The 288,358-nt window shown below is 44.9% G+C and overlaps 4 protein-coding genes across 6 annotated transcripts in view; 2 read left to right on the top strand and 2 right to left on the bottom strand.

Annotated features, from left to right (window-relative positions):
• FGGY (FGGY carbohydrate kinase domain containing) overlaps positions 1-61,050 on the top strand; it is a 319,083-nt gene extending 258,033 nt beyond the window's left edge. For all 3 annotated transcript variants that reach the window (XM_073593859.1, XM_073593858.1, XM_073593857.1), the window contains exons 14-16: positions 11,258-11,352; positions 53,192-53,253; positions 60,622-61,050. In XM_073593859.1, coding sequence (XP_073449960.1) covers positions 11,258-11,352; positions 53,192-53,253; positions 60,622-60,706 — 242 coding nt within the window. In that variant the 3' untranslated portion in view covers positions 60,707-61,050. The remainder of the gene's footprint in view (positions 1-11,257; positions 11,353-53,191; positions 53,254-60,621) is intronic.
• Positions 61,051-77,774: 16,724 nt separating this feature from the next.
• On the bottom strand, positions 77,775-104,885 carry LOC141103835 (E3 ubiquitin-protein ligase RNF170-like). Its single transcript, XM_073593856.1, has 7 exons — positions 104,758-104,885; positions 104,427-104,570; positions 93,691-93,766; positions 91,668-91,776; positions 82,064-82,137; positions 80,084-80,191; positions 77,775-79,160 (listed from the first exon to the last, which is right to left on the bottom strand). Exons 2-7 carry the CDS (start codon positions 104,462-104,464, stop codon positions 78,855-78,857), a joined length of 711 nt encoding a protein of 236 aa, XP_073449957.1. The 5' UTR covers positions 104,465-104,570; positions 104,758-104,885; the 3' UTR covers positions 77,775-78,854.
• A 25,998-nt stretch (positions 104,886-130,883) lies between these two features.
• On the top strand, positions 130,884-247,669 carry HOOK1 (hook microtubule tethering protein 1). Its single transcript, XM_073593855.1, has 22 exons — positions 130,884-131,150; positions 174,608-174,693; positions 177,090-177,162; positions 180,229-180,279; positions 182,164-182,296; positions 188,321-188,388; positions 193,669-193,731; positions 197,460-197,543; positions 206,533-206,690; positions 210,269-210,409; positions 221,132-221,333; positions 223,076-223,186; positions 225,336-225,423; positions 227,898-227,958; positions 230,931-231,071; positions 234,331-234,424; positions 235,049-235,083; positions 236,058-236,140; positions 238,223-238,323; positions 241,207-241,308; positions 243,607-243,675; positions 245,906-247,669. The coding sequence occupies exons 1-22, from the start codon at positions 131,106-131,108 to the stop codon at positions 246,056-246,058; spliced, it is 2,142 nt and encodes a 713-aa protein (XP_073449956.1). The 5' UTR covers positions 130,884-131,105; the 3' UTR covers positions 246,059-247,669.
• A 4,571-nt stretch (positions 247,670-252,240) lies between these two features.
• Positions 252,241-268,050, bottom strand: PSMA4 (proteasome 20S subunit alpha 4). The gene is made up of 9 exons (XM_073593853.1): positions 267,915-268,050; positions 264,313-264,381; positions 263,100-263,142; positions 260,035-260,197; positions 259,540-259,617; positions 258,218-258,306; positions 254,568-254,698; positions 254,356-254,479; positions 252,241-252,702 (listed from the first exon to the last, which is right to left on the bottom strand). Exons 2-9 carry the CDS (start codon positions 264,313-264,315, stop codon positions 252,548-252,550), a joined length of 786 nt encoding a protein of 261 aa, XP_073449954.1. The 5' UTR covers positions 264,316-264,381; positions 267,915-268,050; the 3' UTR covers positions 252,241-252,547.
• Positions 268,051-288,358: the final 20,308 nt, after the last annotated feature.

The raw sequence follows: 288,358 nt of genomic DNA, 5'->3' as shown, positions 1-288,358 counted from the left end.
TTATAATGGATAGAGATGAGTAGTCGGGTCCTCTAGGAACTCTTTACAGGACAGTGGTGGTTTATTAATGTAGAAAATGTATCTGAAATGTATGTCCTTCTAAATAATAGATGGCTTTCATTGCTGATGGAGCAGTCTTGGTTCTCCGGAGCAGGTGACACATGAAATATGACATGTTCCTCCTTACATTTATACAACTCCATCTATGGAAATAGGGTTAAAGTCACTCAGCCTGAGCAAGTTGATTGGACTTGGTACATACCACCACCTTGGATTAATAGGACCTATCAAATGGCTTGCTTATACCATAGATCAGCCTTTCTCAGCTTTTTTACCCCAGAGGAACTTGATCATTTACAGGTCTTGGGGAGCCCCTGCTAAAACCAAATCATCAGGGATCAGTGGGGAAAAAAAGACACTTACATTGGTGGTCATTGAGAATTCTCCTTGCATTGGTGGTCAATGGGAAGAATGCCCCCTACATTGGCGGTCAATGAGAAGAATGTTCCTTACATTGGTGGTCAGTGGGAAGAATGCTCCTTAGATTGGCGGTCAGTGGGAAGAATGCTCCTTACATTGGCGGTCAGTGGGAAGAATGCTCCTTACTTTGGTGGTCAGTGGGAAGAATGCTCCTTACTTTGGTGGTCAGTGGAAAGAATGTGCCTTACATTGGTGGTCAGTGGGAAGAATGTTCCTTACATTGGTGGTCAGTGGGAAGAATGTTCATTAAATTGGTGGTCATTGAGAAGAATTCTCCTTACATTAGTGGTCAGTAAGAAGAATGCTCCTTACATTGGTGGTCAGTGGGAAGAATGCTCCTTACATTGGTGGTCAGTTGGAAGAATGCCCCTTACATTGATGGTCTGTGGGAAGAATGCTCCTTACATTGGTGACCAGTGGGAAGAATGCTCCTTATATTAGTGGTCAGTGGGAAGAATGCTCCTTACATTGGTGGTCAGTGGGAAGAATGCACCTTACTTTGGTGATCAGTGGGAAGAATGCGCCTTACATTGGTGATCAGTGGGAAGAATGCTCCTTACATTGGTGGTCTGTGGGAAGAATGCTCCTTACATTGTTGGTGTCAGAAACCATCAAATCAAATCAAGACAGAAGTACAGTTAAATCACACTTGTTTAATAATAAAAGTAAAAAGAACAAACGTAGTCAAAACATAGCTAAAGTTCAGTAACCGGAATGGATAGTCAGCCAAGCCAGAAGTCAGGGATCAATGTGGTGGAACAGCAAGCAGGATCTGGAGCCAGAAGGGATGTCAGCAAAGCAAGTCTTTAAACATGATCGCAGGAGATAGTTTCTGTGATGTTGACCAAGGCAAAGGCAGAGATCCTCTGGACCGGACGGCTTAAGTAGGCAGCACTGATGAGCAGGATATCATCAACAGCTAAGTAACTGTGGAGAGATAGGAGCTGGCAATTAGCCGACAGCTGAGCAGCCAGCTCAGAGAAGGAAGGGCTGAGCCCAGCCCTGACAGGTGGTCTGTGGGAAGAATGGCCCCTTTTAGCATTAATAAGAATGGCACTCTTACAGGCAGCTAATAAGTTTGTTGGTGTCATGCATCTGACTCCACCAAGTGGTGTTGACCCTAGAACTATGCAAAAAACAAAAGATGGGAAGCCAATCAACCACAGCTCAAAGAATGAACCTCTAGCAACTTCTGAAGGAACCCAAGGGTCTCACAGAACCATGGTAGGAAATAGCTGCCATAGTGATGTATTTAGGTTTTGTGCTGCCCTAGGCCTGACTAAACTCATGCACCCCCTAATTTAAATATGACCCACCCGTTCCTGTCAAGTCCACACCCCTTCCTGTTTAAAAACACACCCTATCATCTGTAAACCACGCCCCTTCCTATCTAGGCTCCAACTTTTCCTCTTAGAGCCCCACCTCTTCCTCTCTGTACATTAGCACACACATTCATGCACAATTCACTCCATACTTACATCAATCACCCTACCCTGCCCCGCCTCTAAACACGCCATCGTAAATTATCTCATGAAATTACACTGTTAAATGTTTTATGCAGAATTAAGTTCCAAAAATAAATATTAAAGCGGAGTTCCACACAAAAATGGAACTTCCGCTTTTCGAAACCCTCCCCCCCCTCCGGTGTCACATTTGGCACCTTTCAGGGGGGAGGGGGGTGGAGATACCTGTCTAAGACAGGTATTTGCATCCACTTCCGGCATAGACTCCCATGGGGGTCTATGCCTCTTCCTGTCCCCACCGCTCTGTCTCCTGGGAAACACACAGCACCCAGGAGATAGCGGGGACCACTTACGATGCGCAGCGCGACTCGCGCATGCGCAGTAGGGAACCGGGAAGTGAAGCCGCAACGCTTCACTTCCTGATTCCCTCACCTAGGATGGCGGCGGCAGCTGCCGAGAACCGAGCGGGTTCTCGGCGTCGCCTGCCGACATCGCTGGACCCCGGGACAGGTAAGTGGCCGTTTATTAAAAGTCAGCAGCTGCAGTATTTGTAGCTGCTGGCTTTTAATATTTTTTTTTTTTTTTTGCGGTTTTGGTGGACTCCCTCTTTAACAACAACTTTAACAATATCAACATAAAGCATATTAGTACCTATCAGTGCAGCCTCATCAGGGGCCACCAGTGCAGCCTATCAGTGCTTTATCAGTGCAGCCTCATCGGTGCCCAACAGTGCAGCTTATCAGTGGTCATCAGGCAGCATATCAGTGCAGCTTAAGAGTGCCGCCTCATCTGTGCCCATCAGTGCAGCCTTATCACTGCCCATCAGTGCAGCCTATCAGTGGCCATCAGTGCGGCATATCAGTGCAGCCCTTTCAGTGCAGCTTAAAAGTGCCGCCTCATCTGTGCCCAACAGTGCATCCTTGTCAGTGCCCATCAGTGCAGCTTCATCAGGGGTCACCAGTGCAGTCTATCGGTGCTGCCTTATCAGTGCAGCTTAAGAGTGCCACCTTATCTATGCCGAACAGTGCAGCCTTATCAGTGCCCATCAGTACAGTCCCATCAGTGCATCCTATAAGTGCCAATCAGTACAGTCCCATTAGTGCAGCATTTATCAGTGCCCATCAGTGCAGCCTATCAGTGCTCATAAGTGCAGACCATCAGTGCATCCTACCAGTGCCCATCAGTGCAGCCTACCAGTGCCCATCAGTGCAGCCTACCAGTGCCTACCAGTGCCCATCAGTGCAGCCTAACAGTGCTGATCAGTGCAGCCTAACAGTGCTCATCAGTGCTGCCTACCAGTGCTCATCAGTGCAGCCCATCAGTGCATCCTACCAATGCCCATCAGTGCAGCCTACCAGTGCCTACCAGTGCCTATCAGTGCAGCCTAACAGTGCTTATCAGTGCAGCCTATCAGTGCTCACCAGTGGAGCCTACCAGTGCTCATCAGTGCAGCCCATCAGTGCAGCCTACCAGTGCCCATCAGTTCAGCCTAACAATGCTTATCAGTGCAGCCTATCAGTGCTCATCAGTGCAGCCTGCCAGTGCAGCTTAAGAGTGCCGACTCATCAGTAGCAATCAGTGAAGCCTCGTCCGTTTCAAAATATCACAGCTTACTAGTGTATATTAAGTATGTTTTGATTATAGCATAGAGCATTTTGTAGTACATGAATTTTCACTGAATGTGGACTGTTTGATGAGTTTGTAGCATGCATGGAGAGCACTTTATTGCAATTTCATCTGAAAATATGCATTTAATCCAGGCTGAGGACAATTCAAAAAATGCCTTGACTCAGGAAGGGTTAAACATAATACAGATTTCCATGGTTCACACTAGCGAGTAGTGCAATTTGAAGACTGGTCATGTAGTCACATTGTAGGGGTAAAGAGAGGAAGAGTGCCAAACTCATAGTGAGTCCAGAATGGTATTTTATTATTGAAAAAGCAATCAATCCAACGCGTTTCAGGAGTTGACACTCCCCCCTTCATCAGGTTTTGTTATGTCAATTCAAAAAAGCGTTGAACATGTTATAGATTTAGCAAGTAGTGCAATGTGAAGACCGGTCTTGTGTCAGATAATGAGAGAAAGAGTCCAAATCGGTATTTTTTTTATTATTATTATTATTATTATTAAACGATCAACCAGATTAAAAAAATAAAAATAACGTGTTTCGGGGGTTCACATCCCTCCTTCATCAGGACGTATATGTTACATCACTTCAGGAATACCCGGACTCAGGAAGGGTTGAAAGTGCTTTTAAAATCACATCAATGTTCATACCAGCAGGTAAGATGGTCCTTGTAGTCCCATAGATATCAGTCCCAATTTTCTAGCCTTCTCAATAAAATCAATGCAGAATAAAATCGTTACTATCCCCGTGTATTTCCTCGCCGACTCTTATCAGCTCCTCATCTGTGTTATCTCCTCCTCACGTATCGCCATCTGCTCGGCTGCGTCCAGTGGAATTTGGACAGCGATGTGGAAACTATTTTGTTTGCTTGCTAGGAGACGTTGATAAAACATTCCACTATTGTGGTTTAACTGGATCTCCCTGAATGATTAACCGGTACAAACGCGGCGAGCGGGGAATCCCTTGTTTTTAGATGTCCTGTTTTTTTTGGCCTTGGGGGAGATGTAAAGTTTATTATCAGTGCAATGTTCCTGTCTGGGTTATATTACACGTTATTGCTCTGTGTCTCCGAGTTGCCATGGGGATGTCATCATTTCCTGATGAGGAAATATTTTATGTTTCAATCTCGGGTCGTGATTAAAGCGGACCTCCGACCAAACGGCTAAATATACAGGATGGGTAAAAGAGAGGTTTAGAGAGTGACGTCAGCAGGACAGGGTCCGGGGGAGTCGCCCGGGTTCTTCATACGCTGGCATACGCGCCCGCTTAGCTCACATATATACCTTATATTTTAATTTATACCGTTAGGTTAAGGTTCACGTCTATCACAAAAATGTGCCCTTTCCCTACACGCACTGAAACGCGTTGCCCTTTTAGCAGAAATGCGGATGTGCCATTAGCTGTGTATGGCACACCCCATGCATTTGCAAACGCAAGCATTCTCAAAGATGCCAAACCGCATGGTGTCGCAGCACAATGAAGTTCAGTGGGATATATTTTTGGACTTCCTTTCCGCGTTTCGCGTGCATAGGGGCAAATTAATGGACTACACTGCACGCCACACGCAGAAACGCCCGCGTTTTGGTCGCCCCTGTAGGTGTGAACCAAGCCTTATTGTCCAATCACATTTGTGGACTGCGTTAATGCACCAACTAGGGTTGCCACCTGTTTAGGATTCACCTGGACAGTCCGGGTTTGGAATCATGTGTCCGGGTTTCAGTTATTCAAACTGGACTGTAGCTGCCCACGCTCCAGGGGCCCATGCAGCCACCCTGTCACACCTGGATAGGAGGGGCGGTGGGGGCATCACTTCTCTCCTTGGGGCACTCAAAGGTATCTCAGAGCTTTTACAATGCTATAGTGCAGGGATATGCAATTAGTGGACCTCCAGCTGTTGCAAAACTACAAGTCCCATCATGCCTCTGCCTCTGGGTGTCATGCTTGTGGCTGTCAGAGTCTTGCTATGCCTCATGGGACTTGTAGTTCTGCAACAGCTGGAGGTCCGCTAATTGCATATCCCTGCTATAGTGTATACTACAAAAAAAATAGCTGTGCAACGCTAAAGTGTTCGTTGGCAACCCAAGCACCAACGTTAAAGTGTTACTAAACCCCGGACTCTGCATTCACCATATCTGCTCTCCCACAGTACACAGAACATGGAAATGCAATTATTTTAGTAAATATAAACTGATCAATACCTTTTTTTCATCAGCTGTATATAGCAATCATGTGACTTCTATCTCTTCCTAGTAAAGCTTGTAGGAGGAGTTTTCATTTCTCCCACGATTGTCCTATAAGGATCCAGGACCCCTGACTCTATGTCTGATTGGCCTTGTGCTGATCACATGCACCCTCCCAATTAGTGATGGGCTTTATGTTCAGGTCGAACATGAGTTCGACTCGAACATTGGCTGTTTGCCCATTTGCCGAATAGCGAACAATTTGGGGTGTTCGCGGCAAATTCGTAAGCCGCGGAACACCCTTTAAAAGTCTATGGGAGAAATCAATAGTGCTAATTTCAAAGGATAATATGCAAGTTATTGTCATAAAAAGGGTTTGGGGACCCGGGTCCTGCCCCAGGGGACATGTATCAATGCAAAAAAAAGTTTTAAAAACTGCCGTTTTTTCGGGAGCAGTGATTTTAATAATGCTTAAAGTCAAACAATAAAAGTGAAATATTCCGTTAAATTTCGTACCTGGGGGGGTGTCTATAGTATGCCTGTAAAGGGGCGCATGTTTCCCGTGCTTAGAACAGTCCGAGAGCAAAATGACATTTCTAAAGGAAAATAAAAGTAATTTAAAACTACTCGCGGCTATTAATGAATTGTCTGGTTTCTGCAGTACACATAAAAGTCATTGAAAAAAACAGCATGGGATTCCACCACAGTCCATTACCAGGCCCTTTGAGTCTGCTATGAATATTAAGGGGAACCCCGAACCAAAATTGAAAAAAAAAATGTGTGGGGGTCCCCCAAATTCCATACCAGGCCCTTCAGGTCTGGTATGGATATTAAGGGGAATCCCGCACCAAAATTTAAAAAAAAATGGCGTGGGGGTCCCCCCCAAAATCCATACCAGACCTGAAGGGTCTGGTATGGATTTTAAGGGGAACCCCGTGCCAAAATTTTTAAAAAAATAACGTGGGCGTCCCCCTAAAAATCCATACCAGACCCTTATCTGAGCACGCAACCTGGCGGGCCGCAGGAAAAGAGGGGGGGATGAGAGAGTGCCCCCCCTCCTGAACCGTACTAGGCCACATGCCCTCAACATGGGTTTTAAGGGGAACCCCGCGCCAAATTTTTTTAAAAAATGACGTGGGGTCCCCCTAAAAATCCATACCAGACCCTTATCCGAGCACGCAACCTGGCAGGCCGCAGGAAAAGAGGGGGGGACAAAAGAGTGCCCCCCCTCCTGAACTGTACCAGGCCACATGCCCTCAACATGGGGAGGATGTCCCCATGTTGATGGGGACAAGGGCCCTGATCCCCACAACCCTTGCCCGGTGGTTGAGGGGGTCTGCGGGTGGGGGGCTTATCGGAATCTGGAAGCCCCTTTTAACAAGGGGACCACCAGATCCCACCCCCCCCCCATGTGATTTGGTGATTGGGTACAAATGTACCCCTACCGTTTCACAAAAAAAGTGTCAAAAATGTTAAAATTGACAATTCCTTTATTAATGTCTTCTTCTTTCCCCACTTCTTCTTCCATCTTCTTCTGGTGAAAGATGTAAACAGGACTGTAAGCTAACTATTTTATTTAGTGACAGGAGCTTTGACTGGCCTTCAGAGAGCTTTAACAAAGCCTGTCTGAAGCCTTGTTTTTAAGCAAGTATAAACTAGCCCTTAGTGTATTGGGGTCCTATTTAAAATGACCGCCCCCAGCTCCCTCTGAAAAAGCAATCCACCTCTAGTCACTTTTCAGATGGGTGGTAGAGCACTAAGGGTGCCACACTAAAGCTCGGTGCACATATATGCGAATTGGCTGCGCTTTTAACCGCATCCTATACGCATAACATGTAAACCAGGCCGGCTTTCAATAGAGGTGGTTCACATATATAAAGGCTGGTTGCAGTGCAAATTTTAAAAGGATCCTGTGCTTCCTTCAATCTGGTTCACGTGCGATTTTAGTGTCAAATTCGCACTTAAATCGACCAGTGCACAAAGCAAGGTCCATAAAGACATGGAAGAGTGGGTTTGGGATGGAGGAACTTGACTGGCCTACACAGAGTCCTGACCTCATCCCAATAGAACACCGTGGCGATGAATTAGAACGTAGACTGCGAGCCAGGCCTTCTCGTCCAACAGCAACAGGTTGGCACACGCGCATTACCGCAACCTGATTCAAAACTGTGTGTCAACCACCAATACAAAGTACAACTAAAGTTTTCTTTTTAATGATTTAGTTAGGCTAAATAGGCATAGATGGAGAAATCTAACTAGACTACGTCTGTATGTTATCGTAAAATAGTGTCAGCATTTTTTTGTGTTGTTTTCGTTGTCCGGAGTTGCGTCTAAATTTCCGTTTTGGGATGTTAAACGAGAGGGCGAAATACAGCTGTGGTGTCTGTGGTTAGCCGGGATCTACAAAGCGTTGTCAGCCCATGTATTCAATTATCTCACACTTGTGTACGGCGCTTGTTTGTGGGTGATGTCATCGCCTTGGAGGGTAAAGGTCATCAGACATCATCTTTTTTTTTTTTTTAAAGCACTGATGAAACTATCGAGCTGCAGCTTTGATAAATTAGGATCTACTACTGTGAAAATAATTTCCTCCTTGTAGCAGGTTGATTGAGTCAAGTGGTCCTGCGTGACTCACTTTTCCAGAGACGAATAATGTTTGCTGGCGGTGTAGCGTGAAACTGCACTTAATGATCTTCAGACGTTACGTGCTGCTTGGTTTTCATCGCCTAAACAGAAGGTGTCCACATGTCATCGCTTCCATCGCAAATTGGAAAAATTAGGAGTTTATTATTTCATTTAGAGCGGGTGGAGCCATGCAAATTATTCCTTTACCCCATTGGTCAACTGAGCCCCAAGAACCTTCATATAGAGCCAACTTTCCTTACATTTTTGTATCTCAGAGGAACCCTTGAAATAATGTTAAGGTATCAGAGGACTCCAGATAAAAAAATGTCATATACTGTATAGACCAGACTTTCTCAACCTTTTCAACATGGAGGAACCCTTGAAATAACCTTTCGGTCTCAGGGAACCCCTGTTAAAAATTGCTATATCTACAACTCATGATACATCAGTGGGATGGTCAATGGAAGAGTGCTCCTTACATATGTGGTCTTGGGGAAGAATTCCCCCCCCCCCCACAGATAGCTAAAAAGATCATTGGTGTCACTGGTAACTTATCTGAGAGGCAAAAATTGGTCATTGTTTAAGGAACCCCTAGCAACCATTGGAGGAACCCTTGTTGAGAAACCCTGGTATAGACAATGTACATTGGGGTAAACAGTAAGCTGTGGAAGTGATATTCCTATAGAGCAGTGGTGTCCAAACTGTGGCCTGTGAACTGGATGTCGTCCTTTGCCTGCCTTATCCAGCCCTTGAGGCACCATTCCTCCCACTGACACCAATGATGGGGCACTATTCCTCCCACGAATACCAATGATGGGGTACTATTCCTCATATTGACACCAATTATGGATCACTATTCCCCCCACTGATACCAATGATGAGGCACTATTCCTCCCACTGATACCAATGATGAGGAACTATTCTTCCCACTGATACCAATAATGGGGCACTATTTCTCCCCTAGATACCAATTATGGGACACCATTCCTCCCACTGATACCAATGATGGAGCCTCCCACTGTTACCAATGATGGAGCACCATTCCTCCCATACCAATGACGGACCACTATTCCTCCCACTGATACCAATGATGGGGCACCATTCCTCCCATACCAATGACGGACCACTATTCCTCCCACTGATACCAATGATGGAGCACCATTCCTCCCATACCAATGACGGACCACTATTCCTCCCACTGATACCAATGATGGGGCACTATTCCTTCCACTGATACCAATGATGGAGCACCATTCCTCCCATACCAATGACGGACCACTATTCCTCCCATTGATACCAATGATGGGGCACTATTCCTCCCACTGATACCAATGATGGAGCACCATTCCTCCCATACCAATGACGGACCACTATTCCTCCCATTGATACCAATGATGGGACACTATTCCTCTCACTGATACCAATGATGGGGCACTATTCCTCCCACTGATACCAATGATGGGGCACTATTCCTCCCACTAACACCAAAGATGGGGCACTATTCTTTCCACTATTTCCAATGATGGGGCACTATTTCTCCCCTAAATACCAACAATATAGCACCATTTCCCCCACTGATACCAACAATGGGGTACTATTCCACCCACTAAAACCAAGGAAGAGGCACCCTTTACTTCCACTGATGGGGAGTTTTCAATTCCCACTGGACAAAGTCTGGCCCCCTAAAGCCTGAAGGACAGTTAACTGGCCCTTTGTTTGGAAAGTTTGGAGATCCCTGCTATAGAGTATTGGACACCCAGATAATTTCATAACACCCCCATGCTCTATAGAACCGAATTATTTTCAGTACTAATCTTAGCATGAAAGAATAATAATGTTGATGGACAGAAAGGAAAGCCAGACAGTAAAAATGGTGGTGGTTTATGACAATTCGGAAGGGCCCCTTTACACTGGTCTTCAGTTGGAAAGGTGACCCCTTAAATTGTTGGTCATTGGAAGAAAGGCCCCCTTACATGGGTGATCAGTGGAGAAGGCTCCCCTTCCATTGGTGGTTCATGGGAGAGGCCCATCCTTATGTTAGTGGGCAGTGGGAAAGGGGCCCTTTACTTGACTGGTCAGTGAGAGAGACCTCAGTGGGTGAGGAACCCCCTTACATGGGCATCAGTGGGAGAAGGGTGCCTTTACATGGGTTACCAGTGGCAGAAAGGCCTCCCTTACATGGACTGGACGGTCAATGAGAGAAGGTTTCCCTTACATTCTTATCAGTGGGAGAGGGGCCACCTTACATGGGTGGTCAGTGAAAGAAGGACCCCCTTACCCTTGTGGACAGGGGTGAAGGGCTGCTTACATGCCTGGTCAGTGGGTGAAGGGCCCACCTACATGGTGGTCAGTAGGAGAAAAGCCCCCTACATTGCCAGCCAGTGGGATAAATGTCCCCTTATATTGGTGGTCAGTGGAAAAGTGCCCCTTTAGAATGGTGGTAGAGCAAAGAATTAGCAGTCAGAATGCCCCTTACATTGGGGGATATTTGTTAGAAGGCTCTTCCATTGGTGATCAGTAGTAAAGTGCCCCCCAAACATTGGTGGTAATTGGGGGAAGGGTCCCTTTACATTGGTTGGCTAGTGGCAAGAGGTCCTCCATTACAAGGGTCAGTGGGGGCCTCCTTACATTGTTGGTCAGCAGGAGGAATGTGCCCTTATATTGATCAGTTGAAACTGCCCTATTACATTGGTGGTGGTAAAAAGAGTGCCTAGTTAGATTGGTGGTCAGAATGCCCCTTACGCTGTGGGGCTAGTGGAAAAAAGGTTCTTACAGTGGTGATCGGTGGTAAAGTGCCACTCAGTATTGTCCCAGTATCTTGATGGTCAATGAGAAAATGTATTTACTTATTTATGTATTTATTTATTTATTATGTGTACAGGTCTACCCGTCATCCTATCCAAAGAAGTAGAGTCGGTCCTCGTAGGTGCTGCCATTCTTGGTGCATGTGCTTCCAGTGATTTCTCTTCTATCCAGGTATGTCTTTCCTCAATTGAATGGGCTGCCCAATGCACTAATTTTGTGACAAAGTAGTGCTTATACTTTCTTTTATCTATAAATGCAACTGCACCAGAATGGATCGTTTTTTGTTAGTATGTGTTCTGCTGCATTAAACGCATGTGCCTTAAGGAACCTCAAGGCATGTTATGGTGCGGTGCCTTTAGGAATGTAGGGAGTAAGGGAGGGTTATAGACCGGAGCCAATGAACCTACCAGCATGTCTTTGGAGTGTGGGAGGAAACCAGAGTACCCAATGGAAACCCACACAGGCACATGGAGAACATGCAAACTGCAAGCAGACAGTGTCGTGGTTGCATAGGCAGGCGCACAGGGTGTGCCGAATGTGCCTGGGCACACCCTAATCACCCTGTTAAGCGTAGCTTTGTGTTTGCTATGCTTCAGTATGTGAATGAACAGGAAGCTCCTCAGCGTGGAGCACTTCCCATTCATTCACTGTCCAGTACAGCTAAAGCTGCAGAGAAAGGGACTGGGGGGGATCTCTGTCCTCAGTCCCTTACGCTGTCTTGAATGTGCGAAAACAGACCCCCTGATATATCACCAAAGCTCCACAAAAGGGCTCATAAAAAAAAAATTGTAAAAAAATATATTGAAAAATAATTTTAAAAAATTATATAAATAATAAAAAAATAAAAAACTGCTGACAAGACCATCCACTACTCTACTGACACCAACCTCTGCCTTACTGACACCATCCACTGATGTGTGTTTGAGCTTTGGGGTGCACGCCCTAATGCAAAAGGCTGCGCACACCTATGCGTGGTTGGGATTTGAACTGATGACCCCAGTGCTGCCAGGTGGAAGTGCCAACCACTTATAGCCACTGTACTGCCGACTAATGTGCCCTACTCATTCCAAACAGACAGAAATGAGGGGGATAGGGAGAGTTTCGGGAACTTGTGGAGGCAAAAAAAAAAAAAACTCAGTAAGAAACATGACATGACAAATAGATTACAGGGTCATTAAGTAGTGGATGTATATGGATTTTTTGGGGGAAGAATAGGGCCACATGGCACACTGCGTTTTCTATGACGCCTTTTCTCCTTACAGGAGTTTAGCTGCAGAAAAACGCTGTTAAAATCAGTTTTTATCTTTTTTTGCATGCACGTTAATGCGCGTTCACATGTCTGCCAAAATGCATTCTATTGGCCAGAAGGTTTTAATTTATTCTGGTTATGAGAATGTATCTCCAAATATCACCTAAACCATCCTCTCCAATCCTCCCAAATCCTCACAAGACCTCCTGCTCTCAAGCTCCATTGTCTGCTCCTCCCATGCTTGTCTTCAGGACTTCTCCAGAGCCTCTCCCATCCTCTGGAACTCTTTACCTCAACCTGTCCAGCCATCTCCTACTCCTAGCTGCCTTCAGACGATTCCTGAAAACTCATCTCTTCAGGGAAGCCTATCATGCCTCCAACTAATCTCTTATCACTTCCATCAGCTCATTCCCCACAGTTACAACTCTTTTGTACCACTTGCCCCACCCTATTAGATTGTAAGCTCTTCTAAGCAGGGCCCTCTTAACCCATTGTATTTTATTGTATTGTAACTGTGTTGTCTCCCTTAAATTCCTTTAACTGTTGGCGCTATATAAATCCTGTATAACTATAATAGTAATAATTAACGCGCAAACGTGCATAATCATGTCTAGCGTTGAGGCTCGTTTATGTGCGATTAGGCGCTTTTGTGTTTTTTATGCCTAAAAGCTCCTCTCCTGAATGCGACTTTGTTTTTTTTTATTTATTTTTTTTGTTCCTTCCTTTAAGTGCCCCTGCCTCTAAACTCCTGTAAATGCCTTTAGTATGCATGGACACCAAAGGCGTCCATTAGGGACACAGGGGCGCCGACCCCCTAATCCATGCGCCCAGCCCCTAATCTCCAATGCCCGAACACATGGAATTCAATGTGGGTTTTTTTTTTTTGAAGCACGTGATTAGAGCCGGAGGCTCCAATTGGCTTAAAAAAGTGTGGGCTTGGGGCGCAGAGCACTGCGCCTCGAGCCCACCCACTTGTGTGACATTAGCAAATTAATATTCGCTAATGTCTTCCTGCTTCTCCACCCGGCCAATCTGGAAGCTGGTGCTGAGACTCTATTGGCCGGGAGTCATAGGATGGGCCTCAGGACCCGCCTCCTGTTCGGCCGGGAGACGAAGCAACGGCCCCGGCAGCAGCAGTCTTTTCTAGGGGCAGCAGTGCACCGCCATCTCGTCCTCCTCCCCGCACCTCTACCGCAGTATAAGGTAAGGCAATGTATCGCACAGGGTGCGGGGGATGACGGTAGTGTGAGAGGATCGCCGCCTATCGACAGGGGGATGTAGTGCCAGTGGATCAGAGCTTTGATCGATCGATCGACAAAATTTTGACCACCAGCCACCACTGATGGACACATAGGCTAACATCGATGGGCGTCTAGAGGCAGAGAAAAGAAAAAAAAAAGCTCAAACACCTGTAAAAGCAGCTCAAGTGTATATGAGCCCTAAGGAAAGTGCCTGATGAAGAGTTTGAACCTCCTCTGCACAGAAACAAACCAACGTGCTTAGTAGACAGCCTATTATGGCTGTACAGTAGAGACATTGTATGGAAACTCATTGACCTATCTCCCAGCTAGAGTCGTGTCCATACCTCCTTAGAAATAGATTCTTCTGAAAATTGGCTTTACTAAAATAACTCCACAGGTTGTGTTAAACCGATTGACGCGGAGGGTATTTTATGTGTGACAGGTCCTCTTTATGGGGGGATCAACCTTTCAACTATGTTAATAAAAAAAAGATGTTCCGTTCTGATTTTCCTCCTGGGATAACGCCACACTTTTTCCTTAGATCGTTTGTAACCGATCGCCTCCGACTGTTGAGTCAACGTTAACGCGCTCCTGTTTTTTTGTTTAACCGCAGTATATTTACGGAGGAAGATTGTGAATTAGACCTGGAGACTCTTTCCATTCTAGAGCCACTCGGCAGCCTCTGTAAAGTCATTTTGCAGCTGTTCGGCCTGGAGGTGACTCAGAGGGAAGTTTGCTGTGAATTCGGCTCAGGTTCGATGTAATTGGAAGCTGTAAAAACACACAAGAAGGGAACGGCTGAATGTATTGTGTTTTTGGGCAAGAGAGAAAAATGAGGGCATGGCACAGCGACTTAGATTGATTGTGGGCCCCCAGCTATGGGGTCACTTCATAGAATTGTAGGAGACACCTTGCTACGGTTTCTGCGTGGTTTGCCACTCCCTCCCCCAGCCTCATCTTCTTTTTGGGCATGAGTGTGCAGAGACCCCATTTACTGAGCTGTAAGCATTGGTAGAAAAAGTGTTACCTATCCTTTAGAATTGTAACAGTTGTCTAGGGGAACGGGAAACACCATGAAAAAAGTTTTCAAAATTTTATAGGCTAGCTGTATTTGTATACATGTCAACTAAAAAACTCATTAATGGCAACAGCCAAAGGTTTTTTCATGGGCTCCACACAAATGTTTCACTTCTAACAGGGCCAACCAACTCAGGGACCCTACATAAGTCAAGCTGCCACAGACAATCTCCCACAAGGATCAGGTTAGCCAAGTAGTTGTGATGGTGGTTGACTGATGGTAGCGTCAACCACCAGGTGAACCACCTGGTTAAGTTGGACCCTGTGGGGGATTATCTGTGGCAGCTTGACTTGTGGAGGGTCCTTGATCCTTGAGTTGGTTGGTTGGTGGATAGGAATCACCACGAAAAAAGTTTGGAAACCTTTATTGTCCTGAAGAAGGGGGAGAATGCCCAAAACACATTAGCTGTATTTTGTATAGCTGTCAACTAAAAAAACTCAGGAATGGGAGCAGCCAAAGGCTTTGAGATCTTTTTTATGGTGCTCCACACAACTGTTACATGTCTAATAGATCCAACCAACTCAGGGACCCTACATAGGTCGAGCTGCCAAAGACAATCTCCCACAAGGTCCAGCTTAGCCAACTGGTTGAGATGGTGGTTGACTGATGATAGAGTCAAACACCATGTCAACCACCTGGTTAAGTTGAACCTTGTGGGAGATTTTCTGTAGCAGCTTGACTTGTGGAGGGTTCTTGATCCTTGAGTGGGTTGGTTGGTGGATGGGATACACCACGAAAAAGTTTTCCAAACATTATAGCCCTGAAGAAGGGGGGAGTACACCCGAAATGCTGCATTTGTATACCTGTCAAACGAAAAAACTCACGAATAGTAACAGCCAAAAGTTTGGAGACATTTTTCATGGTGCTCCACACAACTGTTACACTTCTAACAGGACCGGACTAGCCAACCGACTCAGGGACCCTAAAAAAATCGAGCTGCCAAATACAGTCTCCCACTAGGTCCAGCTTAGCCAAGTGGTTGAGATAGTGGTTGACCAATGGAAGAGTCAACCACCTGGTTAAGGTCGACCTTGTGGGGGATTGTCTGTGGCAGCTTGATTTGTGGATTTGTGTCCTTGATCCTCAAGTTGGTTGGTTGGTGGATGGGAAACACGAAAACTTTATAGTTCTAAAGAAGGGAGGAAAATACCTGAAACATGTAAACTGCATTTGTATACCTGTCACCCAAAAAAACTCAGGAATGGGAACAGTCAGAGATTTGAAGACCTTTTTCATGGTGCTCCACACAACTGTTACACTTCTAATGCCGCGTACACACGGTCGGACTTTCCGGCGGACTTGGTCCGGCGGACCAGAGTGTGCCGGACAATCCGCCCGTGTGTAGGCGCCAGCGGACTTTTCCGGCGGACTTTTTCCCCAAAGTCCGCCGGACCAAGATTTGAAACCTGTTTTAAATTTATCCGCCGGACTCAGTTTCGGGCGGAAAGTCCGCTCGTCTGTGTGCTGGTCCGACGGAAAGTCCGCTCGTGTGTATGCTGGTCCGACGGACCAGATACGACGCGAGGGCAGGGTATTGCATCTCGCGCTCGCTGCAATAGGAAAAACAGATTTTCCTATTGCGGTGAGCGCGGGGCATACCAGGCCCTTAGGTCTGGTATGGATTATAAAGGGGAACCCCCTACGCCGAAAAAACGGCGTGGGGTCCCCCCTAAAATCCATACCAGACCCCAATCCGAGCACACAGCCCGCCCCCTAATGATGTCACAGTCCCTGGGCATGCTGGGACTGTGACGTTTTAGGGGGCGTGGTCACCGGGGTCTCCGCCTATATAAGTCACAACGGTGCCCTCAGAGAGCAGTCCAGCCGGAGAGAGAGTCGTGTCAACATCTGGAGAAGAGAAGAGGGAAGAAGCCAAGAAGCCCAGAAGCCTGGACCTCTGCTGGCAAGAGAGCTACCTGAAGACAGCAGAGGAGCCGGCCGAAGAACTGGAACACCGGGAGAAGAGAGCGGAGAAGAACCAACCGGACGCCGGGAGAAGAGGAACTGGAGGAACCCCCGAAGCCGGAGGAAGACCCCCCCCGGAGCTGTTTAATAAATTATTTTAAAAACCTGTGTAGTTTGTTTTATTATTGACACTTTTTCCCTAGGTGAATGGGTAGGGGTACCATGTACCCCATACTCATTCACATAGGGTGGGGGGGCGGGATCTGGGGGCCCTCTTATTAAAGGGGGCTCCCGGATTCCGATAAGCCCCCCGCCCGCAGACCCCGACAACCAACGGCCAGGGTTGTCGGGAAGAGGCCCTTGTCCTCATCAACATGGGGACAAGGTGCTTTGGGGGGGGGGCCCCGCAGGGCGCCCCCCTCCCTCAAAGCACCCCCCCATGTTGAGGGCATGCGGCCTGGTACGGTTTAGGAGGGGGGGGCGCTCGCTCGTCCCCACCCCCTTTCCTGACCGGCCGGGCTGCATGCTCGGATCGGGGTCTGGTATGGATCTTTGGGGGAACCCCACGCCATTTTTTTCGGCGTAGGGGGTTCCCCTTTATAATCTATACCAGACCTAAGGGCCTGGTATGCCCCGCGACGGGGCTCGCAAGGTGTCAATCTTGCCGATAAAAGCGGCAAGATTGATTTCCTTTTCTAGTCCCGTCGCACATGAGTCACGTTCAAAATGAACGGACTTGTCCGTGTGTGGGCAAGTCCGTTCATTCTGAAAGTCCGCCGTACCTCTGGCGAAAGTCCGTCGGAAAGACGGGCGGACTTAGCCCGCCGGAAAGTCCGACCGTGTGTAGGTAGCATAAGAGGACCAACCAAGCAACTCAGGGACCCTCCACAAGTCAAGCTGCCACAGACAATCTCCTACTAGGTCCAGCTTAGCCAGGTGGTTGACTGATGATAGAGTCAGCCAGCATGTCAACCACATGGCTAAGTTGGACCTTGTGGGAGATTGTCTGTGGCAGCTTGATTTGTCGAGAGTTCTTGAGTTAGTGGGTTGGGTGGTCACTTCTGTCATAAAGTCTCAACGTAACTCTGTGCCGGTGTCTTGTCGAATACAGTCCCCTATCCAGAAGTGTCCGCCCTGTACTGCGCAGGCGCAGTACGTTGGACAAACGAGACGCCGAAAGTCTCCGAAGTTCAACAGCTGATCGTCAGCTGTACACGGCGCCTGCGCATTTATTCTTACCCTATGTCCAGGATCATTCCCTACTATCCAAGTGGACATAGAGTTAGAATAAATAGTTGCCGAGCGCAGCGAGGCTGTGCCCGAAGCGTGGCGAGCGAAGCGAGCCCGCGAGGGGCCCTCTTACACAGCCATCGCTAACAGGTGCCCGAGCGCCGTGTACAGCTGATGGTCAGCTGATCAACTTCGGACATTTTCGGCATCTCCTGCTGCTCCGTACTGCGCAGGCGCTGCGCCTGCGCAGTACGGGGCGGACACTATCTGATAGGAGGACACTATATGTCAGAACACCGGGACTAAGTTACAGCACTCTGGCCCAGCCAATTAAGCTGGCAAAAAATCTCTAAACCCAAAAGACCAAGTGAAGATGGAAGTGCCAGAAGGAGACCGAGATGACACGGGCGGCCTCTCTTGTATCTCCAGCCCAAGCGACCCTGAAAGTGAACAGAGGGTGCAAACAGACAGGAGGAACATAAGTGACAGAGGATGTCATTTTCAGAACCCTGAACTAGAAATACCAACCAGAAGATCCAGCGAAACGTGTCAGTCGAGGAGTCAGCAGGAGAATCAGCAGAAGTTTAAGGGGCACTCTGGCTTGTCCTTAAGTTAAGGATAACCAAGTTTACCAATGTTGTGAGCAGGCATGTAGCAGGACCACGCATGGAAGCAAGCAGCTGCATCAGCATGCAAGGCAGGCACTCAACAATGGCATGGAGCCAAATCGGAGGCAGAAGCAAAGTCACAGATCAAGTCAAGGTCAGTAACAAGCGGGCAGTGAAGAACCAAATTAGGAGCCGATTCAAGGCCAGGGATGGAGCCAAGATCAAGAGCGAGTAGAACAGAAGTACAGAGCAGGATCCAAATCTGTTCAGGAAGAAACCAGGTCAATCATTTGCAGAACACAATTCATGGAGCAAGGAACTCTCTGAAGACCAATCAGCACTCAACGTCCCTTAAATAAGCTGTATGGCACCAATGCTGCCTCTGGGTATGCATGAACGTTCGTGCACAACCACATGCATCCTTGCAAATTGCTAACTTTCATGCGCATGCACATGTTTTTGAGCCAGCTGGCTAATAGGAATTCCCTGAGTAGTAAGTATACTGAACATACTTGCGCATAATAGCCAAAGCTCCCAAGGACCCCATATTTTGTTATTGGTTTATTTCCACTTTGAGGAACACAATGCTCTCCCCTCTCCCCTGCCTACTAACTGGACAGTGAAAGAGCAGAAGCAGATTATTGAGATCATCTCTCTGTCACTCTGCTCTCTCCTGCTATTAACATGATCCTTGTCAGCACATTTGCAAAAATCACACCTGATTGTCTCCCAGTCCTGCTCCTCCCTCTTCCAGTCTGAGTTCTGCTGCACAGGGCAAGAAGCTATCAGATCAAATTCAGATACTTACACTAGTTACAATAAAACAAAAATAAATCTCATGCCTTTACAGCCCTTAATGGCGAGTCTATAGGCTTGGGGGGTGTGGTGGATGGACTTCACAATCACATGACCACAGTGATTGGCTGTCACAGAGAGCTACAGCCCCCCCCCCCCCCCCCCCCAAGCAGCTCCCCTGATTAGTATATAGGGCCAATCATGCTGCAGTGAATCCCTGAGTACAATTTATCTCCCAACTTGTCAGGATCCCTGATTTACTTCTGTAATTAGGACTGTCACAGGACTGGGTACGTGGCATGAGTCACCCCAAATTCTGTACATTGCCCCGGGCCACAGCTATTCAGAATGTATAATTATTATTGCACACATGTCTTCTACGCTCACCTTCACATAATTATCTCAATAGAAGGAAACATAATGTACTTTTAGTTGACAAGTTAAAACCCAACTCCAGCCAAAACTTTGTAACAGATACAGCGAGGAAGGGTTTAGTTATTATTGGTGTAGATTGGGGAGATTTCACTTCACTTCAGTGGCGGCTGGTGCTCAAAATTTTTTGGGGGCACAAACAAACTGAAAAGTTCTGAAAAAAAAACATCAAACGCAGCCACTGTGCCCATCAAATGCAGCCACTGTGCCCATCAAACGCAGCCACTGTGCCCATTAAATGTAGCCACTGTGCCATCGAACGCAGCCACTGTGCCATCAAACGTAGCCACTGTGCCCATGAAATGCAGCCATTGCCCCATCAAATGCAGCCACTGTGCCAATCAAATGCAGCCACTGTGCCATCAAACGCAGCCACTGTGCCCATCAAACGCTGCCACTGTGCCCTATCAAATGCAGCCACTGTGCCCATCAAATGCAGCCACTGTGCCAATCAAATGCAGCCACTGTGCCCATCAAATGCAGCCACTGTGCCCATGAAATGCAGCCACTGTGCCAATCAAATGCAGCCACTGTGCCCATCAAACGCAGCCACCGTGCCCATCAAATGCAGCTACTGTGCCCATCAATTGCAGCCACTGTGCTCATCAAATGCAGCCATTGCGCCATCAAATGCCGTCACTGTGCCCATCAATTGCAGCCACTGCGCCCATCAAATGCTCCCACTGTGCCCATCAAATGCTGCCCTTTTTAAAATGTCACCTTTGAATGAACTAATCCTTTAAATTTAGCCCCCTTTCCCCATAACAGAGGGGGGGGGCATTTTTAATTGTTGATGGGAAAGAGCTTACTGTGGGAAAGAACTGCATTGTGTGGTTACTTTGTTGTTTGGAACTATGAGTCAGGTTACTTTCCTCTGTACAAAGTTGGGTCTGCACTTTAAGGCTCGGTTTCCACTAGTGTGACTTGTCATGCGACTTCGGACTGCAAAGTTGCATGACAAGTCATACCCCATGATTTCCAATGAGTACCATTCATATCTGTGCGACTTCATTTTGCAGCGACTTCAAATTAGTCCCTGCACTACTTTGGTCCCACTTTGATGCGACTAGAGGTACATAGACCTCAAGAATACACAGACATTGTTTCAAGTCGCATCAAAATCACGGCAAAATCGCGCAACTTTCAGGTCGCAATAGTGGAAACCTTGCCTAAAACTTTTTTCACTCCTATTGGTCAGAGCTGGGACAAGGTTATCTTGAGCCCACGGCGAACATGCCAAATTGCGCCCCCCCCCATATGTTTAATTGTGTTAGCAAAAATCCCCCCCACCCCAATTTTCTTTTAGCACTAATCGGCAAGCTCCGCTCCTAAGCATTAATCTCCCCCTTCCCCCAGCACAAATCCCCCCCCCCCCCCGCAAAAAAAACTTCCCTCTGCTAGCACAAATCCTACCCCTAACATTTCCCCTTAGAGCCCAAATCCTCTCCCCCCACTCCAAATCCCTCCCTCCTAAAACAAATACCCCCCCCCCCATTCATCCCTACTAGCTTAAACCCCCCCTCGCAAAAAAAATTCTGCTCCTAGCACCAACCCCCCCCCCCCCCCCTACACGATATTACCTTTTCCAGCACAAACCCTCTTCACCCATCCCCCCTTCCAACACATATCTCCCCAAATCACCACTCCTAGCACACCTCCCCAAATTTACCCTCCTAGAACAATTCTTACCCCCCTGCCACCCCCCAAATTCCCCCTCCCAACACAAATTTCCTCCCCCCAATCTTCTAGTGGTGCCCCCCCACCTCACATCATACCACAGTGTCACGGGCAGCCGTCCCTCCTGCCCTCCCTTTGACCTATTGACTGCTATTGGTAGGCCAAAACATTTTTGGAAGGTACGAGTAGTAAGCTATTTATTTTACATAATAGCTTTTTGGTTGCAGTGCTGCTCAATGATTCTGCAGTAATCTCTATATAATTGGTGGTGTTAGATTGATGTTATGCAATCGCTCGTTACTTTGTGTCATTTGATAGTTCTGCAATAGGCATTAAAGTTCATTTCGTTCTGCCACAAAGTCACAAGTTCAGATGTAACTAACAGGTCAGGAATAGTCCTCCATGATGAACTTTTTGGTATAGCGAGTTACATGTTCTCCCTAATGTCAATTGAACGGGGTTCTTCAAAGTGCAAGAATATGGTACACAGGACCGGGACAAGGGGTGGGCAGAAGGGACGGCTGCCCTGGGTGCAATGGTATGCTGTAGGGATGGGGGGGGCGCCTTCTTCTGTTACAAGGGACAGGAGTAGTGACAGTGGCAGTGATTTTGACAAGCAAGTGACTGCTGGGTGTAGGATCCCTAAGCTTGCACATAATGAACCAAGTGGGGGCGCAGTTTGGAGACTTTGCCCTAGGTGCTGGATGACCTTGTCCCTGCACTGATGGTACATACCATTGGGGTGACCGGCCTGTATGCGTTGCTTGATTTGCAGATGCTTGTAATGTTGGGGGGACAGCTCAGGATGAAAGGGTGGTCGTTGTGTCCTCCATGTTTCCCTCCTTGTTGGGCGCCAAGCAAGGGCCACATGAGAGGCCTACCCTGGGGTGGGTTCTTCTGGGCTATGCACCTTGTAGAGGGTCACTCTACTACACATGGGGCACCTTTGCTTTGTGCCGTCTTCATTAATGCCCATCACTGCCACCCATCAGTGCCCATCACTGCCACCCATCAGTGCCCATCACTGCCAGCTATCAGTGCCACCTATCAATGCCCTTCAGTGCCACCCACCAGTGCCACCTATCAGTGCCCACCAGTGCCACCTCATCAGTGCCCACCAGTGCCGCTTATTAGTGCCCATCGGTGCCGCCTTATCAGTGCCCATCAATGCAGCCTATCGGTGCCCATCAGTGCAGCCTATCAGTGTAGCTTCATCAGCGTACAACAATGAAGGAGAAAAATTACCTGTTTGCAAAATGTATTAACAAAATATAAAACGGTTTTGTATTTTTTTTTTTTTAATCTCGGTCTGTTTTAATTTTTTTAACAAAAAATAAAAAACCCAGAGGTGATCAAATACCACCAAAAGAAAGCTCTATTTGTGGGGGAAAAAAATGATAAAAATTTCATTTGGGTACAGTGTAGTATGACAGCGCAATTGTGGTTCAAAGAGTGACAGCGCTGAAAGCTGAAAATTGGTCTGGGCAGGAGGGGGGTTTGGGTGCCCAGTAAGCAAGTGGTTAAGCCACTCTAACCTGTATACACAATCAGCGCTGCCTCCTATTGTAGTATCCCCCTGGGTGTGTGATTTATAAAAATAAATGCTGCAAATACCCAATTTCACTGCTGAGATTGTGATCACATGATTGGCCAGCTTTCTCCTTTCCTCCTCTGAGAGATGCAGGGGGCGGGGCCAAGATTCCTCTTCTGATGTCAGTCTGGAGGGGAGGAGGAGAGGAGGAGAGAGCTGACTGGTCATGTGATCGCAATCTCGGCTCTTAAATGAGGTATTTACAGCATTTATGTTTATGAATCAAATCATTCACAGAGGGGGACACTGGAATAGGAGGCAGTGTTGATGGTGTATACAGGTTAGTGTAATGAGAGCAGCAGAAGGGGGGAGGGGCGGCTCACATACAGACAGAGGGGGGAGGGGGGAGGAGGACACAGGAGCAGAGAGGAGAGCAGATAGCAGGCTGCTGATGACAGAGGCACGTAAACTGACCACGGTGTCAGGGCTCAGCAGCCATGATACACCGTGGTTAGTTTACAGAGAGGCGGGAAGAAACTGGCAGGATCAGCCAGGTTTTTTAGGTGTTACAGGGGGCCAAATGACACAGGACAAGAACTGTGTCATATAAGATGTTTTAAAGGAGCAGGATCCTATTTTTTTTTTTTTTTGGGGGGGGGGGGGGGGTTAACAAACGCTTTAATGTAATAGTAATTGTTAAGCATGGAAGAACAGTTGGACCATTTTACACTTTAAAATTTGAAAAAATTCTAGATTCCTTGTCAAAAACCCATTCTAACTGAGTAATTTAGAGTATGATAAAGTATAATAAAATATGATATAAAATAGGAATAAAATAAAAGCAAAAATATACAAATAAAGAATAAAAAACAAAATATATAAAAATAAAAGGGAAGGAAAAGTAATGGCTGAAACTGTTGTACCTAAGTGTAAGAAGGTGTCATTTCAGTCCAGAGGATATGCTTTTTAATGAAATTAGAATAAAACTGTTTTTAAAAGGTAGAAAAAATACAATCGGCATAGATCAGATCATGGAGTCATATCTGACAAAGATTTTACAGCAGAACACCAATGGGGGGGGGGGGGGGGGGGGCAGCCACTGCGGCGTTTGCCATCATGAGCTTGTTTTCATTCTGGTTGGACACCAGTCTAATGTCTGTGGTGACAGGAAGACTGTTTCTTGCCCTTTGTAACGTTCAGACTTTGCCATCTGCTGGTCGTTGATGAGCACTGCAGCTCAGGTCACACCTGCCCTCCATTAGTGGACTTTAAAGCTAATCGAGATCCTCAAGCCTACACCTGTTCAACTGGTTTGTGCATGCCCTGGATAGAGGTCTTTGTGAGTCTGACAGTTCATGCCTTGGATTATTCCTGTAAAGAGATGATGTTCATCCAAACCCAAGTTTCTGTGTATGTCAGGAAGGTGTCACCTGTCATTTGCAGCCAAGATGTTCCCTCTGCTCTTGTCTTCCATTGCTCTTTTTACCTGTCTAGGACCTGGGCTGTGTTTTTTTTATACCTGGCCCACCATCAGTCTGCTGCCTTTTCTACTGTTTGCCCCGACCACCAGTCTGAGGACTTTCACTGCTCAAGTATCTCTCTTCTTCTTGGCTGTTGTCCCTGGTGGTAATGCAGACGGGTCTACCAAGCTTTGTGACACCCTTCGTATGTTCTACCAAGGTTGATTCTCCAAGTAAGCATGTAGCAGGGTCAAATAACATTCATTGCAGATACCGCTCTCCACTTACTTTTTTCTTTTTAGCCATTTAATGTTAGCAATACTTTTATATTATTTTTTTGCCCTCCCCAATCACAAACACTTTTTGCCTCTTCATTTTTGGGACACAAATTGGATGCTGGTCATTGGATCACAGCGTGCCCCTGCACTTGGCCACATCATGCCTCTATAGCAGTGGTCTCCAAAGTGTGGCCCACGGGCCCTTTGCTTACTTTTATACGGCTTTTGGGGCACTGTTCCTCCCACTGATATGAGACACCATTCCTCCCACAAACACCAATAATGGGGGTCTGGTTCCTGGTATTTCTCTTCAGCCATTGGGCAGCCACTTGTGATGTAACTTCCGCACATGCAGAAGTTGCGAGGAATTAGACCAATGGTCCCACTATTGTTACCACTGACACCAACTACGGGCCACTTTTTCTCCCACTGACACCAACAATGGGCCTTATTCTTCCCACTGACACCAACGATGGGGCACTATTCCTTCCACTGACAACAACTATGGGGCAATATTTGCTGCTTATTCAGCGGCTGAGCCTGTTTCATTTGGTGTTCTTTGTATTTTTGTTTTTTTTTTATTATTTGACTACTTGTGCACTTTCACTGTACATTTCTGTTCTTCCTTTTTTTTAATGACCATTTTTTGTTCTGTGAAAAAAAAAATCAATGGGGATAATGTAGGGCAGATATTTTGGCACAAAAACAGGCCCAGGATAGATAGACTGAGATATCTATCTATATCCTTGCCGATATCTATCTATCTTTCTATCTCTTTATGTATCTATATCCATCCATCAGTCTGCCCATCCTATATACAGTATCTCACAAAAGTAAGTACACCCCTCACATTTTTGTAAATATTTTATTCATCTTTTCATGTGACAACACTGAAGAAATGACACTTGTCTACAATGTAAAGTAGTGAGTGTACAGCTTGTATAACAGTGTAAATTTGCTGTCCCCTCAAAATAACTCAACACACAACCATTAATGTCTAAACCGCTGGCAACAAAAGTGAGTACACCCCTAAGTGAAAATGTCCAAATTGGGCCCAAAGTGTCAATATTTTGTGTGGCCACCATTATTTTCCAGCCTTAACCCTCTTGGGCATGGAGGTCACCAGAGCTTCACAGGTTGCCACTGGAGTCCTCTTCCCCTCCTCCATGACAACATCACGGAGCTGGTGGATGTTAGAGACCTTGCGCTCCTCCACCCTCCGTTTGAGGATGTCCCACAGATGATCAATAGGGTTTAGGTCTGGAGACATGCTTGGCCAGTCCATCTTCTTTACCCTCAGCTTCTTTAGCAAGACAGTGGTCATCTTGGAAGTGTGTTTAGAGTCGTTATCATGTTGGAATACTGCCCTGAGGCCCAGGGAGGGGATCATGCTCTGCTTCAGTATGTCACAGTACATGTTGGCATTCATGGTTCCCTCAATGATCTGTAGCTCCCCAGTGCCGGCAGCACTCATGCAGCCCCAGACCATGACACTCCCACCACCATGCTTGACTGTAGGCAAGACACACTTGTCTTTGTCCTCCTCACCTGGTTGCCGCCACACACGCTTGTCACCATCTGAACCAAATAAGTTTATCTTGGTCTCATCAGACCACAGGACATGGTTCCAGTAATCCATGTCCTTAGTCTGCTTGCCTTCAGCAAACTGTTTTTGGGTTTTCTTGTGCATCATCTTTAGAAGAGGCTTCCTTCTGGGATGACAGCCATGCAGACCAATTTGATGCAGTGTGCGGCGTATGGTCTGAGCACTGACAGGCTGACCCCCCACCCCTTCAACCTCTGCAGCAATGCTGGCAGCACTCATACGTCTATTTCCCAAAGACAACCTCTGGATATGACGCTGAGCACGTGCCCTCAACTGCTTTGGTTGACCATGGTGAGGTCTGTTCTGGGTGGAACCTGTCCTGTTAAACCCCTGTATGGTCTTGGCCACCGTGCTGCAGCTCAGCTTCAGGGTCTTGGCAATCTCCTTATAGCCTAGGCCATCTTTATGTAGAGCAACAATTCTTTTTTTTTTCAGATCCTCAGAGAGTTCTTTGCCATGAGGAGCCATGTTGAACTTCCAGTGACCAGTATGAGAGAGTGAGAGCGATAACACCAAATTGAACACACCTGCTCCCCATTCACACCTGAGACCTTGCAACACCAATGAGTCACATGACACCGGGGAGGGAAAATGGCTAATTGGGCCCAATTTGGACATTTTCACTTAGGGGTGTACTCACTTTTGTTGCCAGCGGTTAGACATTAATGGCTGTGTGTTGAGTTATTTTGAGGGGACAGCAAATTTACACTGTTATACAAGCTGTACACTCACTACTTTACATTGTAGCAAAGTGTCATTTCTTCGGTGTCTATCTATCTACTGTATCTATTTCTTAGTCTATCTGTCTATGAGAATGAGAGATATATGGATCGATAGACAAATGGACATAGGCTGGCCATACATTATACAATTTTCCTTGCACAATAGATAGACAAGATAATAGATAGAAGAAACAGGCAGGGAGGCAGACTAATGGATGGATCCAGATAGATAGACAATTTCCCTCACTTCCTGATGTGTCTACAGGACCATTTCTTTCTCAACCAAAAAAAACGTTCAAAAGGAAGTTTTAGCTTTACAAATAATAGAATTAATTTCTTCTGGGAAATGCACAGAACATAAAAGCCGGCCTTAACAGGAGAAGAGGAATGTGGAGGTAGGTCTGGGGTAAGTCACAAGTTACAGAACATAATTGGATGTCGGTTGTCCAGGGTCAGTTTTATGATTTTTGCTTTTTTTTTTTTTTTTTTATTTCCACCGATGAAGCAGAAACAGGCGCACGGTCCTGCGTCTCGCGGGTCGGCTGAATCAGCGCACGGCTCAGGTGATTTTATGTGTCATCTGGGGCAGATATTACACAAGTTAGAAATTAATAACTTTATTACGAGGGAGTCGGGACCGTTTCCTTGCTCAGGCGGTGTTTTTCTTTCCAAAAACGCATAAAGTGCAGCGTGCCGGTCTGAAACGTGAAGTGTGACAGCATTGTGTGCAGGAAAATCATATTCACTTTGTAACAGCGCCCCCTGCAGGAGGCAACCAGAACTGCCTTGTATAAGATAGATAGATAGATAGATAGATAGAGATATGAATAGATAAATAGAGTAAGATATTAAGCGTGATAGATGCATACTTATCTTATGCTGGTCATACATGGTTAGAAAATTATTCATCAAAAATGGTTGTAATTTAAAAAATCTGTCGAACATGCATGCGATGACGCCATCATTGTATTAACAGATGTCACCCAATTACCAACATATTATCGATCGATAACAGCATAAACAGTACATTATTCATCTAGCGATTCTACAATCAACAGAATTGATGTAACAATTTTTTGACCTTTGGGAATCCTCCCACTGAAACACATCATACATCGTTGTCATGTGTGACACATTTGTCGTCGGAGGTGTCGTTCCATTCTGTTGGCGTAGTCGTGGATTGTGGTCCAGCTATGGATGCTCAGAGGAAGAGGAAGGTAGCAACAACTATGCTAGCAGTAATGGCACTGGATAAGGAGGCAACAAGAAAGATCTTCCGGGGTTACATTTTAACACGATTCCTTGAACTATTTTCAATCGTTTACACTAATGATCTTTTGAAAATCAATCGTTTTTGATTTCATGACGGTTCGTTTTTGTGCCTCTAAATCGGCATTTTGAGAATCAAAATTAGCCCACTGTAGTTTCTAGAGTAGAATGATCGAGCGTATTGAATGCTTTTTCTAACTTTTTTCTAACCTTGGCCAGCATTAGTCTAGCTATTCATATCTATCTATCTATCTATCTATCTATCTATCTATCTATCTATCTATCTATCTATCTGTGGCGGCTGCTCGTTAGGGGCGCACTGGGCGCCGCCCCCCTCCCCAATCCATGCATCCGTTCCATAATCTTTATGCAGGGCGCTGGACGCATGAGTTTCTGTGGATTTTTTTTTTTTTTTTTTAAATCACGTGATTAAGTCTGTCAAAGCAGCCATCTCCTTGCTAGCTGTGTTGTTGGGTGGCCATGAAGGCACCTGTCTGACCTCACATCTAGCAAAGTGATGGCTGCTTCCACATAGGGCACCTTTCTCCATCCCCAAGTACTTGCACGCTTGCCTGGAACATTATAACCTCCTCCCTCCACGGCTGTCCAACAACACAGCTAGCATGAAGACCGTCGTTTTGACAGAGGACACGTCTCTCCATCTCCAAACAGGCAACTGCCTGGAGAGAGAGAGAGAAAATTGACATCTGTCAGAGCAGCTGTCACTTTACTAGCTGTGAGGTCGGACAGGATGCTCCCCCCCCCCCCCCCTCTTCACAGTCATCCGACAACGCAGCTTGCAAGGAGACTGCTGTTTTACCAGACGGTGCTTTGCTTTGCCTCCAAGCAATTGCCCACTTGGAGATGGCGAAAAGCCCCATCTTGTAAAGGTTGTCTTATGAGGAAAACGGGGGGGGGGGCTAAAATGTTTCAGGCATGCTGCTTGCAGATGAAGAAAAGTGCCATTTGTCATAGCAGCTGCCTCCTTGCTAGCTGCGTTGTCGGACAGCTGTGCATGGAGGAGGGAGCATCCTGTCGAACCCCATAGAGCCCAACTGTCCCTGGTTTCAAGGGACTGTCCCTGATTTGGAGCAATGTTCCTCTGTCCCTCTTTCCTCCTCATTTGGTCTGATCTATATAGATGTGTATAAAATGCACTTTTTATCTATCAACAAGTGTTTCCCAGCATTAAACCTTTCATCTGATTTCTAAATTGCTGCATTTGTAAATTCCAAAAGCCAATATAAAGGAATAGTAGTGGTAAAAAAGCACTTGTGGGTTTAACCAATCTTGTTTTTTTTTTTTGTACAATTCTCCTTTAAGGGGGCGTGGCAGGGGGTGTGTCCTATGCCTGCATACTTTTGCTGATAGGTGTCCCTCATTCCCATCTGAAACATTTGGCGGGTATGTAACCCTACAGAAGATGAGACAAATGACTACATGTTAATCAGTGGCAGGCGGTGTTTTTTTAATGGGGGGGGGGGGGGGGGGGGGCTTCCATCATATCAATTGTAGAGTGTGGTGGTCCCATCCCTAACGTAATAGACCAAGGAAAATACCCCCCTTAGTGGGACTTTAATAGACCACCAACTCCTAAGATAAAAAATATGTTTTTAATGATATACAATAAAAAGACGTGAAAGCGTCTACAACATACAAAAGTACATTCCATACAGAACAGAAAATATACAGATGAAAATGGTCATGTTATATGTACTCTCCTAGGGGTGATGTACCCCGATACCCTTATTTTATTTGGGGGGGGGGGGTTGGCAAACAGCCAAACAGGTAGGTATAGGCTTCAAAATATGGTGTCGGGACGCTGAGGATGCTTCCAGAGCCCACCCAGGTGTGTTGCAGCAGCGAATGAATATTTGCCGTTGCAACACTGATCCTCCTCCCGGACAATCGGGAAGCGGAACTGATACCCGTCACCCGATTTGCTGAAAGGACAGGAGATCCTATTAGACGCCTAGGAGGAGGGGAGGAGACGCACAGCGGAAGTGAGGAGGAGAAGAGCCGCCCGGTACCCCGCCGTCGCTCCATGGATGCCCGATCCCTGCCACCTAGATGGGGGTAGGTACCTCGATACCCTTATTTTATTTAGGGGGGGCGGCAAACAGCCAAACAGGTAGGTATAGGCTTCAAAATAGGGTGGTCTTGGGACGCTGAGGATGCATCCTCCGGAGCCCACCAAGGTGTGTTGCAACAGCGAATGAATATTTGCTGTTGCAACACTGATCCTCCTCCCAGCCAATCGGGAAGCGGAATTGATACCCGTCACCCGATTGGCTGAAAGGACAGGAGATCCTATTAGACGCCTAGGAGGAGGTGAGGAGACGCACAGCGGAAGCGAGGAGGAGAAGATCCGCCCAGTACCCCGCCGCCGCTCCATGGGTGCCCGATCCCTGCCACCTAAATGGGGGTAAGTGCCGGTGGACCGACCGGCGGACAGCAGGGGGGTTGGGGGGGTTTTGAGTTGTCGTGGGGGGGGGGTTGGGTTGTTTGCCGCCAGACCAAACAAAAAAAACACCTGCTCATATAGGGGGGGGTGGCGTGGATAGAGGGGGCGGTGCCTGTGCGCCCTTAATGGACGGGCTGCCCTTGATGTTAATTACAAATGAATAAAAATAGAAGTGAGACTTCTTTTTAAAGCTTTTTTTTTTTCTTTTCATGGCATTTCAGCATCGGGCTGTTGTGTATTAAATTGTTCCAGCAGGAATTGTAGCGCTCGGAGTCGCAGGCTGTGACAGCGACTCCCCGTTCTTCATACAGGACGTGGGACTGTTCCTTAATGTTCTAATATTGTTCCTGTGTAATCCGGGATCTGTATGTTCTGTCCCGGGCTGGGAGTACATTCTGATCGTTGTACGGGAGCCAGGAGGGGTTCACCGCTAACGCTGCAGCAGATTATATAGATTGGCTGTATGGAGTCTATGGCCTAATATGTCAGCGATAATCCTTATTTATGAAAACTCCAGTTCCAGTAAGGACACTTGGCCGTGCCGGTTCACTATGGCATGCCGAACGATAATCCCATCCTAACCACCGGCCCTCGTCTGTCACTACGTATTGCCCCCTTCTCTGCTGGGTAAATATTTAAATAGAAATTCTGGTGTCATTTAATAGCAGCGTGATTTTTTTAAAGGTGAACTCCGGGCAGATTTAAAAGCCGCACAATAATGTAGCTGAGTATTCATGAACCCCTTTCTGACTGAGGGCGTCTTCACACGGAAAGGGTTTCTTGGGGCCCCTCCTGATGACGTGATCACTGTCATTGGCTGCTCCCTATATACACTGTAGGCGTATTTTCACTATATACACTTTACGTGTAATCTCTCTATAGACGTTTTTCTATATATGCACTGCAGATGTGCCGTATCTCTTATGCCCTGTACACACGGTCAGATTTTCCGACGGAAAATTTTCGACGGGAGCTAGTTGTCATAAATTACGACCGTGTGTAGGCTCCATCGGACACTTGCTATCGGAATTTCCGGCAACAAAAATTTGAGATCTGGATCTCAAATTTTCTGACAACAAAATCCGTTGTTGGAAATTCCGATCGCTTTGCAGTCCAGGGTCCGGTGCGTTTCTGTTCACCGGTTCAGGTGTGAATTTTTGCCTGAACTAACACCGCGGGCACCCCCCGCACACGTGTGAACTGGCTCCATTGAGAGACGGTCACATTCACATGTCATGCAAATTGGATGCGGGTTTAAAAAAAGCATCCAACTCGCATTTATGTGAACCCAACCTAATGCCTCGTATGCACGATCGCACATTCCAACAACAAAATCCATGTTTTTTTTTTCCCGACGGATGTTGGCTCAAACTTGTCTTGCATACACACGGTCACACAAATCTTGTCGGAAATTCCGAACGTCAGGAACGCGGTGACGTACAACACATACGACGAGCCGAGAAAAATGAAGTTCAATACCCAGTGCGGCTCTTCTGCTTGATTCCGAGCATGCATGGAACTTTGTACGTCGGAATTGTGTACACACGATCGGAATTTCCGACAACGGATTTTGTTGTCAGAAATATTGAGATCCAGCTCTCAAATTTTTGTTGCTGGAAATTCCGACAGCAAATGTTGGCTGGAGCCTACACACGGTTGGAATTTCCGACAACAAGCTCACATCGAACATTTGTTGTCGGAAATTCCGACCGCGTGTGCGCGGCATTAGAGATACAGTATACTCCCTTTTATATAGGTGTACTTTATATATGAACTAGGTGTATTCTTAGTACGCTGTCCCTATATATTCTGTAGATGGGCTGTACTTACAGTATATACACCCTAGGTGTGCTGTAAACACTTCTATGTGTACTTTCTCTCTCTCTCTCTATATATCTATATATATATATATATATATATATATATATATATATATATATATATATATATAATTATATACATATAGAGAGAGAGGAAGTACACATAGAAGGGTTTACAGCACACCTAGGATATATATATATATATATATATATATATATATATATATATATATATATATATATATATATATATATATATATATATATATATATACTCTAGGTGTACTCTCTCTATAGACTCCCGCTATGATCTCTATATACTTTCTATGTGTGCTATCTATATACACTCTTGGTATGCTCACTTTATATAAATTCTCAGTATGATTGGTTTTTATACACTCTACGTGTGCTTTCTATATATACTGTACACTTCTAGGTAGAGCTACACTATTCTGGCCAAAATGAGAATCACAATTTTTTTTTTTGCGTAGAATAAAGGTCACGATTCTGGCAGCGTAACATCATCTTTCACATTATACAAAAAAGTTGGGCTAACTTTACTGTTTATTTTTTTTTAATTCATTAAAGTGTATTTTTTTCCAAAAAATAGCATTTGAAAGACCGCTTCGCAAATACATTGTGACATAAAATATTCCAACAACCACCATTTTATTCTCTAGGGTCTCTACTAAAAATAAATATATAATGTTTAGGGGTTCTAGCAAAAAATAATGATTTTAACTTGAAACCAACAAGTGTCAGAAAAAGGTTTAGGCCTGTTTTTGTTTTTTTGTTTTTTTTTGACAGATGTCGGCTTCAGCAGAGAATTCTCCAAATAGAAAGAATTGGGAAAATGCTTTGCTGAGATCGCGAGGGGGAAAAAATTGCGATAATGATTCTTAACGATTAATCGTGCAGCTCTACTTCTAGGTGTTCTATTTTTTTTATATGTACTCTGTTTATATATACACACTCTGTTTTTTTTTCTCTATACACTCTCTACAAACACTCTCAGGTATGTTCTCTCTTGTGCATGGTAACCAATCAGCGCCTAGCTTTAGCTTGTTCAATTAAGCTTTAACAATAAAAGCTGGAAGCTGATTGGTTTCTGCGCAGAGCTGCACCAGATATGCTCTCTCTATATACTGTAGGTGTGCTTTCTTTATATACTTTGTGTGCTCTCTCGCTATATACACTCCATGTGTGCTCTCACTATATACACTCTGTGTGTGCTCTCGCTATATACAGTACACTCCATGTGTGCTCTTGCTATATAAACTCTATATGCTCTCTCTATATATACTGTAAGTGTGCTTTCTCTATATACTCTGTGTGTTCTCTTTGTGTGCTCTCGCTATATGTACTATATATGTGCTCTCGCTATATACACTCTATGGGGGAGATTTACTAAAATTGGTTCACACAGAATCTGGTGCAGCTGTTAGAAGCTGATTGGTTACTATGTGGAGCTGCACCAGATTCTGTATGAACCAGTTTTAGCAAATCTCCTCCATTTGAGCTCTTGCTATATACACTCTCAATATGCTCTCTGTGTATACTCTAGGTTTTTTCTTTTTGCCTATGCTCTCAGTAAGCTCTCTCTATATATATATATATATATATATCTATATATCTATATATCTATATATCTCTATCATCTCTATCTCTATCTCTATCTCTATCATCTCTATCTCTATCATCTCTATCTCTATCTCTATCTCTATCATCTCTATCTCTATCTCTATCTCTATCATCTCTATCTCTATCTCTATCTCTATCATCTCTATCTCTATCTCTATCTCTATCATCTCTATCTCTATCTCTATCTCTATCATCTCTATCTCTATCTCTATCTCTATCATCTCTATCTCTATCTCTATCTCTATCATCTCTATCTCTATCTCTATCTCTATCATCTCTATCTCTATCTCTATCTCTATCATCTCTATCTCTATCTCTATCTCTATCATCTCTATCTCTATCTCTATCATCTCTATCTCTATCTCTATCTCTATCATCTCTATCTCTATCTCTATCTCTATCATCTCTATCTCTATCTCTATCTCTATCATCTCTATCTCTATCTCTATCTCTATCATCTCTATCTCTATCTCTATCTCTATCATCTCTATCTCTATCTCTATCATCTCTATCTCTATCTCTATCTCTATCTCTATCATCTCTATCTCTATCTCTATCATCTCTATCTCTATCTCTATCTCTATCTCTATCATCTCTATCTCTATCTCTATCTCTATCATCTCTATCTCTATCTCTATCATCTCTATCTCTATCTCTATCTCTATCATCTCTATCTCTATCTCTATCTACACCCTAGGTGGTGTGCTCTCTCTATATACACTCTCAGCTATACTCTTTCTATATACACTTTCAGTAATAAATATTCTTGTGGTCCTAAAACTACAATGGGATAATATGAAGATGTCATTTTTGGCACAAGCGGTGTCGGAGGGTATCTTTAATCGGCTCACGTGCGAGTAGTGCCTGTCACTTGGCGCTAGACTGGGAGGGTTTGCGGGTCAGACGTATAAAGCCTTCAGCTGTCTCTAACATAAACAGAGCGTGCCAGTTTGCTTGTTTCCAGATACAAGATGCGTTCCAAACAATGGAGATCTCCTCTGTACATATCCCCAGTACACTCTGCTTGACAGGTGCAAAATTGCTGAAATAGTGCTGAAATAGTTCCCCCCTTGTAGCGCTGTGCTACAGTCTCATGGAGACCCCTCCACAATGCACACAGGACTAACATTTCATCTGTATCATGCCATTTGCTCTAACCCTACCATGTTGTGGCTAACCTTGTCAGATGTTTAGCATACAATGCTTCACTGTGGCTTAATTTTCTTAAACAACATGATGTTGTTAAAGGAGCTCCTCACCCAAAAGTAGTGTCTTTATTTATTGGAGTCAGGAAGCTGAAGTAATCTGCTGGCTCCTTTTATCTTTTGCTGGCTCTAGGAGAGTGATCTCCTGCCATAGTTTCTCGAGAGGTTTCTGACCACCTTGGACTCTTGGTTGGACTTGACCACCTTGAGGTCAGTTTTTCTTGCCTATTGCTTTCTCCATATTCAATTCGCAATAGTGTGAACCCAGCCTTAGACAGAGCAATGACTGACAACAGCAGGAAGAATCCATAGACAGACTTGACTGTTGGGAGGAATAGTCCCAAGAATAAAGTTAAACATGTAAGAGGACATTGTAGGTGCAAGAGGCCTTACCCGATTAGAGGTTGATTAGTGGGTGGGAGGAGCTGCAAGGGTAGGAGCTGTGGTGATGACTTGGAGATCTTTCCAGAAGCATTGTCAAGAGAAGAATGTTGTCTTATCCCACCCTCAATCATTTCTTTTATGTCAACTAACACAGATAATAGGCAGCTTAGAAGGTAGGGGGTCTTTGGGGGGTCTGTGAAATACTGAGATGGTTGCAAAATGTGGAGCCCATCTGGTAGTATGGTGCTTCCCCTTTTGGTGCCTGTTTTCATTACCAGTGCTCGGTATTTTTATTGGGGTTCATTGTTGTGGGGACAAATTGACAAAACCCAACAGTCAACGTCGATGCTTAGGAAAAGCACAGAAAAGTACAAACGAAGCCCCAAACAATTAGAGAAGTTATCAAAGGTATGAGCAGAGAGGATCCCAACCAAGGGTATGAGCAAACAGGCAAAAAAGTTGGTAAGTCACAGGCTGCATGTTGTCCAGCAGTCTTCTTAAACACTCATGATGTTTATATATATATATATATAATGTATGTGTGTGTTATATAAAACCACCCGCTGCTTCTAATAGAAAAAAAAAAAGGTACAGTCTCTTGGCCTCCAAGCTCTTTCCAGGTTCTCCTTTTACCTATCCCGTCACACATTCAGTATCTCCTACAAATCTATCTCCTCCTTTCCTTCTTCTTTTCATAGGGGTTCCCCCAGGCCTCTTCTATTCTCTTATCTACATCTCCTCACTGGGTCAGTTGATAGCCCCCCCCATGGATTCCAATATCAAGGGCATGAGCAGAGAGAATGCCAATCCAGGGTATGGGCAGACATCAAGAAAGTTGATAAGTCACAAGCTGCACGTCCAGCAGTCTTCTTAAACACTCATGATTACAGCAGGTGTGCACCGCTGAGATCAATTCATCTGTTTATATCTTTTGTACACCGATTCCTTTGACATGTGATTTTTACCCGATCCTTAGCTTGGGTTGTGACAGGTTTACTTAAAGATAAAAAAAAAAAATATTTTTTAAAGATTTGTATATGGAGGGAGTCAGTCCCTAAAAGGGTTTTGGCTCTGGGCCCAGTTACTTACAGTATATTGAGTGCGCATCCCTAGAGAACTTGCTATAGAATTACATTTTTTAAAATGTTTGTTCCTGTTCTGTCCACTCCTGACATGGGTGATTTACTATGGGGGGGGGGGGGGGGCGGCTAAACTTTTACTTTACTTCTGAACTCCAGAGGGAGTAGAATGTGTGGATGTACACTGTACAGCCACTAGGGTAATGAATGGCCTGGGTGATGTACAGTATGTTGATTGAATTTTTGCACAGTGGTGACGTGCACATGATGGATGTTATCCAGTCTGCGAAAGGATTTTTTTATTTTCTGTGCTTAGCTTTGCGTTGTTGGAAGAACAGTCTACAAACCTTACTGGTTAACTGCACAGCTGCAGCGCTCAATGCCAGGCAGCAGCTGAACAAGCAAACACAGTCAAAGCATTTATAGAAAGCGGAATACAAAAATGTAATGCAAGTATAACATTGCCTTGTATACAACACTCCTGTGGACTTATTGTAAACATGGATAACAGTTTTGGGCTCGACATTGCATGAGGGACATAGGAGATATGGGGAAGGTTAATAAAATGGGCAACTAAATTAATCAAAGGAATAGTAAGTCATTTTTTCTGACCCTGGATTATATATATATATATATATTATACACACACACACAGTATCTCACAAAAGTGAGTACACCCCTCACATTTTTGTAAATATTTTATTCTATCTTTTCATGTGACAACACTGAAGAAATGACACTTTGCTACAATGTAAAGTAGTGAGTGTACAGCTTGTATAACAGTGTAAATTTGCTGTCCCCTCAAAATAACTCAACACACAGCCATTAATGTCTAAACCGCTGGCAACAAAAGTGAGTACACCCCTAAGTGAAAATGTCCAAATTGGGCCCAGTTAGCCATTTTCCCTCCCCAGTGTCATGTGACTTGTTAGTATTACAAGGTCTCAGGTGTGAATGGGGAGCAGGTGTGGTAAATTTGGTGTTATCGCTCTCACTCTCTCATACTGGTCACTGGAAGTTCAACATGGCACCTCATGGCAAAGAGCTCTCTGAGGATCTGAAAAAAAGAATTGTTGCTCTACATAAAGATGGCCTAGGCCAGTGATGGCGAACCTTGGCACCCCAGATGTTTTGGAACTACATTTCCCATGATGCTCAACTACACTGCTGAGTGCATGAGCATCATGGGAAATGTAGTTCCAAAACATCTGGGGTGCCAAGGTTCGCCATCACTGGCCTAGGCTATAAGAAGATTGCCAAGACCCTGAAACTGAGCTGCAGCATGGTGGCCAAGACCATATAGCGGTTTAACAGGACAGGTTCCACTCAGAACAGGCCTCGCCATGGTCGACCAAAGAAGATGTATACACGTGCTCAGGGTCATATACAGAGGCTGTTTTTGGGAAATAGACGTATGAGTGCTGCCAGCATTGCTGCAGAGGTTGAAGGGTCAAATTGGTCTGCATGGCTGTCGTCCTGGTAGGAAGCCTCTTCTAAAGACAATGCACAAGAAAGCCTGCAAACAGTTTGCTGAAGACAAGCAGACTAAGGACATGGATTACTGGAACCATGTCCTGTGGTCTGATGAGACCAAGATAAACTTATTTGGTTCAGATGGTGTCAAGCGTGTGTGGCAGCAACCAGGTGAGGAGTACAAAGACAAGTGTGTCTTGCCTACAGTCAAGCTTGGTGGTGGGAGTGTCATGGTCTGGGGCTGCATGAGTGCTGCCGGCACTGGGGAGCTACAGTTCATTGAGGGAACCATGAATGCCAACATGTACTGTGACATACTGAAGCAGAGCATGATCCCCTCCCTTCAGAGACTGGGCCGCAGGCAGTATTCCAACATGATAATGACTCCAAACACCTCTAAGACGACCACTGCCTTGATAAAGAAGCTGAGGGTAAAGGTGATGGACTGGCCAAGCATGTCTCCAGACCTAAACCCTATTGAGCATCTGTGGGGCATCCTCAAATGGAAGGTGGAGGAGCGCAAGGTCTCTAACATCCACCAGCTCTGTGATGTCGTCATGGAGGAGTGGAAGAGGACTCCAGTGGCAACCTGTGAAGCTCTGGAGAACTCCATGCCCAAGAGGATTAAGGCAGTGCTGGAAAATAATGGTGGCCACACAAAATATTGACACTTTGGGCCCAATTTGGACATTTTCACTTAGGGGTGTACTCACTTTTGTTGCCAGCAGTTTAGACATTAATGGCTGTGTGTTGAGTTATTTTGAACTACTTTACATTGTAGCAAAGTGTCATTTCTTCAGTGTTGTCACATGAAAAGGTATAATAAAGTATTTACAAAAAATGTGAGGGGTGTACTCACTTTTGTGAGATACTGTACGTATGTATATATATATATGTATGTGTATGTGTGTGTGTGTGGTGTTTTTTTTTTTTTTTTTTTTTTATATAATATATATATATATATATCACCTGCTTCTTCTAAAAAAACAAGAACAAAACTGTGCTTCATTGGATCCAAGTCTTTGTTCCTTCCTGGTTCACCTCTTAACTACCCCGTCACACCTTCAGTGTCACCAACAAACTTATCCCCTCCTCTTCTCTTCCTCTTTCCATAGGAGTGCCCCTGCGCCCCTTTTATTTTCTATCTCAGTGGCGGCTGGTGCTCCCCCAGCCAGCCAAATATCATAATTTTTACCCACAAATAGAGCTTTCTTTTGGTGGTATTTGACCACCTCTGCGGTTTTTATTTTTTGCAATATAAACGGAAAAAGACCAAAAATTTTGAGAAAAAACATTTTTTTACATTTCCAATAAGAAATTGTAAAAAAATCGAAATTCTTCATAAATTTTGGCCAAAATGTATTCTGCTACATATTTTTGGTTAAAAAAAAGAAGGATAATAATTGTATATTGGTTTGTGTGAAAATTAGAGCGTCTACAAACTATGGGATATATACAGATTTTTTTTTTTTTTTATACTACTAATGGTATGATCAGCAACTGATAATAGGACTACGAAAGTGCAGTAGGCAATCTGACGTGGGGGGGGGGACGACTGATTAACTGACACTAACATCACCAGTGACATTACAGGAGAAGTACGGGGAAAGCTTGTTTGGCTGCACTTCTGTGGATCACTGGCGTGCAGTTCGTTCTGCACTCCTGTGACCCGTTTTCAGCTGACAGCGAGCTGAAGCCCACATGTGTGGACATGATACAAGAGATGGTCAGAGACTGCAGAGTTGATACAAGAGATGGTCAAAGACTGCAGACATGATACAGGAGATGGTCAGAGACTGCAGAGTTGATACAAGAGATGGTCAGAGACTGCAGACATGATACAAGAGATGGTCAGAGACTGCGGACATGATACAAGAGATGGTCAGAGACTGCAGAGTTGATACAAGAGATGGTCAAGACTGGACATGACACAGGAGATGGTCAGAGACTGCAGACATGATACAAGAGATGGTCAGAGGCTACAGACATGATACAAGAGATGGTCAGAGACTGCAGAGTTGATACAGGAGATGGTCAGAGACTGCAGACATAGTACAGGAGATGATCAGAGACTGCAGACATACAGGAGATGGTCAGAGACTGCAGACATGATACAGGAGATGGTCAGAGACTGCGGTTATGATACAGGACATGGTCAGAGACTGCGGACCATTAAAAGTGAAGAAAAAATAATTTATAGAAGGGGAATTGCTGCAAGCAGGCATTTAAATTACTTGATTTTTCTGTGATTATACCTATTTTAAGTTGGGGACAGGATCTTTTTATTTCTGATTATAGGTAAAGCTGGCTATGGTCTTTTTGAACATTACTAAATAAAGGCCTGTAGTGTACAAAGGCACAGGCATGGCTTCATAGTTGAACCCAATGGGGTTGATTTAATAAAACTGGAGAGTGCAAAATCTGGTGCAGATATACAGTATCTCGCAAAAGTAAGTACACCCCTCACATTTTTTGTAAATATTTTATTCTATCTTTTCATGTGACAACACTGGAGAAATGACACTTTGCTACAATGTAAAGTAGTGAGTGTACAGCTTGTATAACAGTGTAAATTTGCTGTCCCCTCAAAATAACTCAACACACAGCCATTAATGTCTAAACTGCTGGCAACAAAAGTGAGTACACCCCTAAGTGAAAATGTCCAAATTGGGCCCAATTAGCCATTTTCCCTCCCCGGTGTCATGTGACTCGTTAGCGTTACAGGGTCCACCAGCTCCTTGATGTCATCATGGAGGAGTGGAAGAGAACTTCAGTGGCAACCTGTGAATCTCTGGTGAACTCCATGCCCAAGAAGGTTAAGGCAATGCTGGAAAATAATGGTGGGCACACAAAATTTTGACACTTTGGGCTCAATTTGGACATTTTCACTTAGGGGTGTACTCGCCTTTGTTGCCAGCGGTTTAGACATTAATGGCTGTGTGTTGAGTTATTTTGAGGGGACAGCAAATTTACACTGTTATACAAGCTGTACACTCACTACTTTACATTGTAGCAAAGTGTCATTTCTCCAGTGATGTCCCATGAAAAGATAGAATAAAATATTTACAAAAAATGTGAGGGGTGTACTCACTTTTTTGAGATACTGTACATGGTAGCCAATCAGCTTCCAACTTCAGCTTCTTCAATTAAGCTTTGACAGATTTTGCACTCTCCAGTTTTAGTAACTCCACCCCAGTGAGTACTTTGGGTCAGGACAAGACCCTGCCTGTACTGTGCAACCTCCCTCTCATACTCCAACCTATGTAGGTGGGGACCACATAGGAACCCGGAAATGCTACAATTTTTTTATGTGTAGGACCATTTAGGAAAAAAAATCCGGCAAATGCAGGGCTTTAGTTAGGTGGCCAGCCAGGGGCAGACAATATTGCCAGGATGAAAACTCGATTTTAGTAACCAGGTGGGCTGTATCCCAGGAGTGACTTTCGATGTATCTCGTTTGCGTTTGGCTGGACTTTTCCTTTAAATAGACGGTAAATCCATTTTTTAGCAGCTGCGCAAGACGATATTTTTCCTCCTCCTCTAGAACAGGAGATCATGAGAATGTTTCCCAGATGTGAAGCCACTTGGGATCCCGAGTACACCCCTCCGCTGGCTCGCGGTATGGTTTGTATTTACTGTATAATGCCGAGGGATACTGTATAATCCCTCCAGATGTAAATATTTACAGTCCATTATCCACGACAACCAGCGTAAACAGTAACAGGCAGCGATCCCGCTAAGTTGAAGAGGAGAGCCTATGTAGCGCCTGAAAGGGGCGATCAGCTGATGGTACGACACCAACACCCTCTGAGTCTGAAATAGTTAAAACTGATAAAGTAAATAGCTTGGAACAGATGTATGGAAACAGTTGTGGACTTACAAGACCCAGCTCGATTATTCCTTAATTCCCAGAGAGTTATAAACTGTATTTATTAAATGGAAGTCTGTTGAGAATCCTATCTTGGAGGTCCCAGAACAAGGACTGACGGTAATGGGATGATCCAGAAAATGGGTGATGGTTCGATTGACTGAAAACACAACGTAGGTTTGGTGACCTGACTGGCCTCATATTTCTCCAGAGATGTCCTATCTTCTACAGGTGTGACATAAATCTTTCAGGATGATATACAGTATACACTATACGGCCAAAATGTTTTTTTTTTTTGTTTGAGAACTATTTATTTTTTTAATTTTTTTTTTAACATACAGAAAAAAGTGTAGAGGACATTCAGGTTGCAGAGGTACACTAGATCAGAGCAAAGATGTAGCAAAGAAGCTGCTAACCAAGGCACTCTAAACGATATCAACTGACATTAGGGTAACAAAAAGAAAACATCAGAGGATAAAAGAGTAGACATTCTTAGGTAAATCAAATCCTCACCGAGATAATAAAGTTGCTAACTCAATAGTTACTGTACCGTATGTAGGAGAGAGAAGCAAACAAAACATAGGACTAAGGAAGAGGAGAGAGGGAATAGAGAGGAAGGAGTCCACCTGCTGCGAAGCCCAATCAAGACTGAGGAAAGATCAGGTGGGGGGAGTCTCGAAAAGGTCCCACAATTCCCCGACCCGGTTATGAATGACCAAAGAGTCGTTCAGTGAAGTGGTTAGGTATTTAATTCGCTTCACATCCCCAATTCTGGTATGCAATTCAGCCAGAGAGGGAGGCTCCTGTTTCTTCTAATCACAGCCAAACACCACGCTGCAGTCAGTACCCATGCAAGAAGCTTTTTAGAAGTTTTTGAGGAAAATCAAAGGGGAAAAATGTTGGAGTCGAAAGGTATCCAGGGAGGCCAAAAGTTTTATGGACACCTGGCCATCCTACTTCCATAAGCATGTTGGAGACCCTATTCTAAAACCATGGGTCATTAATATGGAGTTAGCATCCCTTTGTGGGGGTGTCAACTTCATATTTATGGACATGTGACCATCACACTTATATAAGCATGTTGGACACCCCATTCCAGAACCACGGCCAATAATATGGAGTTGGTCCACTTTTGTGGCTATAACAGCCTTTGCTCTAGGAGGGATTTCCACAAGATTTTGGAGTGTGTCTTTGGGGATTTGAACCCAATCAGCCAAAAGAGCATATTTGAGGCCTGGTACTGATGATGGATGAGAGGACCTGGCTCACAATTGGCATTACGGTTTATCCCAAAAGTATTCAATAGGCTTGTGGGACATCCCTTTCCAAAACCATGGGCATTGATATGGAGTTGGCCCTCTTTTGTGAGCATAACAGCCTTCATTCTTTAGGGAAGGCTCTCCACAAGATTTTGGGGTGTGTATGTGGAAATAAGTGCCCATTCGACAAAAAGAGCATTTGTTATGTCAGGCACCGATTTTGGACCAGAAGACCTGGCTCGCAGTCGGCATTACAATTTCTACCAAAGGTGTTCAGTAGGCCTTTTAGACATCCCATTGCAAAACCATGGTCAATAATAGGGAGTTGGCCCCAATTTGTGGCTACTGTTTAAAATCCTTCGCTCTTCCAGGAAGGCTTTCCACAAGATTTTTGAGTGGTTCTGTCAGAATTTGTGCCATTGGGCCATTTGTGTGGTCAGGTACTGATGTTGGATGCGAAGAAGACCTGGCTCGTAATTGGCATTCCAATTCAGAGGTTAAGGTTCTGTGCATTCCACTTGGGTTCCACCACAATAAACTGGTGAAGCCATGTCTTCATGGAGCTGGTTTTGTACACAGGCGCATAGTCATTCTGGTACAAAAAAGGGCCTTCACCAAACAGTTACCACAAGTATTAACAGTACCCTTCACTGGAAACACCTTGAGAGAGGTCCACATAATTTGGCCATATATTAGGTGTGATGGTCGGGTTTTCACAAACCATGTGTGAGAGAACGGGGGGGGGGGGGACTGGACCAAAAAGTGGGGAAGAGAATTTGACAGTGTAGTTGAGAGGGAGATAGAAAGAAAGACAAAGCAAGAGGGTAAAATAGAATGATGGATGTATTTATTTTACTATACCATAGTATATAACTAGTGAGAAGTCACAGAGGAGCCTTCAACGTACAATATATATGCAGACACATAAACCCAAACCTTATAATTATTTTGTTGCTTTATTTTATAGGTATTATATTTATACTGTTACAAGTTTGTTATTTATATCGCTTGTCTGTCTCTGCAGACATGCTTTGTGGGTAATGTGAGTAGTCTGACCGTCCAGTAAGTATCTTTAAGCAGAGCTACTAATTAGCTGTCTGTCAGTGACTTTGACTGAAGAAAGGCTGTGAGGCTCTGAGTAGGGCTACACAGTGAAGATTGTTGGATAAGTAGTCTATGACTGTCTCCTGCAACATGTCTCCAACTCCCATATTATCATTATTATACAGGATTTATATAGCGCCAACAGTTTGCTCAATGCTTTACAAAATGACTATAACATGCTCACAGTCTCTAACCATCTTGTATCATATCCACTGTAGTCTCTGACCATTTCTTATATCATGTCCACAGTCTCTGACCATCTCTTGTATCATTTATTTATTTTATTTATTGCAGGTACTTATACAGCACCATCAATTTTATATTACGTATACAGTGCCTTGAACAAGTATTCATACCCCTTGAAATTTTCCACATTTTGTCATGTTACAACCAAAAACGTAAATGTATTTTATTGGGTATTTATGTGATCGACAAACCCAAAATGGCACATAATTGTGAAGTGGAAGGAAAATGATAAATGGTTTTCAACATTTTTTTACAAATAAATATGTGAAAAGTGTGGGGTAGATTTGTATGGCTCCCCCCGGAGTCAATACTTTGTAGAACCGCCTTTCTCTGCAGTTACAGCTGCAAGTCTTTTTGGGGATGTCTCTACCAGCTTTGCACATCTAGAGAGGGACATTTTTGCCCATTCTTATTTGCAAAATATCCCAAGCTCTGTCAGATTGGATGGAGAACGTCTGTGAACAGCAATTTTCAAGTCTTGCCACAGATTCTCAATTGGATTTAGGTCTGGACTTTGACTGGGCCGTTCTAACACATGAATATGCTTTGATCTAAACCATTCCATTGTAGCTCTGGCTGTATGTTTAGGGTCTTGCTGGAAGGTGAATCTCTGCCCCAGTCTCAAGTCTTTTGCAGACTCTAATGCCCCGTACACACGGTCGGATTTTGTTCGGACATTCCGACAACAAAATCCATGGATTTTTACCGACAGATGTTGGCTCAAACTTGTTTTGCATACACACGGCCACACAAAGTTGTAGGAAAATCCGATCATTCTGAACGCAGTGACGTAAAACACGTACGTCGGGACTATAAACGGGGCAGTGGCCAATAGCTTTCATCTCTTTATTTATTCTGAGCATGCGTGGCACTTTGTGCGTCGGATTTGTGTACACACGATCGGAAATTCCGACAGTGGATTTTGTTGTCAGAAAATTTTATAGCCTGCTCTCAAACTTTGTGTGTCGGAAAATCTGATGGAAAAAGTCAGATGGAGCCCACACACGGTCGGAATTTCTGACAACAAGGTCCTATCACACATTTTCCGTCGGAAAATCCGACCGTGTGTACGGGGCATAACAGTTTTTCTTCTTAGATTGTCCTGTATTTGGCTCCATCCATCTTCCCATCAACTCTGTCCAGCTTCCCTGTCCCTGCTGAAGAAAAGCATCCCCACAACATGAAGCTGCCACCACCATGTTTCACGGTGGGGATGGTGTGTTCAGGGTGATGTGCAGTGTTAGTTTTCTGCCACACATAGCGATGTTTAAAGCTTGGGATATTTTTTTATAACCTAACCCTGCTTTAAACTTCTCCACAACTTTATCCCTGACATGTCTGGTGTGTTTGTGGTCTTCATTATGCTGTTTGCTCACTAAGGTTCTCTAACAAACCCCTGGGGACTTCAAAGAACAGCTGTATTTATACTTAGATTAAATTACACACAGGTGGACTCTGTTTACTAATTAGGTGACTTCTGAAGGAAATTGGTTCCACTAGATTTTAGTTAGGGGGTATCAGAGTAAAGGGGGTTGACTATAAATGCCCCCCACACTTTTCACATATTTATTTGTAAAACATTTTGAAAACCATTTATCATTTTCCTTCCACTTCACAATTATGTTTTATGATTATGTTATATGACACTTTTTGTGTTGGTCTATCACATAAAATCCTAATAAAATACATTTACGTTTTTGGTTGTAACATGACAAAATGTGGAAAATGTCAAGGGGTATGAATACTTTTTCAAGGCACTGTATATTGTATATTCACATCAGTCCCTGCCGTCAAGGAGCTTACAATCGAAGGTCCCTAACCCACATTTATACTTACAGTATACATACTAGGGCCAATTTAGACAGGAGCCAATTGCCCTACCAGCATGTCTTTGGAGTGTGGGAGAAAACCAGAGTATCATGTCTGCAGTCTGAGAATCTCTTGTATCATGTCTGCAGTCTGAGAATCTCTTGTATCATGTCGGCAGTCTCTAACCATCTCTTGTATCATGTCGGCAGTCTCTAACCATCTCTTGTATCATGTCTGCAGTCTCTAACCATCTCTTGTATCATGTCTGCAGTCTCTGACCTTCTCTTGTATCATATCGGCAGTCTCTGACTATCTCTTGTATCATGTCGGCAGTCTCTGACCATCTCTTGTATCATGTCGGCAGTCTCTGACCATCTCTTGTATCATGTCGGCAGTCTCTGACCATCTCTTGTATCATGTCTGCAGTCTCTGACCATCTCTTGTATCATGTCTGCAGTCTCTGACCATCTCTTGTATCATGTCCGCAGTCTCTGATCATCTCCTGTATCATGTCCAGTCTTGACCATCTCTTGTATCATGTCTGCAGTCTCTGACCATCTCTTGTATCATGTCCGCAGTCTCTGATCATCTCCTGTATCATGTCCAGTCTTGACCATCTCTTGTATCATGTCTGCAGTCTCTGACCATCTCTTATATCATGTCCGCAGTCTCTGCTCATCGTCTTTGCCTATATCGTGATGTGAGTATGCTGTCTCTGACACTGAATATTCACTGAATTTTATGTGTGGCCATTTGGTGATGTCGGGAGCCGCACTTAAGGCCCCCCCCGATATCAAGAAAATTAACCACCACTGCTTTAGGTACCTTAAACGACAACTTTGTTTCCACCCTCCCTGAGTACTGCCCACCAGGGGGAAATACTTTCACTGAGCCCTAATCCAGCCATCTTCACTGTGTATCCCTAGTCAGAGCCTCACAGCCTTTCTTCCAAAAATTGCTGGTTAGTGCTGCACATGTGCACTGTGGCCCCATTGATTCATGTAGGAAAGCCGTACTCTGAAGGATCACTTGAGGTCAGCGCCTTTAATTATATGAAAAACTTTATACACAGGTAAGGTATAAGGATAGTGTAGGGAAGGGGGTTAAAAGGGTTTTGGTCTGCTGTGCAACTACACCCAGAACATTTTGTAGTGTCCCCATTTGGGAGATTTGCTTCCACATTTTGCCCTGGTGGCCGTTGAGCCATCTAAAATTGTACATTTGTCACAATACCTGGAGTAGAGGGGGGATACCTGAGACAAGTGTTAAACTTAGGATCACTTTATGGAGATTTGCCCTCACTGCCCGAACTCTGCACTCTCTAAGCAGCGCACCCCTGAACTCTACACTCTGTACATGGGCACCCCTGAACTCTGTGCTCTGTACATGGGCACTGCTTAACTCTGCACTCTGTACATGGGCACCCCTGAACTCTGCACTCTGTACGTAGTGTACCCCTGAAACTGCACTCTGTACATAACACACTCTTGGTGTTTATTGCCTCTTATATCCTCCCACTGTTGCAATTTGGCCACACCCACCGCTCGATGCAGTTCGGAGCATATATAGTCTTAGAGCAACCATAATGCTGAAGTGGCCTGCAATGAAATTGAGTTTGACTTTCCTGTACTAGGATGATCCGACATCCTCAGTTTCCGGGGACAGTACCTGATTTTAGAGGGCTGCGCCCGCAAAAAAATCCCCCCCCCCCCCCCAATTTTTGTCCAAAGGGGAAAGAATAAGTACAATATCTTATTTCCTGGTAGCCATGTTTATTCTTTTTCCCCTTGCCATATCAGCATTCATCCCATGTAGTGCTATGGGAACCCTTAGGAACCCTACTGCATGGGCACGACTTTAAGAACTATTCAGTCTGCAACTTTTCTTTTAATAAAGTTAAAATGTCAGAAGTTTCAGACTATCACCTGCCACCTCCCCCCCCTGAAAAGTTGCGTCCACAACTCCTCTCCTCCAGGCTGATGACCTCAGTCATTGTACAGCCATGGTCTCCTTTGTGAAGCCGTTGGGTGATTCAGCGGATAATTGGGGGGGATTATAGAAAACAGGTTGTTTTTCAGCCCTCGGAGGCAGAAAACAGCCTCTTGTGTCATAAACATTGTTTACGTTGTTGTTACTTTTTACACCCCCAACATTACGAGAACGACTGAATGACCCCCATTATCCCCAAAGGGCACATGTGGCTGGTCTTGCTGTGAACGCTTCGCCTTTGCCGCTGCGGCCGAGCTCTCTCTGCGTATTTATAGAAGTGCTTTTGTGCCAAAAGAAGAAAGACGCGGGTTTTTGGAAAGCGACCTCTCTGAGTATTTAGGCTTTTAATGGGGAAAGAATAGCCCTTTGTGTCGGGCCCTCTCGCTCTGCGGTCGTGCGCTGACAATGTCCCCCTCTGTAGATGTAATATTTAACCTGGACGTGGGTGTTAGGAGGGTTGTGTCGTGTTTAATGATCTGTCACAAGTGCGATGCGTCATCTTCCGTCACTGGCAGGAAAACAAAAATATTCCGATAATGGGACGCAAAATTCACAACAGCAAATTTTAACCCTTTCCTTCCGGTGTCCCTTTAACATGGCCCTTAAACCCAGTGGAAGCGGTGGGGGGGGGGGTGTGGACATTGAGGACCGGCCGATCAGGTGAGCACTGTCATTGACTGTCACTTTAATCACATGATCAGGAGTCAGACCCAATCATCAGTAGAGACCAGTGGTAGCTGGTGCTCAAAATTTTTGGGGGTCGCAAGCAAACTGAAAAATTCAGAAAAAACCCTTCAATCGTGGCCTCACTGTACCATCAATCGCAGTCACTGTGCTCATCAAATGTAGCCACTGTGCCAACGCAGCCACTGTGCCCATCAATTGCCGCCACTGTGCCATAAAACGCAGCCACTGTGCCCCATAAAATGCAGCCACTATGCCCATCAATTGCCACCACTGTGCCCATGAAACGCAGCCACTGTGCCCATCAATTGCTGCCACTGTGCCCATCAAATGCAGCCACTGTGCTTGATAAAATGCAGCCACCGTGCCCATTAATTGCCGCCACTGTGCCATCAAACGCAGCCATTGTGCCATAAAATGCAGCCACTGTGCCCATCAATTGCTGCCACTGTCCCCCATCAAATGCAGCCATTGTGCCATATCAAATGCTGCCAGTGTGCAGCCCGCCGTCTGCACTTACCTGTCTCGGTGGGACAGCTCCTCGATGTCTTCTCTTGTCCTTGCTTCCCGTCCTCTGCTATGATTGGACACCTGGCGTCCAAACACAGCGCCTGTCGTTTCAGCCAATCAGGTGATGGGTAACAGATCCGAGCACCTGATTGGTGGAAAGGCGGTTTAGTATTAGGAAAGCGAATATTCACTCGCTTTTCTAACATGGCTAAGTGACCTGCGAGCGCCCAGCATGGCACTCACAGGTCACCTCTTTGACGCCTATTAGAGCCTATGGCTCTAATCAGGTGCTTCAGAAACACCCCCCGCCGCTGTAATTCAGGCGCTGGACACGTAAATAGGGGGTAGCAGCGGTGGTGGCAGCGGTGGCCATAGATAGATTCATGCAATACATGAATCTATCTATTGGTGATAGAGAGGGGTGGCAGGAGAGAGGGGGCAGCGCCCGTGTGCCCTTATGGACGCACCGCCACTGGTAGAGACCATTAGTAAAGACTGTGGCGCCCATGGGCACATAAAGTGTGGCATGTGGGAGTTAAAGCTCACCTTCTTTACTGCAGCACTTTGCAATTAAACACAGGTCCACTTACTGTATAAGAGAAACGTCTGTAAGGTCAACGTTTCGCCAAACACTTGGCTTCTTCAGGACCCAGACAGCAAAATGAAAATGTTTTGTCAGTAATCACATGTGGTCAGGGGAACCACCCATAAACCGCCTGGGGGCACACCAGACCAAGAATCCCCCCCCCCTTCCCCCAGCAAATGGGGGAAGAGAGGTGTCTATGCGGGTGAGGGACAACCAGAAAAGCGGCTCAGAGACGTTTGCCGTCAATTTTTTAAATCTCTAATGCCGTGTACACACGGGCGGACTTTTCGGCATCAAAGGTCCGACGGACTTTCGACTGACTTTTGATGGACTTTCGAACGAACAGACTTGCCTACACACGATCACACCAAAGTCCGATGGATTTGTACATGATGACGTACGACCGGACTAAAATAGCTGCCCTAGCGTCGGTTTTCATCCGTCGGACTAGCATACAGACGAGCGGATTTTTCGACCGGACTCGAGTCTGTCGGAAAGATTTGAAACATGTTCCAAATCTAAAGTCCGTCTGATTTTCAAACGAAAAAGTCCGCTGCAGGTACACCATATGATCATGTTCACACTATGATCAGGTATGTTTTTATCCTGTTTTGGGACCCCGTAGACATGTGCACTGCTGAAAAATGTGTTCGTTTTCGTTTTATTAGTTTTTTTTTTTTTTTTGAGGGGGGGGGGGTATCATTTTTTGGGTCATTCGTTATGATCGAAATTCGAAATTTGGTAAATTGGAAGATTCGTAAATTGGACAATTTGAAAATCTGGAAATTCAAAATAACAGCTAATTAACTAATAATAACTAACTATGAAATGATAGGTATTGGAATTTCAAATTTGGCTGTTAGTGAACGTAACGAATACGAATTTATCCGAAGTTAGGAATTATCCTAAATAACGAATGCCGCATCTAAACAAATGGAACGGAACAAATAAATAATAATAATAAAAAGGTTTTATTATTATTGTTGTTTATTATTATTAATTTGTTACGTTCCATTAGTTTACATACGGCATTCACTATTTCGGATAAAGTTGTTATGTTCGCTAACAGCCAAATTTGAAAGGAAATTCCAATACCTATAATTTAATAGTAATAGCTCAGTTATTACTAGTTAGTTATGAATTTTCGGGTTTTCAAATTTTCAGATTTTCATTCTTTTGAATTTTCGTTCTTATTTTCAAATTTTCAGATTTTTGAATTTCCGAATTTTTGGGAATTTCTGGATTTTCGAATTGTTTGAATTGCTGGATTTTTGAATTTCGAATTTACGAATATTCTGAAAAATTCATTAAACGAATTTGGAACAAAACAAATTGCACACGTCTAGTAACCCGTGGCATACGAGGATACCGTGTCTAACTTTAAGTAACTGTTACCTTTTGTACAATAAAAATAACTTTTTATGATATCCTCATCTCCATTATGCTGCCACTATAGTCCGCCATTGTGCTTGCTGGAAACGTGTTTCCAGATATTTCCTATTATTTTTCTGTACCTGTCCAATCTGGCGCATGCTCATACTCCTGTTATGCCGCCCATTAACATGCATCGTGTTCGATTAACCCATTCAAATAAATAGGGCTGCCAATGCACCAGAATGGGAAAAAAAAATGGACATGTGCTATTTTTTTTTCTCCAGTTTAGCACAACACAATGAACAATAGTGGATGGCTGTGCGTTGTAGTCCATGGCTGTGCGTTGTAGTCCATGGCTGTGCGTTGTAGTGCATGGCTGTGCGTTGTAGTCCATGGCTGTGCGGTGTAATTCATGGCTGTGCGGTGTAGTCCATGGCTGTGCATTGTAGTCCATGGCTGTGCATTGTAGTCCATGGCTGTGCGTTGTAGTCCATGGCTGTGCGGTGTAATTCATGGCTGTGCGGTGTAGCCCATGGCTGTGCATTGTAGTCCATGGCTGTGCGTTGTAGTGCATGGCTGTGCGTTGTAGTGCATGGCTGTGCGTTGTAGTGCATGGCTGTGCATTGTAGTGCATGGCTGTGCATTGTAGCGCATGGCTGTGCGGTGTAGCCCATGGCTGTGCGTTGTAGCCCATGGCTGTGCGTTGTAGCCCATGGCTGTGCGTTGTAGTCCATGGCTGTGCGTTGTAGTCCATGGCTGTGCGTTGTAGTCCATGGCTGTGCGGTGTAATTCATGGCTGTGCGGTGTAGCCCATGGCTGTGCGTTGTAGTGCATGGCTGTGCGTTGTAGTGCATGGCTGTGCATTGTAGTGCATGGCTGTGCATTGTAGTGCATGGCTGTGCATTGTAGCGCATGGCTGTGCGGTGTAGTCCATGGCTGTGCGTTGTAGTCCATGGCTGTGCGTTGTAGTCCATGGCTGTGCGTTGTAGTCCATGGCTGTGCGTTGTAATTCATGGCTGTGCGGTGTAGCCCATGACTGTGCGTTGTAGTCCATGGCTGTGCGGTGTAGCCCATGGCTGTGCGTTGTAGTCCATGGCTGTGCGTTGTAGTGCATGGCTGTGCGTTGTAATTCATGGCTGTGCGGTGTAGCCCATGGCTGTGCATTGTAGTCCATGGCTGTGCGTTGTAGTGCTCTGTCACGTGTGTGTTGGATTAATGTGTTGGGGTGCCAGTAACAAAGAATGCGGCAACACATGTAATGTTTTGCTGTAAAACGCTTTAACACATGTGTTACTAGAATGCTGGAAAAGGGGGGCCTTACCTGAACCGTATGATACAATTGCCCATGTTGGGGGCAAATCTTCCAAACTCCGGACTGTTGGTGAGAATTCTTTTTGCCTCTACTGAGTCTCGTCTTTTGTTTTCCATATACAGGAAGCCATGCAGAAAATGGGGAGAGTCGGCAACATCGTCCTTCCTGATCCTGAACTCCGAAGGTAAGACGCCTGACAGCTCGAACGCGTTTCGGTTTTGTCCCTCTTCAGGGGTGATAGAGTGTGACATATCTACAATCACACTTTGTACTACATAACGCACTACTTCAAAGACATGTACACTTACAAACCGAAACGCGTCAGTTTCATCCCTGTTCAGGGTTTTGGTGTGAAGAAGCCAAACATCACATAGTACTTATAGAGCCCGGCCCGGGAGTTATGGGTACTGTCATAATATGGTCTATTATGATGTATATATAGATTGTATCTGATGTCAAATGGTTTTTTGTCTACTTCTAACATGTTCAAATCAGATAAATCTATGTATACATCATAATAGACCATAGTATGACACTACTAATAACTCGTGGGCCGGGCTCTATATAATCTGACAGGAATAGTGCCCCATCATTGCTGTCAATGGCAGGAATAGTGCCCCATCATTAGTGTCAGTGGGAGGAATAGTGCCCTATCATTGGTATCAATGGGATGAATAGTGCCCCATCATTGGTATCAATGGGATGAATAGTGCCCCATCATTGGTGTCAGTGGAAGGAATAGTGCCCCATCATTGGTGTCAGTGGGAGGAATAGTGCCCCATCATTGGTGTCAGTGGGAGGAATAGTGCCCCATCATTGGTGTCAGTGGAAGGAATAGTGCCCCATCATTGGTGTCAGTGGGAGGAATAGTGCTCCATCATTGGTGTCAGTGGAAGGAATAGTGCCCCATCATTGGTGTCAGTGGGAGGAATAGTGCCCCATCATTGGTGTCAGTGGGAGGAATAGTGCTCCATCATTGGTGTCAGTGGAAGGAATAGTGCCCCATCATTGGTGTCAGTGGGAGGAATAGTGCCCCATCATTGGTGTCAGTGGAAGGAATAGTGCCCCATCATTGGTGTCAGTGGGAGGAATAGTGCCCCATCATTGGTATCAGTGGAGGGAATAGTGCCCCATCATTGGTGTCAGTGGGAGGAATAGTGCCCCATCATTGGTGTCAGTGGAAGGAATAGTGCCCCATCATTGGTGTCAGTGGGAGGAATAGTGCCCCATCATTGGTGTCAGTGGGAGGAATAGTGCCCCATCGTTGGTGTCAGTGGCAGGAACTATGCTCCACTGTTGCTGACAGTGTGGGGAATAGCGTCCCAAGGGCAAGACAAAAGCAAACAAAGGGCCGTATCCGGCCCCCGGGCCGCAGTTTGGAGGCCCCTGCCTTAAACCATGCAATCTGACCGTGCACTCAATTTGTCTGCTGTCTGGCACAATCTTACCAAAGCAATATAATAGGAGGACAGATCTATTCTATCCAATCAATCTGTGTCCAATCTGGCAGGCCCTTAATAATCGATCTAAAGGGGATTGTGCAATCAGATTGTATAGTGTATGGAGAGCTTTAAAGAGATCATACAATCAGATTGTAATTTGTATGGCCAGTTTAAGTGGAGTAAAAATCTGTTATTCAAATCTCCGGGAATCCATCGGTTTGACTCGGACTGACTCTTTAAAATTGTGTGGTTGGAATACTTATGCCCCGTACACACGGTCGGACTTTCCGACGGAATATGTGCAATCGGAGCTTTTTGTCGGAAATTCCGACCGTGTGTGGGCTCCATCGGACTTTTTCCATCGGAATTTCAGACACACAAAGTTTGAAAGCAGGCTATAAAATTTTCCGACAACAAAATCCGTTTGCGTAAATTCCGATCGTGTGTACACAAATCCGACGCACAAAGTGCCACGCATGCTCAGAATAAATTAAGGGAAGAAAGCTATTGGCTACTGCCCCGTTTATAGTCCTGACGTACGTGTTTTACGTCACCGCGTTCAGAACGATCGAATTTTCCGACAACTTTGTGTGACCGTGTGTATGCAAGACAAGTTTGAGCCAACATCCGTCGGAAAAAAAATCCTAGGATTTTGTTGTCGGAATGTCCGATCAATGTCCGATCAATGTCCGATCGTGTGTACGGGGCATTACTGTGAATAATAAAATATTCAATCTGTACTGAATAATCTGCTGGCCCATGAAATGGTTTAACTCGGTTAATTCCTTAATAAAGGACCCCGCCCTGGTCAGTGTTCCGTGCCGGAGAGAACGCGGGAGGGGAAGTATTGATGGGGCATGAGTGCCACCTGCTGGAGGAAATGTAGATGACAACTAGTTACTGTATATGCCAGATCAGCGCCCAGTTCAGTCCCCCCGGGGTGAAGATCCTTCCATAGAATTTGTGGCCTTTTAGGGCTCAATCACACTGGTCCCTTTGGACAGCAATGCCCATTATTGTGCCAACACATAAGCAAAGTCATTTGTCTTATGTTATATTACTTGAGTTCATCCCAATGGGCTGCATTGGCATGCCCTGTACTTAGGCAGCATGCCGCCATGCCAAGATTTAAATAGAAGTTAAATAAAAAAAAAGAAAAGGCCAAGCATTGCTATGTGTTTTTACAATGCAGAGCACCACACGGACTTCTTATTATCTGCAGGAATGGCAAAAATAAAAGTGAGAAAAAAAAATGAAAAAAGGCAGATTGCCAAAATCAGGGATTTCCAAACTTTTCAGTATGACAGCCACATACATTTTTCTGTAATCAGCGTGATGTGATTTAGAACAACAGCAAAAAAACTTCAGCAAACTAAAAAAGAAGAAACTTACAAACAAGCTTGATCCCAACAGATCCTTCCTTACATCAGTGCCCCCATCAGTGTCCCCATCAGAGTGCCCCCTTACATCAGTGTCCCCATCAGAGTGCCCTTACATCAGTGTTCCAATCAGAGTGCCCCTTTACATCAGTGTCCTCATCAGAGTGCCCCCTTACATCAGTGCCCTCATCAGAGTGCCCCCTTACATCAGTGCCCTCATCAGAGTGCCCCCTTACATCAGTGTCCTCATCAGAGTGCCCCCTTACATCAGTGCCCTCATCAGAGTGCCCCCTTACATCAGTGCCCTCATCAGAGTGCCCCCTTACATCAGTGCCCTCATCAGAGTGCCCCCTTACATCAGTGCCCTCATCAGAGTGCCCCCTTACATCAGTGCCCTCATCAGAGTGCCCCCTTACATCAGTGTCCCCATCAGAGTGCCCCCTTACATCAGTGTCCCCATCAGAGTGCCCCCTTACATCAGTGTCCCCATCAGAGTGCCCCCTTACATCAGTGTCCCCATCAGAGTGCCCCCTTACATCAGTGTCCCCATCAGAGTGCCCCCTTACATCAGTGTCCCCATCAGAGTGCCCCCTTACATCAGTGTCCCCATCAGAGTGCCCCCTTACATCAGTGTCCCCATCAGAGTGCCCCCTTACATCAGTGTCCCCATCAGAGTGCCCCCTTACATCAGTGTCCCCATCAGAGTGCCCCCTTACATCAGTGTCCCCATCAGAGTGCCCCCTTACATCAGTGTCCCCATCAGAGTGCCCCCTTACATCAGTGCCCCCATCAGAGTGCCCCCTTACATCAGTGCCCCCATCAGAGTGCCCCCTTACATCAGTGCCCCCATCAGAGTGCCCCCTTACATCAGTGCCCCCATCAGAGTGCCCCCTTACATCAGTGCCCCCATCAGAGTGCCCCCTTACATCAGTGCCCCCATCAGAGTGCCCCCTTACATCAGTGCCCCCATCAGAGTGCCCCCTTACATCAGTGCCCCCATCAGAGTGCCCCCTTACATCAGTGCCCCCATCAGAGTGCCCCCTTACATCAGTGCCCCCATCAGAGTGCCCCCTTACATCAGTGCCCCCATCAGAGTGCCCCCTTACATCAGTGCCCCCATCAGAGTGCCCCCTTACATCAGTGCCCCCATCAGAGTGCCCCCTTACATCAGTGCCCCCATCAGAGTGCCCCCTTACATCAGTGCCCCCATCAGAGTGCCCCCTTACATCAGTGCGCCCATCAGAGTGCCCCCTTACATCAGTGCGCCCATCAGAGTGCCCCCTTACATCAGTGCGCCCATCAGAGTGCCCCCTTACATCAGTGCGCCCATCAGAGTGCCCCCTTACATCAGTGCGCCCATCAGAGTCCCCCTTACATCAGTGCGCCCATCAGAATCCCCCTTACATCAGTGTGCCCATCAGAGTGCCCCCTTACATCAGAGCCCCCATCAGCGTGCCCCCTTACATCAGAGTCCCCATCAGCAAGCCCCCTTACATCAGAGTCCCCATCAGCGTGCCCCCTTACATCAGAGTCCCCATCAGAGTGCCCCCTTACATCAGAGTCCCCATCAGAGTGCCCCCTTACATCAGAGTCCCCATCAGAGTGCCCCCTTGCATCAGAGTCCCCATCAGAGTGCCCCCTTACATCAGAGTCCCCATCAGAGTGCCCCCTTACATCAGAGTCCCCATCAGAGTGCCCCCTTACATCAGAGTCCCCATCAGAGTGCCCCCTTACATCAGTGTGCCCATCAGAGTGCCCCCTTACATCAGTGTGCCCATCAGAGTGCCCCCTTACATCAGTGTGCCCATCAGAGTGCCCCCTTACATCAGTGTGCCCATCAGAGTGCCCCCTTACATCAGTGTGCCCATCAGAGTGCCCCCTTACATCAGTGTGCCCATCAGAGTGCCCCCTTACATCAGTGTGCCCATCAGAGTGCCCCCTTACATCAGTGTGCCCATCAGAGTGCCCCCTTACATCAGTGTGCCCATCAGAGTGCCCCCTTACATCAGTGTGCCCATCAGAGTGCCCCCTTACATCAGTGTGCCCATCAGAGTGCCCCCTTACATCAGTGTGCCCATCAGAGTGCCCCCTTACATCAGTGTGCCCATCAGAGTGCCCCCTTACATCAGTGTGCCCATCAGAGTGCCCCCTTACATCAGTGTGCCCATCAGAGTGCCCCCTTACATCAGTGTGCCCATCAGAGTGCCCCCTTACATCAGTGTGCCCATCAGAGTGCCCCCTTACATCAGTGTGCCCATCAGAGTGCCCCCTTACATCAGTGTGCCCATCAGAGTGCCCCCTTACATCAGTGTGCCCATCAGAGTGCCCCCTTACATCAGTGTGCCCATCAGAGTGCCCCCTTACATCAGTGTGCCCATCAGAGTGCCCCCTTACATCAGTGTGCCCATCAGAGTGCCCCCTTACATCAGTGTGCCCATCAGAGTGCCCCCTTACATCAGTGTGCCCATCAGAGTGCCCCCTTACATCAGTGTGCCCATCAGAGTGCCCCCTTACATCAGTGTGCCCATCAGAGTGCCCCCTTACATCAGTGTGCCCATCAGAGTGCCCCCTTACATCAGTGTGCCCATCAGAGTGCCCCCTTACATCAGTGTGCCCATCAGAGTGCCCCCTTACATCAGTGTGCCCATCAGAGTGCCCCCTTACATCAGTGTGCCCATCAGAGTGCCCCCTTACATCAGTGTGCCCATCAGAGTGCCCCCTTACATCAGTGTGCCCATCAGAGTGCCCCCTTACATCAGTGTGCCCATCAGAGTGCCCCCTTACATCAGTGTGCCCATCAGAGTGCCCCCTTACATCAGTGTGCCCATCAGAGTGCCCCCTTACATCAGTGTGCCCATCAGAGTGCCCCCTTACATCAGTGTGCCCATCAGAGTGCCCCCTTACATCAGTGTGCCCATCAGAGTGCCCCCTTACATCAGTGTGCCCATCAGAGTGCCCCCTTACATCAGTGTGCCCATCAGAGTGCCCCCTTACATCAGTGTGCCCATCAGAGTCCCCCTTACATCAGTGTGCCCATCAGAGTCCCCCTTACATCAGTGTGCCCATCAGAGTGCCCCTTACATCAGTGTGCCCATCAGAGTGCCCCTTACATCAGTGTGCCCATCAGAGTGCCCCTTTACATCAGTGTTCCCATCAGAGTGCCCCTTTACATCAGTGTTCCCATCAGAGTGCCCCTTTACATCAGTGCCCCCATCAGAGTGCCCCCTTACATCAGTGCGCCCATCAGAGTGCCCCTTTACATCAGTGCCCCTTTACATCAGTGCCCCTTTACATCAGTGTGCCCCTTTACATCAGTGTGCCCCTTTACATCAGTGCCCCCATCAGAGTGCCCCTTTACACCAGTGTCCCCATCAGAGTGCCCCTTTACATCAGTGTCCCCATCAGAGTGCCCCTTTACATCAGTGTCCCCATCAGAGTGCCCCTTTACATCAGTGTCCCCATCAGAGTGCCCCTTTACATCAGTGTCCCCATCAGAGTGTCCCTTTACATCAGTGCCCCCATCAGAGTGCCCCCCCCCCATTAGAGTTCCCTTCAATGCTATTTTTCATGAGAGTCCCCCCTTACATCAGACAGTCAGTTAAATTAGAAATTTGTCGCATGTTTAGGATATCCTAAATCCTCAACATTTTTTTATTAAAAAATAAATAGGAAAAAAAAACAAAAACAAACTCCAGCCTATAATTTTTAAACAGTTACAGGAATATTTGTTTTTTTACACACACCAAAAAGGTTATATGGTTCACACCAACCCTTCCATCTGAAAGTTTTGCTGGACAGCTTGGCCCCTTATATCCTCCCTCTGGCTTTCCCTTCAGCCTCGCACAGTTGTACCGGCTCCTCTCCTGGACTGAAATGGCTTCATCTGATTTCACTGCACACTGCGAACTTCTCACCATGTGCATTAGAAGCTGCAGCAAGTCAGATAGAGCCCCGCCTCATTTCCTCCCCAGCCTGACTGTCCATGGCCAGCTTTTTCAATAATTGGGGGAAGGGGGGAAAAGGGTGGAGCTAGGGAAGGTAAAATATAAGCATATTACATTTCAGCGTTAAAGGAAGTGGTAAAATAACGCATCTACTGGCAGGATCAACAAATAATAGTCAATTCTTCTACACTATACTATCAAAAGTATTGGGACGCCTGCCTTTACACACATATGAACTTTATTGGCATCCCAGTCTTAGTCCGTAGGGTTCAATATTGAGTTGGCTCCGCCCTTTGCAGTTATAACAGCTTCAACTCTTCTGGGAAGGCTGTCCACAAGGTTTAGGAGTGGATAGTTTTGGTAATTACATTTCAGCGTTAAAGTAGGTGGCAAAATAATGCATCTACTGGCAGGATCAACAAGTAATACAACTAGTCAAGTCTTCTATGTGTCTGTGAAGCATAAAATGACGGCACACAGAGGGATTTTACTATTTAACTGCCAATAAGAATTTAGTTCTGAATTGTCAAAGTAGAATCCTTCCTGATCAGAGATAAGAGCGATCGACCCAATCACCGATTGGTGTCACACAGCGGGGAATGACGGCTGTCACTCAGTGGTGGCCCATCCATAGGGGGCGCACACGTGCCGCCCCCCCCCACACACACACACACACAGTGGGAGCATTTGATATGGCACAGTGGTGGCAATTGATGGGCACAGTGGCTGCGTTTTATGGGGCACAGTGGCTGCATAACATAAGAAGTGTCACTTCTGTTCTTTGCAGGTTTTATGAGAAGAAGTATGGGGTGTACCTAAAGCTGTATCAGCACCAGCGGGAGTATGGGAGGATTATGGAAGACGATCGATAGAAAGGAACTTCCACCTAATAGAACACGAAGACCGTATTCACCCTACAACCTCCTGATACTGGAATCCAGAATATTGATCGATGGATTTAATTGTTGTCATCACACATAAAAATAATAATAATAATAATAATAACGACTTATTGGAGGCCGTAATCAATCCACAGACAAGTGGCGGGATCAGTCAATCTTCAGGCAACTGGTTTGCTTCAAACCCTAACTACAGGCAAAATACAAAAAAAAAATCACATGCCCCCCCCCCTTTTCTCCCATATTAAAACTGAAGTTTAATCCACATATATTCCCCCCACCCATCAACATGCTAATGACATTTTTTTTAAATAAAAAGTTTCCCTGTTTAATACTTACCTTATCCCATCACTGGGTCTCTGTGCTTCTCTATGCAATGCAAGCAGATCATGGCTGGTGGGAGGGGCTGGTCAGGGTTGCTTCCAAACAGCCAAAGCCGTCATCACCTCAAGGAAATAATGGGGCAAAAAAGGTCAAAAGCCAACACCTTTTCCCTCTTGGGCTCCTTCAGAGGGGCACTGAGACCCATCCTTGGTCCACTTTTTTGCAGCGTCCCCCCAAAATCTGCCATGCGGGTGGGTTCATGGATCTCGGCGCCCAGTGTCTGCACTTGGACGCAGCAAAAAGCAGCTCAGCAGGCGGACGGGTCTCCAGTCTGAATGAACGCCTAACCCACTGTTGTCCAGTAAGACTGCCAGTCAGCAAGCCCTGATGAAGTTCTCAGGCCCCCCGAAACATGTTGGCTTTTTTTTATCTCATGTCAAGAATAATTATATTTTTACTGGACATATTTAAGTCTTGTGGAGTTCTCATCACCCTCATTCACATTATCTGATGTGTCTGCGGGGCTGGATCTAGGGGGGTTCTGGGGATGGCTCCCCCCCCTTGGAGATTTTAGTTGCCCCCCCCAGGTCTATGAGAGTGTATCCACTGATCCATGAGCCAGTCTGATCCACACAGTTGATGTAGGGGCACTCTGATGGGGACACTGATGTAAGGGGGCTCTGATGGGGACCCTGATGTAAGGAAAGCTCTGATGGGGACATTGATGTAAGGGGACACTCTGATGGAGACACTGATGTAAGGGGGCACTCTGATGGGGACACTGATGTAAGTGGGCTCTGATGGGGACCCTGATGTAAGGGGGCACTCTGATGGGGACACTGATGTAAGTGGGCTCTGATGGGGACCCTGGTGTAAGGAAAGCTCTGATGGGGACACTGATGTAAGGGGGCTCTGATGGGGACCCTGATGTAAGGAAAGCTCTGATGGGGACATTGATGTAAGGGGGCACTCTGATGGGGACACCTGAATGTAAAGGGGCACTCTGATGGGGACCCTGATGTAAGGAAAGCTCTGATGGGGACATTGATGTAAGGGGGCACTCCGATGGGGACACCTGAATGTAAGAGGGGCACTCTGATGGGGACACCTGAATGTAAGGGGGCACTGTGATGGGGACCCTGATGTAAGGAGAGCTCTGATGGGGATACCTGATGTAAGGAGGCACTCTGATGGGGACACCTGACTGTAAGAGGGCACTCTGATGGAGATAACTGATCATATGTAAGGGGGTACTCTGATGGGGATGGGGACACTGATGTAAGGGGACTCTGATGGGGACACTGATGTAAGGGGGCTCTGATGGGGACACTGATGTAAGGGGGCTCTGATGGGGACACTGATGTAAGGGGGACTCTGATGAGGACACTGATGTAAGGGGGACTCTGATGGGGACACTGATGTAAGGGGGCTCTGATGGGGTCACTGATGTAAGGGGGCACTCTGATGGAGATAACTGATCAGATGTAAGGGGGTACTCTTATGGGGACAATTGATGTAACAGGCACTACGATAGGGACACCTAATGTAAGAAGTGACTCTTATAGGGAACACCCAGGCATATACTGGCCATTGGGACTACCGGGAGTTTCCCGGTGGGCCGATGGCTCAGTGGGCCCGTTTTGTTGACAGGCAAGGAGAGAAGGCTACACAGCGCCAACTAAGTGTAGCATTAAAACAACTTTTATTCCACTAAAAGAATGTTCCTAACAAAGGGAGTAGGGTGAAAGGCATTAAGACTCTGTGCAAGAGTCCAGGCTTATCATCAATCTGAATTAGGAGCCGCCAGCGGGAACCGATCGAGCTAGTAGATGCAGACACCTTTGCAGAGCATGCGCTCCTTCTTCAAGCAATCATTTCTGGGTGATGACATCACAACCGCCCCATCGTGCATTCTACCGCCACCAGGAAGTAGAAGTACACACCGGTACTCTGCATCTACTGGCCCGATCGGTTCCCGCTGGCGGCTCCTAATTCAGATTGATGATAAGCCTGGACTCCAGCACAGTGTCTTAATGCCTTTCACAATACTCGCTTTGTCAGTAACGTTCTTTTAGTGGAATAAAAGTTGTTTTAATGCTACACTTCATTGGCGCTGTGTAACTCTCTCTCCTCCCCGGCCCACAGAGTCGCTTCTTGCTCCGGACACGGCAGCCACTACAGTGGGCATCATCTCCATGGCAGGCAATGTGGCAAGTGACAATCCGCATCTGGTGGCAGGTGACGTGGCAAGTGACACGCTGCATCTGATAGCAGGCAATGGTGGCAGGTGATACTCTGCATCTGCTGACAAGTGACGTGGCAAGTGACAAGCTGCATCTGGTGGCAGGCGACGTGGCAAGTGACACACTCAGGGCTCCCACTGATTCTGCATTATGGTGAGTTGAACTATTTCATTTTATATTACAATGTAATAATAGAAATAATGTGCTTCAATCATCCTGACACCATAACAACCATGGTGCCATGATGATTGAAGCGCCAACATCAGGTGTTTGGAGTAAAGTGGGCCGGTTTGGATGAAGTCCAGGGCCGAATTTGTGTCCCAGTCCAGCACTGGGAACACCTGATTTAAGGGGACCCTCTGATGGGGACATTAAATGTTACATAGTAGGTGAGGTTGAAAAAAGACACAAGTCCATCAAGTCCAACCTATGTGTGTGATTATGTGTCAGTATTACATTGTATATCCCTGTATGTTGAGGTCGTTCAGGTGCTTATCTAATAGTTTCTTGAAACTATCGATGCCCCCCGCTGAGACCACCGCCTGTGGAAGGGAATTCCACATCCTTGCCGCTCTTACAGTAAAGAACCCTCTACGTAGTTTAAGGTTAGACCTCTTTTCTACTAATTTCAATGAGTGGCCACGAGTCTTGTTAAACTCCCTTTTGCGAAAATGTTTTTATTCCTATTGTGGGGTCACCAGTACAGTATTTGGACATTGAAATCATATCCCCTCTCAAGCGTCTCGTCTCCAGAGAGAATAATTTCAGCGCTCGCAACCTTTCTTCATAACTAATGTCCCCCAGACCCTTTATTCGCTTTGTTGCCCTTCTTTGTACTCGCTCCATTTCCAGTACATCCTTCCTGAGGACTGGTGCCCAGAACTGGACAGCATACTCCAGGTGCGGCCGGACCAGAGTCTTGTAGAGTGGGCGAATTATTTTATTAATTATTTTATCTCTGGAGTTGATCCCCTTTTTAATGCCAATATTCTGTTTGCTTTGTTAGCAGCAGCTTGGCATTGCTGAGCCTATCATCTACTAGGACCCCCAGGTCCTTTTCCATCTTAGATTCCCCCCGAGGTCCCCCCCCCCCCCCAGTGTATAGATTGCATTCATATTTTTGCCACCCAAATGCATTATTTTACATTTTTCTACATTGAACCTCATCTGCCATGTAGTTGCCCACCCCATTCATTTGTTCAGATCTTTTTACAAGGTTTCCACATCCTGCAGAGAAGGTATTGCCCTGCTTAGCTTAGTATCGTCTGCAAATACAGAGATTGAACTGTTTACCCCATCCTCCAGGTCGTTTATGAACAAATTAAATAGGATTGGTCCCAGCACAGAACCCTGGGGAACCCCACTACCCACCCCTGACCATTCTGAGTACTCCCCATTTATCACCACCCTCTGAACTCGCCCTTGTAGCCAGTTTTCAATCCATGTACTCACCCTATGGTCCATGCCAATGGACCTTATTTTGTACAGTAAACGTTTATGGGGAACTGTGTCAAATGCTTTTGCAAAATCCAGATACACCACGTCTACGGGCCTTCCTTTATCTAGATGGCAACTCACCTCCTCATAGAAGGTTAGTAGATTGGTTTGGCAAGAACGATTCTTCATGAATCCATGCTGATTACTGCTAATGATACCGTTCTCGTTACTAAAATCTTGTATATAGTCCCTTATCATCCCCTCCAAGAGCTTACATACTATTGATGTTAGGCTAACAGGTCTGTAATTCCCAGGGATGTATTTTGGTCCTTTTTTAAATATTGGAGCTACATTGGCTTTTCTCCAATCAGCTGGTACCATTCCAGTCGGTAGACTATCTGTAAAAATTTGGAACAACGGTCTGGCAATCACCTGACTGAGTTCCCTAAGTACCCTTGGATGCAAGCCGTCTGGTTCCGGTGATTTATTTAATGTTAAGTTTCCCAAGTCTAATTTTAATTCCGTCCTCTGTTAACCATGCAGGTGCTTCCTGTGTTGTGTCATGAGGATAAACACTGCAGTTTTGGTTACTGAAGCCCCCCATTTCCCGCGTGAAGACTGAGGAGAAGACTAAATTCAATAACTTCGCCATCTCCCCATCCTTTGTAACCAGATGTCCTTCCTCATTCTTTATGGGGCCAATATGGCCTGTCCTCCCTTTTTTACTGTTTACATACTTAAATAATTTCTTGGGATTTTTTTTGCTCTCCTCCGCTATGTGTCTTTCATGTTCTATCTTTGCTGTCCTAATTGCATCCTTACATATCTTATTGCATTCCTTATAAAGTCTGAATGCTGATGATGATTCCTCAACCGTGTATTCTTTGAAGGCCTCCTCCTTTGCATTTATATGCATTTTTACATTGGAGTTAAGCCATCCAGGACTTTTGTTTGCTTTTTTAAATTGATTACCCAATGGGATGCATTGACTAATGCCCTTATTTAATATACTCTTAAAGCAAACCCATCTCTCCTCCATGTTCTTTGTTCCTAAGATTTTATCCCAATTTATGCCTTCTAGCAAGGTTCGTAGTTTAGGGAAGTTGGCTCTTTTGAAATTCAGCGTCTTTATATTCCCCTTATGTTTAGTATTTGTGTGATTTATACTGAAGCCAATTGACCTGTGATCGCTGTTTCCTAAATTGCCCCATATTTCCACATAAGTGATCAGGTCTGTATTGTTGGTAATCAGTAGATCTGGTAACGCTTTTTTTTCTAGTTGGTGCGTCTACCATCTGAACCATGAAATTGTCCTGCAAGACGTTTAGGAACCGGTGAGCCTTAGATGAATGCGCGGTTCCCTCCGCCCAGTCTATGTCTGGATAATTAAAATCCTCCATTATGATAACACTCTCATCCTTGCTGCCAATCCAAATTGTGATAGGAGATACGTCTCCCCCTCCTCCCTCAGGTTAGAGGGCCTATAGCATACTCCCAGTATTATTTTCCCCTTAGCTTCATCCCTTTGGAGCTCTACCCATAAGGATTCCACTTCCTCCCTAGCTCCCTTAGTGATGTCATCTCTCACATTCACTTGTACATTATTCTTGATAGATAGACATACCCTCCCCCTTTTTTACCCTCTCTATCCCTGCGATATAGGGTATACCCTTGAATGGTTGTCAGCCAATCATGAGAGCTGTTGAGCCAGGTCTCTGAAATTCCCACAAAATCCAAATCCTCCTCGTACAACAGTATCTCTAGTTCACCCATCTTGTCCGCCAGGCTCCTGGCATTGGTGAACATGCCACATAGTTTAGACCGGTCGCATACTATCCTTTTATTGGGTGTTCCGAGATTGCAACTAGGACTTGTTACTATACTTACTTCGGGTTTATGTGCTTTAGTCAACCTGACACTAATGCCCCCAATACTACCCTCTGGAATATGTTCCGCGCTGACTATCTCTGCCTCTGGACCCTCCCCCCTGTCGCCTAGTTTAAAAGCCCCTCTAACTTTTCGCCCATCTTCACTCCCAGCAGATCTGCACCCTCCTCATTTAGGTGCAGTCCGTTCCTTCTATAGTACTGGCGACCGACTGAGAAGTTGGCCCAGTCCTCCAGGAACCCAAACTTCTCCTTACTACACCAGCTCTTCAGCCACTTGTTTACTTCCCTAATCTCCCTCTGCCTTTCTGGTGTGGCTCGATGTACCGGTATTATTCCTGAGAATACTACCTTGGAGGTCCTTTTCCTCAATTTAGCTCCTAAAATCGTTCTTTAGGACACTCCATCTGCCTCTGACTTTGTCATTGGTGCCAACGTGCACCATGACAGCTGGGTCTTCCCCAGCCCCTCCCAGTAATCTGTCCACCAGATCTGTGATGTGCCGAAGCCGAGTGTCCGGTAGACAGCATACAGTTTGGTGCTTCAGGTCTTTGTTACAGATTGGCCTCTCTGTCCTTCTAAGAACTGAGTACCCTACCACCAGAATCTGTCTTTCCTTTCCCTTCGCTTGCTCCCCACTCTCACTGGAGGAGTTCTTCCCCGGCAGCTAGGAGAGTCCCTCAGCTCCAGCAGTGCTGGTCCCTGACCGGTTTCTTATTGGGATGCTCCAGCTCTGGATCGGCCTCCCTGGCACTTCCCCCTCTACCCTTGCTGACTGTCACCCATCTACTCTTTTCTTGTGCCTGCACCTCTTTGTCTCCACCTGCCTCTGTGCTGGCCCCTGCCGGGTACGTTCCCGGCTCTCCTTTAATATGGAGGGTCTTCTCAGTGCTGACAGTTGCTTCCCCAGTTTCAGGACCTGGGCTTCCAGGGAAACAATGCGCTTACATTTTGCACAGCAGTATTCGCCCTCGATCGGATGATCAAGGAACACATACATGCCGCAAGATGTACACCGAGTCGTATCTCCACACCCGCCGCGCATCGTACCTACTAATTTAATGAGGATTGGGGATTATACCCTGTCCAAATTACCTAACAACTAACATCCTGATACTAATACTCAACAGAACACTACACAGGTACTCAACAATACATTACACAGGTACTCAACAGAACACTATACAGGTACTCAACAAGACAATACACAGGTACTTGCAGACCACATGCACCCACAGACCCACGTGCACTCGCAGACCCACGTGCACTCACACTACACAGGTACACAGATGTAAGGGGGCACTCTGATGGGAACATGATGTAAAAGGGGGACTCTGATGAGGACTGCTGATATAAGGGGCACAGGGACATAGCATTTCTAGATCCGACACGTGAGAATGTGTCCGTTCTAGGGGGGTGTCCGTTCTGGTGGGGGTTGTCCGTTCTGGTGGGGGTTGTCCGTTCTGGTGGGGGTTGTCCGTTCTGGTGGGGGTTGTCCGTTCTGGTGGGGGGTGTCCGTTCTGGTGGGGGGTGTCCGTTCTGGTCGAGGGTGTCCGTTCTGGTGGGGGGTGTCCGTTCTGGTCGGGGGTGTCCGTTCTGGTGGGGGTTGTCCGTTCTGGTGGGGGTTGTCCGTTCTGGTGGGGGTTGTCCGTTCTGGTGGGGGTTGTCCGTTCTGGTGGGGGGTGTCCGTTCTGGTGGGGGGTGTCCGTTCTGGTGGGGGGTGTCCGTTCTGGTGGGGGGTGTCCGTTCTGGTGGGGGGTGTCCGTTCTGGTGGGGGTTGTCCGTTCTGGTGGGGGGTGTCCGTTCTAGCGGGGTGTCCGTTCTGGTGGGGGGTGTCCATTCTGGTGGGGGGTGTACGTTCTAGCGGGGTGTCCATTCTGGTGGGGGGTGTCCGTTCTGGTGGGGGGTGTCCGTTCTAGCGGGGTGTCCATTGTGGTGGGGGGTGTCTGTTCTGGTGGGGGGTGTAAGTTCTAGCGGGGTGTCCATTGTGGTGCGGGGTGTCCATTCTGGTGGGGGGTGTCTGTTCTGGTGGGACATGTCTGTTCTGGTGGGGGGTGGAAGTGCGGGTGTATTCAACAGGGTGTGATTTTGGGCACCTTTTTTTTAGGATGTTAATCAATAATTAAACTTGTATTTTTATAAAGTTTCTGGTGTTTTCCCCGTCTTTCATTATGCAGAGGATTGGTGAATTGTGGATTGTTGCATTCTGGAGGCTTTTCTGGTGTTTTATGAGTTGAAGTGCTCCCCCGGGGCCGATTAAACCTCTACATAGGAATAGGTAGTATAACCGCAATAAAAGAGACAGCCTCTGATTCCAATAAAATACAGTTACAATATGAGAAAGTTACAGCTTCCATATGTTGCCAGAGGCTGAACTAGGGAATGCATTCACCATGAGCAGCAGCTGGGGGAAAGATTGAGCAAAGAGGACCTGTCATCATACATTCAGCATTTCTATGTCAAATGTAAAGTGTAACTCCAGCCTAACAGCTAAACACAGAATGAACAGAGCGTATGTGGACTGTGCCAAAGATTTGTAGCTCTCTTCCTCCAGTTTTTTACAATTCGCTAGTTGAACAAAAGAAAATGACTCAATTCCCCCCATCCACACACTGAATGTGGATGGGGGAAACCCTCCCGCTGGGCTATTGTATTCTGACAGCGGGGGGGGATTTCCCCACCATCAGAATACACTCATCAGCACCGCAGGCTACAGCCGGCAGCACTGATCGAGAGACATTTTCCAACAGGATGGTTGTACACAAGCCGATTGATATATTGACGTGCGTACCAACCAGACTGCCCATACATGGATAGAAGTTTGTCCGGTCCCTGTTGAACCGGCTGAATTTCAGTCCATGTATGGCCGGCCTTCTTCTGCATAGTCATTGAGGGAGACCTTAGAGGGGATCAGATTGTGGGTAGTGGGAGTAAAGAATTTCTTAGGGCTGGTGCACACCAAATGCAGCACAGTGCGTTTTTTGTTCTGCATCAAAAATGCATTGACTGTGTTTAACATGGATTCCAATGGCTCTGATTCCCACCAGTAGAACAAGTTGTATTTTTTCTGTATGGAATATATCTGGAATGTGGCAAAAAGGCATCAAAAACACTTTGGAATGTTCTTAATTGAGATGAAGAAAAAAGAGACGTAAAAATACACTGGAACACTTCAAAAACGCGCATGCAGAAACGCATCCGGAACTCAGAGATTGTGGTGTAAACCGGCCCCTAGGGTCAGTGAGCAGTGGGGTTAAAAAAGGACCTAGCACCTGTGGTCAGTGGGAGGAGGAATAGTGTCCCATCATTGGTGTCAGTGGGAGGAATAGTGCCCCATCATTGGTGTCAGTGGGAGGAATGGTGCCCCATCATTGGTGTCAGTGGGAGGAATGGTGCCCCATCATTGGTGTCAGTGGGAGGAATAGTGCCCCGTCATTGGTGTCAGTGGGAGGAATAGTGCCCCGTCATTGGTGTCAGTGGGAGGAATAGTGCCCCCTCATTGGTGTCAGTGGGAGGAATAGTGCCCCATCATTGGTGTCAGTGGGAGGAATAGATCCCCATCATTGGTGTCAGTGGGAGGAATAGTGCCCCGTCATTGGTGTCAGTGGGAGGAATAGTGCCCCGTCATTGGTGTCAGTGGGAGGAATAGTGCCCCGTCATTGGTGTCAGTGGGAGGAATAGTGCCCCCTCATTGGTGTCAGTGGGAGGAATAGTGTCCCATCATTGGTGTCAGTGGGAGGAATAGTGCCCCATCATTGGTGTCAGTGGGAGGAATAGTGCCCCATCATTGGTGTCACTTGGAGGAATAGTTCCACATCATTGGTGTCACTGGGAGGAAAAATGCCCCATCATTGGTGTCAGTAGGAGGAATAGTGCCCGTAGATCGTCCTTCCTGATCCTGAACTCCGAAGGTAAGACATGTGACAGCTTGAACGCGTTTCGGTTTTGTCCTTCTTCAGGGGTGATAGAGTGTGACATATCTTCAATCGCACTACAAGACACTTTTGTGCAAAACAATTGCAAAACAATTACGTACTCTACATACACATACTTGTACTACATGGCGCACTACATCAAACACTGGTACACTTACAAGCTGAAACGCGTCGGTTTCATCCCTGTTCAGGGTTTTGGTGTGAAGAAGCCAAATATCACATAGTGCTTATAGAGCCCGGCCCCGGAGTTATGGGTATTGTCATAATATGGTCTATTATGAATACATAGATTGTATCTGATGTCAAATGTTTTTTTGTCTACTTCTTCTGTTCTAACATGTTGAAATCAGATACAATCTATGTATACATCATAATAGACCATAGTATGACACTACTAATAACTCGTGGGATGGGCTATATATAATCTGAGAGGAATAGTGCCCCATCATTGGTGTCAGTGGGAGGAATAGTGCCCCATCATTGGTGTCAGTGGGAGGAATAGTGCCCCATCATTGGTGTCAGTGGGAGGAATAGTGCCCCATCATTGGTGTCAGTGGGAGGAATAGTGCCCCATCATTGGTGTCAGTGGGAGGAATAGTACCCCATCATTGGTGTTAGTGGGAGGAATGGTGCTCCAAAGGGTCATATCTGGCCCATGGGCCACAGTTTGGGGACTATTGGTCTAATCCCTCCCTACTCCTGCATGTTCAAAAGTTACATTACAATTGGATTCCCAATGGAAAAGAATGGAATGAAAAGAAGTGATGGGAACCAGAGAAAGAGCAGAAAAAGATGTCAGCTGTGAACTGAGCACCAAGGATCAGCTCTGATTGGTTGATGCCGTATGAAGGTAAAAAGTTGGGCTTTGCCGTTTCCTGTGACTGAATTTGTTTCCTTTTTCTGACTTTTTTAATGGTTATTTTCCCCCCGGTGATCCTGCCAGTAAAGGCTTCCTTTTCTAGGGTGACAACGCTCACTTACTACACTGTATCTTTTGAGGATCGGCACTATCACCCTAGGGCAGGGCTACAGAACACCTCCCCCTCTCTTCTGCTTCTTAGCATGACGTATCCTTTAAATATCAGAAGTCACAATGTTTTAACAGCTGTGATGGATTTTACATGTTATATACACTCACTGGCCATTTTTTTAGATACACCTGTTTAATGGCTTGGTAACACAAATTGCTAATCAGCCAATCACATGGCAGCAGCACCTCAATGCATTTATACATCTAGACGTGGTGAAGACGACTTGCTGAATTTCAAACCGAGCATCAGAATGGGGAAGAAAGGGGACTTAAGTGACTTTGAACGTGGAATGGTTGTTGGTGGCAGACGGGCCGGTCTGAGGATTTCTGGGATTTTCACACACAACCATCTCTCGGGGTTTACAGAGATTGGTGGGAAAAAGAGAAAATATCCAGTGAGCGGCAGTTGTGTGGAGGAAAATGCCTTGTTGAGGTCGGAGGAGAATGGGCAGACTGGTTCCAGATGATAGAAAGGCAACAGTAACTCAAATAACCTCTCATTATATCCAAGGTAAGCAGAATACCATCTCTGAACACACAACACATCCAAGCTTGAAGAAGATGGGCTACAGCAGCAGAAGACCACACCGGATCCCACTCCTGTCAGGTAAGAACAGGAAACTGAGGCTACAATTCATAGAGGATCACCAAAATTGTACAATAGAAGATTGGAAAGACGTTGCCTGGTCTGAGGAGTCTGGATTTCAGCTGCGACATTCAGATGGTGGGGTCAGAATTTGGCGGAGGGATCCATCCTGCCTTGTATCACCGGTTCAGGCTGGTGGTGGGGGGTGTAATGATGTGGGGGGGATATTTTCGTTGTACACTTTGGGCCACTTATTACCAATTGAGCTTCATTTAAAGGGGTTGTAAAGGCTCGCGTTTTTTCACCTTAATGCATCCTATGCATTAAGGTGAAAAAACATCTGACAATAACGGCCCCCCCAGCCCCCCCCCCCCATTTTACTTGCTGCGCTCGCCCCCGATGTCCTCTTCGCCGCTCAGCCTGGCCGTTGATTGGCTAGAGTGGATGGATTGAAAGCAGCGCAGCCATTGGCTTGCGTTGCTGTCAATCACATCCAATGACGCGGCGCGCCGGGGGGGGGGGGGGCGAGCGCGAGCGATACAGTGAGTGGCTATAGCCACAGGCTGTATCACGGGAGCGCGCCCGCAAGAACTAACCACCATGCGAGAGAGCTCGCATGAAGGTGGTTAATTCTTGCGGGGAGGAGCCGAGACAGCCGCCGAGGGACCCCAGAAGAGGAGGTTTGGGGCCACCCTGTGCAAAACGAGCCGCACAGTGGAGGTAAGTATGACATGTTTGTTATTTTTTTTTTTTTTAATTATCTTTACAACCCCTTTAAACCCCACATCCTACCTGAGTATTGTTGCTGACCATATCCATCCCTTTATGACTACAGTGTCCCCATCTTCTGATGGCTCCTTCCAGCAGGATAATGCACCATGTCACAAAGCTCCAATCATCTCACCACTGGACAATGAGGTCACTGTACTCTAATGGCCTCCACACTCACCCAAGAGTGCATCCAATAGAGCACCACACTCACCAGATCTCATCCAATAGAGCACCACACTCACCAGATCTCATCCAATAGAGCACCACACTCACCAGATCTCATCCAATAGAGCACCACACTCACCAGATCTCAATCCAATAGAGCACCACACTCACCAGATCTCAATCCAATAGAGCACCACACTCACCAGATCTCATCCAATAGAGCACCACACTCACCACATCTCATCCAATAGAGCACCACACTCACCAGATCTCATCCAATAGAGCACCACACTCACCAGATCTCATCCAATAGAACACCACACGCACCAGATCTCATCCAATAGAGCACCTTTGGGATGTGGTGGAACGGGAGATTGGCATCATGGATGTGCAGCCAACAAATCTGCAGCAACTGTGTGATGCTATCATGTCACTATGGAGCAAAATCTCTGAGGAACGTTTCCAACACCTTGTTGTATCTATGGCAAGAAGAATTAAGGCAAAAGGGGGTCCAACCCGGGACTAGCAAGGTGTACCTAATAAAGTGGCCGCTGAGTGTATATATTTATAATATTGTATATATTTTCTTCTCTGTGCCAGGAAGGAAGAGAAAAAGATTTAACACTTTTTATATGCAGTGACCCCTTATTTCCCTCTTAGATGTGATAATTTCAGGTGTCCTATTGTGCTGTACAGGATTTTCAGGGAGGGAGGTGAAGGACTCTACTGTAGATAATACATTAGACCATCAGGGAACGGATCCAACCACAGCTCCTGTGTGGGGTATATGCACTAAGCATGCACTGGTGAGCTGTACTCAGCTGCATTCCTGCATGTGTAGCGGGACCCCCGTAGGGGCTTCTGGAAATTGAGGTCCTCCTGTCACCCTGCCCAACCCGGCATTACCTTCCCAGAGACAATGAACAGTCCGTATGTTTGTTCTGTATTGTATTGAGGGATATTGAACTTAGAAAGGGTAAGGAAAATGATGGGATGCCCAGAATCAATAATGGAATCAATAAGGTGATCAGTTGGAATCAGGGTCGTCACCTTTTCTTCAAGTCAAACCCGAACACTTCGGCGTCACACAGCAATTTTTTTTCATAGTATGCACAGAGAAACAATGCATAGATGTTGCTATTAAATAACATTTCTAATCATATGAAGTTAATCACAAGAGTTCTCCTTTACATCAGAGTCCACAGAGTTCCCCCTTTACATCAGAGTCCACAGAGATCCCCTTTTACATCAGAGTCCACAGAGTTCCCCTTTACATCAGAGTCCACAGAGTTCCCCTTTACATCAGAGTCCACAGAGTTCCCCTTTACATCAGAGTCCACAGAGTTCCCCTTTACATCAGAGTCCACAGAGTTCCCCCTTTACATCAGAGTCCACAGAGTTCCCCCTTTACATCAGAGTCCACAGAGTTCCCCCTTTACATCAGAGTCCACAGAGTTCCCCCTTTACATCAGAGTCCACAGAGTTCTCCCTTTACATCAGAGTCCACAGAGTTCCCCTTTACATCAGAGTCCACAGAGTTCCCCTTTACATCAGAGTCCACAGAGTTCCCCTTTACATCAGAGTCCACAGAGTTCCCCTTTACATCAGAGTCCACAGAGTTCCTCTTTACATCAGAGTCCACAGAGTTCCCCCTTTACATCAGAGTCCACAGAGTTCCCCTTTACATCAAAGTCTACAGAGTTCCCGTTTTACATCTAAACTCGCAGAGTTCCCCCTTTATATCTGAACTCGCAGAATTCCCTTTCACTGTAAAGGGGGGACTCTGCAGACTCTGATGTAAAGGAGAACTCTGGGGACTCTAACATAAGGGATGCTCTCTTGTACAAAGAGGACTCTGATGTAAGGGGGAACTCTGATGTAATGAGTGCTCTGAGAACCCTGATTTACCTTAGCGTACTCACTTAGAGGCAGGAGAGCGAAGGGGGAAGACTTCTGAATAATGTGTCTGGGTCTCAGTATGAAACCCGGACGCATGATTCCAAACCCAAACTGTCCGGGTGAATACCGAACAGGTGGCAACCCTAGTTGTAATCTCTATTTACACTTCTAGAGTTCCAGTCTCCTCCAGCACAACACTTATTTGTAGACTGTTCCTCCCTCTCCTGTACAATACTTGATTCCTGGTACAGCTAGCACATGGTTAGGTCTGACTCTTGTTCCAGCCAGGCCTTAGCAACTGCCATTGCAGGCAGGGACTGCGGGGCCCCTTTAGTGTAGCAACAAAAATAAAAAAGTCTTTAATGCTAACTGACCTTGGTGGACTACTGCTCCCAGCCAGTCCTCTTCAGGCCCTGCCAACCCTCCTGGCTGCAGCTGCCCGACTTCACTGCCCATGACATCACAGTCTCTCTTGCTGGCTCTACATCCATCTGAGACTGCATACTCCACCAGTCTGCTCCGGCATGCCTCCCCCGCTCTCCTGACTGTGCCTGCCACTCACCAGCCCTCCTGGCTGCACTCTGGTGGATCCCTCCTGGAGACTTGCCCGGCAACACTAGCTCCCGCTGTATTTCTCGGTTCCTCTTTGTGCCTCCTGTCCAGATCCTCCTTTGTTACTCAAGTAGGCTCCGACTTGCACCTGAACCCCTCAGGCCCAAGGTCACCCCCCCAGACTGGGGAGTACCTCAAAGGCCCGACAACCTAGTTCTCCATCTCCAGCTTCTTCCACCCCACAACTCCTCCCCAGCTGGGCTGACCCTGGGTATATCAAGGAGGCCTGCCCCCTGCCAACCCTAGTTGGGGATTGGTCAGGGCTCCCTGAGACACCTTCAGATAGCTCCACCTCTCTTCCCGTCCTCCCTTCTAGAAGCCTCTAGAAGCCAGAGGGAGGTAACCGAAAAATGATGCTATCTGTGAGTCACCAGCCTACACTGAGCCACTCCCAGCCCACACAGATCCAAACAAACAGGCCTGATTAAATGTACCTAAACTAACAAAAATCCTACTTCTAGCACCTAAAGTAGAGGGTGCTACACATGTGCAATCTATATAGATCTTCATATCTCTATCAAAGCCGGGACAGCGGAAACCACTTGCACCGCCGAGTGTTATGACACCGCGCTCCACTGAAGCCGCCCTGGATACCTGGAACCCTTTGATTGCTTTTATCGATGTGCCTGCTAATCACCACTGTCTAGTGAGTGCAATATTTTAGATTAAACCTTGCCTTGTCAAAATTGCTACACTCAGATTGGTGCTGCTCTTTGCTTTTTATGTTTCTACACCCAGGGTAACTTCTGCTATCCAGCGTGCTGCCTCTCCAGTGTCAACCTCCAGATCCTCATGATTTCCTGAAGTTACCACCTAGGATACATGGACCTTGTCTTGGACTATTTTTTAACCTAATTACAAGTAATACTACTATAATCCCCTGTTTTTTTTCTTACCAATATCTGGAATATTGTTGTCTATCACTGACTTAATCCCACATCGATTCCACTATTGTGTATGGCTATATATCACCCCCTCCTATAGAGGTGTCCATGCCTTGGAGTACCTAGCGCGATAAATGTTGTTCTATTTGTTGGCTGGGGATATGCTGCAGAAGACAATGCGGAGCTGGGAACATGTTACACAAGACTAGTTGTTGGTAATCAACATGTTTTTAATATCAGATATTTCTGGACTGTTGAGACCTGGTTATACTGAAGCCAGCTGAGGGTAGTCTGAATTGACCGCAGAGCAAGATTACCCACCAGGGTGTGTATAGCAGAAATGTGCATATCGGGTCTTCATCTGGGAGAGGATTCAGACGTACCCCCTGGTGGTGGGGCATGGCAATAACAAAGCATGAGCTCAGACCTCCAGGTGATGTGAACATTACAGTGCCTAATTGCCTTGCTTTAAACCAGAACATCACAGAGACCAGATGTGGACTGGAAAGCTGATCTGGGCCAGGAGGTTTGATGGTAATTTAGCAGTGCCACCTGGTGGAGACAACAACATATTTCCTGGAAGATCCAGGGTAGCGCGTTACTTCCTGGTGATTAGATACGGCAGCCCCTTATACTTTATAGATGGTAGCTCATTGGACAGAGGACTAGGGGGTGTTTGTGTGGGTTGTCTGTGAGTGTTTTAAAATGTGAGGGCCAACGATGAAGGCCCCCTCTTTCTCCCGGAGCCCAGCCAATATACAGAACCCTGAGGAAGGACTTACGTAACGTATCATCACTCTTCTTTTGTTTTATATGCTCTGTATTACTATCCTTAGATTTTATGTTAGTGTTCTACTATTTATTTTTTATTCTTTTTTGTAAATAAATAAGACCTTTGATTCTGTGAGCGTTCTATTTATTTTCATAACTAATATTGTTATTATATCATCACCATTAATATTATCAGAGCTTTGATAGACTAGCTAATTATAGGAACAGACAAGATAATACATATTTATAATTTAAATAGGGGGGAGCCAAAACCACCCCCCTATTTATTTCACTAGTAGAGATCAATGATATTACCCTCATGAATATTCCCACTACAGACTGCTGAGGTCCGAGGGCCCCACATCATATACTAAAGGGCTGCAGGTTGGGCACCAGGGCTCCAAAAAGATGTAATCATTGCCATAACTGGAATTTAGCTTTACGAAAAAAATAGAAATGAAAGTTTATTAAAAAAAAAAAAAAAACATCAATGACCTCTGGTCACGAAAGAATTAAATAAAGTTGCAGGTTGTGTACCATTTATTCCCCATCCAATGGGATACATGTGTAAACAGGACATACAGAAAAAAATATAAACTTGTACATTTTACTGCAAATATACAAATAATAAAATAAAATATAGTTTATGTGTACATATTATGTAACATATATTACATTCAAGTAAAAATGGGTTGGGAGCACAAGCTGATTTCACGAGGTCCCCATTGGTTTTTGGAACCAATACCATTGAACGGTTTTAACGGCTTCCACTGACGATTGATTTAGCAAGTCCTCTAAATGGTCTTTTTTTCTTGCTTTATTCTATCCAACAAATTGTGGAGCAATCTAGACCTAAAATATGAAAATAAAAAGTTCCAATGTCCTATCTCTATGGCTCTATGAGAGTGAAAATGTAGGATAAAGTCCAACATGAAAAGTCCAGTGCTTCAGATGTTTGAATGAAGTTCACTTCATAAAGTCTAGCATGTAGATATCGGTCCCGGGTTGGTGATTGTGCAGATAAATTAATTTGTGTATCAAAAATGTTTTTTGAACACGTATGAAGTCAATTTTGAATTGTCTCCACTGTTGCCATGATGTTGAGGATCAAGCCATTAGAGCAAGTCTTTAGTTTGCAGATGGTCTCTGGTCTAGACTCAGAGAGGATGCTCTATATGGCTATCTGGAGCATGGTCTTTCCATCTAACCAGAACTGCTGGCTGATGTTTATCATGCAAGATATCAAAAAGAAAGACCAAAACTAGATCATCGATGATGCTGAGGATTCCAGACAAGGGTCAGGGACAATGGTGAATATTAAGACAAGAAGGTGATGTCCCCAAAAGAGCAGACCAACAGTCCATGATCTTTCCTTCAGACTGGAACTGTTGCCTGATGTTTATCATGCAGATAAGGAAAAAAAGACCACTACCAGATCATCGATGGTGCTGAGATTTCCACACAGGGGTTGGGGAAGACAGCAAATTGTGATTGTCTCCAATGTTGCCATGATGTTGAGGATCAAGTCATTAGATCAGGTCTTTAGTTTGCAATCACAGAGAAACAGTTGGTCTCTGGTCAAGACTCGGACAAGATGCTCTGCGTGGCTGTCTGGACTATGGTCATTCCTTCTGACCGGAACTGTAGGCTGATGTTTATCATGCAGATAAGAAGAAGAAAAACCACGACCAGATCATCGATGGTGCTGAGGATTCCACACAGGGGGTCGGGGACGACGGTGAATGGTGAAGACAAAAACGTGATGGCCCCAAAGGAGCAGACAACCAGTCTGAGACAGAAGATCATCACGAGTCCACCCATGGTGAAGACCCTTCTCAGAGCGAGGTTCAATAATAATGGAAGGTCATACAAGTAATCTGTAAGCTGGGACAAAAATAAAATAAACTTAGTTGAAGCAACAGTCTATATTTTAGATGGATAAAGCAACTGAGGGATAAACTATATCAAAGCCAAAATTGTTTCATTGCTTTTTGATACATTGTGGAAGGGTTAGAACCTCTGTCAAGATTGTATTGCTGTCTGTGGAAATCCAACTTTTTGTTTGTCCTGGTGAGAAAGTGATGGGAAATCTAAAATTCTATACTGGTCACTAGAAAAAAAAGCTGGGGGAAATAGTTCAATGGAGACACATCTTCTGTTGACAAATAAAAAGGGAGTCCCCCTAACTTTGGAGAGATTACTAATTAGTTATTGTAATTTCTCTAGGACTGGATGTGAAGTGAGATCTCACCAATAGGATACAGACAGCATATCAAATATTAAGGGGTTTAACCATTCCCTACTCAAAATTAAGGTAGGCTTTAGAAACTTAAGATCATATGAACCACCAACCAATCATAGCCAGCATGATACTAACCTATTATGTCACAGTGATGTAATTTCCAACCCAAAATATGCATAAATTATAAATCAAAAATTAATAACATGTTACTATTTCTGGTATTAATAAGGTTTGAACATGCACTACATACACAGATTTATCCGTTGTGATATATAACCAGTGTTATTAATTTTGACGTCAGATTTTGATTTCGTTTTAGTCATAGTCGTTTGACTAAAATGCCATTTTAGTTCTAGTCATATTTTTGTCATCTGAGTTGTTTTAGTTAAAGTCGTATTTTAGTCGACTAAAATAGTGTTAATTTAGTCGACAAAAATATTTTAGTCGACAAAATTAACACTTACATACTGGTGTATGTTATGGGGGGGGATATCCAAAAAAATAAAATGTAGGTTCACAAAACTCAGCAGACTTTTTGAAAATCTCTATAAAGTGAAATACTTACAGGTCGAGGTCGTCCAGAAAAACGATTATTGTAATGTCTGATATCTTTTTGCATCTCTCTGTTCATACTATCTTGTTGGACATCGCAAATGTTGCAAAGGTAACAGACCTGCCAAAGAAAGGGAAACTTTTATAGCAGGATTGTAAGATTCGAAGGAAGATGAAGATGTTTAGATGGGAAAACTGCTCAGAGGAGGCCAGACATAGTGAGTAATTGCTAGAGACTGTATTAGCATAGTTGAGCTAAGGGCAGCTATAGATAACTAAACACATAAGAAAACATGGCTACCTACAGATGTACACTACACAATTAGCATGTAGCAGTAGTAACAATTAATCTTACATGTTTAAACAATGCTTCCGTTACATGATATTGATCACTATTAGTTGCTACAATACAGTTTGTGGACATCTGACCATCACACCTATAGGAGCTTGTTGAACATCCCATTCCACAACCATGGCTATTAATATGAAGTTGCCTCCTTTGTGGCTTTAACAGCCTCAAAACATCTAGGAAGGCTTTCCACAAGATTCTGGAGGATGTCTGTGTGCGAATTTGTGCCCATTCAGCAAACAGAGCTTTTGTGAGGTCAGTTACCGATGTTGAACTAGAAGACCTGGCTCACAATCAGAGTTCCAATTCATACTAGAGGCCTTCAGCAGGGTTGAGGCCAAGCCTCTGTACAGGCCACGTGAGTTCCTCCACACCAAACTGGTCAAACCATGTCTTTATGGACCTATCTTTGTGCACACCCGTTGATTTTTTTTCCCAGTGACATCCCACCTCCAAGACACACACACATTGGTGTTTCCATAGGGAGATCAACCTCCAGCGCACACATGTTGGTCATTTTCGAGTGGGATCTACCACCTATAGTACGCACACATTGGCCCCTAAGGAGGATTCATGGTTCTAATGGCGTGTCCCAGTGTTTGGATGACGTGCTTAAGGAATACCAGATATTTTGTTCACAAAGACCTGTCTGTCTTTGTTCGGTCTATGCCAGACCTTGTTCAGTAAGGCAAATGCAAAGAGCAAAAACTACAGTAACATATAGCAACCAATCACCATTCACTGAACTGATGTCCGTGAAATGTGGTCGCGATGGGTCTATAGTACATGCCAAGTATATCATCACTGATCTTGACATGGGCTTTTTGATAATGCCATTGTTTTTATCAGGAGTCTCCAAACGTTCTAAACAAAGGGCCAGTTTACTGTCCTTCAGACTTTAGGGGGTCCGGACCATAGCCAATGGGAGTGGGAAATATCCTGGCATCAGTGGGATTAAACAATGTCCTATCTTTTGTATTAGGGGAATTATTGGTGCCCCACCATTGGTGTCTGGGAGGAACAGTTCCCCATCATAAGTGTCAGTGGGAGAAATAGAACCCCAGCATTGGTATCAGTGGCAGGAATGATGTCCCATCATTGGTGTCAGTGGGAGGAATAATACCCCAGCATTGGTATCAGTGGAGGGAATAGTGCCCCATAATTGGTATCAGTGGGAGGTATAGTGCCCCATCATGGGTGTCAGTGGGAGGAATAGAACCCCAACATTGGTATCAGTGGAGGGAATAATGCCCCATAATTGGTATCAGTGGGAGGAATAGTGCCCCATCATGGGTGTCAGTGGGAGGAATAGTACTCCATCATTGGTGTGAGTGGGAGGTATAGTACCCCATCATGGGTGTCAGTGGTGGAATAGTGCCCCATCATTGGTATCAGTGGAGGGAATAGTACCCCATTATTGGTGTCAGTGGAAGGAATAGTGCCCCAATCATTGGTATCGAATAAAGGAATAGTGCCCCATTGTTGGTGTCAGTGCACAAATTATTGCCCCATTGTTGGTGTCAGTGGGAAGAATAGTGCCCCAAGGGCCAGATAAAGGCAAGCAAAGGGCCACAATCAGCCCCCGGGCCACAGTTTGGAGATCACTGGTTTATATATATAACCCTAAGTAAAAGTCAAGGGTACCTTTTGCCTGCAGAGGGGGCAACTGATGGCTCCCATCCATGGGTCGTGCTTCCAGTACTCGATAAGACAGGAACCTGAAAGGCACAAACAGAACAATAATTAAATCACAGGTCCTCTTTTCATTATTCATATCAACACCAAATAATTAACAACATTCAATTCTATGGTAAACGTAGATTATGAATACTGTTGCAAAAGCAGGAGTTTATTTTGAACCAAATGTATTTTAATGTTCCATCACCCCTGGTATACTGTAAATGATGGAGTATACGTTATGGATGTATATGTTCGCACCGGATCATCATCACCTGTATGAGCTTTTTGGACATCCCGAGCTAAACCATGGATTTTAAATGGAATTTGGTACCGCTTTGTGGGGGGGTTCACAAAGCAAGGTCCATAATGACACGGATGAGCGAGTTTGGGGGTGGAGGAACTTAACTGGCCTGCACAGAGTCCTGACCTCAAACCCGATAGAATAGAGAGAGAGTTTGCCCCAGCTAGCTGACTATGCTGTTTGTGGAGCACATCCCGGATACATATACCCTGTTTCCCCGAAAATAAGACCTAGCGTGATTGTCGGTGATGGCTGCAACATAAGCCCTACCCCCCAAAATAAGCCCTAGTTAAAGTCCTTGTAGGTCTTATTTTCAGGGTAGGGCTTATTTTCGGGGAAACAGGGTAGTTAAAGATGGGTTTCCTCAAATTAGGATTTTAAATGGACCACAAACAGTAATCGTAAAAAAATTACAAATTTATTAATATATATAAGACACAGAACATAAATGACAAAAATTCAAAAAGGTAAAAGCAAACACATAATGTTGGGGGCAGATGGGAAGCCAGCTGAAAGGGACGCCCTGAGAGCTGTCAACCAGCAGAGCGTCCAATGCGTTTAGAAAACACACAGTGTAGATCTTCTTCAGGGACTAAAAGGGCTTGGAACTTCCAAAACTGTAGCTTAAGTCCCAAATGTAAGCATTCCACCGAACATCAGAAATGACTCAAAAAGTGAAGAGTAAGTGATCCATCAGAGCCGCGCATGGATACCGGCCAGAGTGTCGTGGACCAAGTTAGTACTTCATATTCCCATCGCACACATTCCTGGACAAGCTCACAAATATGGGTGCTGCAGTAACAACCAGCTGGACACTGGTTCAAGTCACAGGGAAGATATTTGCCAGCACCCCATGGAACGACATAAATGGCGTCCAAGACGGTATTTATGTCGTTCCATGGGGTACTGGCAAATATCTTCACATGGACCAAGGTAGTTCACATGTGGCCCAGTAAGCACCTAAGAGGAGTGCATTTGGCCAATGAATTTCACTGCAACATATCTCAGATTTGCAGGGACTTCAAAGAGTAGAGGATATTGGTCATCTAAAGGTGAATTGTTGTCAGAGATAGAAACAGTCTCAGTCTTTGTATATGCGCGTTCAAAAATCGCCCCCGCCAAATGTATCAGGGTCTATCCTATGCACGGCTTTTTTTCAGGGGGGAACGCAGTTCCGGCACCTCCAGCACTAAATTTATGTAATGGCAAGGGGTGCTGGGGATGTGCTGGAGGGTCTATTGATGATTGCCGCTGGGGGATCTACAGTCTATAGCGACTACGCTGGTGGGGGTCTATTTTTGCTGGTGGAGGATCTATTGTTGCTGGGAGGGGGTTTTATATTTCTGGGGGGGGGTCCGTTGTTGCTGAGAGGAATCTACTGTTGAGAGAGATGTCTATTGTTGCTGGCTGCTGGGAAATCTGTTGTTGCTGCTGGGGGTCTATTGTTGCTGGGGTGGATTTTTGTTGCGGGGAGGGGGGGGGGGCATTGTTGTGTGAGGGAACTATTGTTGCCGGGGTATCTATTGTTGCTGGCTGCAGGGGATCTATTGTTGCTGCTAACAAATTCTATACAAATGATTAAATATACAAATGATACTTGGTTCTGTATTCTCTACTGGGAGGTGGGTAGAGGGGGTGAAACCAAGAGACGGTGCTCGGAGGTGGGTAGGGGGCGGAGACAAGGGGTGGCTTAGAAGGGGGGGAGTTCCTGCACCTATTCTCCGAGAAAAAAAAGCGCTGATCCTGATTCATAGTCATCGGGAACTTTTTTGACTGGTAATTATGCAACTTATGAAGCTGTTTATGCATACACACAAATTCATTATTGTTGTTGCTTTGTGCTGTTGTAAAAGATGTTTTGATACATGTTTACATCCTTACAGCTGATAACCATCTATCCTCTGAAGAAGACCCAGTCAGGGTCGAAACGCGTCAGGATTTTATTATCTTTTGATCTTGTTGTCTTGGATACACTGTATTGTACATTGTTCTCGATCATGGGCATTGTCTGTTTTTTATCCAATTTTGTACTCCAGTTCATGACTTGACTTTTAATGTCGGAACTTACTACTTTTATATATTTTTTTGTACCAATAAAGCTACTTTTGATTATCTATTCATTTTTTGAATTCTATAATATTGGCTGCATTAAAGCCCCGTTAGGGGGTTTCGTGTTTATCTTTTGCAACTTGTGGGGTGCGCAGCCCTTCTGTCTGTACTCCTTTGAGTGTCCCCTTTTGTTAAAAGCCCTGATCCTCTGGCTCAGGCCCCTCATATAGTCTTGCACAAGGAGTGGGATTGTGTGGCTCCTTCCGTCTGCCAGTTTTCAACCCGATAGAACACCTTTGGGATGAATTAGAGCAGAGACTACGAGCCAGGCCTTCTCGTCCAACATCAGCGCCTGACCTCACCAATGCGCTTCTGGAAGAATGGTCAAACATTCCCATAGACACACTCCTAAACCTTGTGGACGGCCTTCCCAGAAGAGTTGAAGCTGTTATAGCTGCAAAGGGCGGAGCCAACTCAATACTGAACCCTACAGACTAATGCCCCGTACACACGGTCGGATTTTCTGACGGAAAATGTGTGATAGGACCTTGTTGTCGGAAATTCCGACCGTGTGTGGGCTCCATCACACATTTTCCATCGGATTTTCCGACACACAAAGTTTGAGAGCAGGCTATAAAATTTTCCGACAACAAAATCCGTTGTCGGAAATTCCGATCGTGTGTACACAAATCCGACAGACAAAGTGCCACGCATGCTCAGAATAAATAAAGAGATGAAAGCTATTGGCCACTGCCCCGTTTATAGTCCCGACGTACGTGTTTTACGTCACCGCGTTTAGAACGATCGGATTTTCCGACAACTTTGTGTCACCGTGTGTATGCAAGACAAGTTTGAGCCAACATCCGTCGGAAAAAATCCATGGATTTTGTTGTCGGAATGTCCGATTAATGTCCGACCGTGTGTACGGGGCATAAGACTGGGATGCCATTAAAATTTCATGTGTGTGTAAAGGCAGGCGTCCCAATACTTTTGGCAATATAGTGTATATAATATTATTATTAATAATAGAATATTTATAAAGCTGAATTAAAACCCCAAAAAGAAAAAAAATTCAGGCAGTTTTACAAATAATACATTTGAACAAATATACAACTTTTCCCTGTTTCTTGGGTTTAATGTGCTCTCAGGCAATAATAGTAAGATCTCTCGGTGATGGAGAACGCCGCGTGGAGGGTTAATGAAGCCAACAAATGCAGAAGCTCCGCAGGTGCCTGGCTCCATTAATGGTGGGCTCTGAAGAAGAAGGACGCCGATAATTACATGAATACATATTTCTATTCCGGTTTTCCTGGTGATTTCCTGGACATATGTTCCCGGGATCAGTGTGAAAATGAAAGGCCAGCTTGAGCCGGGAATGAGGACAAACTGGGTCAGACGCGTTTCCTGCCCGTAATTGGTTGACGGTTCCTTCAAGGTACACAATGACCTATTCATCCAGCCGGGACCCCGGGCACTTCCTGAGGAGGGATGCCCAGCTGGCGTTATTGCCCAGCCGGTTTTCTCTATAGCTGCTTCCTCCATTACCGAGCCGGTGCTGATCTCTGTCATTTCACAACTCCAGATACAAAAGACGCAAACTGATGCAGCTCTGTATTTATTAACCACTTCAATACCGGGGCACTTTCACCCCCTTTCCTGCCCAGGCCAATTTTCAGCTATCACACATAGAATGACAATGCGTTAATGTAACTCTGTACCCAAATGACATTTTTATCATTATTTCTGAGACAGATAGAGGTTTTGGTGTTTTTTTTTTTTTTTTTTTTTTTTACTAAAAAAATGGAAAAAAAAAAGACTGAAAATTTCGAAAAAGAAAAGTTTTTCTTAGCCACTTCACCCCCGGAAGGTTTTACCCCCCCTTCCTGACCAGAGCACTTTTTACAATTTGGCACTGCGCTGCTTTAACTGGTAATTGCGCAGTCGTGCGACGCTGTACCCAAACTAAATTTGCGTTCTTTATTCCCCCACAAATAGAGCTTTCTTTTGGCGGTATTTGATCACCTCTGCGGTTTTTATTTTTTGCGATATAAACGGGAAAAAAGACCGAAAATTTCGAAAAAAAAAAAGATATTTTCTACTTTTTGTTATAAAAAAAATCCAACAAACTCAATTTTAGTCATACATTTAGGCCAAAATGTATTCGGCCACATGTCTTTGGTAAAAAAAAAAAAAATGTCAATAAGTGTATATTTATTGGTTTGCACAAAAGTTAAAGCGCCTACAAACTAGGGTAAATTTTCTGGAATTTATGCAGCTTTTAGTTTATGACGGCCTATGTCATTTCTTGAGGTGCTAAAATGGTAGGGCAGTACAAAACCCCCCCAAAATGATACATTATTTATTCTATTTTTTATTGTTATTTTATTATAATTTTTTTTATTATTCTATTTTTTATTTTATTTTTTTTATTATTATTTTTCTTTTACAAAATTTATTAGGGGCATTGGTGAAATATCAGGACAGGAGTCTAAACAGGGGGAATCTGTGCCACAAGGGGGTGATTAGGGTGTGCCCAGGCACTCCTGGCACACTTTGTGCACAGGAAGTAAAGTAATTGGGGCATAAGATTCATTTTGATTAAGTTTTACTCTCCCTGCCACTGATAATTGCAAAGACTTCCACGTTTTAACGCGATCTCGAAAAGCGTTTGGGGGGATGGGGATATGTTAAGACATCTATAGTCCTTTTATGTTGCGTGTAACTTGGACCCACTAAGTATTTAAAAGAGAAGAGGCAACTGGAATAGGGCTAATCCATGTCCCCCTGACGTATATATATATATCTACTTCATCAATCAGCATCAAAGCCAATTTTGACCAATTTATTTTTTGAGTCCTGAATATTTTCCAAATTCCGTGATTGGTGGTCATAGTCTCCCTCAGCCACCCCGTGTCTCCTCATCGTGTAGCCAAAAAGGATTTAAAAGTAGCCCAGAAGTCCAATGGAGCAAAAAAAAATATTAAAAAAAAATAAAATAACAATCGCATCCAGGACCGTGTCCAATCAGGTGCTGCCGGGCTCGGCGCCATGTCACCGCGGGTTTACGGGTGATGCAATGTCAAACAGAGGAGATAATTTAACCCCTTCTGTCCTGGAAGTCAGGGTAGCTTTCAGATGGTTGCGATAGACTGATGCAAGAGAGAGCAAAGCATTACACGGCGTTCCCATTATTTACTCCGCAGCCGATTGGTTTAGGGTTCTGGCCGCCCGGTCATCCTTTGGGAACAGAACACAGTGACCTTGCCACGCTACCTTGATGGCAGGAAATAAAAAGCCAGGACTGTGCCAGGGAAGGGGGCGAGGAGCACCGAGCCACGGCTTTCCTATCACATTGCTCCAAGGCACCGTTTGGCACAAGCAGGGTGTCCTCTCCTTATTTATAAAGGGGGGGGGGGGGGGATTCCCACCGATGAGAATAAAGAGGGGGAAACCTTTGGAGGAAATTAATCACATTTAAAGAAAAAAAAAAAGAAAAAAAATGACTAAATTGTTATGTAATGAGCTCCAAGAGCCCCCAAACCTGGGAACACCAAGCCAAGCAAGACCCCTAAAACCCCCACTGTCCAGGGAGCCCGCAATGTCGCCCCCCCCCAAGGCCGATCCGTCCATTGGATTGGGTGCAGGCGCCGCCATTCCAACTAAGAGAAATCGGCAGTGGAGGAGCCTTCAGGCGTCACCGCCGGTTTTCTACTGCGCATGCGCGGCGCTTCCTGAATGGCCCAGTCGTCCTCCGGGACACACACAGGTCCCAAAAGGCAGCGGGGGGGGGGGGGGGGGGGAGGATGTGACCATACCTCCTAACTTTTTAAGATGGGAATGAGGAACACCTATCAGCAAAAGTATGTAGGCATAGGACACACCCCCTTGCCACGCCCCCTTACAGGAGAATTGTAAAAAAAAACACGATTGGTTAACCCCACAAAGGCTTTTTTTTTTACCACTACTATTCCTTTATATTGGTTTTTGGAATTTACAAATGCAGCAATTTAGAAATCAGATAAAAGGTTTGGTGCTGGGAAACAATTTAAGATAGGTAGAAAGTGCATTTTATACTATATATAACTATATAGATAGATAGATAGATAGATAGATAGATAGATAGATAGATAGATAGATAGATAGAACTATAGAGATCAGACCAAAATGGGGGATAAATGAGGAGGAATGAAGGACAGAGGGACAGTCCCTCGAAATCAGGGACAGTTGGGAGGTATGGATGTGATGCACTGGGCCACGGCTGACCTAGGACGGAAGGTACTTCATAAAAAGTAAGTAAGAAAAATTTTTTTTCCAAAATTGTGTGGTGGAGGGGTTGTCTTTCCTTTAAGACAAAGTTGTAAAAGTGGGAGGAACTCCACTTTAGGTAGTATATTGCTATCCTGTAAGCAGCCACTGGGTGGCACTGTTTACATTGATTTTGCACCCTTTATGATATTATTATTATCATAATTATTATTATTATTATACAGGATTTATATCGCGCCAACAGTTTGCGCAGCCCTTTGCAACATGACATATTTTGAGATAAGGTAGCGCTTCACCGTTTTATTTATATATGTAGTGGAAGAGTCTAACCGATTTGATACTATTTCAATGCATTGTTTAGGTTTGTCCTCGTATTACATAGTTTTGGAAAACTTTTTTTTTCCTCCTTTATATTTCTTTATTATAGAATTTCATTATTTACAGACCAAAATACATTCTTGTTGGAAAATCTAACACTTATCTCCTTATTAAACTAATACATAATTTCCTTATTTCTAAAACCATATATATGGTCAGTCCAAGGCGAGTTCTGAAATATTTCCTTTGTTTTTTTCCTTGCATATATCCTCTATACAACATAATTAGCATATACACATCTACAAATATTAACTGCATATGCACAAACATACAAAAACTAACCAATACACAACAAAAAAAAAAAAGGGGGGGGGGCAAATAAATCGAGCGACTAATCCGATCCTTGGCTAATATACTAAGCTGTATATCTATGTCTATAAAAGAAATGACCACTGCTGGTGGGTTTTTACAGTTCCTTCCTTTCTGCCCGCTGGTATGGCCCTCCATCCCCATTTTCCTTCTGATACCCTACTTACTATCACAGGCTATCTTTGACCTCCCTACAAGGGAACAAAAAGAGCCAATGAAGATGGGGCCAGTCGTGGGGCCAATATCCATGGTTTCCACAGTTTAATTATTTGTCAAATCTAAAGGAGATTGTACAGATATCGTACAATCAGATTGAATAGTGTATGGCAAATTCTAGATCCACCAACAATTGAGCAATGTATGGACCCCTGTGATTGGGTAGAAATGGGTTGGGCTGTATGGACCCCTGTGATTGGGTAGAAATGGGTTGGGCTGTATAGTTTTGTCCTCACGTTACATAGCTTTGGTAAATTTTAATGAGATGGTACAATCAGGTTGTAGCGTGTATGGCCACCCTTAGTGAATGCGACATTATATTATCCTAGGTCTTCTGGTAGCTTTGGCGTGCTCTGTGCCAATGTCAGGTTGGTGGATGTGGGAACTGAGCGGGAACAGATCATCGCTTCCTCTGCAGCTGCATAAAATGTTTCCGTCCTCCATAGGAGATACACAGAGGAGATACACAGAGGAGATACACAGAGGAGATACACAGAGGAGATACACATAGGAGATACACAGCCTGACCCCGACTTCATCATTTCTACGACAGACTAATGGTGTTTGTTGTGGCCGCTGCCCCTCCCTCTGTTCAGTGATATAGTGGAGGGTGTGTGTCAGGGGCGGCCTGTGATTGGCTGGTGCCGGATCTTACACAATGCATTACGCTCATGTATTGACTTTACAGCACGGGACTTTTAAAGCTGAATTCCAGGTAACTAAAGGAAATATAACAGAGGTAATTGTGGATATGGAGGATTGGGATTATAACGGCGCTGCTGACAAATAGTTCATAACAAACTGAATAAAAAATATATGATTTCTTTTTTAGTACAAAAGGATGAATAAACAGGGGATATGGAAATAGTTAAAATCAATAAAGTACATATATTGGGTTGCTGGTGACCCACAGAAAAAAAGGAAAGACGGTCACAGATGGAAGTTGAGTCCCAACATGTTTCGCCAATGATGGCTTCCTCAGGGGATAGTATGGGACCACAACAATAATCCAGCTCTCAATCAGTCCGGAACCAGGAGAATGGAAAATTGGCTGGAGATTAGGGGGCGACCTCACCTCTCGTTTTTCTCGTGTGCAGGCTGGGGCCCACTTTTCACATCTATCCTTGCCCCCCTTGTGTCTGGGGAAGCAACCCCCAAATTTTCCATTCTCCTGGTTCCGGACTGATTGAGAGCTGGATTATTGTGGAGGTCCCATGCTATCCCCTGAGGAAGCCATCATTGGCGAAACATGTTGGGACTCAGCTTCCATCTGTGACCATCTTTCCTTTTTTCTGTGGGTCACCAGGAACCCAATAGATGTACTTTGTATATGCTCTATTATTGATTTTAACTATTTTCATACCCCCTGTTTATTCATCCTTTTGTACTAATAAAGAAATCATATATTTTTTATTCAGTTTGTTATGAACTATTTGTCAGTAGTGCCGCTATAATCCCATTCCTCCATATCCACAATTTCCTTAACAGGGATGAGGTGTATGATAGTATAGAGCCACTCAGATTATACTCTATGATATATAACAGAGATAATTTACCTGACACTCCACCTGGCGCCCCCTAGATTGCATGCAGGGCACCGGAGGTTTCCATGAGTTTTTTTTTTTTTTTCCAAGGCTCTAATTGGCTTAATAAAGGTTGGGCTCGGGGCGCAGTCCACCCACCCGTGACACTAACGCATCAAAGTTGCATTCGTCTCTCTTCTATTGCTGCTCATTTCTTATAAAACCTTAGTTCTAATTATACTGTAACAAGCTTTAATAAACTTTCGATTGTGAAAAAAAAAAAAAAAAAACCTTAGTTCTGTCCCCTTAAATATTCTTTGAAGTCTCATTGTTTCCGCGATGGAAGATTTATGAACATTTATACGGTGACCCGTCAGTTATTTTTTATGGGCCAGATCTAAGCTTTATGTTTTGACTCAGCCAGTAAACCAGCCGCGGTTATGACCCGTCACCCGCCTACACCACAAACCACGTCATTAATATCTCCAATTATCTGCAGGTTTTAACGAGGTCGGAGGTGACTCACCGCAGAATAAGTGTCCACAGTTGGTCTCCACGGGTGAAGTGGCCGTCTGAAGACACACCGGGCAGTTCAAGTCGCTGTGGAAGTGAGGCTGGCGACTTTTAAGCGTGTCCTGGAAAAAAAAGAGAACGTTCATGATTATCCTGGAGCAGAAATAAATCGGAGATATTTGTATTAAAAAGGCAACATTTCGGCCATGGATTCTAAAATACTGTTGTTCTTATTAAAGTAGAAGGTTTAGCAACTCTACAAGACTGGGTGTGCAAGGAGGAAAGTGCCAAAAGCAGAACATATGAAAAACCAGATTTTCTTTTACTGAGCCTGTGATATCTGAGACAACGCGTTTCAGACGGTCAAAGGGTCCCCCTTCATCAGGGCTACAAATAACACATAAAAGATTATGATTAGTGTAGGATATTAATTGGTATTTAAAGTAGATCTTCACCCTCTAAAACAGTGGTCTCCAAACTGCGGCCCAGGGGCCAGATGGGGCCCTTTGCTTGCTTTTATCTTGCCCTTCGGGGCACTTATCCTGCCACTGATACAATATACTATTCCTACCACTGACACCAACAAAGAGGCATTATTCCTGTTACTAACATCAACAACGGCGCACTATTTCTCCCATAGACACCAATGATGGGGCACTGTTTCTCCTGTAGACACCAATGATGGAACACTATTTCTCCCACTGACACCAACAATGGGGCACTATTCCTCCCACTGACACCAATGACGGGGCACTATGCCTCCCACTGACATCAACAATGGGGCACTATTCCTCCCACTGACACCAATGATGGGGTACTTGTCCTCCTACTGACTCCAACAATGGGGCACTATTCCTCCCACTGACACCAATGATAGGGCACTATTTCTCCCCTAGGCACCAAAGATGGGGCACTATTTCTCTTACTGACACCAACAATGGGGCACTATTCCTCCCACTGACACCAATGATGGGGCACTATTCCTCCCACTACTGCCAAAGATGCATTGTTTACTTCCACTGATGCCAGTGCAATTTCTACTCCCAATGGCCACAGTCCGACCCTCCTAAAGTCTGAAGGACAGTAAACTGACCCTTTGTTTAAAAAGCTTGGAGACCCCTGCTCTAGACCAGTGGTCTCCAAACTCTGGCCCAGGGGCCGGATGTGGCCCTTTGCTTGCCTTTTTCTGGCTATCTGGCCCTTGGGGCACTATTCCACCAACTGACACCAATGATAGGGCTTCATTCAACCCTATTGACACCATCAATGGGGTACAATTCCTCCCACATTATACCAATGATTGGGAACTGATGCCGGGGCATTTTCTACTCCCACTGGCCACAGTCTGGCCCCGGCTAAAGCTTGAAGAACAGTAAACTGGCCCCGTACTTAGAAAGTTTGAAGACACTTGTTCAAAAACATGATCCCTCCTCTCCACTCCTCCTCTGCACGGATAGCACTTTTTTTTTCCCCCTTTTACCTTTTTTTTAACTGTCCTCCCTTTGCCTCCAGGGATATGCACATCACATATCCTAAGAGGCAAAGTCTTTCATTCAATAATGCTGGAGGGAGAAGACCTAGCCGGGGTCATCAGGAAGCACATCAGCAGCTTCTCGATGACATCACACCAAAACATACCGCCCTGGGACTGAGCGCTGCCAGAAGAGAATAGGATCTCAGCTGGACTAGGCTGGATTCGCTGGGTGGGTGAAATTGTGCAGAACTCACCAATGGCTAAGTAGTGGTTTTTAAAAAAATGGGGTTTAAAAAAAGATTGCGGGGAGGGTGAAAATCTTAGTGGTATGAGATATTAGACATAAATACGCAATGAAAAGAAGTGCAAGGCAACAAAATGGTGAAGAACAACCGTAATTAGTTGATTTTTTGCTGTCTAAGCATTGAGAATGTGCTGTGCTACACATTCCTAGCGCATATGGTGTTAATGGGACCTTCATGCTCCCATGAGGTGTCAATGCTTAGTAATTACATAAATGTCTTTCACATAAATAACATAAAGGTCTTTTCTGTGTACGTACTTTGTGTTGTGTTGCTGAGAACGGTACTCCATCCTTCCTCTGGGAATTAATGCCCAACTTATTCATGGTGGAACACCTAGAATAATAATCAAACCAATAATTTTACAGACCGGTAAAATGGAAAAGTAAAATTTAAACAAATCTACCCTGAGGACCCCTGATCACTGATGCAAGGAGCATTCTTCCCACTGACCACCAATGTAGGGACCAATCTTCCCACTGACCACCAATGTAAGGAACATTCTTCTCACTGACCACCGATGGAAAAAGCATTCTTCCCATTGACCAATATAAGGGGCATTCTTCTAATTTACCACCAATGTAAGGAGCATTCTTCCCACTGACCACCAATGTAAGGAGCATTCTTCCCACTGACCACCAATGTAAGGAGCATTCTTCTCACTGACCACCGATGTAAGGAGCATTCTTCTCAATGATCAGGAATGTAAGGAGCATTCTTTCCAATGACCACCAATGTAAGGAACATTCTTCTCAATGATCAGGAATGTAAGGAGCATTCTTTACAATGACCACCAATGTAAGGAGCATTCTTCCCACTGACCAACAATTTAGGGAGCATTTTTGCACTGACCTACATTGAAAGGAGCATTCTTCCCACTGACCACCAATGTGAAGGGCATACTTAACACTGGCCAATAAGGTAAAGAGCATTCTTCCCAGTTGCCACCAATGTAAGGAGCATTTTTCCCACTGGCCACCAATGTAAGGAACATTCTTCTCACTGATCACCAATATAAGGAACATTCTTCCCACTGATCACCAATGTAAGGAGCATTCTTCTCACTGATCACCAATATAAGGAACATTCTTCTCACTGATCACCAATGTAAGGAGCTTTCTTCTCACTGGTCACCAATGTAAGGAGCTTTCTTCTCACTGATCACCAATGTAAGGAACATTCTTCTCAATGACCACCAATGTAAGGAGCATTCTTCCCACTGACCACCAATGTAAGGAGCATTCTTCTCACTGACCACCAATTTAAGGAGCATTCTTCGCAATGACCACCAATGTAAGGAGCATTTTTCCCACTGACCACCAATGTAAGGAGCATTCTTCCCAATTACCACCAATGTAAGGAGCATTCTTCCCACTGACCACCAATGTAAGGAGCATTCTTCTCACTGACCACCAATTTAAGGAGCATTCTTCCCACTGACCACCAATTTAAGGAGCATTCTTCGCAATGACCACCAATTTAAGGAGCATTCTTCCCACTGACCACCAATTTAAGGAGCATTCTTCCCACTGACCACCAATTTAAGGAGCATTCTTCTCACTGACCACCAATTTAAGGAGCATTCTTTCCACTGACCAACAATTTAGGGAGCATTTTTGCACTGACCTCCATTGTAAGGAGCATTCTTCCCACTGACCTCCAATGTAAGGAGCATTTTTCCCACTGACCTCCAATGTAAGGAGCATTCTTCTCACTTGGGATCAGTGTAAGAGGCAATTTTCCCCACTCACCTCCAAAGAATTGGTTATAGCCGAGGTTCCTCAAGACTTTAATTATTTCATGACTATCTCTTGAGTAGAAAGGTTGAGAAAGGCTGATCTATATGTGTGAGTTGTATAAGTATGCTTGAAGAAGTGGACTTTGCTCCGTGGTGAATGAAAATCATTTGCAAGATAATCCCTGATCTATGTCACGTAACTCTGGCATTGTAATGTTTTTTTTTCTCTTGATGGTTTTAACTGATGTGAAAATTTCTCTTTTTTATGTGAATTCTATTCAGATTTTTAAAATAAAACATATGTAGATGACAATATATATTTATGGCAGAAACACAATTTTTCCTTTACACTGGTTGTCAATATTGAATTTAGTCAGCTGCTAGACTGGATGGGTATGCGAAATTCCTGGAAGATCTGATATCACATTATATCTCTCAGATAGAGTCCATCCCAAAATCTACACTGATCCTTCATCACTACATCCTACTCCGTCCTCCAACACTTCCCTCCTGCTGCTCCCCTTCTCTCCAATTTTTCCAACAATGTAGCTATCAATGCCAAATCTATCTTACCCCTTGCATCTTTTCTGTTGCTATTATGGGTTGTTTTTTTTTTGTTTTTTTTTTTGTAGAGTTCCCATACCTAGTGTTTTTTTTTTATTATTATTATTCCTGTGCAGTATTTTGCTATGTTATACTTCAAATTCTCCCTGAAACTTGGCCTGTTACCATAATGGCCTTTGAAGGCCAGTGCTTAGGGGACTGTGCCTCAAAATTTGCAGCTCCTGATTCTGATCCCCCTGTTCTAGCCACCTCTGGGCATTTGAGACTAAATTCATAAAGAGATCTGCAGGGGGTACAGAAGATGCTTAGTAGTCAGGAGTAGTCAGAAGACTTTCAGGAAACCAAAAATATATATATATTTTCTTCTCTTTGGTTGTCTGTGGAAGTAAAAGTAGCTGTGAATGTTCAATCTGAAACCCAGGCCTTATCAATTTTTTAATATTTTTTTTTATTACATAATTTATTATAGATATATAAAGATATACATATATCTCTATATATAATCTATATATATATATATTGATTTAATATACCAATTAATATATTATTATTTATAATATAATATATTACTATAATTATAATATAATTTATATATATATAAATTATATAAAAAATACTTAATTTATAATTATATATATATATATATATATATATATATATATATATATATATATATATATATGAAATATTAATATTATAATAAATTATGTAATAAAAAATCTATATAGAAAATTATAAAGCCTGAGGTTCCAATTTAATCTTAACAGCTACTTTTACTTCCACAGACCACAAAAGACAAGAGAGAGGTTTTTGGTTTCTTGAAAGTCTTCTGACTACTCTAAGCATCTTCTGTACCCCCTGCAGATCTCTTTATGAATTTAGTTACAAATGCCCAGAGCTGGTAAGAACAGGGTATCCAAATCCACATTATTATGATTACATATTATGTATTATTATATATTATTTGATATTATTATATCCATTTTATAATATCATGTATTGTATTGTATTATATCATTTTCTATACAGTATGTTTTTATTATATCATTTTTTAATGTACTGTATATTTTTTAATCAATTAATATATTATTATTTTTAAAATAATATATTATTATATCTGAACTCCGGGCTTTATCATCTTATATATATATTTTTATTATAGAATTTATTTTATTCTTTTATATATTTATATATTATACCAGTTCATATATTGTGATTTTTATATATTTTTATATCATTTATTATATTATTCTTATTTTTATTAATCTGTTTCCACCCTGATCTGTGCCTGCCCATCTGCACAGTTGCAGTGGTATCACATTATGTGAATGGGCAGGTGTACAGCTTGTGGCTCTTTTTCCAGAAAACAGGTTAGATGACCAAGTTGATGGTATGTCTTCATGTTTCCAGCGGACCTCACTGAGCAATGCATTCTCTAAGTCACCACCTCCAACATACTGTACATTCTTCTCCGCACCATCCCCAGAAACTAACGTCATTCCCCGGGTGTCTTCCTGGTTTAAACCATAATAAAATGCCTGCATGTTTCTAAAGAAAAGGCTGCGTGCTTTGCATCACAGACAGCGTCAGCACCAATCACCAGGCTGTTTTATGCATTATATGACTGTATTAGTCAGTCATTGAGTTCTTTGCTCAGCCTTGGTACGTTGGAGCGGGAGCAAAGGTCTATGCATGCATTGATCCCGGAAAACGATAAACCCTTTCACCTAGATGATGCAGATAAAATCAGCGCATGCAACAGTTTACAAACATTCTCGGCCCTGGTTCAGGCCAACGTGTACAGTAGCTGACTAACCCTTTCCTGCCTGCACCAAGAGCTATTCCAGTGTTATTGCATTGCCTATAACTTGGGTAATGGAAAGAGGGGCATCTTTTAGCACAAAATACATAGGCAACGGACACACTCCCAACCACATCCCTGAATGCCCAGTTCCTGAAGAAGACCTGATAAAGAAAACCCAATAGGAAATTAAATATTCCCAAACCATCACCACCCTTAGCAAAGCAACATTCAGCACCTGTATGTACTTTGACAGCATGGAGGAAGTGACAAGCCATTGAGCACTACTGAATTGCATGAAAAAACATTTTAATTTAGAAATATAGAAGAATGATGGAGGATAAAAACAAACAAGTGATCCACCAAGTTTGCTCTGTTTTTTATTTCTTTATTCCATGATGTAGACCAGGGGTCTCCAAACTGCGGCCCCTTTGCTTGCTTTTATTGGGGCCATTAATCACCCCACTGACATCAATGAAGGGACACAATTCCTCCCACTAATACCAATGCTGGGGCACAATTTTTCCCAATGACACCAACAATGGGGCCCAATGAGACCCAATGATGGGGCACTATTCCTCTAAATGGGATCAACAATGGGTGTACCAATTTCTCCCAATGACACTAACAATGGGGTCCACTGACACCAATGAAGGGGTGCAATTCCTCCCACTAATATCAGTGCTGGGGCACAATTTTTCCCAATGACACCAACTATGAGGCCCAATGATACCCAATGATGGGGCACTATTCCTCTAAATGGGATCAACAATGGGGTGCCAATTTCTCCCAATGACACCAACAATGGGGTCCACTGACACCAATGAAGGGGCGCAATTCCTCCCACTAATACCAATGCTGGGGCACAATTCTTCCCACTGACACCAACAATGGAGCCCAATGACACTCAATGATGGGGCACTATTCCTCTTAATGAGACCAACAATGGGGCCCAATGACCTCAACAGTGGGGCAAAATTCCCCCCACTGACACCAATGATGAGGCACAATAACTTCCACTGAAACAAACGATGGGGCACTATTTTTTTTCTTCACTGACATCAGGACCTTCTCTACTCCCAATTGTCACAGTCCGCCCCCCCTAAAGTCTGAAAGATGGTAAACTGGCCCTTTGTTTAGAAAGTTTGGAGACCCCCTGATGTAGACCAAGAGTCTCCAAGCTTTCTAAACAAATGGCCAGTTCTGCCCTTCAGGTTTCAGGGCTTGCCATCCTTTGGCCATTGGGGGTAGAAAATGCCCCAGTGTCATTGTCAGTAAACCATGCCCCATTATTGTTCTAGTGGGAGGAATAATGTACTCATTGTTGGTGTCAGTGGGAAGAATAGCGCACCATCATTGGTGTCAGTGGGAGGAATGGTGCCCCATTGTTGGGATCAGTGGGATGAACAGTGCCTCATCATTGGTGTCCGTGGCAGGAATAATGGACTGTAGTCAGTGGGAGAAATGGTTCCCCCGAGGGCCAAATAAAGGCAAGCAAAGGGCCACATCCGGCCACAGTTTGGAGACCACTGATGTAGGATGAAGGGTTAGCTGTCTGCCCTCGTGTTGTAAAGCGCTTGCGCAAACTTTTGGTGCAGGATATAAATCTTGTATAATAATAATAATAGATGTTTCATTTCAGTTGGGGTATGGAGATTCTTGTAGGAAAAGCAAAAAAGTATATAATATTGTTACAAAATTTCATGATTCCCTATACTGAAGGGTGTGGTATATTGATGCAAGCAAAGAGAAATATTAATGGGGGTTTAAAAAAAGTTTTTATTCTGAAGAGGTAGATATGCACCAATGTATTTTAATTTAATTCCATTTTCATTATGTCTATTCGATTTAAAGGAGAACTAAAGGCTGTAAATACTCATCTCCCCTTGCTCCCTCGCTGGTGCCAACATCATCTCCTGGGCTTCTACTCTTTTGCCACGGTGGGCTGGTGGGTAATGATGTAACATGCACATGGGAGTTTAGAAAATGTGAGTCCTGAGTGAAAGTTGAGTGAATCTTGGGTGATAAATAGACTGCAAAGGGTACATTTATTTATAAAGGTCTATACATAAGTCCAAAATGGAAAGAAGAGGGCGGGTTTGGGGCAATGTTACTGGACATTATTTTTTTAAGCTTTGGAGAGATTGAGAAATGGTAAAATCCTGTGTCAAGCTTGTATTGCTTTTGGGGGAATAATGTATTAAGCTGCTTCTTGATGCCTATCCCAGTGACAGCTCTGTGATTGGGTGGGGAAAATCACCTGAAGGCACATAGACATCAATAAAAAGTTGACAGAGTCCTGACTTTTCTCCACCTAAAAAAAAAAAAAAAAAACGACAAAAAAAAGTTGCTATAGTTGCACCTTAAGGGGCCATTCGAGTCTATCCAGTCCAATGAGATGGGATAAGGAACGTTATCGTATTGCGTGTTAACAAATGTTGCGTTGAGGCCAATGCACCACAACAGACCTGAAACTGAACCAACAATTTTAACATGAAACATTGATTTTTTTTTGTTGGTGGAGATGGTCTTTATCATGTCATTATATGACTAGCCATTTTGATATATGAACTGCACAGGTCTGTGATGGCCATGGCCATTAAAACCATGACAGCATCACACTGCATATGTTATATTGGCGGTTCCAAGGGTTGAGGGAGCAACGCTACGATTTGAAAAGGACGATATTTGGAATCTCTCCAAACGAGGAAAAATAAGGAGCAATGCCAAACCTCTCCTTGCTGTGTTTGGGTTTAATGACTGGTAAGAGCAGCATGTGCTGTAAATCACACATGTGGCTTCCACACATGGCCGGCAATGACCTGCTACACATAAACCGCAGACCAGCTGGGCCATGGCGGTGCATCTGTGTTTTGTTGTGATTACAGCAAACCAGGCAGAACAAAATCAATCATACGGATTGTTGTCCACTACAACAATAATATGGGCTATGTGATGATAGTATGGGCTATGTGACAATAATATGGGCTATGTGACAATAATATGGGCTATGTGATGATAGTATGGGCTATGTGATGATAATACGGACTATATGACCATAATACGGGCTATGTGGCAATAATATGGACGATGTGGCAAGCACATGCTACAGGAAACATGTAGTCATATGCTGTATCCCCTTGTGTACATGACCGACTTACTCAAATTACGATCTTTTACAATTGTGTTCAGTTTAGCCATTAGTCGAGTAAGAGCCGCCTTCCTCTATCATTTTACCATGAAGGAACCTTTGTACTTATTTTCGGGATTTTAGGAACCCCTGCTCAAGTAATCATTTTTAAAGCTCCCAGTTGGTGTAATCAGTAAGCTGTACACTTAATAATAAGCAAAACAACAAAAATATGTGGAGTAGCTGGAGTATTTGACCTCCAAGCCAGATCAATGGTAACCCCCATACATTGGTGGTCAGTCAAAAGATGCTCTTATATTGGTGGTCAGTGGGATTGGGAAGGATTCCCTTACCTTTGTGGTCAGTGGGAAGAATGTCCTTCATATAAGGAACAATGGCCCCATAACTGTGCTGGCACCATAAGGAAGAAGATGAATCCTCGACAAATCAAGGAACCCCTTAGAACCTATGGAAGAACCCTACCGCCAACTGTGGTGGCACCAAAAGGAAGAAGATGAATCCTCTACAAATAAAGGAACCCCTAACAATCTCTGGAGGAACCCTACCATCAAACCCTGGTTGAGAATGACTGGATTAGAAAGAGAGAGAAAAACAGAAATTGAAGAAAGAGAAGGTGGGAAATAGTGAGCGAAAAAAAGAAAGAGTGAAAAGGAGAAAGAGAGGGGAATAATGAGAAAGGAAAGAGAGATAAGAAAGGGGAAAGAGCCTAGGTTCACATTGAAGCAATTTGGCATGCGACTTGACCTGTCAAAACGCATGCCAAATCGGCAGCTATTGCCGGAAATGGCACCGTCTGAATTGCGTCCGAATTGCGGCGCCGCACCGATTCCCAAAAGTAATTTCTGTACTACTTTTGGCAACTTTGGGGTGTGATTTGTATAGACATCTGTGCCGGAACTAGCACATATGTCTGCCAAATCGCCTCCCGAAGTTGGACTGCATTGCCGGGTTAAAATCGTGCGAGTTCAGCTGAACTTGCATGATTTCAAACTCGCTCCAATGTGAACCTGCGCAGAAAGAGAGAGAGAGAGAGAGAGAAGTATTGGACTTACATGGACTCATTCCCTATTCCCTTCTGTACAAAAGAGAGGGGGTAGAGAAGAAGAGAAAGAGAGATCAGAGAGGGGTGAGAGAGACAAACCAGGAAAGGTAAAGGGGGGGGGGGGGGGGTAAGAGAGAATGCAGAGAAGGAAGGGGGGAGGGAGAGAGAGAGAGGTAAGCACTGACTGGACTTAAATGGACTCACCCCCTATCCAATTCTAAACTATAGAAGGGGGAGAGAAGAGAGAGAGATAAGAGAGTTGTGAGTGAGAAAGAATGCAGAGAAGGAAGGGGGGTGAGAGAGAGAATAAATGAGCCGAACTTGCACGATTTCAAACCCGCTCCAATGTGAACCTGGGCAGAAAGAGAGAGAGAGAGAGAGAGAGAGAGAAGTATTGGACTTACATGGACTCATTCCCTATCCCCTTCTGTAAAAGAGAGAGTGGAGAGAGAATAAGAGAAAGAGAGATAATAGAGGGGTGAGAGAGAGAAACCAGGAAAGGAAAACAGGGGGGGAGAGAATGCAGACAAGGAAGGGGGGGGATAAGCACTGACTGGACTTACATGGACTCACCCCCTATCCCATTCTAAACTAGAGAAGGGGGGAGAGAAGAAGAGAGGGCAGAGAAGGAAAGGGGGGAGTGAGAGAGAGAATGCAGATAAGGAAGGGGGGAGGGAGAGAGAGAGATAAGCACTGACTGGACTTACATGTACTCACCCCTATCCCATTCTAAACTAGAGAAGGGGGGAGAGAAGAAGAAAGAGAGAGAGAGAGAGAGAGAGAGAGAGAGAGAAAAGAGAGGGGTGAGAGAGAGAAGGCAGAGAAGGAAGGGGGTGAGAGATAGAAGCACTGGACTTACGTGGACTCAACCCCTATCCCCTTCTAAACTGGAGAGATTGAGAAAGAAGAAGAGAGAGAGAGATAAGAGAGGGGTGAGAGAGAGAGAGAAAAGGATGGGGGGTGTGAGAAATAGAGAGAAGAAATTAAAAAGGAGAGAGAGATAAGAGAGGGGGAGGAAGAGTAGTAGAGAGAGAAAGCGAGAGAAGTAAAGATGGAGAAGGTGGGAAGAGAGAAGTAGAGAAGAGGCGAGGGAGAGAAGAAGAGAGAGAAAAGATGAGAAAGGAGAGAGAGAGATAAGAGAGGGGTGAGAGAGAGAGAAGGCAGAGAAGCAAAAGGGGGGTGAGAGAGATAGAATGCAGAGAAGGAAGGGGGGCATAAGAGAGAGAAAAAATGAGAAAGGAGAGAGAGAGATAAGAGAGGGGGAGAGAGAGAGAGAGAAGGCAGAGGGGGGGGGGGGGGCGAGAAAGAGAGAAGAAATATGAAAGGAGAAAGAGAGAGAGAGAGAGATAAGAGAGGGGAAGAGAAAGAAGTAGAGAAAGAGAGCAGTAGAGGTGGGGAAAGGGGGGGGGGGAATGGAGAGAGAGAGAGAGAGATGAGAAATGGGCAAGAGAGAGAAGTGGAGAGGGGGGGAAGACAGAAAAAATGAGAAAGGAGTCAGAGATAAGAGATGGGTGAGGGAGAGAGAGAAGAAATTAGAAAGGAGAGAGAAAGGTAAGAGAAGGGTGAGAGAGAAGTAGAGGGAGAGGAGAGAGAGAAGGAGAGGTGGGAGAGAGAGAGGAAAGCAGAGGGCAAAAAGAGAAGAGAGAGACTAATGATTCTCCAGTGGTGAGATCTCTGTCCTGCTAAATGATGAATGACAGGGAGGGGTGCACAAACATTTGCACGCACCATACTGTATTTTATGTCTAATTTTTTCCCAGTCTGTTATGGATACCAAGATAGATAGATAGATAGATAGATAGATAGATAGATAGATAGATAGATAGATAGATAGATAGATAGATAGATAGATAGATAGATAGATATGCTCATCAAACACTCTCCTGCAGTCAGGATAGAATTGTGCGATATTGGAAGGCAGTTAATTATTTAATTGATTTTATACATTCTAAATGCAATTTGGCAAGCTGCACAATTGCCGATTTTTTATTGCTCGGGGCCCAAAACCTCTGTCCGTGGATCCCTATGCATTCCCCCCAATGGTGCCCATACACGTAGTGATCTGATCTAATGACTCTTCACAGAATTAGATAATATCATCAGATCTATGAATTATCGAAAAGCCATCAATCGATTTCAAGCAAAACCAATCAATGTAATCAATTCTATTGAATTATTCTAATCGGTCTAGACAGAAAAATTCAATTCTAGAAAAGTAGATAACTTTAATATGATCGTTAAGTGTATGGCAATTTGAATGATCTTTTCGATCTTAAGGTCATATTTCTGATCGGGCAGCAAATCTATGGAAACTATGAACGTATATAAAATTGTTCCATGTGTGGCCACCATAAAGCTATACAATCTGACCGCACAATCTTCTTTAGATCTAACCATCAACTATGTAGCGCAAGGACATGTCTGATTGGATACATATTGAATGCATTGTTTAGGTCGGCCTTTACATTATAAAGTTTTGGCAATTCCATTGATTCCAAGATTGTATGGAGATTGTTACAATCTGATTGTATAGTATATGACTGGATGACACAGACAGTAAAAACCTGACAGAAGCTCTAACACTTCCATACTCTGATTTAAAACTAAAAAAAAAAGAATTGGCCATACATTCACTTTAACCCAAACAATAAATTTAATTCCGAATCTCACAAAATTTGACTCATTGTAATGCCCACTTACCTGGACTGTGCTGAGCTGCAGAACGCGTGTCTGTTCATGTCGCCCGCTGTCAGCGCAGGTTTTATTCTGCACGTCTTAGCGACTCGCCAGCTGACACCACACTGCTGTACCTGGATGTCATGGCACAGAGACTGACAAGGCGGCCTGTTAAACATTAAACCGGAGTCAAGGTTTTCATAATAAAACAAAAACTCCAACGAACTGGGTGAGTGGGATAGTAAAGGAATGGACTGGATCTATCACGTAACCCCCCCCCCCCCCCCTTATGTGAAATATTTCGGCAAACAAAAGAAGAAAAAAAAAATCTTGTATTATCATTCTTATATATTACCTTGTATAGTGATATTCTTAAACTGCCCGGATCAATTATTAACCCGATCACATTCATGTCACAAGTAGATCGGTCATATGACATTGGAGGAGCGTGCTGCATGACAGGCTCCTGCAATATGGGGGTTTAGCAAGTTAGCAAATATTTCTGGTAAATATCTGATGGAAGGAGGGGGGGGGGGGATATTCCCAAAAGTGATGAAAGTGCAGATTTCAGGGTTTCCTCAGAAGAGAAGAAAATTATTCAACAGGTAGAACGATAATGTTATGCAAACTTCCTATTGCAAAATGATTATGGTTCCTATTATTATTATTACTCTTATTCTTTCTGTTATTATTTATTATTACTCTTCTTCTTTTTTTATTATTATTATAATTAGCATTTTTTTTATTATTATCATTATTATTAGTATTATTATTATTGTTATTACTGTAATGCTGCGTACACATGACTGGACTTTCCGGCTGAGTAAATTCTGACGATTTTTTCGACGGAGTTCCGCTTAAACGGACTTGCCTACACACGATCACACCAAAGTCCAATTGTTTAGAACGCAATGACGTACGACGGGACTAGAAAAAAAGAAGTTCAATAGCCTGTAGCCAATAGCTGCCCTTGCGTCGTTTTTGGTCCGTCGGAACAGCATACAGACGAGCGGTTTTCCCGATAGGAACTGATTCCGTCTGAAAGATTTGAAATATGTTCTATTTCTAGGTCTGTCAGAATTTTCAAAAGAAAAAGTCCGATGAAGCCCACACACGATCGGAATGTCCGATGGAATGATTCTGTCAGACCTTTTCTTCCGGAAAGTCCGGTCGTGTGTACGCGGCATTACAATTCTTCCTCTTTCTTTTCTTCTTATTTTTATCATCATTATTCTTATCACTCTTGTTACCATTAACATTATTTTTCCATCATTGTTTATGTTATTATTATTATTACCAGTGTTCTTTCTTCTTCCTCTTCTTTTTTTTTCTTTTTCTTCCTTCCCTCTTTCTTCTTCTCCTTTTTCTTCTTCTTCCTTCCTTCCTTCCTTCCTTCCTCTCCCTTTTCTTCTTCTATTTCTTCTTCCTTCCTTCCTTCCTTCTTCTCCCTTTTCTTCTTCTCCTTTTCTTCCTTCCTTTCTTCCTTCCTGTCTTCTCCTTTTCTTCCTTCCTTTCTTCTCCTTTTTTCTTCTTCTTCCTTTCTTTCTTCCTTCCTTTCCTCTTCTCTTTTTTTCTTCTTCCTTCCTTACACCCTTCATTCCTTCTTCTCCCTTTTCTTCTCCTTTTTCTTCTTCTTTCCTTCTTTCTTCCTTCCTTCCTTCTTTCTTCTCCTTTTCTTCCTTCTTTCCTTTCTTCTTCCTTCCTTTCTTCTTCTCCTTTTTCTTCTTCTTCCTTTCATCTTCTCATTTTCTTCCTTGCTTTGTTGCTTCTGTCTTCTTCTCCTTCATTCCTTCCTTTCTTCTTCTCCCTTTCTTCCTTTCTTTCTTCTTCTCCTTTTCTTCATTCCGGCCTTCCTTCTTCCTTCTTCTCCTTTTTCTTCCGTCCTTCCTTTCCTCTTCTCCTTTTCTTCCTTCCTTTCTTCTTCTCCTTTTCTTCCTTTCTTCTTCTCCTTTTCTTCCTTTCTTCTTCTCCTTTTCTATCTTCCTTCCTTTCTTTCTTCTTTTCCTTTTTCTTCTTCCTTCCATCCTTCAGTCCTTCCTTCTTCTCCGTTTTCTTCTTCTCATTTTTATTCCTTCCTCTTCTTTTCTTCCTTTCTTCCTTCCTTGCTTCTTCTCCTTTTTCTTCTTCCTTTCTTCTATCACTATTATTATTTTTACTATTGCTATTATTATTATAGCTGAAGTCAACATGCTAATTAAATGTTCAAATAAAACCTTTCCATATGATTTCCATACTTTTATTGTCATCACCGGGTTCCCGTGCTTCTCTATGCAAAGCAGGCGGATCATGGCTGGTAGGTGCTGTACATAACTTGTTTGCACCTGCAGTGTTTTTTATTTTATTTTATTTTATTTATTTTATGAAAGAGTCACTTCAGCACATGTTGAAAGAAATAATAATACATTCTCTGAGTGGCTGATAACAATTTGCTGGACGACTCAAAGGCTTGCATTGTGAGAGGAAACAGGGCGTGCGTATGTAATAAACACATAAGGCTGCCCCACGTGTGTGTATATATACAATTATACTTATGCTGTGTACACACGGTCGGACTTTTCGACAACAAAGGTCCGACAGTCTTTACGACAGACTTTCGATGGACTTTCTAAGGACCGGACTTGCCTACACACGATCACACCAAAGTCAGACGGATTTGTACGTGATGACGTACGACCGGACTAAAATAAGGAAGTTGATAGCCTGTAGCCAATAGCTGCCCTAGCGTCGGTTTTTGTCCGTCGGACTAGCATACAGACGAGCGGATTTTTCGACCGGACTCGAGTCCATCGGAAAGATTTGTAACATGTTCCAAATCTAAAGTCTGTCAGATTTTCGACCGAAAAAGTCCGCTGCAGGTCTGATGAAGCCCACCCACGGTCGAATTGTCCGCCGGACCAGTCCGGTCGAAAAGTCCGCTCGTGTGTACGCAGCTTAAGACAAAGCTTTTAAAACCTTAAATTGATGCCCTGATGATTGATGGGGTAATGATTAAAAGGCAACAGGAGAGGTGGCGGAAGCACAGAGCCACCAAATCAATGAAGCAAAAAGGAGAGAGATACAGGGGGGAAATAATGATTTTCCCCACTGTATTTGCATTGCAGGTCCTCAGGTACAGCTTACTCTCCAGCAAGGAGAGTAAGGCCCCTTTCACAAGGGCTTTCCGATCAGGTCCGCCTGTCAGTTTTTCAGGCGGACCCGATCGGACGCTCCAATCATTCCTATGGAGCGGCGGATGTCAGCGGTGACATGTCCGCTGACACCCGCTGCTATCCAATGCGATCCTGTCCATGAAATCAAGACAGCAGGTGACCCTATTTCCCATCCGTCTAGGGGATCGGATCGATGGGATCAAATGAAAACGGACAGGCGGTCCATTTTCATTCGATCTCCCTATAGAGGAGAGCAGGACCCTGGAAGGTCCATCTCTGCACAGTGAGCGGAGACAGACCTCTCATCCGCCTGCTCAGTGGGGGATCAGCGGAGCAGAGTCCACCAAGCTGACAAGCCCATGTGAAAGGACCCCAATAAGAAAAGGAGAGATGGAGGAAGCACAGATCCACAAAATGAATGAAGCAGAAGCAGGGAGATTCTTGCACTGCTGATCCCCATGTACAGCTTCCTCTCCAGCAAGGAATAAAGGGAGGTGACTGGTCTACCTAGGTTAAAAGGGAAAGGGGGCCGTGCCACATCCAAAAAACTTTTTTAGAAAAAAGAAGGGGTTCCCCTGAGTGGATTTTTCCGGCACTTGCAAAAGTAATTTATAAAAAATAGGAAAATACACGTATATATATATATAAGGTAAAACAATGTTTATGTTTATTCAAAATGTTCTAGTGTTAAAAACAATGCATACATTTGCAGACTACGACAACATGTACATTAGACATATTACAAAGCGGTTGTGATATCTATTTCGGTTGGCAGGTAACAGATGACGTTTAAATAGTGGAATTCTTTTCAAGCCCATTTTTCTGATCCCCATGTACAGCTTCCTCTCCAGCAAGGAGAACCATCAGCAGCAGCAGCTTCATTTCTTCCTTCCTTCCTTCTTTTCTTCCTTCCTTCCTTTCTTCTTCCCCGATTTCTTCTTCCTTCCTTCCTTCCTCTCCCTTTTCTTCTTCTCCTTTTCTTCCTTCCTTTCTTCCTTCCTGTCTTCTCCTTTCCTTCCTTCCTTCCTTCCTTCCTTCCTTCCTTCCTTCCTTCCTTCCTTCCTTCCTTCCTTCCTTCTCCTTTTTTCTTCTTCTTCCTTTCTTCCTTCCTTCCTTCCTTCCTTCCTTCCTTCCTTCCTTCCTTCCTTCCTTCTTCTTCTTTTTCTTCTTCCTTCCTTCCTTCCTTCCTTCCTTCTTCCTTTTTCTCCCTTTTCTTCTTCTCCTTTTTCTTCTTCTTTCCTTCTTTCTTCTTCTCCTTTTCTTCCTTCCTTCCTTCCTTCCTTCCTTCTTCCTTTTCTTCCTTAGTTTCTTCCTTCCTTTCTTCTTCTCCTTTTCTTCCTTAGTTTCTTCCTTCCTTCCTTCTCCTTTTCTTCCTTCTTTCCTTGCTTCTTCTCCTTTTTCTTCTTCTTCCTTTCATCTTCTCCTTTTCTTCCTTGCTTTGTTGCTTCTGTCTTCTTCTCCTTCATTCTTCTTCCTTTCATCAGCAGCACAGTGGTGACATCACCAAATCTCACTACAAATCCGGTGAGAGCCTGCAGTGCATTAAATGATCTCACACTGTAGATATACAACTATGAGGCTCAGGACACTTTGTAAAACTCCTGTAAAATGCCTGGAAAAACTGCTTTAGAATCACCAGGAATGTTCTGTGTCCAGGTGTGAATGCAGGACCCTACAAGAGAGAGCGGTCACCCCCTTCTTCATATGTCAGTACATTGCATAATGGGAGAAGGCCATATGTGCCACCATACCTAGAAACAAAATTATTTTGTGCCTGATGCGATAGAGGAAGGAGCGCCCCACAGCCACCCTCTCTAGCCCTTCAGTAAACAGAGTTGGGTTTTCCACCGACCCACCCGCCTACAGTATATTGCCAAAAGTATTGGGACACCCCTGCAAATCATTGCATTCAAGTATTCCAATCACCTCCATGGCCACAGGTGTATAAAATCAAGCACCTAGGCATGCAGACGGCTTCTACAAACATTTGTGAAAGAATGGGTCTCTCTCAAGAGCTCAGTGAATTCCAGCGCGGTACCGTGATAGGTTGCCACCTGTGCAATAAGTCCACCCGTGAAATTTCCTTGCTACTAAATATTCCACAGTTAACTGTTATGCCCCCTAAACTTGATCGGACTTTCCAACAACAAAACTGTGGATTTTTACTTGAAGGATGTTAGCTCCAACTTGTCTTGCATACACACAAATGTTGGCCAACAATTACGAACGTAGTGACGTACATGATATCTCCGTTACGAACGCTAGTTATATCTCCGGCTCGTACTTGATTCCGAGCTTGTGTGGACTTTTGTCCGACGGACTTGTGTACACACGATCAGAAAGTCTGACAACAAATCTTCGATGGAGCATACACACGGTCGGACTTTCCGCCAACAAGCTCACATCCAACATTTGTTGTCGGAAAATCCGATCGCGTGTACGGGGCATTATTGGTGTTATAACAAAGTGGAAAAAACTGGGAACGACAGCAACTCAGCCATGAAGTGGTGGGCCATGTAAAATGATAGAGCGGGGTCATGCTGAAGCTCATAGTGCACAGAAGTTGCCAACTGTCTGCAGAGTCAATAGCTATAGACCTCCAAACTTCTTTTGGCCTTCAGATTAGCACAACAACAGTGCATAGAGAGCCTCATGGAATGGGTTTCTGTGGCCGAGCAGATGCATGCAAGCCTTACATCACCAAGTGCAATGCAAAGAGTCGGATGCCGTGGTGTAAAACACGTCGCCACTGGACTCTAGAGCAGTTCTCTGGAGTGATGAATCACTCTTCTCTGTCTGGCAATCCGATGGACATGTCTGGGTTTGGCGGTTGCCAGGAGAACGGTACTTGTCTGACTGCATTGTGCCAAGTGTAAAGTTTGGTGGAGGGAGGATTATGGTGTGGGGGGTTGTTTTTCAGGGGTTGGGTTTGGCCCCTTAGTTCCAGTGAAGGGAACTCTTAAGGCGTCAGAATACCAAGACATTTTGGACAAATTCATGCTCCCAACTTTGTGGTAACAGTTTGGGCAGTATTCCAACATGATAACAACCACAAAACACACCTCCAAGACGACCACGGCTTTGCTAAAGAAGCTGAGGGTAAAGGTGATGGACTGGCCAAGCATGTCTCCAGACCTAAACCCTATTGAGCATCTGTGGGGCATCCTCAAACGGAAGGTGGAGGAGCACAAGGTCTCTAATATCCACCAGCTCCGTGATGTCGTCATGGAGGAGGGGAAGAGGACTCCAGTGACAACCTGTGAAGCTCTGGTGAACTCCATGCCCAAGAGGGTTAAGGCAGTGCTGGAAAATAATGGTGGCCACACAAAATATTGACACTTTGGGCCCAATTTGGACATTTTCACTCAGGGGTTTACTCACTTTTGTTGCCAGCGGTTTAGACATTAATGGCTGTGTGTTGAGTTATTTTGAGGGGACAGCAAATTTACACTGTTATACAAGCTGTACACTCACTACTTTACATTGTAGCAAAGTGTCATTTCTTCAGTGTTGTCACATGAAAAGATAGAAGAAAATATTTACAGAAATGTGAGGGGTGTACTTACTTTTGTGAGATACGGTATATATATATATATATATATATATATATATATATATATATATATATATATATATATAAAAAATATAAGTGTGGCATTAGAAATCAGGTTGAAATATTTCAGCTATTGTATAACCAGCTGTAAAATGATTATAACACATGGAAGGGTGGATATCCATCATAAATTGCAGTCACATGCTGGCCAATGTCACACCTACGTGTTGTATGACAGCGGGGGGGGCGGGACGGGACACACGGAGAGAATGGTGTACAGCAGCCCGATTGGTCTGATAACATATCAGAGATACCAGTAGAGCTGTAACTGGTTATCATATCTGGGATTGTGTAACTGGGATACATCTGAGCTGTCTGTATGTATAATAACCGATAACTCATTCTCTTTAAAGAGGAACTTCCCCCTTATCTTATAAATTATAACAAAGGCACCATTAGAAATGATTAGTAACTGCAATTTACAAACAGAAACTTCTAGATAATTTCAGCAGCTTGCTTTTTTTTGAACTCTTTGTTTTTCATTGAACCCATCTCCTTTTTTTCCTGAAATATGAGACAGTGCACATGAAGTTTGAAAAAAATGCCCCCCTCCCCAAGATTTCACAGATTACAGATGAGATTTCCCACACCTCCCAACTTTCTGAGATGAGAACGAGGAACACCTATTAGCAAAAGTATGTAAGCATAGGACACCCCCCTGCCATGCCTCCTTAAAGGAGATTTGTACAAAAAAAATTAAACCCACAAGTGCTATTTTTTTTTACCACTACTATTCCTTTATACTGGCTTTTGAAATGTAAATGCAGCAATGTGGAAATTGGATGAAATGTTTAGCGCTGGGAAACACTTTTTGAAAGATAAAAAGTACATTTTATATACAACTATAATTAGATCAGACCAAAATAAGGGACAAATGAGGAGGAAAGAGGGACAGAGGGACATTGCTCCAAATCAGGGACAGTTGGGAGCTATGACGGTGCCTATGCTGCACTGAAATCTCAAGCAGTGTTGTCACCTCTGACTGCTGGTCAACGGACTCCACCCATTCCCCCCCCCCCCGTCTCTTCCTCTTCACATGCGTACATCTGATATCTTTCCCAGCCACACAATTCGATCGCCTCGTCTCTCCCAAGAGCCTGTCGTCATACTGTGTGTAGGGGAAAGGGGCCCATGGGAGATGTAGTTCTGGGGGTGTACCTACCACAATAGGAAGTGACCTCCCCACAGCTAACCTCTGCACACATTCTATAAGCCTGGTGATGATGACACAGGGAGTAATAAAACTGATTCTTGCTACATAAAAGGCGTGATGTAGAGTGGGGGTCCCCAAACTGTGGAATTTTTTGCCGCTCCTCTGATGGGGATCCAGATGTAAAAGGGGACTCTGAAGGGGACTCTCCTGTAAGAAAATCCAAGTACCAGGTAATCATTTAACCACTTGCGGACCGCCCAACGTACATTTACTGTGGCAGGGTGGCCACTCTGCGCCAGATCACGTACCTAGTGCCAGAACTGGCACTTACGGGTCTGGGGTGCGCACACGCGCCAACCGGCGACCTGCACAGTGGGCGACCAGAGGCGGGTACTGTCCGCCGGCACCCGCCGATTGCACAGGACACAGGCAGAACGGAGATCTGTCTAAGTAAACAAGGCAGATTGTCCTTCTGTCAGAAGGGGAAGGTATTGATCCTGTGTTTCTGCTAAGCGGGAACACAGATCTTTGCCTTCCCTCTAGTCAAAGCACCTCCCCCCACAGTCAGTAAGCACAACCTAGGCACACAGTTAACCCTTTGATTGCCCCTGGTGTTAACCCCTTCCCTGCCAGTGTCATTAGTACAGTGACAGTGCATATGTTTTTGCACTGATCACTCTAGTAGTGTCACCAGTCCCCAAAAAGTGTCAGTCAGTGTCCGATTTGCCCAGCGCAACATAGCAGTCCCGCTATAGGTCGCTGATCGCCGCTGTTACTAGTAAAAAAAAATCTAATTAAAATACCCAATAGTTTGTATACGCGATAACTATAAACCAATTAATATACACTTTTTGGGGATTTTTTTTTTCTATACCAAAAATATGTAGCAAAATACATATTGACCTAAATTGATGAAGAAATTTTAATTTTTTTTTTTAATTGGATATGTTTTATAGCAGGAAGTAAAAAAAATTATTTTATTTTTTTTTTTCAAAATTGTCGCTCTTTTTTTTTTTGTTTATAGCGCAAAAAATAAAAAACCGCAGAGGTGATCATATACCACCAAAAAGGAAGCTCTATGTGTGGGGGGAAAAAAAAGTCATGCATTTCATTGGGGTACAGCAACGCATCGCATGGCCATTTGTCAGTTAAAGTAACGCAGTGCCGTATCGCAAAAAATGGCCTGGTCATGGAGGGGGGTAAATCTTCCAGAGGTCAAGTGGTTAAAACTTAATTCATTTGCTCATGAATACTTGTAAACTATATGAATGTGGCCCCCATACTGGAAAGTTTGGAGACTCCTGATCTAGAAGTTTGGGGGTCAATTTGAGAGTGAATATTCAGTTTCTTGCATACAACCATCTGAAACTGCCTGACTACAAAGAGGACCTGTCTTCCTATTTATTCAGTTAGTCCAATTGGTCCAAATGGAACATCCAGGGCCACTTCCTGGCTGGCCTCAAAACACTTGATGCAGCACCTTTTGGAGAGACTGAACTCTCTCTTTAGCTTCAGAAAGAGGCTTGGGCAGCCTTGAAACGCGTAGCTCCACCCCCCGACGCACCGATGACGTCACATTTGGTCCGCTCTGTGTTCTACAGGGACCTCTCTGCCATCTTCCTGCTTCCTCCACCCGAGCTGGCACCCGGCCCCAATATCTCAGGTTGTAAGTTTTCGGATAGGGCTCCCTAACCCACACGCACAAGCCAATCGTGGACTAACAGTATACGCAAAGTGCCACCAGTCACTGACCAGTCACACTTAGACATGTGCAATTCATTTTGTTAATTCAGAAACATCCGAATTAACGAAAACCCATTTACCAAATTTTTCAAAATACTCGAAAATTCATAAATTCGTAAATTCTAAATTCAAAAATTTCAAAATCTGAAATAATAACTAACTATTAAATTATAGGTATTGGAATTTCCTTTCAAATTTGGCTGTTAGTGAACGTAACGAATACAAATTTATCCGAAGTTACGAATTATCCAAAAATAACAAATGTCGTATCTAAACGAATAGAACATAACGAATTATTAATAATAAATAACAATAATAATAATAAAAACTTTTTATTATTATTATTTATTATTAATTTGTTACTTTCACTAACAGCCTGATTTGGAGGGAAATTCCAATAACTATAATTTAATAGTTATTATTATTAGTTAGTTAGTTATTAGAATTTAGAATTTTCAGATTTTCGTTCTTTCACATTTTCAGATTTTCTTTCTTATTTTTGGATTTTGGAATTTACAAATTGTCAAATTTAGGAAATTACTTATTTTCAAATTTACAAATTTACGAATTGCGATCATAATGAATGACCCGAAAAACGAAAAAACAAAAACAAAAAACGAATGAAACGAAAACGATCACCTTTTTTCGGCAGTTCACTTGTCTAGTCACACTCATTACTGCACTTAGTCTGCTGCCCCCTAGGGTGTTTTCTTAGCCCTACGGGTTGATTTACCGACCAACCCAGTATGTCTGCCCTGGATTGAGGTACCCTGCTGTGCTGAGGTTGTCCACCAGAGGCCCCTGGTGTTGATGAGACTGTTTTTTAACAGTTTAATGTGAGCTGCCAATTGTCTTTCACCACAGTAAATATATAATATACTACACTTAGATCGCGCCCTCCTGTTCTCTTTATCATAGCTGAGTTGACCTGACCTACAAAGAGAAAAATCAGTTCCCATAGACTCATAATTACCAGCATTATGTGTCCTACATCCCAGGACAGTATTAACCTTGCTCACAGTCCTGACCCTACTTTATAGTTTGATTCCACCCAAACCCCACCTCTAAATATGTGGCCCCAGTCCCCACAATAAATACCTTTTTGTATTACTGGACATGTGCGATAACTCAAAATAAAGTTGATCCTGTGATCCCGGGACATGGTCCGGGACAGAGCACCAGAAGGAGAGCGCCAAGATGAGGGACTGTCCAAATCCAGAACAGTTGTCATGTACGCATAGGCTGTGATCAGTGATCAATGTTCAGAGCAGACCCCCCCCCCCACGTCAGATGTTCACGAGCTCTCCATCATCAATTCGAACATCCGAAAATTCGTAAATTCGAAAATCTGAAAATTTAAAATTTGAAAATTCGTAAATTCAAAATGCGAAAATGAGAAAGAAAATCCGAAAGAACGAAAATCCAAAAATTCACAATAATAACTAACTGACTAATTACAACTAACTATTAAACTATAGGTGTTGGTATTTCCTTTCAAATTTGGCTGTTAGCAGGGCCGGATTAGCCACAAGGCCACCGAGGCCAGGCCTCGGGGCGGCAGTGGTGTAGGGGCGGCGCCGCTCCTGCAGTGACTTCGCGGCCGCCCCCCCTTTCGTGCTGCCCATTAAAGTCTAATATGGGCACCAGTGCCCATAGAAAAAATGGCCGCGAGCCGACCACGCAACTGCGCATGCGCCGTTCCGAAGCCGGCCGGGCTCGGGAAAGCTCGTAAGCGCTCGGCCGGGCGGCGCATGCGCAGTAGCGTGATCATTTTTAAAAAAAATTGAGATTAGCTAGTAGTGTCAGCGGTGCGACGGCGTGGGACGAAGATGACATCTCTTATTGCCCGCACCGCTGTTCCGCCCTCCTCCTGATGGCAGGCAGCATGGCAACATTGGCAAGGGACATCCCCATCTGGTGGCAAGTGACATCCCCATCTGGTGGCAAGGGACATCCCCATCTGGTGGCAAGGGACATCCCCATCTGGTGGCAAGTGACATCCCCATCTGGTGGCAAGTGACATCCCCATCTGGTGGCAAGGGACATCCCCATCTGGTGGCAAGGGACATCCCCATGTGGTGGCAGGCAGCGTGGCAAGTGACATCCCCATCTGGTGGCAGGCAGCGTGGCAAGTGACATCCCCATCTGGTGGCAGGCAGCGTGGCAAGTGACATCCCCATCTGGTGGCAGGCATGGTGGCAAGTGACATCCCCATCTGGTGGCAGGCAGCGTGGCAAGTGACATCCCCATCTGGTGGCAGGCATGGTGGCAAGTGACATCCCCATCTGGTGGCAGGCAGCGTGGCAAGTGACATCCCCATCTGGTGGCAGGCAGCGTGGCAAGTGACATCCCCATCTGGTGGCAGGCAGCGTGGCAAGTGACATCCCCATCTGGTGGCAGGCATGGTGGCAAGTGACATCCCCATCTGGTGGCAGGCAGCGTGGCAAGTGACATCCCCATCTGGTGGCAGGCAGCGTGGCAAGTGACATCCCCATCTGGTGGCAGGCAGCGTGGCAAGTGACATCTCCATCTGGTGGCAGGCAGTGTGGCAAGTGACATCCCCATCTGGTGGCAGGCAGCGTGGCAAGTGACATCCCAATCTGGTGGCAGGCAGCGTGGCAAGTGACATCCCCATCTGGTGGCAGGCAGCGTGGCAAGTGACATCCCCATCTGGTGGCAGGCATGGTGGCAAGAGACATCCCCATCTGGTGGCAGGCAGCGTGGCAAGTGACATCCCCATCTGGTGGCAGGCAGTGTAGCAAGTGACAAGAGATGGTGGCAAGTGACACGCTCAGGGCTCCCAATGATTCTGCATTCTGGTGAGTTGAACTATTTCAGTTTATATTACAATGTAATGATAGAAGTAATGTGTTTCAATCATCCTGACACCATAACAACCATGGTGCCGGGGATGATTGAAGCACTAACACCAGCCATTGCCTTGAAAAATTGCCTGCGAAAAATCCTTACCCTGAAGTATTTTTAGTCTGTACAATTAAAGCCAGTTATTTTCAGTGTTCTCGTGTGTGGAGATATGTTTTTAATTGATCTATTGTAGAAGTCATCGATAAAGGACGTGGTGTGTGTGTGTGTGTGTGGGGGGGCGGCATTGAAGGACCCGGCCTTGGGGCGGCAAAGGGAGTAAATCCGGGTCTGGCTGTTAGTGAACGAATACGAATTTATCCGAAGTTACGAATTATCCGAAATAACGAATTCTGCATCTAAACAAATGGAACGGAACGAATTAATAATAATAATAATAAAAAGGTTTTATTATTATAATTATTGTTATTTATTATTATTAATTCGTTATGTTCCATTCGTTTAGATTGCGGCATTCGTTATTTCGGATAATTCGTAACTTCGGATAAATTCGTATTCGTTCACTAACAGCCAAATTTGAAAGGAAATTCCAATACCTATAATTTAATAGTTAGCATTAGTTAAGTTATTATTAGATATTTATTATTTCAGATTTTCGAATTTTTAGTGTTTTTTAATTTTCGGATTTTTGTTCTTATTTTCGGAAATTTCTTCTTTGACTTTTCTTTCTTATTTTCATATTTTCGAATTTCGGGTTTCCTAATTTTCTAATTTATTAGACGGGCACTTCCGAAAAATGTGTTCGTTTTCGTTTCATTTTTTTTTTTTTTGTTTTTCGGGTCATTCGTTATGATCGAAATTCGTAAAGTTGAAAATTCGTAAATTCTAAATTCGAAAATTCATAAATTCGAACATCTAAAAACTTGTAAATTCGAAAATTCAAAATGTGAAAATTTTCGATTTTATGAATTTACGGATTTTCGATTCTACGAATTTCCGATTTTACGAATTTACGTATTTTTGGAATTTATGAATGTTCCTAAAAATTTGTTAAACTGGTTTTCATTCATTCGGATATTTCCGAATTAACTAATTTGTCAAAATTCGTTAAAAAACGAATTTGGAACGAAACTAATTGCACATGTCTAGTGAAAATGAGGGGGTGCTGCAGCTGCAGAGAGCCCCAGGATCTGTAGGAGTTTGTTCTCCTCTCTGCGGCCAACTGCAAGTGGGGGGGGGGGAGGGGCAGAGACGAGCCTCTCCGCAGCTGCACCGAGAAGTGCAGGATCTGGCAGAGGAGTTCTGTCCTCCTCTCTGCTGCTGACTGCTGAAACAAGGCGTGGAGTCGAGGGGCAGAAGTGCAAGGCCCACATGAACTGGTCTGGCGGGCCTTGTGTTTGACTCTTGTCCACTAGGGGGCGTGCACAGGTACAAGGTTTGTGAGGGTGCCATGCACATTTCTTGCTCTCTTGTTACATGGACGGAGGTCTTATAGTTGGCCGTGTTGAGCGATATTGAGAGCTCTTTATTTAAATATCCTATCTGGCAATTACATTTGAATTTACCAACGCTGTTTCCTGGTGCCTGTAATTACGGCTGTCTCTTCCACTCATTACCATTAAAATAATTATATTCTATGAACATCTCACTATTCAGGACCAGCCATTAATTGCCGTGTCTACTAATTAGCTGATTTATGCTCCAGTCACATAACTGTGTCTATTACTTTGCAAAGCCTTTAAAGCTGAACTTTTCAGGCAATCGGATGAATACACAGATGATACAGAGCGTCCGGAAAGTATTTACAGCGCTTCACTTTTTCCACATTTTTTTATGTTACAGCCTTATTCCAAAATGGATTAAATTCATTATTTTCCTCAAAATTCTACAAACAATTCCCCATAATGACAACATGAAAGAAGTTTGTTTGAAATCTTTGCAAATTTATTAAAAATAACAAATGAATGTACATAAGTATTCACAGCCTTTGCTCAATACTTTGGTGAAGCTCCTTTGGAACTAATTACAGCCTCAAGTCTTTTTGAGTATGATGCTACAAGCTTGGCACGCCTGTTTTTGGGCAGTTTCTCTCATTCTTCTTTGAAGGACCTCTCAAGCTCCATCAGGTTGGATGGGGAACGTCGGTGCTCAGCCATTTTCAGATCTCTCCAGAGATGTTCAATCGAGTTCAAGTCTGGGCTCTGGCTGGGCCACTCAAGGACATTCAGAGTTGTCCCGTAGCCACTCCTTTGTTATCTTAGCTGTGTGCTTAAGGTCGTTGTCCTGTTGGAAGATGAACCTTCACCCCAGTCTGAGGTCCAGAGCGCTCTTGATCCAGTTTTCATCAAGGATGTCTCTTTACATTGCTGCATTCATCTTTCCCTCGATCCTGACTAGTCTCCCAGTTCCTGCCGCTTAAAAACATCCCCACAGCATGATGCTGCCACCACCATGCTTCACTGTAGGGATGGTATTGGCCAGGTGATGAGCGGTGCCTGGTTTTCTTCAGACATGATGTTTTGGAACATTCAGGCAAAATAGTTTAATCTTTGTTTTATTAGACCAATTTTATTTCTCATGGTCTGAGAGTCCTTCAGGTGCCTTTTGGCAAACTCCAGGTGGACTGTCATGTGCCTTTTACTGAGGAGTGGCTTCCGTCTGCCGACTCTACCATACAGGTCTGATTGGTGGAGTGATGTGGAGATGGTTGTTCTTCTGGAAGGTTCTCCTCTCTCCACAGAGAAATGCTGGAGCTCTGTCAGAGTGACCATCGGGTTCTTGGCCACCTCCCTGACTAAGGCCCTTCTCCCCCCACCCCCGATCGCTCAGTTTGGCCAGGCGGCCCACTCTAGGAAGAGTCCTGGTGGTTCCAAACCTCCTTCATTTATGGATGATGGAGGCCACTGTGCTTATTGGGACCTTCAATGCTACAGACATTTTTTCTGTACTCTTCCCCAGATCTGTGCCTCCATACAATCCAGTCTCGGAGGTCTACAGACAATTCCTTGGACTTCATGGCTTGGTTTGTGCTCCGACATGCACTGATAACTGTGGGACCTTCTATAGACAGGTGTGTGCCTTTCCAAATCATGTCCAATCAACTGAATTTACCACAGGTGGACTCCAATCAAGTTGTAGAAACATCTCAAGGATGATCAGTGGAAACAGGAGCTAAATTTTGAGTGTCATGGCAAAGGCTGTGATTTTTTTGTTTTTTAATTTTTAATAAGTTTGCAAAGATTTAAAACAAACTTCTTTCACGTTGTCATTATGGGGAATTGTTTGTAGAATTTCGAGGAAAATAATAAATTTAATCCTTTTTGAAATAAGGCTGTAACATAACAAAATGTGGAAAAAGTGAAGCATTGTGAATACTTTCCTGGTTGCACTGTATACACATAAGGGAGTTGTTTTATCTACCAAAGGATTTGTATTCCTGTCCATCCAGTCCTGAGATTTACACAGCTCTGTCAGACAGCAGAGTGAGGTGGTTGACCTGGCTTTTTCTCTTCTGCAGTTAAGAAATGTAGCCTGGTCATCTCCCCCCTCCTCCTCCTGCCTGCGGAGAAAGAAAAATCACTGCTCTAAGGAGGGCAATCAGATACCTCTCCTCCAAACTGGAAGCCTCAGGTGCCGGCAATGCTAGAAGCAGTAAATGTGAGAAAAGTCCTGGACAGCCGCACTCAAAATGATAATCGCCTTTATTGATAAAAACAACAAAAGTACATGCCACAGCAAGAAGTACAGGGAAACTGACGCGTTTCACACAATAGTTAGTGCTTAATCAGCTATGGAATTGCTGACCCCCTATATTAAGAAGCAGGACACATGCATGAGGCTTTTATTTTATCTTTTGGTTGAATAATAATGATTTGATTTGGTATATTTTCTATATTTTTGGATGCATAGAATGCACTTTTTGGTTAAGTTCTATTGGCAGATAGCAAGTCTGATTTTATTTGTTTTCTTTTTTTAATGCACAATAAAAAAAATTGTGTAGAATAATACTTGGCTGTGTGTTTTACTTCAAATGACAGTTTGGGAGTCGGCAGTTACATTTAAAAAAATACAATGTGAAATGAACCACTTGCCGACCGGCTCCTGTACATCTACGTCGGCACTTTGAAGATGGATATCTCAGTAACGGCAGCAGCTGCTGCCACAACCGCAGAATCCATCTCTTCAGGAGCCAGTCGTGTTTACGATAATGGTGGTCTCTGCGGCGGATTCGCCGCAAGATCACCGGTATTGGTGGCGGGAGAGGGCCCCCCCCTCCCGCCGCTTACTGGAGCCGCCGGCAGCGGCGGAGGCGATCGGGTCATTATCGTGGCTGGGTATGGAGACGAGTGAGACTAAGATGGCCCCCCACCCGTCTCCATACCATAGCAGGGTGGAAGAGACGTCATAACGTCACTTCCGCCCATACGTCTTAAAGGGCCATTTTTTTCAATGTCATTTTTTCAAATGACAAAATTTATTTATTTATTTTTTTTTATTGCATTTTAGTCCAAATATGAGATCTGAGGACTTTTTGACCCCCAGATCTCATATTTAAGAGGACCTGTCATGCTTTTTTCTATTACAAGGGATGTTTACATTCCTTGTAATAGGAATAAAAGTGACCTAATTTAAAAAAAAAAAAAACAGTGAAAAAATAAATAAAATCAAGTAAAATAAATAAGAAAAAAAAAATTTTTTAAAGCGCCCCATCCCGACGAGCTCGCGCGCAGAATCGAACACATACGTGAGTAGCGCCCGCATATGAAAACGGTGGTCAAACCAGACATGTGAGGTATCGCCGCGATTGTAAGAGCGAGAGCAATAATTTTAGCCGTAGACCTCCTCTGTAATGCAAAACATGCAACCTGTAGAATTTTTTAAACGTCGCCTATGGAGATCTTTAAGGGTAAAAGTTTGACGCCATTCCACGAGCGGGCGCAATTTTGAAGCGTGACATGTTGGGTATCGATTTACTCGGTGTAACATTATCTTTCACAATATAAAAAAAAAATTGGGCTAACTTTACTATTGTCTTATTTTTTTATTCAAAAAAGTGACTTTTTTCAAAAAAAAGTGCGCTTGTAAGACCGCTGAGCAAATACAGTGTTCAAAAAAGTGCAATGACCACCATTTTATTCTCTAAGGTGTTAGAAAAAAAACAATATATAATGTTTGGGGGTTCTAAGTAATTTTCTAGCAAAAAAAAAAAAACAGTTGTAAACTTGTAAACACCAAAATCTCAAAATGAGGCTGTTCCTTAAGTGGAAAGGACACCAACATGGTTGTATCTTTGCTCTTAAAAACTACAGGATAATGGTGTTGTGGTAACTTGCTCAAATAAAAAAAAAAAATAATAAAAGCATAATAATATTATTCTTTATCGCTAGAAAAAAAAAAGCCTTTGAAAATTTGTTTGCAATAACTCCATCAGTATCACCAGCAAAGCAGCTTCATTATTATCCCAATAAAGAAGAAGAGAATTGTGCGCTGCATTTCCAGATTTCATAATTTGCCGCGTCACGAATGTTAATTCTCCATTACGAACGCTAGTTTACAAGACCGACCGCTTCCGGCTCTTCCTTGCTTTCGAGCATTTGTACTTTGGACTTTTGTCCGACGGACTTGTGTACACACGCTCGGAAAATCCGACAACATTTGTCGTTTGGAGCGTACAAACGATCGGATTTTCCGCCAACAGCCTGTCGTCACACAATTCCCGTCAGACAATCCAATCGTGTGTACGAGGCTTAAGTGTATGCACAGAACACTTTGGATATCTACACAAGTCACCTGGGAATAATGCATATATTTCAAAGACTGAATTTTTATTATATATATATTTTTACATGACAATTACTCAGTCATGCAACACTGTACCCATATGAAATGTTTGTCCTTTTATTCACACAAATAGAGCTTTCTTTTGGTGGTATTTAATCACCGCTGGGTTTTTTATTTTTTGCGCTAGAAATCAAAAAAGACTGAAAATTTGGTAAAAAAAAAAAAAAATTCTTTGTTTCTGTTAAAATTTATTGCAGAGTTTTGGCAGAGTATGGCAGAGTATTGGCAGAGTATTGCGTAGTATTGGCAGAGTATTGGCAGAGTATTGCAGGGTATTGCAGAGTATTGGCAGAGTATTGCATAGTATTGTGGGGTATTGCAGAGTATTGCATAGTATTGTGGGGTATTGCGGAGTATTGCATAGTATTGTAGAATATTGCCACAGTATTGGCAGAGTATTGGCAGAGTATAGAAGAGTATTGGCAGAGTATTGGCAGAGTATTGGCAGAGTATTGGCAGAGTATTAGCAGAGTATTGGCGGAGTACTGCAGAGTATTGGCAGAGTATTGCAGAGTATTGGCAGAGTATTGCAGAGTATTGCCAGAGTATTGCAGATTATTGCCAGAGTATTGCAGATTATTGCCAGAGTATTGCAGAGTATGGCAGAGTATTGGCAGAGTATTGCAGAGTATTGGCAGACTAATGCATAATATTGCAGAGTATTGGCAGAGTATTGGCAGAGTATTGGCAGAGTATTGCAGAGTATTGCAGAGTATTGGCAGAGTATTGGCAGAGTATTGCAGAGTATTGGCAGACTAATGCATAGTATTGCAGAGTATTGGCAGAGTATTGCAGAGTATTGGCAGAGTATTGGCAGAGTATTGGCAGAGTATTGCAGAGTATTGCAGAGTATTGGCAGAGTATTGGCAGAGTATTGCAGAGTATTGGCAGACTAATGCATAGTATTGCAGAGTATTGGCAGAATATTGCAGAGTATTGGCAGAGTATTGCAGAGTATTGGCAGACTAATGCATAGTATTGCAGAGTATTGGCAGAATATTGCAGAGTATTGGCAGAGTATTGCAGAGTATTGGCAGAGTATTGCAGAGTATTGCAGAGTATTGGCAGAGTATTGGCAGAGTATTGGCAGAGTATTGGCAGAGTATTGCAGAGTATTGGCAGAGTATTGGCAGAGTATTGCAGAGTATTGGCAGAGTATTGGCAGAGTATTGGCAGAGTATTGCAGAGTATTGGCAGACTAATGCATAGTATTGCAGAGTATTGGCAGAATATTGCAGAGTATTGGCAGAATATTGCAGAGTATTGGCAGAGTATTGCAGAGTATTGGCAGAGTATTGCGGGCTATTGCAGAGTATTGCATAGTATTGGCAGAGTATTGCGGGGTATTGCAGAGTATTGCATAGTATTGGCAGAGTATTGCGGGGTATTGCACAGTATTGGCAGAGTATGGCAGAGTATTGCATAGTATGGCAGAGTACGGGCACTGAGCAGCGCTGTGGGCTGGATCTGTAGCGCCCACAGCGCTGCAAACGATCTCTCCCTCTCTCCTCTCACACTGTACCGATCGGTACAGAGAGGGGAGTGAAGAACCAGTGTCATGACATGCGCCGGTTTGTTTACAGGTGATGCTTTGTCATTTGATGGAGCGATCACGTGGTAAACGCCCGCTATCAGCAGCCATATACTGTGATCCATGATGCGATGTTCCCGGGTGCGCGATTCTGTGAGGACGTCCCATGGACACCCACCCAGAATAAGCCGACCACTGTAGCCGTCTTTCGGCTATGGCCTGGTCGGCATGTAGTTAATACACTACACTATTGCGGATTATTTTAAGACTTGCACTCACTAACGCGAAGTGTGATACACTTCTGAAGATCACTCTTCAGTAAAGGAGCAGCGCCACCTTCCTCTTTCCCATATATCTGTAAAAACAAATTTTTTGTCTGCTCCTAGACGCTGAAGCTCAAAAAACGCTGATAGCCTAAAGTAGTGTGCATGGACATATAGGATAACATAAGGAGCATAAAAAAATGCTAGTGTGCATGGAGCCTAAAGCTGTCCATAGATTAGTAGATTTTTGAGTGAATGCTTGTACGAACGTTCGCATAAAATTCAGAGAACATTTGACAACTTTACGAATGTCTTTTGAAAGTACTTTAAAATTTCACCTGGTTTTAATGATCCATCTTGATACGAATGGACTCTCCTGAACGAGAACCACATACACCGTTAGAAAGTCATTCATTCGAGAAAAAAAGTTCCATCGCGCTTCTTCGAATTTTCTCACCCCTGTCATCGAAAATGAATGTCGACTTGACCTCACCAACGATTAGAGAAGCAAACGAACACTGTTAGAGGAGAAGTACAGCTGAAGCTCGTTTGGCTGTACTCCTCCCGTGGATCACAGTCCGTTCTGCAGACAGACCGTTTTCAGCAGACAGCGGGCTGACACGTGCTGTCGGCTGACGTCACAGAGCCGATCCAGGCTGGAGAGAGAGAGAGATCACTACCACATGGTCAGGATACACCCGCAGGCCTGGACTGGCACCCGGCTCAACCTCTCAGGGATCCAGGGGGGGTCTGGTTTGGGATCACCCCACTTCATGACCGTTTATCAGTATAATTACCCCTCAGGATCCCTCCACTTACACCCGTCCTGTACCAGGCCCTGATGAAGGGAGACCCATAAAACCCCCCCGAATCATTTTGGATTTTTTTTTTTTTTGCTATAAGAATCTGAATAAAAATAAATCTGGACTTCGTACTTTCTACTTTTGGCATTTCTCCTTGCACATTCAGTCCCTACTCGATCGAAGAGCTGACCTTCGCCCACTACTCCTTGGAGAGCTGCCTAAAAAAGAATCATGGGATGTCACAGGGCAGGTCAATATGTAAACCGCAATACCTCGTTATTGGTAGATAATACGTGACAATAGATGATATCAAATTGGCTTGAAAAGGACACTATGGGGTTGATTTACTAAAGGCAAAAAGACTGTGCACTTTGCAAAGTGTAGTTGCCCTCTGCAAGTGCAGTTGCTCTAGAGCTTAGTAAATGAGTAAAAGAGTACCCAATCATGTGGAAGGAAATTTAAAAAAAAAATTTTTTTCTTAAACATGATTGGATGATGGATGTCAGCAGAGCTTCTGCTCATTTACTAAGCTCTGGAGCAAAGTGCACAGTCCTTTTGCCTTTAGTAAATCAACCCCTATGGGTTTGATTTACTAAAGCTGGAGGGTGCAAAACCAGGTGCAGCTGTGCAGGGTAACCAATCAGCTTCTAACCTCAGCTCGTTCAATATGTTCTTTCACAGAGGGGCGATGCTGCACATTTGGAAGTGTTCGGGATGCAAAAAAAAGTAGCATCATTTGCATATTTATTTAATGTGTATCGGCAAGTATTGATTATGACCACACCATACATACTGAACAATGCAGTTTGCGTGTTACCATGTGTTGTGGTCATGCGCAGCAAAACGTGCGCTGTCCTCAATTCATGAGTGTCAATCTGGCCTAAATTAAAAACTACAAAGGTTTAGGGTTAATTTTTTTTTTTTTTTTGTCTATATACACTATAAAAGTATTGTGACACCAGCCTTTCCAAGCACATGAACTTTAATGGCATCCCAGTCTAAAGCCACGTACACACGAGCGGAATGTCCGACAGAAAAAGTCCGACGGAAGCTTTTCATCGTCTATTCCGATCGTGTGTGGGCCTCACCGGACTTTTTTTTAAGAAAATTCTGACGAACCTAGAAATAGAACATTTTCTAAATATTTCCTATGGAACCAATTCCTATCGGGAAAACCGATCGTCTGTATGCTGTTCTGACAGACCAAAAACGACGCATGCTGTGAAGCAAGTACGAGACGGAAGCTATTGGCTACTGAACTTCCTTTTTCTAGTCCCGTCGTAAGTGTTGTACGTCACCGCGTTCTGGACGATCGGACTTTGGGTTGACCGTGTGTAGGCAAGACTGCTTGAACGGAGTTCCGTCGGAGAAACCTTCGGAGTTTATTCCGACGGAAAAAACGGTCGTGTGTTCGCGGCATTGGTCTGTAGGGTTCCATATTGAGTTGGCTCCGCTCTTTGCAGCTATAACAGCTTCAACTCTTCTGGGAAGGCCGTCCACAAGGTTTAGGAGTGTGTCTATGGGAATGTTTGACCATCCTTCCAGAAGTGCATTTGTGAGGTCAGGCACTGATGTAGAAGGCCTGGCTCGCAGTCTCCACTCTAATTCATCCCAAAGGTGTTCTATCAGGTTGAGGTCAGGACAGGCCAGTCAAGTTCCTCCACCCCAAACTCGCTCATCCACGCTATATTGCCAAAAGTATTGAAAACTAAAAAAAACAAATGTCCAGGCGCATAGAAAAAATTCCAAGCAAACAACCAAAAAAAATAAATGGAGCTGTGGCCGCTGCTGTCCAAAACTCATAGACCAATGAGATGACAATAAATCAGGAAAAAAGACAGCGCTGACTAACAATAATCAACAAACTCCTCAGGTATGAAGCTGAGGCTCTTTATTTTATAAAAAGTGAAGGTAATCCCCAAGGTTTACAGCAGTCTATGGAAGACTTGGATGAGAAGCTGACAATACCTGGAGGCTGGAGCCACATGGATGTCACAGGGGCTCAGGGGAGAGGACACAGAGCCATGGAGCAGAGAATGCAGGAGCGCCTCTGGGAAGGGGCCCAACCAGAACCATAGGGCCAGGGGTCCGGTGGAGGGGGGGGCGCAACTGTAGCCACGAGAACTGTAGGGGCCAGTGTCCAACGGCCGCTCGGACTGTGTCCGGTGCCCGAAAGTGACGTCACAGCCTGGTGAAAGTCAGCCACGGAGATCCTTGGCTATGGTCAAAACCCTGCTGCTGAGGCCGATCAAACGCTACTGATAAAAGGGGAACAAGAGGGGGAACACACTGCCGACTGGAGATAAGTGTCCCTGCTTGCACACTTCCATAAGAAGACAAGTAGATGCATGCTTTTCATATAAAGTCGCAAAGGGTAAGACCCTTAAAATGCACATCATGATGTCAATGGGGTCTTAAGGTGATTTGCTTCTATGAATCGGTTGCAGAATGAATAAATCGATATAAAAGAACAGCGACTTGTCACACAAAGCTGATGTAGCTCCCTGGGGTTTAGGCAAGGCTGCTCCTCACAAATTTACTTGACAGGAGTAGTCGTCCTGGTTGTCGTCCTGGTTGATTGATAGAGATCAATTGATTTCTCCCTAAGTTTGGCCTTATTGCACTTTTCTCTTTTACCACTAGGTGGCCGGGTACTTGGTGGTACTAGATACGAGAAGGGCAACCCAAGGTCAGGTTATGGGTATATGGGGTAGCTCAGCCAATGGGCAGGGATTTTCTTGACTTCCTTGGCCTTGTGGGAGATGCTATATATTCGGGTGGAGTCAGGTGATCTGTGTTCTGTGCCACCGGGATAGATTTGGCCTATCCCGGGCGCGTCTGGCTGCTAGGCTGTCTGAGGGCCTATCCAGAAGTAAGAGAGCAGTGTAGGGTTGGGATTGCGGCTTGCAGTCCAACCAGAAGTGACGGTTCTGCCGGCCGGAGAACCTGTTGTGGTTGGAGGTAGAGGGGAAGCTGTCGCCACTAAGGGACCAACCACCTTATTACCAGGGACCACAGGGAGTAACTGAAGCAAGTACCGGAGTAGTATTCTCACCAAACGGGCACGGTGAAGACCAGGAGAGGAGTGTTGTGACAATGTGGGCCATGACCAGGAGAGGAGTGTTGTGACAATGTGGGCCATGACCAGGAGAGGAGCGTTGTGACATTGGGGGCCATGACCAGGAGAGGAGCGTTGTGACAATGGGGGCCATGACCAGGAGAGGAGCGTTGTGACATTGGGGGCCATGACTAGGAGAGGAGCATTGTGACAATGGGGGCCATGACCAGGAGAGGAGCGTTGTGACATTGGGGGCCATGACCAGGAGAGGAGCGTTGTGACAATGGGGGCCATGACCAGGAGAGGAGCGTTGTGACATTGGGGGCCATGACCAGGAGAGGAGCGTTGTGACAATGGGGGCCATGACCAGGAGAGGAGCGTTGTGACATTGGGGGCCATGACCAGGAGAGAAGCGTTGTGACATTGGGGGCCATGACCAGGAGAGGAGCGTTGTGACATTGGGGGCCATGACCAGGAGAGGAGCATTGTGACATTGGGGGCCATGACCAGGAGAGGAGCGTTGTGACAATGTGGGCAATGACCAGGAGAGGAGCGTTGTGACAATGGAGGCCATGACCAGGAGAGGAGCGTTGTGACATTGGGGGTAATGACCAGGAGAGGAGCGTTGTGACAATGGGGGCCATGACCAGGAGAGGAGCGTTGTGACATTGGGGGCCATGACCAGGAGAGGAGCGTTGTGACATTGGGGGCCATGACCAGGAGAGGAGCATTGTGACATTGGGGGCCATGACCAGGAGAGGAGCGTTGTGACAATGTGGGCAATGACCAGGAGAGGAGCGTTGTGACAATGGAGGCCATGACCAGGAGAGGAGCGTTGTGACATTGGGGGTAATGACCAGGAGAGGAGCGTTGTGACAATGGAGGCCATGACCAGGAGAGGAGCGTTGTGACAATGGGGGCCATGACCAGGAGAGGAGCGTTGTGACATTGGGGGCCATGACCAGGAGAGGAGTGTTGTGACTTTGGGGGCCATGACTAGGAGAGGAGCGTTGTGACATTGGGGGCCATGACCAGGAGAGGAGCGTTGTGACAATGGGGGCCATGACCAGGAGAGGAGCGTTGTGACAATGGGGGCCATGACCAGGAGAGGAGCGTTGTGACAATGGGGGCCATGACCAGGAGAGGAGCGTTGTGACATTGGGGGCCATGACCAGGAGAGGAGCGTTGTGACAATGGGGGCCATGACCAGGAGAGGAGCGTTGTGACAATGGGGGCCATGACCAGGAGAGGAGCGTTGTGACATTGGGGGCCATGACCAGGAGAGGAGTGTTGTGACATTGGGGGCCATGACCAGGAGAGGAGCGTTGTGACAATGGGGGCCATGACCAGGAGAGGAGCGTTGTGACATTGGGGGCCATGACCAGGAGAGGAGCATTCTGACAAATCTCCATTCTGTCAGGGGAGATCACACAGATCTGGTCTTTCTGCTATGCAGGACGGATCTGTGTGTTTCCCCAGTGAGCCCATCCCCCGCCCCACACACTGAGGGAACGCATTTAACCCTTTGATCGCCCCTGATGTGTAACCCCTTCCCTGCCAGTGTCTTTAGTACAGTGACAGTGCATATTTCTAGCACTGATCACTGTATCGGTGTCACTGGTTCCCAAAAAAGTGTCAAAAATGTCAGTTAGGTGTCCGATTTGTCCACCGCAATGTCGCAGTCCTGCTAAAAATCGCTGATCACAACTATCCCATAGATTGTAGACGCGATACATTTTTTGCAAAAACCAATCAATATACGCTTATTGTGATTTTTTTTTACCAAAAATATGTAGAAGTATACATATCGGCCTAAACTGAGGAATAAATTGTTTTTTTGTACATTTTTTGGTTATTTTTTATAGCAGAAAGTAAAAAATGTTGTTTTTTTTTGTTTTTTTTTATTTTCGGCGCAAAAAATAAAAACCGCAGAGGCGATCAAATACCACCAAAAGAAATCTCTATTTGTGGGGGGAAAAAAAGGATGTCAATTTTGTTTGTGTACAGCGTCACACGACCGCGCAACTGTCAGTTAAAGCGACGCAGTGCCGTAGCGCACAAAAATGGCCTGGTCATTAAGGGGGGAAAATCCTTCCGGGGCTGAAGTGGTTAAATGTTGGTGAATATGTACTTTTTACCATGTAGGAAGGGGCTCTGTATGAAAAGTGTGCTGACAAAACATTTCCAGTTGTCCATAGCAACCAGTCATTATTCTGAATGAAAACTAACAGAGGGGTTGCTATGGGCAACAAGACACGTTCTCCCTCTCCACATTCTCCTCACAGACTTGGTCACACGTGACCGAAACAAGCCGTCACTCAAATCCTGCCCCGCCTACAGCCGCCTCCCACGCCAATCCCGAGCAAAGGAGCGCCCCCTCGCTCAAAGCGGATTGGCTCGCTCCGCGTTTTGCGCCGGCCGATTGGCTCTGAGGCTCGTACAGTCACCTGCTGCAGGCTTGGGGGCGTGGCATCCACCTGTCATCCGTTGTAGGAGTGGCTAGAGCGCGGGGCAATAGAGGGGGCGTGTGTCAGGGTACTATTCACAGAGGGGACTTACGCTGCTCCGGCGGCGTAGCTCCCATTCAGGCTCCGGAGACTTACGCCGGAGGGAGAAAAGAGGCGTCCAACGGCAGCCTGTCCCTGCGAGCTCCTCCTCCTTCCTTCCCCGTTCCCAGGTGAGGCCAGCCGGATCAGAGGGAAAGGGAACCGGTGACCGGGGGAGAGATGGCCGGCAAGGAGAACGAGCTGTGCGAGAGCCTCATTATCTGGGTAAGAGCGAGGGGGAGGGGCTATGACGTAATACATGGGGGGCTTGGGGGTATTTCCACCAATGAGGGGCTTTCATTTAATTATGGGGGGAGGGGGGTGTCATGTGTACACTGCATCAATGTGTTATCTGCAATATACATGTGTGTGTCATAGAGATATATATATATATTCCTCCAATAATATACAAAAAGATTTCCCATCAAAGAATATAATTTTATATTTTATGTAATTTTATTATTTCATATTCCTCTAGGATGTAATGACATTTCCCATACTGGTCATAAATAAATCTCCCATGACTGCTGTGGGACTACAAATCCCAGCATATCCTCATCACCAGAACTCACAAAAATCTGATTTAATCTCTGGGAGAAAAAGGCAAAAAGGGTTATGTGGTTTTATTTTTTATATATATATATTTTTAAATGTGTATAATTATTTTTTGATATATATATATATATTTCTGTATTATAAATATAATTTCGTTTTTGATAGAATTTTTTTTTTTTATATTAGTAGAGGAAGAAAAAAATGTTTATATATATATATATATATATATATATATATATATATATATATATATATATATATATACTGCACACTGTGTATGTGTGGTGTGTGTGTATGTGTGTGTATATATATATATATATATATATATATATATATATATATATATATATATATATATATAAAATTAGTTTTTTTATTTTCCTGTAATAAATATATATAATATATACACGCATACTGCACACTGTGTGATATATATATATATATATATATATATATATATATATATATATATATATATATATATATACACACACACACACAGTGTGCAGCATGCGTGTATATATTATTGTTTCTGATAGAAAATAATTTTTTATATTTTTAGAGGAAGAAGAAAAAAAATAAAGCGCTGCGTAAACTGTTGCACTTTATAAATCATGTATAATAATAATAATAATTTTGCCACCAAAAACTATAAAAGTACAGTATATCTATAGGATATAACTATGTAATAACATTTCTCCCACTGCTCTCTATAAATCACCCAAGTGTTGCTCTCACTGCTGTGGGACTACAAATCCCAGCATATTCTCATCACAATAAAAAAAAAATAATCTGATTTAATTTATGGGAGAAAAAAGGCAAAAAGCGTTGTGTATGTAAATAAAAAGAAAAGATGCAAGTTTTTTTTTAAATATATATATATATATATATATATAATTTTTTTTTTGAAATGTGTATAATTATTATTTTTATATATATATATATATATATATATATATATATATATATATATATATATAAACAATTATTTTGTTATTTTCCTGTATTATAAATATAAATATGATTCAGTTATTGATAGATTTTTTTTTTATAATATTAAAATATATATATATATACTGTGTGTTTTTGTGTGTGTGTGTGTGTGTATATATATATATATAATATTACACACAGTGGATATAAAAAGTCTACACACCCCTGTTAAAATGTCGGGTTTCTGTGATGTAAAAAATTAGATAAAGATAAATCATTTCAGAACTTTTCCCACCTTTAATGAGACTTATAAACTGTACAACTCAACTGAAAAACAAACTAAAATCTTTTAGAGCCCTTTCACACTGGGGCGGTTTGCAGGCGTTATTGCGCTAAAAATACCGCCTGCAAACCGACCCAAAACAGCCGCTGCTGTTTGTTCAGTGTGAAAGCCCCGAGGGCTTTCACACTGAAGCGGCACGCTGACAGGAGAAGAAAAAAACTCCTGCAAGCCGCATCTTTGGAGCGGTGAAGGAGCGGTGTATTCACCGCTCCTTCACGGTGTATTCGCCGCGCTATACGAGCGGTTTTAACACTTTTTCGGCCGCCAGCGGGGGTTAAAACGTACCGCTAGCGGCCGAATACCGCGGTAAAGCAGCACTAAAAATAGCGCTGTTTTACCGCCGACGCCCCCTACCGCCCCAGTGTGAAAGCAGCCTTAGGGAGAGGGAGTAAAAATAAAAAAATAAAATAATATGGTTGCATAAGTGTGCACACCCTCTTATAACTGGGGATGTAGCTGTGTGTTCAGAATTAAGGAATCACATTCAAACTCATGTTAAATAGGAGTCAGTACACACCTACCATCATTTAAAGTGCCTCTAATTAACTCCAAATAAAGTTCAGCTGTTGTAGTAGGTCTTTCCTGACATTTTCTTAGTCACATCCTACAGCAAAAGCCATGGTCCTCAGAGAGCTTCCAAAGCTTTAGAGGGATCTCATTGTTAAAAGGTATCAGTCAGGAGAAGGGTACAAAAGAATTTCCAAGGCATTAGATATACCATGGAGCACAGTGACGACAGTCATCATCAAGTGGAGAAAATATGGCACAACAGGGACATCACCAAGAACTGGACGTCCCTCCAAAATTGATGAAAAGACGAGAAGAAAACTGGTCAGGGAGGCTGCCAAGAGGCCTACAGCAACATTACAGGAGCTGCGGGAATATCTGGCAAGTACTGGCTGTGTGGTGACAACAATCTCCCGTATTCTTCATATGTCTGGGCTATGGGGTGGAGTGGCAAGACGGAAACCTTTTCTTATGAAGAAAAACTTCCAAGCCCGGGTACATTTTGCAAAAACACATCTGAAGTCTCCCAAAAGCATGTGGGAAAATGTGTTACGGTCTGATGAAACCAAGGTTGGACTTTTTGGCCATAATTCCAAAAGATATGTTTGGCGCAAAAACAACACTGCACATCACCAAAAGAACACCATACCCACTGTGAAGCATGGTGGTGGCAGCATCATGCTTTGGGGCTGTTTTTCTTCAGCAGGAACAGGGGCCTTATTCAAGGTAGAGGGAATTATGAACAGTTCCAAATACCAGTCAATATTGGCACAAAACCTTCAGGCTTCTGCTAGAAAGCTGAAGAGGAACTTCACCTTTCAGCATGGCAACGACCCAAAGCAATACATCCAAATCAACAAAGGAATGGCTTCACCAGAAGATTAAAGCTTTGGAATGGCCCAGCCAGAGCCCAGACCTGAATCCCATTGAAAATCTGTGGGGTGATCTGAAGAGGGCTGTGCACAGGAGATGCCCTTCGCAATCTGACAGATTTGGGGTGTTTTTGCAATGAAGAGCGGGCAAATATTGCCAAGTCAAGATGTGCCAGGCTGATAGACTCGTACCTAAAAAGACCGAGCGCTGTAATAAAATCAACAGGTGCTTCAACAAAGTATTAGTTTAACCACTTCAGCCCCGGAAGAATTTGCCCCCTTCCTGACCAGAGCATTTTTTTGCGATACGGCACTGCGTTGCTTTAACTGACAATTGAGCGGTCGTGCGACGCTGTGCACAACCAAAATTGACGTCTTTTTTTTTTCCCACAAATAGAGATTTCTTTTAGTGGTATTTGATCACATCTGCGGTTTTTATTTTTTGCGCTACAAACAAAAAAATGATCAAGAATTTTTAAAAGAAAAAAAAAACTTTTTTTTTTTTTTTTACTTTCTGCTATAATAAATATCCAAAAAAAATATATATAAAAAAAACAAATGTATTCATCAGTTTTGGCCAATATTTATTCTTCTTCTACATATTTTTGGTAAAAAAAAAAAAAATTGCAATAAGCGTATATTGATTGGTTTGCACCAAAGTTATCGCGTCTACAAACTACGGGATAGATTTATGGATTTTATTTATTTTTTATTGTTTTTACTGGTAATGGCGGCAATCTGCGACTTTCAGCGGGACCACGACATTGCGGTGGACAAATTTGACCCCAAATGACACTTTTTGGGGACCAGTGACGTTATTACATTGATCAGTGCTAAGGGAAAAAAAAAAGCACTGATCAATGTAAAAATGACACTGGCGGGGAAGGGGTTAAGTGTGTTCCCTCAGTGTGTTCTAATTGTAGGGGTGGGGGGGGATGGGCTACCAGGGGACAGGACACAGATCGCTGTTCCCGATCACTGGGAAGAGAAGATCTCTGACATGTCATCTGGCAGAACGGGAAATCGCCTTGTTTAAATAGGCACTTCCCGGTTCTGCCTCTGTCCGCCGGACCCGCGGGCACGCTCACGCGGCGGTGTGGTTGCGCATGCGCACCCGCTATCCTCTAAACAAAGACCGACGTACACCTACGGCGGTTTGTGCAGCAGAGCCATCCAATGACGGCGGCTGGTCGGCAAGCGGTTAAGGTTGTGCGCACTTATGCAACCGTATTATTTTTATTTTTTTTTTATTTTTACTTCCCTCCACCTAAAAGATTTCAGTTTGTTGTACATTTTTATAAGTCACATTAAAGGTGGAAAAAGTTCTGAAATGATTTCTCTTTATCCCATTTTTATATCACAGAAACCTGAGATTTTCACAGGGGTGTGTAGACTTTTTATATCCACTATTCTCGAGTCTCCGGCTCTAATCATGTGCTTCAAAAAACAAACAAACACTAAAATCCATGCGTTCGGCGCCCTGCATGTAGATTAGGGGGGAGGGGGGGGGGCCCAGTGCTCATAACATTACCCAAAATGGGGAAGTTGTCTGATCTCGTGATTTCTTTTGGTTGATGTATTTCTTTTTTTTTTTTTCTTTTTTTTTTGAGATTTCAACAACCAAAACAAATATGACAGCAGAACTAACCTCTCCCCGCCCCCTCCCATTAAATGACGGCTGGGCGGCGCGGCTCTCGTTTTTGGGTGAACGTCATATGACGGCTCTACAGAACGACCGTTCTCGCGCAGCGCAGGGATCGCGGCTGCGCCGTGTTGTTAGGACACGGGGCATCCCCCATCTTTTTAAAGAGCCGCGGCTCTTTAATCATGTGACCGGCTGTGTCCAATCACAGCCGGTCACATGTAAACAAGGAGATGCCGGTGATCAGCTCTCCTCGCCTCACACTGACAGAGTGTGAGGAGAGGAGAGCCGATCAGCGGCATCTCCTCACAGAGGACAGCTAGGGATGTAATCAGGTCACTGATTACAATTAAGTGCCAGCAGTGCCACTGCCAGCAATCAGTGCCCACAATTGGCACCAATCTGTTCCCACAAGTACAAGCAATCAGTGGCCACCAGTGATGCCAGTCAGTGCTGCCCATCAATGCCCATCACTGGTGCCCATCAATGCTCATTACTGCTGCTCGTCAATGCCAGCCATCAGTGCCACCCACCAGTGCTGCCTATCAGTGCTCATCAGTGGCACATATCAGTGCCCATAAGTGCGGCATATTCTTGCCACCTAATCAGTGCCCATAAGTGCCGCCTCATCAATGCCCACCAGTTCAGCCTATCAGTGCCCATCAGTGCTGCCTCATCAGCGCACATCAGTGAAGGAGAAAAATTACTTATTTACAAAATTTACTGACAGAAACTAAAATACTTTTTTGTTTGTTTGTTTGTTTGTTTTTTTAGGAAAAAATAAAAAACCCAGTAGGGATTAAATACCACCAAAAGAAAGCTCTATTTGTGTGAATAAAATGATAAAAAAATTCCACATGGTTACAATGTAGCGCGACCGCGCAAATGTCAATTAAAGTGTGACAGCGCTGAAAGCTGAAAAATGGCCTGGGCAGGAAGGGGGGGTATAAGTGCCCGGTATTGAGGTGGTTAATAATCTGATAGCGATAGGATGCAGCTCTCCTCTCTCCCTTCTCGCCCCTGTGTGTGAGGATGGATTTTTTTTTTTTTTTTTTGCATTCTGTCTTTGCACTCAGGCTGTAGTTTGGATATTTTGTGTTTTAGAAAGCTGAAGACATTGAAATGGTTTTTTTTTATTGATCGCCTCGATTTATTTCCTGTCTGCGGTCAGTGCGTTCTCCGCTCGTATTAATCCCCTGAGCTCCGTGTCGCACAGTTTGTCAGACGCATCGCAAGCCCTGTTTACGAGCATTGTGTGTCAGTTTTACCATGATTTTCTGTGAGGTTCTTCTGTCGGAGGAAGGCGTGCTCACCGCGCGGGAATATACGCAGTCACTCTTGTAAAACTGAACGTGAGACTATATTCTAGTGTATATTGGTGTATTCTGGCTTCTAAAGAATGAAATGAAGGTGATTGGTGGAGGAGGGAGGAGGGAGGAGTCACACTGGCCATGCTGTTGGTTGGAGGTGAAGAGATTTCTTAGTACATTCTTCTGCTGCATCGATCTCCCCCTGGAAGAACCAACGAGGAGTTGTGACATTTGCTGCTTGTTTGATGGTGAGAAAATCTTTGTAGTGTGTCGGCCACGAAAGGACAGATGTCATAGGCCAGAGGGGGTCAACGTACCCGATATAGGGGGCCTCAAGTGTGAACCCTAACATCACCAAAGGGCTGCACATAGTAAAACAGGATTTGGAATGCTTCACTAAGCTGTCAGAGACTGCAGACATGATACAGGAGATGGTCAGAGACTGCAGACATGATACAAGAGATGATCAGAGACTGCAGACATGATACAGGAGATGGTCAGAGACTGCAGACATGATACAAGAGATGATCAGAGACTGCAGACATGGTACAGGAGATGGTCAGAGACTGCAGACATGATACAGGAGACGGTCAGAGACTGCAGACATGATACAAGAGATGGTCAGAGACTGCAGACATGATACAAGAGATGGTCAGAGACTGCAGACATGATACAAGAGATGATCAGAGACTGCAGACATGATACAAGAGATGATCAGAGACTGCAGACATGATACAGGAGACGGTCAGAGACTGCAGACATGATACAAGAGACGGTCAGAGACTGCAGACATGATACAGGAGACGGTCAGAGACTGCAGACATGATACAAGAGACGGTCAGAGACTGCAGACATGATACAAGAGATGGTCAGAGACTGCAGACATGATACAAGAGATGGTCAGAGACTGCAGACATGATACAAGAGATGGTCAGAGACTGCAGACATGATACAAGAGATGGTCAGAGACTGCAGACATGATACAAGAGATGGTCAGAGACTGCAGACATGATACAGGAGACGGTCAGAGACTGCAGACATGATACAGGAGACGGTCAGAGACTGCAGACATGATACAGGAGACGGTCAGAGACTGCAGACATGATACAGGAGACGGTCAGAGACTGCAGACATGATACAGGAGACGGTCAGAGACTGCAGACATGATACAGGAGACGGTCAGAGACTGCAGACATGATACAGGAGACGGTCAGAGACTGCAGACATGATACAAGAGACGGTCAGAGACTGCAGACATGATACAAGAGATGGTCAGAGACTGCAGACATGATACAAGAGATGGTCAGAGACTGCAGACATGATACAGGAGACGGTCAGAGACTGCAGACATGATACAGGAGATGGTCAGAGACTGCAGACATGATACAGGAGATGGTCAGAGACTGCAGACATGATACAAGAGACGGTCAGAGACTGCAGACATGATACAAGAGATGGTCAGAGACTGCAGACATGATACAAGAGATGGTCAGAGACTGCAGACATGATACAAGAGATGGTCAGAGACTGCAGACATGATACAAGAGATGGTCAGAGACTGCAGACATGATACAAGAGATGGTCAGAGACTGCAGACATGATACAAGAGACGGTCAGAGACTGCAGACATGATACAAGAGACGGTCAGAGACTGCAGACATGATACAAGAAATGGTCAGAGACTGCAGTCATAATACAAGAGATGGTCAGAGACTGCAGACATGATACATGAATGATTGGAGACTGGGGACATGCCTCAGAAGACTGTCAGAGACAGGGGACACGTTACTAAAGACTGCTAGAGATTAGTCCCATTACAGTCTTTTTTTCAAGTTGCGCTCAAGTTTAAAGCCCGGTAAACAAATGATATACCGGTATTTCCCTCAGCACGATCCTTTATAAAAAGTCACAGAAAAAAATAAGAAAGTGAAAAAAAAATGAGGCAAATCATTCAGCTGCCAGTCCCCGGTTTACATAATAATAGAGGAAGTCAAGTCCATTGAGTTCCACCAAATAATATAAAAACCTCCAGAAACAAAACTCTCTGCCCACCATTGATCCCGAGGAAGGCAATACAATTAAAATACTCATAAAGCATAAAGTTTAGTAAATCATTTCCTTCACTGTCTATAAATAAACATCTAGGCATAGAAAACAGTGACTCCTGGCTGCTGAGGGCCACACAGTAAGCACCCAAGGGCCACAGGTTAGGAAGCAGGGACATACACTATATTACCAAAAGTATTGGGACGCCTGCCTTTACACACACATGAACTTTAATGGCATCCCAGTCTTAGTCCGTAGGGTTCAATATTGAGTTGGCCCCACCCTATGCAGCTATAACAGCTTCATCTCTTCTGGGAAGGCCGTCCACAAGGTTTAGGAGGGTGTCTATGGCAATGTCTGACCATTCTTCCAGAAGCACATTTGTGAGGTCAGGCACTGATGTTGGATGAGAAGGCCTGGCTCGCAGCCTCCGCTCCAATTCATCCCAAAGGTGTTCCATCGAGTTGAGGTCAGGACTTTGTGCAGGCCAGTCAAGTTCGTCCACCCCCAAACTCGCTCCTCCATGTCTTTATGGACCTTGCAGCCGGTCAGTGCGCATTTCCGTTTCCCACACCTCACGGGAAAGCACTGTCCTCTTTTATTGTTAATGGCGCCGCAAATGCACACGTGTGTTTTGTGTCCACCATAATGCATGGTAACGCCTTACCAGTGTTAATTTCATCGACTAAAACATTTTAGCCGACTGAATACTATTTTAGTCGACTAACATACGACTAAAACAACTGAGATGACTAAAATACGACTAGAACTAAAATGGCATTTTAGTCAAAAGACTAAAACCAAAACTAAATTGAAATTTGCTGCCAAAATTAACACTGCGCCTTACCATGTAGTCTGGTGCAGAATGATTTTAAGTCATGTCTGCCTTGCTTTTTTCACACATTTTCCACTCGTTTGGCAGCCCATGGAAATGAATGGGCTGTAAGAAACGCGTCGCTCCCAAGTGCATCTGGCAAACGTGCGTGCGTTTTGCGCCCACCATAAAGCATGATAAAGCAGAACCGTGCGGTTTGGTGCAGCGTGATTTTAAAAGTCATGTCTGCCTTCCTTTTTGGCACGTTCCCACTTGTTTGGCAACCCATTGAAATGAATGGGCTGTCAGAAACGCGTTGCTCCGAATGCATCTAGCAAACTTGCGTGCGTTTTGCGCCCACCGTAATGCATCATATGGCAGTACCATGCAGGGTTTGGTGCAGCGTGATTTTAAAAGTCATGTCTGCCTTTCTTTTTTGCCACGTTCCCGCTTGTTTGGCAGTCTATTGAAGTGAATGGGCTGTCAGAAACGCGTTGCCCGGGAATGCACAAAACCGCACAGTGTGAACCAGCCCTGAAGCTTAGATAACACTTGCAGTTGGGGGGGGGGCAGGTAAAGCAGTTGAGCCACCCCCCCCTCCCCCCCATCAAGCTGCAAAGGGGTTGGGTTGTTCACACGTCGTGTCTGTGATGCTTTGCCAAATGCAAACCAATTCAAATGAAGGGGCAAAGTGCGAAAACACGCATATGCGCATATTTTTTATTTTTTTTAATGCCCCCTATAGCTCTCATGCTGAGGTGCAGAAGAATTAAAACATCATCTGCATCGATGTGGGGAAAAAAAAAAAAAACTAAATCTGGTCTCCCCTGCCTCCCTTCCAACATCAGTTGTGTTTCTCTCCTCCAGGCACTAGATGGCGCTGTGCACACAACAAATTGTGATCTGGAAGAAGGTGGGTGCCAAGGGTGCCAGAAATGGCAAAAACTCCCAATTTTTCTCCTCGGGGACCCAGTGAGATCTTTTCACCAACAACTATTTATTGCAGTTGTTGGGTCGGCCAAGAAAACATTTTTGCTTATTTGCTTAGGTGGCTTTACACTTTATTTTTTATTTTTACTACTGAATAGGTATTGCAAATGTATATTCTGCAGGTTGAATCGGCTTAAAGTTTTGATTTTCCTGGTTCTCTCCATCAACATGCAAATTATTATTATTTTTTTGCCCTCCGGAAGATTTACCCCCCCCCCCCCCCCATGACTAGGCCACTTTTTTTGCGATACGGCATTGCGTTACTTTACCACTTGCCGACCAGTCACCGTCGTTATACGGCAGCAGGTCGGCACATTCCGGCAAAGCACCCTAGGTGTACATTGGCTCCTTTTAAGGAGACGTAGCAGGCACGCGCGCCGCTGTACGGCGGGTGGGGGGGGGACCCGATGCGTGTGGCCACCGGCCACCCACGATCTCGGGAACGAGAGGCAGAACGGGGATCTGTCAATGTAAACAGAGACATCCCCGATCTGACAGTGGAGTTAGAGAGAGAGATCTGCTGTTCCTAGTGGTTAGGAACAGCGATCTCTCTCCTTCTCCAGTCAGCCCAGCCCCCCCATACAGTTAGAAACACCTCCCTAGGGAACACACATAACCCCTTGATCACCCCACTAGTGTTAACCCCCTCCCTGCCAGTGACATTTATAAAGTAATTAGTGGCTATTTTTAGCTCTGATCACTGTATAAATGTCAATGGTCCCAAAAAAGTGTCAAAAGTGTCCGATCTGTCCGCTGCAATGTCGCAGTCCCACTAAAAATCACTGATCGCCGCCATTACTAGTAAAAAAAAATAAAAATGACATAAATCTATTCCCTATCTTGTAGACGCTATAACTTTTGCGCAAAACCAATCAATATACGCTTATTTTGATTTTTTTTTTTTTTTTTTTTTTACCAAAAATATATAGAAGAATACATATTGGCCTAAACTGATAAAGAAATTTGTTTTTTACATTCTTTTTGGATATGTAAAAAAAAGTTAAAAATATTGTTTTTTTTTTTCAAAATTGTCGCTCTTTTTTTGTTCATAGCACAAAAAATAAAAATGAAGAAATTTATGAAGAAATTTTAGATTTTTTTTTTTTTTTTTTTTTTTTTTTTTATTGGATATGTTTTATAGCAGAAAGTAAAAAAAAAATTATTTTATTATTTTTTTTCAAAATAGTTTTTTTTTTTTTTTGTTTATAGCTCAAAAAATAAAAACCGCAGAGGTGATCAATACCACCAAAAGAAAGCTCAATTTGTGGGGAAAAAAAAGGACGTCAATTTTGTTTGGGTACGGCGTCACACGACCGCGCAATGGTCAGTTAAAGCGACGCAGTGCCGAATCGCAAAAAAATGGCCTGGTCATTAAGGGGGGAAATCTGACTATTTAACTGACTATTGCGCGGTCGTGTGACGCTGTACCCAAATAAAATGTATGTATTTTTTTTTTCCTACAAATAGAGCTTTCTTTTGGTGGTATTTGATCACCTCTGCGGTTTTATTTTTTGAGTTATAAACAAAAAAAAAAAAATGTTTATATATATATATATATATATATATATATATATATATATATATATATATATATATATATATATATATATATATAATATCTCCAATAAACAAATGTAAAAAAATCTAATTTCTTCATAAATTTAGGTTGGTTTCGCCACATCAATTTGCATGACGGGAGAATGTGATTGGCTCTCAATGGAGCCGGTCCGCACATCTCCGGGGTGGCTGCAGAGCGCACAGCAAAAGGGTCCTGTGCGTCTTTGGCTCCGTTTCAGTTCCGAATTCAGGCAAAAATTTGGACCCGACTCATCCCTGAAACAGAGAACAGGATGCACTGGACCCCCTGCTGCGAGCCGCTCCACACATGGTGTGGCAAATATGTATTCTGCTACATATTTTTGGTAAAAAAATCCCAATAAAGTGTATATTGATTGGTTTACGTGAACGTCATAGTATTTAAAAGATATGGGATATATACTGGAATTTTTTTTCTTTTTTTTTAATGCTAGTAATGACGGCGATCAACGACTTATAGAGGGACTGCGATATTGCAGCGGACAATCTGACACTAACTGACACTTTATGGGAACCAGTGACACTAATGCAGTGATCAGTGCTAATATAAAAAAATAAATAAATAATAATTCGATAAATCTATCCCATAGTTTGTAGACAAGATAATTTTTGAGCCAACCAATCGATATACGCTCATTGGGATTTTTTTTTTTTCACCAAAAATATGTAGCAGAATACATATTGGCCTAAATTTATGAAGAAATACGATTTTTTTTTAATTGGATGTGTTTTATAGCAGAAAGTAAAAAAAAAAAAAAAAAATATATATATATATATATATATATATATATATATATATATATATATATATATATAATTTTTTTTTTTTTTTTTTTTTGCAAAATTGTTGGCCTTTCTTTTTTTTTTTTTGTTTCATAGTGAAAAAAAATAAATAAAAATGGCAGAGGTAATCAAATACCACCACAAGAAAGCTCTATTTGTGTGGGAAAAAAATGACAATTTTATTTGGGTACAGCGTTTTGCACGACCGCTGCAATTGTCAGTTAAAGTAACGCAGTGCCGTATTGTAAAAAATGGCCTGGTCATGAAGAGAGGGGGTAAATCTTCCAGAGGGCAAGTGGTTAATTCACAGATCTCTCTGATGTTTGGGTCAGCGGATTGAAGCAACTCCAGTATGTGATTTTTATACCCGGTAAGGATGGCTTTTCCTGCGATCCGTCACCGGTTGCCTCTCGTCCCCCTGGCCCTCCCGGACAGTTCAATACACTCCTTTCCTCGCCAGCCCTCTCCTACAGGGACCTTTTTATTTTTTTGTGTGCGGCAGATGATCTAACAATGCCCCCTGTGTGCCCTTCTGGCTCGCAGTCAGCCGTGCCACAAAAGCGCCATCCACATTGTTCTGTTGCGCCATCGCGCCTGTCCTCATTGTGAGCCGAGAGGAATTAATTAGCCATAATGAGATTTTCTCTGGAAGTACAATGCAGCTCCAGGCTTTTAATCCAGAAGTCGTGCCGCTGGAATCTCTATTTCCTCCGTGTTTAGGCCGACGATCGAGCGGGCAGTTTCTGCATCTCGGGGTTTTTTTTTTTTTTTGGGTGAATATAGAGCGTGGAGGAATTGTGTGTTTTTTTTTGTTTTATTTTTTTGTAATGTGATGAGCTTATTAACCACGTCAATACCGGGCACTTTTACCCCCCCTTCCCTCCTGCTCAGGCCAATATTTAGCTTTCAGCGCTGTCACACTTTGACAATTGCGCAGTCACGGAACTCTGTACCCATATAACATTTTTTTATCATTTTTTTTTCCCACGCAAATAGAGTTTTCTTTTGGTTGTATTTAACCATCACTGTTTTTGTTATTTTTTTTTATTTTTTTGCTAAATAAACGAGAAAAAGACTGAATTTTTTAATTTTTTTTTTTAAATGCGTTTTTCTTTGTTTCTGTTTATAAAATTTTGCAAATAAAAAATCGTTCTTCGTAAATTTTAGGCCAAAATGTATTCTCCTCCATTTCTTTGGTTAACTAAATAACGCAAATCAGTGTATATTATTTAGTCTGTAGGAAAGTTATAGAGTCCACAATCCTATGGTGTATTAATATATATCTGAAGATCGATCAATCCTGATGTACTGACGGCCGATCTCAGTTCTTGAGGCCCGAAAAGGCCAGGACAGTGCAGATATCCCCCAAATGACCCCTTTTTGGAAAGTAGAAAGTCCAAGTTATTTAGTAAGAGGCATGGCAAGTTTTTTGAAGTTGTATTTTTTTTTTTTGTCATCATTTTTTTTTAGAAAAAGAAGAAATAAAAAAAAAATCCCTTTTTTTTTTTTTTTTTTTTTTTTTTACACCAGTGCAGTACAGCGTTATCATATAACTATCAAGGACACTGACTGGTGACATTCCAAAAAAAAAGTAAATTTTTGTTGTATTTTTTTTTAATTGTTTTATTTTTTTTTTAACACACTGTGACCAGAGCAATACAATGTTACTATAGTAACACTGTACTACTCTGGGGAAGTGATCAGGAATTTTTTTTTATACATTATGATTGCATATAGCAGTGAATTTCATTGCTATAAGCAAGCATTTTACTGAATATAACTGATTAATTCAGTTTGTTTTGTTGTGATTAGCGGTGATTGGCCAGAGCTAATCACATGGTACACATGGGCTGTAAAAGGCGCTGTCTGTACCATGTGATCGCACTGACAAATCACAACTAGAAATACAGTTGTACGGAGGTCCTCGCGCCCGCCGGGCACGTGCATCTGCTCCGGGGACACGCTGTGTGCGCGCGCCTGCTGTCACGTCTTAAAGGAGCGGCGTACAGCTACGGTGATTCGCCCAGCCGAGCCAACCTGCCGCAGTATAACTGCGGCGGCTGGTTGGCTTATTCGTTAAAGTACAAACATTTTAGCTGTCTTACCTGCTGTAAAATCCAATCCTGGATATATGGTTGGGAGCACCTAGTAAAAAATGGTTATCTCAATTGGAGGTTCGTATGGATTGCCGTATGAGGTGGATTGCGAATGGAAATTTTGGTACAGAAACCGAAAATGCAGGATGTGCTTGGTCGAAAACCAAAATAAAAAATGATAGTTTAAAAAAATAAAAATAAAAATTATATATATATATATATATATATATATATATATATATATATATATATATATTAATTTTTTTATTTATTTTTTATATATATATATATATATATATATATATATATATATATATATATATATATATATATATATATATATATAATTTTAATTTATTTTTTTATTTATAGAATTGTATTATATTCAACTTTTTAAATTAATATCATGAATTTTAAATGAATATGAATTTATTGTCGGCCATTATTGGCACCTTTTTAGCGCAAAAAAAAGCTCAAGAAAAATGCATCCCTTTTAAATTCTATGTATGTCTTCACACTGATCCGTTAAGATTCCGTTGTGTTGAAAATCCTGCTTACTGCGAGACAGAAGTACAGATAAATCACACTAGTTTAATAATAAAAGTAAAAAAGAACAAACGTAGTCAAAACATAGCCAGAGTTCAGTAACCGGAACGGATAGTCAGCCAAGCCAGAAGTCAGGGATCAATGTAGTGGAACAGCAAGCAGGATCTGGAGCCAGAAGGGATGTCAGCAAAGCAAGTGTTTAAACCGGATCGCAGGAGATGTTTCTTGTGATGTGACCAAGGCGAAGGCAGAGATCCTCTGGACTGGACAACTTAAGTAGGCAGGACTGACGAGCAGGATATCATCAACAGCTGAGTAACTGTGGAGAGATAGGAGCTGGCAATTAGCCGGCAGGTGAGCGGCTAGCTCAGAGAAGGAAGGGCTCAGCCCAGCCCTGACAAAAAATGCATTAAGAATGCGATGCAGTTTTTGAGTCACATGAGCTTTGAAAAACGCACCATAAGCACAGTAGAATTGAGGTGAAATCGCTGCATTTTGGGCGCCATTATTGCCACCTTTTTTTTTTTTCTCCTGTTGGCAAAATGCCAAGAACACCATTTTTGGCCGCCAAAATTTCGGGGCATCTCTAATTGCCAACTTGATCCACTACTATCAGGTCATGCTCAGCCGTAATTCGGGCTATAAAGGGCATTTCCTCCTGATGGCATTACATATTGTTGCTCAAGCCCTGTAGAACGGGAAGTCCATTCCGCTGAAATGCGTTGGTTATACAGAGGGGCCCAAAAAAAAATGTATACACACTTCAACAGTTGTTATCTATGCTCTTTTTTTAAAACCCGAATTGAATTATGACAGCGATGGTGTAGTATTATGTTTCCCATAAAGACGTCCGTAGTCGCACCATTGTTAATGTCATCATGTTACCGACCATTCGCGCGGTGTATGCGGATGAGCAATTTTACGTCCAGCAAGATGGCGCACTACCACTGAGCCGTGAGAACCTATCATGATGACATTCTGCCAGGACTTTGGATAGGACGTAGAGGTGCTGTTGAATTCCCCCCACGTTCCCCCGGACCTAACACCTCTCAATTTCTATTTCTGGAGAACATTAAGGTTGGGTTCACACTACTGCGAATTGGATGAGGGTTTCCCCGCATCCAATTCGCATGGTACAAGATTGTAACCGGCTCTCTATTGAGGCGGTTCACACATCTCCGGAGCGGCTCCGGTGGGAATTGCACAGGAGTCCTGTGCATCTTCTGGTCCATTTCAGGTCCGAATTCAGCCAAAAATTCAGACTGAAATTGGACCTGAAACAGTGAACGGGGGACGCGCCGGATGCCCTGCTGTGAGCCGCTCCGTGGTTCAGTATAAACCCAGCCTTAAGGATGTGGTGTACCGTAGAAAACCACCTACACTGACACTGCACTACGGGAAGAAAATTAAACATGAAGAGCAATTCCTGTGGACACTCTCTAGTCAATGTTGTCCATGCAGTAGTTCTCCGAAATCAAAAGTGTCTGAAAGCTAATGGTGACCACTTTGAGCACCTAATGTGGTTGCATAATTCAAACATGACTTACAGCTACCCTTTGATGTTTATATAAATCTAGTAATAAAATGTTTATGTATATATTTTAGTATACATTTTTTTGGGCCCCTCTGTATATCGGACGTTTCTGTTCATACAAACTAGGCTCCTCTAACCACATATCAAGGACTTGACCTTCTGATGAGCAATTACCTCCATTGGAACCAGAGAGGCCAAGGACCTTAACCAGGTCTACACACACCTACATGGGTTTACCTCTTCCAAGGAGTACACCCTGCCCTCAATTTTGGATTGACATTGAAACTGATCCTCAAATCTACCTACGGTAACTATCTTTAGTTAATGTTGTGATCCAGGAAGCACTGCCAGACAGCATTACATATTGTTGCTCAAGCCCTGAAAAAGGGAAAGTCCATTCCATAAGACCTTTCTGGTGGTCAATAAATAATCTTTTTGAACTAGGCTCCTCTAACCACATATCCAGAACTTGACCTTCTGATGACCAGTTACCCCCGTCATGACCGGAGAGGCAGCAGCCTAGAACTGTAACAAGGTCTACACACATCCACATGGGTTAACCTCTTCCAAGGAGTATGCTCCCCATTTTGGATTTATACCAAAACTGATCCCCCAAACCTACCTAATTATCTTCAGCAAGTCTTGTGATCCAGGAAGCCCTGCCAGACAGCATTACATATTGTTGCCCAAGCCCTGAAGAAGTGGGAAGTCCATTCGTCCAAAATGCGTTTAGAAATATTAGACGTTTCTGTTCAATAAATCCAGTGCCTGTGGGATGCAACCTTGCCAATACCTGTGGATGCAGCCTTGCCAGTGCCTGTGGGATGCAGCCTTGCCAGTGCCTGTGGGATGCAGCCTTGCCAGTGCCTGTGGGATGCAGCCTTGCCAGTGCCTGTGGGATGCAGCCTTGCCAGTGCCTGTGGGATGCAGCCTTGCCAGTGCCTGTGGGATGCAGCCTTGGCAGTGCCTGTGGGATGCAGCCTTGCCAGTGTCTGGATCAGAGCGGCGAACTCCTTCTGTCACAGAGCTAGATTTGAATTGCCCAGGCCGCTGTAACAGTGTCCCGCCTCCTGTGATCACATCACACTGATTCGATGTCCCGGCACTGGATCAGTGTACCGACTATCACAGGAGGCGGGACATTGTTACTGCAGCCCTCGGCAATTCAGCTCCATGGCACATGGAGCGCACAGCTCTGTGAGAGGGAGGGGAGGACTCTGAGCCGCCAGGATGACATCCCCCGCAATGGGCAGCACCCGAGTCGGACCCCACCACCTTTTCGGCTCCATTATCGGCACCTTGTCTCTATCCGCCTGATGCCAAAAACAGTTTTTGGCCGATATGTTTGGGCGGCCAAAATTTCGGTGCACCACTAAAACAAAAGATGCCATACTTGCCTATTCTGAAGTTGGACAGGTCACATGATTTCTCCAGGATCCGCACCAGTGTAGAGGACAGATCGCCGACAATTGCTGCAGAGCCCTGGGCGATGACGTTACCAATAGGCATACTATGGGGCATCCATTGTTGGCTGTTCCTCCTCTACACTAAAGCTGACACTAGGACCCAATCATGTGACCAGACCGAAGTGAGAGGGAGAGATCACCAACAATGGCTGCAGAGCCTGGGCAATGCCATCACCTATAGGCATACTATGGGGCATCCATTGTTGGCTGTTCCTGCTCTACAATGAAGCCGACACTAGGACCCAATCATGTGACCGGACCGGAGCAAGAGAGAGAGAGATTGCCAAGAACGGCTGCAGAGCCTGGGCGATGATGTCACCCATAGCAATATTATGGGGCATCCATTGTTGGCTGTTCCCCCTCTACACTAAAGCCAATGCTAGGACCCAAACATGTGACCAGACCAAAGTGAGAGGGAGAGATCGCCAACAATGGCTGCAGAGGGCAATATCGTCACCCATAGGCATACTATGGGGCATCCGTTGTTGGCTATCCCTTCTCTACACTGAAGCCGGTGCTGGGACCCAATCATGTTGCCAGACTGGAGTGAGAGAGAGATCGCCAACAATGGCTGCAGAGCCTGGGCAATGCCGTCACCCATGGGCATACTATGGGGCATCCATTGCTGGCTGTCCCTCCTCTACACTGAAGCTGGCACTGGAACCAGAATTGATAAGTATAGACATGTTTCCTTTTACAAGGTAGATAGAATAGGCTTAGAATAGTGGTGGGAGTAGATTTAGGCTTTGACTGTTAGGTGTTGACTTGCCTTTCACTTTGGAACTGTACTCGAGTCCTGATAAAGGAGGTTTCCTTGGCCACCGGAATGCGTTGGATACTGTTTTCTGATCTCATCTGGTTTCTTCTGTTCACATGAACAGAATGAAGTTGGGCATGTCCCACTTCTTTGGGGCTATCCCCCCACTTTGTGTTTTTTCCTAGCGTCCATTTGATAAGTACTACCACCAACCTGTATCTGTAGAAAGCCAAGCATCAGGTCCAACACCTCTACTTTTATTTCATCACATTGACTTGAACTGTGACACTTGGCAAGCTTTGCAAGTTGACAACAAAGAGGAAGCAAGGCCAGGCCGGCCCAGTCTGGACCCATGTGTGTAATAGACTGTTCGAAACTAACCCTTACAGTTTCCCAAATCTCCCAGGGATTGTGGTGATGAGATCTCTGCAGGTGAGATCTCTGCAGGTGAGATCTCTGCAGGTGAGATCTCTGCAGGTGAGATCTCTGCAGGTGAGATCTCTGCAGGTGAGATTTCTGCAGGTGAGATCTCAGATAGAATAGGCTTAGAATGGTGGCGGGAGTATATTTATGCCGCGTACACACGAGCGGACATTACGGCGGACTTTGCCCGGCGGACTGGATTTCGTCGGACAATTCGATGTGTGTGGGCTCCAGCGGACTTTGTTTTCTCAAAAGTTGGACGGACTTAGATTTGAAACTTGTTTAAAATTTATCCGTTGAAATCGAGTCCGGTCGAAAAGTCCGCCGTCTGTATGCTAGTTCGATGGACAAAAAGCCATGCTAGGGCAGCTATTGGCTACTGGCTATGAACTTCCTTGTTTTAGTCCGGTCGTACGTCATCACGTACGAATTCAACGGACTTTGGTGGATTGTGTGTAGGCAAGTCCGTTCATTCAGAAAGTCCGTCAGAAAGTACATCGAAAAGTCCGCCGGGCAAAGTGCGCCGTAATGTCCGCTCGTGTGTACGCGGCATTAGGCTTTGTTAGGTGTTGACTTGCCTTTCTTGGAACTGTACTCGAGTCCTGATAAAAGGGGTTTCCTTGGCCACTGGAACTCGTTGGATGTTTTCTGATCTCATATGGTTTCTTCTGTTCTCATGAACTTCTCAAGTTGGGCATGTCCCACTTCTTTGGGGCTATCCCCCCACTTTGTGTTTTTTCCTAGCGGCCATTTGATAAGTACTACCACCAATCTGTATCTGTAGACAGCCAAGCATCAGGTCCAACACCTCTACTTTTATTTCATCACATTGACTTGAACTGTGACACTTGGCAAGCTTTGTAATTTGCCAACAAAGAGGAAGCCAGGCCGGCCCAGTCTGAACCCATGTGTGTAATAGACTGTTCGAAACTAACCCTTACAGTTTCCCAAATCTCCCAGGAATTGTTGTGATGAGATCTCTGCAGGTGAGATCCCTGCAGGTGAGATCCCTGCAGGTGAGATCCCTGCAGGTGAGATCTCTGCAGGTGAGATCTCTGCAGGTGAGATCTCTGCAGGTGAGATCTTTGCAGGTGAGATCTCTGCAGTTGAGGTCCTCATACCACGCTTGCCTATCTCTGAAGTCAGGGCCGGTGTCTTGTCGAATTCAGTCCCCTATCATATAGTGTCCTCCCTGTACTGCGCAGGCGCAGTACGGAGGACAAAGGAGACGCCGAAAGTCTCCGAAGTTCAACAGCTGATCGTCAGCTGTACACGGCGCCTGCGCATTTATTCTTACCCTATGTCCAGGATCATTCCCTACTATCCAAGTGGACATAGAGTTAGAATAAATATTTGCCGAGCGCAGCGAGGCCGTGCCCGAAGCGTGGCGAGCGAAGCGAGCCCGCGAGGGGCCCTCTTACACTGCCATCGCTAACAGGTGCCCGAGCGCCGTGTACAGCTGATGGTCAGCTGATCACCTTCGGACATTTTCGGCATCTCCTGCTCCTCCGTACTGCGCAGGCGCAGCGCCTGCGCAGTACGAGGCGGACACTATTTGATACAAGGACACTATATGGCAGAACACCGGATTTCAGACAAGGCCACCGAGGCCAGGCCTCGGGGCGGCAGTAGAGCAGGGGCGGCGCCAAAGCCGCCCCCCCCCCGCCGCATGAAACCCCCCCCCGATCTGTCCCCACGAGTCCCAGCTCCCACGGCTGCCTCCCTGCACAAATACAGCCCCCGGCGCGGCGTAGCGGCGGCCTGTAGATAAGATATATGCACTGCTAGTAAACATAGGGGCGGACGGACTTGGCCAGGGGGAGGGAGCAAATGACGCCCCTATTTAAATGCCTGGCGCCGGGACTGGCCAGACCGGGTGTATGTCATTACACTGACTGAGGCGGAGGCGGAGCCTAATGCTCCGCCTACCCTCCTCTGCATGACTGACACATCCCTATCCATGTTCTTGTCCCGGGGGGCGGGGTCTCGGGGTGTCTCTCTCTGTCACTCACAGGAGGAAACAAAAGAGGAGGATGATGGGATTGGAACCCCCGCAAGTGGTGGCCAGGACAGCAGGTAAGTTGAATTTATTTTTGTAAGTGGCAGTGCTCACTGCTCAGCTTAGATTAAATGCAATTTTTCTGAGCATATTGAAATAAAGTGCTCCATGCATGCTCAAACCCATTAAACTGTCCACATTCAGTGAAAGTTCGTGTACTGCAAACTTTGCAGTACATGAACTTTCACTGAATGTGGACTGTTTAATAAGTTTGCATAGGTTCCAGCATGCATGGAGCACTTTGCAGTACATGATTTTTTACTGAATGTGGTGGACTGTCTAATAAGTTTGCATAGATTCCTGTAGAGTCCCATAGATTCATGATAGGCGGCACTGATGGGTACTGGTAGGCTGCACTGGTGAGCACTGATAGGCGGCACTGGTGAGCTGCACTGATGGGCACTGGTAGGCTGCACTGATGGGCACTGGTAGGCTGCACTGATGGGCTGCACTGATAGGCGGCACTGGTGAGCTGCACTGATGGGCACTGGTAGGCTGCACTGATGGGCACTGGTAGGCTGCACTGATGGGCACTGGTAGGCTGCACTGATGGGCACTGATACGCGGCACTGATAGGCGACACTGGTATTCTGCACTGATGGGCACTGGTAGGCTGCACTGATGGGCACTGGTAGGCTGCACTGATGGGCACTGGTAGGCTGCACTGATGGGCTGCACTGATAGGCGGCACTGGTAGGCTGCACTGATGGGCACTGGTAGGCTGCACTGATAGGCGGCACTGATAGGCGGCACTGATGAGCACTGATAGGCGGCACTGGTAGGCTGCACTGGTGAGCACTGATAGGCGGCACTGGTGAGCTGCACTGATGGGCACTGGTAGGCTGCACTGATGGGCACTGGTAGGCTGCACTGATGGGCTGCACTGATAGGCGGCACTGGTGAGCTGCACTGATGGGCACTGGTAGGCTGCACTGATGGGCACTGGTAGGCTGCACTGATGGGCACTGATACGCGGCACTGATAGGCGACACTGGTATTCTGCACTGATGGGCACTGGTAGGCTGCACTGATGGGCACTGGTAGGCTGCACTGATGGGCACTGGTAGGCTGCACTGATGGGCTGCACTGATAGGCTGCACTGGTAGGCTGCACTGATGGGCACTGGTAGGCTGCACTGATAGGCGGCACTGATAGGCGGCACTGATAGGCGGCACTGATGAGCACTGATAGGCAGCACTGGTAGGCTGCACTGATGGGCACTGGTAGTCTGCACTGATAGGCTGAACTAATGAGCACTGATAGGCGGCACTGATGGGCACTAATAGGCGGCACTGGTAGGCTGCACTGATGAGCACTGATAGGCGGCACTGATAGGCGGCACTGATGGGCTGCACTAATGAGCACTGATAGGCGACATTGGTAGGCTGCACTGATGGGCACTGGTAAGCTGCACTGATAGGCTGCACTAATGAGCACTGATAGGCGGCACTGGTAGGCTGCACTGATGAGCACTGATAGGTGGCACTGGTAGGCTGCACTGATAGGCGGCACTGATGGGTACTGGTAGGCTGCACTGGTGAGCACTGATAGGCGGCACTGGTGAGCTGCACTGATGGGCACTGGTAGGCTGCACTGGTAGGCTGCACTAATGAGCACTGATACGCGGCACTGATAGGTGACACTGGTATTCTGCACTGATGGGCACTGGTAGGCTGCACTGATGGGCACTGGTAGGCTGCACTGATGGGCACTGGTAAGCTGCACTGATAGGCTGCACTGATAGGCGGCACTGATGGGCACTAATAGGCGGCACTGATGAGCACTGATAGGCGGCACTGGTAGGCTGCACTGATGGGCACTGGTAGGCTGCACTGATAGGCTGAACTAATGAGCACTGATAGGCGGCACTGATGGGCACTAATAGGCGGCACTGGTAGGCTGCACTGATGAGCACTGATAGGTGGCACTGATAGGCGGCACTGATGGGCTGCACTAATGAGCACTGATAGGCTGCACTGATAGGCTGCACTGATAGGCGGCACTGATGGGCACTAATAGGCGGCACTGATGAGCACTGATAGGCGGCACTGGTAGGCTGCACTGATGGGCACTGGTAGGCTGCACTGATAGGCTGAACTAATGAGCACTGATAGGCGGCACTGATGGGCACTAATAGGCGGCACTGGTAGGCTGCACTGATGAGCACTGATAGGCGGCACTGATAGGCGGCACTGATGGGCTGCACTAATGAGCACTGATAGGCGACACTGGTAGGCTGCACTGATGGGCACTGGTAAGCTGCACTGATAGGCTGCACTAATGAGCACTGATAGGCGGCACTGGTAGGCTGCACTGATGAGCACTGATAGGCGACACTGGTAGGCTGCACTGATAGGCGGCACTAATGGGTACTGGTAGGCTGCACTGGTGAGCACTGATAGGCGGCACTGGTGAGCTGCACTGATGGGCACTGGTAGGCTGCACTGATGGGCACTGGTAGGCTGCACTAATGAGCACTGATACGCGGCACTGATAGGTGACACTGGTATTCTGCACTGATGGGCACTGGTAGGCTGCACTGATGGGCACTGGTAGGCTGCACTGATGGGCACTGGTAGGCTGCACTGATAGGCTGCACTGATAGGCGGCACTGATGGGCACTAATAGGCGGCACTGATGAGCACTGATAGGCGGCACTGGTAGGCTGCACTGATGGGCACTGGTAGGCTGCACTGATAGGCTGAACTAATGAGCACTGATAGGCGGCACTGATGGGCACTAATAGGCGGCACTGGTAGGCTGCACTGATGAGCACTGATAGGCGGCACTGATGGGCACTGATAGGCGGCACTGATGGGCACTGATAGGCGGCACTAATGAGCACTGGTAGGCGGCACTGATGGGCTGCACTAATGAGCACTGATAGGCGACACTGCTAGGCTACATTGATGGGCACTGGTAAGCTGCACTGATAGGCTGCACTAATGAGCACTGATAGGCGGCACTGGTAGGCTGCACTGATGAGCACTGATAGGCGGCACTGGCAGGCTGCAATGATAGGCTGAACTAATGAGCACTGATAGGCGGCACTGATGGGTACTGATATGCTTTATGTTGATATTGTTAAAGTTGTTGTTGATATTTATTTTTGGAACTTAATTCTGCATAAAACATTTAATAGTGTAATTTCATGAGATATGTTTAGGTGTGAGGTGTGTTTAGGGGAGGGTCGGGGCAGGGCAGGGTTTGGGTGGGCCAAGTGGTGGTGAGTAACTCTTAAGGCCTGGCTAGTGGCTCAGGACTTTTAGCCCTGCATTGTACATTCACATCAGACCCTGTCCTCAAAGAGCTTACAATCTAAAGTCCCTAACTGACATTCATACATACACATGGTAGGGGCAACAACCTGGAATCTAGTAGGTTAGTGAAAGCATCTTCATTTTCCTGTGAAGTTATACTGTATACTGCTGATTACCTGTCACTTTTACACACACAGCCATATATGTATGAGTGTACAATGGATAGTCTCTGATCATCTCCTGTAATGTGTCTGCAGTCTCTGACAATCTCCTGTACCATGTCCCCAGTCTCTGACCATCTCCTGTACCATGTCCCCAGTCTCTGACCATCTCCTGTACCATGTCCCCAGTCTCTGACCATCTCCTGTACCATGTCCCCAGTCTCTGACCATCTCTTGTACCATGTCCCCAGTCTCTGACCATCTCCTGTACCATGCCCCCGGTCTCTGACCATCTCCTTTACCATGTCCTCGGTCTCTGACCATCTCTTGTACCATGTCCCCAGTCTCTGACCATCTCCTGTACCATGTCCCCAGTCTCTGACCATCTCCTGTACCATATCCCCAGTCTCTGACCATCTCTTGTACCATGTCCCCAGTCTCTGACCATCTCCTGTACCATGTCCCCAGTCTCTGACCATCTCCTGTACCATATCCCCAGTCTCTGACCATCTTATGTACCATGTCCCCAGTCTCTGACCATCTCCTGTACCATGTCCCCAGTCTCTGACCATCTCCTGTACCATATCCACAGTCTCTGACCATCTCTTGTACCATGTCCCCAGTCTCTGACTATCTCCTTTACCATGTCCCCAGTCTCTGACCATCTCTTGTACCATGTCCCCAGTCTCTGACTATCTCCTGTACCATGTCCCCAGTCTCTGGCCATCTCTTGTACCATGTCCCCAGTCTCTGACCATCTCCTGTACCATGTCCCCAGTCTCTTACCATCTCCTGTACCATGTCCCCAGTCTCTGACCATCTCCTGTACCATGTCTCCATGTCTCGATAAAGGACGAGAATGGTGTGTGTGTGTGTGGGGGGGGGCGGCATTGAAGGACCTGGCCTTGGGGCGGCAAAGGGAGTAAATCCGAGCCTGTCTGAAGTCCTACTGATTCTACATATGTATGTTTGTCATAAAGCAGCGGGTTCACATTGCATGCATTCCTGCAGAGTAGGACAGAACGTAACGCATTTTTACATCCACACTGAAAGCAATCTTGCTGCACGCTCCATTTCTCCGGCTATTATTCTTGTGAATGAGAGCGAAGAGTCGGCTATATATAGCCCCATAACCAGCGTTCAGTAAATACTGCCACTTAATTGAATCAGCTTTGCTCGGTGGCTTAGTCCAAGCTGGTTTGCGTTCCCCCAGATTGGCAAGACTAGAAACGATTACACTTAATATCTTAATTCCGTTCAAAGAGATGCATTACTATGTTACTTCTCTGTATTTTGTAGTCATTAACCCCTTCATGATGGACAGTCGTTCAAGTCCAGAGGAACAGAGCCGGTTTAGCAGTAGTTGTCAATTTAACCAGCTGCCGTCCGGGACAATTTTGAGATTTTTTTTTTACATACATGTTGAAATCAGCATTTTTTTTTTTTTTTTTTTTTGCTGGAAAATTATTTAGAACCCCCAAACATTATATATTTTCTGAAAGCAGAGGCCCTGGAGAATACAATGGTGGTTGTAGAATTTATAATTTTATTTTTTTAATGTCCCACAATATTTTCCCAGCCGTTTAATCAAGCATAAGTTTTTAGGAAAAAATACACTTAAAGCAAGACTTTGCCCTTAACAACTTGATAAAAAATATTTTTTTAGCAAGAAACATACATTCTAGAGGTCGATCGATATCGTTTTTTCAGAGCCGATACCGATTTTTCGGCTGCCTTTCAGGCTGATAGCCGATATCAGGTGTCGGTTATTCTGTCCTTTTTAAAGGACTTTCAAAGGCAGAAGGTTTTTTTTTATCTTAATGCATTGTATGCATTAAGATAAAAAAACCTTCTGTGTGTAGCAGCCCCCCCATAATTACTTACCCGAGCCCCTTTCTCCAGCGATGTCCACGAATGTCTGGGACACTTCTCCTGATTGGCTGAGACACAGCAGCGGCGCCATTGGCTCCCGCGGCTGTCAATCAAAGTCGGTCAACCAATCAGGGGAGGAAGGGGGCAGGGGGCGATGTTCGCTGCGATACCTCATCTGTGTAGTATAATAAAACATATATAAACAAACCGTGCTACACTGTCTCTTTAAAAAAAAATAAAATAAAAATGTGAGTTTATAATTTAAAGAGACACAAAACAAATTTTATTATTATTTTTTGTATCCAGTAATACTGAGCACAGCCGTCTCATATTTGGACACAGGATAGTTTGAGCACTTCATCACGGTTCTTTGCTTTGTCAATGTGTGGTGTAATCAACTGCATGCGGGGTGGGGGGGTGCGTGTTGCATACGGGGGGAGGGGGATGCTTTTCATTTTTTTTTTTTTTTTTTTATTATTTAATTTTTTTTAAAACTTTTTAGAATATTTTTTTTCTCTTTTTTTTTTTTTTTAAATTCAACTTTATTGCTATCATAGAGACTGAACAACAGCCCTTGTGATAGCTTGCGCAATGACAGGTGCACTTTATGGAGGGATCAGGGGTCTATTAGACCCCTGATCTCTCCCATGCCATTCAAGGCAGCCGATTAAACACAGATCGTCTGCTTCCCTCGGCCAGTCAGGGAAGCACAGCAGCAAAATGGGATGTGACAAAATCCTTGTCGCTTCCGGCTTCATTCGTCACAGAGGAGAGGGAGGAACAGCCGGCTGCCTGCAGCGGTCCCAGACTCCCCGGTTGGAGTGGGGGGGAGGGGCCTCCTGAGCCCTGTAAAAGTGATCGGGCCGCTCTACATTCGATCGGATCACTTCTACATGAAATTCAGGCGCTGGCTCTAAAAAATTACACCATATGTATATATACGCTATATTGTCAAAAGTATTGGGACACCTGCCTTTACACGCACATGAAGTTTTTAACCACTTGCCAACCAGCTCACGTAGATATACTGCGGCAGGTTGGCAGCGTTGCGCGAATCGCCATAGCTCACGCAGTGGTGGGCGCGTGGCACGCTCTCGCTCCAGGAGCGTGCCTGTGGGTCGGGCGGACTCGATGTCTGCCATCGCCTAGTACAGAGGCAGAACGGGAATCTACCAGTGTATACAAGCGGATCCCCGTTCTGACAGGAGATATGTCAGAGATCTTCTGTTCCCAGTGATCGGGAACAGTGATCTCTGTCCTAGGCAGCCCATCCCCCCCCCTACAGTTAGAACACACCCAGGGAACACAGTTAACCCCTTCCCTGCCAGCGCTGATCAATGTAATAATGTCACCGGTCCCCAAAAAGTGTAATTTGGGGTCAGATTTGTCCGCCGCAATGTCACAGTCCTGCTAAAAATCGCAGATCGCCGCCATTACTAGAAAAAACAATAAAAAATAAATAAAAGTCCCTAAATCTATCCCGTAGTTTGTACTGTAGACGCGATAACTTTTGCGCAAACCAATCAATATACGTCTATTGCGATATTTTTGGTAAAAAAAAAATGTAAAAGAATATATATCGGCCTAAACTGGTGAAAAAAAATTGTTTTTTATATATTTTTTTTGGGATATGTATTATAGCAAAAAATAAATAAAAGTTTTTTTTTTCAACATTGTCTCTCTTTGTTTGTTTATAGCACAAAAAATAAAAACCGCAGAGGTGATCAAATACCACCAAAAGAAAGCTCTATTTGAGGGGAAAAAAGGACGTCAATTTTGTTTGGGTACAGCGCTGCACGACTGTGCAATTGTCAGTTAAAACAACGCAGTGCCGTATCGTAAAAAATGGCCTGGTCATTAAGGGGGCAAATCCTTCCGGTCCTTAAGTGGTTAATGGCATCCCAGTCTTAGTCCGTAGGGTTCCGTATTGACTTGGCCCACCCTTTGCAGCTATAACAGCTTCGACTTTGTGCACTGGTCCAAATCATATGGTGGAAGGGGGATTATGGTGTGGGGTTGTTTTTCAGAGGTTGGGCTTGGCCCCTTAGTTCCAGTGAAGGGAATTCTTAAAGCGGGGGGTCCACCTATCTATCGTTTTTTTTTTTTTGGAGTTCATTCACAAACTTTTCTTCTCATGATTATCTACTCACATGTTCTGTGTAATAAGTCCGCCTGTGTCCGATTTCGTTGTAAAGAATAACTTATAAAATTCACTGCAGGCGGTTTCCATCTTCATTGTGGGCATTTTGAAGCCCACAAGCATGTATTTCCTGGATGCAGTGAATGCTGTGCTCCCAGCATTCACCGAGATGTTGTGATGACGCTGTTGCACAATGCATGCTGGGAAGCCTGAGACTAGCTCCCAGGGGACTGTGGGAGGTCTGGGAGAGGCTAGAAACACGCCTACTCCCATGGGAGGAAAACCAGGAAGTGCTAAGAAGATTAGAAAAAAAAAGGTAATTACGGCGATTTTAAATTTTTTTTACACAGCATGTCAGCATCTAGGCAAGGAAGGGAATGCATAGAGATAATGTTCAAAATTTGGGTGGAACCCCGCTTTAAGGCGTCAGCATACCAAGACATTTTGTAAATTTCATGCTCCCAACTTTGTGGGAACAGTTTGGGGACGGCCCCTTCCTGTTCCAACATGACTGCGCACCAGTGCACAAAGCAAGGTCCATAAAGACATGGATGAGTGAGTTTGGGGTGGAGGAACTTGACTGGCCTGCACAGAGTCTTGACCTCAACCCAATAGAACTCCTTTGGGATGAATTAGATCGGAGACTGCGAGCCAGGCCTTCTCGTCCAACATCAGTGCCTGACCTCACAAATGCGCTTCTGGAAGAATGGTCAAACATTCCCATAGACACACTCCTAAACCTTGTGGACGGCCTTCCCAGAAGAGTTGAAGCTGTTATAGCTGCAAAGGGTGGGCCAACTCAATATTGAACCCTACGGACTAAGACTGGGATGCCATTAAAGTTCATGTGCGTGTAAAAGCAGGCGTCCCAATACTTTTGACCATATAGTATTTAAATAGAAGCGTGAAAGTTCTCATTTATCCAGGCTATGGTGGATCTAGTAGTAGTTTGTCACATTTCACTGCACTTGTTCTGTAATTCTGAAGACATTTCGTAGCTTTTCCAAGCCCACTTCCTAATGTGCGTCAGGAAGATACCCCAGGATTTATAGTCACACAGGTGGCACCACCATAATCCAGTCACCGTGGAATGTGTAGATGAACAGGACGGGAGGTGTGAACGTTGAGGAACCGCCCCGTTCTAGTTACATAATCCCATTCTTGGTGTCTTGAAATCTACATAGGTGTTAATTTCTCGGTGTACATGGCGGAAGGTGGGAAATGTTGTCAACTCTCTGCGTAGAGATGTGAAAACAGCACGATATGTGGAGCAAGGAACACAGTCCAGCAACAAGGAACGCAGATATCTCAGGTGCTTTCAAAGTTTGCAGCTACCTAGATAGTAGAGATGTGCTGGATGGAAAATGTGTTTCATTTTGTATTCCTTTGTTAAGTAAATCATTTTGTTGCGTCACATTCATTGTGTTGGTGCTGCTTCACACTGGGGCGGCTTCAAAGTTGTGCGCCTCTGAAGCCGCCCCATACAGCGTGACTCCAGCGCGGCTTGCAAATTAATTCTGTAATAGAAGTCAATGCAAGCCGCTCCGAAGTCGCCCCCCAAAGTAGTGCAGGAACTTGTTTCTAAGTCGGGGCGACTTGAGTCGCTCTGATTAGAACAGTTCCATTGCACTGCATGGAGCGCGACTTGTCAGTCGGTTTAGTGGCCTGACCGGTCGCCTTAGTGTGAACCAGGACTTAGAACGGCTTGTTATCGGAATTCATTTCATATATTGATTATTCTGGATCGATTCATATTTTCAGAAGGTTTTTTGGAAGATTGACTTTTTCCGTTTTAACGTGTTAATTTGTTATTTTGGGAGATTACTTATGTACTCTGAGTTATCCCTGCTAGTCCGACCCACAAAGAGAAATGGAAAGAGCTGATTGGACGATATCGACTGGAGTCATGTGCATACAAAAGTAACAAATGGAATAAAATTAATGTTGGAATTATATATATGAATCCATACATACATATATATATATATATGTGTATTTTTTTTTTTAGCAGGGATCCTACAGGATAAAATGGCGCTTGTTGCAATATTTTATGTCACACTGTATTTGCGCAGCGGTCTTTCAAACGCAATTTTTGGGGAAAAAATACACTTTAATGAATAATAAAAAAAAACACATTAAAATTTGCCCAATTTTTTTTTTTTGTATAATGTGAAAGATTACGCCGAGTAAATAGATACCTAACATGTCATGCTTTAAAATTGTGCACACTCGTAGAAATGCGACAAACTACGGTACTTAAAAATCTCCCATGGGCGACGCTTTAAATTTTTTTTACAGGTTACCTGTTTAGAGTTACAGAGGAGGTCTAGTGCTAGAATTATTTCTCTTGCTCTGACGATCGCGGCGATACCTCACATATGTGGTTTGAACACCGTTTACATATGCGGACGCGACTTACTTATTTATTTTCCTTTTTATTTTTACACTGTCCCTTTTATTTATTTTGGATCACTTTTTTTCCTATTACAAGAAATGTAAACACCCCTTGTGATAGAAATAAGGATGACAGGTCCTTTTTTTATTGGGAGATCTGGGGTCAAAAAGACCCCAGATCTCTCATTTTACCTTTAAAAACAAAAGAAATTTTTTTTTTTATGACACTGACTTTAAAAAAAATTAAAAAAATCATCTCTTTAAGCCTGAGAACCATAAATGACGCCGGAGGTCGCTCCAGTCCTACAAGGTCCTAGAACTGAGTGGGGGGAGCCCATCTTGCCCTCACTCGACTTCCTGCCCATCCATCGAATGGATCGAATCGTTTCCAGGTTTACCGACGGCTCCGGTAAACCCGGAAACGACCTAAAAGCGGCGGGAGGGGGCACCTCTTCCACCGCCTCTAAAATTGATCCCGTGGCAAATCCGCCGCCGGGGTCACTTTTATCTGACGCGGAATCGCACACAGAACAAAAATCCTGGGTTTAACCCCCGGTATTAAACGTCAAAATAATTATGTAAACGTACTGTGGGTGGTCGGCACAGTCAACAGCTAGGAGGACAGTAGGGCACAAAATGTGACTTCTTATTCTTAGATGTTGGGGGACCTCTCGGCGTTGATGGCAATCTATAACAACCGTTTCCTTAAACAAGTGGGAACATTTCAATCTTTTACATAAAAGCATACAGGATTCAGATCTTCACATCAACCTTCCCGGCCAGTTACAAGAGCCTTGGCCTCCTGGAAGTTCTCATTATCTCTAGGAGGTCAAATGTAGCCAATGTTCTGAATTGGACCATCACTCGTTGTCACAGGGCCCTTTATATCTGATGTACTGAGCCTGAGAATACATTTCAAATCTGTGAATTCAGCCAGCTGATCGGTATAATTTTTTAGGTTATGTACATGTGACTCTTGGCATCTGTTGGACAAGGATGAGTGTATACAGAGGACTCGTAGAACCGGTTCTGGTGGCTCCTGGGTGTGTTTACAGTCTGAAAGAGGATGCAGTTTAGAGGAACTAATTGTAATCAGAAGATTCCAAAGTGTGAATTACATTCATTATTGAAATATTTACTCCGCAGAGTGTTCGTTCGGGATTTGCGTTCCCCAACCACTCCTCTGCATTGAATGACAGGCGTGGAGTATAGTGGGAGGCCATAACATACAATAAATAAACCTTTTCTGTCTTTTTGTTTTTTTTTTTTTTTGTTTTAACAAAAAAACTACAGTGCCTTGCAAAAGTATTCACCCCCCTTGGCATTTTTCATGTTTTGATGCCTCACAACCTGGAATTAACATGGATTGTTTGAGGGTTTGCATCATTTAATTTAAAGAACATGCCCACAACTTTTAATTTTTTTTTTTTTTATTGTGAAGCAAACACCACGTACAGTAGGACAAAGTAACAGAAAAAGTGCATAACTATTCACCCCCCTAAAGTCAATACTTTCTAGAGCCACCTTTTGCGGCTATCACAGCTCCAAGTCGCTTTGGTTAAGTCTCTATGAGCTTGCCACATCTTACCACTGAGATTTTTGCCCATTCCTCCTTGCAAAACTGCCCCAGCTCATTCAAGTTGGATGGTTTGCGCTTGTGAACAGCAATCTTTAAGTCTGACCCCAGATTTTCTATTGGATTGAGGTCTGGGCTTTGACTAGGGCCATTCCAACACATTTACATGTTTCCCCTTCAATCACTCAAGTGTTGCTTTAGCAGTGTGTTTGGGGTCATTGTCCTGCTGGAAGGTCAACCTCCGTCCTAGCCTCAAATCACACACAGAGTGGTACAGGTTTTGCTCAAGAATATCCCTGTATTTAGCACCATCCATCTTTCCTTCAACTCTGACCAGTTTCCCAGTCCCAACTGCTGAAAAACATCCCCACAGCATGATGCTGCCACCACCATGTTTCACAGTGGGGATGGTGTTCTTTGGGTGATGTGATGTGTTGGGTTTGCGCCAGACTTAGCGTTTTCTTTGATGGCCAAAAAGTTCAATTTTAGTCTCATCAGACCAGAGCACCTTCCTCCATACATTTTGGGAGTCTCCCACATGCCTTTTCACAAACTCAAAACGTGCCATTTTGTTTTGTGCTGAAAGTAATGTCTTTCTTCTGGCCACTCTGCCATAAAGCCCAACTCTATGGAGCGTACGGCTTATTGTCGTCCTATGTACAGATACTCCAGTCTCTGCTGTGGAACTCTGCAGCTCCTCCAGGGTTACCTTAGGTCTCTGTGCTGCCTCTCTGATTAATGCCCTCCTTGCCCGGTCCATGAGTTTTGGTGTGCGGCCGTCTCTTGGCAGGTTTGCTGTTGTGCCATGTTCTTTCCATTTGGTTATGATAGATTTGATGGTGCTCCCAGGGACCATCAAAGATTTGGATATTTTTTTATAACCTAACCCTGACTTGTACTTCTCAACAACATTGTCCCTTACTTGTTTGGAGAGTTCCTTGGTCTTCATGGCAGTGTTTGGGTAGTGGTGCCTCTTGCTTAGGTGTTGCAGCCTCTGGGGCCTTTCAAAAAGGTGTGTATATGTAATGACAGATCATGTGACACTTAGATTGCACACAGGTGGACATCATTTCACTAATTATGTGACTACTGAAGGTAATTGGTTGCAATACATACACACATGCCAATTATCAGATTTTTAGTTCTGAAAAATAGTTTTATGTATATATTTTTCTAATTTTACTTCCCCAACTTAGACTATTGTGTTCTGATCCATCACATATAATTCAGATTTAAAAAAACATTGAACTAAAGGCTGTAATGTAACAAAATAGGTAAAAAGCCAAGGGGGGGGAATACTTTTGCAAGGCACTGTATATTAAGTTTTAACAAAACACTACAAACAACATTTTCTCTATCAGGCACAGAATAAAAGTTTAGATGGTATGATATAGCACATCACAGCCCATGTATATAGTCACAGTAGACTAGACCAGGGGGTCTTCAAACTTTCTAAACAATGGACAGTTTACTGTCCTTCAGACTTTTGGGGGACCCAACTGTTGCCATTGGAAATAGAAAATGTCCCAGCATCAGTGGGAGTAAACAATGCCCCATCATTGGTGTCATTTGGTGGGAAGAATCATGCTCCATCATTGGTGTCACTGAGAGGAACTGTGCCCCATTGTTGGTGTCAGTGGGGGAATTATGCTCCAATTTTAGTGTCAGAGGATGAAAAATTGCCCCAAGGGCTAGATAAAAAACAAAATGAATACTCCTAAGCGGACTTTATAGGCACTTACGTATTTAAACATGGAAACAAATCATGGTCGGGGGGAGTTTTCCATCACTGCTTTTTCGATCCATCCCCAACACAGAGGAATATAAAACCTCTGTGGGGCTACTGATACGCAACTTTTGAGACACAGATTTTAAATTTCATTGGGATGTTCATCTGTGACAAATCTGTGTCCAGAAACCCCATAATCCAAGCATAACGCCCAGTATTGTCCTTCACCCGACGCGTTTCAGTTTATTTCCTTTTCCTCAGGGGTGTTTTGTTAGGAAACAGATTGTACGTCTATAACATTATAAAAAAATATTTAAATATCACCAAACCTAATTTGTTTTCAATAGAGTTTTTTTAACAGATACAATATCCAATATCTGGTAGACTTACCTATAATAGGGTGGTGTCACAGATGAACTTTCCATTGAACTATCTTTGAAATCAAGGAGAATGTAAAAAGGACTGTGTTTTAAAAGTTGCGTTTCAGTAGCCCCTTAGAGGTTTTATATTCCTCTGTGTTGGGGATGAATCAAAGAAGCAGTGACGGCGAACTCCCCCCGACCATGAGATTTTGGACAAATAAGAGCACTGAGGCCAAAGACTGAGAAAGGCGACCTAGAAATGGAAAATATCAATAATGTATATCCTACTATTTGGGGTAAAAAATATACCAAGATGTTGAGACTAAAGACATACTACCGGATTCGTGTAGTAGTCCAAGGTAGGGACATAAAGGCTCTTTTAGGATGTATAGAAGTCTTTTTAAGCCTGCCAGTGACCTACTGTATGTCACAAATAGCAAGTAAGCTATATGATGATCTCGGAATGCATAGAAATTAGACAATTATTGCATAAAAATACATTTATTTCATGTGTCCCCAATAGGGATCAAAAGTCCCCAAGGAGACACATGAAATTATAGTCAGATATAGAAAATAAGTATATGTACTTTGTCCATCCGGTGGATAGGGTGAGAAAGACAGCCCTCACATCCAGTCCAACAACACGGCATTAAAGGACCAAAGCCTAAATTTATTTTATTTGAAGGAAATTGCTATACAGAAAGGCAAACAAAGGACATAGGGAACGGAGTTCCACTGAATATGCATTTACATGCAAAAATATAAAGAAAAGAGATTTTAACTGACAGTAATTGAAGTTTTAGTAAATACCTTGGGGAATTCGTTCAGCCACAGGAGCACAGCATTCTGACATCCAGCTTCCTCAGAGCGGATGTCAGAAGTGTGCTGCCATGTGGGTTATATCTGATTGCCAATCTATCACCCATCGCAGCTGTGTTCGGATGGAGGCAGATGGGCGCACACCTTCCATCTGGTCTCCTTAGCTGCGCGTGCATCGCCCTGCCCTGAACTGCGCATACGCGGAGCGTCAGCGCGGCGGAATGGCGCGATGCGCACACAGCCCACCATCACATAACGCTTCAACAGCGGACTGCGCATGTACGCTGGAGTGGCAAGGTGGAGGACAGGCACGCCTGAACCCCGGAAATCCACCACGGATTACCTAGCCCGGACGGCTTAGTGTGCCCGGTGATTTAGATGTCCATCCAGGGGGAGGAGAGATCAGCTGTCACCCACAGTCGATCACGATATGCATATACCATATTAAGGCCTTTTTTTTTTTAACAGCCCATAAACTCCACTATGTTATCCTATGTGTCCATGCACACATGGACGTTTTTGAACTTTTACCAGCAGTGGAGTTTATTGGCTGTTTCCTGAACGCCATAAAATCGCGTTCAGGAGTCGTTTTTCTGACCATAAAAAAACGCCAAATGCTCATAAACGCTGATAAACGCTCAAAAACGTGCCTCACCAGCGGTTTTTAACATTTTTGATCCATTGGGAAAGAAAAAAAAAAAAAAAAAAAACGCTAATGCGGAAAAACGCTAAAAAACTTTAAAAAGCATTGAAAGAAAAGATTCCTAGGGGTGCACTCAACCCCAACCTTTCCCCCTATTTCTTCTTTTATTCTTCTTCTGCTCCCTTGATCCTTAACTCTCCTTCTCCCCACATTCATCAGCTCACGTAGGTTCTCCTGTCTGGTGTTGTTGCCCTCGCAGCATTGGCAAAGCATCAAGAAGCGATAGTGGCATTGCTACTTGTAAGTGGGGGGGGCTGGGGTGTCGGAAGCCTCTCGTCCGCAGAATTGATCCCATACGGGGTGGACGGGCGGGCTCCTGGCGCCGCAGCCTCTCTACAAAGAATACATAAGTGATAAGGTAATGATTCTAGGGCACTAAAATATAAGGACAGACAGATGTAGAACTGATATACTCACCAATAAAAATGTTGCATCTTGCTATATGTATTGTGTGTAGACCATGTTGGCCGAGCTTTGTTCTTCTAATCTTTTCTACATTGTTGTTTATATTTGAGAAATATGTATTGTATATTTTTCATACACTATATTCAATAAATATATTGGAAAGAAAGAAAAAGCATTGAAAGACTCACTGCAAAACTACTGCCGTTTTTATAACCTTACTTTAACGTCCAGTGTGCATGGAGCCTTAGTGATACCAGTCCAAGGTATTGTATTTGACCCAAAAAAGTTGAAAAAATGCACTTAAGAAGCAGTAAAAAAGGAGAAGGTATGTCGTGAAGAGTGAGAATCAAGGATTGGTACCAGCCCTTCACTTCTCCATACCTCCAGATGAGAAACCCTCCAAGAAAGGTTTGAAGCAAATCGCTTTGTTTAGTCCTGGTGCCCTTAAATTGTGGATCCATCGCAGCTCCATTTGAAGGAGGACTTTAATCCAGTCCCCCCCCTCTGGGACTGGGGTGGATACCATCCAAGATGAGGAATTCAATTTTTGGAAATGTTCCTGCATGTACCAGCTTGGTATGGCGACCGAGTGGTAGATCCTGATTTGATGTTTGCTGGATAAAAGCAAGCAAAGGGCCACAATTTGGAGACCACTGGACTAGATTAAAAGGTATGAGCATTTATAGAAAAGCAAACTTTGTAATATTGGGTACACTCCAAAAGCAGCCAAAAGGATACGAGGTGAGCGTTAAGGTAGGGTATAAAGAATGGGTAGGGAGGGAAAACGGACAAGGGAAATTTCAGCCCCACTCTCAGCAAATGAACCTGCGGGGTAGCACATTTACTTTAATAATAAGTAATTGTCAGCAGTTGCAGTTCACGTTTTATAGAGTCCTTCAACCCATGCCGCCCAGATAGTAATATCTCGTTTCTTTAATTCTGTTCTGTTTTCTGGGAGTCCCTACCCTGGCCCACCATCTACCCAACCAAGGCCTATTCACGGCACAGTAACAGTGCCTGCTAGTTGCCTACCTCCCCATACCCCTCCCCAGCAGTACCTACCAATCCATGCTCCCTTGCCGCATCCCAGCTCTCCCCCAAAATAGCTCTCATGGGGTGTGATCTTCCTATTCCATGTGGGGAGGGGCAGTGGCATCATCCACCTCAGTAAGCTATGACACTGGAGCTTACCCTCAGTGGACTCCTGCAGTGGGTAGGCAGCATAGCGCATGTATAGGTAAGTATACCTTGCTGTGGGGGGGGGGGGTTGGGAGGTGTGGGCTATCCACATACTCTGTCCCTATGCCCAGCCTGGGAAGGGGACAGTTGCCTCTTTAACCTCCCTGGCGGTTTTCCCGAGTGTGGCTCGGGGTTAAAATTCAGTCCCATTAGCGGTAATCCCCGAGCCACACTCGGGATTACAGTGCAGGATCCTGGTGCGGCGTTACTTACCTTGTCCCATCCTGCGATGTCCCCCGCAGTGTCCGTGGGCTTTGTCTCCGAAGCCTCTCCTTGCCAGGCTTGCCAGGCTCCGTTCCCTGTGAGCGTCGCGACGCATGGGGGGCGGAGCCTGGCGGCAAATTCAAAAAATTTTAAAAATCATAACACATACAGTACTGTAATCTTACAGATTACAGTACTGTATGAAATCATTTCACATCCCTTTTGTCCCCAGTGCTTTGTCCAATGCCCTGCATGCAGTTTTATATGATATATACTGTTCTTTCTGCCTGGAAACTGGAGATTGTCCATAGCAACCAAAAAGTGTCCCTTTACGTCAAAAGTGGCTTTAGACCAGCTAGAAAACAGTGATAGTAAATTAGAACACTTGCAGAATTGAGCGATAGTAAATCGTGGGGAAATTTGTTTTATTATTATTAATATATATATATATTTTTTTTTTAATTATTTATTTTTATTTATTATAATATTATAATTTATGTTTTTGTGTTTCAAACTTTATCATACCCGGGATATCTACTAGACTCTTGTTTGGACAGATTTAAATGTGTTATTGTTAAGAATTACAGGCCTACAATATAAAATGCCAAATTTCCATGCAAAATAATTGTACCGCTTTCAGCACCTAAAATCCAAAATAATCATACCGCCAGGGAGGTTAAAGTGTATCTAAAGCCAAACCTTTCCTTTTTGATGTAGTAGGGAAGGGTTAGCACCTCGACCAAGTTCCAATTGCTGTCTTTGTCTGGGTTAGTGAGATTTATCCTCTTTTTTTTTTTTTTGTCCCGATGACCATTGTGAGTTGTCAACCAGAACAGAAATGGAGGGATAGTGTTCCAATGGGGACACTTGTTGCAGTGACAGCTAAGAGAGGATTTCCCTGACTTTGGAGAGTATGTCTGTGAAGGTTCTCATTTATCCAGGTCATGATAAAGCTAGTAGTATTCACAATAAATTGGACTTGTTATATAATATTAAAGATGTTTCAAAGCTTATCCAAACATTGGGGGGGGGGGAGAAGACATTCTATGGGTCAAGACTCAGCGGTCTTTCTAGCCGATAAGGAAAAGGGGTAGGAGTGTACATTTTTAGGCCTGAAAGAAATCACCTACGTCAGACTGGAGCAACCATCTCTGAACAGAGGTGGGAACCTTCGAAAAACATATTTTTTTCACATGAAATGAGAGTGTCTGTGAAGGTTCTCATTTATCTAGGTCATGATAAAGCTAGTAGTATTCACTATAAATTGGACTTGTTATATAATGTTAAAGATGTTTCGAAGCTCATCCCAACATTGGTGGGGAAAGAGGACATTCTATGGGTCTTTCCAACTGATAAGGAAAAGGGGTAGGAGTGCACATTTTTAGGCCTGAAAGAAATCATCTACCTCAGACTGGAGCAACCATCTCTGAACAGAGGTGGGAACTTTCAAGAAACATATTTTTTTCACATGAAATGCTGTTTTAACGTCTCTACCCCGGAGAATTGACAATTCACACCATCAGCCTTGTAAATTGAGGAAATAACACCTGGCAGCAAGGATGGGATTGTATAACTAGAAGAGAATGGTTCCACAACATTCACACCTCCCATCCTGTTCTTGGACAACCAACATCTGCATTGACACATTCCATGATGATTGGATTAAGGCGTCGGGACAACCCGTGTGGATATAAAAGTCCAGTTGAATGTGGCTTGGATAAGCTACAAACTGTATTCAACATTACAGAACCAGGCCAGATAAATGTGACCAACTACTAGCTAATTGTGGAGAGTTTTCTATAGAAAGTAAAGGGAAGACTCAAGGGACATTGTTGGCAAAAATGTAGGGGTTTTAGGCGCATGAGCACACTTGAGCGATTTTCTGCTTGAAGCTTGTAAAATGCTCTACAAGCCAAAATCCCAATTATTTCAATGGCCCCTGTTCACATATGAGCGTTCTGTTGCCTGAAGCAAAACGCCTGTCTCTCAAAAGTACATGAGCTTCTTTTTTGGCAGATTACAAGCGTTTATGGCCCCATAGACTTTAATAGAAGGGCCTAAAAACACGTGACTTGATCGTTTTACAAGCGTTTTGTCACGCGCTTTCTGCTCAAACAGCAGCTCTCCACCCCTAATTTCTCCCCCCTATTGCTTTCTATTGGCTAAACAAAAATGCCTGAAGCTGTAAAACGCTTGTAATGCACTTCCAAAAACGCTCAAACTCTCAAATAAACTCCTGAAAGTCGCTCTGCTCAGGTGTGAACGGAGCCTTAACCCTTTCGTACTGTATCCAAAACCTAGTGATCATTACATCTATATGACCTTTTTGGACATTCTGTTCTCAAATCATGAGCATTAATATGGAGTTGGTCCCCCTTTTGTAACCAACTCCTTCCTCCTGGGAAGAAAATAGAGAATATTAGGTTAGTAGAGCATTTTTCTAAAAGTTAATTGCCCTGGACCTTGTGTGCCCAGATGCTGTGTTAGCAGTCTGCGGCAGTAGTTCTTCCTGCTTTCTGTACAGAGATCTTTTTAAATCGGAGATTAGAGACCTCTGCCCTTAGAACTATGATAAAACACAGCCAGCATGGAAGTTCTAGATGCCAGGCTTTAAATCATATTTACTTAGCTGTGAGACACCATAAAAACAGAGCAATGTGCATGTCACGGGTACAAAGACACCTTGGTATTCGTAGTCGTAGTCTTGGTATTCATAGTAGACTAGAATTTGCAAAAGCCTATAGGATCCTAAAGACCTACAAAGATAGCTGGATGTGTATGCATGATCTGACTGATTTGCCTTCGAGCTCCAGTATCTGGTGGTAGGGGGTGGAGGAGGAGAGCACCTGGCCTGACAGATACTGCCAGTGTTATTTATCACTGTGGATAGTAGTTATCTGACATCTTCCAAGCTGTCCGACCGATTCGTCCTCCTGAGAGCAGGTGGCCATGCATAGGGCCTTTAAACTTGACATCATGGGCCATGTATGGGACCCTTAAACTTGACATCATTGTTTATCATCGTGGATAGTAGTGATCTGACATCGTCCAACATGTCCGACTGATTCACCCCCCTGAGAGCAGGTGGCCATGCATGGGGGACCTTAAACGTGAGATCATTGGCCATGCATGGTGGCCCTTATACTTGACACTATTGGCCAAGCAAGGGGACCCTTGAACTTGACATCATTGACTATTAAACATTGTGGATAGTACTGATCTGACATCTTCCAACCTGACTGATCAATTCACCCCCCTAAGAGCAGGTGGCAATGCATAGGGCGTTTTTAAACTTGGATATGGGCCATGCATGAGAGCCCTTATACTTAACATCATTGGTCATGCATAGGGGACCTTATACTTGACATCATTGGCCATGCATGAGGACCATTTTAATTAACATCATTGGCCATGCATGAAGGCCCTTATACTTTACATCATGGGTGCTCAACCTGTGGCCCTCCAGCTGTTGTGGAACTACAAGTCCCATCATGACCCTGCCTTTGGGATTCATGCTTGTAACTGTCAGTGGCTTGCAATGCCTCATGGGACTTGTAGTTCTGCATCAGCTGGAGGGCCACAGGTTGAGCATCCATGCTTTACATTATTGGCCACACATTGGGGCCCTTATACTTAACATCACTGGCCACGCATTGGGGCCCTTATACTTAAAATCATTGGCTATGCATGGGGGCTCTAAAACTTGACATCATTGGCCATGCATGGGGGCTCTTATACTTGAAATCATTGGCTATGCATTGGGGCCCTTATACTTGACATCATTGGCCATGCATGGGGGGCCCTTATACTTGACACCATTGACCACGCATTGGGTACCTTATACTTGACATCATTGACCATACATGGGGGCTCTTAAGCTGGACATCATTGGCCAAATATGGCACATTTAATGTATGTGATCTCATGTCTCTAATAATTGAACCTGCGATCAGAGTAGAGAGCGTTGATAGCATCATACTGTATCCACTATGCTAGTGTTGTGTATAATCTTAAGGCTGAGCCCCAGCATCAAACTTTTCCGTTGCCCCCAACCTTCCTCTCTCCATCTAAAGCAGTGGTTCTCAACCTGGGGGTCGGGACCCCCTCGGGGGTTGAATGATGATTTGCCAGGGGTCACCAAATCCTGGGCTGTTCCTGAACCTGGCACCTCTCTCCCAGTCTTTTTGCGGCCACCCAGCGGGGCTGTCCCTGGAGCCTGTGGCTGCCCAGCAGGGCTGTCCCTGGAGCCTGTGGCCGCCCAGCAGGGCTGTCCCTGGAGCCTGTGGCCGCCCAGCAGGGCTGATCCCTGGAGCCCGCGGCTGCCCACTTAGCCTCTTCGCAGCCACCCATTCAGTTCACGGCATGGCTGGGGGGCAGAGACTAAAGGTCAGCTGACTGGTGTGGAATGTTGAGTGGGAGGGACTGGAGGAGACCCTATCTCCTTATTTCGGCATAGGTGTCACTGCTACGAGACATCACAAAGTCAGAGACACAGAGAAGCTGGAGAGCCCTTATACTTACTACCTGTGATTATAGTTGCCATTAAAAGTCCCCACTACAGTTCTCAGATCAGCAGATGACCTTGATCAAGAGCACCTAAGTTGGCTGATCAGAACTTCCCCCAGCATTGCCACTCATCCCATTCCCCCCACCAAGGAGTAAGAGAAGGAAAGAGAGAAAGAATAAGAGAACAAGAAACACGGCTAGAGAGGGATTGGGGGGGGGGGGGGGAATTGTATAGAGACAGATAAAAGGGAAAGAAAGGAGAACAGAGAGAGAGAGAGTGGTACATCCTAAAATGTACCATAAGGGGTTTTAATACTGTACCAGTGGAAGGGACTCAGGGAGCGCTAAATGTCCGTGGGTTAGGGGCGCAAATTACTTGTCTTGCCTTTGGTGCTGACAACCCACGCTATGAAAATAATTTTACTGTTAGGGATCCCCACAACTTGGGAAATTTTATCAAGGGGTCACGGCACTAGGAAGGTTGAGAACCACTGCATTAGAAGGTAAGCTCCTAGGGTGCACTGAATGGTTTGGTTTGGTGTCCTTTGCATATTGATGTGGAATATGTCACTCTTACATTCATGTATAATAATATACTGTAGTTAATAGTTTGGACAAAGTTATGTAAAAATCTTGAGCCACTGAGTATATTCCAATAGCCAGTAACCATCTTAAAGGGTCATGTCATCAAAATAGCAGTCTGGTATAAGTGTTCTCTCCTCGGTGTGGAGATATGACCTTCATGGTCTGTTTAGAAAAAACGTTGACATTGACTTCTTGTCTCCCGGAATGACTTCAGACCTGTAATAATAATAATAAAATCATCATTAGAGTGTGCAATATATTTGTTAGGGACATTAGATTGTAAGCTCTGCTGTGGTAGGGATTTATATGATTGGAGAACACTTTATAAAGATCTACCACCTAATATGGGTGCTATACAGATGTGGTAAGTGAGATGGAGAACGATACATTTGTCAGGTATGTAATATTTTCTTTTCTCTGTCGGAGTTTGATGTCGTTATTTTCTCTCGTTACAGTTGCAGACATTTAACATCAGCGCTCCATTTAAGACGATCGAAGACCTTAGCAATGGGGTGGCCATGGCGCAAGCACTCCACCAGATGTAAGCGACACCTTCCCCACCCATCCGATTACCATACTCGCCAATATTACCATTTTCAGGAATATGTTTGGGTTTGTTAATAAAGGATTTACTGGGAAATCCACCCACTAAAGGGGGTGCTTTGAAAAAAGTCCTTCTGTCAAGCACTGACGCATAGTTATTGGCGGTGGACTCTCCAATGCCTCTGGTGACCAGGATTGGATGGCGGCAGGGAGGTTGACCCTTCAACATTGGGGGGGATATTTTGAGAGGGGTTTCCCCCCGAAAAACTGGATGTCCCCTGTTAAAGCACCAATATCTCATTGCTGATGGGCAGTAGGGTCTTTAGCACCAAAGTACTGATGCCCCATTGGTGACAAGCACAGGGATCTTCAACACCCCTGGTGCTCAGAAACGGGTTCCTGAAAGAGGGGTGGATTATATACCTTTCATCATTGGGGGGATGGTGCTTTTGCTTTCCACCCAAGACTAAAAGTCTCCTGTAAAAGCACCGATACCCTGTTGCTGATGGGCAATGGGGTCTTCGCCCCAAAGCACTGACACCCCAATGGTGACAAGTATGAGGCTTTACAAGAGTTGTGGATTACATACCTTTCAGCATTGGGTGCAGTGCTTTGAGAGAGGTTCCCCCCAGAAATGTGATTCCTCTGTCAAGGCACTTATATCCGGCTGCTGATAGACAAATGGGGTCTTCAGTACTGACGCCCCAATGGTAACAAGCACCAGGCTCTTTGACACTGCCAGTACTCAGGAGAGGGTGTCGGTGACAGGCATGGATTATATAGCCTTTAGCATTGGGGAGTGGTGTTTTGAGAGGGGTCCCCCCCAAAAAAGGGAGGAACCCTGTCAAAGCACCAATATCTCTTTGCTGATGGGCAGTGATGTTCTTTAGCACCAAAGCACTGACACCCACGTGGTTGCAAGCATCAGGCTGGCAAGAGGGGTGCACTATATGTCCATCAGCATTGGGTGCAGTGCTTTGAGAGCCCCCCCCCTATAAAATGGAGGTCCCTTGTCAAAGCACCAATCTCTCCTTGCTGATGGGCAGTGGGGGTTTTTGGCACTAAAGTACTGATTCCCCCTTGGTGACAAGCACTTTTCGACACCCCCAGGGCTCAGAGAGAGAGATGCCAGCAAGAGGGTTGATTATATTCCTTTTATCATTGGGGGGGGGGGTGCTTTGAGGGGTTACCCCCAAAAATGAAGGTCTCCTGTCAAAGCATCTATACCCCATTCCTGATGGGAAAAAAAAAGCACTGACACCCCAGTGGTAGCAAGTATCGGGCTCTTCAGTACCCCCAGTCTCGGGAAGAGGGGTGGATTAAATGCCTTTAAGAACTGGGGGCAGTATTTGGGAGGGGTTTTCCCGAAAATGGGAGTCCCTTGTCAAAGCACTGATACCCTGTTGCTTATGGGCAATGGTATCTTCAGCATCAAAGCACCAGGCTCTTTGACAGCCCTGGGCCGGTAGGAGGGATAGATTATATGCCCTTCTACATTGGTGTCAGTGCTTTGAGAGGGGTTCCCCCTAGAAATTTCAGTCCCCTGTAAAAGCATAGATATCCCATTGCTGATGGGTAACAAGCACCAGGTTCTTTGACACCCCCGGTACTCAGGAGAGGGTTTCGGCAAGAGGGGTGGATTATACGGCCTTTGGCATTGGGGGGGGGTGGTGTTTTAAGAGGGGTTCCCCCCCCAAAATGAAGGCCTCCTGTCAAAGTACCAATACCCTATTGCTGATGGGCAGTGGGGTCTTTGCACCAAAGCACTGAAATCACATTGGTGACATTAGGCTCTTCAGCACCCCCCAGTGCTGGTAGGAGGGGTGGATTATATGCCCTTCAGAATTGGGGGCAGTGCTTGGGAGGGGTTTTCCCCAAAGATGGGGGTCACCGATACCCTATTGCTGATGAACAATGGGGAAAGCACAAGGCTCATTGACACCCCTGGGCCAGGAAGATGGGTAGATTATATGGCCTTCAGCATTGGTGGCAGTGCTTTGAGAGGGGTCCCCCCCTCAGGAATTGCAGTCCCCTGTGAAAGCACTGATACCCCATTGCTGATGGGTTTTGGTGTCCTCAGCACCAAAGCACTGACACCAAAGTGGTGACCAACACCCCTGGTGCTCAGTAGATGGTGCTGGCAAGAGGGGTGGATTATATGCTCTTCAGGATTGGTGGATGTGCTTTAGGGAAGAGGGGTTCCAATGCAAAAGCAGTGATGTCCCTTTGCAGGTAGGCATCAGGCACTTTAGTACCCCTGTTGGGTTGGGGGTGGGATTCTTATTTGCCACCTACCCTGCCCCCCATGGAGTCACTTGTCAAAGGGAATAGTTTATAAATATGTGCCAGTCACAGTGATGTAGAGACTGATGTTTCATCTCTTGTCCATTGTAGCGATGGCGCTTGGTTTACCGAGTCTTGGCTGGGACGAATAAAAGACGACGTCGGGGATAATCGAAGGATAAAGGTAAATATGATTTCTTTTTTCATGTTTGCAAGCTTCCTCTTCCTTTTTTTGTTTAATGTAGAGATTTACCGATTAGCCAATAGCAGAAGTAACTAGTAGATTAGCCTCACCGGGAGTACATTGTTTCAGAATCAGCCGCACAGGGAGTGCATGGTTTTAAAATCAGCTGCACAAGAAGTGCATTGTTTTAGCCTATGAGAGTGGTCTTAACTGGTCCGACACAAGTCGGTCCGACTTTGAAAATGCTCCCTGCACTACTTTGGTCCAACTTTGATCTTACTTCAGCCCATTGAACATCACTGAAGTCGGATCAAAGTCGGATCGCCGTCTTGACTGATCCGACTTTGGCATGCGACTTGTGCTGTGATGATCTTGAAGGGGAACTCCACGCCAAAATAATAAAAAAAAAAAAAAAAAACAGCATGGGATCCCCCTCTAAGAGCATACAAGGCCCTTCGGTCTGGTGTGGATTTTAAAAAACGGCGTGGGGGTCCCCCCCAAAATTCATACCAGACCCTTATCCGAGCACACAGCCTGGCAGGTCAGGAAAGGGGTGGGGACGAGCGTGCGCCCCCCCCCCCCCCAAAGCACCTTGTCCCCATGTTGATGAGGACAAGGGCCTCTTCCCGACAACCCTGGTTTCCGGGGTCTGTGGGCGGGGATTTTACCGGAATCTGGAAGCCCCCCTAACCAGGTGGGCCCCCAGATCCCGGCCCCCCACCCTATGTGAATGAGTATGGGGTATTGTACCCCTACCCATTGACCTAAAAAAAAAAGTGTCAAAAATAAAACACAGTACACAGGTTTTTAAAGTAATTTATTAAGCAGCTCCGTCGTCTCTTCCAACGTCTCCCCTCTCCGCCTCTTTTGCCTCCTCCGCTGACGTCTTCTGTCTTTGCCGGTTCTTCTCTCCTCTCTGGGTCTTCTCAGCTCTCTCTCCGGTTCTTCTCCCTCTGTCCGCTGTCTTCTGCCAGGTCTCCTCCACTGTCTTCTCGCTCTTTTGCCGGGTCTTTTCCGCTGTCTTCTCCCTCTGTTCTTCTTCCGATGCTGACACAACGCTCTCTCCCGCTCTAATCCTGGGTGCGCAGTGTGCCCCTACTTATATCGGCATGGGGCGGGGTCACCAGGTGATGTCATCCTGAGGCTCCACCCCTTATGATGTCACCACCCATCATGCCTTGACCCAATGCATATATAAGTAGTGGCTCACCACGCACCCAGAATTAGAGCGGGAGAGAGAGTCGAATCAACATCGGAAGAAGAACAGAGGGAGAAGACAACGGAGGACACCCGGCAGAAGACAGTGGACAGAGGGAGAAGATCTGGAGAGAGAGCGGAGAAGAATCGGAGTGGGGAGAAGACCCGGAGAGAGAGCGGAGAAGACCCGGAGAGAGAGCGGAGAAGACCCGGAGAGAGAGCGGAGAAGACCCGGAGAGAGAGCTGAGAAGACCCAGAGAGAGAGCGGAGAAGAATCGGAGTGGGGAGAAGAACCGGAGAGAGAGCGGAGAAGAATCGGAGAGGGGAGAAGAACCGGTAGAGGCAGAAGACATCAGCGGAGGAGGCAGAAGAGCCAGAGAGGGGAGAAGAGATCGGAAGAGACGGCGGAGCTGCTTAATAAATTAATTTAAAAACCTGTGTACTGCGTTTTATTTTTGACACTTTTTTTTTAGGTGAATGGGTAGGGGTACAATGTACCCCATACTTATTCACATAGGGTGGGGGGCCGGGATCTGGGGGCCCCCTTGTTAAAGGGGGGGCTTACAGATTCCAATAAAACCCCCGCCCACAGACCCCGAAAACCAACGGCCAGGGTTGTTGGGAAGAGGCCCTTGTGCTCATCAGCATGGGGACGAGGTGCTTTGGGGTACCCTGCCCAAAAGCACCCAACCCCCCCCCCATGTTGAGGGAATGCGGCCTGGCATGGTTCAGGAGGGGGGGGGGGGGCTCGCTCGTCCCCACCCCCTTTCCTGACCAGCCAGGCTGTGTGCTCATGTAAGGATCTGGTATGGATTTTGGGGGGGGGGGACCGTTTTTTCGGCGTGGAGGTTCCCCTTAAAATCCATACCAGACCGAAGGGCCTGGAATGCTCTTGGAGGGGGAAACCATGCTGTTTTTTTTTTTTTTTTTTTTTTTTTTAATTTGGCGTGGGAGTTCCCCCTAAACATTCATAACAGACGTTGTGCCTGGTATTGTCAGGGATCAAAATCAGATCCCTGTTCATTGAAGTCGGAGGCATGTCGGACTTCAAGTCGCAACGCAAAGTCAGATCCAAAGTGGTCCGACTGTCGTGTTGTACTAGTGTGAGCCCGGCCTCAAACCTGGAAAATGATTGGCTACCATGCACAGCTGTACCAGATTTTGCACTCTTCAGTTTTAGCGAATCTCCGACTTGCATTGTGAGAAGGAGCAGTAAAGTACAACCACTGTGTGGCACTGGAAAGAAGGAAGCAGAGTCTATGTATGTAATGTAATATCTGCTGTTCTTATCTGCTTCTATAATTACAAACAAGACAGAAACAAGTTTAAAAATATACATAAGACCAGTGCTAGGACGAGGTCTTTTGGCACCCAAGGTGCACCCGCAAAATGACTTCTTCATTGGTATAGGTTGCAGGCTTAGCCCATTTTGCGCCCTCCACCTGCTGAACAGCCCTAGGCAGTTGCCACTGCTGCCTACCCCTCAGCCCAGCCCCAGATAAGCCTATTCGTATGCAGCTGATCTCTCTTCTACGTAATATTAATTTTAAAGTCCATACATTCCGTTCACGCTCTGACCATTGCAGGGTGCCTTTGTCTGCTCTTGAATCTCGGCCTTTGTCTGTCCCGTCTCCTAGCACTATTCAAACAGGACCGGCGATCTTATGACAGCAGACCGATTGTGAGCCGATGAATCTTAAACAGATGCAAATATTGAGCTATGAAAATGACTTGTGTACAGACTGCGGGGAAACTGTTATAAATAGAGGCTGTTTATTCTGGGTATTAGCAGTATATGGGTTGTATAATGATCTGTCCGGGGCGTCTAATGCCGTGTTTTGAGTTTAATCTCCTCTTTTGTTTGTTTAGATTAACAATCTGAAGAAGATTCTTCAAGGAATTGTGGATTATTACAAAGAGGTAAGGTGGGACGCACACGGCGTCAGACATGGGAGATCATTCAGGGACCGCAGCTAGGGCGGTGCAAAGGGTCAGGGTCACCGTTAGAAATCATGGGGCCCCACACAGACTACTCTGTAGGGCCACATATGTATTTCAACAGCGTATTCCGTAGTTTTTTTTGAGTTTCAAGGGTAAAATACAAAAATCTGGTTGCTATTGGTAACCTCATAATTTTTTTTCTTTATATCAGTTTATTTAAAGCTGAGGTTATTTTTTTTGCTGTTATTGATCCCTGCCTCCTCCCTACATCATACATGCTAATAAGATGTTTAAATAAAATCTTTATTATTTTTTTTTAAAATACTTTTTTCAAAATTTTATTTCCAGTGATATCATCACTGGTTCTCTTTTCTTTGCTATGCAATGCAGGCAGATCATGGCTGGTGGGAGGAGCCGGTAGTGTCCTGTACACAGCTTCCTGAAAACATCACAGCACCTTGTCTCAGTACTCCTCTCAGTCCTGATACAAGCAGTGGGCTGGCTCTTGGGAGGAGTTATGCAAATATGAAAATTCCTTGATGGGTGGGTGTCAATCTGGACAAGTGGGCGTTCCTAGGCAGGCTGTATTTGCATGGAGACCGCCCTATGTAATGTCACATGTGATGCTGAGCCTCCATGATGGAATGAAAGGGGTGGGCCAGGGAAAGTCAGGTTGGGGAAGAAAGGGGTAGATGATGCTGGACCTCAATTCAAGAACTGAAATACAATGAATGAAAGGGATGGGCCAGAGGACTAGATGATGCTGGATGTCCTCAAGCCAGGAAATGAGCTCTGTCTGATTTTCTGTAGCTTCTAATGAATGAAAGGGGCGGGTCAGGACCAGTAAGACTGGGAAGGAAAAAGTTAGACTAGTGGTCGTCAAACTGCGGCTTGGGACACCTCCCACTAACACCACCAATGATGGGGCACTATTCTTCCCACTGACCCCACCAATAGGGGCATAATTTCTGCCACTGACACCAACACTGAGACCCTATTCTTCCCACTGACACCAATGATGGGGCACTATTCCTCCCACTGTCACCAATGATGGGGCACTATTCCTCCCACTGATACCAATGATGGGGCACTATTCCTTCCACTGTCACCAATGATGGGGCACTATTCCTCCCACTGTCACCAATGATGGGGCACTATTCCTCCCACTGTCACCAATGATGGGGCACTATTCCGCCCACTGTCACCAATGATGGGGCACTATTCTTCCCACTGATACCAATGATGGGGCACTATTCCTCCCACTGACACCAATGATGGGGCACCATTTTTCCCACTGATTCCAATGATGGACCACTATTCCTTCCACTGACACAAATAATGGGGCAGTATTCCTCCTATTGATACCAATGATGGGACACTATTCCTCCCACTGACACCAATGATGGGGTACTATTCCTCCTATTGATACCAATGATGGGGCACTATTCTTCCCACTGACACCAATGATGGGGCACTATTCCTCCCACTTATACAAATGATGGGGCATTATTTACTCCCACTGACACAGGACATTTTCTATCCCCACTGGCCACAGTCCGGCCCCCCTAAAGTCTGAAGGACACTAAACTGCCCCTTTGTTTAGAAAGTTTGGATACCCCTGAGCTGGATGATGTTGGACGTCCTCCAGCCAGGGATTGAGGCGGGGCTCTATCTGATTTGCTGAAGCTTCTAATGCACATGGTGAGAAGCTCACAGTGTGCAGTGAAATCAGAGTAAAGCCATTTCAGTCCAGGAGAGGAGGCGGTACAACTGAAGGGAAGGCCGGAGGTCGGTGATATGGAGCCCCAACAACCATCTTTTGAGTCTTTTCGTTCTCCTAATCTATGTGTACAATGTCCGCAGGTTCTGGAGCAGCTCATCTCCGAATTCCTCCTTCCCGATCTCGGCCAGATTGCAGAAAATGCGGACCCGACGGAAATGGGGCGACTGTTACAGCTGATTCTGGGGTGCGCCATTAACTGTGATAGGAAGCAAGGTAAGGACCGAGCCCATGACAGCGACATCAGCCCGACACCCAGGAGGAACATCTCCGTGTATCCCGAGACTTCTCACCCACATCGGTATTGTTTTATGACCTTTGACTGAGACTTCTCACCCTGGAAGGAAGTCCGTCTGTTCCTGCTGATGGTGTTATTGTATTAACGGAAAGCGTTGTGAACATTCGATCATTTTATAATCAGAGAAAAATAAAAATAAACGGACTGATTGCTGTTCCAAGTGACATTAAACTTACTGACATAAGAGAGCACTCTGATGGGGGACACTGATATAAGTGGAGAACTGTGATGGGGACACTGATGTAAGGGGGGGACTCAGATGGTGACCCTGACATAAGGGGGGATTCTAATAGGGGCCCTGACATAGGGGGGAGGGGTGATGTAAGGGAGGACTTTGATATAATGGGGGGCTCAGATGGGCAGCCTGATGTAAGGGAGGACTTTGATGTAAGGGGAACTCTGTTGGAGACACTGAGGTAAGGGGGACTCTAATGGGGACTCGGATGTAAGGGGGATTTAGATGGTGACCCTGACATAAGGGGAGGCTCTAATGGGGACCCTGACATAAGAGGAGGCTCTAATGGGGACCCTGACATAAGAGGAGGCTCTAATGGGGCCCCTGACATAAGGGGAGGCTCTAATGGGGACACTGACATAAGGGGAGACTCTAATGGGGACCCTGACATAAGGGGAGACTCTAATGGGGACACTGACATAAGGGGAGACTCTAATGGGGACACTGACATAAGGGGAGACTCTAATGGGGACACTGACATGAGGGGAGGCTCTAATGGGGACACTGACATAAGGGGAGACTCTAATGGGGACACTGACATAAGGGGAGACTCTAATGGGGACACTGACATGAGGGGAGGCTCTAATGGGGACACTGACATAAGGGGAGGCTCTAATGGGGACCCTGACATGAGGGGAGGCTCTAATGGGGACCCTGACATGAGGGGAGGCTCTAATGGGGACCCTGACATAAGGGGAGGCTCTAAAGGGGACTCTGACATAAGGGGAGGCTCTAAAGGGGACCCTGATATAAGGAGAGGCTCTAATGGGGACCCTGATATAAGGGGGGCTCTAATGGGGACCCTGATGTAAGGGGGGACTTGGATGGGCACCCTGATGTAAGACGGGACACTGATGTAAGGGGGTGCTCAGATGGGGACACTGATGTAAGGGGGTGCTCAGATGGGGACACTGATGTAAGTGGTGAACTCTGACAGGGACTCAGATGTAAGTGGGGACTCAGATGGTGATCCGGACATAAGGGGGGACACTAATAGGGACCCTGACATAAGGGGGGGGGGGGTGCTTTAATGGAAATCCTTTGTATGTAAGGACTTTTATATAAGGGGCCGCTCTGATGGGGACTGTAAGGGGAGACTCTCATGGGCACTCTGATGTAAGGGAGGACTTTGATGAAGGGGGGACTCTGATGGAGACTCGAATGTAAGGGGAGACTCTAATGGGGACCCTGATGTAGGGGACAACTTTCATGTAAGGGAGGACTTGGGGACTTGGATGGGCACCCTGATGCAAGATGGGACTCTGATGTAAGGGGGTGTTTAGATAGGGACACTGATATAATTGGAGAACTCTGATGGGGGGGGGGCACTGATGTAAGGGGGACTCAGATGGTGACCCTGACGTAAGGGGGGGGGGCTTTAATGGAGACCTTGATTTACAGAAGGACTTTGATATAAGGGGCCACTCTGGTGGGGACTTAGATGTAAGGGGGGACTCTAATGGGGACCCTGATGTAAGGGAGGACTTTGATGAAAGGGGGACTCTGATGGAGACTCAAATGTAAGGAGAGACTCTAATGGGGACCCTGATGTTGGGGACAACTTTCATGTAAGGGGGGACTTGGATGGGCACCCTGATGCAAGATGGGACTCTGATGTAAGGGGGTGTTTAGATAGGGACACTGATATAATTGGAGAACTCTGATGGGAGGCACTGATGTAAGGGGGGACTCAGATGGCGACCCTGACATAAAGGGGGGCTCTAATGGGGACCCTAATATAAGGGAGGACTTTGATATAGGGGGGACATTGATGGGAAGCCCTACATAAGGGTGGAGACATTTATTGGTATGGGGGGACTCCGTCCTAAAGGGGACTCTGATAGGGACCCTGGTGTAAAAGGGTGGGGACCCGTATATTGGGGGGGGGGGGGGGGGGGACTCTGATGGGAATCTTTTTCATCCCACAAATATTTGTAAAATATATAATGGTGACCCCCCATACTGAAACATTTGGATACCCAGCTCTATAGGATCATTTTTAAGGCATTAATCTACTATTGATTCTTTTTATATGTATATAACCTCTAACAATACATTTTTGCCCCCCCCTTTTGGTCTGTAAAATATTCAGTTGAAAGAGTTTTGTTATCTCTGCTTTTAAAAAAAAATAAAGTTTTCATCCTGCCAGGAATCCAGTGAGCTGACACATTCCTATGGTGAGCTAACAATACATTGTCTCTGTTGCACTTACATTTTAAGCATCGTTATCAGCCCTGCCCAGGCTACTTCTGTGGACTACAGAACACTTTCTGCTATCTTATGGAGATGAGATGATGGGGGGAGGTGTTCTGTAGTCCTAACACGCTTACTGTCCCTGGGCGACAATCCTGCTCCTCCATAGACACAGTAGAGTGAGTGAGCGTTGTCAGCCTAGGACTGGAAGTGTGTTACTGGCAGGATTATTAGGTGACAAGAAAAGGAATAACAGCCTGAAAAATAGAAAAGGAATGCGGCCTCCACATCTTACTAAGTTACAATATAAATCATTCTTGTTCCTGGGTTTGGAATCACTTGAATTAGTGAAGTTATCCTTTAAATCCCTTCCCACCTGGGATAATACATCCTCCCCGATCCCGCAGTCTTTTCTCTGACATGGTCCCAGCCGCCTTCTTTTCACCCCGTACACGTGCGCCGCGGCCCAACGGGCGGCACAGTGGTGTAGTGGGTAGCACTCTCACCTAGCAGTAAGAAGGGTCGCTGGTTCGAATCCCAACCACAACACTACCTGCCTGGAGTTTGCATGTTCTCCCTGTGCCTGTGTGGGTTTCCTCCGGGTACTCCGGTTTCCTCCCACACTCCAAAGACATGCTGGTAGGTTAATTGGCTCCTGTCTAAATTGTCCCTAGTATGTATGAATGTGAGTTAGGGACCTTAGATTGTAAGCCCCTTGAGGGTAGGGACTGATGTGAATGTACAATGTAAAGCGCTGCGTATATTGATGGCGCTATATAAGTACCTGAAATAAATAAATAAATAAACTCATTCCTATAGGTAGCCATACTCACGGCGGCCTCTGGTGGTCCCTCGGGGTACCGCTTACTAATAGGAATGAATGAGGCCCGCAGAGCACATATGCAGCATGAAGAGGAGCCGGCTGGGAGCTTGTTCTGGGGGGAAAGGTTGCTGGATCAGGGAGGATGGGGGGCTGGGGGGGATTTATTAAAGGAAAACTTCAGTAGCTGAAGGGGGGGGGGAGGATTTGTTAAAGGACAATTTAAATACCTGTAAGTGAAGTTTAGATTTTGTAGTACAGTGGTGGACACTTCAGCCATTGTAGACCTCTAAGACCACAGTCTAGCAGCGGTTAGGGTAAGCCATCTGCCAGGGAGGTATTATAGTTTTTTTTTTATTTTTAGTGTATTTTATTCTGCTCCATCCCTTGACACATCGGGGAGATTTACTAACAAGGCAAATAGACTCTGCACTTTGCAAGTGCAGTTGCACTCTTTAAATACAAAAAGGAGGTTTATGGAAGGGACTCTTGGAAAAGGCGCCACTATGACAAATATATATAAAAATACAAATATAATTTTATTTAATACAATCTTAAGACACTACAAAAACACATGCAACAGTAAATGCAAAATTTGCACAGGATGATAGGACTTTCTTCATACAAGGATTAGCTCTAGATCCTCAAAAAGTGTGGGTATTCCTACGCGTTTCGACTCAAGGGTCTTCGTCTGGGGGGGTTCTCAAGAGCAAACAGATTGAACAACTGTTACATATGGCAGAGAACACATGCATGCAAGAGCACCAGGATCCCTCCAAAGCCTCCATAAGTAGAAAACAATTCAAAGGACATAAACTAAAATTGCACATTGCGCGTGGATAATGGAAATTACCACCGTTGTGCAGCATAGAGTGGGGAGATGAATCAAGAGTACTTGGCTGTTGGGGAAACCCCTCACAACCTCCCTGGTAAATTTGTTGATGCTTATTCCCCGCATCCAATTTGCAGTAGCAGGAGATTTCGACCAACTCTCTATGGAGCCGGTTCACATATCTCAGCAGCGGGTCCGGTGTGTGTCTTTTGGTCCGTTTCAGGTCCGAATGCAGCCAAAATTTAGGCTGAAATTGGACCTGAAATGTTGAACCAGGACACACCAAACCCCCGGATGGGAGCCGCTTGTGGCTCATATGTGAACACAGCCTTAAAGCGTATTCCAGCCGAAATGTTATTTTTTTTTAAAAGTCAGCAGCTGCAAACACTGTAGCTGCTGAGTTTAACCATTTCAGCCCCGGAAGAATTTACCCCTTCCTGACCAGAGCACTTTTTTTCGGCACTGCGTCGCTTTAACTGAAAATTGCGCGGTCGTGCGACACTGTACCCAAACAAAATTGAAATCCTTTTTTTTCCCACAAATAGAGCTTTCTTTTGGTGGTATTTGATCACCTCTGCGGTTTTTATCTTTTGAGCTATAAACAACAAAAAAATAGCGACAATTTTGAAAAAAAAAAACGCAATATTTTTTTCTTTTTTGCTATAATAAATCTCCCCAAAAAATATATATTTTTTTTTTTTTTCCTCAGTTTAAGCCGATACGTATTCTACATATTTTCGGTAAAAAAAAATCGCAATAAGCGTTTATTGATTGGTTTGCGCAAAAGTTATACCGTCTATAAAATAGGGGATAGTTTTATGGCATTTTTATTGATAATTTTTTTTTTACTAGTAATGGCGGTGATCAGTGATTTTTATCGTGACTGCGACATTATGGCAGACACATCGGACAATTTTGACACATTTTTGGGACCATTGGCATTAATACAGCGATCAATGCTAAAAAATTGCATTGATTACTGTAAAAATGTCACTGGCAGTGAAGAGGTTAACCACTAGGTGGCGCTGTAGGGGTTAAGTGTGTCCTAGGGAGTGTTTCTAACTGTGGGGGGGAGGGGCTGTGTGTGACACATCACTGATCGCCGCTCCCAATCACAGGGAGCAGAGATTAGTGACCGTGTCACTAGGCAGAACAGGGAAATGCTTGTTTACATTAGCATCTCCCCGTTCTTCCTCACCGTGAGGCGATTGCGGGTATCCCCGCGGACATCGGGTCAGCGGGACCCGCGACTGTGGCCACGGAGCTCCCAGCGGGCGCGCGTGCGCGCCGCCTCTTAAAGGGCAACGTACAGGTACGTTAATCTGCCTGTATGTGCCCTTCTGCCGCAGTATATCTGCGTGAGGCGGTCAGAAAGCGGTTAATAAGGACACTTACCTCTCCAGGGAGCCTGCGATGTCGGCCCCCTGATTCGTCCATCAGATCGGGTACAGGCACCGCCATTCCAACTAAAGAAAACCGGCAGTGGAGCCTTGCAGCTTCACTTTCGGTTTCCGACTGCGCATGCGCAAGTCCGACTGTGCTTTGTGAATGGCCAGCTTGTTCTCTGAGGCACACACAGGTCCCAGAAGACCACGGGGGGGGGGGGGGGGGGGGCTCGCCGCAGAAGAGGATGTGACTTCCTCGGCCGCGGCCTGGTTGGATCAGAAGTACTCTTAGTACTTCCAAAAAAGGTAAGTTAAAAAGTAAAAAAATTTTTTTTTAAATATCCAAAAACGAATGGTGGAGAGGTGGTCTTTCGTTTAAGACCACCTCTCAAAATTGGGTGGAACTCCGCTTTAAGGGATTGTTCTTAGTTACTGTTGCAGTCTCTGTTATTCATTCCCGTGTTCCATTCCTTGCAGAACACATCCAGATCATCATGACCCTGGAAGAGTCCGTACAGCACGTGGTGATGACGGCCATTCAGGAGGTAAGCGGCCGCTGATTTATTCTGCAATCTGAAATGTTGGATTTTAGAGTGAGACGGAAACTTTGGTAAAACAATCAATTGTCTTCTATGTGCCCCCAGTGTTGACCTGCATTTATCCAGTGTGGAAAACCACCAATTAAAGTACATTGGGGTTGATTTTCTGAAACCAAATAGACTTTGGAAGTGCAGTTGCTCCAGAGCTTAGTAAATGAGTGAAAGTGTTACTGAGTTCCATCTTCCAATCATAGACAAGCAGAAATTTAGTTTTTTTAAATTTTCCTTGCATGTTATTGGGTATCCGTTACAAAGTGAAGCTTCACCTCATTTACAAAGCTCTGGAGCAACTGCACTTGCAAAGTGCACAGTCTGCTTGCCTTTAGTATATCGACCCCTATAGTGTTAAAGTGATAAAGGCAGATTTTTTTTTTAAACCACTTCAGCCTGGAAGGGTTTACCCCCTTAATGACCAGAGCATTTCTTGCGATTCGGCACTGCGTCGCTTTAACTAACAATTACACAGTCGTGCGACGTTGTACCCAAACAAAATCGACGTCCTTTTTTTTTCCCACAAATAGAGCTTTCTTTTGGTGGTATTTGATTACCTCTGCGGTTTTTATTTTTAACGCTATAAACAAAAAAAGAGCAACAATTTTGAAAAAAAAAAGATTTTTTTTAGTTTTTGCTATAATAAATATCCTCCAAATTAAAAAAAAAACAACTAATTTCTTCATCAGTTTAGGCCGATATATATTCTTCTACATATTTTTGGTAAAAATAAGCGTATATTGATTGGTTTGCGCAAAAGCGTCTGCAAAATAGGGGATAGATTTTTGGCATTTTTAATATTTATTTCCTTTTTACTGGTAATGGCGGCGATCTGTGATTTTTATCGGGACTGCGACATTGCGGCGGACAGATCGGACACTTTTGACGCTTTTTTGGGACCGGTGACATTTATACAGTGATCAGAGCTAAAAATATCCACTGATTTCTGTATAAATGTCACTGGCAGGGAAAGGGTTAACATTAGGGGGCGATCAAGGGGTTAAGTGTGTTCCCTCAGTGTGTGTTCTAACTGTGGGGGGGATGGGAGTGACTAGAGGAGGAGACAGATTGCTGTTCCGAACTAATAGGAACACACAATCTGTCTCTCCTCTCCTGACAGAACCGGGATGTGTGTGTGTTTGTCTGCCTAGTCATTGGCTGTCACAGTGGTCACATGATCAATTGCCAGTCACTCCAGTTCCCAATCACAGTTGGAGTGCAACTGAGGGGGGCTGTGTGTCCAATGGCTGGCTCGCCCTGCCGTTTAGGCAGGACAAAGAAGGTAGACCACTCTAGGAGATTTGTGGATAGCCTGGGAAGTGGCTGTGCATGGTCTACAGTATACCTTTGAAATGAAACCTAACTCCACCTTTAAAGTGGTTGTAAACCCTTACACAGCACTGTTACCTACAGGTAAGCCTATAATAAGGCTCACCTGTTGGTACTGGAAATATCTCCTAAACATGCACGGTTTAGGAGATATTTACCATATACGCTTGCGCCAACTTCATGAGCACATGCACGCTAAAGAAAGGGCATGATCATGCCGTTTTTATACGGCCTGTGCCGTGACCAGCGGCTCACGCGCACATTCGTGGGAGTGACGTCACGTGACTCTGGCCAGTCACAGAGCCGGAGTCCAGGGCCCGGAAGGAAGAGGGGTAAAGATGGACGCGGCCATTGCGGGCTTCGTTTGCAGGTAAGTGGCACATAATGGGCTAGTGACGCATTATGCTGTCACTTTGCAGGGGAATAAAGAGGAAGTAAAACCCAAGTTCCGCCCCCCCCCCCACAAAAAATAAAATAAACGTCAGCAGCTCCAAATACTGTAGCTGCTGACTTTTACTATTAGGACACTCACCTGTCCAGGGATCCCGCAATGTCGGCACCCCAGCCGATTTTCGGATCGGCTCTCGGGTGCTGCCGCTGCCATTCGTGTTAGGTTTCACCGCCGGTTTCTCTTTTCGGCTTCACAGCCAGTTCCCTACTGTGCATGGGCAAAGCGCGCTGCACTTTCTAACTAGCCCAACGGTGGAGGAAGGGGGCTGAACAAGGGACGTCGCCGCGGGGCAGTCTCCCGGAAGGTGGGACGGGTACCTGTCAAAAACAGGAAGCAGATAAGCGGAGCTTTCACTTTTGGGTGGAACTCCGCTTTAAGACCATTTTACATGCTACACACATTTAGGGTGTAACATGGTACCAGACAGCTCCCCATTCCCACCCCCAAAACTGCCCACCCTCTAAGCCTTGGTTCACACTGGCGCGGCTTCAGAGTCGCGCCGCGCAGCGCAACGTCATCGCGGCTTGCATACGACTTCTTTAACAGAAGTCAATTCAGGCCACTCTGAAGTTGCCCCCAACTAGTGCAGGAAAATTGAAGTCTAAGTGACTTAGGTCGATTAGAACGGTTCATCGCCGTTCATGGGGTGCGACTTGTCAGTCACGGCATTGTGAACCAGCACAGATAGCTTGGGGGGGTCCTTTTCCTCCACAGCAGCTGTCAGATTTGAAATTAGCATGTGTGTGTGAGACCAAGTTGCATCAATAATTCACGGGGATCATGAATGAATGAACTTCAAGTCCTGTCTGCCACCATTGTGGATGGACTTGTAGTTCTCAATAGAATACTATGTAATTACTATACTTGTGGTCCATTGACACTTTCTCCAGCTCTCTGACTGAAAGTTCATACCGCTTTATGAACATAGAGCTGAAAAAAAGAGTCTACAGGAGCCTATGCATTGCACCTGGCATCCACTCATGGCTTTTACAATGTTTTGCAGGCTCATTTGCAAAAAAATAACCAATGCATGTTTTTTTTAGCTGTAAATATATGCGCTTTAATAATTATTATTATTTATTATTATTATTTTGTTTGTATTTTTTGGAAAGGTGGACATAGCATTAAAAATGCTTTTCAAAATATTAAAGAAGCTAGAATAAATAGGTAATTTTTTGGAAAGGTGATGTAAATTAAGCTAACCCTTTCAAGAGGTACACTTACATATAGACAGCAAAAACAGGATTCCGCATACTAAAACCCCTGCACTTCCAGGTTCCCCACACTATCTAACGTCACGTCTGCCCTCGACATGTTTCGTCACAGGGACTTCCTCAGGCAAGCAGCGTACCTGCCTGAGGAAGTCCATGCGTTGAAACACGTTGAGGGAGGACGTGATGTCAGACACTGTGGGGAACTCGCAAGTGCTGGGATTTTACTATGCAGGATCCTGTTTTTGCTGTCTAAATGTGAGTGGATTTTTAAATAAAGGAAGATTTTTTATGCTGCACTATGGCGATTGCTTGTATTTTTTTTATGCTGAGCAGAGGCTGGATAAAGAAGGACTTAACCGGATGGGTGCCGGAGGTGCCTAACCCTCTAAGCAGCGGTATATAACCATCTTAGAGATAAGAGAATATATCAGCTTGGTGAGCGTTCTGTATTCATTTATGTGGTGCACAGAGGTGAAGCACTGAGGGAAGAAGGAATACCTGGCACGTGGTGGACACACTGATTGATGAACTGTTTATGAACTGCCATATACTATGGTTGATTATACACTGAGTTTTGGTGTTTGGGGATTTTGATCACATTTTTTGCTGAAACATTTATGCATCATATGCACTTTTGTGGTTATATATGTGTATATTTATAATGGTTATACTTTTTATTTTTTAAATCATGTCATGGGGTATGAAACACGCATGAATTGTTTAATATAGCACAGATTTAGTTTTATAGTGCTCCCTTACTGGTTTATTCATTTATTATTTATCTTGGGGGATAAAGTTTTATTCAACAGCTTCTAGGAGATTGGTTGATTGGAGATTAGAGTGCAGGTCTTGTATGGTATTTGGTTGGATGTGGTTGGACTTGATGGACTTGTGCCTTTTTTCAACCTCACCTACTATGTAACTATGTAACATCCCATAATACCCAAGGCAGAGAGACACAACAGAACAATAGAATACAGCCACACCCCAAACGACCCAGAAAAGAGCCCCCAACAGTATGAGACTATATATATATATATATATATATATATATATATATATATATATATACACAGTGTACAGTGAGTCCGATTAGTACAGATCAGACTGGAGTTCTCGGTCACCCTGTGCTCCTAATAGACACAGGGTGACTTGCACATAGGAGCGGCCGGGGGAGCTGGACAAGAAGCTTGCAGTGCTCTCCAAGGTAAGCTGGGTTCCACAAGCCACCCGCCCATATTGACTCCCGTCACAGACTGCATACCCTCCCCACCTCCCCGGTCCCCGCTGTATTTTTACCTCTGTGGGTGATGAGCTGTCAGTGGCCACCACATAGCTGGTGTAGCTGTCCATCTGATTAGAATTCCACTCTCTTTACCACCTGTTTTTTCTGCAGAGCTTCTGGGACAGACTGGAGTGATGCTCTTTGCCGTCGCTGACCAATCAGAATTGCCCTGATCTGTCCCGGAAGCCATGCAGAAAGATGAGAGAGAAGAACAGAGGTTTCAAATCCCCAGACTGCTCCGCTGGCTGTGTGGGCACTGACAGTTCATCAACCATAAAGGCAGGGGCTGACTGGCAACTTTTGGCTCAGGGGGCAAGCACAACCCAGAGACCCATGGTGCAATGACGTGGCCCCCCTCCCACTCTTCTTCTTCCCTGTCTTCTCCCGACCCCATCCTAGGCTGAAGCTCTACTCCAGGTACTCTCTGCTTACCGGGCGGGTTGGGTTGGACAGTGCCTGCTGCAGCAACTTTCTGGCAGCAGGAAGCAAGGGTGGCTCAGTCAGGATTGACCAGGGAAGGAGAGCCTCTGCTCAGGCATGGTGTACACCTTCCATGTCCAGGGGGGGGGAGCGGCCTGTGCTATGTCATCCTCCTCATCCCTCACTCGTTAGCACACTGGCGAGGATTTTTTACTCCTCTTCACCAGGAAGCTTTTAGGCATGTATGCGGCGGAAGCGGTGCAGCGTTTTTATGGAGCATAAGAGTGGCCCTGGGGGCAATTGCCCCCCCCGGCCCGGTCCACCCCTGCATTACAGGTGAGTAGGGAAGCACAGCAGGAACCAGAGTGGGGGGTAAGGATGTAAGGTGTTAATTCACCTTTTCATTTTTTCTACAAAGAAGAACTCTTACACTTTAATCAATGAACACGTTAATGATTATGCAAGGCATAGTGTGAACCAGGATTCAATGGATTGCCGTTTGTTTCCATTGCAGTAATTTATTTTGTGTTTTCCAGCTTATGAGTAAAGACATTGTGGACTCTCCATTGGTGGAGCTAGAAGGAGATCTGGATCAGCAGGTATGTCTCCCTCTATAACAGCCAGTACCGCATTTAATGTGTTTATAGTCACGGCCTATAATTCTGGGTCATTGACCACATAGGATATCTCTATTAAGGCACAGTCACACCAGGTGCGGTAGGACTGCATTAGGCGATTATTGCAGTGCATTCCTACCACAAGTCAAGGCAAAAGGTCATGCCGCCTACCTGACTGGTTCACACCATCGCGGACACAGCGCACCGCACTGCAGGCAATAGAACTGAAGTTCATTTATCATTCTAACACACACCAGCCCTTCTGCTGGGCAAACACATAATAGTATGAATATATATCGATCATTTCAGTGAAATCTGTTCTTCTAAAAATTGATTGCACTAAATTGAGGGGTTCGATCAATAAACGGTTGTACTAACTGAAATGGAAGATCGACTCCTGGTGGAAAATTTAGTTTTATTTATTCAAACCAACGTTAATTTTTTGCTACTTATTATTACTGCCCAGTGTCTATTATTTTTTTATCATTGGTAAGTTCCGGGTTTACATTATACAGAATTACATTATTTTTACCTTAAAGGATATGTAAAGGTTCGTTTTAAAAAAAAAACTAAAAGGACAAACATGTCATACTTACCTCCTCTGTGCAGGTGGTTTTGCACAGAGTGGCCCCCGATCCTCCTCTTCTGGGGTCTCTCAGCGGCGAGTACCCCGTTGGAGAGCCGCTCTCCCTCGGGGTAATTGGGCGGGCGCGCTCCCGTGTCCTGCTCCTGCGTCCATTGACACAGACAGCAGGACTCGGCCCCGCCCCCTGGCTCCCGCATCTTTGGATTTGATTGATAGCAGTGGGAGCCAATGGCTGCACTGCTATCAAACTATCCAATCAGGACCAGAGACACCGGCTGGAGCTGGTGGGCTCGTCCTCGTCACTGAAAAAAATGGGTTCAGGTAAATAAAGGGGGGGGGGGGGGCTGCATTACAGGAGGTTTTTAACCTTAATGCATAGAATGCATTGAGGTGAAAACCTTGAGGGTTTACAACCCTTTTAATTTAGTATTTTTTGGTTTACTTGAATTCTTTTTTACTTCTATTACCTATAACTTAAGGCCCAACTCGAGGCTAAACTTTCCATTTTGTACAGGTAGTGTAAACAAAAAAAACGAAAAAAGCAGTTGATGGAGAAAAGAAAATCCCGGGTGGGATCGGCTTACCCAAAGAAATGAGTTTTCAGGGATTACCTTAAGGTGGACAAAGTAGAGGGTAGCCGAACAGATTGGGGTAGGGAGTTGCAGAGGATGGGAGTGGCTCTGGAGAAGTCCTGGAGGCTAGCATGGGGGAGGAGGTGGTGAGGAAGATAGAGAGCAAGAGGAGGGGGGAACAGAGAGAACAGTTTGGATGAAACTTTGAGATGTGTTGGGGGTGTAGCTGATGTGGATTGCTTTGTATGGTTGATTTATTTTTTTATTTGTTGGCCTAGTGCAGGGATATGCAATTAGCGGACCTCCAGCTGTTGCAGAACTACAAGTCCCATGAGGCATAGCAAGACTCTGACAGCCACAAGCATGACACCCGGAGGCAGAGGCATGATGGGACTTGTAGTTTTGCAGCAGCTGGAGGTCCGCTAATTGCAAATCCCTGGCCTAGTGGAAGTCAATGGAGGGATTGGCTAGCGGGCGTGGGGGGGCTGGGGGGAGGGGGGGGGTCACCCACCGAGCAGTTGGTAAGGTGAATAATTATTCTGGATAGAATGAAGAGGGGATAGTCTGTGGAGAGGTAGGCCAATGAGAAGGGAGTTGCAATAGTCGAGGACGAGACATAACCAGGGAATGAATTAGAAGCTTAATGGTGTCGTTTTCCAAGAGGCAAATTTTGGAAATGTTAAGGAGGTGAAGGCAAATGGTGGACAGTGATTGGATGTGGGGCCAATAGGAGAGGTCAGAGTCCAGGATTACAGCACCCTGGCTGAAGGGAGGAAGGGGTTGATTGTTTTACTATTGATTGTGATGAAGAAGTTTGGGAAGAGGATGGAATGGGGTGGGCACTATGTGCGCAGTTTTGGACAGGAGGTCCAATGGGGACTGATGCCCTAAGGCTCTATGTTAGTGATGGAGAACCTTGGCACCCCAGATGTTTTGGAACTACATTTCCCATGATGCTCATGCACTCTGCAGTGTAGTTGAGCATCATGGGAAATGTAGTTCCAAAACATCTGGGGTGCCAAGGTTCTCCATCACTTCTCTATGTGGATTGCGGCATAAGCCGCTTCGTCATGAGCAACCAGAAGATTTGTATAGCAGCAGCGCCGGTGTCTGGCTTGTCACTGGCCGAGGACACAAAGGGAAGACATCCTTTAAATAATCAGGTGTGTATTCTAAGTGAGGAGAGTGTCTATGAATCACATAATGTATCTATTTTATTTCCATCAGATAATATTGATGTGATAAAACTAGTTTTGTTGTAATGACTTGTAGACTGCTCACCACTCCCAGACTCTGCCTCACCTATAGCTAATCCCTACCCACTCCACACAGGAGCCCGGCCATGGCCGTGTATACACAGCGTGAGTCACCCAGAGATAAAGGGCCGCCTCCCGCTCTGTGTACCTGTCTGTCCGCTGCCGTCATTTACCTGTCTGGCTTCATAAAACTTTTATTATGTTTGATGAAGCCATCTGTAATGGAAGCGCCTGCCCTTTATTTACTGGTCACTGAGGCCAGTTCACTGGGAGGCCAGATAGATTTTATAGAAGGTGTAAACACTAACTGGATGACGTTTGCCAAAGCACTGTGCATCATAAACCATCGCCATTTTTTTTTTTTTTTATCCCTTCTGCTGATCTCCTTCAATCACTTCCTGACTACATGCTCTCCAGCGACGGCTGCATGGCATTTCCCAGGGCTGGTTTCCTAATGGAGTATGCCTGTGTAATGTGTGTTGGCATAGACCAGCGATGGCGAACCTTGGCACCCCGGATGTTTTGGACCTACATTTACCCGTGACGCTCAACTACACTGCAGAGTACATGCCGCAGGGCTGGTGCAAGGATTTTTGACACCCTAGGCGAAACCTCATTTTGCTGCCCCCCATTGGCTCCACCCCTGACTCCACCCCCTTTTGCCCTGCCCATGTGACAGAAAGCGCCGCTATACAGGAAGCATCGGCTGTGCTTCCTCTAGCGCTGGCTCCAGTGCTGCGCTTCACCTCTAATCACACTACCGGACTGAGTTAGTTACATGCTGCAGCCTGCAGAGCATGCAGACGTGGAGGGAAACCAGCAGCCGGGCGCCCCTAGGCAACAGTGCACAATAGGCGGCTGCCTAGTTTGCCTAGTGGTAGCACCAGCCCTGAGACGCTTGGGTGCATATTTACTAAAAATTGGTGCATATAGAATCTGGTGCAGCTGTGCATGGTAGCCAATAAGCTTCTAACTTCAGCTTGTTCTATTAAGCTTTGACTAAAAAAAAAACAAAAAAAAAAAACTGGAAGCTGTTTAGTTACTATGCACAGCTGCATCAGATTCTGTGTGCTCCATTGGAATCCATGCGTCCAGTGCCTTGCATGTAGATTAGGGGGCTGGACGCATGGATAGGGGGGCGGCGCCCGTGCGCCCCCAATGGACGGGCCGCCACTGTTATTTATCTATCTAGCTATCTAATCTATCCGATCTGTGTAATCTTATCTATCTATCTGTCTATCCACACGGGTCCTAGATTGACGTTCCTACTGTTAATATTTGTTCTCTGTATTATAGCTGAAGAAGGCTCTGGAATTAATTCAGGAAGCAGAAGCTGAGAAAGAAGAGCTGAAGCAGAGGTGCCAGGAGCTGGACCTCCAGGTGAGGTAGCGCTTATATATGCTGCAAAGACTGCATGATTCAAAGAACTACAATGCAGTAAATGAAAGGGGCGGGTCAGTCAGGCTGGGGTTGAAATGGCTGGATGATGCTGGAGTGCCAGGAAATGAGGCCGGCTTTATCTGTTGTGTCAGTGGGAGGAATAGTGCCCCATCATTGGAATCAGTGGGAGGAATAGTGCCCCATCATTGCTGTCAGTGGGAAGAATAGTGCCCCATCATTGGTGTCAGTGGGATGAATAGTGCCCCATCATTGGTGTCAGTGGGAGGAATAGTGCCCCATCATTGGTGTCAGTGGAAGGAATAGTGCCCCATCATTGGTGTCAGTGGGAGGAATAGTGCCCCATCATTGGTGTCAGTGGAAGGAATAGTGCCCCATCATTGGTATCAGTGGGAGGAATAGTGCCCCATCATTGGTGTCAGTGGAAGGAATAGTGTCTTGTATCAATCAGAGGTGTAGTGCCCCAAGGGCCGGAAAAAAGGCCAGCAAAGGGCCACATCCGACCTGTGGGCTGCAGTTTGGAGACCATTGATCCTGAGGGATGGGTGTTCCTAGGAAAGCTGTATTTGCATGTAGACCACCCTATGTAATGCCCACATGTGATGCTGAGCCTCCATGATTGAATGAAAGGGGTGGGCCAGGGAAAGTCAGGTTGGGGAAGAAAGGGGTAGATGATGCTGGACCTCCTCCGGCCAGAAAAGGAGGTGGGTTCTATCTCACTTGCTAAAGCTTCTAATGCACATTGTGAGAAGCTCACAGTGTGCAGTGAAATCAGAGTAAGTCATTTCAGTCCAGGAGAGGAGCCGGTACAACTGTGCAAGACTGAAGGGAAGTCTGGAGGTCAGCTTTAGGGCCCCAATGACACCTGTGTATGTACATGCATTTCTAATGCACACATTTAACAGTTTTGGGTTTTTTTTGTATTCAATAGACTGGATTTTAGGGTATGACTTCCTGCCCCGTGCATTGAAAGAGCACGAGAACACAACTTTACTTGCCTTACTTACATTTATTTTTTTCAGTCTCTGTAATGTGCATAAGAACTAAAAAAAAAAGTACTTAGAGGTTCAGAGCTGAGAAACTATAACATATTTTAAAGAGAAGTACCGTATATACTCGAGTATAAGTCGACCCAAATATAAGCCGAGGCACCTAATTTTACCACAAAAAACTGGGAAAACTTATTATTGACCCGAGTATAAGACGAGGGTGAGAAATACGCAGCTACTGTAAGTGGAAAAGAGGGTCAACAGTGCCCATTTGCAGCCTCACTATGCCCATTTGCAGCCATAGGTCCCCCGAAATTCAAACTCGGAATTATAGGTACCTAGATGCCCCCTAGCTGCAGCCAAAATTTGGGGTCTCTGGACCCAAAGGGTCCTGAAATGACATTGCTGCAGATAGACACAGTTGCCTGACTTTGGGGCCACATATCTCGGGGCCACTTGGTACTAGGAAATTTGGTGTGCAAACCCAGTGGAAATAGCACTACAACATATCCAAAGCTGGGGTTCCTAACACCAAGTGGCCCCGAGATACGGGGCCCCAAAGTCAGTTCAGAAAATGTCAAGCACTTTTTTGCAGCAGAGAATGAAATTTTCCGAACTGACTTTGGGGCCCCGGATATGTTGGATACATGTTGTATTACTCTGAAAATGTCATTTTCTGCTGCAGAAAAATGCTTGACTCGAGTATAAGCCGAGGGGGGCACTCTCAGCACAAAAAAATGTGCTGAAAAACTCGGCTTATACTCGAATATATACGGTATGTTACATAGTAGGTGAGGTTGAAAAAAGACACAAGTCCATCAAGTCCAACCTATGTGTGTGATTATATGTCAGTATGGGAATATAAAAAACAAAACATATATACCTAGATGGCCGCAGCATGGCTCCAATGCTGCAGCTGTCCCCGCAGGCTCCAAGACTGCAAACTGAGCGATCGCATGACCACTGATCGCTCAGCTCTCGGTCTTCAGTGAGCAGAGACCATTCATTGACTGTCAGTCACTGGATCTGTGCTCTCCCCCTCCAGTGCTCACTGGAACGCCGGGCTGTGGAGGGGACAGGAGCGGCTGGCTAAGGCTCTCAGCCTGCCTCTAAGAGACTGAGTCAGCTGCTGGTTAGGCATCTGGGTGGATCCCAACATTGTTGTCGGGATCCCTGCAGAACCTGGACCGTCTCTGTGATGTCATCTGACAGCCTTCTGTCAGCTGAACCTGGGTCACAGCAGTGCAGAACTAAGTGCACCGCTGTGACCCACAGCAGAAGTAGGGCCCTACTTCTCCTCCAAGCCACAGCACATTGGGGAGTGGTACTGTGCTGGCCTCATACCGCACAAGTGATCATCGGGTCCAATGTAGATGTGCCTCTACCTGGCGGTGGGGGAAGACATGCGCTGTCAGTGGGCCTTGAGCTGCCCGGCCTCTCTTTTTCACAATCGGTGTGTACACTGTACTCATTGCATATATTAAGATAATGTCGTTGTTTGAGTGTCCGGTTAATGAGTAACGTGGATATCAGACTCGATGGTCACATTGGCCAATACCGCTGGCCTCGCTCCCACACCTCGTGCCAGATCAATCGCTTTGTATTTGCTGCCCTTGACATGTGGCTCTGTCCATTGCTGCAGTTTTCTTTTTTTATAAGATTACCCCCCTTTACATAAAGCTGCTCGCGGTTATACAACTGACCTTCTCATCAACCCAAATCTGAGATCAAAGCCCCGGCGTTCAAAGTGCGGCTTTACCTTCCATTTAATTAGCTGCTTCCCTGAATGAACTACGTGTTCAACCTCTCCTGCAGCCTCGTTTAGAGGACGGAAGAACAAACCCCCCCCCCCCCCCCCCCGATATATTTTACAAAGGAACAAAAAAATTAATTTCCACCCCTCCGTACCCATCCAAAGGCAGTGAGATCTTCATAGATCAGGATATTTCTCCATTAAAGGGGATGTCAACCCAAACCTTAAAATCTGATATAAGCGTTTATTTAACCACTTCAATCCCGGGGCACTTTCACCCCCTTCCTCCCCAGGCCATTTTTCTTTTTAGCTTTCAGCTTTTTTTGAATGACAATTGCGCGGTCATGCAACATTGTACCCATATGAAATCATTATCCTTTTTTTCACACAAATAGAGCTTTCTTTTGATGGTATTTAATCACTGCTGGGTTTTTTATTTTTTGCTAAAAAAAAAAAAAAGACCAAAATAAAAATAAAAAAAAAGTTTTTCTTTGCTTTTGTTATAAAATTTTGCAAATAAGTAATCTTTCTTTTTCACTGATGGGCACTACTAGACTGCAATACTGGGCAGTGATGAGGTGCACTGATGGGCAGTAATGAGGCTACACTGATGGGCAGTGATAAGGTGCACTGACGGGCACTGATGAGGCGCACTGAAGGGCAGTAATGAGGCTGCACCGACGGGCAGTGATGAGGCTGCACCGACGGGCAGTGATGAGGCTGCACCGACGGGCAGTGATGAGGCTGCACCGACGGGCAGTGATGAGGCTGCACTGATGGCCACTGATGAGGCTGCACTGACGGGGAGTGATGAGACTGCACTGACGGGCACTGATGAGGCTGCACTGACGGGGAGTGATGAGACTGCACTGATGGGCACTGATGAGGCTGCACTGACGGGCACTGATGGGCTGCAGTGATAGGCTGCATTGATGGGCACTGATGAGGCTGCTCTGACGGACACTGGTGAAGCTGCACTGATGGGCACTGATAAGCACTGATGAGGAGGCACTGATAAAGCTGAATTGATGAGGCGGCACTAACGGACACTGATAAGGGGCACTGATAGGCAGCACTGATGGGCACTGATAAGCTGCACTGATTGCAACTGATGGGGCTGCACTGATCATCAGTGTAAATGTGCCCTGTGAGACTGCGTGAGGAAAGGAATGCCAATAAACGGTAGGTTTGTTTACATGTGATCAGCTGTGTCTGGGCACAGCTGATCACATGGTAAAGGGCCGCTGTGGTTGGACCTGTACTGCGATCTGTGATCAGCTTTGTCCAAGTGACACAGCGGTCACTGAGCACACCTGGTGGGTGCCCCAGGGGGCTCGTGGAAGGCCTGTTCTAGGAGGATGTCCATGGACGCAGTGTTAAGGTGGTTAAAAAAAAAAATCTTAATGATCGTGCCATGAAAGTATTATTCAGGCACTTCCTGATATGTGGTGACAACAATTCCTTATATGAAAGCTCTGATTGGCCGAAAGCTATCATATGAAGTGAGTGATTGCTCCTTCATACCAGGTATATTCTTTGGCTTGCAGCGAGAGATAAGGGAGCAAAGGAAGGAAGAGTATGTTATCCCGGGAAGGGGTGGGGATGAAAAGAAATGTATTGATTTGCCCTGAATAGACCAAGAACAGGTTTGCTTTAAGAGCATGCTTAATGCATTGCTGTAAAAACACGCATTTTACAGCAGTGCACAAAAGCGCACCAAACCATGGGGGTTTTGAAATTCATAACTTTCATTCCATACCCCATTTTAGATCCAGTGATATCATCGCTAGATCTCTGTGCTTCTCTATGCAATGCAGGCAGATCATAGCTGGTGGGAGGGGTCGGCAGGGTGCTGTACATAGCTTCCTGAAATCATCACAGCACCCCCGCCTCAGTATGCAAGCAGTGGGCTGACTATTGGGGGGAGTTCTACAAATACCAAAATGCCTTGAAGTGTGGATGTTAGTCTGGAGTCGGAGTCTCCAAACATTCTAAACAAACAACCATTTTACTGTCCTTCAGATAGAGGTTCAGACTGTGGCCACTGAGAGTAGAAAATGCCTCGGGCTTGGTGGTCAGTGGAAGTAAAAAAATGACATGGCACCTGTGGTCAGTAGGAAGGGATAGTGCCTCATCATTGGTGTCAGTGGGAGGAATAGTGCCCCATCATTGGTGTCAGTGGGAGGAATAGTGCCCCATCATTGGTGTCAGTGGCTAGTGCCCCATCATTGGTGTCAGTGGCTAGTGCCCCATCAATGGTGTCAGTGGCTAGTGCCCCATCATTGGTGTCAGTGGCTAGTGTCCCAATAATGGTGTCAGTGGCTAGTGCCCCATCATTGGTGTCAGTGGCTAGTGCCCCATCATTGGTGTCAGTGGCTAGTGCCCCATCATTGGTGTCAGTGGCTAGTGCCCCATCATTGGTGTCAGTGGCTAAGTGCCCCATTATTGGTGTCAGTGGCTAGTGCCCCATTATTGGTGTCAGTGGCTAGTGCCCCATCATTGGTGTCAGTGGCTAGTGCCCCATCATTGGTGTCAATAGAAGGAATAATGTCTTGCATCAATGGGAGGAATAGTGCCCCAAGGGCCAGAAAAAAGGCAAGCAAGGGGCCACATGCGGCCCACGGTCTGCAGTTTGGAGACCACTGATCTAGAGGGATGGGTGTTCCTAGGTAGGCAGTATTTGCATGCAGACTGCCCTTGGTAATGCCACATGTGATGCTGGGCCTCCTTGATTGAAAGAACTGGACTCCAATGAATAAAAGGTGCGGATCTTAGGGGGAAAAGGATAGATGATGCTGGATGTCCTTCAGCCTGGAAATGAGGTGGGTTCTATCTGACATTCTGCAGCTTCTAATGCACATTGCGAGAAGCTCACAGTGTGCAGTGAAATCAGAGTAAAGCCAGTTCAGTCCAGGAGAGGACTGAAATGGCTGAAGAGAAGGCCGGAGGTCAGATTTATGCCAACACAAACGTTCGTTACCACAATACACACTTATGAACGGGTCCTGAGGCAGTGGATACCATAGAGAAGTAGCTCCCAGTTAGCATTTTTACATTCCCATTAATAGATGTTATAAATCATTATCATGGAAGATAGCTAGTATTTTAGATTTAGTAGTTGATTTCCACATTGGAAAGTCATCTCCCCGACCTGTACAGCGCTATCGGCGAGTTGTATCTGCAGAATGTTGCAGGTCCACCCAGAACTCTCATGCACCCGTATTCTGCATGTCCTCTTGGCTTCAGGTACAATGCTATTTTTGGAGCTTCACGTCCTGGTCACGTCCTCTTTACCAGATCTTCCAAGTCAAACAGTTGCGTCCTGTCCATGATACTTGTTTTATTTTATTTGCACTAACAGGTACAATTTAGGTTTAGCTTTCGGGGGTCATCTTGGTCCAAGTACAGTAGTTCTGATACACAGGTTTATTATCAGTTCTACTTGGACTGAGAAGGTGGGGTAGACACCCCCAGGAAGTTTGTCCTGAGAATGTAACTCAGTGCATATAAGAATAAAGTATCACAGACAGTATTCAACAGTGCTGGTGCAAGTGTACTATTACGGTTACCTTGAGGAAAACGGGCAGCATTTCGAGGACATTGAGGTGCACATATTGGACAGAGAGGACAACTGGTTCTCAAGGGCCCTGAAAGAGGTCATCTACACCAAACTGGAACAACTGTACTTGAACAGGGGTGAGGGTCTTGGACACCATTTTCCATCATCTTCCACATTTAATGTCATTCTACCATCTCTACACTGGAGATTTGAAAATAGTTCACACCATGTGACTTAAAGGATTAACATTTATGCAAACATTTGGATGAGATTATATGACTAGAACAAGGTGGTTCCACAACATTCTGGAAGGGGGAGGTAGGAGACATGGGCCACTGGAGAGGGGAGGTAGGAGAACATGGGTTGCTGGAGAGGGGAGGTATTGGACATGAGTTGCTGGAGAGGGGAGGTAGGGGACATGAGTTGCTGGAGAGGGGAGGTATTGGACATGAGTTGCTGGAGAGGAGAGGTAGGAGAACATGGGTTGCTGGAGAGGGGAGGTAGGAGAACATGGGTTGCTGGAGAGGGGAGGTAGGGGATAGGAGTTGCTTGAGAGAGGAGTTAGGTGAAAGTGTGCTGCTGGAGAGGGGAGTTAGAGGACATGAGTTGCTGAAGAGGGGAGGTAGGGATAGGAGTTGCTGGAGACGGGAGTTAGGTGAATGTGTGTTGCTGGAGAGGGGAGTTAGGGGACATGGGCTGCTGGAGAGGGGAGGTAGGGGACATGGGCTGCTGGAGAGGGGAGGTAGGGGACATGAGTTGCTGGAGAGGGGAGGTAGGTATAGGAGTTGCTGGAGACGGGAGTTAGGTGAATGTGTGTTGCTGGAGAGGGGAGTTAGGCGACATGGGCTGCTGGAGAGGGGAGGTAGGGGACATAAGTTGCTGGAGAGGGGAGGTAGGGGACATGAGTTGCTGGAGAGGGGAGGTAGGGGACATGAGTTGCTGGAGAGGGGAGGTAGGAGACACAGGCTGCTGGAGAGGGGAGGTAGGGGACATGAGTTGCTGGAGAGGGGAGGTAGGAGACATGAGTTGCTGGAGAGGGGAGGTAGGAGACATGAGTTGCTGGAGAGGGGAGGTAGGGGACATGAGTTGCTGGAGAGGGGAGGTAGGGGACATGAGTTGCTGGAGAGGGGAGGTAGGGGACATGAGTTGCTGGAGAGGGGAGGTAGGAGACACAGGCTGCTGGAGAGGGGGGGTAGGGGACATGAGTTGCTGGAGAGGGGAGGTAGGGGACATAAGTTGCTGGAGAGGGGAGGTAGGAGACATGGGCTGCTGGAGAGGGGAGGTAGGAGACATGGGCTGCTGGAGAGGGGAGGTAGGGGACATGAGTTGCTGGAGAGGGGAGGTAGGGGACATGAGTTGCTGGAGAGGGGAGGTAGGAGACACAGGCTGCTGGAGAGGGGAGGTAGGGGACATGAGTTGCTGGAGAGGGGAGGTAGGAGACATGGGCTGCTGGAGAGGGGAGGTAGGAGACATGGGCTGCTGGAGAGGGGAGGTAGGAGACATGGGCTGCTGGAGAGGGGAGGTAGGGGACATAAGTTGCTGGAGAGGGGAGGTAGGAGACATGGGCTGCTGGAGAGGGGAGGTAGGAGACATGGGCTGCTGGAGAGGGGAGGTAGGAGACATGAGTTGCTGGAGAGGGGAGGTAGGAGACATGAGTTGCTGGAGAGGGGAGGTAGGAGACATGGGCTGCTGGAGAGGGGGGGTAGGGGACATGAGTTGCTGGAGAGTGGAGGTAGGGGACATGAGTTGCTGGAGAGGGGAGGTAGCAGACATAGGCTGCTGGAGAGGGGAGGTAGGAGACATGAGTTGCTGGAGAGGGGGAGTAGGGGACATGAGTTGCTAGAGAGGGGGAGTAGGGGACATGAGTTGCTGGAGAGGGAAGGTAGGAGATTTGAAATACACACATTAATGCAGCTCTTCATTTATTGATATCCCATTAAATGTATATATTTATAATACAAGGAGTGTAAGTACCAGAAAGTGACAAGGTGTCAGACTCTGGCAGTCTCTACAGCAGGGCTCATACTAGGTGAAGTAGAAGTAGCACAATGATGCAATCAGCTGCAGTTGTCATGTGCTAACAAGGTTCATGCTAATAGGAGAGAGCAGAGTGACATAAGCTCATTAATCTGCTGCTTCTCCTTTCACAGCCCAATCATAGACTGGGGACAGGACAAGACCTGCAAAGGGAACTTAACTGCAGCAGAAAAAATTCCAGTCTCCTTTCCTGCCACACAGGGCTTTGATGTGCGGCAGAGCTGTGTTATCTAGAACTGGATGGACAAAAATACAAATCTTTTGGCAGGTGCCTGCAGTTCATCTGTAACCCTGAACACCATATGGTGCATTCATGAAGAACAAGTTTTAATGAATGTAATTTTTTTATTGTTGCTAACAAGGAACGTGTTAACAGGAGTAGAGAGCAGCAGAGTGACGGAGAGATGAGTCCATCACTGTGCTGCTTCTCCTTTCAGTGTGCAGTCACAGGCTGGGGGTGGAAGTGGGTTTAATTATGCTGGCCGTCAGTCAACCCAGATGTCTTAGGACATCTAGTGGCTATTTTGATAATTTTGAGCTCCTGAATTCACTTTTTACTTGACAATTACAATATAAAAGTTTGCTACATGTACATTACAGTACAAATAATTCATCAATTGTCTCATTTAATAGGTGGCTGCCTTGCAAGAGGAGAGAAACAGTTTATTGGCTGAAAACGAGGTGCAGAATGAAAGGATAAACCAATTAGACTCCTTCGAGGAACCTACCAATATGGCAGCTAAAAAATATTTACAGACCCAGCTGGAGCAGCTGCAGGAAGAAAATTACAGGTATGGGCAAAGTGTAAGGATGGGGTCCATATTCACCTGATCCTCCAAGCCACCAGAATGTCTTTGCACTGAGAACTTTAGATACCAGGAGTACTAAAACCCTGGTGCCCTGCCCAGTCTGTGCATGCAGTACTTTGAAAAGAACGTGATTAGTACCAATGCATTCTTCATATAATTAAAAGATGTTCTCTATAGGGGCTGAAAATACGTACCTTCCTTCAAATAATTAAGTTCCAATGAAGGGTGGAGTATACAAGGACGTTTTAGACAATTGTGCTCTTCCAACCTTGTGGCCACACTTTGGTGAAGGCCCTTTTCTGTCCCATCATGACTGTGCCCCTGTGTACAAAGCCAGCTCCATAAAAACATGGTTTAATGAGTTTGGTGTGGGGGAACTTGAGTTTCCTCCACAGAAACCTGACCTCAACCTTACTGAACATTTTTATGGATGAATTGTAACATTAATTGTGAGTCAGATCTTCTCATCCAACATCAGTACCCGACCTCACAAATACTCTTTGTTGGCTGACTGGGTAGAAATTCCCACAAACAAATTCCAAAATCTTGTTGAAAACCTCAGAAGAGTGGAGGCTGTTATTGCTACAAAAGCAGCTCCATATTAATGGCCCTGGTTTTGGCATGAGAGTGTAAGGTTGGGGTCCATACTCACCTGAGCCTCCAGGCCACCGGAATGACTTTGCATTGAGAACTTTAGATACCAGGAGTACGGCAACCCTGGTGCCCTGCCCAGTCTGTGCATGCAGTACTTTGAAAAGAACGTGATTAGTACCAATGCATTCTTCATATAATTAAAAGATGTTCTCTATAGGGGCTGAAAATATGTACCTTCCTTCAAATAATTAAGTTCCAATGAAGGGTGGAGTATACAAGGACGTTTTAGACAATTGTGCTCTTCCAACCTTGTGGCCACACTTTGGTGAAGGCCCTTTTCTGTCCCATCATGACTGTGCCCCTATGTATAAAGACATGGTTTGATGAGTTTGGTATGGAGGAACTTGAGTTGACCTCAACCCTACTGAACGCCTTTGGGATGAATTGGCACACAGATGATGAGCCAGGTCTTCTCATCATCCAACAACAGTAACTCTGTCTTTATGGTGAAGAACTTTTTCTGTTCCAACATGACTGTCCCCCTGTGTACAAAGCCAGCTCCATAAAGTCATGGTTTAATGAGTTTGGTGTGGAGAAACTTCAGTTTCCTCCACAGAAACCTGACCTCAACCTTACTGAACATTTTTATGGATGAATTGTAACATTAATTGTGAGTCAGATCCTCTCATCCAACATCAGTACCCCACCTCACAAATACTCTTTGTTGGCTGACTGGGTAGAAATTCCCACAAACAAACTCCAAGATCTTGTTGAAAACCTTCTCAGAAGAGTGGAGGCTGTTATTGCTACAAAAGCAGCACCATATTAATGGCCCTGGTTTTAGCATGAGAGTGTAAGGTTGGGGTCCATACTCACCTGAGCCTCCAAGCCACCGGAATGACTTTGCATTTAGAACTTTAGATACCAGGAGTACAGCAACCCTGGTGCCCAACGTGAAAAAAGATGATTTTGCGCAATAACCTAGTGTATGAGGAAAAGTCCTCTATGCATAAATACAATCTAGCAATATAGACTAGGAATAAATAATAAAGTGCAATGGTAGCAAGTGAATAGTGTATCGCTGTACAGATATATAGTGAATGAATATCTAAAATGAACAATACCACGTCAAAAATTGGTGAAAATAAATATACTTCAAATAATCACATATAATCAATATCAAAAAGTGTCTGGTGCAAATGGTGCTAAAAAATGAGTGTGAATGGTGTCTTCTAATGGGTCTAATCACAATAGTTCAGCAGTAACAGCGCCAGTGAATAAATATATAGATGGATAAAATTGTATCACTAATCCAAATGATTAAATATTAGAAGTAGAAAGTCCATGACGGGTGAAGTGGACACATCTTGCAATTCACAGATATATAAAAACGGTGATCTGAATAAGTGACTAGATATTAATGATGTAATTCAGTGATGTTGCCCATAGAAAACTCCATATAATCTCTCCTGGATGTGGTCTCACAGAACTCTCACCTTAAAGCTGATAAATGATCGCATCAGTAAGTAAAAGATGTGTGGATGTTATCGCTGATGGATACTGTAAGCGAAGCCCGTCGTGGATCTCCCCTTTAAATTCCCCTGCTAGTGTCTCCTAAATTGCTCCAGTGTCGCCACAGCAACGGCAGGGGGAAAAAAGAGAAAGACAATCCTCCACTAGTGCAGTATGTTTAAAAGGCTACGGGATGTTTATTAAATGACTAAAGTGGACTCTTACAGTGTAACAAATAGATAAAAGCAGAATGGAAAAACAGTGACTGTATGGCGTTCTCAGCGCCCTCTCACTTTTCCTCCTGGTGTATGTCTAGCTCTGGCCACTCCCTACGCGTTACGTCACGTGTCTTCATCTAGGGAACCGGATTGGTTGTGCTATTCTGATTTAAATAAGGTGAGAACCGGAAATGTTAAAGCGGCCATCTTGGTTGTGGTCAATGTTATGTTTACATGGCGGCCATTTTGCCGTAGGCAAATAGATTATATGTACTGTCCATTTTGTTGTAGGTAAACAAGGATACTCTTGTATGTATGTATGTATGTATGTATATGGACGCGGCCATCTTTTTGGTGGAAAACCTCTGAATAAGCATAGAGGTATTTCCTAGATGCCTAAATAAGATAAAAAAACGATTAAAAAAACAGTAGTATAATGATAAATGGGATAATAGATGTGAAATGATATGGAGCATACTACTGTCTCGTGCAGTCCATGTTCATTCGATCCACTCTGCAGACGGTAGAAAAATAGGACTTTCCTCCGTCTGCAGAATCGGACCATAGCAGGGACGGATGATATCGGGTGTCAGCGGATGTTCATCCACTGACACCCGCTATCCCATAGTGATGCATGTATGTCCGTATTTCATCCGAAAACGGATGGATGAAATACGGACATACTGTCCGCACGTGTGAAAGGGACCTAACACTTCAGCTGTCAACAGGGGAGACCCACTGACAGCTCAAAGAACCGAGCCTGAAAGTATCAGTTTCAAGTATACGCGCATTTGCATGAGTACCGATACTTGTGCAAATACTCGGCACCGATACCAATACTAGTATCGGTGCAGCCCTAATTTTTTTCCTAAAAATTTGCATTTGATAAACGGCTGCACAAAGATCGTGTGACATAAAAAAAAATTGCAACAACAACCATTTTATTCTCCAGGGCCTCTGCTTAAAAAAAAAAATATCTGTAATGTTTGGGGGTTCTAAGTAATTTTCTAGCAGAAAAATGCAGATTTTTTACATTTATGTGAGAAACGTCAGAACTGGTTTTGAAGTGGTTTATGTTTGCATCTATTAAAGAAATTTAAAAGAAAGCGTACTGTGCGCTATGCATTGAGGAGGTGCCCCAGTACCGTATCGGATGCCTAATGGGATTTTTATGCCCTACTAGCACACATGAACACATCAATGCATATTAATCTTTCTGTGTATTTATACTTGCAGGCTGGAAGCGGCAAAGGATGATTATCGGGTTCACTGCGAGGAGCTGGAGAAACAGCTGATTGAGACGCAGAACCGCAGTGTGGAGTTGGCCAGCCTAGCTGAGGAGTCGAGGGCTTTAAAAGACGAAATGGATGTTCTCAGGTACAACCTGATGGGGGTTGGAAACGGGATGAAGTTCTGAATTCCAAAAACAAATTCATAGTGGTGTTCATAGCAATGGTGTGGTGTATGTAATGGTGTAGAATGGGGTACAGACCACAGTGATCTGGTGTATGTAATGTACAACACAACATACAGAATGCTGGGGTCCTCATATACAAAACAGAAAACAATGTGAAGCAGTTTTATTTAAAGAATGTAACATACAACACAATGTGCAGAGAGCAGTGTTTCATTGTGTGCAGTGATCCAGAGTGTGTAATATACAGCATAGTGTGTAGAGTGCAGGATCAGATGTATGTAACATACAGTGCTTTGAAAAAGTATTCATACCCCTTGACATTTTCCACATTTTGTCATGTTACAACCAAAAAACGTAAATGTATTTTATTGGGATTTTATGTGATCAACACAAAGTGGTACATAATTGTGAAGTGGAAGGAAAATGATAAATGGTTTTCAAAATTTTTTACAAATAAATATGTGAAAAGTGTGGGGGGCATTTGTATTCAGCCCCCTTTACTCTGATACCCCTAACTAAAATCTAGTGGAACCAATTGCCTTCAGAAGTCACCTAATTAGTAAGTAGACTCCACCGGTGTGTAATGTAATCTCAGTATAAATACAGCTGTTCTGTGAAGCTCTCAGAGGTTTGTTAGAGAACCTTAGTGAACAAACAGCATCATGAAGGCCAAGGAACACACCACACAGGTCAGGGATAAAGTTGTGGAGAAGTATAAAGCAGGGTTAGGTTATAAAAAAAATCTCCCAAGCTTTGAACATCTCACGGAGCTCTGTTCAATCCATCATCCGAAAATGGAAAGAGTATGGCACAACTGCAAACCTACCAAGACATGGCCGTCCACCTAAACTGACCGGCCGGGCAAGGAGAACATTCATCAGAGAAGAAGCCAAGAGGCCCATGGTAACTCTGGAGGAGCTGCAGAGCTCCACAGCTCAGGTGGGAGAATCTGTCCACAGGACAACTATTAGTCGTGTTCTCCACAAATCTGCCCTTTATGGAAGAGTGACAAGAAGAAAGACATTGTTGAAAGAAAGCCAAAAGAAGTCCTGTTTGCGAGAAGCCATGTGGAGGACACAGCAAACATGTGGAAGAAGGTGATCTGGTCAGATGAGACCAAAATTGAACTTTTTAGCCTAAAAGCAAAACGCTATGTGTGGAGGAAAACTAACACTACACATCACCCTGAACACACCATCCCCACCGTGAAACATGGTGGTGGCAGCATCGTGTTGTGGGGATGCTTTTCTTCAGCAGGGACAGGGAAGCTGGTCAGAGTTGATGGGAAGATGGATGGAGCCAAATACAGGACAATCTTAGAAGAAAACCTGTTGGAGTCTGCAAAAGACTTGAGACTGGGGAGGAGGTTCACCTTCCAGCTGGACAACGACCCTAAACATACAGCCAGAGCTACAATGGAATGGTTTACATCAAAGCATATTTATGTGTTAGAATGGCCCAGTCACAGTCCAGACCTAAATACAATTGAGAATCTGTGGCAAGACTTGAAAATTGCTGTTCACAGACGCTCTCCATCCAATCTGACAGAGCTTGAGATATTTTGCAAAGAAGAAGAATGGGCAAAAATGTCCCTCTCTAGATGTGCAAAGCTGGTAGAGACATCCCCAAAAAGACTTGCAGCTGTAATTTCAGAGAAAGGTGATTCTACAAAGTACTGACTCCGGGGGGCGCCATACAAATGTACCCCACACTTTTCACATATTTAGTTGTAAAACATTTTGAAAACCATTTATCATTTTACTTCCACTTCACAATTATGTGCCACTTTGTGTTGGTCTATCACATAAAATCCCAATAAAATACATTTACATTTTTGGTTGTAACATGACAAAATGTGGAAAATTTCAAGGGGTATGAATACTTTTTCAAGGCACCGTACAGCCTAGTGCCAGGGGTAGGCATCCTTTTGAGCAGAGTGTGCCGAAAATTTTTGACAAGAAATTGAGAGTGCCGGTTATATAAAAAAAAAAAAAGAGTAAACTTTACATTCTCAATCACGATAAGAAAGAACTACTTGAATAACAGTACAAAATGAACATTGAGCTTTCAAAGATCAATGGTAACTAATGGCCCGTACACACGATCCGTATATCGTACGAAAACTGTCCTCTGAGGAAGAATCGTACGATTTTTGGATCGTGTGTACACTACTTTCGACAGCCGATCACGACAGTTCATCCGATATTATTTGATCGGACATGCAGGAAAATTTTCCTCGTAAGATTCCAGATCCTACAATTTTTCATTTAGTCAGTATAGTTGTCCGAAAATACAATACAAATACATTACAACACATGACATCACTGCCGATTATTTTTTTTCTGTCATACGAGAATTTTCGTGACTTTATTTAACTATTCAATTTCTACTTGCGACTATTAAGCGAAAAAGGTCGTACGATCTGTCATACAATATTCGGATCGTGTGTACGGGGCATTACTCTTGTTCCAAAAGAGATGTGCTGTGAGGTAAGTACGGGAAGGTTGAAATTAATGTGCCAGCTGAAGACTTCTGTGAAATCACATCTCAGATCACCCCAATTCCTGCACCTTCACCCCTCAGATCACCCCAATTCCTGCACCTTCACACCGCAGATCAGCCCCAATTCCTGCACCTTCACCCCTCAGATCACCCCAATTCCTGCACCTTCACCCCTCAGATCACCCCAATTCCTGCACCTTCACCCCTCAGATCACCCCAATTCCTGCACCTTCACCCCTCAGATCAGCCCCAATTCCTGCACCTTCACCCCTCAGATCAGCCCCAATTCCTGCACCTTCACCCCTCAGATCAGCCCAAATTCCTGCACCTTCACCCCTCAGATCAGCCCCAATTCCTGCACCTTCACCCCTCAGATCAGCCCCAATTCCTGCACCTTCACCCCTCAGATCAGCCCAAATTCCTGCACCTTCACCCCTCAGATCAGCCTCAATTCCTGCACCTTCACCCCTCAGATCAGCCCAATTCCTGCACCTTCACCCCTCAGATCACCTCAATTCCTGCATCTTCACCCCTCAGATCAGCCCAAATTCCTGCACCTTCACCCCTCAGATCAGCCCCAATTCCTGCACCTTCACCCCTCAGATCAGCCCAAATTCCTGCACCTTCACCCCTCAGATCAGCCTCAATTCCTGCACCTTCACCCCTCAGATCAGCCCAATTCCTGCACCTTCACCCCTCAGATCACCTCAATTCCTGCATCTTCACCCCTCAGATCAGCCCAAATTCCTGCACCTTCACCCCTCAGATCAGCCCCAATTCCTGCACCTTCACCCCTCAGATCAGCCCAAATTCCTGCACCTTCACCCCTCAGATCAGCCCAAATTCCTGCACCTTCACCCCTCAGATCACCCCAATTCCTGCACCTTCACCCCTCAGATCAGCCCCAATTCCTGCACCTTTACCCCTCAGATCACCCCAATTCCTGCACCTTTACCCCTCAGATCAGCCCCAATTCCTGCACCTTTACCCCTCAGATCAGCCCCAATTCCTGCACCTTTACCCCTCAGATCACCCCAATTCCTGCACCTTCACCCCTCAGATCAGCCATAATTCCTGCACCTTCACCCCTCAGATCAGCCCCAATTCCTGCACCTTCACCCCTCAGATCAGCCCCAATTCCTGCACCTTCACCCCTCAGATCACCTCAATTCCTGCATCTTCACCCCTCAGATCAGCCCAAATTCCTGCACCTTCACCCCTCAGATCAGCCCCAATTCCTGCACCTTTACCCCTCAGATCACCCCAATTCCTGCACCTTTACCCCTCAGATCAGCCCCAATTCCTGCACCTTTACCCCTCAGATCAGCCCCAATTCCTGCACCTTTACCCCTCAGATCACCCCAATTCCTGCACCTTCACCCCTCAGATCAGCCATAATTCCTGCACCTTCACCCCTCAGATCAGCCATAATTCCTGCACCTTCACCCCTCAGATCAGCCCCAATTCCTGCACCTTCACCCCTCAGATCAGCCCCAATTCCTGCACCTTCACCCCTCAGATCAGCCCCAATTCCTGCACCTTCACCCCTCAGATCAGCCCCAATTCCTGCACCTTCACCCCTCAGATCAGCCCCAATTCCTGCACCTTCACCCCTCAGATCAGCCCCAATTCCTGCACCTTCACCCCTCAGATCAGCCCCAATTCCTGCACCTTCACCCCTCAGATCAGCCCCAATTCCTGCACCTTCACCCCTCAGATCAGCCCCAATTCCTGCACCTTCACCCCTCAGATCACCCCAATTCCTGCACCTTCACCCCTCAGATCACCCCAATTCCTGCACCTTCACCCCTCAGATCACCCCAATTCCTGCACCTTCACTCCTCAGATCAGCCCCAATTCCTGCACCTTCACCCCTCAGATCAGCCCCAATTCCTGCACCTTTACCCCTCAGATCACCCCAATTCCTGCACCTTTACCCCTCAGATCAGCCCCAATTCCTGCACCTTTACCCCTCAGATCAGCCCCAATTCCTGCACCTTCACAACTCCTGTACCTTCTCATCTCAGATCAGCCCACCTGTGTGAATGTAGCCTTAAAACAGGGGTTTGGAGCTACTGATTTACAGTAGAACAGGGTTTGGAAATGAGTACTTTGGAACCAGAATTTCTAAAGCAGTAGTTACCAAACCCTTTTATAAAGTTGTAGGTTGCTTTAAAAGTTTTAATGTAGTAGTTAGAAAGCCCGTTACTACGTTTCTGCTCCTGGGGAGGACCGGTATAGAGCATGGAAAAAGGCCCTGCGTGACCTATCCACCACTAGGATGGCCCAGACAGACAAGGCTTTGTTATACTCCGCTCAACGCGTGTTCGAGCATGGTGGTAAAAATGGGAAGCTTCTTGCGTGGCTGGCTAAGGGAAACATACCTTCAACCCCTATAGGCTCCATTAGAGACAATACTGACCAGATCCTTACTGCCCCTGCTAATATTAATAACCGTTTCCGAGAATACTTTCAGGAGGTTTATTCCTCTAGAGATGCTGCATCGGACTCATCCATGTCCTCTTTTTTTGACTCCCTGACTATCCCTGTGTTGTCTGAGGAAGCAAGGGAGGGGCTGGAGGCTGACATCACACTTGAGGAGATACAGGTTGCCATGGGACATCTCAACGGAGGGAAGGCCCCAGGTGCAGATGGGTTACCATCTGAATTTTACTCCAATTTTTCTGAACTACTGGCCCCTAAGTTGACTTCACTGCTTTCTAAATTTGCAAATATGCTAGCCCTACCTGACTCAATGAATGAGGCGGTTATTGTACTGGTTCCTAAACCAGGAAAAGACCCTCTTGATTGTGCATCGTACAGGCCCATCTCGTTGCTAAATGTTGATGCCAAGATCTTTGCTAAGGTCTTGGCCACCCGACTATCCCATGTAATAGAAGACCTAGTGGGTATAGACCAGACGGGATTTATGCCAGGCAAGGGCACAGATATTAATATTAGGCGCCTGTTCCTTAACTTAGCAACATCGCATGACAACACGGGGTCCAGGGTTATTGCCTCTTTAGATGCCGAGAAGGCTTTCGACTCTGTTGAGTGGAAGTTTTTATGGGAAACCTTGCGTAGATTCGGATTTGGTCCTAAATTTATTCACGGAGTACGATTGCTGTACCGATCCCCCCGGGCACGGGTTCGCACCAACAATTGGGTCTCAGACTCCTTTTGATCTGTTTCGCGGTACGAGGCAGGGATGCCCGCTCTCCCCCAGCCTGTTCGCCCTAGCGCTGGAGCCTCTGGCAATTGCCATTAGGAGTGCTCCGGACGTTCTGGGCCTGCGGGTGGGTATGATGGAAGAGCGCCTCTCCCTCTATGCAGACGACGCATTATTGTACCTTAATGATGCTGGACCCTCTCTTCAGGCTGCCCTGCGTATTTTTGACAGTTTTGGTGGACTCTCGGGAGTTAAGATAAATTGGACCAAGTCAGTCCTATTTTTTATAGACGATGAGGTTAACTCTGGACCCCTCTCCTCCCCACTACAAAGGGTTGGGGAATTTAAATATCTTGGAGTTGTGGTCACTAGGAATCTCTCTGATTTTATAGTAAAAAACCTGTCCCCTGTCCTGAACACCCTACGTTCAAAATGTGCTGCCTGGGAGAGTCTTCCTCTGAATCTTCTGGGTCGCATTAGTCTCCTTAAAATGATGATACTGCCCAAATTTAACTATCTGTTTAGGAATTGCCCGGTCTGGGTCCCAGCCTCGTTTTTTAGGGAGATTGACCGTATAGTGGGTTCCTCTATTTGGTCGGGGAGACACCCTAGGTTGGCACGTACTACGTTATGCTTACCTGCAGATTTGGGCGGACTTGCCCTCCCTGATTTCCAGTTATATTTCTGGGCAGCCATGTTGGTGACGGTACACTGGTGGTTCCAGGGTTCTAGATCCAATGTGGCAACCTGTCTCGAGGCGAATATTCTGGGTTCCCTGACGGACCTTCGGAGTTTTCCCTATAGAGGACCCAAGGCATACTGTGAGATCCCTGGGCCTACTAGAGCAACTTGGAGAGTATGGGAAGCGGCTAGGCGCAGATACTTGAGGCCTGGCCAATTGTCTCCAGCTCATCCCCTATGGGGGAACCCACGACTTAAACACTTCCGTATGATACCGGACCCACAGGTGTGGGCTAGATATGGTGTAACCTTGTTGGAGCACGTAATGTCTGGGGGTCAACTGCTCTCCCTGCAGGAGCTTACAGCTAAATTTGGACTGCCCCGATGGATGGGGTTCCGGTACCTACAGCTGAGACATGCGGCCAGGGCTCAATTCCCGCAAACTCCCCTGTTACAGACGGACCCCATCGAAGATCTCCTATCCCCTGGAGACTTGTCTAAACCCCTATCCTCAATATATAATGCGTTGCTGGGAAGAGATTCCCCTAAGATTAATGATTTATGGGAAAGATGGCGGGCTGATATCCCGTCACTGGATAGGGAGGGATGGGAGGATTGTCTAGAGTATGGCCCGAAATTAGTGATAGCATCCAAGGACAAATTGATTCAAGTTAAATTTATACACAGGGTCTACTATACCCCGCAGAGACTCCATCGTATATTTCCCGAGAGAGACCCCATGTGTCCTAAATGCAAAGTCCATATAGGCACATTTATACATATGTTCTGGGAGTGCCCAGTTGTTGCACTATTTTGGACTAAGATTGTAGGTGAGATCAACTCCAGATTGCAGACCTCTATTCCGCTCTTGCCGGCCATGGCGTTGTTGGGGATACATGATGATGAGCAGAGGCCATATCATCTTAAATTACTGATTTCCTTCCTTCTTTTCTATGCCAAAAAAGAAATACTTATGAAATGGATAGATTCTTCCCCTCCATCCTTTTCAGCCTGGGAGGCACAGATTGAGGCAGTAATCCCCATGTATAAAATGACATATATAAACCGTGGCTGTCCGTGGAAATTTGAAAAAGTTTGGGCTCCGTGGATGGCCTCGTAGAGAAACATTCAGTTCACTACGTTTGTTTATCCCAATAGGGAAGGGTTTTGGTGGGTGGAGGGTGGACGGTACTTGTTGAGAATGGTACTATTAACCTTATGTATTGTTTGTGGGTTTGCAAATTAATTTCCCTATCCTCAAATATGTAATCTACGTATGTAATGTATTCTACTCTGTTGAATGGTATTCTGTAACTCTGATTACCTATTACAATAATAAAGCACCACTGTTTTTGTTAAAAAAAGAAAGCCCGTTACAAAATAGTACTCACAAAGCCAGTTATACTTACTGCTCTAGAAGTGGCTTTGTATATATTGCTTTGCACCTGGCTTTGTAAGTACTGCTTTGTAACTGGCTTTGTAAGTACTGCAAAGCCAGTTACAAAGCAGTATATACAAAGCCAGTTACAAAGCAGTACTTACAAAGCCACTTCTAGAGCAGTAAGTATAACTGGCTTTGCAAGTACTGCTTTGTGGTACTTACATAGTTACATAGTAGGTGAGGTTGAAAAAAAGACACAAGTCCATCAAGTCCAACCTATGTGTGTGATTATATGTCAGTATTACATTGTATATCCCTGTATGTTGCGGTAGTTCAGGTGCCTATATAATAGTTTCTTGAAACTATCGATGCCCCCCGCTGAGACCACCGCCTGTGGAAGGGAATTCCACATTCTTGCCGCTCTTACAGTAAAGAACCCTCTACGTAGTTTAAAGTTAAACCTCTTTTCTTCTAATTTTAATACATTAGAAAGAAATGTAATAAATGTAGAAAGCCTGTAATAAAGTAATAGTTACAAAAAGTCAGTTATATGCAAAGCTAATAACTTCATCCGCAGCCTCAACTTTTCTGGCCATAAGGGTCTCCCTCACAGATGGCAGGTGCGGGGCTGCGGAGGGAGAGGAGTGTTCGCAGGTAGTAGATGTACTTGTTCACTGATTAGAGAGGGCTGGCCATAAGATGCCTCGGGATGAGAATACTGCTGCCACGGAGGAGGAGTGCAGAATTACCAAAACAATAGGAGAGCTGCCCAGCCCTGGACTATGGAGTGTAGAGCTGCTTCACTGCACAGAAGGAGGAGTGCAGAACCGTCATGTGCGGGAAGAGAGGTGGCTATGAACCAGCTGCTCGGCTCTCTATGTATGCAGCCGCTGGCCGGCTTTCATGTGTGGGAGATGAGTCTGCCGGAATTGCTCTCGCGTGCCATCCCAAGTTCGGGCACGTGCCACCTCTGGAACCCATGCCAAGGGTTGCCAACCCCTGGCCTAGTGTATAGAGTGCAGGAACAAATGTATGTAATGTTCAGTTGTGCATACAGGCAGGGATGGTGCAAGGATTTTTGACACCATAGGCTCTGCTTCCTCTAGCGCTGGCTCCAGTGCTTCGCTGCACCTCTAATTACACTACTGGTCAGACTGAGTTAGTTACATGCAGCCTGCAGAGCATGCAGGCGTGGAGGGAAACCAGCGGGCAGGCGCCCCTAGGCAGCTGCCTAATTTGCCTAGTGGTAGCACCGGCCCTGCATACAGAGTGCCAACTCCCTTATAGCAGAGTGGCAGCAGCTATCTTGAGCTTGTCCTCATTTTCTGTCTGAATGACGCCAATCATCAATAATCACCCTCTCCTCCTGACCTGTGCGGTTTCTCACAGCTATTAGCTTTCTCTGCCTTAAACCATTTTTGCTCTTCGCCATATGTGAGTGTAATCTATAGGGCTGGCTTCAGTCACTGCAATGTTCTTCCTGAGCATTATATGAAAGAACACATCCCCGGCATCCCTTTAGATTTGCATCCCTGTTGCCCACTGGGTGCTGCAGATTTTTGCTGTGCAATCTGCTTTTCAGTTGCTTGATTATACGCTTTTAGAGTGTAATCAAGCAACCGACCTTCAGATATCGCAGCTAAAGTCTGCAGCACCAAGTGGCTAGCAAGGATGGACTTCTAACAGGATGCCAGGGATGTGTTCTTTCATATAACACTTGAGGTGCTGTGATAAATACAGGAGCCTGCCAGCCCCTCCCACCAAACTCTATCATAAAAAACACAAAGTAAAGACCAGCAGAACGACCCAGGAAAGACGTCGCTGAGTCTCCAGAAGGGATTTTTCTTAATAACACAATTTTTTGATTGCAAATTTTTGACTTCCTGTTAATTGGGGGGGGGGTTAGGCAAGGGAAGGTATTATGGTGTACATATACCGTATATACTCGAGTATAAGTCGACCCGAATATAAGCCGAGGCACCTTATTTTACCACAAAAAACTGGGAAAACTTATTGACTCGAGTATAAGCCTAGGATGGGAAATACGCAGCTACTGTAAGTGGAAAAGAGGGTCAACAATGCCCTTTGCAGCCTCACTGTGCCCATTTGCAGCCATAGTTCCCCCGAACTTCAAACTCGGTAGTTAAGGGTTCCTAGATGCCCCCTAACTGCAGCCAAAATTTGGGGTCTCTGGACCCAAAGGGTCCCGAAATGACATTGCTGCAGATGGACACAGTTGACCGACTTTGGGGCCCCATATCTCTGGGCCACTTTGTGCTAGGAACCCCACATTTGGTGTGCAAACCCAGTGGAACTAGCACTACAACATATCCAAAGCTGGGGCTCCTAGCACCAAGTGGCCCGACATACGGGGCCCCAAATTTGGTTGAGAAAATGTCAAGCACTTCTGCAGCAGAGAATGACATTTTCCGAACCGAATTTGGGGCCCCGTATCTTGGGGCCACTTGGTTCTAGGATCCCCAGCTTTGGATATATTGTAGTGCTAAATCGACTGGGTTTGCACACCAAATTTGGGGTTCCTAGCACTAAGTGGCCCCGAGATACAGGGCCCCAAAATCGGTTCAGAAAATGTCAAGCACTTCTGCAGCATAGAATGACATTTTCTTAACCGAATTTGGGGCCCCGTATCTCGGGGCCACTTGGTGTTAAGAACCCCAGCTTTGGATATTTTGCTAGTTCCACTGGGTTTGCACACCAAATTTGGGGTTCCTAGCACTAAGTGGCCCCGAGATACGGGGCCCCAAATTCAGTTCGGGAAATGTCTTTTTTTTTGCTGCAGAAAAGTGCTTGACTTGAGTATAAGTTGAGGGGGGCACTTTCAGCACAAAAAAATGTGCTGAAAAACTCGACTTATACTCGAGTATATACAGTATTTCAGCTAAAGTAATGAATAATAATAGTTTTTTGTTTTGTTTTGTTTTTTTTTAGAGCGACGGCAGATAAGGCCACCAAGCTGGAATCCGCTGTAGAAACGTACCGCAAGAAACTAGAAGATCTCAACGATTTACGTAAACAAGTGAAATCCCTGGAGGACACAAATTTAATGTACATGCACAATACGGTGAGCCTGGAGGAGGATCTGAAGAAGGCCAACGCTGCTCGTAATCAGCTGGAGACCTACAAGCGGCAGGTAGGAGAATCTCTGAATGGTGACCTGAGACACAAAGGCTGTCCACACATGTTGGGATTTTAGTTCATATCAACTGCTTTGTGTCTCTACAAAAAAACACGGTCTGTTCGCATTGCCACCGCCGAGGTGCTTTGCAGTGTGGGAAATTTAACTCGGTATCAGTGGCGCTGCGTCCATAAGAACGCTTCTTCTTCTTCGTTTGTTCGTAAGGGCACACGGGCGCCACCCCCTCTCTCCAGCCACCCCCCCCCCATAACCAATGGATAGATTCGTGCATAGAGAGGATGAAGTGGAGCCCGCACTTTTCTTTTACAAAAGGCTTTATTGCCTTTAGAACATACAGAGCAGAGCCGGTAAGATGACAATTACAAAACATTCAGCATGTGAGGCACGTATGGGAATTGCAAACATAACATTTGTCGTAGTTTCGTACAACAAAGAGAATAAGTGAATCAGTAACTTCGCAATGTCACAGGAAACATTGCCTAAGGTTTGCCTAAAAATACCAGGCCAAAGAAAATTCATTTCCTCGGTGGGAACACATAAAAAGCAAAAAAAAAAACCCCAAAACTGTAAACTCGTTATTGTCATAACCAGGCCGTGTTCTAAGGGCCTAATTGGTTTACACACTTATTTAAAAGGAAATAAAGAGCTAAAAGAAAAGCAAAAGAGCTGAAAACATACAAAGTATTCTGTAATAAAGTATTCTGTACAAAAGAAAGATCCAGGAAAAGGTAGCATAAAAAGATAGAGGTCTCAGGGAACAGTGGATTAGGGTCATCAGATTGACATGAGGTGGTTATCGAAGAACGATGGCTGAGCATGGGAAATCCAAGGCTGCATGACACTTCATGAGTGTCAAGTAAAATGGCTATTAATTTTTCGTTGGCCATAATATCAGTAATTCGCCTAAAAACTGAGAATTGGGGTTTTCCAGGCCCCTCGCTATGGTAAGTTTAGTTGCTGCTGCAAAGAGATGCAACGTTAGTTGCCGGTCCGGTCGGAGCAACCCCTCAATAGATTTACAAAGAAGATCTTCATACGGGTTTCTTTTGATATCTGAATGAAAGAATGTGCTGAGAAGCACAAAAACCTGAACCCAAAGTCTGCACACCTCAGGACCACCATATGTGTGCCATCATCCCCGGTTGGGAGCAACCACGGAAGCAGGTTGATAGGTAAGATGGAACAAAGCGAGCTGGCATATAGTACCATCTGTACAGAATTTCATATGTATTTTCTAAAATGAAAACATTCTAGGAGCTCATGGATATTGCCAAGGTCTTAAGCTGCCAATTCGCTGGATTTGGAGCTTGCACTTTTAAAAGCCATGTTGGAAGTTCTATTTCCTATATGTATCCATAGACAGGTTCCCTTTAGAGCAATCTTTCTCAACCTTTTCAACACAAAGGAACCCTTGAAATAACTTTCCGGTCTTGGGCAACCCCTGCTAAAAATGACTATATCTTCAACTCATGATACATTAGTGTGATGGTCATTGGGAAGAATGCTCCTTACACTTGTGGTCATTGGGAGGAATTCCCCCTTATAGATAGCTAAAAAGATCAATGGTGTCAGTGGGAACTTATTTGAGAGGCAGAAATTGTCATTGCTCAAGGAACCCCTAGCATCCCCTGGAGGAACCCTGGTTGAGAAACCTTGCTTTAGAGTCTAAATACTGTAAGTGTGTCAAATCGTCCCAGAGCTCCTCAACCGTTCTGACATTCCATGTCTCTGCACAGGTCCAGGATCTCCACACCAAACTTTCCATGGAATCTAAGAGAGCGGACACCTTGGCATTCGAACTGACCAAACTGCGCGAGAAGCAGGACGCACTGGTGAAGGAGAAAGAGGTAACACCAAACAGCGTAGTATAATAGCACACTGTAACCAAAGCCATAATTTGGTCCTGAGAGGTTACACTTCATAGTGACTATTTTTTCTTCTTCTGTCTTGCTAATAACTCAAACCCACCTGGTATGCCCTCTCCCACCTCCTGTGCTGCACTATGGGTCTATTACTGCCTTACGTGGACATTATATGGTGAATGGCACCCCACTGCATTGTACAATAGAGACCAATGCACAGCGCACTAAACCAAATTAGATAAATAAAAGGGGATTTTGCAAGCCACAATGGTATATTGCCTCAAATGTAGAAATCACCTAGCTGCCTGCGCAGAACACGTTTCATATGCTGTACAATACAATATATAGAAAAGATACGCTGCGCTAAGGTGAAAACATCAATCTGGAGATTATTAATGCATATGAGGTATACTGAAAATACAGCATAAGCGGCTTATCCAGCCACAGCAAGGCACAAAGGATATACTGTATATAAAAACCAGTGATTTTAAAGTGCAATGTGTAAATAATATACTAAATGTATACCATTAGAATGAAAGTAGCGATTACTGAACTACTGCCTGTATATATAATGGATGAAAAAAATCATTTATATAGCCTGAAATTTTATCATGTAAACAAATATATCACAGTGATAAGTGCAAAATACAACCAAGTGCCACACAATGAGTGTGATTATCAAATCCAAGATGTGGTACGTGATTATTAAAGTCCAATTTATGAAAGAAATGCACATAAAGTCCATAAAAACAGTTCATAAAAAATCCAACGTGCATGCATTAATCTTAGTGCTTAGTGCTCAGAATTCCATGCTCAAGTGCCATCCAGTGACCCCCCCCCCCGGGGACAGCCGCTCACCTCAGAGCGTGCGACTCAGCTGTGAGACTGAGTCTAAACACTCTTATGAGCCATCCCACGGCTCAGTGATGGAATCCAGATACACAGTATTCAGCAGCAACTCCACAGTTAGGAATAAAAGAAAAGAAAAACTGGATAGTGTGATATCGTTTTTAAATATTTATTAGAATAAAAGCTCCCCACATTAGGGTACTCACATTTGCAAGGTGCGTGAGTGCACCAATCTGATAAGTCTACAAAGTATGCCTCAAAGTTTGCCTGTCAGGAGGGATAAGCTGTGCATCTCATCTCAGTGGAGTGAAAGGCTCCGTGCTCCATCCTGGCCCCTCCCCTACGCGTGTTCGACACAGGGTCACGTGTCTTCATCAGGGGGAACTTTGGAGTTGCTGCTGAATACTGTGTATCTGGATTCCATCACTGAGCCATGGGATGGCTCATAAGCGTGTTTAGACTCAGTCTCACAGCTGAGGCGCACGTTCTGAGGTGAGCGGCTGTCCCTGGGGGGTCACTGGATGGCACTTGAGCATGGAAATCTGAGCACTAAGCACTAAGATTAATGCACGCACGTTGGATTTTTTATGAACTGTTTTTATGGACTTTTATGTGCATTTCTTTCATAAATTGGACTTTAATAATCACGTGCCACATCTTGGATTTGATATTCACACTCATTGTGTGGCACTTGGCACATTGTATTTTGCACTTATCACTGTGATATATTTGTTTACATGATAAATTTCAGGCTATATAAATGATTTTTTTCATCCATTATATATACAGGCAGTAGTTCAGTAATCGCTACTTTCATTCTAATGGTATACATTTAGTATATTATTTAAACATTGCACTTTAAAATCACTGGTTTTTATATACAGTATATCCTTTGTGCCTTGCTGTGGCTGGATAAGCCGCTTATGCGGTATTTTCAGTATACCTCTTATGCATTAATAATCTCCAGATTGATGTTTTTACCTTAGCGCAGCGTATCTTTTGTATGCACTAAACCAAATGTGTGAAAAAAAAGGGTTTATGTACATTTGCTCCACTGTTCATTGAGGAACATTGGAATTGAAGATACTGTTGCCTACAGATGGTGCCTATTCATAACTAGGAGCTTCTGTAGGGCTTCCATGAGGAAAGAACACTATATTTTCCTTCTAGTTACAAGAAGTGAGCTGTTGATTTGCTGTATTGGAGGACAATAACCTGTTACCTGACCGTCTATATATTTATTATTTGAATGCAGTGATTTAACTCTCTCTTTTGCTTTGTGCAGAGGCTGATTGTCCAGCGTGACGCTCTGAAGGAAACCAATGAGGAGTTGAGATGTTCCTTGGTGCAGCAAGACCACCTAAGTCAGTCTGGTGAGTCCGCCCGCCACATTGGAGACATCTAGAGGGCGCTGTGCTCACTCTTAGTACTAGATGAAGTAAAGCTGGATTCCAAGAATTTAGCCATTTTGCAAAAAAGTGCAGGCACACTATGAGTTAACCTCTTAAGGACCGCCCCATGCCGATATACTTTGGCAGGGCGGACCTCCTGCGTGAAATCACGTACCTTTATGTGATTTCGTGCTCAGGATCTCAGGCGCCGCCGGCAATCCGCTTCCGCTGTGATTGGACACAGCGGTAGCCAATTGGCGGGTCTGGCGGATGCAATGTCCGCTGGGACTCGCTGATCATTCCATGTAAACAAGGCAGAACGCCGTTCTGTCAGAGAGGAAGATGGAGATCTTGTGTTTCTGCTAAGCAGGAACACGGATCTCTGTCTTCCCCTAATCAAAGCACCTCCCCCACACAGTTAGAAAGCACTCACTAGGAGTACACTTAACCCTTTGCCCCGATGTTAACCCCTTCCCAACACGTTTCGCTACATTTGCTTCTTCAGCAATCATGCTTGAAGATGGCAGCTAGAAAAAAAAGAAAAACCCATAACAGTATACAAAAAAAAACAAACAAACAAATAAGAAAGTGATACATAAATATGAATAAGTAATTATATTGTCATATTTATGTATCACTTTTGTAATTTTTTTTTTTCGGTTTTATATTCTAGTATGGGTTGTTCTTCTTTTTTTTTTTTTTTTTTCTTCTAGTTGCCATCTTCAAGCGTGTATCCTGAAGAAGCAAATGAAGCGAAACACGTTGATTTAAACGCTTATATCATCTTTAAGTGTTTGACCTTTTCCACCTTTCATCCATAATGTGGTTTTAAACAGATTGCATTTTTAATCTGAAATGATAAATTGATGTTTTTAGAACAGTGAGGTTGGCATGCACAAAGACCCTTTCCCTTGTTAGATTGAGGGTTACCTATCTAGTTGGGATGGTTCTCTGCTCTACAGGGAAATATATTTTGGAGTTAGACATATATGGGATGGTGCCACAATGAGAATATATCTATAATTCTGCTGGGCTCACACTTCTTTTTGCTGCTCTTCTACACTATGAGTTAAGTCCAATGAGGTGCATGTCACCTTTCGGACTTATCTCTATTAGAAACCTTTCGCACGAGGGGTCCTTTCTTCAGCAGACCTAATCCAACCCTCCATTCTCCTCTCCTCCTCTTGTGCCAGTTTACACCTGGCTACCTCTGATCCGACAGAAACAAACAAAAGGTGGATTCCACCCTCGTCTTGCCGGATCGGAGGGCAGTCGAGTATAAATGGACAGCCAGCCCGTTTACATCCGACTGCCCATAGAGCAGAGCAGGTTGTGTCCATGTCCTCTATGCATAAGCGGAGCGGACACAGACCTGTTTTTTTGCCGCTCTGCTCAGCTCAGCAGGGGTTCAGCGGACAGATCTCCTGCTGAGTAAAACCAGATCCAGCCCATGTGAAAGGGGCGTTACTTATATGTGACAAGCTTATTGCACTCCTGGAGGATACATGGACACCCAAGACTGTAAGAGAGGAGAGAAGCACACACAGCAGCTATGCCTACCCCCTCCCCTCTGCTTCCCATTCACAGAGGCCTTTGTATTTTGTGAATGAGTTAGACACATAATACAAAGGCTTCTGTGAATGGGCAGAAGGAGGGGCGGGCATAGCAGTTCCAGCGACTCTACTCTTGAAGGAACTGAGGCCCACAGTGAGCAGCGTCAGAGCTTTTGTCAGATGTGAATATTAGAGATTAGTCTCTGAGGCTGCAGGCACCTCGTTGGACTTCATTGATGGTATGCCTGCAGTTTTAACAAAATAGCTGAATTCCTGGAAGTCAGCTTTAAAGCCTAACTTCAGCAAAAATGCTTTTCTTTTAGGTTTAGGGTCCATTCGGATGGGTGATTAGTCCTGTCCTCCATGCAGATGCGAATGCATGCACCTTGGAGGTGCGTGCAGGAATCCCATAGAAGTGGATGCACATGCAGCAGCCGCATGGACACAATCGCATGTCTACGTTTGATATGTGGGTATGAGCGGGTGCATCAATCCGAATACAGACAACTGTGCATTCGGATCTGTGTACCCGCTTCTGCCCTCATATCAGATTTTAAAATGCGTCTGTGTAGTTGCTGCCTGTGCATCCACTTCTGGCAAGATCAACATGCGTTTTCTGTATGTGCTTGATAAAAAAAAACAAAGAAAACTAATGCAGCCACCAACATCTAAGGACTGAAACCTGGAATATATTGCATTTTTGTTCAGTTATCCTTTAACTAACCAAGCTGTACAGCAAAAGTGGCAGTTGGAGGGGAGGGGATAAACCATATTCATGTTAATGCACAATATTCTTTGCTCTTTTGTATTGTATAAACCCAACAATTCACTACTTTACATTTATCTTTTTTTACTGTACATCCTGTATTATTTATTTCTACTGGGTGTTTGCTCAAATTTCAGGAGATTCTGGAATAAAAAATATCGACAATCTTGCTGCAGAGCTCCTTCCGGTGGAGTATCGGTGAGTAGATGATCATTGGTGGAATAATAAATGCTCAGGAGCTGTGCTCACCCCACCAGTTCAAAATAATTCTATTTTTAAAAATCCCTGTTTTTACCATGTATTATTTTTGTATTCATTATGAATTAATTAGTTATATTAATAAAATTCCAATTTTTACTATGTATTATTTTTGTATTAATATAACTAATTATTCATAATGAATACAAAAATAATACATAGTAAAAACTGGAATTTTCTTAATATAACTATAATTCATAATGAAGAAAATTCCAGTTTTTACTATATATTATTTTTATATAAATTATTAGTTATATTTAGAAAATCCCAGTTTTAAAATGTATTACTTTTGTATTATTAATTCATTAATAATTTGTTATATTGAGGAAATCACAGTTTTTACCATGTTTTATTATTGTATTCATTATTGAATAATAATTATATTAAAGTGTTACTAAACCCAGGACTCTGCATTCACTATATCTGGTCTCCCACAGTACACAGAACATGGAACTGAAATTATTTTAGTAAATAAAAACTGCTTTTCTCATCAGCAGTATATAGCAGTCTTGTGACTTCTATCAGTGTCCAGCCAAGTACTGGTTAAAGCTTGTAGGAGGAGTTTTCTGATTGTCCTATGAGACTTCATGACTCCTGACCTTCTGTTTGGACAGTGCTGATTGGTCCTGTGCTGATCACATGCACCCTCCCAAGAAAAAAAAAAAAACCTCTCTAGCCACTTACGGAACGCCCGCCACAGTTTTACGTCGGTACTTTGAAGAGGAATATCGCTGTTATGGCAGCAGCTAGTTGCCATAACCCCGGTATCCTCTTCTTTAGTGGGAGGTCCGCTTTCAGATAAAAGTGGTCTCTGCGGCCGATTCGCAACGAGATCACTTTTATCGGTGGCGGGAGAGGGCCCCCTGCCACGCTCTGGTGCCCTCCGCCGCTTACCGGAGCTGTCGGCAGCAGCAGAGGCGATCGGGTCCTTCTCCTGCCTAGACATGGAGAGGAGTGAGGGGAAGATGGCTCCCACCCGTCTCCATATCATTGCAGGGTGGAAGCGACGTCAAAACGTCACCTCCGCCCATAGATCTTAAAGGGACATTTTTTTTTTTTTTTTTTTTTTCCATTTTTTCAAATGACATTTTTTAATTTTTTTTTTCATTTATGTATTTTTTTTATTTTTTAATTTATTTTTTATTGCATTTTAGTGTAAATATGAGATCTGAGGTCTTTTTGACCCCAGATCTCATATTTAAGAGGTCCTGTCATGCTTTTTTTTCTATTACAAGGGATGTTTAAATTTCATGCAATAGGAATAAAAGTGACACATTTTTTTTTTTTTTAAAGAACAGTGTAAAAATAAAAAATAGAAGGTAAAATAACTAAGAAAATTAAAAATAAAATTTTAAAACGTGCCCCGTCCCACCGAGCCCGCGCACAGACGCGAACGCATAGGTGATTAGCGCCCGCATATGAAAACGGTGTTCAAACCACACATGTGAGGTATGGCCGCCATCGGTTAAGCAAGAGCAATAATTCTATTCCTGGACCTCCTCTGTAACTTAAAACATGCAACCTGTAGATTTTTTTTAAACGTCACCTATGGAGATTTTTAAGGGTAAACGTTTGTCTCCATTCCACGAGCGGGCGCAGTTTTGAAGTGTGACATGGGTATAAATTTACTCGGCATGACATTATCTTTCACAATATAAGAAAAATCGGGCTAACTTTACTGTTGAGACAGACACAGAGAAAGAGCTGACAGGCAGGAAGGAGGGGGTGAGGGGGAGAGAGGAGAGCTGAAGGGACAGCAGCGTATGACGGAGGGGCGTTCTCAGACCAAGGTGGTCAGGGCTCAGCAGCCCTGATTTTCGTGGTCAGTATAGAGGGGATACAGGAAGTGGCAGGTTCAGGGAGGTTTTTTTTTTTTACAGTTTAGAGGGGGGGGGGGCGCAGATTACACAGCACAAGCACTGTGGGTTAACAAACAGTTTAAGGGAATCACAGTTTTTACCACGTTTTTATATTTGTATTAATTAGTATTGAATAATAATTAGATATATTAAGGAAATTCCTGTTTTTCAAATGTATTATATTTGTATTTTTTACATATTTTATAAAGAAAAAATATTACAATTGCATATGACAATTACACTCTTAAAGCGGGGGGGGTCCACCTATCTATTGTTTTTTTTTTTTTTTGAGTTCATTCACAAACTTTTCTTCTCAGCATTACATACTCACATATTGTGTGTAATATGTCCGCCTGTGTCAGATTTCGTCGGAAAGAATAACTTATATTATTCACTGCAGGCGGTTTCCATCTTCATTGTGGGCATTTGAAGCCCACAAGCATTTATTTCCTGGATGTGATGAATGCTGTGCTCCCAGCATTCACCGCTCGTTCCCGCACATGCTCAGTGGCATCCTGGGAAGCCTGAGACTAGCTCCCAGGATTCTGTGCGGAGTCTGGGAGAGGCTAGAAACACGCCTACTCCCACGGGAAGAGAACCAGGAAGTGCAAAGAAGAATAGAAAAATAAAAGGTAATTACGGCGATTTAAATTTTTTTAAACGGCATGTCAGCATCTAGGCAAGGAAGAGAATACATACAGATATTGTTCAAAATTTGGGTGGAACCCCGCTTTAAATAGATGGCAGTGTAGATGTCATTGCAGCCTGAAGGTGGCAGTGTTCTTGCAGGCTGAAGGATTATTTTGTCATCGAAGCCGGGATCATACCCATGGCTCCCAACTGTTCCTGATTTCGAGGGACTGTCCCTGATTTGGAGCAATGTCCCTCTGTCCCTCTTTCCTCCTCATTTGTCCCTCATTTTGGTCTGATCTATATAGTTGTATATAAAATGCACTTTTTATCTTTCAGAAAGTGTTTCCCAGTACTAAACCTTTCGTCCAAATTCTAAATTGCTGCATTTGTAAATTTTAAAAGCCAATATATATTTTTCAGGGAGATGTTCATCAGACTCCAGCATGAAAATAAAATGCTCCGCGTGCAGCAGGAGGGATCGGAGAACGAGCGAATCACTGATCTGCAGACACAGCTGGAGGAGAAGCAGAGGAAGATGAGCGAGATGGAGACGGAGAACAGGTGAGAGCACATTACACAGCGCCATCTTTTGGGAGACAGTGGTATACATCACAATTCACATTCTGGCTACAAATACCGTATATATTCGAGTATAAGTCGAGGCCCTAATTTACCACAAAAAAATGGGAAAAATTTATTGACCCGAGTATAAGACGAGGGTGAGAAATGCGCAGCTACTGTAAGTGGAAAAGAGGGTCAACAATGCCCATTTGCAGCCTCACTGTGCCCATTTGCAGCCATAGATCCCCCCGAACTTCAAACTTGGTAGTTAAGTGTTCCTAGATGCCCCCTAGCTGCAGCCAAAATTTGGGGTCTCTGAAACCAAAGTGTCCCGAAATGACATTGCTGCAGATGGACACAGTTGACCGATTTTGGGGCCCCATATCTCGGGGCCACTTAGAGCTAGGAACCCCAAATTTGGTGTGCAAACCCAGTGGAACTAGCACCATAAAATATCCAAAGCTGGGATTTCTAGCACCAAGTGGCCCGAGATACAGGGCACCAAAAATCTTTTCAGAAAATGGATATATTATGTTACCAGGTCCACTGGGTTTGCACACCAAAGTTGGGGTTCCTAGCACCAAGTGGCCCTGAGATACGGGGCCCCAAAGTCGGTTCAGAAAATGTCAAGCACTTTTCTGCAGCAGAGAATGACATTTTCCGAACCGATTTTGGGGCCCTGTATCTCAGGGCCACTTGGTGCTAGGAACCCCAGCTTTGGATATGTTGTGGTACCCACTGGGTTTGCACACCAAATTTGGGGTTCCCAGCACCAAGTGGCCCTGAGATATGGGGCCCCAAAGTCGGTTCAGAAAATGAAATTTTTTGCTGCAGAAAAGTGCTTGACTCGAGTATAAGTCGAGGGGGGCACTTTCAGCACAAAAAAATGTGCTGAAAAACTCGACTTATACTCGAGTATATACGGTACATTAATTGTTTTTTTTTGTTTTTTTTTTCCTGATTACATTCTTTTTATTTATTGTTCCTAATATTAGCTACTGGTAGGTGTCTTTCTTGCTTTTTTTTATTTTTTTTATCTCAGATTAGAGCTAAGCCTTCCCATCAAAATGGAAAAGTGTGCCACGGCGCAAAAATGATAATAATCAAAAATAATAACAAAATTGGAATCTGATCTGCTGCAGTTAAAAAGTCCTATACCGTAGATTAGGAAGAGATATACGTTTGAAATGTAACTGCGCTGATCCAAAAGTGCTTATGCAATATTACCGCTAAAACGGTGTCTGCACCGTGTGCACAAAACAAATAAACTGTAAAGTGCATCGTGTCAATATGTCAATCTATGGTGCAAATTATCAAAAACCCCAGGACATAGATATTTTACAATGATCCCCAAAGTCCACTTCCATTTAACATTTAAATTCCATGTGCATAGTGCGCATCAATTCCCATCCATGCTCTATAAAAAGGCTTTTCACCACTTCATGTGCCACCACCACCTTCTGAAATGGGCACTCACCAGAACCTAGAAAAAGCTTTGCCTTTTGGTTTATATTGGGATAACCGCTCCACTTTCCTGGCGTTTCTCCAACTGGGTTACTCCTCGTTTCTCCATGCCAATCTTGGTATCTCATAAGAAAGTAAACATCCATCATTGCGCAACTTGCTTTTATAAAATTTATTTTAACCAATAAGATAACATCCAAAATGTATAAAATGTGCACTCACAATTTAAAGTACCTTTTAGACCGGCACTGAGTCTTTCCAGCAGTGTGTTTTTGGGTTTAGCTCCGTTTCCCGGGATCGGCGTGCGTTTCCAAGCCTCGATCTGGTTCGGGGTTAGGGCAGGAAGTGACGTCAGCGATTACCCAGAAGCCTCTACGCGTTTCGCATACATACATGCGTCATCAGGAAGCTTCCACTTCAAATGGAAGTGGACTTTGGGGATCATTGTAAAATATCTATGTCCTGGGGTTTTTGATATTTTGCACTTGATAATTTGCACCATAGATTGACATATTGATACGATGCACTTTACAGTTTTTTAGTTTTGAGGTTTGTGCACACAGCGTTTTAGTGGTAATATTGCATAAGCACTTTTGGATCAGCGCAGTTACATTTCAAACGTAAGCCTTCGCATCAGTCTTACACAAGGCTCCTCTCCTCCAATGAAATTGCTTTCTCTGGGAGCTTCGCACAGCATGCATTAGAAACTGCAGCAAGTCAGATACTCCTCCCTAGAGCCAATCTGCAGCTTGCATCAGGGCTGGGGGCTCTTGAGAGGAGTACAGAGGCAGGGTGCTGTTTTCAGGAAGCTCTATACAACACCCTGCCTTCCCCTTTCCACCAGCCATGATCTGCCTGCATTACATAGAAAAGTACAGGGACCCAGTGTTGATGTTACTGGATCTTAAAGTGGTTGTAAAGCAGGGGTCTCAAACTGGCGGCTCTCCAGCTGTTGCAAAACTACAAGTCCCATGAGGCATTGCAAGGTTGACAGTTACAAGCATGACTCCCAGAGGCATGATGGGACTTGTAGTTTCGTAACAGCTGGAGGGCCACCAGTTTGAGACCCCTGTTGTAAAGGCTCAAGGTTTTTTTTACCTTCGTGCATTCTGTGGCAGCTGTGAGCTTGCATTTACTATTTTACCCGGCTTCCTCAATCGTCTCTGTACAGTATGAACCCCCGAAGCGCTCAACTCTGACAACTTTCAGGTTCACAGCTATAAACTTTGGCTGGTCTTGACTGAATAAAGAGCAGATTGGGGACACTTTGTGCCGCTCATATTAGGTATCCCTGCACACAACATAAGGAAGTGGAATAATGCTGGATAAATGCTTAGTGACCTCCCTGCTCAGGCTAACAAGGTCCGATAAACTGGATGCCACTGACTGGTGAGGGTGCAGGCTGGGGAAAGTAGGAGAAGAAATAGGAAGTAATAGCCCAGCCACCGCACACCTCGCCCCGGCCCGAGAGGTTAGCAGATAAAAGCAACCTCAGCTCGATTCATTCAAGCCACGTCCCCAACATGTTTCGCCCATTCCTCCCCAACATGTTTCGCCCATTCTACCCCCGGGACGTGACCTGGATGAATCGAGCTGAGGCTGCTTTTATTTGCTAACCACTTGGGCTGGGCGAGGTGTGCGGTGGCTGGGCTATCTCCTCCTACTTCTACAGCCTGGAATAATGCAGGGTTTGTGGTTTTCCTGCAATTGGTTTCTGTTACATGACCAGTTTGCATTGAATAGTGCATAGCGGCGTTCTCCTTTACCATGATGACGCTTGTCTCCCATTTATCAGATTAAACCTGGGCCGTGTGGAGGAGTTACAGCAGCAGATTGCGGATCTCCAGAAGACATTACAGAATCAAGACACAGAAGCAGAAGGAGCAGGGGTGAGTGTCATAAACACCATTAGAAGTCTTGGGGCTCCATACAGCCTAGCTGTCAGGGCCCCACCTGCATTATTTTGCTTTACTTTCCACTGTTTATGTATTTATTTTTGCTTTACATCTCATTGATGCTTTATCATTTATTATTTAAACCTCACTTACACTTATATTGTTGTCTGGTCTGAAACATGTAAAAACGCAGCTCAACCGCCAGGTTTTTCTGCCCCCCCCCCCCCACCTCAACCACAGTTGTAAATGAGTCCTAAAGGGCCATACACACGGGCCAAATCCAAGGCGGTATGGGCCGGTTCAATAGTGATTGGCTGACATTCGGGTCTTCTGTCAAAGGGGCATACAGAGTTGTCCCAAGCTTTTACTGTATGGCCCCTGCTGTGGCCTGCTCCACGTGGGATTACTGCGCTGGTGCCACAGCTACACCCCTCTCTCTACTTTGCCATCCACACACCCCATGGCCCCGGGGAGTGATTGGTGAAAGGCCATGAGGTGAAAACCAAACAGCTCCGTCCCTCGTGAAATGATTGTGCCTGGAGTTGGGCTTTAATGTTTTTAAAAACGTAATTCATTTATTTCTATAATTGTTTCTAAATCTCTTTGTTTGTATTCTAGTCTGACACTCTGAAGAAGAAGATAGAGGCTCGAATGTAAGTATGTGCCGATGTCTCGGGAGCTCCTCTCACATATTGCACCCACTGGGGCACATGCATTAATGTAGCCAGTCTTGCTAGCCACAATTCTGGCACAAAGTTGGATGGTGGGGGGTCTTCTGACAGCCTGAATACATTGCTGACTTGACACAATTTACAACAACAGGATTATTTTTCAGAAGAGCTTCACCTTTTACTATTGAGGGCTCGTTCTTCAATGTAAGGAGGGCATTCTTCTCACCATCACCAATGTAAGGAGGGCATTCTTCTCACTTACCACCCCCAATGTAAGGGGGGCATTCTTCTCACCATCACCAATGTAAGGGGGGGGCATTCTTCTCGCCACCCCCAATGTAAGGGGGGCATTCTTCTCACTTACCACCACCAATGTAAGGGGGGCATTCTTCTCACTTACCACCACCAATGTAGGGGGGGGGGGGCATTCTTCTCACTTACCACCCCCAATGTAAGGGGGGCATTCTTCTCACCATCACCAATGTAAGGGGGGGCATTCTTCTCACTTACCACCCCCAATGTAAGGGGGACATTCTTCTCACTTACCACCCCCCAATGTAAGGAGGGCATTCTTCTCACTTCTTACTACCAATGTAAGAAGCATTTTCCCAATGACTCCTGAAAGGCTAATCTTACGTGGGGTCCCCTAAGAACTGAAAATTATTTAAAGGGTTCCTCTGGGGTAAAAAGGTTGAGAAAGGCTGGTACATAAAATATATATAGAAAGATGAGAGCACTACAAATCACAATGATAAATCAGAAGGTATAGCCAACACGTTCCGAGGGATTGGTGAGTCCCTGATCTATGGCAGCTCCACCTTCTGACCTCCAACAAGCTTTTCCTGGTCTTGTCCTTGATTTGTGGCTCTCTTATCCTTCTTCTCTATATATCCCTCATGTCACCAGGAACACCGGACCGTGCGTCTGCCCCATGGTAATATTTTTATTCTTTGCAGGGAAGAACTAAAGGAGGTTCACGATGCTATAGAGACCAATAAAGAGCTTCTGGAAGATCTCCAGCCAAAAGCTGATCAGAACGGTGAGTTTAGGATGTCAGGGAGCTCATTAGGATGTGTAGGTGAACCATGGTGGTGGGTGTAGGTGACCATGGTGGTGGGTGTAGGTGAACCATGGTGGTGGGTGTAGGTGAACCATGGTGGTGGGTGTAGGTGAACCATGGTGGTGGGTGTAGGTGAACCATGGTGGTGGGTGTAGGTGAACCATGGTGGTGGGTGTAGGTGAACCATGGTGGTGGGTGTAGGTGAACCATGGTGGTGGGTGTAGGTGAACCATGGTGGTGGGTGTAGGTGAACCATGGTGGTGGGTGTAGGTGACCATGGTGGTGGGTGTAGGTGAACCATGGTGGTGGGTGTAGGTGAACCATGGTGGTGGGTGTAGGTGAACCATGGTGGTGGGTGTAGGTGAACCATGGTGGTGGGTGTAGGTGACCATGGTGGTGGGTGTAGGTGAACCATGGTGGTGGGTGTAGGTGAACCACGGTGGTGGGTGTAGGTGAACCATGGTGGTGGGTGTAGGTGAACCATGGTGGTGGGTGTAGGTGAACCATGGTGGTGGATGTAGGTGACCATGGTGGTGGGTGTAGCTGAACCATGGTGGTGGGTGTAGGTGAACCATGGTGGTGGGTGTAGGTGAACCATGGTGGTGGGTGTAGGTGAACCATGGTGGTGGATGTAGGTGACCATGGTGGTGGGTGTAGCTGAACCATGGTGGTGGGTGTAGGTGAACCATGGTGGTGGATGTAGGTGACCATGGTGGTGGGTGTAGCTGAACCATGGTGGTGGGTGTAGGTAGCTGGATTTATAGTTGCTTTGGGTGCAATATGAACATATATTATTATGATATATATAATATGAACAGATTGACATCTGCGAACCTCTGCGGGTGTCAAGGTAAAGTTAATGACACCCCCAGATTGGTTCGCAGATCGCAGAGGGAACTGTGAAATGGTGCAGGAATTGGATCGCATGGGTGTTCACATTCCACTGCGGACCAAAAAAAAGGGTCCTGTACCATTTTGGCCCGATTGTTATGTGAATTCAGCCAATACAGACTGTATGGCTGAATTAGAATTGCACAGACATTGCATGGGATCTGCAATGCGGTGCGAATCCCAATGCGATGTCTGTGTTCGCATCAGTGTGAACCCAGCCTAAAGGTTAAAAGTAGGGTTGCACCAATACTGTTTTTTTTTTTTTTGTTGTTTTTGTTTTTTTAATAAGCGAGTACCGATACTTTGTGGTGCGATTTGCATCAATACAAAAAAAAAAATTGGCACAAATCGCACTGCAAAGAATCGCATTCAATTTGAACAGGAATGCAGTGCGATTCCTGTCCAAATCGCATACTATTTGCCCCCATCGCTCGTGTGTGTGTGTGTGTATAGAAAGGCAAAAGCGACAGATCAGGCAAAGTGCAAAATTTCATAGGTGTCCCAGTCCCGTCTATGATAGCAAATCACGGCCGCTGGAGGCGCTCACAGCGCTGGCGGAGAAGATCCGGAATCCCATGGGTATAGGGTGGAAGTGATTTCAGCTTGGGGGGGGGGGGTGCAACCACATCTACATCTCCTTCAGCCCTGTGAGCGCCTCCAGCGGCTGTGATTTGATGTCATCGGCAGGACTGGGACACCTATGAAGATTTTGCATCTGGTCAGATATATACCGTTTCTTCTAACGCTGTTAATAAACTGCCCACTAGATGGCGCTTTTCCCTTTCTATACACACACACACGAGCAGTGGGGGAAATTGCATGCGATTTGCACCAATTCATTTTGTATTGATGCAAACCGCACCATACAAAGTATCGATTTTGGTATCGGGAGCATTTGCACAAGTACCGATACTCACGCAAATGCTTGGTATCGGCACCAATATCAGTATCAGTGCATTCCCTAGTTAAAAGCATTGTGCTTCCTATCCAAGGTCAGTATAGGGATCTGGAAAATGCAGAATATGTAGAATTACATTAATTTGTTTATTTTATAACAAAAACTTTTTTTTTGTGTGTTTTATTTATTTATTTATTTATTTATTTGTTTTTTCCTTACTCCCTCCTCTCCCCAAAAAAACATTAAAATAAATTCTGTTTTTGTTCTTAAAGCCCAACGGGTGGAAGAACTGGAAGCGGCTCTACATAAGAAGGACGACGACATGAAAGCAATGGAAGATCGTTATAAGATCTATCTGGAGAAGGCCAGAAATGTGAGTTCATTGTATAAAATTGCGTGTAGGAGGCTACACAGTGTTCACATAGGGGGGCTATTTATTTATTTTTAAAAATCACTTTTGTGAATGTCTCAAGGATATTCGCAGCTGAATAATCCTTTTTTGTGTAATATGTTTATTTCCTAGGATCATCGGCTACATCTAGTGACCGCAGTGCTGTATTTTACTGATTGAGGTATTTCAGGAAAATCCTCCATTGTGGCCACTAGATGGAGCTGACATTCATAGGAAATAAACATATTACACACACTACCGGGATTATTCAGCTGTGCATATGCTTGAGACATTCACAAAAGTGATTTATTTACTTTATTTATTTATTTATTTATTTACTCAACTTACTAAACATAGGAGGCCTCCACTGTGACCCCTCACCTCTTCAGGAGGCGGAGCATAATATTCAGTATATGTAATATGACAGGAGAATGTCAGAGACACTGAAGGAGAAGGTCAAAGACCGGCCATATGCACAGTTGTAGTAAAGCTGCGGGAGGCCGTTGGAGAACAGGGACATGTTACACGAGACTGCTAGAGATCACTATCGGGTAGAGCTGCACAATTCTGGATAAAACGAGAATCGCATTTTTTTTTTTGCTTAGAATAAAGATCGCGATTCTCTCATGATTCTGAGGAACTTTTTTATTTTAAAGATTTACAACCCATAACATTAGGTTATCAAAGAAGATGACAATAAAATAAAGACATAATACTCTTTGCTTCAATCAAATTTTAAGAAATGTAATGAAAGCTAATGTAATGTGTAAAGAGATCCAAAAATTACCAGTAAGTTATATTGGGGTCTTTTTTTTTTTTTTAAAGGGGTTGTAAAGGTAAAAATTTTTTCACCTTAATGCATTCTATGCATTAAGGTGAAAAAACTTTTGACAGTACCGCCGCCCCCAGCCCCCCCGTTTTACTTACCTGACGCCTCGAATCTTCACTGCTCGTCCTCATTGCAGCTCAGCCTGGTCGCTGATTGGCTGCAGTGGATGGATTGAAAGCAGCGCAGCCATTGGCTCGCGCTGCTATCAATCACATCCGATGACGCGGCGCGCCGGGGGGCGGGGCCGAGTGATACAGCGAGCGGCTATAGCCGCCGGCTGTATCACGGGAGCGCGCCCGCAAGCACTCACCACCGTGCGAGGGAGCTCGCATGAAGGTGGTAAATGCTTGCGGGGAGGAGCTGAAACAGCCGCCGAGGGACCCCAGAAGACCAGGTTCGGGGCCACTCTGTGCAGAACGAGCTGCACAGTGAAGGTAAGTATGATATGTTTGTTATTTTAAAAAAAAAAATAAATAACTTTACAACCCCTTTAAGTACTCGCCAATACCAATTACCGATACCTACGGCAACATTTTTGTTTACACTTTAGCTGTCAGCAATGGTACAAAGCATTGAGAAGTTATTTTACAAATTAAATTGTTATTTTTTTTTTTTTTTTTTTTTTTTTTTGTGCTTTTTTCAATGTGAAACATGAATATAGGGTAAAGGTTTAAAAATATTAATGAAAAAAAGCAGTGTTCATTTTGGCAGCAAATTTCGATTCAGTGTTAGTCTTTTGTCTTTTAGTTCTAGACACCTCCTTTTTATTTATTTTTGCTAAACAAGTGAAAAAAAGTCCGCAAGTTTTGAAAAAACAAACAATTTTTGTTATAACATTTTGCAAACAGGTGATTTTTCTCCTTCACTGATGAGGTGGCACTGATGAGGCGGCACTGATGAGGCGTCACTGATGGGTGTCACTGATGGGCAGCACTGATGAGGTGGCACTGATGAGGTGGCACTGATGAGGTGGCACTGATGAGGCGTCAGTGATAGGTGTCACTGATGGGTGTAACTGATGGGCACTGGTAGGCAGCACTGATAGGTGACACTGAGGAGGCACTGCTTGGCATCACTGGTGGGCACTGTATGGCATCACTGGTGGGTACTGGTGGGACTGCACTAATAACCAGTGCCCTGATTATCAGTGTAGATGTCCCTTTAATACAAGCTGATAACCAGCGTGTTTTACATCTTGATCAGCTGTCATTTGGACACAGCTGATCACGCGGTAAAGGGCTGCTGTCATTGGCCCTTCCCCCTATCTGTGATCAGCTGACTCAGCGATTACACAGTGTGCCGCCCACATGCCCCGCAGAGGCGTGCGGGCTGCACGTTCACAGGAGGACGTCTATGTACGCCCTACCAGTAAAGTAAGCCTGCACTGTAGCGGTCTTTCGGCTATAGTGCAGGCAGAAAGTGGTTAAGATGGCTCAGAAACTCTCTGAAGGTTGGATTGTTCCTGAAGTATGGCACTAACCAGCGCTTCCATCTTCACCTGGTCTTCCTTCCGGGTTCGTGGGCTCCGGCTGTATGAATGGGCGGGGCCGCGATGATGTCACTCCCACACTTACCTGTAGGTACAAGTTAAAAAGTGAACTTTACTTCCACTTTAAGACTCAAGTCTAATGAATACAGTGGCTACGTATGAGCAGCACAGTGGCTAAGCAGCACTGGGGTTGTCGGTTCAAATACCAACCAGAGCACTACCTGCCTGGAGTTTGCATGTTCTCCCTGTGCCTGTGTGGGTTTCCTCCGGGTACTCCGGTTTCCTCCCACACTCCATAGACATGCTGGTAGGTTGATTGGATCCTGTCTAAATTGTCCCTAGTATGTATGAATGTGAGTTAGGGACCTTAGATTGTAAAACTCCTTGGGGGCAGGGACTGATGTGAATGTGCAATAAATATGTAAAGTGCTGTGTAAATTGATGGCGCTATGTAAGTACCTGTAATATATATATATATATATATATATATATATATATATATATATATATATATATATATAACAATACTACAATGATTTCTCTGCAGGTAATAAAGACATTAGACCCCAAGCTGAACCCGGCCTCTGCGGAGATCATGTTACTGAGGAAGCAGCTGACTGAGAAGGATCGCAGGATCGAAATGCTGGAGGTAGGACACTCATTGTGCGGGTGGTGGGAAGGGTGCCTAATGCTCTAACGGGGAGTGACAGAAACAATATATTGTTTTATCTTATTTTTTGGGGAAAAAATATTACCCCTCCCTACAGAGGGGATTAGCAGGCAGTATGCATTGTCAGATTTCACACAGATAAGCATCTACTGCATAGTGTAACCTGCTGCTATTATATTGATGGTAGTCAGTGGTTGTACATAATGCCAGCAGTATGCAGGGAGTTTATATGTTTACTATACAGAAGGTAGGACAGTTTTACTGACATGACCTCTTGAGGGAGGAAAACAGAGAATGAACAGGATGCATGCGATCTGAAGTCCTGTCAGTTTGGACAGTGTTGGTTGGCCTCTGTCTGACACTCCATAGACCACAATGTACAGTATCACTGCAGCTTCCCACTTCTCTATTTCTGGCAATATTGTACTGCTCCTGTGGAAAGGGTTGCACTGCTGTGGGGCCTGAAGTTATAAAGGGTCGTAGTGCTGTTGTGGGGCCCAAAGGTGGGATACATTGTAGTGCTGCTGTGGCTCCCGAGGGTGGGAAGGGTAGTAGTGCTGCTTTCGGGCCGAAAGTGGGTAGGGTCCTAGTGCTGCTGTTTGGTCCAAAGGTGGGAAGGGTCGTACTTCTGCTTTGGGGCCCGAAGGTGGGAAGGGTTGTAGTGCTGCTGTGATGCCTGAAGGTGGGAAGGGATGTACTGTTGCTGTGGGACCCAAAGGTGGGTAGGATCATACTGTTGCTGTGGGGCCTGAAGGTGGGAAGGGTTGTAGTGCTGCTGTGGGACCTGAAGGTGGGAAGGGTCGTAGTGCTGCTGTGGGACCTGAAGGTGGGAAGGGTCGTAGTGCTGCTGTGGGACCTGAAGGTGGGAAGGGTCGTAGTGCTGCTGTGGGGCCTGAAGGTGGAAAGGGTCGTAGTGCTGCTGTGGGGCCTGAAGGTGGGAAGGGTCGTAGTGCTGCTGTGGGGTTCAAAGGTGGGAAGGGTTATAGTGCTGCTGTGATGCCTGAAGGTGGGTAGGGTCATACTGTTGCTGTGGGACCCGAAGGTGGGTAGGGTCATACTGCTGCTGTGGGGCCTGAAGGTGGGAAGGGTTGTATTGCTGCTGTGGGGCCCAAAGAGTGAAGGGTCGTAGTGCTGCTGTGGGGCCCCGAAGGTATGAAGAGTTGTACTTCTGCTGTGGGGTTCAAAGGTGGGAAGGGTTGTAGTGCTGCTGTGGGGCCCCGAAGGTGGGAAGAGTCGTACTTTTGCTGTGGGGTTCAAAGGTGGGAAGGGTTGTAGTGCTGCTGTGATGCCCGAAGGTGGGTAGGGTCATACTGCTGCTGTGGGGCCCAAAGGAGTGAAGGGTCGTACTTCTGCTGTGGGGCCTGAAGGTGGGAAGAGTCGTACTTCTGCTGTGGGGTTCAAAGGTGGAAAGGGTCATACTGCTGCTGTGGGGCCCAAAAGAGGTAAGGGTCGTACTTCTGCTGTGGGGCCCGAAAGTGGGTAGGGTTGTAGTGCTGCTGTGGGGGCCAAAGGTGGGAAGGGTCATACTGCTGCAGTGGGGCCCAAAGGTGGGAACGGGGCCCCATCAGGAAGGCTTTATTGAGGTCTCTATTTCAGAAGAACTGAAGTCAGGTGATTAGGACCATAGGGTAGGTGAAAGGCAATCTCCCTAATGTGAGGAGAACTCCCACCTTTGGCAGGCGTCCCATATTGGGGAGGGCGTCCTTTCACCTGTACCGCTGTCAATCTCCTCAACAGAGACACAAGAAAAAAAGACCCAACAGAGATTCTAACTCTTCCACACACCTCAATGTTTTACCCAGAGCTTTACTTTAAAAAGTTAAAGCCTAACTCAGGGCTCCCCCTCTCTCCTTCTGGAAGCCCCCCACACTGGATTTTGTTTTTTTCTTAGTACATTTATATTTTCCTGACGTCTTCTGGCCGGTCATGTGACACATAGGCTCTTCTTCTTCTCCCAACCTCCAGTGGAGGGCGCTCCTCGGAGATGCAGAAAGCACTATTGACCCACTGATGTCGGGAACCCCCCCCCGCTCTCTGATTACAGGGTGGATCCCTGACACCCTTCATTCATAGAATGTCCTTCAGGTGTCATTTAGCTCCCGAGACCTCTTGTGAGGACATCTTGTGGCCAAAAAGAAGTACTGCAAGGGAAAACTTTGGATTTACGGGAAATATTGCATCTCAATTAGTTCTATTATTTTATCTGGCTGGGGTTCTATTTATAAATAAATGGGCGGAGTCAGACTTCATTGTCTATAAACCATTTCTGTATTTCAGGGCGATTGTCGGCAGGCGAAGCTGCGGGAGTACGAAGAGAAGCTCATCGTCACGGCCTGGTACAACAAGGTACACCCAAAAATCTACCTTCTAACACTCAGCTCTGCCCTGTGAGTCGGGGTGATTGACAGCAGTGCAGCGAAATGCAACTGAGAATGGGGAAGCCGGGTGGGTTTTGTGAAATTTGGGTCCCCATAACATCCCTGATTATATCTGATATCTGAGCATTTCAGCTCTCAGAGGTGTGCAATCGCTTCTAACAATCTGCAGCACAGATAGAGCCCGCCTCTTTTCCTGGTTGGAGGACGTCCATCATCAGCACTTTCCTCCCCAGTCTCACTGTCCCTGGCCCGCCCCTTTCATTCATTGGATTTCAGTTCTTTCAATCATGGAGGCTCAGCATCACACGTGGGCGTTACTTAGGTTGATCTGCATGCAAATACATCCTGCCTAGAAACGCCCACTTCTCCAGAATACAATGCGTCCATGAAGACAATTTAATATTGGCATAACTCCTCCCACTGCTTACATCAGGACTGAGGGGTATTGAGTTTGATATTTGCATAATTTATTTCCAGCCTTCATCGCTACCTTTTTCGGTTGATAGGCTGCTCTACACAGTTTTTGAAGTCCCCAAAGAAGTGTCACTTAGTGTCCGATTTGTCCACGGCAGTGTCGCAGCCCCACTATAAAAAAATGATTTAAAATTCCATAAATATATCCCATAGTTTGAAGATACTATAACTTTTGTGCAAACCAATCAATATACACTTATTGGGAATTTGTTTTACCAAAAATATGTAGCAGAATACATATTGGCCTGAATTGATGAAGAAATTATATTTTTTACATTTTTTTTTATTGAATGTGTTTTATAGCAAAAAGTAAAAAATATAGTTTTTTTCAAAATTGTTGCTTTTTTTTGTTTATAATGCAAAAAAAAAAAAAAAACGCAGAGGTGATCAAATACCACCAAAAGAAAGCTCTATTTGTGGGGGGAAAAAAAAGGACAAAAATATTATTTGAGTACAGCGTCGCACAACCGCGCAATTGTCAGTTAACCACTTCAGCCCCAGGAGATTTTCCCCCTTCATGACCAGGCCATGTTTTGTGATACAGCACTGCGTCGCTTTAACTGACAATTGCACGGTCGTGCGATGTTGCACCCAAACAAAATCGTCCTTTTCCCACAAATAGAGCTTTCTTTTGGTTGTATTTGATCACCTCTGCGGTTTTTAATTTTTTGCGCTATAAACGAGCAACAATGTTGAAAAAAAAAACAATATTTTTTACTTTTTTGCTATAATAAATATCCCTAAAAAAAAAAAAAAAAAAAAAAAAAATTTTCATCAGTTTTAGGCCAATAGGTTTTCTACATATTTTTGGTTAAAAGAAATCGCAATAATCATATATTGATTGGTTTGCGCAAAAATTATAGCGTGTACAAAATAGGGGATAGATTTATGGGATTTTTATTATTCTTTTCTTTTTTTTTTTTTACTAGTCATGGTGGTGATCTGCGATTTTTAGCAGGACTGCGCCATTGTGGGACAGATCGGACACTTTTGACACTTTTTTTGGGATCAGTGACAGTTATACAGCGATCAGTGCTATAAAAAGGCACTGATTACTGTGTAATTGACACTGGCAGGGGAGGGGTGAACACTAGGGGGCGATCAAGGGGTTAAATGTGTTCCCTAGGAAGGTGTTTCTAACTGTGGGGGGAGGGGACAGACTGGGAGTAGAGAGAGAGAGAGATCGCTGTTCCTGATCACTAGGAACAGGCGATCACTCTGTACTCCCCTGACAGAACGGGAATCTGTTTACATTGACAGATCCCCGTCCTGGCTCTCTGTGAAGCGATCGCGGCCGCCGGGCCACGCACATCAGCTCCCACTCCATGCAGCGGGCGCAACGCCTGTTATAGCTATTAAAGGGACCGATGTACAGCTACGGCGATTTGCGGGAACGAGCCGACCTGCCGCAGTATAATGACGGCGGCTGGTCGGTAAGCGGTTAAAGTAACGCAGTCCCGTATCGCAAAAAAAAATAACCTGGTCACAAAGGGGGGCTGTGCATGGCAACCAATCGGCTTCCAGCTTACATTTTCAAAGCTTAACTGAACAAGCTAAAGACTGGCAGCTGATTGGCTGCCAGCTGCTCCAGTTTTGATAAAAAAAAATTGAGTTTCAATAAAAAATTCCCTATATAGCGCTTTAGCAAACCGAATGTTTGCATTATTATATATTTTGTGATACGTACCCCACTAGCACTGACATGACGTTTTTCTCTTTTACAGAATATAGAGCACCAGAAGCTGGCCATGGAGTCCCGCTTAGCAGGACGAGGAGGGAACGGCTCCTCGGGGCGATCGTTTCTGGCCCAGCAGCGCCACGTCACCAACGCCAGGAGGAACGTCTCAGTCACGGTCCACGCCGCCACTCCTAATTAAAGGGCAAATGTATACACAAACCCAGAAGTGCACTTACAAGTATTTTACCCCCGCCCCTCCCCCGGTGTAGTGATCACAAATGAGAAGGCGATGCAGGTCATCAGCTAGTGTCTCCCCCTAGTGGGCACGTCATGAGATAGCAAGTCGATGGCTTTCCACGATCCATTGACTGAATTCATGTCTACGTTTTTAGGTTTCAAAAAGAAAAAAAAAAAAAGAGAAAAAAAAAAGATACTGTATATTTATGCCATGACGTGCGCATTGTATACGAGGGAAGTTCTCTTAAATTTACGAATTTTGGTTTTAGAGGATATTTAAAAAAAAAGAAAAGAGGGGGGGTTTTATTTCTACTCGGTGCATCGGAAGCTTTGATAACATCAGATTGTTAGCTTAGTGACCGATCGACCGCTTCCTTGACGACGTCAGTTTCTATCAGACTGATGGAATAGTATTTCGAGATGTGAAATGCCCCCCCCCTGTTGTCACGGTAACAGGGATGATTTAACCTTCAAAAAAAGAAATGTTTTACTTTTTCGGACTTTCTAACACCTCGGAACAGTTTATTGTATAGAAGTATTTTTGTTTTCGGCAAAAGATGTGGAGGTCGGAGACGGATATTTTTTTTTTTTTGTGCGAGTTTTGACAGTTCGTTCGAGTTTTAAAATAGAAAAAAAAAAAAAAATTCTAAGATTTGTATTTTTTAATTAAAAGAAGACGCCCTCCATGAAATGTAACTTTTAAAAAAAAATGTTAATGTGTGTGTCAGCCAATGAAAAAGAAATATTTATTGTTTTCAGGGTAACGCTTTTTGTCTGCTTTTCTTAATTACCCATTAAACGGGGTATCAGTGACCCGGCCAGCTATCGCTCAGGTGTGTTCCAGACTCCGCCCACTTACTGCAATACAAAGGCGTCGTTAGTCATTCCGCTGAAAAAGGAGGGGTTTTGGGACTTTGAATGAGGTGGGGGCCAAAGGATCAGTCACTGTTGTAAAAAAATAAATAACAATCCAATTATAGGATAACAGTCACATAATGTATAGGCAATGATAGATACATTGTGAGCAAGGTAACAACACTTATATGATGCAGGTCAATGATCATTAATAGATGATATAACCATTCTAAATTGCACATATTCACGAAACTGCTGGATAGAACCATATTGGTATAAAAGACCTTATTAGAGAAATTTTTTTTTTTTTTGGTGCATGGCGTAAGGCTGACGCGTTTCGTCTATTGAACACTTCAGTTTGCACTAAAATCTACAAAAAATATAATATATATGGATCGACCAATGGAGTACAGTGTGCATTGTTGTTACTAGCACCCAGTCATTCCACTGGGTTGTGCTTTTGTTTTACATTACGGGGGGGTGTAGAGTCTCCAAATTACGGCCAAATCTATCCCGCTACAAAATTTTATCTGGCCCGCAGCTTGGGGTCAGGGGGTCTTCACGCCGGTCTGTGGTCTCGGTTTCTCCCCAACATCTATCCCTCCCCTTCCGATCCCCGGGGGGTCACTTTGTTGGGGACTCTGATGTATGGGCAGATTGTAGTGGAGACCCTGATGTAAAGGGGAATAAAAGACCCTAATATAAGGTGCAGCACTGATGTAAAAGGAAACTCTGATGTGAGAGGCGGCTCTAATGGGGACCTTTTTGACATAAGGGGGACTCTGAAACTGATGGAGACGGTGATGTAAGGGGGACTCAGATGAAGACAGAATACTGGTGGAGACTGTGATGTGAAGGGGGACTCAGATGAAGACCACAATGAAGGTGGGAAACTGATGGAGACTGATGTTAGGGTCAATATTAATGGGGTACTTGATGGAAGGGGGACTCTAATAAAGGACCCTGATGGGGACGCTGATGTAAGGGAGGACACTGATGTTGGAGCAGACCATACTTGGGACCTTGATGTGAGGTACACACACACACGGCATTAAGGCCCACCTACATATATGTATTCAGAGCATGTATAAACAGAAAAGTCAGTGCTACTACCCATACACCACATAGATAGCAAAGCTCCCAGGTGCTTGAGCCACAGTCGCTAGCTGAGTAGAGTAATGTAGAAAAAAAAATGATCCACACTCTGGTTATTACTCTTAAAATTTCTTCATTTTATTGAATAGCCACAGTGAACAAAACACAGAAGAAGTCAGTTGAAGCGTTTCAGCCTATAAGGCCTTAGTCATAATGTGGTTATGACTAAGGCCTTATAGGCTGAAACGCGTCAACTGACTTAATCTGCATTTTGTTCACTGTGGTTATTCAATAAAATGAAGACATTTTAAGAGCAACAACTGGAGTGCGGATGATGCTTTCTACATGTATATACATAGATGTGCGTATTCTGGGCACAGGTTCACTCTAACATTCACCATTCCTTGGGGCGAGCTCAGACCCTTTTATGCATATACTTTTTGCACAATTCTTTGTTCTAAGCAAACTCACCCACCCTACGGCAGGGCTTTTAGTCTGTTGTGAGAGGTTTCCCTTTCAGAAGAAGATTTTGCTATTTTATTTCCCATGTTTTAGAAACAATGACTGGATATGAAGTCCCACTCCTAGCAATACAGCAAAATATTACCCCCCCCGTTCCAAAAGTGCATGAGATCAGTCAGTGATTCTGTTGTCAATGTCTCAGGGCACCGATAGGAACAGTAAAGCACAGCAAGCATACAGCTCTAGGTCAGAACCTGCTTATGTAATGGGTAAGGCCGGGTTGACACCGGTGCGCTGTGGTTTATGCACAGCACGGTTCTATCCAGTTTTTGAACATTTTTGCCGCAATCCCATGGACTTTTTTGAAAGCACACTAAAAATGCAGTATGCAGGTTTTTTTGGCATGCTTTCAGAAATTGCAGCAAAAACATGCAACCCTCATAGAAGGCTATGAGACTGCGGCTAAACGCACATAAAACCGGAAACACTCGTGCAGCTGCCAAACCACAGCGCACCGGTGTGAACAAGGCCTACATCAGCAGATATTGGGGTTGATTTACTAAACTAAAACTGGAGAGAGTGCGAAATCTGGTGCATCTCTGCATAGAAACCAATCAGCTTCCAGGTTTTATTGTCAAAGCTTAACTGAACAAGCTAAAAGCGGAGTTCTGCTTAAAAAATAAATAATGAAAAGTCAGCAGCTACAAATACTGCAGCTGCTGACTTTTAATAATCAGACACTTACCTGTCCCAGGGTCCAGCGATGTGGGGGATCGAAGCCCAACTCCTCTCCCCCTCCGCTCAGCGGTGCCAGCATTGTAACTGTGGGCGCACAGCTGTGGCTTCACAGCCGGGCACCCACTGCGCATGCCCAAGTATCTGGGACCTGTGATGTGTCCCAGATGATTGCCTAGAGGGAGAGGGAAGAGGCGATCTCCCTTCCTGAGGGAAGTGACGTCAGGAGCCCAGGCACCGAAGGAGGCAGACTACGAGGGACCCCCTAGCAACAGGCATTAAAGAGGTGAGTAAAAAAAAAAAAAAAAAATTTCTCCAAATGTTTTTTTTTTTCATGCACATTAATGATTTTTTTTTTTTTTTGGGTGGAACGCCACTTAAAGTTAGAAGCTGATTGGCTACCATGCAGAACTGCACCAGATTCTCAGTGCTCCAGCTTTAGTAAATCTGGGCTCGGGTTCTTTCCCTTCATCCATACACCATGTTCACTTTGTTGTGTGCTCACCTTTTTTATTGCACCCAAGGAAGAAAAAAAAAAAAAAAAAACATTCCGCTATATTTTTTAGTCTAATATATGGGCCAAGCACTTACATTTTTATAATATATTGAAAGCACTTTCTTCTGGATTGCTCAGTGCCACTTCCCTGAACTTCCAGTAGGGGGGGGGGGGGGGGGAGCACCTTACAGAAAAATCACATGACCTCCTTTGTCAGGACTACATGTCCCAAGAAAAGTACTGTCACAGATGCTGCAGATGATTGGTTAGTGACCAGAGTGCCCGGTACGGATGGCAACCACCTCACTAGATCCCAGATCTGTTTGTAGAAATCCAGTGGAAGCCCCTAAGCCCGGCCATAGACGAGCTGAAAACCAAAACGTTCTGGTCGATCGAAAAAAAAAGAAAAACGGCACGTACGATTGTGCCATCATTTGGTTCGTTTCTCTAAATGAAATCCAGCATGTTGGATTAGGTACTTTCAATTGCAGGAATGAAAAATCGTGTGTGGGAAGCTGGCAACACTAATGTAATAAAACGATTGACCAAGAACTTTAGTTCTGTTTCCGACTTTGTCTATGGCCTGCTTAAAACAAGGAGCTCCTCCATTGTTTGGAAAGCACCCCCAAAAAAAACAAAAAAAAACAAAACGGAATTCTGCTGGCAATCTGGTCAGAACTTCCTGTGCTGCGCTCTCAATTACATTGTTGCTATCCAACTCTGAGGACTATGGAGCCCCTCCCCCTCTATGCTATGAGGAAGGGGCAATATTCTGTAGTCTTGTTCTATGGTGACAACACCGCTCCTCCAGTAGTCAGCTTTATCACCTTAAAACAGGAAATGTGTTACTTGCAGATCACCAGGAGAAAATAAAAAAAATAAAAAATAAAAAAAAGGATAAAAGTCTGGAAAAAGAACACTAATGCAGCCAACCTGATCTAAAGGACAGGAAAGCTGCAATATAAATACACTTTTGTTTTGGGGGTTTAGATACACTTTAAAGGGCTGTGTCCACATCCGCCGAATGTTTTATTGCTTACTGAAAATGGAAGCATGTTCATTATTGTCTGCAATGTTGTATGTAATTTAAAAAAAAAAAAAGAAAGTATTATTGTATTTTTACACAATGCTGGAAATTTAACTGTCATTTTGGGTGTTCTCTGGAATATTTTGACTTCACTTGAAATATAACTTTTAAATAAAGAGCTTCTTTTATTTGATAAAGGTGTGGAAATCTTTAAAAAAAAAAAACAAACAAAAAAAAAAAAAAACTACTACTTGTCCAAAGAGACAATAAATCGGGATCCCAATCTACTTATCCTGATGAAAAAAAAAATAATTGTTGCCAGGATGGAAAATATGAAGTTTTTTTTTTTAATCAGGCAGAGGCAACTTAAAAAAAACTTTTAATGCTTTTTATTTTTTTGTTGGAAAATTTCTTAGAACCCCAAACATTATATATATTTTTTAAAAGCAGAGGCCCTAGAGAATAAATTGGTGGATGCTGCAATTTTTTCCATGTCACGCGGTATTTGTGCAGCGGTTTTTCAAATGCAATTTTTCTTTTGGGGGGGGGGGGGGGGGGGATACTTTGTTGAATTTTAATGAAAAAAAAAAATACATAACCCAATTTTTTTTAATATAAGTTTTTTTGTATTTATTGGGTTCAAATTTTTTTTTTTTTTTTAATTAAAATTCAACAAACATAACTCAAATACAAAAAAACTTTATATTAAATAAATTGGGTTATGCATTTGTTGAATTTTAATGGAAAAAAAAAGTATGGAACAAATGAGGGCTCAGGTTAGTAAAAGGGGGGGGGGATGCCGACACCCCAAAAAAATTTTTCGCTTGAAAAACCGCTGCGCAAAATCCGTGTGACATGGAAAAATTGCAACACCCACCAATTTATTCTCTAGGTCCACTGCTTTAAAAAAAACTATGTTTGGGAGAGTTCTAAGAAATTTTCCAACAAAAAAATAAAAGCATTAAAAGTTTTAAGCCCCCAGATATTTCTAAAAACGCCTCTGCGAGATAACCCAATTTTTTTAATATGAAGAGTTTTTTGTTTTTTTTATATATCAGGGGGGGGCAGGCTGACACCTAAACATTTTTAACCTGAATGCTTCCTTTACAACCACTTTAAGGCCTTGTTTACACTGGCTTTGGTCTCTGAAGTGTGATCCTCATTCAGATCACTCTTCAGAAAGCATTTGACAGGCAGCGAGGTGGTGATGTGCTGCTTCCTCGTTGCCTGTTTTAATCCCCTAGATGCAATTGTTGCAGAGCAGCCCCGTTGACTTGGATGGGTTGCATTTGGCAGGCGGTAGTGCCTGCTGAGCACTACTACAAGGGGTAGAATTCCTACTGCAAAGCATCGCGGCCATGGCATGTGTACACGCCCAGCTACTGCCTTTCGAACTAAAAGGGGAGCAAGTTCAGGGGCAGTACAATTTCGGCTCAACCACAGATTTTACCACCCAAAAAAAACAAGTGCCATCTTTTAAGAAAAATTTTTTTTTTTTTATTTATTTCAAGAACAGAAAAAAAAAAAAAATGAAGTAATTTAAGGAAGCCAAAAAAAAACAGGTCATGAACTGTAAAGAGTACCCGTCACTCAGAACGGAGGCAGCTATTTTTCAGAACTGATCCAATATTCAGCCGATCAACTAAGAGCATGTGACACCACCGCTCCCCCTCCTCCCTGTCACAAGCCGTGCAGAGTGATTGGTTCCCAGTAAACCCATAAAGCTGCGTCGTCTGAAACGGCGACAGGTCTCCATCAGTGACAGGTACACTTTACCAGTATTATTTATCCTTTTCTTTCTGCTCTTTTTCTTTCTTCTCTTTCTCGATCTTGGCTTCTTCCGCTTCGTGAAGTTTTATTAATTCCTCCACTTCTTTCTGTTTGAGGACTCGGATTTTGGTCTTTCCGTTCTCCCGCGTTAATGTGGCGATTTCCACTAAAATAAAATAAATTAATTAAAAAATAAAAATGATATAAAGGCTCGTCTGCAGTCATAGATCCCAAAATATCTCCTAATAATCTGTGCAAGAAGCCTCATGTTAGCTGCTAGAATCCATCAGTGATATCTGGGGCGTTATTCTATTGTATTCCAGGCAGTACAACACAACCTGGTATGGTGAGAAGGGATCAGAGGGATAAAAGTCTCCTGACCGAACCAGTGCACATCGCAATAAAGGTTTCTTAGAACAGGATATTCATACGTCTCATTCCATCACACAGTTTCCCTTCTCACTATAAACCTGCAAGGGAAATTTATTATATACCAGTGGGTCCTGCATGTGTGTCTGGCTGTTGAGGTACAATTTGAAGCTCTATACATGCTTCAGGGCGGCCCTCGTCTCCCCGTGGCCCTACACTCCCTCCAGGGCGGCCCTCGTCTCCCCGTGGCCCTACACTCCCTCCAGGGCGGCCCTCGTCTCCCCGTGGCCCTACACTCCCTCCAGGGCGGCCCTCGTCTCCCTACACTCCCTCCAGGGTGGCCCTCGTCTCCCCGTGGCCCTACACTTCCTCCAGGGCGGCCCTCGTCTCAATTTTCAGGGATTTGCTTGTAAATAAGAGTGTAGTGGAATTTTACTAAGTCACTTTATAAAATTAGGAAAAAAAAAAATATACCATCATTATCCTTAAAGTTAAACCCCCCCCCCCGTTCCTCTATATGTGCAAAGAGGTAAAGGATAGACAAGAGTTTGTAATGGCAGCTGTGTGGCTCCCTTGAAGCCCAAAAGGGTAAATCTGACAGGAGGGTGAACAGGCGAGTATAAGACTTTGGTTGGGTGCTGGAGGGGAAGTGGAGGTAACAAAGGACAACTATACAAAAAGGTAAAAAATGTTTACCACTGGTGACACCTAAAGAGATCACGATTCAGTCAGCTGAATAAATATGACCCCCCCCCCCCCCCCCACCTTACATTTTCCTATTCAGGGACAACAAGGCCTTTTCCAAGCCTGAAATTCTCACCAAAAAGAAAAAAAACATATCAATGGACTTACCCAGGCATTAAAAAAAATACCAGTGGGGGAGGTCTACCAAACACTGAACCTTAATCCATTCCGCAACAAGGAGGAGGTTGCTTTGCTCATAAACACAAGGCATTGGAAACACTGAACCAAAATGTATCTCATTATGATCCATGATCCTTCCCTTGGAACAAACATGGCAAATGGAACATCTGCTTTTTTCCTCCACCCCTCCCAGAAATGACTTTGGCCCTGGCATCTGACACTTTCAGGAGGCATGGGTGACCTCTCTGAGCCCTCCTGGAGATCCAGGAGCCCAAACCCCCATGAAAGTTACCTATTGCAATAGGCTGGAGTATATTCTTGGATCCCGAGCTCCCAGCTCTGCCTGTATCCTCTTGAATCTTAGGCCCAGCCTGTGCCGCCATAAGACCCTAAAGCCAAAAGGATGCGCCTCTCATTTTGAGCATCAATTCCCTTTCCTGTCATTCACCTAAGCTGCAGTGGGCAGCAAAGTTGTTGGTATTTGAAGCCTATGAGTGGGTGAGGCTAACTTGCCAGGCGGGGGTGGGGGGGTTAAGCTTGACTTAGAGAGAAATGGTGTGGAAAGCAAAGGCGGTGCTAAGATCACCTTTCTCCGCGGACAGCTTGCTGACATCCATTGTCTTGTTAAGGACTTTAACGGCTAGAGCCAAGGCAGCCTTCATCGTCATGCCACCCTCCTTGTAGTCCTGTTTCAACATGGACACAGCAGCCTGCAGACACATAAAACATCAGTCACTGATAAAAGCCTTTGACCATTATAACGTATGTGGCTATTAATGGTGGCGTTAGCATTCGTACCGCACTGTTGTTCCCGATACATGTAGCTTTCCATCCCCCGTAATTGCCGCTGGGGTCACTCTGATATAGCTGGAACCCGTAGTGCTTGTCCCAGCCGATGTACAGCAACGAGACACCGAATGGCCGCTTCCCTGAGAAACAAACATAGAAAGAACTTGTAATACTGCAATACAGGAGACAAAAATCAACATCGTTCCATAAAAGTGACCAACAGCAGCCGGCCTGGTACAGGAGGGTTGCCTGTACCCCTCTATCAGCAGCCCGGTACAGGGGCGCTGCCTGTACCCCGCTATCAGCAGCCTGGTAGAGGAGGGCTGCCTGTACCCCACTATCAGCAGCCTGGTAGAGGAGGGCTGCCTGTACCCCACTATCAGCAGCCTGGTAGAGGAGGGCTGCCTGTACCCCACTATCAGCAGCCTTTTTACAGGAGGGCTGCCTGTACCTTACTATCAGTGGCACCTCTACCAAGATGGACACTTCCTCACAGGGACACAGCAAAGCAAGTCATTAAAATTAGGAAAAGATCACCTGCAGGGGGACCAGTCTTTTCTTGCCTCTTGGGCACAGCTTCCAGAGAGAGAGAGCATTGGAAGGTTAGAACCTGTCAGCTTTATACTGCTGCCCGGGTCCTCCTGCCCCAGTGACCCCGACATTTCTTGTGCTGGTGTCAAAAGGATAAAAACTGGCAGAAAATGCACACTAAGTTACAGTTTGTGGGTGTGCGGTATACATTAAAGCGGAACTTGACCCAAAATGGGAAGTTGCGCTTTTCTGCTCCCCCCCAACTTTTAGCTCATAATATATTTTTTTTTGGGGGGGGGGGGGGGTGTCCACTTTTGATAGGTACCCTCTCCCAGTATTGGATTGCCTAGGCAATCCGAGCAGAAGTCCCCCCCACCCGCGGCCTCTTGGAACACATGACAGATCCCAGAAGGACCATGCAGAAGGTGCAGCGCAGTTTGAGCATGCGCAATGTGAAGCCACAAGATGTCACAGTCAGCTTCCCACACTAAAGATGTGGATGCCTTGCCCCCTAAGATCGGTGAACAACCAGCCGAGTGAGGACAGCACTGGATCCTTGGCAGGCAAGTGTCCTTTTGTTTGTTCCTAGGGTGAAGGACCTCTTTAACCACTTCCCATCCGGGCCAATTCTGGCACTTCACTCCTGCATCTAAAAATATTTTTTTTTTTTCCAGAAAATTACTCAGAACCCCCAAACATTATATATGGCTTTTTTAGCAGAGACCCTAGGGAATAAAATGGCGGTCATTGCAACTTTTTATGTCACACTGTATTTGCACAGCGATTTTTCAAAGGCGCTTAAAAAAAAAAAAAAAAAGGAAAGTTAGCCCAATTATTTTGTATATGAAAGATGATGTTACACTGAGTAAATAGATACCCAACATGTCACGCTTTAAAATTGCGCACGCTCATGGAATAGCACCAGACTTTGGTACTAAAAAAGATCTCCATAGGTGGCGCTTTTTTTTTTTTACAGATTATCCGTTACAGAGGAGGTCTAGTGCTAGAATTATTGCTCTAACATTCGCAGTGATACCTCACGTGTAGTTTGAATGTCGTTTACATATGCAGACGTGACCTACGTATGCGTTCGCTTCTGTGTACGCTTTAACTATTTTATTTTTATTGCTTAAATTTTTTTATTTTTACACTTTCCCTTTAAAAGAAATAAATAAAAATTTGGGTCACTTGTATTACTATTACAAGGAATGTAAACATCCCTTGTAATAGGAATAGTGCGTGACAGGTCCTCTTTATGGAGATATCTGGGGTCTATAAGACCTCAGATTTCTCCTCCAGGCTGGAAAGCCTGAGATCAAAAAATAAACGATCTCAAGCTTTCCAGCTGGGACCATCTGGCCCTCAGTTTTCTCTATGGCTAACTTCCGGCGCCGGTGGATTCCTTTTCCGGCTCGCCAATTGCACAGGCGAACCAGTAGAAGCACCAGAGGGCGGCGGGGGGGGGGGTCCCTTCCCACCGCTTGTAAGAACGATGAACTGCCACTATGATTGTTCTTACGGTGCAGGGAATCGGCGGCTGAACAAAATGATATCTGGATAATGCCTGTAACTGCACCCATCATTCAGATATCTCCACTCAAAGTCCAGGACATCATATGACGTACCTTGGGCAGGAAGTCGTTAAACTAGTGGTAAAGTTAAAAATTTAATAGGGCCCCAAGTGCACCCCCAATATGTTCAGAGGGCTGCACAATAGCAGCACATTTTCGCACCTCAGCACCCAAAAATTTCAGTCCTGCTGCATTTTTTTGCAGTGTATACCAATGAACACAGAGTTGGAGTGCAGCAACCACCCCAGCACTGGCCTCAGTGAGTGCAGCAACCACCCCAGCACTGGCCTCAGTGAGTGCAGCAACCACCCCAGCACTGGCCTCAGTGAGTGCAGCAACCACCCCAGCACTGGCCTCAGTGAGTGCAGCAACCACCCCAGCACTGGCCTCAGTGAGTGCAGCAACCACCCCAGCACTGGCCTCAGTGAGTGCAGCAACCACCCCAGCACTGGCCTCAGTGAGTGCAGCAACCACCCCAGCACTGGCCTCAGTGAGTGCAGCAACCACCCCAGCACTGGCCTCAGTGAGTGCAGCAACCACCCCAGCACTGGCCTCAGTGAGTGCAGCAACCACCCCAGCACTGGCCTCAGTGAGTGCAGCAACCACCCCAGCACTGGCCTCAGTGAGTGCAGCAACCACCCCAGCACTGGCCTCAGTGAGTGCAGCAACCACCCCAGCACTGGCCTCAGTGAGTGCAGCAACCACCCCAGCACTGGCCTCAGTGAGTGCAACAATAACCCCAGCATTGCTTTTCAATGTTGCAATTACCTGGTAATCCTGCCAGCAGCTTCAACTTTCCTCCTCATGACAACAAAAAGGTAGTTTCTTATTGGGAGCCGTCCTCCATTTCTGCATCATAATTTTACTGGACACTGTACAGACGTATGGAGTCCGGTATTCTCTAGTACCTGTGATAACGTGCTTCCCAGCCCACCCCTAGCTGGAGACTGATAGTGACACCCCGCTGTAGACATGCACTGCCAAGAGATATCAATCTTCACTTTATCCAAACCTACTGTCTGAGGACACTTCCAACTGCCCCTGGAGCTAAAGAGCTCTGAAAACATGTGACATCTGCACAAGGCACCAAGCATCAATTTGAGGATCACCCACAGCCTCCAGAGGGAGGGGAGAAGAGAGTACATTATTTACAAATTTTTTTAGACAAAAAGGATGCTTAACCCCTTCCTACCCCATCCCCAGAGTCCCTTTATGTGAGTCTATTCCCAAGGGGGGCAGTCACATGATCAAGACCCTGACCTGCCATCATAAGTGACTAAGCTCTCTATGATGGCTCAATCACTGTGCAGGAAGCTTGTAGTGAGGGTTCTCAGCATAAAAAAAACCTTGCCTGTCCATTGACACATATGTGCTGGAAGCTTGTATTGAGGGTGAGGAGTGGGAACACCCTCTTTGACGTCACACTTATGCGTTACATGGGTGGTAAGAGGTTAACCAGTGGGGTACGTAGTACCAGGATGATGCAACAGGGTTTTACAGATACTTTTAACTAAAAAGGATGAGTCCACTACTGTCAGAACACGGCTTCCGCATTACCTCCGAACTGTGTGTAAGCTTGTTTGATGTCACACAGAGCCGTCACCAACTGTTCACACGGGATGGGCTCCTGGTACTGTAGGAGATATCTGCAACACAAGATGGACATAGCAAGTCACAACTGTTATTAACCACTTGCCCTTCGGAAGATTTACCCCCCTCTCATGACCAGGCAATTTTTTATACGGCACTACGTTATTTTAACTGACAATTGTATGTATGTATGTATGTATGTATGTATGTATGTATGTATGTATGTATATATATATATATCCCTCTCTCTATAGAGATAGATATCTATATTTTTTTTTACTTTCTGCTAGAATACATATCCAATCTTTTTTTTAATCAAAGAAATTAATTTCTTCATCAGTTTAGCAATATGTATTCTGCTACATATTTTTGGTTAAAAAAAAAAATCCCAATACGTGTATATTGATTGGTTTGCACAAAAGTTAGCATCTACAAAGTACGGGATATTTTTTGGGAGGGGTTGGAGTTGGGTTGCACACCCCTGCACGCAGCGCACACCCCTGAACCCCGAACTCTGTATGTAATGTGTCCCAAATACAACTTGCCCTTTGAGGGCAACCATACTGCTGATGCGGCCCCTTGATGAAGGAGTTTGACACCCCCACTCTACAAAATGCAACCGGAGGAGTGGGAACACCCAAACCTCTTCTCTAAGAGCCCTTTCACACTGGGGCGGGGTCGGTGGTAAAGCGCCGCTATTGTAAGCGGCGCTTTACCGTCGGTATGCGGCCGCTAGCAGGGCGGTTTTACCCCCCACTAGCGGCCGAGAAATGGTTAAAAACCACCGCAAAACGCCTCTGCAGAGGCGCTTTGCCGGCGGTATAGCCGCGCCGTCCCATTGATTTCAACGGGCAGGAGCGATATACACTCCGCTCCTTTACCGCTCCGAAGATGCTGCTGGCAGCACTTTTTTTACCGTCCTGCCAGCGCATCGCTCCAGTGTGAAAGCCCTCGGGGCTTTCACACTGGAATTAAAGCAGAGGCACTTTCGGGTCGGTTTGCAGGCGCTATTATTAGCGCAACAGCGCCTGCAAACCGCCCCAGTGTAAAAGGACCCTAAGTGGGAATGAAGCTGGGAAATATGGAGGCATAAAAATCAGTGACTCGGCTCAAGACTCCATTCATAACGGAAATATCACTATTGGTTGAACTGGCTCTTTACCTATTAAATTGTACTGTTCTGCGAGTCTATATAGTCTTGTGGGGTCTGAAGTGTAGCTTTAGGATACAGAGATAAAACAAAAACATAAAAAAAACCATTTGCAATAAACAGGGCAGATATTTCTTACCGCTGAGCGATTACTCGCAGTTCATTAGTCAAAACGTTGGCATCTGACGTAATTCCAGCCACACTGCACGCCATGTCACTGAAATCAAATACAAAATATATATTATTTCCTGTCCCTCCCTCAAGTTGCTTGATCGCGGTGCGGGAAAGGAGCGTTTCGTGCACCTCTCCCCGCACGCATTCAAAATGCACTGCCTTTGCCATGTACTGAGGATGCCAATACATTGTTAACTGCACCCTAAATGCAGATCACAGTTTCAGATGGCATGGTGCTGCGGTACCATGCGATGTGGAGGCGGCACGTTTTTCAATAGTGCATGCCCTACGTTGTGTGTTCCGGTGCATTTTGCACTGCAGAGCAAACATGCAGGAATCGCACAGGAACGCAGACCACATTCCTGTGCGATTATGGTGTCCCTAAATGATTACATTGACAGCTTCCATCAGAAGATTCCCAGACAGACAGATACCAGACTTCATAAGTCACAGAACTCACTCATTTAATTTGTAGATTTTTTCGGAGAAGAAAACCTCGTCCAGGAGTTTGTGGATGTTTCTTCTCTCAGCCGCCAGCAAAACTCCGTCATTTGCCAAAATTCCCAAGCAGGTGCCGGCGTGTCCTATTGCCTCCATGGCATATTCCACCTGGTACAGGCGACCTAAGGAACAAATAGACATCACATGTGAGCGTAACCTGATCACATTATATAGACCAAATCATTATAGGACGCGCCCTCAGCAGAAGTGATAAATGGTATTGGGCTGGGCCCTTTTCACATATTTATTTGTAAAAAAATGTAGAAAACCATTTATCATTTTCCTTACACTTCACAATTATGTGCCACTTTGTGTTGGTCTATCACATAAAATCCCAATAAAATACATTTACGTTTTTTGGGTGTAACATGACAAAATGTGGAACATTTCAAGGGGTATGAATACTTTTCCAAGGCACTGTATGCTATTAGAAAGAAAACTGAGAACTGTCCAAACTTTTCCAGCCATGTCATCTTATAACGCTTATAAAAAGGGGCAGGTGATCTTTTAAAGCCAAACAAAAAAAAAAAAAAACTTTGCAGTGGGGTCTCATCACAGTGCAAGAGTTAAAGGACTGAAAAGGGGGAAGTTATGCTTGTTTGCATCCCATACCCAGTTAAGAATTGGCACTTTTTTGGAGGGGGGGGGGTAACCTGCTTCTGACATGTACCCACTCCCACTTCCGGTTGGATCACCTTTGCGATCTGAGCGGAAGTTCGACCCCCCCCCCCCCAGTCTTCTGGGACACATCACAGGTCCCAGAAGACTGCAGGACCATTCACAAAGTGCAGACTGTGCATGCGCAGTGAGAACCTGGCTGTGAAGCTGCATGGCTTCACTGCCAGTTTCCCTTAGCTAAGATGCCGGCGCCTGGACCTGAAGCCAATTGAAGAATTGGCTTGGGTTGAGAGAACACTGGATCTCTGGTCAGGTAAGTGCAACGCAAGCATCTGCAGGCCCGAGACCGGCATAAGGAGTTAAGAGAAAAAAAAAAAAAAAAAAAAAAAAAGGAGGACGACAAAAAAGGGAGGTTTTTAAAAATTGTAAAAAAATGAAAGTTACGCCCAAACACATAAAATTCCCCCCCTCAAGTGGTTGTAGAGCCACTTGTAATGTTACTACAAACCGCTCAGTTAGATAACATGTGCCCCACTGTATGTTCTTTTTTTTTTTAAAAAGCCAATATTTACCTCATTTCAAAGTGCCTCCCAGTGCTCACGTGACCGACAGCCTTTCTCCTCTCCCCGTCTGACAGCTGCAGCAGGAGGGGCTGAAAACTCCAGCTGACATTAGCTGGGAGGAGAGAGGCGGCCGTTCACGTGAGTGCCAGAAGGCACTCTGAAATGAGGTAGAGATCGGCTTTTTTTTTTTTTTAAATAAATGACATACAGTTGGGGGCACGTCATTACCCAACAGAGCGGATTGTACTAACATTAAGAACCCTTTCACACTGGGGCACTTTGCAGGCGCTACAGCGCTAAAAATAGCACCTGCAAAGCACCCTGAAACACCCGCTGCAGACTCTCCAATATGAAAGCCCCGAGGGGGCTAAAAACCGCCCGCTAGTGGTCGAATAGTGCCACTAAAAGGACGGTAAAGTGGTGCTAAAAATAGCACAGTTTTACCGCCGACACCGCCCCCGCTCCAGTGTGAAAGGGGCCTAAACTGTTATGAAAGCAGTAGGAGGGGAGGCCTGTGGAATAGATGGAGCTGACAGGCAGGGAGGGGGGGGGGGGAGAGGACCGGAGAGCTGCGGATGACAGAGGCAGGAAACTGACCACGGTGTCAGGGCTCAGCAGTCATGATAAGCCGTGGTCAGTTTACAGGAGGGAGGGTATAGCCAGGCAGGATCAGCCAAGTATTTTAGGTGATACAGGGGGCCAGATTACACAGCACAAACACTGTGAAAATTTATTTTATTTCTTCAGGGTTAAAATTATTATTGCAAAAAAAAAAAAATGCAAAAACAGCTCTGGCAGCGAAAGGATTAAAAGCCAATGTACCAAATATTTTAGAAAGGGATGTACAATTTAACCACTTCCCGTCCGCCATATGCAGAATGACGGCCGCAGGGTGGTTTCATTATCCTGACCGGGCTTCCTATGATGTCCAGAAGGATAAGCAGCAAGGGCGCGCAGTGCGACGATCGGTAGTGCGGTGAGTCGCTCTGACACACCGCATCTCTGATCTCGGTAAAGAGCCAATGACATAGGCTCTTTACCACGTGATCAGCTGTGTCCAATCACAGCTGATCACATCATAACCAGGAAGTGCCGTTTATCGGCATTTCCTTCCTCTATTCCCACTGACAAGGCACCAATAGAGGAGAGCTGATCATCGTCTCTCCTGATGGGGAGGGGTCTGCGCTGATAATCAGTGCATAGATTACCAATGCAGACCCATCAGCAGTGCCCACTAGAGCCCGCCAAGGATGCCAACTCGTGCCCATCAGTGAAGGAGAAAGCTTACTTATTTTCAAAATGGCATAACACATAAAAAAAAAAAAAAAAAATTCTCAAAATTTTCTGTCTTTTTTTTGTTCAGCAAAAAATTAAAAATAAACCCAGTGGTGATAAAATACCACTAAAACAAAGCTATTTATTGGAAAGAACATGATAAAAATGTAGTTTGGGTACAGCGTTGTATGACCGCTCAATTGTCATTGAAAACGTGAGATCGCTGAAAACTGGCCTGGGCAGGAAGGGGGATGAAAGTGCCCGGTATTGTAGGGGTTAATGTTATCTAGAAAAACGTTATTATAACTAAAAACCTATCGGTACCGCTGTACCCACTGACAGACAGCAGGGGGCAGCGCTGTCCTCTGACTAAAGGAAAGTCCCTTGTAAATGAGAGCCGTCAATCCGGCTGCAACCAGTCGAAGTGAAAGTGAAAGCAACACGGAGGGGGGGGGGGGGGGTGAGGCCGAGCAACCAGGAAGAAGAAAGAAGAGATTTCATTTTCTTACAGATGAACATTGAAGGTGTAGGGGGGGGGGGGGGGGGGGGGACACAACAATGAACTCACCCTCTGGGGAGAAGATCGTAGTTCTGGAATCATATCTTCGAGACTGTTCGAGAAAAATTAAACAAAATTGTAATTAAAAAATACAAGTAAAAAAACAAAAAAAAAAAAAAACACATGGTATCTATATGTAGCTTCCTGCTCCCCTCCCCCTTTTTTCTGCCAGCATATAGATTATAAAAGGACAGCACATCTTTACTGGACTCTTATGATGCTAAAATGTTATACCGCCATCCAGTGGCGGCCCGTCCATAGAGGTCACACGGGCGGCTCCGCCTCTATCCACAAGTCCGGCCCCCTGATCTACATGCAGGGACCCCGGACCATGGATTCCAATTGGGGGAGGTGGGGTGTTTGAAGCACATGATTAAAGCCTGAGGATCTAATAGGCTTCAAAAAAGGGTGGGCTCGGGGCGCAGAGCATTGGGCTCCGAGCCCACCCAGTTCTCTCACAATAGCAAATGAATATTCGCTATTGCCACACTAATCCTCCTCTTGGGCCAATCAGGAAGCAGGTCTAAAACCCGTCACCTGATTGGCTGAAAGGTCAGGCGATCCTATGGGATGCCTAGGAGGAGGAAAGAAGAGACACATGGCGGAAGCATGGAGGACACAGGAGCCGCCACCAACGCTCGTCCCACAGCTCGCCGCCATCACCTGCTACCTGACCCGCCGCCCGCCCCACAGCTCACCATCATTACCCGCCGCCCACCCCACAGCTCGCCGCCATCACCTGCCGCCCGCCCCACAGTTTGTCATTGCCATCCTCCACCATCTCTAGTAAGGGAAACAGGAAGTGAAGCCTGTTTCCTATTGTGCATGCGCCTTGTGAATGGTCCTGTAGTTTTCTGGGACCTGTGATGTGTCCCAGAAGACTGCAGGAAAAGGGAAGGGGGGCTGAACTTTCAGCTCAGATCGACGCAGGAACGAGTACCTGTTAAGACCAGGTACCTGATTTCCCCCCCCCAAAGTACCAAATGTGGTAGTGGAGGGGGGGGGGGTGCAAACAAGCGAAGCTTCCCCTTTTGGGTGGAGCTCCACATTAATGATAAAAGGGGGAGAGACCTTCTGAAAAGTGGGTACCGCGTCACCTGACACACACCCAGGTACCCCAGAATGTTTGCCTGAATGGGGGGATGGGAGGGGGGGCTCAACATAGCTCGATGCTCAGTCACCCCATTTATAAGACATGTGGAGGGGCCGGGGGAGGACTCACCATGTTGAACCGTTTTTACGCTTTCACTGTCTGGTCTCTTCACACCTCCCGGCCTCTCACTGTAATCTCCTGTAGAAGGAAGAGAGAGAGTCATGTAATATATACATATAGAACAATACAAATCCATAGCTGCCTACATTGGAAACCACCACAAGAGGGAGCTACTGAGACACTGGACCCAGCAATAGAGGGAAGAGAGATCACAGAGGTGGGGACGGACGAGGAGTAAGAGAGAGGATATTATGTTCTAATATACACTTTATTAGGTACACCTTGCTAGTACAGTGTTGGACCCCCTTTTGTCTTCATGGCATAGATACAACAAGGTGTTAGAAACATTCTTCAGAGATTTTGCTCCATAGTGACATGATAAATCTGCTGCAACTGTGTGAGGTTGGCTGCATATCCATGATGCCAATCTCCTGTTCTACCACATCTCAAAGGTGCTCTATTGGATTGAGATCTGGTGAGTGTGGTGCTCTATTGGATTGAGATCTGGTGAGTGTGGAGGCCATTGGAGGACAGGGACCTCATTGTCCAGTGGTGAGATGATTGGAGCTTTGTGACATGGTGCATTATCCTGCTGGAAGGAGCCATCAGAAGATGGGGACACTGTAGTCATAAAGGGATGGACATGGTCAGCAACAATACTCAGGTAGGCCGTGGCATTGAATCGATGCTGAATTGGTACTAAGGCCCCTTTCACACTGGAGCGGTTTTCAGGCGGTATTGCGCTAAAAATACCGCCTGAAAACCGCCCCTAAACAGCCTCCGCTGTTTGTTCAGTGTGAAAGCCCGAGGGCTTTCACACTGAAGCGGTGCGCTCGCAGGACGGTAAAAAAAGTCCTGTGAGCCGCTTCTTTGAAGCGGGGAAGGAGCGGTGTATTCACCGCTCCTAAACCGCTCCTGCCTATTGAAATCAATGGGACAGCGCGGCTATAGCCGCGCTGTACGAGCGGATTTAACCCTTTTTCGGCCGCCAGCGGGGGTTAAAACCGAACCGCTAGCGGCCGAATACCGCTGCAAGAACGACGGTACAGCAGCGCTAAAAATAGCGCTGTTGTACCGCCGACGCCCCCACCGCCCCAGTGTGAAAGGGGCCTAAGAGGTCCAAAGTGCGCCAAGAAAAATTCCCCCACACCATTACACCACCACCACCAGCCTGAACCGGTGATACAAGGCAGGATGGATCCATGCGCCAAATTCTGACCCCACCGTCTGAATGTCGCATCTGAAATTGAGACTCATCAGACCAGGCAACGTTTTTCCAATCTTCTATTGTCCAATTTCGGTGATCCTGTGCCAATTGTACCCTCAGTTTCCTGTTCTTAGCTGACAGGAGTGGCACCCGGTGTGGTCTTCTGCTTCAAGGTTGGATGTGTTGTGTGTTCAGAGATGGTATTCTGCTTACCTTGGATATAATGAGAGGTTATTTGAGTTACTGTTGCCTTTCTATCATCTGGAACCAGTCTGCCCATTCTCCTCCGACCTCAACAAGGCATTTTTCTCCACACAACTGCCGTTCACTGGATATTTTCTCTTTTTCCCACCATTCTCTGTAAACCCCGAGAGATGGTTTGTGTGTGAAAATCCCAGAAATACTCAGACCAGCCCGTCTGCCACCAACCATGCCACATTCAAAGTCACTTAGATCCCCTTTTTTCCCCATTCTGATGTTTGGTTTGAACTTCAGCAAGTCGTCTTCACCACGTCTAGATGGCTAAATGCATTGAGCTGCTGCCATGTGATTGGCTGATTAGCAATTTCTGTTACCAAGCAGTTGAAGAGGTGTATCTAATAAAGTGGCCGGTAAGTGTATTTTTTTATCCTCACAATTATTTTATGAGAGATAGATATATAGATATAGAGAGAGAGAGAGAGAGATATTAAAATAATTGTATGTCCTCCTGTGGTCATCTATATAACCCTCCCACCAGGAGACCCGAGTGCTCAGCCGATGCTTCTGCCAGCTTACCACAGAGACTGTGGAGGAGCGGAAGGTCCCCGGTCATCTCTATGGTACAGGAAACGGGAAGCGATCAGCATTTTTGTCACCTCTGTTTTCCTGAATGTAAACGGCGCCATTTTTAAATTGGTAAAGCATCAGATCACACTGGTTTGATCTGATGCTTGTAAGAGGGGTCCTCAAACTGGCGGCCCTCCGGCTGTTGCGGAACTACAAGTCCCATCATGCCTCTGTCTGTGGGAGGAGTCATGCTTGTAACTGTCAGCCTTGCAATGCCTCATGGGACTTGTAGTTCCGCAGCAGCTGGAGGGCCGCCAGTTTTAGACCCCCTGTATGTGAAGGCTGAGGAGACATCTGAGGTCTAATAGACCCCCCCGACATCTCTCCATAAAGAGGACCCGTCACCTGCGTTCATTTCGTAGACTAAAATATTTTCATCAATGAAATTAATACTATTTTAGTCGACTAAAAAAAAAAATTTTAAAAATGCATTTTTAGTCAAAAGACTACGACTAAATCTAAATGTCAAAATTAACACTGCCTGTCACATGCCTATTGTTTACATTCCTTGTGACAGCAATAAAAAAAAAAAATTATATAAATATAATATATATATATATATATATATATATATATATATATATATATATATATATATATATATAAAATGAATAATAAAAAAAAAAAAAATATATATATATATATATATATGTATATATAATAATAAAGAAATAATATATTATATATATATTGTTTAATATTTTTTATATATATATATATATATATATATATATATATATATATATATATATATATATATTTAAAAAAAATAAAAAAAATTATAATAAATATAACAATATAATAAAATAAAAAAATATATAATAAATATTTAAATGGAAAAAAAAAAAAAAAATGTGTAAAGCACCCCCATCCCCCGTACAAAGGCAAAACGCACGAATAAACAGCGGTCGCACCGCACATGTGAGGTATCGCCGCGAACATCACAGCGAGAGCGATAATTCTAGCGCTAGATTTCCTCTGTGACTCTCCACTGATAACCTGTAAAGTCTTTTAAATCGTCGCCGTAGTCTGTCACCATTTCACAGGCGTTGCGCAATATTAAAGCGTGGCATGTTTGGTATCCATTTACCCGGCGTAACATCATCTTTTATAATATTAAAAAGAAACTTGGGGTATATATTGTGTTTTTTGCACTGCAATTCAAATAAAGTGCAAATTTGCGGTAAAAAAAAAAAACTGCGCAAATACCGCGCGACACAATAAAAATTGTAACACCCACCACGTTATTCTCCGGGGTCTCTGCTAAAATTATCGAATATATTTGAGGGTTCTAAGCTATTTTCTAGCCAAAAATTCAGATTTTTACATGTAAATAAAAAAAGTGTGAGAATAGACGTGATCTTCTAAGCGGGTAAGAGGGGGGAGGGGATGACCGGGAGAAGAGGGACGGAGGTCGGTAGTTTCCCCCCCATAGACGGAGATCAGTGGGGTCACTCTGCCAGAATATATGAGGTGACCCCCCACACATCCCCATCCAAGAGCTCCACTAATAACCCCCCATACAAGGTGGGGGAGGGGAGCGGACTCCCCTCCTCCGGTTCTATTCCTCGCTCACCCGGCTCGGCGTGCAATACTCCTCCAGCCGTCAGATCGCTCAGTCACCAACATGGCCGCCGCGCCTGCGCACATCACACCCGCTCGGTGCTCTGGGTAGCCAAGGCGGGGCCGAGCTCTCCGGCGGCCATATTTGTTTTGGAAAGAGACTCCTTCTTGCCAGAAGTGCTGTATCAACAGGTGGGGAGGCGGAGCCGAGCTTTACGGCAGCCATCTTTGTTATGGGAAAGCAGCTACGACTTGCCCTAAGTGGGGTAGACAGCTGCTAACTACAGTGAGAAGGAGGGAAGGAGTTCTTCAGAAGCAATTATTGTTCGGTTAACCACTCAAAGTGGTTGTTAACTTTAAAAAAAACAAAAAACAAAACTGTAAGACAGAGGCATAATGCGTCAGTATGCATCACGTACTAGCTCATTATGAAATATTTACCTTAGAACGAAGCAGTTGCAGCAGTCCCCGCACACCGCCGTGACCGGCGACATGTCTTCCGGAGTTATTTCCGGGATTGCGGGCTCTGGGGCTGTGATTGGCCGGAGATGTGATGACATCGCTACCACGCATGCGCGCGCGGGGGGGGGGCGCCAACCACGGCATGGCTACTGAAGAAATGGCATGAGCGAGCCGTTTCTTCAGTGCGCATGCTTGCCGATTACGTGGGCGCATGCGGATAAAGTGAATATCTCCTAAACAGCGCAAGTTTTCACAGTACCTACGGGTAAGCCTTTAATATAGGCTTAACTGTAGTGAAAAGTGGTGCAACGGGGTTTACAACCACTTTAAAGTGGACCTTCAGTCATTTTTTTCATCTTTCCATCTATTAAATCTTCAGCCCTTGTTGTTGTTTTAACTTTGGATAGTAAAACATATTTTTTTTATCTGCCAGTAAATCCCTTATACAGCCCACTTCCTGTTTCTTGTCTGGTCATTAGCCTACGCTTATCACATCATGCACAGCTCTCTCTCTCTCCTGAGAGTTTGTCAGGAAGGGAGGAGGGATGAGTCATAAGAGGGTCAATGAGAGCTGCAGAGCTGGAGGCGTGCCTCTGTGTGCCTGTGTAAATTCAGGAAGTGAACAGGCAGCAGCTTCAGCTGCCCACATTTAAAATGGCTGCAGCCAGACTCAGCGGAGGGAGATTTCTGCAGCATATTTGGCAAGTACAGAATCACAGTATATATAAAATATTATGCAACGTGGTTGGGGGGGGGAGCTTCAGAATGGCAAAGACGTTTTTATTACAAATGATGTGAGGAGACTGCAGTTCCTCTTTCAGCTCTGGAAGTTGTACCCCCCTTCATGACCAGGTCATTTTTTGCGATGCAGCACTGCGTTATTTTAATTGACAATTGTGCGGCCGTGCAATGCTGTACCTAAATAAAATTTATGTATTTTCTTTCCCCCATAAATAGAGCTTTCTTTTGGTGGTATTTGATCACCTCTGCGGTTTTTATTTTTTGCGTTATAAACAAAAAAAAAAAACAATTAAAAAAAAAAAAAAAAAAACATAGCCAATTAAAAAAAATGTTAAAAAATCTAATTTCTTCATCAATTTAGTCCAATATGTATTTTGCTACATATTTTTGGTTCAAAAAATCCCAAAAAGCGTATATTGATTGGTTTGTGCAATAGTTATAGCGTCTACAAACTATTTGATAGATTTAAGGAATTTTTTTTTTTCACTAGTAATGGTGGCGATCAACAATTTTTAGCAAGATCGGACACTAAGTGACACTTTTTGGGAACCAGTGACACCAATATAGTGATCAGTGCTAAAAAAACTTTTACAGACTCTAACAGGTTTTCTTCTAAGATTGTCCTGTATTTGGCTCCATCCATCTTCCCATCAACTCTGACCAGCTTCCCTGTCCCTGCGGAAGAAAAGCATCCCCACAACACGAAGCTGTCACCACCATGTTTCACAGTGGGGATGGTGTGTTCAGGGTGATGTGCAGTGTTGGTTTTCCGCCACACATAGCGTTTTGCTTTTAGGCCAAAGAGTTCAATTTTGGTCTCATCTGACCAGAGCACCTTCTTCTACATGTTTGCTGTGTCCTCCACATGGCTTCTCACAAACTGCAAACAGGACTTCTTATGGCTTTCTTTCACCAATGTCTTTCTTCTTGTCACTCTTCCATAAAGGGCAGATTTCTGGAGAGCACGACTGTCCTGTGTACATTTAGCGCCCTGGGGGTTAGTCAGGGAGCTCCTCACCAAATTCCTTGTCAGGAGTAGCTACTGTAGATAACTGTTAGAGATCCATTGATTTCTCCCTAAGTTTGGCCTTGTTGTACTTATCTCTTCTGCCACTAGGTGGCCGTGCACTTGGTTGCATTAGATGTGAGAAGGACATTTCAAGGTCAGGTTATGGGTATGTGGGGTGTCTCAGCCAATGGGCAGGGGTTTCTTGAATCCCTTGGCCTGCAGGGAGAACCTATATATTCGGGGGAGGTCAGGTGATCTATGTTCTGTGCCACCTGGACTGCTGTCTGGGTGGACGTGTGTCGTCTGCCCCGGGTTGCTAGGCCAGAGATTGGGCCTATCCCGGGGGTATCTAGCTGCCAGGCTGTGTGAGGGCCTATCCAGAAGTAAGAGGGCAGCGAAGGGTTGGGATTGCAGCTTGCGGTCCAACCAAAGGTGACGGTTCTGCCGGCCGGAGAACCTGTCATGGTCGGAGGTAGAGGGGAAACTGTCGCCACTAAGGGACCATCCACCTTATTACCAGGGACCACAGGGAGTAACTGAAGCAAGTACCGGAGAAACTTTCTCACCGAACAGGCACGATGGAGAGTCGGGAAACTACAGGCGGTGATCAAGTCAGGGACCCAACCAGCGGAGGTGACGCTTGCAGAGCAGCCTTGTGTGTCAAGCCAGGGACAGAGTCGGTTAGTAGGGGTGAAGCTTGAAAGGTATCTGGAGTGCCAAGCTAGGGACCCAGCAGGAAAGCGCGGGTGACGCTTGAGGGAGATACCACCGCAGAAGACTTGGGGAGCTCATGGGGTTCTGAGTCAGTGAATCAGAGAGTCCAGTGAGAGATTAGGAGCTCAAGGGGCTGAAGAGCTACAAATGGACATTGTGGTGAAGCTGTGAAAACTGTTGAACTTTGTATTAGGAGCTGTTAAACACTGTTACCCTAGGAGACAGCAATCCTGCACGTACAGAAGTGGCGCCTAGCTGGGGCCTTTCCCTGTACGGCTGTCTTCTATTGAAGTCTCAGAGTCTGCCTATTGAGCTTGCATCTACTCAAGGGTGTCCTGGCCCTAACCCTCTTTCCCCTGCAAAATATAAAAAGGATTGTTAAAAGAAATAAAACCTCTTTTTGCATCCAAGAAGTGTCTGGTACCCAATGACTTCCACCATGTTTGCACCCACTATGCCCTCACAACCCACCACATACAGAAGGATGTCAGCTGTCTGTGGCCTCAAAGGTTCTCATTAGACTGGAAGAGGTTAGAGACTCTGCTACAAGACAGATTCTTCCACCTGAGCTGTGGATCTCTGCAGCTCCTCCAGAGTTACCATGGGCCTCTTGGCTCTTCTCTGATGAATGCTCTCTTTGCCCGGCCTGTCAGTTTAGGTGGACGGCCATGTCTTGGTAGGTTTGCAGTTGTGCCATACTCTTTCCGTTTTCGTATGATGGATTGAACAGAGCTCCGTGAGATGTTCAAAGCTTGAGATTTTTGTTTTATAACCTAAACACGGCTTTGAACTTCTCCCCAACTTTATCCCTGACCTGTCTGGTGTGTGCCTTGGCCTTCGTAAAACTGTTTGTTCACTAAGGTTCTCTAACAAACCTCTGAGGGCTTCACAGAACAGCTGTATTTATACTGAGATTAAATTACACACAGGTGGACTCTATTTACTAATTAGGTGACTTCTGAAGGCAATTGGTTCCACTAGATTTTACTTAGGGGTATCAGAGTAAAGGGGGCTAAATACAAATGCGCACCACACTTTTCACATATTTATTTGTAAAAAAAAATTGAAAATCATTTTCCTTCCACTTCACAATTATGTGCCACTTTGTGTTGGTCTATCACATCAAATCCCAATAAAATACATTTGCATTTTTGGTTGTAACATGACAAAATGTGGAAAATGTCAAGGGGTATGAATACTTTTTCAAGGCACTGTATACTGTGAACGCTGGGAAACTGGACATACTCTACACTGTTTACATCAGTGCTGAAGATCAGTTTCTTCCTTACTGTGGACCACAGTGTAAGAGTTATATAAAGACAATATACTGTAGCTATACAGTATATACACTGTGTCCAAGTGTTTCCTCCTACTTCCTTAGGTCCTGCCCACACATGTAGCTGGCAGGATAAGGAAAGTGCGTCTTCTTCACAGGACGTGGGGCGAGATGCAGCCATGGTCCCTTTGGGAGAAGCTTTAGCATTGATACCCAAACATAACAGCACAAACCTTCTGTTAGGGTGGAGCGTGCGGCCTGCCTGTTCCATGTGGCAGAGGTCCCTACATTTTGGACCTTCTCAGATTCATTCTTATGAATAATGTGTTTTTATTTGGTCGCTCCCACTACCGCCAGGTGCAGGGGGTTGCTATGGGGACACAGTGTGCCCCATCGTATCCCAACCTGTACCTGGGGTGGGGGGGGGGGGGGTGGGAGCGAGACTTCTTTTCCAGAGTTGACCTACAGGACCTTCTTGGCAACGTCCTAATCTGGAGAAGATTTATTGATGATGTATTCATTGCCTGGACTGGGACATCTTAGGAATTAGCTATCTTCATTGACAAGATAAAGGTCAATGCCTTCAATCTTAAGTTCACCATGACTCATGGCCAAAAAAGCATTAGTTTCCTGGATATACAAATATACATCAACCAAGATGGCAGTTTGGGTTCCACCCTATACAGAAAGCCATCTTCAGGAAACACAATCCTCCAGGCAACCAGCCCACATCCTACCTCATTGGTATCTAGCAATCCATACAGTCAATATCTCCGCTTGAGGAGAAATTGTTCTAAACAGGAGGATTTCGAAAAGGAAGCTAGGGCATTGCAATGCTGTCTTAGGGAGCCAAGTTATAGCAATACCTGTTTGAAGAAGGCCTACCAGAGAGCTAATACTCAAAACAGAGAGGTTTTAATACACAGTAAAAAAGACAAACCACAAGTTCCCAATGTAAGGTTGATCACCCGATATTCAGGGCAGCACAAACAAGTTCGGGGCATAATGGAAAAATTCTGGCATCTGTTGTCAGCAGATGATATTGTTTCTAAATATCTAAAAGAATATCTGAAATAACGTTCTCAATCTCTGAAATAACGTTCTCAATCTCGATCTCAATCCTTACGTGAATCAGCTAGTTCACAGTCATCATTCTGCCAGGAAGAAACAGTTGGGTTCGAAAACTTTTGGCACTACCAGATGTGGTAGATGCAATTTTTGCCAGTATATATTGGTTGCTGACCAAACTATTTTGCCAAATGGTCAAACCCATAGACCGAAATTTTCTGCAAATTGTCAGTCTATAGGAATTATATATTATATGAGATGCGAGTGCGGCATATTTTACGTTGGTAAGACAAAGCGCCCGTTTTTCCATCGCATTCGCGATCACGTCTCATTGATAGGTAAGAAAAGGATGGAGACTCCTATTAGTTGTCACTCAGGTCTCTGTCATAACTTTATTGCTTCTAAGATTAAATTCTTTGCCCTAGAACACATTCCCCAGCACGAACGGGGTGGGGACATTGATAATTCTTTATTGCACCGTGAAATTGTAGATCTATTGAGATGGATCTACAATTTATCAGCTGTACCAGGCATCCTGGGTGAAATGAAGCCATCAGTTTCAAGCCATTCCATTAAAGCGGAGTTCCACCCAAAAGTGGAACTTCCGCTCATCGGATTCCCCCCCCCCCTCCGGTGTCACATTTGGCACCTTTCAGGGGGGAGGGGGGTGCAGATACCTGTCTAAGACAGGTATCTGCACCCACTTCCGGGTATAGACTCCCATGGGAGTCACGCCCCCTCCCGCACTCCCCCGCTGTCTCCTGGGAAAGACACAGGTCCCAGGAGATAGCGGGGACCATTGAGAAAGCGCAGCACGACTCGCGCATGCGCAGTAGGGAATCGGGAAGTGAAGCCGCAACGCTTCACTTCCTGATTCCCTCACTGAGAATGGCGGCGGCAGCACCCGAGGATCGAGGGACGGCCGAATTTTGCGGGACTCCCGCTTTAAGTGTTTGCAACTCATTTAAAAGCCACAATGACATATGGGCTTTAATGCACATCACCCTTGGTGGTCATCAGCACCTGGGATGATGGCCCATATTCATTATTAACTCATTGTATATTCTCTCTGCTTGTAATGTAATTTAACATTGTGTTTGTTTGTGACTAAAAAATAGTTTGGATCTTCTGGCTGTTTCTTTTAGGTTTTTGACCATCTGATTCCACCTTACCTGCCAGATTTAATGGGTGGTCATACGGACGCCCAGGGTGTCGTGTTGGGAGGACCTAATTTTGGCCTTCTTGGGCGGCGCCATCTTAGTGTGCTGATGCATTCCTGTGTGTCATCTCCCTTTTGTGGTAGTCTGTACTAGTGGACTACATTGTTTAGCAATTGGCCCCCTGATAGAATGATTTTTTATATATATATATATATTATATATATATATATATATATATATTTTTTTTTTTTTACTTTACCTAGAAAAGTGAGACTGGCCCTTTAATGATAGTACTGGTCACACTATATTGTGGCTGAAGTCAGGCCGCTGTTATATTGTCCTCTTAGAGGCAATATTTGTGATTATGGATTGTCCCTTTGACTTCATTATATTCAATGTTTCAGTGAGTTGCCAACTGTGGACATTGTTGTGTCCATCTATGCTTTTGCAGACTTTCCAAAATGGCAGACGGGACTTGAGGCATGCGTATGACGTCACCACATCAGCGCATGCGCAATCGGCACCTTCTGGCGTCCGCACCTGATTGTGCAGAAACTTCTGCCAATAAATAGGAGGACCATGAATAGCCCTGCATGGCGGTGGTTTGACTTGATTAGACCATCCGCACTGCGTTCACCCAAGATCCCCATATTATTATTATTTTTTATTATTATACAGGATTTATATAGCGCCAACAGTTTACGCAGCGCTTTACAATATAAAAGGGAGACAATACAGTTGTAATACAATAAAATACAAGAATGTTAAGAGGGCCCTGCTCAGAAGAGCTTACAATCTAATAGGGTGGGGCAGGTGGTACAAAAGGTTGTAACTGTGGAGAATGAGCTGGTGGAAGTGGTAGGAGATTATTTGGAGACGTGATAGGCTTTCCTGAAAAGATGAGTTTTGAGGGATCGCCTGAAGGTAGCAAGAGTAGGGGATAGCCGGATAGATGGAGGTAGCGAGTTCCAGAGGATGGGAGAGGCTCTGGAGAAATCCTGGAGACGAGCATGGGAGGAGGAGATGAGAGAGCTTGAAAGCAGGAGGTCTTGAGAAGAGCGGAGAGGTCGATTTGGGTGATATTTGGAGACAAGATTAGTGATGTAGCTCGGGGCAGAGTTGTGAATGGCTTTGTATGTTGTGGTTAGTATTTTGAATTTAATTCCCTGGGTGATTGGGAGCCAGTGTAGGGATTGGAGGAGAGGGTTGGCAGACACTGAGCGGTTGGTAAGGTGGATAAGTCTGGCAGCAGCATTAATGATAGACTGAAGAGGGGAGGAGCCTATGGAGAGGTAAGCCAATGAGAAGGGAGTTGCAATAGTCAAGGCGAGAGATAACAAGGGAGTGAATGAGGAGATTGGTGGTTTCATTTGTTAAAAGAATTTGTTAAATTCTACAAACTTTTGACAGCGATTGGATTTGAGGCTGAAATGACAAGTCAGAGTCTAGGATTACACCTAGTACCCTGACGTGAGGGGAGGGACTGATGGTTGCATTGTTGATTTTGATGGAAAAGTCATGGAGGGGGGCACGGGCGGGGGGAATATTAATAGCTCAGTTTTAGAGAGATTTAGTTTAAAGTGGAGTTCCACCCACTTTTACAACTCTTCAGCATCCCTCACTAAACTGTGCACTGTAAACGAATTGGATATTTTTTTTTTTCTCAGCACTTACTGTATATCTGCTGTATTCATTTTTCACTTCCTCCTCCCTGGCCGCGGCCCATCGCATCATTTCCTGCTTGCAATGCCTTCTGGGAAATGGCGGCAACTTCCTCTGCCACTGCCGTTGCTATGGAAACCTGACCTGAAACCTATTATGCCGCGTACACACGGTCGGACTTTTCGTCTACAAAAGTCCAACGGACGCTGACGGACTAAAGCTGGCTGGTAATCCGATCGTGTGTGGGCTTCTCCGGACTTTCAACGGACTTTTTCAGCCTCAAATCCGACGGACTTTAGATTTGAAACATGCTTCAAATCTTTCCGACGGACTCGAGTCCGGTCGAAAAATCCGCTCGTCTGTATGCTAGTCTGACGGACAAAAACCCACGCTAGGGCAGCTATTGGCTACTGGCTATCAACTTCCTTATTTTAGTCCGGTGTACGTCATCACGTAAGAATTCGACGGACTTTTGTATGATCGTGTGTAGGCAAGTCTGTTCGTTAGAAAGTCCGCCGCAAGTCCGTCGAAAGTCCGTCGAAAGTCTGTCAGACAGGCTGTCGGACTTTTGTAGCTGAAAAGTCCGACCGTGTGTACGCCCCATTACACTTCCTGTGCTGCACTGAGCATGTGCGAGATCTGCAAGGATGAGATCCAGGAAGAAATACAGTCTGGCTTCAGATGCCCACACTTAAGATGGCCACGACCTACTGTACGTTTATAAAATAACAAACTACTGCTATAAACGAACAAAACAGACCTTAGTTTACAGACTAACTTTACTAGAATACATTAAGCTTGTGTATTATAGGGGTATTTTTATTTTAAAAGTATAATTTCGGCCGGAACACCACTTTAAGGAAGTAGTGCGACATCCGTGCTGATATGTCAGTTAGTAAGTTAGTAATGCGAGAGGAGACTGAAGGAGTGAGGTGAGGAGTAGACAGATAGATTTGGGTGCCATCGGCGTATAAGTGGTATTGGAAGCCGTGAGCGGTTATTAAGTGACCAAGGGAGGAGGTGTAGATAGAGAAGAGAAGGGGTCCAAGAACAGAGCCTTGGGGGACCCCCACAGAGAGGGGCAATGGAGAGGAGGAGACAGAGTTGTAGGTGACACTGAAGGAGCGCTGTGATAGATAGGCAGAGAACCAGGATAGAGCAGAATCTCGGAGGCCAAGGGAATGTAGTTTATTGAGAAGGAGCGGGTGGTCAACAGTATCAAAGGCCGCAGAGAGGTCAAGTAGTAGGAGTATGGAGTACTGGCTGTTGGTTTTAGCAGTTAGTAAATCGTTAGTGAGTTTTAGTAAGGCAGTTTCCGTGGAGTGCTGCGAGCAAAAGCCAGACTGCAAAGGGTCAAGAAGGTTATTTTCATTGAGGTAGGAGCTAAGATGGTTGTAGACTAATGCCCGTACACACGGTCGGACTTTGTTCGGACATTCCGACAACAAAATCCTAGGTTTTTTTCAGACGGATGTTGGCTCAAACTTGTCTTGCATACACACGGTCACACAAAGTTGTCGGAAAATCCGATCATTCTGAACGCGGTGTCGTAAAACACGTACGTCGGGACTATAAACGGGGTAGTGGCCAATAGCTTCTCCTTATTTATTCTGAGCATGCGTGGCACTTTGTCCATCGGATTTGTGTACACACAATCGGAATTTCCGACAATGGATTTTGTTGTCGGAAAATTTTATATCCTGCTCTCAAACTTTGTGTGTCGGAAAATCCGATGGAAAATGTGTGATGGAGCCCACACACGGTCGGAATTTCCGACAACAAGGTCCTATCACACATTTTCCGTCGGAAAATCCGACCGTGTGTACGGGGCATAAGCGTTCTAGAAGTTTAGAGGTGAATGGGAGCAATGAGATGGGTCTTAAGTTGTTCAGGTTGGTGGGGTCCAGTGAGGGCTTTTTAAGCATGGGAGTGATCTGGGCATGTTTTAGAGGGGAGGGGAAGGTGCCACTAGAGAGGGAGAGATTGAAGATGTGGGTGAGGGAGCAAAGGATAGAAGAAGAGGGTGACCGTAGTAGTTGTGAGGGAGCAGGATCCAAGGGGCAATTGGTTAGGTGGGCATCCGAGAAAAGTTTTGTAACTTTCAAAAGAGGAGAGTGTTGAATGTGCTGCTAGGCAAGGTATGTTGGGTGGGTAGGACGTACGCACAGTGGAGGTGTCCTCATGAATTGCATCGATCTTGTCTTTGAAGTGATTGGCAATTTTCTTGGGCAGTGAGTAAGTTAGTGGGTAGAGGGGGTGGGGGACGAAGCAGAGAGTTAAAGGTTGAGAAGAGCCGACGGGGACTGGATGACAAGGAATTAATAAGAGAGACAAAGTAGGCTTGTTTGGCAGTATGGAGGCATGAATTGTATTTTAGAAGGGCATACTGATATACAGACATACTGATGTCTGTAGTCTAATGCCGTGTACACACGAGCGGACTTTACGGCAGACTTTGCCCGGCGGACGGGATTTCGTCGGACAATTCGATGTGTGTGGGCTCCAGCGGACTTTGTTTTCTTAAAAGTTGGACGGACTTAGATTTGAAACATGTTTTAAATCTATCCGTCGAACTCGAGTCCGGTCGAAAAGTCCGCTCGTCTGTATGCTAGTTCGACGGACAAAAAGCCGCGCTAGGGCAGCTATTGGCTACTGGCTATGAACTTCCTTGTTTTAGTCCGGTCGTACGTCATCACGTACGAATTCGACGGACTTTGGTGGATTGTGTGTAGGCAAGTCCGTTCATTCAGAAAGTCCGTTGTAAAGTCCGCCGAAAAGTCCGCCGAGCCGTAAAGTCCGCTCGTGTGTACGCGACATAAAGGTAAATATTGCAACCTTTTCTGTTTCACTATACACTTCTGCCTGTTTAATTTTGGTCTTTATTGCTATGACAAACGTTTGTTATGCCTTGCAGCTTTGGCTTGGTTTGGAGTCTAAAAGATCTGACCCTTTGGAAGTTCATGCTGTTTTGAAATTTGATTCTGGACTGCTTCTATTTTCTCTGCTGTGATTAGTTGTAAGGTAAGAGCCTTTTTGTGGCTGTATATACCTATTAAATAACCCAGTCATAGATTGGGATGCATTGAGGTTTTAAAAAAGGGTTTTTTTTCCTCTTTGTTATATCTTCAGCCTACCTTTTTGTCTCCCTCCGGTGGTTGATAAAAGAAATTGCAGTTTCTTAATCTTCCAAGCCTTTCATATGCAATAGGTAATTATTACTATACAGGCAACTAACGGGGCTCACTTTGGTCTTCGGATAGATAGCTATTGATGTATATGTTATAGTCTATATTTTTTGACATTTTTTTAGATCTTTATATGGGCACCTTGGTTCTCCTATGACACACTGATATCCTCAAAATTGGCAGTCCGCTGGCCCGGGTCTGTTCGCATACTGACCTGAAATTCGTTTTGGGGTAAGAACAGCTCTAGTCAATCCTGTGCAATTTTTTGTGTCTTTTTTTTTTCTTCCTTTTTTTTTTGTTTTAGATGTTTGATTGAGGAAATTTTGTCCTAAGTTTTCACCATTATATTTTGTTTTATGTTTCTTTTTATATATTGCAGTGAATACGCTGTACACAGACAATTACGACTCTCCTGAAGAAGCTATATATTCTAGTGAAACATGTCGAGAATCACGTTTTTGTACAGTAGCTATACTTAATTCTTTAATGTTTTGGTCTGATTATGCAATTTTAAATTAAAGATTGTTATATATTTTTTAACAAATGTATTAAATAAAAACGTGTTAATTTTACTATACATGTTATAGTTTTTCATTGTTTTAGGCACCTTAAAAGTCCCTTTTATTATATTTTCCATTTTTTTCCAACTAATTTGGGATGTGGTGCCTTGCTCCACCTATCCTTAGCTGATTCACTTTAATTTGGGTAAAAACTAGGGTTGCACCAATACCGATACTAGTATTGGTATCAGTGCCGATACCGAGCATTTGCAGGAGTACCGGCTCCTTCCTTTTCTGAATGCACAGTCAGTGTCCAATCATAACTGAGCATCGTAAACTATGTTTACGATACTTCTGTTTATGAATGAACAGGAGCCTTTGTCTCCTGTCCATTCATCTTCAGTGTATGAAGGGGAGGAGCTTCTGTCTCCTGTCCATTCATCTTCAGTGTATGAAGGGGGAGGAGCCTCTGTCTCCTGTCCATTCATCTTCAGTGTATGAAGGGGCGGAGCCTCTGTCTCCTGTCCATTCATCATCAGTGTATGAAGGGGAGGGGCCTATGTCTCCTGTCCATTCATCTTCAGTGTTTGAAGGGGGAGGAGCCTCTATCTCCTGTCCATTCATCTTCAGTGTATGAAGGGGAGGAGCCTCTGTCTTCTGTCCATTCATCTTTAGTGTTTGAAGGGGGAGGAGCCTCTGTCTCCTGTCCATTCATCTTTAGTGTATTAAGGGGAGGAGCCTCTGTCTTCTGTCCATTCATCTTCAGTATTTGAAGGGGGAGGAGCCTCTGTCTCCTGTCCATTCATCTTCAGTGTATGAAGGGGGAGGAGCCTCTGTCTTCTGTCCATTCATCTTCAGTGTATGAAGGGGGAGGAGCCTCTGTCTCCTGTCCATTCATCTTCAGTGTATGAGGCTGCAGAGAAAGGGACTGGGGAATCTGTGTCCTCAGTCCCTTTCCCTGTCTCAAAGGGGAGATGTCAGGGGTCTGTTTAGACCCCTGATCTCACCACAGCTCCCCCCCCCAAAAAAAAATAAAAAAAATAAAAGGAAAAATAAATATTTAAAAGTAAATTTGTAAAAATAATAAAAAATAATAAAAAATAAAGTAGAAAAAAAACACTGACACCATCCACTCCCCCCCCCCCCAAAAAAAAGAAGCATTGTAAAAATGGAAATTGTAAAAAATAATAAAAAAAAGTAATTGTGAAAAATAAAATTGTAAAAAATAAATAAAATAAAAAACTACTGACAGTCCACGCCTCATCAATGCCACCTATCAGTGCTGCATATTAGTGCCACCGTCACATGACATTTAAAAAAAAAGTATGGGTAATCAGTATCGGCAAATATTTGAAAAAAAGTATCTGTACTTGATCTTAAAAAAGTGTTATCGGTGCAACCCTAGTAATAACCCTCTCAGAATTGATCTTGATATAGACAGTGTGGTTGTTGAAGGCATATCTCAAGAAACTGTAGCCAGGAGGAGGAAAGGAACACTCTACACCAGCTGTTAAAGCAGAGTTCCACACAAAAATGGAACTTCTGCTTTTCGGAATCCTCCCCCCCTCCGGTGTCACATTTAGCACCTTTCAGGGGGGAGGGAGGAGCAAATACCTGTCTAATACAGGTATTTTGCTCCCACTTCCGGGCATAGATACCCGCGCCACCTGCGGGTATCTAGGCCACTTCCCCCCTCCCCGCTGTCTTCTGGGAGACACACGGGTCCCAGGAGACAGCAGGGACCAGTGGGAACACGCAGCGTGAGTCGCGCATGCGCAGTGGGAAACCAGGAAGCGAAGCCGCAAGGCTTCACTTCCTGATTCCGTTACCGAAGATGGCGGCGGCAGCACCCGAGAGCTGAGGGACAGATCGGCTTCGGGTGCCAACATTGCGGGCGCCCTGGACAGGTAAGTGTCCATATTTTAAAAGTCAGCAGCTGCAGTATTTGTAGCTGCTGACTTTAAAAAAAAAAAAAACAACAAATCGGCGGAACCCTGCTTTAATCCAAGTGCTCCCATGGCAGGTGGACAATCTGCGGGAACTCCTTCAACATGTCCAAGCATCACTCTAAATTAATCTCTCTATCCCCTGTGCTCACCATAGAGATGAATGGAAGGCAAGTTCAGTGCTTTGTAGACGCATGGTCAGAGGTGACCACTATGGACTATGCTTTCTACCCTAGATCAGTTTGGGCAGGCCTCCACCATGGTTCCCTCCTGGCTCACCTTAAAAGCTGCAAATAATCATCCTATACCAGAAAAAAAGGAGTCACTTAGATGTCTGTCAAGGTCTTCAACCAAAAATCTGTCTGTATCCTTGATGTGAAGGACTTAAAGAGCTTTTATACTGCTCGCAAGTACCTTTCCTAGGGACCGATCCCTCAAGTTGATCCCTCTTGAAGGTAGATTGTGGTGTAAAGCAGCAGATCCTTCTTAGATATCCATAACGAAGAGTTGGAACTCTGCACTGCAGTCATGACTGTGTAGACTGTAAAACGGGAAGTAGGTATAACCCTTTACGGAGGACAGACAGCAGGACCTTTCTGCCAGGAGCATCATCAACACAGCCAATGTGTCATAGATAGATAGATAGAGCCCAACCTGAAATTCACTTTAACATCTAAGCCTAATAACCACCACACAAATTATGTTTTCTAATTATGTAGTGCCAAATGTGTTTGCTAAATTGCATTCTAGCACAATACAATACATTGTAGGGCACAGTGTTACAAAAAAATACAATGCACTTTTCTTCACCTTTGATGTGAAGGGCTTAAAGTGATTCGAAAGTCACATTTTTTTCCCTATAAAAATAACAAACATGTCATACTTACCTGCTCTGTTGCAGTGAATTTGCACAGAGCAGCCTGAATCCTCCTCTTCTTGGGTCCCTCTTCTGTGATCCTGGCCCCTCCCTCCTGTTCAGTGCCCCCACAGTCAGCAGCTTGCTATGGGGTCACCCCAGCCAAGTCACAGCTCCCTGTGTCCATTCAGACATGGAGCCTCGGCCCGGTCCTGCCCCCTCTCTCTCCTGATTGGCTAGCTGACTTTGATTGACAGCAGCGGCAGCCAATAGTGCCACTGCTGTGTCTTAGCCAATCAGGAGGGAGAATCTCGGACGGCTGAGACACTCGTGCTCCAGCTCACCAACTATGTACAGCATATAAAATGTGAATCCACAACACTGCAACAACTCCCTGCTGCTCCAAAGGTAATCTCAGCGTCTCATCAAACCATCTGCCTCTCCCCTACGCATTACGTCACAGGGTCACGTGACTTCCTCAGCTGTATTCCTATTGGTGGACAAGACGCTGTGTGCTTTTATCCTACTCCCGCCCTGCCAATTTAACTTGTAATCCATGGTGCGGCGATATACCAATGCTGATGACTGCTGCTCACATTGGGCTGCACTGCACCTAGGATTAGTCAGGTCAATCAATCCAATTCCAATGTGTGTGGAGGTAATTTAAGCATATTCCCCAATGTTGTGGCTTTCCGAGGGCTACACAATACAATGTTACACCATTATTACATATTGTTACAGTTAGGGTTGCACTGATACTAGTAACGGTATCGGTGCTGATACCGAGTATTTGCACAAGTATCGGTACTCGTGCAAATGCACCGCTACCTGAAACCGATACTTTCAGGCTCGGTTCTTTGAGCTGTCAGTGGGTCTCCCCAGTGTTAAAGAAGTCCGGTAATTGGAGCTGTCAAAAAAAAAAAAAAAAAAACAGCCGGCAATGTTTATTAACAACATTGCTCAGCCCTGAAACACTAAAATAAAAAGAAACATTGTTTCTTTTTGTATATTTCTGTTTCTTCATCTGCAGATCAAAGAGATGAACAAATGTTCCTCTGTTTAACCCCTTAATAACCCTTAATTTACTGTAATCAGCCTTAATTAACTCCCTATTCTCCTCAATTGAATTATTGTTTTCCTGCTTTTTTTTTCTTTTGTTCACGTCTATTTTATAAACGATAAGAAATTAAAACTTTTTTTTTTGTTTGCTTTGTTAGTGAATATTTTTACACATATATATTAACATATATTTACGCATTTCACATTGAAAAAACGCTAAATAAAAAAAATCTATTTATTTCATTTGTAAATAAATTTTCAATGCTTTGTACCATTGCTGACAGCTGAAGTTAAAACAAAACAGTTGCGGTAGGTAAGAAAAAAGTATCGGTACTCGTTGTAAAAAAAAAAATGGTATCGGTGCATCCCTAGTTACAGTAATCGATATACATAAAGTTATAAAAACATCATAAAAATTTTATAAATTGTTCAAAATTGTTACGATAAACATTGTTGTGTGTCAATAGGGGGCCAATCATATACCTACACGTTTTCCCCTTATGATAAAAATTGTAAGGGGAGAATGTGTAGGTATATGATTGGCCCCCTATTGAAACACAACAATTTTTATCGTAACAATTTTGAACAGTTTTTAACATTTTTATAATGTTTTTATAAGTTTTTATGTATGCTTCAATAAATTCCTATGATAAAAAAAAAAAAAGCAACAGAATAAATGTCCAGTCAGTGACTTTACCTAGATTGAGACAATGTCATCAGTCTGCTGCAGGAAGAGGAAGCATTTCCTCAGTCTCCCCTCCTCCAGTGATCAGACTGCAACATTGTAGCTTTCTATCAATTGCAACTTTGTAGCAGGGGCTGAGTCAGACAATTGTGAGCAATTGCCAAAAACGGCACAGGCACCAGGATTTACAGGATTGTGTCATCTCTGAGTCAGCATCTCAGTCTAGGAAGTAGATGGTGACCCTGGATGATGACTAAACAAGGATGGCGCCTAGGGTTGCCACCTGTCCAGGATTCGCCCGGACAGTTCGGGTTTGGAATCATGCGTCTGGGTTTCAGACCCGGACACATTATTCAGATCGGACTAAGTCTCTCCCCTCCCCCCTTCTCTCTCCTGCCTCTAAGTGAGTACGCTAAGGTAAATCAGGGTTCTCAGAGCACTCAATCAGAGTCCTCTTCGTACACCAGAGCATCTCTTATGTCAGAGTCCCCAGAGTTCTCCCTTACATCAGAGTCTGCAGAGTCCTCCCTTACAGTGAAAAGGAACTCTGCAAGTTCAGATGTAAAGGGGGAACTCTGTGGACTCTGATGTAAAAGGAGAACTCTGTGGACTCTGATGTAAAGGGGGACTCTTGTGATTAACTTCATATGATTAGAAATGTTATTTAATAGCAACATTTATGCAGGGCCGTCTTTAGTGCAGGGCAAACGGGGCACTTGCCCTGGGCCCAATCTTTGTTGGGGGGCCCGTGCTACCCATGAATTGGGGCCCCAATGACAGTTTTGCAGAGCGCACAGAGGACACGGGAGGCTGTATTCCCGCGCTAGCCAGCTGAGAGGGGGCGGGGCCGGGAGCTCCACTGACGCAATGTTCTGAGTATACAGGCTGCACGTAGGCGGGGTCAGAGCGTCAGTGGCGATCCCGGCCCCCCTCCCCTCAGCTGGTTAGTGCTGGAATACATCCTCCCATGTCCTCTGTGCGCTCTGCAAAGCTGTCATTGGGGCCCCAATTCCCGGGTAGCGTGAGCCCCCCAACAAAGCGTCAGTGGAGCTCCCGGCTGTTGTAGTGAGAGCACAGTGAAAGCCCCGCCCACAGACCTGAATGTATGTAGTGAGTTTGGCTGGCCAGGTATGTGCTTACACCCATAAAATTCCTGACTGTTTAAACCCTGAGCTGTGTTATTCAACTGTAAATCTGTGCGTTGCTGAAAGTTCTCTGACCATCACCTGTATAATATCTGCAGTCTCTGATTGTCTCCTGCAGTATGTCCGCAGACTCTGGTAATCTCCTGCAGTATGTCCGCAGTCTCTGGTAATCTCCTGCAGTATGTCCGCAGACTCTGGTAATCTCCTGCAGTATGTCCGCAGTCTCTGGTAATCTCCTGCAGTATGTCCGCAGACTCTGGTAATCTCCTGCAGTATGTCCGCAGTCTCTGGTAATCTCCTGCAGTATGTCCGCAGACTCTGGTAATCTCCTGCAGTATGTCCGCAGTCTCTGGTAATCTCCTGCAGTATGTCCGCAGTCTCTGGTAATCTCCTGCAGTATGTCCGCAGTCTCTGGTAATCTCCTGCAGTATGCCCGCAGTCTCTGCTAATCTCCTGCAGTATGCCCGCAGTCTCTGGTAATCTCCTGCAGTATGCCTGCAGTCTCTGGTAGTCTCCTGCAGTATGCCCGCAGTCTCTGGTAGTCTCCTGCAGTATGTCTGCAGTCTCTGATTGTCTCCTGCAGTATATCCGCAGTCTCTGAACCTCTTACGCAGTATGTTCGCAGTCTCTGAACCTCTCCTGTAGTATGTCTGCACTCTCTGACACTCTCCTCTAGTATGTGTATTAATTTGCCCCTTTACTTGCTCAATTATTTGGGATTGCTCCACTGCTCAGTGAGAGGTAAGGATGTGCATTAATCTCTAGCAACCAATCAGCGAACAGTACTGATCTGCTTTAATCTCTAGCGACCAATCAATAAGTGGTAATGATGTGCTGTAACCCCTAGCAACCAATTAGAGAGCGCTAATAATAATGTACATTAACCTCTAGCAACCAATCGGCAAGCAGAAATGATGTGTTGTAACCTTTAGAAACCAGCCAGTGAGCAGTAAGGATAGGCTGTAACCTCTGGCAAAGAATTGCAATCGCTGCGTGATCTGCTGCAGTAAACTGATTTTGAGTCTACCTGCTATTTTTTGTATGTCTCAGAATGGAGGGAGGCCCCCCAAGAAAATGTTTGCCCAGGGCCCAATCAAAATTAAAGACGGCCCTGCATCTATGCATACTATGAAAAAAAATTGCTGTGCAACGCCGAAGTGCTCGAGTTTGACTTGAAGAAAAGGTGGCAACCCTGAGCGCCGGTTCACATTAGAAGCGGCACGACTTGCAGGTCGCCTCACCGAGGCGACCTGCACACGACTGCCGCGGCGACTTGCAAGACGACTTCTGTATAGAAGTCTATGCAAGTCGCCCCCAAAGTAGTACAGGAACCTTTCTTCTAAGTCGGAGCGACTTGCGTCGCTCCGATTAGAACGGTTCCATTGTACAGAACGGGAGGCGACTTGTCAGGCGGCTAGGTCGCCTGACAAGTCGCCCCCGTGTGAACCGGCTCTTATGGCGCCTTAGAAAGCATTTTTACTTTTCAAAACATCAATTCACCCAAAAATTATGAAGGAAATGGAAATGAAAGATTATGACTCCTTACCATAATTACAAATGCTTTTCTGCCCTTCTTGGAGTTTTGGGTGTTTTACCCCCTTGGGGAGTCTTCTGACTGCTCAGGATGCAGAAAAAAACTTTAGAAATCAGGAGGCCTCTACTAAGGCTTAATGTACACGGGACGTTTTACAACCTCTTCTAAACAATTTAAATTGACAGATAGTAACCGGTGTTTAAAAACGTCAGTTTTGCATTTACATGCCGCGTTTAGCCGCATTTGCGTTTAGAAGCGTTTTTTTTTTTTTTGTCAAATAGTCAAAAATTAAGGGGTTCAGCACAACTCATGATATCTAATATGTACCCCTTTTTCCTGCTTTTATATTTTTTATATATATACATATAGTTTATATCTTTTCATTTCCTAACACAGGGCCAACATGCTTCCATCCTATATACTATCTTGCAGTAGACTACAAGAATGAATACAAAATGCTGTTTAAAAATAATTTTGGGTGTTGCGAATATATCACATTCGACCAGAGCAATAAAGTGGGCTTCATTGATTCTATTTGCATAAGGTGGAATGTGATAATATTGTCACTACAAATACATTACATCCGACCCAACTGATGAAATGCAGTACATCTCACTGACATGTATGCTTCTGGCTTCCATTCATGTATCACTTATTATGTCTTATCCTTCCTTCCCAATAAATATACCCAAAACAACCATATAGAGCGTAACATCAAAAAACAACTTCATAAAAGATGCGGAATATGCCATCGGAACTATGTCTGATGGCTTTATTCACAAACATACCTGACCCAATTTTTCATCAAACTGATTGGTATCAGGTTATGAGTATGCACCCTTAATGCAAAGGGTCACACATACACACTTTCTATGCGCCAGGACACCCCAGAAAATAGACATAGTCTGTCTAATGTCTAAGAACACAACTCCAGCCTACCTTTTCCTTGCCTATTGCAAATTTGAAGAACAAATGCCAATATTGATTGACCTTATTATATTCAAATTAGCCACATCCCCCTCTCTCTCTTGTATGGAATCCACACGGACCAATACTTTGTAATTATAGTACCAACTCCCCAACCCATTACCTTTTACACTATATATCACATACACAAATAGAACATATTTTAAGGATAAATAAACGCAATATTTCATTCCTTTATAAATATACACAGTAATCAGGGTTTATGTATGTTTCACAATTTATGTGACCGAGGCAATTCCCTGAAACTGATAAGTTTTTTAGCTGTTTTTATTTTTTTTTTATATTTTTATTTGTGTTTTTATTGCATTTTAACCCCTTTTTAATTTTTTTATTTTATTTTCCAATTCATTTTCCCTTTTCTTCTTTCTTTATTCTTATTTTTCATATATATTGTTGTGTATAACCGCTAAAACTAAAAGAACCTGGTTATAGCGTGCGGGACTTCAAGTAAATCTGTCTTGAGCAAGC

This window comes from Aquarana catesbeiana, linkage group LG07 (genome assembly GCF_042186555.1).
Source record: "Aquarana catesbeiana isolate 2022-GZ linkage group LG07, ASM4218655v1, whole genome shotgun sequence".
Lineage (NCBI taxonomy): Eukaryota > Metazoa > Chordata > Amphibia > Anura > Ranidae > Aquarana > Aquarana catesbeiana.
The sequence above is the reverse complement of the archived record's forward strand: the minus strand, read 5'-3'. Positions and strand labels throughout refer to the sequence as shown.

Excerpts from the sequence above, each read along its gene's own strand:
- LOC141103835 (XM_073593856.1), bottom strand. The coding sequence starts at position 104,464 with ATGAACAGACACGCGTTCTGCAGCTCAGCACAGTCCAG. Across the intron at positions 93,767-104,426 it reads TGCAGCTCAGCACAGTCCAG|GTGTTCCACCATGAATAAGT; the intron begins GTAAGTGGGCAT and ends TTATTATTCTAG. Across the intron at positions 82,138-91,667 it reads CTGTGGACACTTATTCTGCG|GTTCCTGTCTTATCGAGTAC; the intron begins GTGAGTCACCTC and ends TGTGCCTTTCAG.
- HOOK1 (XM_073593855.1), top strand. The coding sequence starts at position 131,106 with ATGGCCGGCAAGGAGAACGAGCTGTGCGAGAGCCTCATTATCTGG. Across the intron at positions 188,389-193,668 it reads TGATGACGGCCATTCAGGAG|CTTATGAGTAAAGACATTGT; the intron begins GTAAGCGGCCGC and ends TGTGTTTTCCAG. Across the intron at positions 221,334-223,075 it reads TGGAGACCTACAAGCGGCAG|GTCCAGGATCTCCACACCAA; the intron begins GTAGGAGAATCT and ends GTCTCTGCACAG.
- PSMA4 (XM_073593853.1), bottom strand. Across the intron at positions 258,307-259,539 it reads CTGCGAGTAATCGCTCAGCG|ATATCTCCTACAGTACCAGG; the intron begins GTAAGAAATATC and ends CTTGTGTTGCAG. Across the intron at positions 254,480-254,567 it reads GTATCGGGAACAACAGTGCG|GCTGCTGTGTCCATGTTGAA; the intron begins GTACGAATGCTA and ends ATGTGTCTGCAG.